Genomic DNA, 204838 nt, shown 5'->3' on the forward strand with positions numbered 1-204838 from the left:
ATTCAGTTTGTTGTTCAAGTCAGTTCATTTCTCTTTTGAAATGATTCTCACATGTGTTTCTTTCATTTTATTCTCATTGCCTCCAAATTAGTTAGGCTGTTGCCTTATTTTCTGGCTGTATCATTACAGTCATCTTCTAGTTGATCTCTTAGTCTTCTTTCTGTTGTCTAACCCACCAGTTTACACTTTCTGAAAGACAACTCAGGTTATATCTATTGCCTATGAAATAAGCGGAATAAAAATCCACTTAAAATAAAAGTTTAAGCTAATAAATAAAATAAAAGTTTAAGTCCCTCAGAACTCTGGTTTCTTATTCCAACCTTATTTTCTTCTAATACCCTCAGCATTTGCCAAATTTCAATCATTTAGGTTTCACCATTTGTCATGATTTTTAGTATATCTAAATAGAATTACACTATTTTTTACTTTTTAAATTGACTCGCCATACTTAATCTCATCTTACTCTATAATTTCAAAAATCATGGGCTTGATATACTTTAAAAAATTTACATAAAAGTAAACATTAAATATTACTGTAACAATGTTTATTTGGGGACCACCTGAAATCATCTTCTACATCAGTGGGGTCCTCATTCCCTTTTGTGTCCTTATCCTTGAGGAGCTTTGATGTACTCAAATTCTCTGCTCTCCTCTCTGCCTTTACAATAGTCTTTCCATGTTCTAAACTTTTTTTCTTCTCACTTCCTTTCCCAGTCAATTAAATTTAATAAACCTTGTGGTAGGCACTGAGGATGGAGATCATGGTAAGACACAGATCTTCCTTCAAGGGGTTTATCCTCTGGTATAGAGGGATTACTAATCCAGGGGCCCCAAACAATATACAAATCCTTCCCATCGTCTTTTGATGCCCAGTTCAAGTTCTACTGCCTATGAAAGTCTTTCATGTATTATCCCTAAACAAAGAGATTTTCCTTTTCTTATTTTTTCCTGTTGTATTTTTGCTCTGAATTTTTTGATATTTATATTTTTAACATGGTTTTACTGTTTTCATTTCTGTTTATATTATTGATAAAGATATTTTGCATACCTTTACAGATGTTGCACCTAGTAGAGACTAAGTATATAGCTATTTGGTTAGATAGGAAAACACCACACTTTTTTGAGAAAATATAGTTCTACATTTCTTTAATCAGAGTTTAATTTTTATTTGTGTTTTCCTGACTGATACATCGTGAGTGTGTATTCTGAAAAACTCATATTTAGAAGCTGAAGTTTGAGACTGAGGGATCTACAAAGAAGCATTTTATGAAGGAGCTTTTGCCAGATTATAAGCAAAGAAGCAGAAAATTTGTGACTAAAAAGAATGGAGTATATTATCTTAATCTCAATCACAGAAGATGGAGAGCTAGTTTTGAAGTCTATGTGCTAGAGCAAAATTATTCAATTCTGTTTTGTTAGTTTATGAAATCTAGTGTTATTTTTTCTTCCATGAGATCTTTCTTTTACTGCTCATTTTCTTTCCTTCGCCTTCTTTTGGGTCTATATTCTTGTTCTCTTTAGCCACCTTGTTTTTATACTTTTTTTTCATAGAATTTCCTTTCATATTCTTGTCCTTTCTCTTGCCTTCACCTTCATTCTTGCCCATGTCCTTTGTCCCATTCTCCTCTCCCTTATAGTCCTTGTCCTCATCCTTCTTTATATAGTCCTCTCCATTCTTGTCCATGTCCTCTGTCCTGTCCTCCTCCTCCTCCTCCTTTATATACTCATGTCCCTTCTTGTCCATGTCCTCTGTCCCATCCTCATATCCCTTATAGTCCTTGTCCTCCTCCTTCTTTATATACTCATCTCCCTTTGTGTCTATGTCTTCTGTTCTGTCCTCATATCCCGTATAGTTCTTGTCCTCCTCCTCCTTTATATACTCATCTCCTTCCTTGTCCATGTCCTCTGTCCTGTCCTCATCTTCCTTATTGTCCTTGTCTTCATCCTCCTTTATATACTCATCTCCCTTTGTGTCTATGTCTTCTGTTCTGTCCTCATATCCCATATAGTTCTTGTCCTCCTCCTCCTTTATATACTCATCTCCTTCCTTGTCCATGTCCTCTGTCCTGTCCTCATCTCCCTTATAGTCCTTGTCCTCCTCCTCCTTTATATACTCATCTCCCTCCTTGTCCATGTCCTCTGTCCTGTCCGCATCTCCCTTATAGTCCTTGTCCTCCTCCTCTTTTATATACTCATCTCCCTTCTTGTCCATGTCCTCTGTCCTGTCCTCATATCCCTTTATGTCCTTGTTTTCATCCTCCTTTATATATTTATCTCCCTTCTTGTCCATGTCCTCTGTCCTGTCCTTATCTCCCTTTGTGTCCATGCCTTTTATCTTATCCTCATGTCCTTTCTTGACCTTATCCTTCTTTTTGTTCATTTCCTCCTCCTTGTATTTATTCTTCTTTAAGCCTTTGCCTTCCTTCTTGTCTTTATCTGCTTTTGTGTCTTTGTCCTCCATGTCCTCATCTCCCTTCTTTTTCATGTTCACCCTTTCTTCTTCTTCACCTTTATCTTTTACGTCACTTCCTTTCTTTGATTGGCCCTTATCTATTTCCTTTCCTTTACCCATGTCCTCGGTATCTTTTCTTTTGTCTTCTATTTCTCTTCTCTCCTCTTTACTCTGAGTTTTCTCAGGAAGCTTTTCAATTTTCACTCCAGTTTTCTGTTTTTGTCTCTTTTCATAGGTCTCAGGGCCACTTATTTCTCCCTTATGCTGGTATTTAGGACCACTTTGGATAGTTTGGGATGGAACTATCTGAATTCTCAAACGAATATCATGTTTTGGGGTTTTCCTTGCTTCTTTAGTGTTTCTTTTTACTTCTGTTTTTGCATTTTCTTTCAAATTACCTGAAAATATAACAGATGATATAATAAAAGTGCATACATAATTCATATCTTAGGGCTTTTTTTATTGTCAAGTTTTGTTATATAACACTTATACTTTGCTCTAAATTTGAAACAATCGATTTGTTTTCTCAATAATACAAAATTTGTGAAACTGTACACATATGAAGGATTAGATAAGAAGTTCTTGAAATACAGACTCTCCAGGAATTGAACTAAGAAAAGGGAAAAATACAACACAAAGGAATTAGTAATTCCTCAGTAGAATATGGCTAGAGTGTATGATTAAAATAAAGATGTAGTATGAAAAGGATAACCTTCTCTGAGAAAATTACATTATTATATGATATTTATGATTCCTTAAGGAAATTTCATCTCCTTTTGAGTAATAAAGAGAATTGCTAAGCCAGCAGTTTGAGAGACAATGAGGCTGGAATTTTCCTTAACTATCTTATAGGTTTTCAAGAAGTGTGTTTTAAAAGTGATACGGAGATGGTAGCAATACTTAAGGTAGTAAAATAGCTTATTTTTTTTTAAGTAACTTTGCTAATAATAGGAATATTTATTGTTGTGTGATACATGGAAAACTAAAATTAATGTTTTCATAAATAGGAAAAATAGAGCATGATTATTTGTTTTATTGAAATTCAGTTTCCTTTAGTTAATCTTTTCATGATTAATTTCTCTTTTAATTGATCTTGAGTGCTTGCTAAGTGTCAATAACCCTTTCCTTACTTAATCTAGCGCCAATAAAACAAGTAGTTACCAAAATATGAGAAGAAACATATTTTAAGCAAGTAATGAGTTAGGAGTCTCCCCAAATTGGGAGTGGGTCAAAAGTTTATGAGAGCTCATTGTTGTGCATCATAGTGGCCTCCCTTTATAAGACTCCCAGATATTTGGCACTGGACACTCAGATTTATTCAGTTGGTACGTATACCAGTACACGTGCTCTCTAATTGGCTCTTCTCTTTGGCTGGAGTCAAGGTGAATGTGGCATGAGCTGTATTGGACAACAACCCCCATCCACATTTCTTCTTCTCTGTATTTTATTAGTGAAGGAAAATTAATGCTGGAACATACAGCAACTTGAAAGTTATGAGAGCAAGCATGAAGTAATTCATAATTATGAAACTGGACAGATGATGTTGAGGGTAGAGAGATGGGGGAGGATATCATAAAGACCATTTTCAATAGAGCTTCCAACCTGGAATGTAGGCATTGTGGAATAGGTCTGTTCTTATTTTGAGAAAGCTTGTTAGACTGAATTCAGGATAGTGGAGAGATCATTGGATGAGGAATTTAAAAATATTTGAGTTCTGTCACTATGTGGCCTTTGCCAAAGACTCTTAATCTTTTTGTATCTTAACTTTTTCATATGTACAATGAAGTTAATAATAGTGGCCTTGTTTACCTCATAGAGATATGTGGGGACAAAATGAGAAAAAGTATATCAGACACTTTAAAAATTGCTGAAATAGGGGGGAGGAGCAAGATGGCGGAAGAGTAGGGTCCCCAAATCACTTGTCTCCACCAAATTACCTAGAAAACCTTCAAATTATCCTGAAAATCTATGAATTCGGCCTGAGAATTAAAGAGAACACCTGGAATGCAACAGTGAGAAGAGTTCGCGCTTCTATCAAGGTAGGAAGACGCGGAAAAAGAAATAAACAAAGGCCTCCAAGGGGGAGGGGCCCCGCGAGGAGCCGGGCTGAGGCCGGGGCGAGTGTCCCCAGGACAGGAGAGCCCCGTCCCGGAGGAGCAGGAGCTGCACCGACCTTCCCGGGCGGAAAGGGGCTCACGGGGAGTTGGAGCAGGACCCAGGAGGGCGGGGAGGCCCTCGGGCTCCCCGGGACAGTAACAGAGCAACTGCGCGCCCAGGAGAGTGCGCCGAGCTCCCTAAGGGCTGCAGCGCGCACGGCGGGACCCGGAGCAGCTCGGAGGGGTTCGGGCGGCGGCTCCGCGGAGGGGGCTGTGCGGCCCCGGGAGCAGCTCGGAGGGGCTCGGGCAGAGGAAGAGGCTCCGTGCGGAGGGGGCTGCGCGGTTCCAGGAGCAGCTCGGAGAGGCTCGGGCGGCAGCTCCGCGGAGGGGGTTGCGCGGCCCGGGAGCGCGAATCCACCAGCGCAGGCTCTGGAGCACAGGGCGCCGGGACACAGCCCAGGATCCGGCCTCCCCCGGGACAGGCAGAGGCCGGGAGGGCCCAGGACAGCAAGGACGCTCCTGCCCCAGCTGAGCAGATCAGCGGCCCCGCCCCAGAGCCTCCAGGCCCTGCAGACGGAGTTCCTGCCGGAGCTGAATCCAGGTTTCCAGAGCTGCCCCGCCACTGGGGCTGTTCCTCTTGCGGCCTCACGGGGTAAACAACCCCCACTGAGCCCTGCACCAGGCGGGGGCACAGCAGCTCCCCCAACTGCTAACACCTGAAAATCAGCACAATAGGCCCCTCCCCCAAAACACCAGCTAGACTGACAACTTCCAGGAGAAGCCAAGGGACTTAAAGTACACAGAATCAGAAGATACTCCTCGGTGGTTCTTTTTTTTTTTTGTTTTGATTTTTGATTTGTTTCCTTCCCCCACCCCCTTTTTTTTCTCCTTTCTGTTTCTTTCTCTTTTTCTTCTCTCTTTTTTTTTTCGTTTTTTTCTTCCCTTTTTTTCCTTTCTCTTTTCTTTCCTTCTTTCTTTCCTCTCTTTTTCTCTTATTCCCAATGCAACTTGCTTTTGGCCACTTTGCACTGAGCAAAATGACTAGAAGGAAAACCTCACCTCAAAAGAAAGAATCAGAAACAGTCCTCTCTCCCACAGAGTTACAAAATCTGGATTACAATTCAATGTCAGAAAGCCAATTCAGGGATCCCTGGGTGGCGCAGCGGTTTGGCGCCTGCCTTTGGCCCAGGACGCGATCCTGGAGACCCAGGATCGAATCCCACATCAGGCTCCCGGTGCATGGAGCCTGCTTCTCCCTCTGCCTATGTCTCTGCCTCTCTCTCTCTCTCTCTGTGACTATCATAAATAAGTAAAAAAAATTAAAAAAAAAAAAAAAAAAAAAGAAAGCCAATTCAGAAGCACTATTATACAGCTACTGGTGGCTCTAGAAAAAAGTATAAAGGACTCAAGAGACTTCATGACTGCAGAATTTAGAGCTAATCAGGCAGAAATTAAAAATCAATTGAATGAGATGCAATCCAAACTAGAAGTCCTAACGACGAGGGTTAACGAGGTGGAAGAACGAGTGAGTGACCTAGAAGACAAGTTGATAGCAAAGAGGGAAACTGAGGAAAAAAGAGACAAACAATTAAAAGACCATGAGGATAGATTAAGGGAAATAAACGACAGCCTGAGAAAGAAAAACCTACGTTTAATTGGGGTTCCCGAGGGCGCCGAAAGGGACAGAGGGCCAGAATATGTATTTGAACAAATTCTAGCTGAAAACTTTCCTAACCTGGGAAGGGAAACAGGCATTCAGATCCAGGAAATAGAGAGATCCCCCCCTAAAATCAATAAAAACCGTTCAACACCTCGACATTTAATAGTGAAGCTTGCAAATTCCAAAGATAAAGAGAAGATCCTTAAAGCAGCAAGAGACAAGAAATTCCTGACTTTTATGGGGACGAGTATTAGGGTAACAGCGGACCTCTCCACAGAGATCTGGCAGGCCAGAAAGGGCTGGCAGGATATATTCAGGGTCCTAAATGAGAAGAACATGCAACCAAGAATACTTTATCCAGCAACGCTCTCATTCAAAATGGAAGGAGAGATAAAGAGCTTCCAAGACAGGCAGCAACTAAAAGAATATGTGACCTCCAAACCAGCTCTGCAAGAAATTTTAAGGGGGACTCTTAAAATTCCCCTTTAAGAAGAAGTTCAGTGGAACAGTCCACAAAAACAAGGACTGAATAGATATCATGATGACACTAAACTCATATCTCTCAATAGTACCTCTGAATGTGAACGGGCTTAATGACCCCATCAAAAGGCGCAGGGTTTCAGACTGGATAAAAAAGCAGGACCCATCTATTTGCTGTCTACAAGAGACTCATTTTAGACAGAAGGACACCTACAGCCTGAAAATAAAAGGTTGGAGAACCATTTACCATTCGAATGGTCCTCAAAAGAAAGCAGGGGTAGCCATCCTTATATCAGATAAACTAAAATTTACCCCAAAGACTGTAGTGAGAGATGAAGAGGGACACTATATCATACTTAAAGGATCTATTCAACAAGAGGACTTAACAATCCTCAATATATATGCCCCGAATGTGGGAGCTGCCAAATATATAAATCAATTACTAACCAAAGTGAAGAAATACTTAGATAATAATACACTTATACTTGGTGACTTCAATCTAGCTCTTTCTATACTCGATAGGTCTTCTAAGCACAACATCTCCAAAGAAACGAGAGCTTTAAATGATACACTGGACCAGATGGATTTCACAGATATCTACAGAACTTTACATCCAAACTCAACTGAATACACATTCTTCTCAAGCGCACATGGAACTTTCTCCAGAATAGACCACATATTGGGTCACAAATCGGGTCTGAACCGATACCAAAAGATTGGGATTGTCCCCTGCATATTCTCAGACCATAATGCCTTGAAATTAGAACTAAATCACAACAAGAAGTTTGGAAGGACCTCAAACACGTGGAGGTTAAGGATCATCCTGCTAAAAGATAAAAGGGTCAACCAGGAAATTAAGGAAGAATTAAAAAGATTCATGGAAACTAATGAGAATGAAGATACAACCATCCAAAATCTTTGGGATGCAGCAAAAGCAGTCCTAAGGGGGAAATACATTGCAATACAAGCATCCATTCAAAAACTGGAAAGAACTCAAATACAAAAGCTAACCTTACACATAAAGGAGCTAGAGAAAAAACAGCAAATAGATCCTACACCCAAGAGAAGAAGGGAGTTAATAAAGATTCGAGCAGAACTCAACGAAATCGAGACCAGAAGAACCGTGGAACAGATCAACAAAACCAGGAGTTGGTTCTTTGAAAGAATTAACAAGATAGATAAACCATTAGCCAGCCTTATTAAAAAGAAGAGAGAGAAGACTCAAATTAATAAAATCATGAATGAGAAAGGAGAGATCACTACCAACACCAAGGAAATACAAACGATTTTAAAAACATATTATGAACAGCTATACGCCAATAAATTAGGCAATCTAGAAGAAATGGATGCATTCCTGGAAAGCCACAAACTACCAAAACTGGAACAGGAAGAAATACAAAACCTGAACAGGCCAATAACCAGGGAGGAAATTGAAGCAGTCATCAAAAACCTCCCAAGACACAAGAGGCCAGGGCCAGATGGCTTCCCAGGGGAATTTTATCAAACGTTTAAAGAAGAAACCATACCTCTTCTCCTAAAGCTGTTTGGAAATATAGAAAGAGATGGAGTACTTCCAAATTCGTTCTATGAGGCCAGCATCACCTTAATTCCAAAACCAGACAAAGACCCCACCAAAAAGGATAATTACAGACCAATATCCCTGATGAACATGGATGCAAAAATTCTCAACAAGATACTGGCCAATAGGATCCAACAATACATTAAAAAAATTATTCACCATGACCAAGTAGGATTTATCCCTGGGACACAAGGCTGGTTCAACACCCGTAAAACAATCAATGTGATTCATCATATCAGCAAGAGAAAAACCAAGAACCATATGATCGTCTCATTGGATGCAGAGAAAGCATTTGACAAAATACAGCATCCATTCCTGATCAAAACTCTTCAGAGTGTAGGGATAGAGGGAACATTCCTCGACATCTTAAAAGCCATCTATGAAAAGCCCACAGCAAATATCATTCTCAATGGGGAAGCACTGGGAGCCTTTCCCCTAAGATCAGGAACAAGACAGGGATGTCCACTCTCACCACTGCTGTTCAACATAGTACTGGAAGTCCTAGCCTCAGCAATCAGACAACAAAAAGACATTAAAGGCATTCAAATTGGCAAAGAAGAAGTCAAACTCTCCCTCTTGGCCGATGACATGATACTCTACATAGAAAACCCAAAAGTCTCCACCCCAAGATTGCTAGAACTCATACAGCAATTCGGTAGCGTGGCAGGATACAAAATCAATGCCCAGAAGTCAGTGGCATTTCTATACACTAACAATGAGACTGAAGAAAGAGAAATTAAGGACTCAATCCCATTTACAATTGCACCCAAAAGCATAAGATACCTAGGAATAAACCTAACCAAAGATGTAAAGGATCTATACCCTCAAAACTATAGAACACTTCTGAAAGAAATTGAGGAAGACACAAAGAGATGGAAAAATATTCCATGCTCATGGATTGGCAGCATTAATATTGTGAAAATGTCAATGTTACCCAGGGCAATATACACGTTTAATGCAATCCCTATCAAAATACCATGGACTTTCTTCAGAGAGTTAGAACAAATTATTTTAAGATTTGTGTGGAATCAGAAAAGACCCCGAATAGCCAGGGGAATTTTAAAAAAGAAAACCATATCTGGGGGCATCACAATGCCAGATTTCAGGTTGTACTATAAAGCTGTGGTCATCAAGACAGTGTGGTACTGGCACAAAAACAGACACATAGATCAGTGGAACAGAATAGAGAATCCAGAAGTGGACCCTGAACTTTATGGTCAACTAATATTCGATAAAGTAGGAAAGACTATCCATTGGAAGAAAGACAGTCTCTTCAATAAATGGTGTTGGGAAAATTGGACATCCACATGCAGAAGAATGAAACTAGACCACTCTCTTTCACCATACACAAAGATAAACTCAAAATGGATGAAAGATCTAAATGTGAGACAAGATTCCATCAAATCCTAGAGAAGAACACAGGCAACACCCTTTTTGAACTCGGCCACAGTAACTTCTTGCAAGATACATCCACGAAGGCAAAAGAAACAAAAGCAAAAATGAACTATTGGGACTTCATCAAGATAAGAAGCTTTTGCACAGCAAAGGATACAGTCAACAAAACTCAAAGACAACCTACATAATGGGAGAAGATATTTGCAAATGACATATCAGATAAAGGGCTAGTTTCCAAGATCTATAAAGAACTTATTAAACTCAACACCAAAGAAACAAACAATCCAATCATGAAATGGGCAAAAGACATGAACAGAAATCTCACAGAGGAAGACATAAACATGGCCAACATGCACATGAGAAAATGCTCTGCATCACTTGCCATCAGGGAAATACAAATCAAAACCGCAATGAGATACCACCTCACACCAGTGAGAATGGGGAAAATTAACAAGGCAGGAAACAACAAATGTTGGAGAGGATGCGGAGAAAAGGGAACCCTCATACACTGTTGGTGGGAATGTGAACTGGTGCAGTCACTCTGGAAAACTGTGTGGAGGTTCCTCAATCAGTTAAAAATATACCTGCCCTACGACCCAGCAATTGCACTGTTGGGGATTTACCCCAAAGATACAAATGCAATGAAAGGCCGGGACACCTGCACCCCGATGTTTCTAGCAGCAATGGCCACGATAGCCAAACTGTGGAAGGAGCCTCGGTGTCCAACGAAAGATGAATGGATAAAGAAGATGTGGTTTATGTATACAATGGAATATTACTCAGCTATTAGAAATGACAAATACCCACCATTTGCTTCAACGTGGATGGAACTGGAGGGTATTATGCTGAGTGAAGTAAGCCAGTCGGAGAAGGACAAACATTATATGTTCTCATTCATTTGGGGAATATAAATAATAGTGAAAGGGAATATAAGGGAAGGGGGAAGAAATGTGTGGGAAATATCAGAAAGGGAGACAGAACGTAAAGACTGCTAACTCTGGGAAACAAACTAGGGGTGTTGGAAGGGGAGGAGGGCGGGGGGTGGGAGTGAATGGGTGACGGGCACTGGGGGTTATTCTGTATGTTAGTAAATTGAACACCAATAAAAAATAAATAAAAAAATAAAATAAAATAAAAATTGCTGAAATAATAGACACAAATACATTTGAGGTTAACAACTTACAACACAAGAGGAAATTTTAATATCAAACATAATTAGTACAGTGGTCTTTTAATTTAAAAGCAATTCATGGTTCTGTGCACATACGATTGATTGGAATAAAAAGTTTGCAAAATATTCTATTTATGTAATCTTGTAATTTAAAAAAATATTATTATTATTATTTTTTAATCTTGTAATTTTTAAGCCAATCTCCTATTGGTGAATTCTATGTGCAAATTTTAATTATTGTGAATAATGATGTGATAAACCACTTAATACATATGCCTTAAAAAGTTCCCTTTTTTTCCTTAGGAAACATTTCTAAAAGTATAATTTCTTAGTAAAGGATGTGCACATCTTGTATTCTGAAACATATTGTCAAATGCACTCTAGAAAAGTTAAACCTAGTTACCTTAGTACTAATAGGGCATAGAAATAGAAATATGGCCAACACTCAAAAAACATACTCTGCATATTTTTACAATTTTTCATAAACATATAGCTTTAAAAAAAGCTCTTCTTCATTTTCCTTTGATTAACTAGTATTTTTGGATTTTTAGCATTTATTGATAATATTACCTGTATCTTTTGCTTTATTTTTTCCCCCAGAGATCATTGTATATTGAGGTTATAAAGTTTTTATGCTGTATAAATTTTGTTTTCTTAATTTCTATTTACTTTTCAGACTTGTTCATAGTGGTCATTTTTACATAGAAGTTAAAAAAATGTAGTCTAATTAATCAGACTTAAATTATAGTTTCTGTATTTTACATCATTCTTAGAAAATAATTTTGTTTGTTGAGAGTACTATAAGATTTTAGTTTACAAAGTAAAAAATATTTCATAACACACATGAGTTACCTACTAATCATTTTTTAATTAAAAATAGAAATATAATATGATCCAGTAATTCTACTACTGGGTATTTACTCATAGAAAATGAAGAAACTAATTTGAAAAGATATACACCCCCCATATTTACTGAAACATTATTTATAATAGTCAAAATGTGGAAGCAGCCCAAGTGCAATCAATAGGTGAATGGATAAAGACAGTATGGTATATACATATATATGCAATGAAATATTACTCGCCATGAAATCTTGCCATTTGCAACACAGATGGATCCAAAGGGGATTATGCTCAGTCACATAAGTCAGACAGAGAGAGACAAATACCATATGGTTTCATTTATATGTGAAATCCAGAAAATAAAACAAATAAACATAAAAACCCACATTTCTAAAAACAGAGAACAAACTGGTGATTTGTCAAAGGGGAGGTGAATGAGGGAGTGGGTGAGTGCGATGAAAAGTAAAGCATAGGGAATATAAATAATATTGTAAGAATGTTTGTTTGGTGACAGATATGGTGACTACACTTACCACGGTGAGCATTGAGTTGTGGAGAATCACTATGTTGTACACCTGAAAATAATATCACATTATATGTCAGTTATGCTTCAATAAAAAAGTCAAGTCTTGATATGAGACAGCTTTATAATGTAGACATTAATATTGAAAACTTTTCAAACTTCCAAATTTAGACTTGTGCGTTTTTATAGAAATCAGGCTAGTGTCAAAAAAAGAGAATAAAATCTGAAGTCAAAAGAACTGGTTTAAATAAATTGGTTTATCATTTAACAGTTAAGCAACATAGGAAATGAGCCACTGATCTATTAAATATATTAAAGAAATTACCTACCTAGCCATAAATTGTTATTTTCTGGCACATAATATATCTTCAGTAAATATTTGTTTAAAATTTAAAAGGATATTTCATGGTTGAAAAATATTAATTATGAGAAGTTTTGAAAAACAAAGAGGTTCAAGGACAAAAAATATCACTCACAGTCCCACAACTCAAGGATTACCACCCTTGATTTATTTTATTCTAGATCTAGATGCTTAGATTGTATTTTAAATCAATCAATTGGGATGGCCTGGGTGGCTCAGAGGTTGAGCTGAGCGTTTGCCTTCACCTCAGGACATGATCCGGGAGTCCTGGGATTGAGTCCCGCATGGGGCTCTCTGCACGGAGCCTGCTTCTCTGTTCCTTATGTCTCTGCTTCTGTGTCTCTCATGAATAAATAAATAAAATCTTTTAAAAAAATCAATCTTTTTTCTTTTCTTTCTTTCTTTCTTTCTTTCTTTCTTTCTTTCTTTCTTTCTTTCTTCTTTTTCTTTCTTTCTTTCTTTCTTTCTTCTTTCTTTCTCTTTCTTTCTTTCTTTCTTTCTTTCTTTCTTTCTTTCTTTCTTCTTTCTTCTTTCTTCTTTTCTTTCTTCTTTCCATAGTTGTGGCCTAAGTATAATTGCATTCTAAACAATTTAATGCTACGTTTCATTCTATTAAAAGCCTTTTTCCATATTATTGCAAATTGTATGTAAACAGTTTTAAATGTGCTATGATTTTTTTTACATTGTAAATACACCATAGTATTTCAGATTTATATTATTTGTGAGAGGGAAAGAGTATATGCTTGCACGGAACAGCACATTGTAATGAATGTGGAAGATTTAGTAACTGTTATTTATCTAGAAATATTTGCAGTGTCTTTGCAAGGCCAAGTTATATATATAATCTAAGGAAAAATATAAAACTGATATTGGTATTAAATTGAGTATTTGGTATTAAATTGGTATTAAACGGAGTTATCCGAAGAAGGCATTTAAGTGAGGCAATCCCTGTCCCAGGCATCTGCCCTGATTTAGAGGCATTTGGTAGCTTTTATTTATTTAGGGCTATAACGGCAAATCTTAATGATAGCAAATTTCATTATAATTGTGAATTATTTTCAATAACTTCATTTTTTCGGTATTTTTTTTATTGGAGTTCGATTTGCCAACATATAGTAGAACACCCAGTGCTCATCCCGTCAAGTGCCCCCCTCAATGCCCATCACCCAGTCACCGCATCGCCCTGCTCACCTCCCCTTCCACTACCCCTTGTTCATTTCCCAGAGTTAGGTGTCTCTCATGTTCTCTCACCCTCACTGATATTTCTCACTCGTTTTCTCTCCTTTCCCCTTTATTCCCTTTCACTATTTTTTATATTCCCCAAATGAATGAGACCATAATATGATTGTCCTTCTATGATATTTTCAATAACTTCATAAAGAAATGACTGCCCTAGTTGAAAACTTATTTTCAAAAACATTTGGCATATACTAATCCTGCAGCTCACTGGAGTTCATTTTAAATGTACTGTTGAGAAAGGGAATATAGGGGAAGGGAGAAGAAATGTGTGGGAAATACCAGAAAGGGAGACAGAACATAAAGACTCCTAACTCTGGGAAACGAACTGGGGGTGGTGGAAGGGGAGGAGGGTGGGGGTGGGGGTGAGTGGGTGACGGGCACTGAGGGGGACACTTGACGGGATGAGCACTGGGTGTTATTCTGTATGTTGGTAAATTGAACACCAATAAAAATTATTTTATTAAAAAATGTACTGTTGAACTGGATTTGCCAATATTTTGTTTATAATGTTTATATCTATACTCATTAGGAATATTGGTCTATAGTTTTCTTCTAGTGCCCTTAGCTGGCTTTGGTATCAGAGTAATGTCAGCCTTGTAAAATGAGTTTGGAAGTGTTTTCCTCTATTCAATTTTTAGGAGGAGTTTGAGAAGTGTTGACATTAATTATTCTTTAAATATTTCATAGAATTCACCATTGAAATCATCTAGTGCCGGGATTTTCTCTATTAAGAGTTTTTTCCCCTTTACTGCTTCAGCTAGTCAGTTGTATGTCTATAAGAATGTATTTATTTATTGTAGTTTATCCAAACTGTTGCATATAATTGTTCATAAAAGTCTCTTAGAATCTTTTGTATTTCTGCAGGATCACTTGTAATGTCCCTTCTGTCATTTCTGATTTTGCATCTTCTTTTGTTTTTAATTGAGCTGCAGATTGGTTAATTTTGTATATCTTTTTGAAAAACCACCTTTAGCTTTGTTGATTTTTCTATTTTTTTTTTCTGGTTTCTATTTCATTTATTTATCCTCTGATCTTTGTTATTTCCTTCCTTCTGCCAACTTTGGCTTAGTTTTTTTTTTTACCTCCTAGCATCTTGAAGTGTAAAGTGAGGTTGTTTATTGTCAGCCTTTTTTTCCTTAATGTTTTTCTTTTTTTTCTTTTTTAAAGATTTTATTTATTTATTCGAGAGAGAGAGAGAGAGAGAGAGAGAGGCAAAGACACAGGCAGATGGGAAAGGCAGGCGCCTTCGTTTTCAGTAGTTCTCCATTCTTTGATGTGAAAAGGGGCGGCACAGTCATTTAAACTTGATCCAACCGCTTTGCATCTTACAAAGTTAAACAGCTAAAAGAAGTAAAATAAGAAGGCAATGCTTGTGGAATGTACAGTGCATATTGGCGGCGCACGCCTCTTTATGATTTGCCTGCTTGCTTCTCCTGTTCAATCGTTTCTTTCGAAGGCAGTGGATTTTTCTCTTGCGTTTCTGTCTTCTTCAATTTCAATTTACCGAATTTCTCAATCTCAGCCATATCGGGTTTGTCAGACATGGTTGCAGAGGAAGCGGAGCGAGGCGCACTAGCGAGCTGGAGAGAGGAGAGGGATCCGGTCTGCGCTGCGGTCGCTGCCGAATGCCCTCCTGTATCATTCTAAGTTACTTTATTACCCCCAGGACACAGGGCTTCTCATTGTCATAGCAAAGTTCTCTATACTTAAGATCTGATATTTTGACTTCTGCTTTCAAAGTAAGCTTATATGGCAATCAATATTATGTGCATTTCACTGATAAATTGCCTAAAGTCCTCCAACTCTAATTGGATTTGAACTCTAGCAACCCATGCCTCTAACATTGTTTTATCCTCACCCTTCTCCCCAGCTCTGTGTTGATTTTTTTTGACACTTTAATCCTAAATCTTTTCTTTAAGTTTTACTTCTTTGACACTTTTTCTGTACATGATTTCTTTTCTCTTTTTTTTTTTTAGAGAGAGAGAGAAAGCTAGTGAGTGTGGGAGAGGGGCAGAGGGAGAGCGAGAATCTGAAGCAGGCTCCATGCCCAGGACAGAACACAATGTGGGGTTCAATTTCATGACCCTGAAGTCATGTACATGCTTTTCAATTCTCTCTCCTTCTTCCTGTTATTTTCCGCTGTCTGGTATTGTTTCAAACTAGAGAGGGTTTTTTTTTTTTTAATTAAAGATTTTATTTATTCATGAGAAAGAGAGAGAGAGACACACAGGCAGAGGGAGAAGCAGGCTTCATGCAGGGAGCCCGACATGGGACTCGAACCCGGGTCTCCAGGATCATACCCTGGGCCGAAGGCAGCGTTAAACCTCCGAGCCACCTGGGCTGCCCTAGAGAGGGTTGTTAACCTATCTTTAGTCACAGACCAAGAAAGTAGAAGATCTGATCTGGGAATCCAGGTTTGACCACATCATTCTACCTCTTTCTGAGATTTATAAACAAAGGAAAAGGACATAATTTTCTTCCTTTAATAAAACAAATGCTTAAGAGTCTACTATGTTTTATGTGGTATTATAATATATACTGGGAGTGGAGAAATGAACAGAGGAATACTGTGCCTGTACTTGCAGACTTAACAGTTGAGTATAGAAAGGATTCAGGCACATTAATAACTAGTTTCATCAATGTGGTGGACATTCAGAATAAAGGAACATTCAGTCTATAAGGTATCAAAACTCTTTAGAAACTATTAAGATCTTCTTTAATGGAAGATATTTTGGTGTGCTGGGAAATTTGTCTTTAGTGACCAGTACTGTGCAGAAGAGCATTAACAAGTATATTAAAATCCTAAATTTGAAGGTAAAATTCTATATAAAATAAAATGCTGGAAAATACTTCCAATGGTCTTGTGTAGAGCATAGGCCTCTTTAGAATCCCCACAACACAGAATGTGAGAAACAAGTGTATTTGATTACAATGAAATTGTGTTTCTTTTAAGCCAGTACATCATAGACAAAGTTCACAGACATATAACAAATTGAGAAAAGATATTTTCAAATTATAAAAGTCATGAAAGATTAATATCCATAAAATATAAGAAATGCCTGCCAAGTAATAAGGGATGGGAGCCTGAATGGAAACAATGGACAGAGAATATGAATAGACAACTTAGAAAGGGAAAGCCTGACTGGCTAGATACATGAACTCACCAGTAGACACTGAAAAACAAATTAACATAATAAGAACGTTTTCTTGTACCAACCAGAATGGCCAAAATTAGGATCATAGATAAAACAAAATGCTCTACAGGATATGAGGTGAAGGGAACAGTCCCCCAACAAGAGCCAGAATGTAGATGGTTACATTAGTATTGGAAAGCAGTCTAGGAATGAAATTAAGTATCTGTACATCTCATCAGTAGTACTGCTCCCAGTTATACCTTCTAGAGAAATAACTCACAAGATCTAAAAGAGAATGTACTCTCGATCATTAATGTGAGCTGAAAGTTGTAGTGACAATGCCATGTGTTACAAGGGGAGTGAATAAATATGCTATAGTTGAAGTTACTGGGCAATAAATAGTATGCAGGACTTAGAAGCAACTAGTGAGTCCAAGGATACATTTTGAAAATATAGTTCAAAGCAACTAACCAGGTGATTATAAAGTGATATAAATAGGTCACAAAAATAAAGTGGTAAGTGAGAAAAGTAGGGAATTGGACTATTGCTTCATCAGTATCCTTTTTTAAAAAAAATAAGTGAAAAGACTTATGATCCCCAAACAATACCACATTTTCTAAAGTGATAGTAGTAGATTTATTTTTAATTTTTATTTATTTATTTTTTTTATGATAGTCACAGAGAGAGAGAGAGAGAGAGGCACAGAGACACAGGCAGAGGGAGAAGCAGGCTCCATGCACCGGGAGCCCGATGTGGGATTCGATCCCGGGTCTCCAGGATCGCGCCCTGGGCCAAAGGCAGGCGCCAAAACGCTGCGCCACCCAGGGATCCCAGATTTATTTTTTAAAGAATTATTTATTTATTTATTTACTTACTTACTTATTTGAACAAGCAGGAAGAAGAGCTGAGGGAGAGAAACAAGCAGACTCTGTACTTAGCAGGGAGCCCAATGCAGGGCTCAATCCTATGACCACAAGATCATGACCAAGAGCCTGACACTAAACTGACTGAGCTGCCCAGGCACCCCTGATAGTTGTGGATTTAAATACACAGTCCAACTCATTATTGATTGGATGTCATGGTGGGGTCACCAGGAGGATTTTTAAATGTAGAAAAGTAATATGAGCATATGATACTGATGAGTAGGATAATAAAGAGGGACAGATTAAAGATTCAGCAGGGTGGGATGATTGTTGGAGGTAGCCCCCCAAATTGATAAGAAGTGGGGAAATCCAGATCCTGGGGGGAGGAGTTGATCTTTATAATATATAATATAATATAAATTATAAATAAATTATATAATTTATAATATTACATAAAGTTAGTTAATTTTAAAGCAGCAGCAGGGTTTGAGAAGACTGACTTCAATTCTGAAAGAAGTTCTGCTGTGGGTAAAATGCTATTGAACAGCATCCCATGCTACAGAGAAATCATTCATGAGAGGAAGATTCAACTGCTCCTACAGACTTCATTTTTGTCTTATTTCAAGGAATTTCCACAACCACCCCAATCTTCACCAACCACAACACTATAATCAGTCAGCAGCCATCAACATTGAGGCAAGATCCTCCATCAACAGAAAGATTGTGTCTTGTTGAAAGTACAGATGATGGTTTGCATTTTTTTTAGCAATGAAGTATTTTTAAAAATTAAAAAAATATATATATATATATATATATTTAGACAAAATATATATATATATTTAGACAAAATGCCATTGCATACCTAATAGACTGTAGTGTAAACATAACCTTTATATGCACTGGGACGCCAAAAAATTCATTTGGCTTGTTTTGTTGCAACAATCGCTTTATTGAGGTGGTTTCGAATTGAACCTACAGTTTCTCTGAGGTATGCTTGTTATTTTATTTGGTGGCAGAAACCTGACAATTATGTGTGAATTTTTTTTTTTTTTTTTGTCTTTCCAACATGATGCATAGCTTCTGTGGAGAAAGAGAGATGTGAAGAAATTTTACTTTCAAAAAAAAAAAAAAAAGAAGAAATTTTACTTTCATTTCCATCATGAGCAAATTTCAATGGTTTCTGTGGAGAATGGGAGTGCAAGCTGATGATGGAAAGTTATGACCAGCTTTGAGTAAACACTTGAGGCTGGCATCTATGATGCATGATAGTTGGTGACATTCTCTAGTAGAACCTCCAGGTACTGAGTATCAACTTTGCTTGTTATTTAAAAATTTCTTCCCTCATTTTATACCCTTTTATTTTTCTATTTTCCTTGTTATGCTTTAATTTATTTAACTTAAAACTTTAGTATGTATTTTTCCTCTAGTAAGATATTATTATGTGTTACTACTAACTCATTTGATTTGGATTGGTAACATCCTTTTTAGGTTATTCTTTCTATAATTAAATGGCTTAGTTTCCAAAAATTCAGTAAAATTATTATTTTATCCCCTACTGAAAATGACAACCAGTAAAGTCAATGATAGTCTCATGTACACTGTAATAATCCAATATATAACATAATTACAAATATCACAATGTTACTGAGAAGTTGTGTAGCTGTTGCTGAAATACAAGAAATATAAGTTTTGTTAGGCAATTATGGGTACAGCATATTTTCCCCAAATTAATTTTCCACTGGGGAATCTTATAATCAACAACAATAAGCACAATAACTTCTGCATCAATTATTTTGATACTGTCTTGACAAAACGGTCACTTAGAAAGTGTGTCAGATGCTCAGTCCTTGTGTCAGAAAGAAAGCAGTAACCTAGTTGCTGTGATATCCTTACTGTAATAAGTGAAGAACCTTTTTGTTTGCTTGTTTATATTGAAGCACAGTTGACATACAATGTTACATTAGTTTCAGGTGTACAAAATAGTGATTTGATAAGTCTATATGTTATGCTGTTCCTCCAACTAAGGAACTTTCTTTAATTACTTTTTTTCTTTTACCTCTTTTTTTTTCGCCTCAGATTTTAATTCCAAGATAGTTAACATACAGTGTTATATTCGTTCCAGGTATACAAGATAGCAATTCAACAATTCGGTACATTACTCATCAAAAGAATGTCCCTTCACCTATTTCACCCATTCTCCTAACCACCTCCCTTCTGGTAAACATCAGTTTGTTCTCTATAGTTAAGAGTCTGTTTTTCTGTTTCTCTCTTTTTTTTTCTTTGTTTATTAGTTGTTTTTCTTCTTAAATTCCACATTTGAATGAAATCATGTGTGTATTTGTCTTTCTTTGATTGACTTATTTTACTTGGCATTATACCCTCTAGCTCCATCCATGTTGTTGCAAATAGCAAGGTTGCATTTGTTTTATGGCTGAGTGATATTTCATTGTATGCATTATGTATGTATCTATCTATCTCACATATATATATCTGCTTCCATAATTTGACTACTGTAAATAATGCTGCAATAAATATAGGGTTACATATATCTTTTGAATTAATGTTTTCATACTCTTTGGATAAATGCTCAGTAGTGGAATTACTGGAGCATATGGTAATTCCATTTTTAATTTTTTTGAGGAACTTCCATACTGTTTTCCAGAGTGGCTGCACCAGTTTCCATTCCCAAACAGTGCATAAGGTTTTCTTGTATATTTCTATTTTTAGTTTTTTTGTTTTAGCCCTTCTGATAGGTGTGAGCTGATATCTCAGTGTGGTTTTGATTTGCATTTCCCTGATAAGTTGTGGTGAGCATTTTTTCATGTATCTGTTGGCCATCTGGATGTCTTCTTTGGAGAAAGGTCTGTTCATATTTTTTGCCCATTTTTAAAGTGGTTTATTTGTTTTTTGGCATTGAGTTGTAAAATGACTTTTGGACACTAACCTTTTATCAGATATGTCATTTGCAAATATTTTCTCCCATTCAGTAGGATGTCTTTTATTTTTTAAAAAAAAATTTTTTTTTTAAAATTTATTTATGATAGTCACAGAGAGAGAGAGAGGCAGAGACACAAGCAGAGGGAGAAGCAGGCTCCATGCACAGGGAGCCTGATGTGGGATTCGATCCCGGGTCTCCAGGATCGCGCCCTAGGCCAAAGGCAGGCGCCAAACCGCTGCGCCACCCAGGGATCCCAGTAGGATGTCTTTTAGTTTTGTTGATTGTTTCCTTTGCTGTGCAGAAATTTTTTATTTTGATGTGATCCCAACAGTTTATTTTTGCTTTGTTTCCTTTGCCTCAGGAGATATATCTAGAAAAATGTCAGAGAGCTATGGCCCATGTCAGAGAAGTTACTGCCTGTGGTCTCATCTAGGATTTTCTTGGTTTTGGGTCTTATATTTAGGTACTTAGTCCATTTTGATTTTATTTTTGTTTATGGTATAAAACATAACCCATTACATTCTTCACACGTAATTGTCTGGTTTTCCCATTACCATTTGTTGAAGAGACTCTCTCCCATTGAATATTCTTTATTCTTTGTTCATCTTTAATTGACTTTATTTCTGACCTATCTATTTTGTTCCACGAATGTATGTGTCTATTTTTGTGCCAGTATCATACTGTTTTGGTTACTTTAGCTTTGTAGTATATCTTCAAATTTGAGACTGTGAATTTGTCAGTTTTGTTCTTTTTTTTAAAGATTTTATTTATTTATTCATGAGAGACACAGAAAGAGGGGACAGGCAGAGACACAGGCAGAGGGAGAAGCGGGCTCCATGGTGGGAACCTAGTGTGGGACTTGATTCCGGAACTCTAGGATCATGCTCTGAGCCGAAGGCAGACACTCAACCGCTGAGCAACCCAATTGTTCCAGTTTTTTTTTTTTTTTCAAGATTATTTTAGCTTTGAAGGTTTTTGTAGTTCCATACAAATTTTGGGGTTATTTGTTCTAGCTCTGTGAAAAAGGTTGCTCATATTTTGATAGGGATTGCATTAAATGGATAGATTGCTTTGGGTAGTATAGAAATTTTAACAATATTTGTTTTGCAAATCCATGAAGATGGGACATTTTTCCATTTCTTTGTTTCATCTTCAATCTCTTTCATCAGTATTTTATAGTTTTCAGATGCTCAGATGCTACATGTCTTTCACTTCCCTGGTTAAGTTTATTCCTAAGCATTTTATTATTTTTGGTGTAATTGTAAATGGACTTGTTTTATTAATTTCTCTTTTTACAACTACATTAGTAGTATAGAAATGCAACAGATTTCTGTATATTGATTTAGCATCCAATGACCCTGCTGAATTTATTTATCAGTTCTAGTAATTTTATGGTGGAGTCTTTAGGGTTTTTTTATATATAGTATCATGTCGTCTGAAAATAGTAAATATTTTACTTCTTCTTTACCAACTTAGATGCCCTTTATTCCTTTATCTTGTCTAAGTGGTGTGGCTAGGACTTCCAGAATTATGTTGAATGAAAGTGGTGGGAGTGGACATCTTTGTCTTATTCCTGACTTTAAATGGGAAAGCCTTTCAGTTTTTACCCATTAAGGATGAGGTATCTGTGGGTTTTTCTTATATAGTTTTTATTATGTTGAAGTATATTTCTTCTAAACCAACTTTGTTGAGGGTTTTTATTATGAATGGATGCTGTACTCTGTCAAATGCTTTTTCTGCATCTATTAAAAAATCATTTAGTTTTTATCCTTTCCCTTGTTGACATGATGTATCATATCGATTGATTTGTGTATATTGAACCACTTGCATCCCAGGAATAAATCTCCTCACCTGACTGTGGAGAATGCTTTTTAAAAATATGTTGTCTGCAGCTTGCTAATATTTTGTTGAGGACTTTTGCATCCAAGCTCATCAGAGATATTGGTCTGTAGTTCTCTTTCTTGTAGTGTCTTTATCTGGTTTTCGTACCATGGTAATGCTGGCATCATAGAATGAATTTGGAAGCTTTCCTTCCTCTTCTATATTTTGGAATAATTAGAGAAAAACAGATACTAAGTCTTTTAAAAAAGTTTGATAGAATTCACCCATGAAGCCATGTGAACTTTGGTTTGTTGGAAGTTTTTTGATTTCTGATTCAATTACATTACTGATAGTCTGTTCAAGTTTTCTACTTCCTCTTGATTCAGTTTTGGGAATTTATATGCTTCTAGGAATCTACCCATTTCTGTTAGGTTGTCCAATTTGTAGGCATATAATTTTTCATAATATTCTCTTAAAATCCTCTGTATTTCTATGGAGCCAGTTGTTACTTCTCTTGTTTCATTTTCCATTTTGTTTATAGAGCCTTCTTTCTCTTTACTCTTTTTTGATGAATCTAGCTAAATGTTTATCAATTGTGTTGCTCTTTTCAAAGAACCAGCTCCTGGTTTCATTGACCTTTTCTGTTTTTTGTTTGTTTGTTTGTTTGTTTGTTTCTGTTTCATTTATTTATGCTTTAATCTTTATTTCCTTTTTTTCTACTACTTTTGGGTTTTGTTTGTTCCTCATTTCTAACTCCTTAGGTGTAGTTTAGGTTGTTGGAGATTTTTCTTGCTTTGTGAGGTAGGCCTATATTGCTGTAAACCTCCCTCTTAGAACCACTTTTGCTGCATCCTAAAGATTTGAAAATACTGTTTTCATTTTCATTTGTCTTCATGCATTCTGTTTAATTTTCCCTTTGATTTTTTGGTTGATACATTGCCATTTTGTTATTTAGTCTCCAAGTATAGTGTTCTTTTCAGATTTTTTCTTATGGTTGACTTCTAGTTTCATAGTATTGTGGTCAGAAAAGATGTATGGTATGACTTTTACATTTTGAATTTGTTAAGATTTTTTTTTGTGGCCTAAAATGTGATCCATTTTGGAGAATGTTCCATATGTATTTGAAAAGAATGTATTTTCTGCTATTTTAGGATAAAATATTTTGATTATATCTGTTAGATTCATCTATTCCAATGTGTCATTCAAAGTCATTATTTTATTTCTTGGTTGCTATTCTGTTTATATTATCTATCCATTGATTTAAGTGAGGTGTTAAGGTCCTCTACTGTTACTGTTATCTGTTACTATAGATTATTTCCTTTATGTTTGTTATTAAATACTTTATGTATCTGAGTACTCCCATGTTGGGTCTGTAAATATTTACAATTGGTATATCTTCTTGTTGGATTATACTGTTTATGGTTATTTAGTGCCCCCCTTTTTTTTGTTTCATTAAAGTCTTTGTTTTAAAGAGTATTTTTGTCTGATATAAGTATTGCTATTTCAGCTTTCTTTTCACTTCCATTGCTTGATGAAGGTTTTTGCATCCCTTCACTTTCAATCTCCTAGTGTCTTTATCTGAAAGTATTCTCTTGTAGGAAACATATAGATTGATCTTGGTTTTTTATTCTTTCTTTTGCCTTATGTGTTTTGATTGGAGTGTTTAGTTGATTTACATTCAAAGTAATTATTGATAGATATGTGCTTATTGCCATTTTGTTACTTATTTTATAGTTGTTTTTGTAGTTCTTCTCTGATCCTTCTCTTGCTATCTTACAGTTTGTTGGTTTTCTTTAGTTATATACTTGCACTTGTTTCTCTTTATTTTTTTCATATCTATTACTAGTTTTTGATTTGTGACTATCAAAGACTGGCATATAATATCTGCATATAACAGTCTATGTTAAGTTGAGAATTGCTTAAGTTTAAACCCATATTTTTTTAGTCTTCTCTCTCTGCTCATGTTTTGGGTATATGGTGTCATACACTACATCCTTTTATTTTGCGGATTCTTTGACTAATTTTTAAGATTTTATTTATTTATTCATGACAGACACAGAAAGAGAGAGAGGCAGAGACACAGGCAGAGGGAGAAGCAGGCTCCACACAGGGAGCATGATGTGGGACTTGGGCCTTGATCCTGGGTCTCCAGGATCACACCCGGGGGTGAAGGTGGCCCTAAACCACTGGGCCACTGGGGCTGTCCCTAATTTTTATAGATATATCTAATTTTACTACTTTTGTGCTTCTTACTTTTCTTATTCCTGTTTATGGTTTTTCTTTTCCACCCAAAGTGTCCACTTTAACATTTCTTGTAAGGCTAGTTTAGTTGTCATGAATTCCTCTAACTCTTGTTTCTCTGGAAAACTATCTCTTGTATCTGAATAATAGCAGTGCTGGATAGAGTATTCTTGGCTGTATTAGCACTTATTTAGCACTTTGAATATACCATGTCACTCTCTCCTGACCCGCAAAGTTTCTGCTAAAAAATCAGCTAATAGCCTTATGATGTTTCCCTTGTGTGTAGCTATTTTCTTTTCTCTTGCTTCTTTTTAAAACTCTCTCCTTTCCATTACTTTTTGCCATTTTAATTACTATTATCTTTTTTCTTTAAATATTTTATTTATTTATTCATGGGAGACACACACAGAGAGAGGCAGAGACACAGGCAGAGGGAGAAGCAGGCTCCACGCAGGGAGCCCGATGTGGGACTCGATCCCAGGACTCCAGGACCACTCCCTGGGCTGAAGGCAGGTGCTAAACCGCTGAGCCACCCAGGGATTCCCCCCATTTTAATTACTATTATCTTGGTGTGGACTTCCATGGGTTGAATTATTGGGGGGCTCTCTGTGCCTTCTCAATCTGGATTTCTATTTCCTTTCTCAGATTTGGAAAGTTTTAAGCTATTATTTCTTTAAGTAAATTTCCTGCCCCCTTTGTACTCTCTTCTCCTTCTGAGATGCCTATAATGTGAATGTTACTATGCTTGATGGTGTTGCTGATTTCTTTTTTTTCTTTTTCTTTTTTTATTTTATAAATTTATTTTTTATTGGTGTTCAATTTGCCAACATATAGAATAACACCCAGTGCTCATCCCGTCAAGTGCCCACCTCAGTGCCCATCACCCAGTCACCCCCACCCCCCGCCCACCTCCCCTTCCACCACCCCTAGTTCGTTTCCCAGAGTTAGGAGTCCCTCATGTTCTGTCTCCCTTTCTGATATTTCCCACTCATTTTTTCTCCTTTCCCCTTTATTCCCTTTCACTTTTTTTTATATTCCTCAAATGAGTGAGATCATAAAATGTTTGTCCTTCTCCGATTGACTTATTTCACTCAGCATAATACCCTCCAGTTCCATCCACGTCGAAGCAAATGGTGGGTATTTGTCGTTTCTAATGGCTGAGTAATATTCCATTGTATACACAGACCACATCATCTTTATCCATTCATCTTTCGATGGACACTGAGGCTCCTTCCACAGTTTGGCTATTGTGGACATTGCTGCTATAAACATCAGGGTGGCTGATTTCTCTTAATCTATTTTCATTTCATATTCTTTTTTCCCTCCTCTGTTCAGCTGGATTATTTTCTAATACTCTGTCCTCCAGGTTGCTGATCTGTCATTTTGCTTTCTCTGGTCTACTTTTTCCCTTCTAGTATATTTTTAAGTTCAGTTAATGAGTTTTTCATCTCTGATTGGTTCTTTTTCTGTTTTCTATCTCTTTGTTGAGGGTTTCACTGAGGTCCTCCCCTCTTTTCTCAAGTCCAGTGATTATCTTTATGGCCATTACTTTAAATTTTCTATTAGGCATTGGGGATCCCTGGGTAGCACCTGCCTTCAGCCCAGGGCGTGGTCCTGGAGTCCCGGGGTCGAGTCCCACGTCAGGCTCCCTGCATGGAGCCTGCTTCTCCCTCTACCTGTGTCTCTGCCTCTCTCTGTGTCTCTCACGAATAAATAAAAACATTTTTTTTCTATCAGGCATTATTTATCTCTGTTTTGTTTAGCTCTCTTGTAATTTAGCCCTGTTCTTTCACTTAGGACATATTCTTCTGTATCCTCATTTTGTTTAATTCCTGTGTCTGTTTCTATGTGTTAGGAAAGTTAGCTACATCTCCTGCCTTCGAAAGTAGCGGCCTTATGAAGAAGAAGAGGTCCTGTTGTATCCTGCAATGCACTGTCTCCTGTTCAGAATCTGATGTATCTGGGTTGTCTCCTATGTGTAGTGTGTGTACCCTACTGTTGTGGGTAAGCCATGTTTGCCTTCAGTCCAATCATCTGCAATGGGTCTCTTAGCCTATTGTGGGCAGAGTTTGTTATCTGTGTTAGTGGGCCAGTCTGGAACTGCCCCAGGCTTGAATTGAATTAGACCAGGTATTATCCAGAGCTATGGCTACACCAAATTCCAGGGAGTGCTCTCTGTATTGTCCCCCAAGAAGCTTTCATTGGTGGGTGGGCCCTACAGTCAGATCAGATGTCCACCTCAGCCCATTGCTGGCTTTGCAGTAGAACTGGTGTGAGTGTGGTTTTCTTTCCTTCTCTCTTAGGCAGGAGTCAGTCTGAGGTGGTGTTGGCTTCTGCTGGGGCTCTTTGCACACTGCCATACTTGTGACACCACTTAGGATGGAGTCTGGCTAAAGGCATGTTGGATAGAATGGGTCCACAGGAGAATACAGGGGTGGGGCATGCAGTGCTAGCAAGGTCCGTGCAGATTTATTGTGGGAGGCTGCAGCTTCCTCAGAAAACTGCTGAAGCTGAGATGGGGCTAGAGGGGTAATATCTGCTGAAAAGTGCAGGGGTGGGTGCACTGTTAGTAAACTAGGTGAGGAGTGTTCAGACTGTGCTGGTTCCCACAGGTATATATATATATATAGGCTGGGGGTGTAGGGGAGGGCATTGGAGCCTGCCAGCCCTTTTATTCTTAGAAAAGTTTCCCAAAGATCCGTGCCCCATCAGCATATACTGTAAGATTACTGAACAGATCTGCCTTCTTTCCCCCATATACTCCAGGTGTTTTTCAGACTGCTGCTTCTCTGCTGTATCTCAGCAGGGCTATTTGTTGTACTGTCTCCTTAAGCAGGGACTCAGTTTCCTATCACCCTCTGGCTTTCCTATCACAGGGTGCCCTACAATTCAATTCTAAAACATTCTTATCACACACATACAAAGAGTTAACTGTGAGGTGATTGACATGTTAATTATCTTGATCTTGGTAATCATTCACAGTCTTGGTCATTAGTCAAAATGTATATGTATATCAAATCATCATATTTTGCACTTTAAATTTTTACAATTATATTTGTCAATTATTTCTCAAAGTTGGGGGAATTTTTTAAATAAAACTCTAATTATGCTTTTTATTTTTTTTATAATTTTTTTTAAATTTTTATTTATTTATGATAGTCACAGACAGAGAAAGAGAGAGAGGCAGAGACACAGGCAGAGGGAGAAGCAGGCTCCATGCACCGGGAGCCTGACGTGGGACTCGATCCCGGGTCTCCAGGATCGCTTTTTATATAATTTTTATAAGATTAAGACTTATACCATAACCTATTATGTTCTTAATTAGGCCCCACACACTTCCCTGTCCTATTCACTCCAGCCCCACAGTGGAGATCAGATTAAATTCTATGGATTTTAGAGATCTTTTTATTATAAAAGCCTTTTGAATATTTTTTTCTATCTTAGTTAAGATAGGAGCTAGGTATTGACTGACTTCGAGGATATATATATATATATATATATATATATATATATATATACTGCTCACTATCTACCAAATCTGACAGGTTTCTGGTCAACAGTTGTTTGCTCATTTTGTAGTCTTTTAAGTTATTGTATTACTTCAGAGCTGTTAATATTGTTAACAATGCTAGTGCTGTACAATTTTGAAGTCTGCCTTCCCAAAGTTCATATTTATGGTAACTTTTAGATGTGTCTTCCTTATTTACCACAACATCTAGGTTGATGTGATCTTTTGCCAAAATTTTAATTATTTTCTCTTACTAGTACAACCTATTTTCTTTGCATAAGTTAGGTTGGGAGTAGTACTCCTATTTGCTTTTTCTACCCATGGTAAGATGATTAAAGTCCATTTGAATTTGTTTAACTTTGTTGTTTCTATTTTCTTACCCCACTTACTTTTATTTTCTACTATTTTTCCATTCCATTAGAAAAATGGTATCCTTTCCAATTATACCCTATCGATTTTGATATCCAGGAGAAATATGGAGATGGCCAGTTCTTCTATTCACTTCCTTTATTATCTAGGCTTCTGATATACTTTGGGGAACTAGGTATAAGGTTTATAAATTTCCTTATGATTTTTCTTCCTCATTTCTTCTGTTTCTGTTTTCTTTACCCAGTTTTAACTCATTTTATTTAAATTCTTTGAATATTTTCTTATTCCTCTTCTCAAGAACATAACTTGATACAATGGTAAATGTTTTCAGCTTAACTTTTCTACAAATCAGTGAAGTTTGGCTTCAAGGTAATTATTAATAATTTAGTAAAATTCTTATCTTGTGCCCCAATGACAATGACAACCTTTAAAGTTAGTAGAAGGCCCATAGGACTATAATAGTCATTGAGTAGTGAAGTTACAAATAAAATAATGTACTTACCAATAGGTGGTGCTGCTTTTGTTGAAATATAAGCATAAACAATTATTTGTTAACTTACTATTGGACAACACATTTTCCTCTTAATCTTTCAACAGTAATCTTATGAAATGATACCCAAGCAGCACAAACACTTTTGCAATCATTATTTTACATCTTTAAATCCTGGCCAAATGGTTCTTTATGGGGTATGTGCCATACTTGGTGTTAAGATCGGAGAAAACTGTGGTGAGATTCTCATTTCATCACCCACTTGCTGTGGTGGCCCCTTTGTGACATCCCTGCTGTGTGAGAAGCTTATGACTAGGACTCTTTATTGAAAGGGAACCCATTACTTTACCCTATTTCCTATTTTTAACTTTGACCAACTTATTCATTTTTTCTTCCTGGCCTCTCAAGTGATCTTTCTCTTTATTCTCAAATGTTGACTCTTTTCTACATAGGTTCCATTCTATATATTTTTTTTGAAAGTAGTTCTTGATTGTTTTGAGGAATATATCCTCTTAGTTACTTAGTACATTTAAGTTTTTCAGCAAACTGTGGGCAATCTCTAAAAATTCTCACTAATGGAAATGAAGACATAATAAGAAATACTAACAAGAGATTTCAAATTTGCCAGAGAAATAAAATTGCCATGGAAATTTTAAAAATCTTCATGCATTTATTTCTCCAGAAACCACTTGTATTGAGAAATAGAAAGACAGATTTATTACCTTAAGGACAGATCTATTACCAGTTCCTAAACCATAATCAGATATGAGACTATAGTTTAATTTGCAGATTACACTAATACACTTCTTTGAATTATTTTAATATCCAATTTCCTTAGAGTACCAAAGCTTCCATAGCATTTATTAAGGCCTATTTAGGAATCACACATTGATTTGCAGTTTGTTTAGAGTTATAAAATTAAAATTTCTTTCTTAATTAGTAAGTTTTTGAGTATGAGAGAAAAGGCAAAGGATATTTAATAAAATTAATTTTAGCAGCATTGGACATAGATGCAAGTGGATTCAGCCAAAGTACACCACAGCCAAAAAGTGAAATGACCTTGGAGTAAAGACATGGAAAAGGAACTTACCACTGGCTCTCCCAACTCTATCTGTAATAAAAGCAATGAATAAATACAAAAATTCTTCAATGTAACTTTTTCCTTGAATACCAAATACATACATTATACTGATTGATTAACATGTGCCCAGGCATTGTTTCAAGTGTTTAACTATTTTAATATCCACAGAAGTCCCATGAGGTGGCTATTATTGTTCTCTTCATTATCCAGTGAAAAAACTGGGGAGAGATAGACATCTCTTAGGCATCTACCTAAAATAAGACATCACTTAAATGGTGGGGCCTGAATTTATATCTAAGCACCAAAACCTCAGAGCCTAAACTTTTATGGTCTTTTCTTTATGTATTGTCTTGATTCTTTAAAGTGTCAGCTTTAAAGTTGGCTGCTTTGGCACTATAATTGGAGACAGCAAAATCTGTTTAAATGTTAATTCTTTGAGTTTCTAATACATGATCCTCCATGATCCTTTTTTTATTTTTTATTTTATTTTTTATTAACTGTCTTAAATATTTTCTGAGGCAGAGAAGATTATTAACTTATTTGCAGTCACTGATCAAATAAGTAGTGATCTGGTATTCCAATCCATGCTTGTTTAACTTCACCTTATATGCCTTGTAGAAGCGAGAGAAGATTTTTTTTTCTGATTATAAAACTAGTGTTCAATAAGTGTCTATAATATTTGAGGCATCATACTAGGTGCTTTCCCCCCTGCCCTCCCAAAGACTATGTCTGTGGGAGGAACTGGGCATGTTATTGCAGTAATTGCACTCATGTTGAAAGAACTCACTAAAGGCACTACAGGATATTGAAAACAAATGCCACATTACCTTTTTTTTTCCTCAGTTTTTCTAAGGAGTTAGGACCTTTTAGGAAGTATGTGCTCTCTCTTTTTAGAAGATAGTCTGCTGTAATAGGAAGATCTGTCTTTATGGAGTCAGCTGGTATAGTGGGAAAGAGAATGGGCAGATGAATGAAAGATTTAAATGTGAAAGTTAAAATGTGGAAGAAAATGAGAGATCATCTTCAAGATCTTGCATGAGGGCAAGGATTTCTTTGAACCCCCAAAGTACAAACCATAATGTGAAAAACTGCCATATGTGAGCACATGCAAATTAAATATTTCTTTTCAACGAGAACATCATACTTAATAGATTAGAGAAAATAGTTTTAAGTCCAAAAGTCACAAAGAATTAATATTAGAATATAGAAGGTGTTATGAGCTGAATGTCTGTGCCCTCCCACCCCCAATTCATACGTAGGAGCTTAAACCTACAATGTGATGCTATTAGGAAGTGGGGAGGTTTAGATAATTAGGTTTAGATAAAATTGTGAGGGTAAAGTTCTCATGATGAAATTAGGATTCTTTAAGAAGATACCTCAGAGAATGGAAGGAGACAATAAGAAGTGGCTATCTACACACCAAGAAAAGAGGGCCCTCATCAAGAATCTGACCATGCTGGCATCATTATCTCAGACTTCTAGTCTGCAAAACCATGAGAAATGTTTGTTGCTTAAGCCACTCAGTATGGTAGTCCATTATAGCAGCCTGAGCTAAGACAGAATGGATGGTTGGTTATAAAGGAACATGAAACAGATAAGAAACCAGTTAGAGAAAGAATGATGAGCTCATGCTCATCATGCTATACGTTAATGGCTAATATTGGCTAATATGGCTAACATATAAAGAAACGTATGAACAACTTATATAAATTAAAGACAAATACCTTTGAAATACCCTAAATAATTTGAAATGATAAATATTTAAATATAATCACCCAATGTTGTGCTTAATTCTGGTTTTGCTTCACAGCTGTAGGATTTTAAATATGTTCTTTGATTTCAGTAAATCTGTTTCCTCATCTGTAAATTCTGTCAGTTAGTATGTGTCTCATAGAATTCTTATGGTTTTAAGAGATACATTTATCTAACGTGCCTGACACTTTAAAAATGTTTGATTTAAGTTGCTTTCCTTTCCATTTTCTCCATTCTCTTTTGATACATACCATTCTCTGCTTCTCAGTGTTCAAATATTTAAACTTTGCTGCCTGGACTGAAATTAAAAACAAAGTTCCCTCAATCTTCTTGTTTACCAGAGAGCCACTCTAATCAATCCCAGGATTTATTCTGCTTTTCCTTTTTTGCCTATGGGCTTTTTATTTTTGAAAAAAAAAATCGGTAACTTTTGAGGAGACTGAATTCATTGGAAATAAAATATTGAGCAGAACATGAGCATCTTGGTGAAAATTGCAAGTTTAGGAGTTTCCCAGACAGATTAGAGAACACCAAAATTGAGAACCAAATAACTTTATAGATCTTGGATACTAGCACTTTATCTGATGTGTCATTTGCAAATATCTTCTCCCATTCTGTGGGTTGTCTTTTAGTTTTGTTGACTGTTTCTTTTGCTGTGCAGAAGCTTATTAAACTCAACAGCAAAGACACAAACAATCCAATCATGAAATGGGCAAAAGACATGAACAGAAATTTCACAGAGGAAGACATAGACGTGGCCAACAAGCACATGAGAAAATGCTCCGCATCCCTTGCCATCCGGGAAATACAAATCAAAACCACAATACCACCTCACACCAGTGAGAATGGGGAAAATTAGCAAGACAGGAAACAACCAGTGTTGGAGAGGATGTGGAGAAAGGAGAACCCTCTTGCACTGTTGGTGGAAATGTGAACTGGTGCAGCCACTCTGGAAAACTGTGTAGAAGTTCCTCAAAGAGTTGAAAATAGAGCTACCATATGACCCAGCAATTGCACTGCTAGGGATTTACCCCAAAGATACAGATGTAGTGAAATGGCAGGACACCTGCACCCCAATGTTTATAGCAGCAATGTCCACAATAGCCAAACTGTGGAAGGAGCCTCGGTGTCCATCGAAAGATGAATGGATGAAGAAGATGTGGTCTATGTATACAATGAAATATTCCTCAGCCATTAGAAACTATAAATACCCATTTGCTTCGACGTGGATGGAACTGGAGGATATTATGCCAAGTGAAGTAAGTCAATCAGAGAAGGACAATCATTATATGGTTTCACTCATATGGAGAAAATAAAAAATAGTGAAAAGGGATTACAAGGGAAAGGAGAGAAAATGAATGTGAAAAATCAGAAAGCGTGACAAAACAAGAGAGACTCCTAACTCTGGGAAACAAACTAGGGGTAGTGGAAGGGGAGGTGGGCGAGGGGTTGGGGTGACTGGGTGACGGGCACTGAGGGGGGCACTTGACGGGATGAGCACTGGGTGTTATACTATATGTTGGCAAATTGAACTCCCATAAAAAAATAAATAAATAAAAAAGAGAACCAAACACCTTACCAGAAAATGGAAATTCATCAAAAAAAGGAAATAGGGAGGAGGGGCACGATGGCGGAAGAGTAGGGTCTCCAAATCACCTGTCTCCACCAAATTACCTAGAAAACCTTCAAATCATCCTGAAAATCTATGAATTCGGCCTGAGATTTAAAGAGAGACCAGCGGGAATGCAACAGTGAGAAGAGTTCGCGCTTCTATCAAGGTAGGAAGACGGGGAAAAAGAAATAAAGGAACAAAAGCCTCCAAGGGGGAGGGGCCCCGCGAGGAGACCGGCTGAGGCCGGGGCAAGTGTCCCCAGGACAGGAGAGCCCCGTCCCGGAGACGCAGGAGCTGCACCAACCTTTCCGGGGGGGAAGGGGCTCGCAGGGAGGTGGAGCAGGACCCAGAAGGGCGAGGATGCCCTCGGGCTCCCCGGGACAGAAACAGAGCAACTGCGCGCCCAGGAGAGTGCGCCGAGCTCCCTAAGGGCTGCAGCGCACGGCGGGACCCGGAGCAGCTCGGGGGGCTCGGGCGGCGGCTCCGCGGAGGGGGCTGCGGGGCGGGAGCAGCTCGGGGGGCTCGGGGGCGGCTCAGCGGAGGGGGCTGTGGGGCGGGGGCAGCTCGGGGGAGCTCGGGGGCGGCTCCACGGAGGGGGCTGCGGGGCGGGAGTAGCTCGGGGGGGCTCGGGGGCGGCTCCGCGGAGGGGGTTGCGCGGCCCGGGAGCGCGAATCCAACACCGCAGGCTCCGGAGCACAGGGCGCCGGGACACAGCCCAGGATCCGGCCTCCCCCCGGGACAGGCAGAGGCCGGGAGGGCCCAGGACAGCGAGGACGCTCCTGCCCCGAGCTGAGCAATCAGCGGCCCCGCCCCGGAGCCTCCAGGCCCTGCAGACGGAGAGCTCCGGAGTTCCTGCGGGGGCTGAATCCAGGTTTCCAGAGCTGGCCCCGCCACTAGGGCTGTTGCTCCTGGGGCCTAACGGGATAAACAACCCCCACTGAGCCCTGCACCAGGCAGGGGCACAGCAGCTCCCCCAACTGCTAACACCTGAAAATCAGCACAGCAGGCGCCTCCCCCAGAAGACCAGCTAGACGGACAACTTCCAGGGGAAGCCAAGGGACTTAAAGTACACAGAATCAGAAGATACTCCCCCGTGGTTTTTTTTTTTTTTTTTTGTTTTGCTTTTTGATTTGTTTCCTTCCCCCACCCCCCTTTTTTCTCCTTTCTTTCTTTTTCTTTCTCTTTTTCTTCTTCTTTTTTTTTTCGTTTTTTTTCTTCCTTTTTTTCTCTTTCTCTTTTCTTTCCTTCTTTCTCTCCTCTCTTTTTCTCCTTTTCCCAATACAACTTGCTTTTGGCCACTCTGCACTGAGCAAAATGACTAGAAGGAAAACCTCACCTCAAAAGAAAGAATCAGAAACAGGCCTCTCTCCCACAGAGTTACAAAATCTGGATTACAATTCAATGTCAGAAAGCCAATTCAGAAGCACTATTATACAGCTACTGGTGGCTCTAGAGAAAAGCATAAAGAACTCAAAAGAGACTTCATGACTGCAGAATTTAGAGCTAATCAGGCAGAAATTAAAAATCAATTGAATGAGATACAATCCAAACTAGAAGTCCTAACGACGAGGGTTAACGAGGTGGAAGAACGAGTGAGTGATATAGAAGACAAGTTGATAGCAAAGAGGGAAACTGAGGAAAAAAGAGACAAACAATTAAAAGACCATGAAGATAGATTAAGGGAAATAAACGACAGCCTGAGGAAGAAAAACCTACGTTTAATTGGTGTTCCCGAGGGTGCCGAAAGGGACAGAGGGCCAGAATATGTATTTGAACAAATTCTAGCTGAAAACTTTCCTAATCTGGGAAGGGAAACAGGCATCCAGATCCAGGAAATAGAGAGATCCCCCCCCTAAAATCAATAAAAACCGTTCAACACCTCGACATTTAATAGTGAAGCTTGCAAATTCCAAAGATTAAAGAGAAGATCCTTAAAGCAGCAAGAGACAAGAAATCCCTGACTTTTATGGGGAGGAGTATTAGGGTAACAGCAGACCTCTCCACAGGGACCTGGCAGGCCAGAAAGGGCTGGCAGGATATATTCAGGGTCCTAAATGAGAAGAACATGCAACCAAGAATACTTTATCCAGCAAGGCTCTCATTCAAAATGGAAGCAGAGATAGAGCTTTCAAGACAGGCAGGAACTGAAAGAATATGTGACCTCCAAACCAGCTCTGCAAGAAATTTTAAGGGGAACTCTTAAAGTTCCCCTTTAAGAAGAAGTTCAGTGGAACATTCCACAAAAACAAGGACTGAATAGTTATCATGATGACACTAAATTCATATCTCTCAATAGTAACTCTGAATGTGAACGGGCTTAATGACCCCATCAAAAGGCGCAGGGTTTCAGACTGGATAAAAAAGCAGGACCCATCTATTTGCTGTCTACTAGAGACTCATTTTAGACAGAAGGACACCTACAGCCTGAAAATAAAAGGTTGGAGAACCATTTACCATTCGAATGGTCCTCAAAAGAAAGCAGGGGTAGCCATCCTTATATCAGATAAACTAAAATTTACCCCAAAGACTGTAGTGAGAGATGAAGAGGGACACTATATCATACTTAAAGGATCTATTCAACAAGAGGACTTAACAATCCTCAATATATATGCCCCGAATGTGGGAGCTGCCAAATATATAAATCAATTATTAACCAAAGTGAAGAAATACTTAGATATTAATACACTTATACTTGGTGACTTCAGTCTAGCTCTTTCTATACTCGATAGGTCTTCTAAGCACAACATCTCCAAAGAAACGAGAGCTTTAAATGATACACTGGACCAGATGGATTTCACAGATATCTACAGAACTTTACATCCAAACTCAACTGAATACACATTCTTCTCAAGTGCACATGGAACTTTCTCCAGAATAGACCACATATTGGGTCACAAATCGGGTCTGAACCGATACGAAAAGATTGGGATCGTCCCCTGCATATTCTCAGACCATAATGCCTTGAAATTAGAACTAAATCCCAACAAGAAGTTTGGAAGGACGTCAAACACGTGGAGGTTAAGGACCATCCTGCTAAAAGATGAAAGGGTCAACCAGGAAATTAAGGAAGAATTACAAAGATTCATGGAAACTAATGAGAATGAAGATACAACCATCCAAAATCTATGGGATGCTGCAAAAGCAGTCCTAAGGGGGAAATACATCGCAATACAAGCATCCATTCAAAAACTGGAAAGAACTCAAATACAAAAGCTAACCTTACACGTAAAGGAGCTAGAGAAAAAACAGCAAATAGATCCTACACCCAAGAGAAGAAGGGAGTTAATAAAGATTCGAGCAGAACTCAACGAAATCGAGACCAGAAGAACTGTGGAACAGATCAACAGAACCAGGAGTTGGTTCTTTGAAAGAATTAACAAGATAGATAAACCATTAGCCAGCCTTATTAAAAAGAAGAGAGAGAAGACTCAAATTAATAAAATCATGAATGAGAAAGGAGAGATCACTACCAACACCAAGGAAATACAAACGATTTTAAAAACATATTATGAACAGCTATACGCCAATAAGTTAGGCAATCTAGGAGAAATGGACGCATTCCTGGAAAGCCACAAACTACCAAAACTGGAACAGGAAGAAATAGAAAACCTGAACAGGCCAATAACCAGGGAGGAAATTGAAGCAGTCATCAAAAACCTCCCAAGACACAAGAGTACAGGGCCAGATGGCTTCCCAGGGGAATTTTATCAAACGTTTATTTATTTTTTTTATTTCTTATTTTTTTATTTTTTTATTTTTTTTTAAATTTTTTATTTATTTATGATAGTCACACACAGACAGAGAGAGAGAGAGGCAGAGACATAGGCAGAGGGAGAAGCAGGCTCCAGGCACCGCGAGCCCGATGTGGGATTTTATCCCGGGTCTCCAGGATCGCCCCCTGGGCCAAAGGCAGGCGCCAAACCGCTGCACCACCCAGGGATCCCTTATCAAACGTTTAAAGAAGAAACCATACCTATTCTCCTAAAGCTGTTTGGAAAGATAGAAAGAGATGGAGTACTTCCAAATTCGTTCTATGAGGCCAGCATCACCTTAATTCCAAAACCAGACAAAGACCCCACCAAAAAGGAGAATTACAGACCAATATCCCTGATGAACATGGATGCCAAAATTCTCAACAAGATACTGGCCAATAGGATCCAACAGTACATTAAGAAAATTATTCACCATGACCAAGTAGGATTTATCCCTGGGACACAAGGCTGGTTCAACACCTGTAAAACAATCAATGTGATTCATCATATCAGCAAGAGAAAAACCAAGAACCATATGATCCTCTCATTAGATGCAGAGAAAGCATTTGACAAAATACAGCATCCATTTCTGATCAAAACTCTTCAGAGTGTAGGGATAGAGGGAACATTCCTCGACATCTTAAAAGCCATCTATGAAAAGCCCACAGCAAATATCATTCTCAATGGGGAAGCACTGGGAGCCTTTCCCCTAAGATCAGGAACAAGACAGGGATGTCCACTCTCACCACTGCTGTTCAACATAGTACTGGAAGTCCTAGCCTCAGCAATCAGACAACAAAAAGACATTAAAGGCATTCAAATTGGCAAAGAAGAAGTCAAACTCTCCCTCTTCGCGGATGACATGATACTCTACATAGAAAACCCAAAAGTCTCCACCCCAAGATTGCTAGAACTCATACAGCAATTTGGTAGCGTGGCAGAATACAAAATCAATGCCCAGAAGTCAGTGGCATTTCTATACACTAACAATGAGACTGAAGAAAGAGAAATTAAGGAGTCAATCCCATTTACAATTGCACCCAAAAGCGTAAGATACCTAGGAATAAACCTAACCAAAAATGTAAAGGATCTATACCCTCAAAACTATAGAACACTTCTGAAAGAAATTGAGGAAGACACAAAGAGTTGGAAAAATATTCCATGCTCATGGATTGGCAGAATTAATATTGTGAAAATGTCAAGGTTACCCAGGGCAATTTACACATTTAATGCAATCCCTATCAAAATACCATGGACTTTCTTCAGAGAGTTAGAACAAATTATTTTAAGATTTGTGTGGAATCAGAAAAGACCCCGAATAGCCAGGGGAATTTTAAAAAAGAAAACCATATCTGGGGGCATCAGAATGCCAGATTTCAGGTTGTACTACAAAGCTGTGGTCATCAAGACAGTGTGGTACTGGCACAAAAACAGACACATAGATCAGTGGAACAGAATAGAGAATCCAGAAGTGGACCCTGAACTCTATGGGCAACTAATATTCGATAAAGGAGGAAAGACTATCCATTGGAAGAAAGACAGTCTCTTCAATAAATGGTCCTGGGAAAATTGGACATCCACATGCAGAAGAATGAAACTAGACCACTCTCTTTCACCATACACAAAGATAAACTCAAAATGGATGAAAGATCTAAATGTGAGACAAGATTCCATCAAAATCCTAGAGAAGAACACAGGCAACACCCTTTTTGAACTCGGCCACAGTAACTTCTTGCAAGATACATCCACGAAGGCAAAAGAAACAAAAGCAAAAATGAACTATTGGGACTTCATCAAGATAAGAAGCTTTTGCACAGCAAAGGATACAGTCAACAAAACTCAAAGACAACCTACAGAATGGGAGAAATATTTGCAAATGACATATCAGATAAAGGGCTAGTTTCCAAGATCTATAAAGAACTTATTAAACTCGGGATCCCTGGGTGGCGCAGCGGTTTAGCGCCTGCCTCTGGCCCAGGGCACGATCCTGGAGACCTGGGATCGAATCCCACGTCGGGCTCCTGGTGCATGGAGCCTGCTTCTCCCTCTGCCTGTGTCTCTGCCTCTCTCTCTCTCTGTGTGTGACTATCATAAATAAATAAAAAATTAAAAAAAAAAGAACTTATTAAACTCAACACCAAAGAAACAAACAATCCAATCATGAAATGGGCAAAAGACATGAACAGAAATCTCACAGAGGAAGACATAGACATGGCCAACATGCACATGAGAAAATGCTCTGCATCACTTGCCATCAGGGAAATACAAATCAAAACCACAATGAGATACCACCTCACACCAGTGAGAATGGGGAAAATTAACAAGGCAGGAAACAACAAATGTTGGAGAGGATGCGGAGAAAAGGGAACCCTCTTACACTGTTGGTGGGAATGTGAACTGGTGCAGCCACTCTGGAAAACTGTGTGGAGGTTCCTCAAACAGTTAAAAATATACCTGCCCTACGACCCAGCAATTGCACTGTTGGGGATTTACCCCAAAGATACAGATCCAGTGAAACGCCGGGGCCCCTGCACCCCGATGTTCATAGCAGCAATGTCCACAATAGCCAAACTGTGGAAGGAGCCTCGGAGTCCATCGAAAGATGAATGGATAAAGAAGATGTGGTTTATGTATACAATGGAATATTACTCAGCTATTAGAAACTACAAATACCCACCATGTGCTTCAACGTGGAAGGAACTGGAGGGTATTATGCTGAGTGAAATAAGTCAATCGGAGAAGGACAAACATTATATGGTCTCATTCATTTGGGGAATATAAAAAATAGTGAAAGGGAATAAAGGGGAAAGGAGAGAAAATGAGTGGGAAATATCAGAAAGGGAGACAGAACATGAGAGACTCCTAACTCTGGGAAACGAACTAGGGGTGGTGGGAGGGGAGGTGGGCGGGGGGGTTGGGGTGACTGGGTGATGGGCCCTGAGGGGGGCACTTGATGGGATGAGCCCTGGGTGTTATTCTGTGTGTTGGCCAATTGAACACCAATAAAAAATAAATTTATAAATAAACAAATAAATAAAATAAAGACTGCTTGACTCTGCCCACACCTTTAGCATCCACAGTGTTGAAATTCCTTGGAGGTCTAGTTAGTGTAATCAACCACTTGGGCCTATGAAGAATGATGCACAACTGTCAGGGCTACCCCTAGTGAGTCACCTCTAAGTTTATTTATTTTATTTTATTTTTGATACACATAATACAATTTTATTTAGCCACAGACATCACTTTTACACATTAAGATGAATTTATTTATTAACATAACCTGAAGATATAACAGTATAGCATATAAAAACAAACAAAAGTACATAAACTTTGTTATACTTTGTAATTAATGTCTCACTATTCTATTTTATTTTATTTTTTTTTAATTTTTTTTAATTTATTTATTTATGATAGTCACACAGGGAGAATGAGAGGCAGAGACATAGGCAGAGGGAGAAGCAGGCTCCAAGCACCGGGAGCCTGACATGGGATTCGATCCTGGGTCTCCAGGATCGCGCCCTGGGCCAAAGGCAGGCGCCAAACCGCTGCGCCACCCAGGGATCCCTCACTATTCTATTTTAGATAATATCTAGGTATATAAGAACTATCTTTTAATTAGCTCAGTTTGATAGTTTTCTGAAGTTTTAATTCATCTAAAGATGTTGGAAATTATGTCCAGACTGGTTCAATATAAAATATAATTACTGTTTTTATTTATTTATTTATTTATTTATTTATTTATTTATTTATTTATTTATTGGTGTTCAATTTACCAACATACAGAATAACCCCCAGTGCCCGTCACCCAATCACTCCCACCCCCCACCCTCCTCCCCTTCTACCACCCCTAGTTCGTTTCCCAGAGTTAGCAGTCTTTACATTATGTCTCCCTTTCTGATATTTCCCACACATTTCTTCTCCCTTCCCTTATATTCCCTTTCACTATTATTTATATTCCCCACACGAATGAGAACATATAATGTTTGTCCTTCTCCGACTGACTTACTTCACTCAGCATAATACCCTCCAGTTCCATCCACGTTGAAGCAAATGGTAGGTATTTGTCATTTCTAATAGCTGAGGAATATTCCATTATATACATAAACCACATCTTCTTTATCCACTCATCTTTCGATGGACACCGAGGCTCCTTCCACAGTTTGGCTATTGTGGCCATTGCTGCTATAAACATTGGGTGCAGGTGTCCCGGCGTTTCATTGCATCTGTATCTTTGGGGTAAATTCAGTACAGATCTACACCAATCTAACCAGTTGAAAATTGATCTCAGATATACAGAGTTTAACAGTTTTACACTTCATCCTCTGTATTCTGATTTGTTATCCAAAAGTTGGTAAGTATACTAAGCATGAACAGAATATTTAATATCAAATGCATGTTTTATTAATTCTATCCCCCACATGCCACTGAAAGATCAAAGGTACAATTTGGCTGACAAGCATATTAGGACATAAGAAAGAAAAAAAAAACTTCAAAAATTACTCTATCCCAGTTTCCTCTCAGTTATTAACTATCATGTTACAAATATTTCAATCTTTAATCATGAAAATTAAGATGATTTGGACTGCAGTAGAAGAAATTACAGATTTGCAATAAGGAGGACAAGCCATTAAGAGAGAACAACATATAGGAGTTTGATACATAATGAAAAATGTATGGAACTTCGAAATAAAAATGGTGGGTTAACACATGTACCTACTTGAACTCTTTCTGTAAGTGTTCTAAAATAACAATGAAGGAATTTTAAAAAAATGTTTGAGCTTACAAAGCTTAAAAAGAATTAGAGAAGATTACAAACCTTGGGAGGAGTGGCTATTTAGCAGATAAATTAAGGAAGGCTGAATCCTAAATGGAGAAAGTCAAGAAGCAACCTACTTTCACTACAGATTCCCCACCATCCTCAAAAAAGTTTCAGGATTTGGCAGCAGCATCATTAAATAGGATGAATACTTGGTAGTGGAATTGCCATGTCAAGTACAGGAATATCTACAGCTTCACTAGGTAATGTCAAAATGATTTCCAAAGTGGTTTTACTGATAACTGTTATATTGGGCAATATCTCCTTTGATTTTTTTAGTTGAGTTCTTTTCTTTTGTATTGTTATAGTATCAAGGCATGGTATTATGAGGTAATCTAATCTCTGAGTCAGAGAATGTTAGGGACTTACTCTCCTTTTCTGGGCTTTGCTGTGTCATTGTCTGCGGACTAAATAAAAGTTAGGAACTATATGATTGCAAAATGTTTCTTCCACTTCCTCTGTATTTTCTATTTCTCCAAGTAAAAGCATAGAAGTCTCTTTCCTTTGGTCTTCTTACAGTAGCTACACTGTGGTGAGCATAGCATAATATATAGACATACTGAACCATTATGTTTTACACCTGAAAATAATGTGTCAACTATACTCAAAAAAATTTTAAAGGTATTAGGGCAGCCCTGGTGGCTCAGCGATTTAGCGCTGCCTTCAGCCCAGGGCCAGATCCCAGACACCTGGGATTGAGTCTCACATCAGGCTCCGTGCATGGAGCCTGCTTCTCCCTCTGCCTGTGTCTCTGCCTCTCTCTCTTTGTGTCTCTCATGAATAAATAAATAAAATCTTAAAAAAATTAAAGGTATTAAATGGAAAAGTGAAGAAACCAGAAGAAGTGAAAACTTGAAATTAATTTTCATCATAAGGTAAAGGGTGCAAATAACCTGGTCATGGTCTAGTTTAAGTAGCATCATTTGAAACAAGACCTTAGGACAAGATTAAAATTAGACATTTTTCATTCTTCCCAACATGGTGATCAGAAGAAGGAGACACTGGAAGACCTTCTGTTTCTATGACTTTGGGAATGCTTCTTTGTTTCTGACAGACTTGGAACCAAAAGTACCTGAACCATTTTTTCATGTACACGATGCCCATTGTTGATAAATCTGATATGCTTTTGGGCGAATGGCCTAAGCTTTCTCAGTGTTCTGAAATGTTTCCTTTTTTCTTGAAGGAATCATAATTTCTCATAGTATGACAGTCTTCTAAGTTTATAAGTGGAACTTTTGAAGTTGGCCTTTTAAAAATTTAGTCTAGACTATATGACAATTTTTAGCTGTTTATCCTCAATTATCATAAAATCTAATCTCATGTAATCTCTTACTTTTAAAAATACTTTTTTTTTATTGATACAGCTTCTTTTGTTAGTATGAATTGGGTCAATAGTAATTCTAATTCTATTAAGTTAGTAATAGTCAATAGTATTGGGTCAATAGTAATTCTTCTATACAGTATAGTATCTTGATATTTGATTTTTTTGCACTTTGTTGTTTTGGTTTCCCACATTATTTATCTTTTACTTTTTAGGATTTCTCTTCCCATTCTATTTGTAATATTATTCCTAATTGATTATATTCTTTTAATTTTGATACCTTAGAAGAAATATAAGCATAGTCAATTCTTTTAATTTCTTTAATTGTTCAGACTTCTAACTAAATTTTTGGATCCTGTGTGTATGATTTAGAAGATTCATAGAGGCATTTGTTAAAAATTGTCCCTCTTCCTTGTATTTTTCTTTTCTTTTTTCCCCCCTTAGTTCCAACTTATTTATTTTGCTAGTTAAGGACATTCTTCTTTGTTAATGGCAAGTCAGCTGACTTGATCGAATGATAGTGCACTTCTATGTTTATTCTTTCTATAAATCCTTTGGGTTTAGTTTCAAGATAATTGAATTGAATTGATAAATAATTCAGTAACACAGTAAAATTCTTGGCTTTTCCTCCAGTGAAAAACAATGATAATAGAACTTAATTATAGTCCTGTGCATGTAGCAACATACTATTGCAGTTGACTTATAAACAAGATACTGTACTTACAAGGAGGTGGTGGAGCTTTTGCTAAAATAAAAACAATTATTATTATTATTATCATCATCATCATCCTAGCTGTTAAGTATACAACATATTTCTCTTATAAATATCCCTTGGGGTGTCCAAAAAATAACACTAAAAAAACACATACACTTCTACATAGTTAGTTTGATGCTATGATTCCTAGCAAGCTGGTCCTTTAGGAGGCATGTGAGATACAGTCTTAGGACTGGAGAGAACCTAAATTCATAGTTTTTTATTTTTTTATTTTTTATTTATTTTTTATTTTTATTTTTTTTAAATTCATAGTTTTTTAGACTGAGTGGATCATAGTTTACTCACTCATCTGCTATGGGTCTATAAAATCCATGCTAACTGAAAAATTTTTCTTAGAACTCTACATTAAAAAGTAACTCATTCTTTTGTGCATTCCTTATATATTAAAATCCTTGCATAGCCCAGAATTTAATACATAAGTATTATAAATGAGTTCATCCTTTTTACAAAGAAGTTGATTCTTTTCCTTTAGCCTCTCAAGTATCTCTAGAGCCTGCAAGACTCAGAAACTCTGCTTCTTTCCTTTTCAGTCTTCCTCAATTTTTTTCACTTCCACCTCTCTCCCTCATCTTATTTCTCAGCTACCCTTCATTTATTTGATTAAGAATGTATGACTAATCTTATAGACTTTTGTACTACTTAAAAGATTTTTGTTCATTAGTTTATTTTTCTGGTTTAAAATCTCATCAGAGAAAGTCTTTTTAATTAGCTTGGGGAGAAATGGAAAAAATATCAGAATCTACAGAAACTATTTTTTTGAACTATAGGAATGTTAATTGCAGCATTATTTATAATAGCCAAGATGTGGAAGCAACCTACGTGCCGTAGATGGGTGAGTGAATAAAGATGTAGTGTAGGCAGGAGAGGAAGGTGGTGACAGACTAGGAGGACCCCAGGCTCATCTTGTCCCACAAATACAACTAGATAACTATCAAATCATCCTAATTAATCCTGAGAAATCAACCTGAAGACTGATAGAACAAACCCCACAACTAAAGGGAGAGAAGAGGCCACATCAAAGAACATAGGAAATGCTGAGATATGTTTTAGAGGAGAAATAGATCCTAGATGCTATGGAAAGGAAGAAGCTGTGGTCTGGAGAAGGATGAGAGAGGAGCATGTAGGAGAGCACATAAGGAGAGCACCTCCCCAAATCCCTTGGGTTGGAAAACAAGAGGGGCTGAATTTCATGAGTTCTTGCAACCAACAAGGCTTAAAATCTGGAGTTTTAAAGATCAGTGGGCTTGGTTGGGATGGAGCCAGAGGGTACTACTGTGCTCTTCCTGGAAAGAAGGAAGGCAAACAACCTGGGGACAGACAGCATGGAAACAGTGATCTGAAAAATGCCTGGAGGGAATACAGAGGGGAGATTATTGACTATTTCAAGAGGACTTTCCAAGGGCAAAGGAGCTGGCTGGTGCCATTCCCTTCTCCTGATCCTCAGCATAAACACAGAGCCACTTATGGGAGGAAGCATCAACACTGGCTGCCTAACTTGCTCATACCAAGTTCCACACACCTGAGCTCTGGCAGGACTGCCCTTCTGAGTTAGTCAAGTCTGCCTCAGACCCATTGTGGCAGACCCCTCCCATAGAAGATCAGTACAAACTCCTGCCCACACCATGTGTCCCTACCAGAGTTCAAAAGGGACTCAGTTCTGGTGGAATTGGTGTCAGGTTTCGTTATTTCATAAGCAGACCAGAACGCACCTAGTTAAAACTTACCACGTTCAAGTGAGGGAACAAACACTGTTCACAGCAGGTAAGGAGAGCCTCTGTAGATGGCTGACCTGAAAGATAGAGCAGCCAACATACAAAAGCAGGACACACACAGCACACACCAGAGACATTAGCTGAAGCAACAAGGCCCTGGACACTACATGACTTCTTCTTAATAAGACCAATGCTTTCAGTAGCAAGATACATAAGTGGCTTTTGTAACACAAAGACTTAGACAAAATGCCAAGACAGAAGAATTTATCCTAAATAAAAGAACAAGGTAAGGCCATGGCCAGAGATCTAAGCAAAACTGATATAAGTAACATGTCTGAAGGAGAATTTAAAGTAATAGTCATAAAGATGCTTACTGGGCTTGAGAAAAGAATAGAATACATCAGGGAGACTTGTAACACAGAGATGAAAGAGTAAAAAAAATCAGAGATGAATACTGCAATACATGAGACTAGAAACAGGCATGATGCAATTCACAGAAGGATAGTAGAAAAAGGAGAATGCATTAGTGACCTAGAAGACAAAATAATGGGAAACAAGGAAGCTGAATGAAGGAAAGGAAGAAGAATTATGCAAAATGAGGTTAGATTTAGGGAGTTCAATGACTCCATCAAATGTAATAACTTTTGTATCTTAGGAGTCTTGGAAGAAGAAAAAGAAAAGAGTGCAGAAGTTTTATTTCAAAAAATAATAGAAAATTTCCCCTAATTTGGGGAAGGAAATAGACATCCAGATCCAGGAGGCACAGAGAACTCCTATCAAAATCAACAAAGCAGGACCAATTCCAGGACATATTTTAATTAAATTTGACAATATAGTGATAAAGAAAAAAATCTTAAAAGCAGCAAGACAAAATAAGTTCTTAGCTTACAAGGAGAAACCCATGAGGCTAGCTAGAGATTTCTTTTTTTTTTTTTTTTTTTATGTTTAATTTTTTTTTTTATTGGTGTTCAATTTACTAACATACAGAATAACACCCAGTGCCCGTCACCCATTCACTCCCACCCCCCGCCCTCCTCCCCTTCTACCACCCCTAGTTCGTTTCCCAGAGTTAGCAGTCTTTACGTTCTGTCTCCCTTTCTGATATTTCCCACACATTTCTTCTCCCTTCCCTTTCACTATTATTTATATTCCCCAAATGAATGAGAACATATAATGTTTGTCCTTCTCCAACTGACTTACTTCACTCAGCATAATACCCTCCAGTTCCATCCACGTTGAAGCAAATGGTGGGTATTTGTCATTTCTAATAGCTGAGTAATATTCCATTGTATACATAAACCACATCTTCTTTATCCATTCATCTTTCGTTGGACACCGAGGCTCCTTCCACAGTTTGGCTATCGTGGCCATTGCTGCTAGGAACATCGGGGTGCAGGTGTCCCGGCGTTTCATTGCATTTGTATCTTTGGGGTAAATCCCCAACAGTGCAATTGCTGGGTCGTAGGGCAGGTCTATTTTTAACTGTTTGAGGAACCTCCACACAGTTTTCCAGAGTGGCTGCACCAGTTCACAGTCCCACCAACAGTGTAAGAGGGTTCCCTTTTCTCCGCATCCTCTCCAACATTTGTTGTTTCCTGCCTTGTTAATTTTCCCCATTCTCACTGGTGTGAGGTGGTATCTCATTGTAGTTTTCATTTGTATTTCCCTGATGGCAAGTGATGCAGAGCATTTTCTCATATGCATGTTGGCCATGTCTATGTCTTCCTCTGTGAGATTTCTGTTCATGTCTTTTGCCCATTTCATGATTGGATTGTTTGTTTCTTTGGTGTTGAGTTTAAGAAGTTCTTTATAGATCTTGGATACTAGCCCTTTATCTGATATGTCATTTGCAAATATCTTCTCCCATTCTGTAGGTTGTCTTTGAGTTTTGTTGACTGTATCCTTTGCTGTGCAAAAGCTTCTTATCTTGATGAAGTCCCAATAGTTCATTTTTGCTTTTGTTTCTTTTGCCTTCGTGGATGTATCTTGCAAGAAGTTACTATGGCCGAGTTCAAAAAGGGTGTTGCCTGTGTTCTTCTCTAGGATTTTGATGGAATCTTGTCTCACATTTAGATCTTTCATCCATTTTGAGTTTATCTTTGTGTATGGTGAAAGAGAGTGGTCTAGTTTCATTCTTCTGCATGTGGATGTCCAATTTTCCCAGCACCATTTATTGAAGAGACTGTCTTTCTTCCAATGGATAGTCTTTCCTCCTTTATCGAATATTAGTTGCCCATAAAGTTCAGGGTCCACTTCTGGATTCTCTATTCTGTTCCACTGATCTATGTGTCTGTTTTTGTGCCAGTACCACACTGTCTTGATGACCACAGCTTTATAGTACAACCTGAAATCTGGCATTGTGATGCCCCCAGATATGGTTTTCTTTTTTAAAATTCCCCTGGCTATTCGGGGTCTTTTCTGATTCCACACAAATCTTAAAATAATTTGTTCTAACTCTCTGAAGAAAGTCCATGGTATTTTGATAGGGATTGCATTAAACGTGTATATTGCCCTGGGTAACATTGACATTTTCACAATATTAATTCTGCCAATCCATGAGCATGGAATATTTTTCCATCTCTTTGTGTCTTCCTCAATTTCTTTCAGAAGTGTTCTATAGTTTTGAGGGTATAGATCCTTTACATCTTTGGTGAGGTTTATTCCTAGGTATCTTATGCTTTTGGGTGCAATTGTAAATGGGATTGACTCCTTAATTTCTCTTTCTTCAGTCTCATTGTTAGTGTATAGAAATGCCACTGACTTCTGGGCATTGATTTTGTATCCTGCCACGCTACCGAATTGCTGTATGAGTTCTAGCAATCTTGGGGTGGAGACTTTTGGGTTTTCTATGTAGAGTATCATGTCATCGGCGAAGAGGGAGAGTTTGACTTCTTCTTTGCCAATTTGAATGCCTTTAATGTCTTTTAGTTGTCTGATTGCTGAGGCTAGGACTTCCAGTACTATGTTGAATAGCAGTGGTGAGAGTGGACATCCCTGTCTTGTTCCTGATCTTAGGGGAAAGGCTCTAGCTAGAGATTTCTCAGCAGAAACTTGGCGAGTCAGAAGAGAGGAACATGATATATTCAAAGTGCTGAATGGGAAAAATCTTTGGCCTGGAATACTCTATCCATCATGGCTATTATTCAGATAGAAAAGATAAAGACTTTCCCAGACGAATAAACACTATAGGTGTTCATGACCATTAAATCAATCCTGCAAGAAATATTAAAGGGGGATCTTTGAGTGCAAAAGTGAGATCAAAAGTGACAAAGACAAGAAAGGATCACAGAAAATCTTCAGAACAACTGCAAAGCAAGTAATAAAATGGCATTAAGTACATAACTATCAATAATTACTTCGAATGTAAGTGGACTACACACACCCACATAGGGTGACAGAATGGATAAAACAAACAAGATCCACCGATGTACTGCCTATAAGAGACTCACTTTGGACCTAATGACATCAGCAGATTCATATAAGGAGGTGGATAAACATGTATCCCACAAATGGATGTCAAGAGAAAGCTAGAGTAGCAATACTTCTGACAAATTAGACTTTAAAACACACTCCAAAAAGAGATTTTAAAAAAGGCATTACATAATAATAAATGGAACAAACCAAGAAGAAAATCTAACAATCGTAAATATTGATGCCCCCAAATTGGGAGCATCCAAATGTATAAAACAATAATAATAAACATAAAGGAACACATTGATAACTACAGAATAATAGTAGGGGACTTTAAAACCACTCTCACATCAATGGATAGATCTCCTAAACAGAAAAGCAACAGTTAAGTAATGACTAAATGACACACTGGAACAGATGGATAGAACATATATTGAATATATTAATATATTATATATAATATAATTATATTTAACTACATAATTATATAATATATTAATATATTTTGAAAATACTCCATCCAGAAACAGCAGAATACACATTCTTTTCAAGTGCACATAGAAAATTCTCCAGAATAGATCACATACTAGGTCACAAAACAGGCCTCAACAATACAAAAATATTGAAATCATACCACATATGTATTTTGACCACAATGCTATGAAACTAGAATTCAACCACAAGAAAAAATCTTGAAAGATCAAATACATAACCTAACTTTACACCTTTACTAAAGGAGCTGAAAAAGAAAGATAAACAAAAACAAAAGCCAGTAGAAGGAAGGAAATAATGAATATTAGAGCAGAAATAAATGATACAGAATGGACAACAGCAAAACCACCATAGAACAGATCAATGAAACCAGGAGCTGGTTCTTTGAAGAAGTTAAAAAAAATTGATAAATTCCTAGCCATGCTTATGAAAAAGAAGAAAGAAAAGGCCCAAATAAATGAAATCACAAAAAAGACAGTATAAATAACAACAAATACCACAGAAATACAAACAATTATGAGAATATTATGAAAAACTATATGCCAGCAATTTGGATGACCTAGAAGAAATAGATAAGTTCCTAGAAAGATATAAACTGCCAAAACTGAAATAGGAAAAAATATAAAACTTGAACAACAAGCAAAAAAGTTGAATACCTAATCAAAAAACACCCAATAAACAAAAATCCAGGACCAGATGGTTTCATAGGCAAATTCTGCCAAACATTTAAAGAAGCATTAATATCTATTCTTCTCAAACTGTTTCAAAAAATTAGAAAAGGAAAGAAAACTTCCAAATTTATTCAATGAGTCCAGCATTCCCCTGAGACCAAGACCAGATAAAGACTTTGCTAAGAAAGAGCACTAAAGGCCAATATCCCTGATGAATATGAAAGCAAAAGTTCTCAACAAAATACTAGAAAACAGAGTCAACAATACATTAAAAATTTCATTCTCCACGATCAAGTGAGATTTATTCCTGGGTTGCAAGGGCAGTTCAATATTTGCAAGTGAGTCAACCTGATCATCACATTGGTGAAACAAAGGATAAGAACCATATGATCCTTTCAATAGGTGCAGAAAAAGCATTTGACTAAGTACAACATTCATTCATGATAAAAACCCTCAACAAAGTAGGTTTAGAGGGAATATACCTCAATATAATAAAAGCCATCTATGGAAAACCCACAGTGAACATCACTCTCAGTGGAAAAAAACTGAGAGCTTTCCTCTGACAGGAGCAAGACAGAGATGTCTACTTTCACCACTATTATTTCACATAGTACTGGAAGTCCTACTTCAGCAATCAGACAACAAAAAGAAACAAAAGGCATCTGAATTGGCAAGGAAGAAGTCAAACTGTTGCTATTTGCAGATGACATGATACTCCCTATAGAAAACCTGAAAGACCACCAAAAAACTACTAGAACTGGGCAGCCCTGGTGGCTCAGTGGTTTAGCGCCGCCTTCAGCCCAGGGCCTGATCCTGGAGACCTGGGATCGAGTCCCACGTCGGGCTCCCGCCATGGAGCCTGCTTCTCCCTCTGCCTGTGTCTCTGTCTCTCTGTGTCTCTGTCTCTCTCTCTCTCTCTGTCATGAATAAATGAATAAAGTCCTAAAAAAAACTATTAGAACTGATAAATGAATTCAATAAAGTTCCAGGATAAAAAATCAATGTACAAAAATCTGTTGCATTTCTCCACACCAATAAGAAAGCAGTAGAAAGAGAAATTAAGAAATAAATCCCATTTAAGTTATATTACAGAGGTAGTGATGAAAACAGTATGGCATTGGCACAAAAATAAAGAACAATGGAACAGAAGAAAAAACCCAGGAATGAACTCACAAATATATAGTCAATTAATTTCAAAAAAAAGGAAAGAATATTTAATGAGAAAAAGTCTCTTTAACAAATGGTGTTGGAAAAAAAATGGTGTTGGGAAAACTGGACAGCAACATGCAAAAGAAGGAAACTGAACCACTTTCTTACAACAAACACCTAAATAAATGAAAAATGACAAAACCAAAAGGCAACTCCCAGAATGGGAGAAGATTTTTGCAAATGACATATCTAAAAAGTGCTAGTATCCAAAATTTGTAAAGAATTTAGAAAACTCGGGATCCCTGGGTGGCGCAGCGGTTTGGCGCGATCCTGGAGACCCGGGATCGAATCCCACATCGGGCTCCCAGTGCATGGAGCCTGCTTCTCCCTCTGCCTGTGTCTCTGCGCCTCTCTCTCTCTCTCTGTGACTATCATAAATAAATAAAAATTAAAAAAAAAAAGAATTTAGAAAACTCAACATCCCCAAACTATCCAATTTAAAAATGAGTAAAATAATAATCTAACTTAAAATAATCCAATTTAAAAAATGAGTAGGATATATGAATAGACATTTCCCCAAAGAAAATATACAGACAGCCAACAGACAGTTAACAGTTAAAAAGGTACTCAACATTACTCATCATCAAGGAATTACAAATCAAAACTATGATGAGATATCACCTCACACCTGTCAGAATGGCTAAAATCAACAATACACGCAACAACATGTGTTGGCAAGGATGTGGAAAGGAGAACACTTTTGTACTGTTGGTGGGGACATAAACTGGTGCAGCTCCTCTGGAAAACAGTATGGAAGTTCCTCAGAAATTTTAAAATAAAACTACCCTATGGTCCAGCAATAGTACTACCAGATATTTACCCAAAGAATACAAAAATATTAATTCAAAGGGATACATTATATATATAAATATATATAAATATATATAATATTAAGTCATTGAAAAGAATGAAACCTTGCCATTTTCAAGGACACGGATGGAGCAAGAGAGTATTATGCAAAGAGAAATAAGTCAGAGAAAGAAATTTATCATATGATTTCACTCACATGCAGCATTTAAGAAACAAAACAAATGAACAAAGGAAAAAAAAAAGAGAGAGAGAGAGGCAAACCAAGAAACAGATTCTTAACTATAAAGGATGTTGGTTACCAGAGGGCAGGTGGGTGGGGTGATGGGTGAAATAGGTTGATGGAGATTAAGGAGTGCCTTGCTGTGATGAGCACCTGCTGTTGTAGGGAAGTGTTGAATCAGTATATGGTATACCTGAAACTAATATTACACTGAATGTTAACTAACTGGAATTTAAATAAACACCCATCCTGGGAGGTTCCAGAAAACCTATCTTTCACCAGTACTTTGAAAAATAAATTTTTTTTTATTGGTGTTCAATATACCAACATACAGAATAACCCCCAGTGCCCGTCACCCAATCAGAAAAATACATTTTCAAGGGGAGCTCCAGCTAAAAAAAGAAATGTGGTATATATATACACACACATAGAGGAATACTATTCGGCCATAAAAAAAGGAAATCTTGCATACACAACAGCATGGATGGACTTTCAGGGCATTATGCTCAATGAAATAAGTCAGAGAAAGACAATGTGTGTTCTCACTTATATGAGGAATCTGGACAAACAAAATACTGAACTCTTGGATACAGAGAACATACTGTGGTTGGCAGAGTTAGGGAGGGGAGAGGGTAAAATGGGTAAAAATGATTAAGAAGCACAAACCTCTAGGTATAAAATAAAAAAGTAATGAGGATATAATATACAGAATGGTGACTACAGTTAATTATATTATGTGGTAGGGTCCCTGGGTGGCTCAGTTGGTTCGGTGTTGGACTCTTGATCTCAGCTTGGGTCATGACCTCAGGGTTGTGAGATTGAGCCCTGTGTTGGGCTACATGCTGGGTGTGGAGCCTGCTTAAGATTCTCCCCCCGCCCTTCACTTTCTCTCTCCAAAAAAAAAAAAAAAAGAATAAATAAATAAAAATGATGCTCTATGGTATATTTGAAAGAACTAAGAAAGTAGGTCTTAGCAGTTTTCATCACAAGGAAAAAAAATTACCACTCTGTATGCTGATCAATGTTAACGATACATATTATGGTGATCATTTCAAAAATGTATACAAATATCAAATCATTATATGGTATACTTAAAACCAATGCCATGTTGCATATTAATTATATCTAAGTTAAAAAAACACTCGAGCTATAAATTCCAGACTATTATTTAAGCTAAAAGACATAATAATTCAAGAAGAGAAAAACACTTACCAATTGGTTCAGCAAATCCTGATTGAGAAAATTATTGTCAGTTTTAATTATAATGTCATTTATTATCAGATTAACAAACAATTATTCTATGGCTATCTGGACTATGTTTGAGATTATGGCCATAGATACATAGTTGGTAAATATATTTTCAGAAATTATTTTCTTTTCCTTTGTTTTATATTCTTAGAAATTCCCAAAATGGAGTTTTGGGCTAAAATACATTCATAATCAATTACTTTTGGAAACTTGTTACTTATCTTTACATTTATTTATTTATTTATTTATTTATTTATTTATTTATTTTATTTTTATAATAAATTTATTTTTTATTGGTGTTCAATTTTGTTACTTATCTTTAAATCTAGAAGTAACTAAATCTAGAAACGTACATGAAAAAACTTTTTTTTTCTATAGCATCTTCAATTTGTTTATGCTCATGGAATACACATTAAGAAATACATCATAGTAGTTAAAACTGGAATTCATTTAATGACTTTTGAGGCTTAAACATTTTCTGAATGTTAAGTTTGACTTTTGGATTAATTAACTGTACATGTTCTTCTACCATTTGCCAATAGAAAAGCTGCTGACCTATAAAAAATGTCACAAACATTTTTGGTAGGTCAAACTTGCAATAATAATATTTACTGTATCATTTCTACATAGTTGATGTTGTTGGTGTCCTTGTTGTTTTCTAAGGGAAGACCTGGATGGTTGGGGGTAGGATCTCCTTACTCTGATAGAAGAACAAAGCAAATGATCTTTCTGGAGCTTATTAAACTCTTATGTTATTGCCTTTTGCAATCAGTTTATACCATTTTTGAACCAATCAAGGAGTTATACCTCTTAATCTCCTTTCTTATTACACTTTTATTAACTTTTCCCATCTCTTTGCTTATGCTTATGAATATCACATTGGATTCAGATTAAAGACTGGTTTGATAATGGTATTTTGGTTAGTGAGTATAATGTATTAATTTTTGATTCTTAATCTTTCATCAATTATTTATCTATATCACAAAGAGAGAAATTGTAGAGATATATTAGCATTGAGGTTTTAGACCACTAACACTATGATAGCAATAGGGAGCAAAATTAGCTTACATTCTATGGATTTTAGGATTTCAAAAGGAACTTACTAATGGATGATGTAGGTTCTTTAAAACAGAAGGAAAAATAAGACATGAGTAATGTGAAGTATATAAAAATATATCCAGTAAAGAAACTTCTCTAGGTTTTGAGTTAGAACAAAATTGTCACTTATGCAATTTTTAGAAGGTGCCTCCAAAAAGAAAAGTCAAGGGAATATCAGTACAGTTGAAACTATTTGTGTTTAATGAAAGATCATTTTAATACCTGATTAATCCTGGATATTTTAATGTTTGGCTTGAAGGACCTCTATTGAGACAGGTTATTCTTTGTGTACTATATCTTTCTTATCCAGGGCAAAGAGATTTTCAAATCTTTTAGGAAGGTGGTATGATATTACAGTAGTATCTATCACTCTACTTTTCTTTCAAAACTCAACTCTTGTCTTCTTTACAGTTTCCTTCTACATTTTGTTTTGAAAAGGATTTTTATTTATTTTGTGATAGTCCTATAATAAATGCTTTTAAGCTTTCCTCCAAATTGTCAGTAATCTCTAAAAAAAGGCTCACTAATATGAGGGGAACACAGAAAGTGAAATAATAACATTGAGATTTGCAAATTTGATTATGGCTATGGCTGGACTTGTTTATCAAAAGATCTTTATACACATATTTTTCCAGATAGTATTCACAGAAAAGTAACTTACTGGAAATGTTCTGAACAGTTCCTGAAAAGCAAAAATAAAGAATTATTTGACCCACAATCATAGGCCTACCCAAAATATTTATTTGTCTTATATTAAAATCTAGTTTTCAAGGCATCTACGATGACCTTTGATTTTGGAAGTTCTAGCAGAAACATAGGTCTATGGATTATTCTTGCATTCACCTCCTCCTCAATTGTCTATCCTTTTATTGACATTTAGTGTACTGTGTATAAAGTTTATACATCTCTTTAGTATAAACTCATTCCCCATTCCTTTAATTCAATGACTGATTTCCTCCTTGATCAACTGCATTTCATTTAAAATGTTGGTATTTTTTTCTGTCCTAGTATGGACATTTACTTATTTTTTTTAAAAGATTTTATTTATTTATTTGAGAGAGAGAGAGCAGAGAGCACAAGTGGGGAGGAGGAGAGAAGGGCAGAGAGAAGGGGAGAAGCAGACTCCCTACTGAGCAGGAAACCCAACACAGAGCTTGATCCCAGGACTCCGAGATCATGACTTGAGCTGAAGGCAGATGCTTAACTTACTGAGCCACCCAGGCACCCCAAGGACATTTACTTTTTTTTTTAAGTAGACAAATCAGAGTTCTTGATATAACAATACATTTCTCCATTTATTCTTTCTATAAATCAATTGGCTTCTATTAAAAGTTAATCACTGATAACTCTAAATTAGCTTTTGATCTTCTGAAAATGATGCAAAACTTACCTCTGGTTGCTGAATATCTGCCTAGAATAAAACATAAGCAAGTGAGTGTGGTGTAGTTTGCTAACATGCTTGATAAGAAATTTGTTTAGGCTTAAATTATCTTCAAGCACTAAATAATATCATGTCATTTATGTTAAGTTACCACATGCCCAGTACTTATATAAGAGCATTATGTGATTGAAATTATTTAATCTTCAGCAGCCCTATGATGAAGATTATGTGCATGGAAATTACCCACGATCACACAGCTAATAATTAGTGCAACCAGGAGCTGTCTCCAACAATCCAGGATCTAGTCCTGCTTTGAAAAACTGTTTTTTGGTCAATTTAACACCATTATGTCTGAGTCTTTAGATGTTCTTCCCTCACCCCTTAATGTTTTTTTTTATTTTTTTTAAATTTATTTATTGAGAGAGAGAGAGAGAGAGAGAGAGAGAGAGAGACAGAGACACAGGCAGAGGGAGAAGCAGGCTCCATGCAGGGAGCTGGATGCGGGACTTGATCCCAGGTCTCCAGGATCAAACCCCAGGCTGCAGGTGGCGCTAAACTGCTGCGCCACCGGGGCTGCCCACCCCTTAATGTTATAGTCCAATTTCCCTTGTTTTCTTTAGTGGTAACCTGGAACTGGAATCTAGGTTTGTTGTACTCTAGAGTCTTCATGTAATTCAATCTCTTGATCTCTTGCTTTTTTTTTTTTTTTTTTTGACAGGAGATTCCTACAAAAGGAATTAGCCATCTTAATAAATTATTACATCAATGTAGTAAGTACTTTAATAGAATTGTGGATAAGTGCTTTAGGAACACAGAGAAGTTCCTTCTTCTCAACTTGTCTGAAAGAGTTGATATATTTGGGGAATTGTTTTTCATTTCTTTGTTTCCCCCCACATTTTGGTAATTGTTAAGCCATTCTCATATGGAAGAGAGCCTGGTTATAATGGAAGGATGTTTCTTTAACAGAGGACAGGGAGGGGATACAGCATGGTACAATGGGAAGAGCATTGGTAGATGCATTAAAGGAAAAAAGAAAGGTAAAAGTAATGAAAGAAATTGTAGAAGAATATTTTCATGAAGTTGTGGTTGGGTAAAAACCAAACCACAATGTGAAAAAATTGATATATTTGATTGAATCAAGTTTTAGAGTTTTTGTTCAATAGAACACATAATAAATGGATTTTAGAGATAATGACAGACTAGGAGAAGATATTTGCAATATTTAAAATCTGGAAAACAATTGAGATGTATAAGTGGCACCTGAAAACCAATGGAAAAAAGACAAAAAATCCAATAGAAAAGTGGTAAGTGACATGAATTAAAGCTCACAAAAAAGGAAAACTGAATGATTAACAATTATGTGATGAAGTGCTAATGCCCATTGGGACTAGAAATGTATAAATTAAAGCCACATTGATATACTCTTCCTTCATCTGAATGCAAAGTTTGCAAGTGGTATGGTAGATATTGGTAGAAATGTGGGTTGACAGTCATGGATGGCAGGTGGGAATAGAAATTGTATAGTGATTGTGGAAATTATCTGGCATATGCTTTATGAGCTAGAAATCCCTTTCCTTGTTATAGATCTCAAGGAATTCAAACTTAAGTCCAGAAGGGATCACTTATCACAATGTCCAATTACAGTGTCTTTGTGACATTAGTGCATTGGATATTATGATGTGTCTACCATCAGGGGAATGGAATTGTAAGAGAGGCATTTTCTGCAATACTTTACAGAATTAGAAGCAACATGTGGGATGTATATATAGCAATATGGACAGATCTTTAGAGGTATTAAATGCAAAAAGGGAGAAGAATAAGATGTAGTTGATGAAATTAAACACACACAAATCAATGTTACAGGTTATTTAGGGTTATTTTTTAAATTTTTTTATTTATTTATGATAGGCACACAGTGAGAGAGACAGGCAGAGACAGAGGCAGAGGGAGAAGCAGGCTCCATGCACCGGGAGCCCAACGTGGGATTCGATCCCGGGTCTCCAGGATCGCGCCCTGGGCCAAAGGCAGGCGCTAAACCGCTGAGCCACCCAGGGATCCCGGTTATTCAGGGTTATAAGAATAGTTAAGGACAAAAGTTGGTTACAGAGCAGTTGCACATCCTTGTGAAAGGGATGGAACTGCAGGCTGTGGATGAAAGGGGAAAGTTAAAAAAGCAGAAAAATGTGAATTTAAAACAATGATTATAAGGACACTAGCTAGGCTTGAAAAAAAGTATAGAAGACACTAGAGAGAGCATCTGGTGGCTCAATGAGCATCTGCCTTTGGCTCAGGTCATGATCCCAGAGTCCTGAGATCGAGTCCCACATCGGGCTGCCCACAGGGAGCCTGCTTCTCCTTCTGCCTATGTCTCTGCCTCTCTCTCTGTGTCTCTCATGAATAAATAGTTTTTTTTTAAAAGAAGACACTAGATAATCCCTTAATAGAGAGATAAAATAACCCATCTAGAATAGCTGAAATTAAAAACGCTATAACCAAGATACAGTCCCAAGTGGAGGCTATAAAAATGAGGATGAATGAAGGAGAAGAAAAAAACTATGGAAAATAATGAATCTGAAAGAAAGAGGGAAAGAAAACTATTAGGCCATGAAGGTAAACAGGAAATTCAGTGATTCTATAAGTAAAATAATATCGATATCACAGGAGTACCAGATGAAGAGCAGGAAAAAAGGGCAGAAGGTATATTTGAACAAGTTATATTTGAGAACTTCCCTAATCTGTGGAAAGAAACAGGAATTTAAGTCCAGGAGGCACAGAGAACTCCCTCAAAATCAACAAAAATGGGCCAACATCAGGACGTATCATAGAGAAACATGAAAATTACAAAGATAAAGAAGGAATTCCAAAAGCAGGTTGGGAGGGTAGACACTTAAGGCTGGCCTTTTATGTGGAAGATATGTCCACAGAGACCTGGAAGGTTAGAAAGGACTGGTAGGATATATTCAGTGTGCTAAATGGAAAAATTATGGATTCAAGAATACTTCATCCAACAAAGATGTCATTAAGAAGAGAGGGAGAGAGAAAGTGTTTCCAAGACAAACAAAAACTAAAGGAATTAGTGAACACTAAACCAGCCCTACAAGAAATATTAAAGGGGATACTTTGAGCAAAGAGAGAGTTGAAATGTAACAAAGACCAGACAGAGACAATATACAGAAACTGTGACTTTACAGGTAATGCAGTGGCACTTATCCATATCTTTTACTAATTACTCTCAGTGTAAATGGATGAAATGCTCCAATCAAAAGACAGAGGGTATCAGAATGGATTAAAATAAAAAACAAGACCCATTGATATGCTGCTTACAAAAGACTCATTTTAGACCCAGGATAATTCCAGATTGAAAGTGAGGGAGTGGAGAAGAATTTACCATACTAATGGACATCATAAGAAAGCTGGAGTAACAATCTTTCTATCAGACAAACTAGATTTTAGATCAAAAACTGTAATAAGAGATGAAGAAGGACATTATATCATAATAAAGGGGTCTATCCAACAAGAAGATCTAACAGTTATAAATACTTATGCCCCTAATTTGGCAGCAGCCAATTATATAAATCAATTAATAACAAACTTAAATAAACTCATTGATGATAGCACAACAATCGTAGGGATGTTAACACCCCACTCACAGCAATAGACATATCATCTAAGCAGAAGAAGGAAACAAGGGCTTTGAATGACACACTGGACCAGACTGCCTTAAAAGATATATTCAGAGAATTTTATCCTAAAGCAGCAGAATATTCCTTTTGAGTGCACTTGGAACATTCTCCAGAATAGATCACATATGTCACAAATTAGTACTCAACTGGTACAAAAATACTGAGATCATACCATACACATTTTCAGACTATAATGCTTTAAAGCTTGAAGTCAATCACAAGAGAAAATTTGGAAGGACATGGAGGTTACAGAATACATGGAGGTCAAAGAATAACTTACCAAAGAATGAAGAGGTCAACCAGGAAATTAAAGAAGAATTTTAAAAAATACATGGAAACAAATGAAAATTAAAACATGACAGTTCAGAACTATTGGGATGCAGCAAAGGCAGTCCTAACAGAGAAGAACATAGCATTGCAGGCCTTCTTCAAGAAACAAGAAAAGTCTCAAATACACAACCATAGCTTACACCTAAAGGAACTGGAAAGAGAACAGCAAATAAAGCCTAAACCCACAAGGAGAAAGTAAATAATAAATATTAGAGCAGGAGTCAATGATACAGAAATGAAAAACAACAACAACAAACAGTAAAATAGATCAACAAAACTAGGAGCTAGTCCTTTGAAAGAATTAATAGATTAATAAACCCCTAGTCGGGTGTATGATAAAGAAAACAGGACACAAATATATAAAATCATGAATGAAAGAGGAGAGATCGCAATCAATACCAAAGAAATACAAAAAATTATAAGAGAATATTGTGAGATTGAACTCCAATAAAAAAAGAAAAAAAAAGAAAAAAAATATTGTGAGAAATTATATGCTAACAAATTAGGCAATCTGGAAGAAATAGATGCATTCCTGGAAACTTATAAACTAAACTGAAACATAAAGAAATAGAAAATCTGAACAAACCCATAAACAGCAAAGAAATTGAAGCAATAATAAAAAATCTCCCAACAAATAGGAGTCCAGGGCTGGATGCCATCCCAGCAGAATTCTACCAAACATTTATTTTTTTTTTGTTTTGTTTTGTTTTTTTTTTTTTGTTTTGTTTTTGTTTGTTTTTTATTTTTTTATTTTTTTATTTTTTTTATTGGTGTTCAATTTACTAACATACAGAATAACCCCCAGTGCCCGTCACCCATTCACTCCCACCCCCCGCCCTCCTCCCCTTCCAACACCCCTAGTTCGTTTCCCAGAGTTAGCAGTCTTTACGTTCTGTCTCCCTTTCTGATATTTCCCACACATTTCTTCCCCCTTCCCTTATATTCCCTTTCACTATTATTTATATTCCCCAAATGAATGAGAACATATAATGTTTGTCCTTCTCCGACTGGCTTACTTCACTCAGCATAATACCCTCCAGTTCCATCCACGTTGAAGCAAATCTACCAAACATTTAAAGAAAAATTAACATCTACTTTTTGAAAACTGTTCCAAAAAATAGAAATGGAATGAAAACTTCCAAGCTCATTCTATGAAGCCAGCATCACCTTGATTCACAGTTCACTAAAAAGAAGAATTACAGACCAATATCCTTTATGAACATGGATGTAAAAATTCTCACCAAGAGTGAGCTAATACAATATAACAGATTATTCAACATTGTCATGTGGGATTTATTCCTGGGCTGCGAGCATGGTTCAAAATCTAAAAATCAATCAATGTGATATACTACGTTAATAAAAGACAAGACAAGAACCATAAGAGCTTCTCAATAGATGCAGAAAAAGCATTTGACAAAATACAGCATCCTTTCTTGATAAAAACTTTCTGCAGTGTAAGGATAGAATGAACATACCTCATTATCATAAATGCCATATAGAAAAGACCCACAGTGAAGATTATCCTCAATGGGGAAAAACGGGAGCTTTTCCCATAAGATCAGGAACGTGACAGGGATGTCCGCTCTCACCACTGCTATTCAACATAGTACTGGAATTCCTAGCCTCAGCCATTGGAAAACAAAAAGAAATGAAAGGCATCCAAATCAGCAGAGAAGAAGTCAAATTTTCACTCTTCACAGATGACATGAAACTCTATGTAGAAAATATAAAAGACTTCACCCCAAAAATGCTAGAACTCACTCAGCAAAGTGGTAGAATTAAAATCAATGCACACAAGTATGTTGCAATTCTATACATCAACAATGAAGAAGCCAAAAGAGAAATAAAGGAATTGATCCCATTTATAATTGCACCAAAAACCATAAGATACCTAGGAATAAATGTAACCAAAGAGGTAAAAGATCTGTACCCTTAAAACTATTAAAAAAAAAGGAAACTATATGTAAAAAATTTAGGAAAACACAAAGAAATGAAAAAACATTCCACACTCATGAATTGGAAGAACAAATATTACAAAAATATCTATACTAATCAAAGCAATCTACACATTCAATGCAATATAGATAGATAGATAAATAGATAGATAGATATAGATATCTAGTGGTGCAATTGCTAGGTCATATTAGAGCTCTATTTTTAACTTTTTGAGGAACCTTCATACTGTTTTCCAGAATGGCTGCACCAGTTTGCATCCTCATCAAAAGTGTAAGAGGGTTCCCCTTTCTCCATATCCTTTCTAACATCTGTTATTTCCTGAGTTGTTAATTTTAGCCATTCTGACCAGTGTGAGGTGGTATCTCATTGTGGTTTTGATTTGTATTTCCCTGATACTAAGTGACATTGAGCATTTTGTCATGTATCTGTTGGCCATTTGTATGTCATCTTTGGAGAAATGTCTTTCATGTCTTCTTCCCATTGCTTTTTTTTTAATTTTTAAAAAAATTTATTTATGATAGTTAACAGAGAGAGGCAGAGACACAGGCAGAGGGAGAAGCAGGCTCCATGCACCAGGAGCCCGACGTGGGACTCGATCCCGCGTCTCCAGGATCGCGCCCTGGGCCAAAGGCAGGCGCCAAACCGCTGCGCCACCCAGGGATCCCTTCTTCCCATTTCTTGACTGAATTATTTATTTTTTGGATGTTGAGTTTGTTAAGTTCTTTGTAGATTTTGGATACTAGCCCTTTCTCTGATAAGATATTTGCAAATATCTTCCCCCATTCTGTAGGTTGCCTTTTAGTTTTGTTGATTTTTTTCCTTTGCTGTGCAGAAGCTTTTTATCTTGATGACCCACCGCATTTATTCACATTTTTCTTTCTTGTCAGGATCACTTTTAACATTCTTTGGGTTTTATATCTGTTTTTCTTTTCTTTTCTTTTCTTTTTTTTTAAGATTCTATTTATTTATTTGAGAGAGAGTGAGAGAGAAAACACAGAGGGAGAGGCAGAAGGACAAGTAGCCTCCCTGCTGATTGCAGAGCCCAATGTGTGGCTTAATCCTAGGACCCTGAGATCATGACCTGAGCCAAGTCAGATACTTAACTGAGCCACTCCGCTGCCCTACATCTGCTTTTCTAAATAACATGTTTATAGAGCTTCTTCTTGACTTCCATCTTAATTTTTTACTTCTTACCAGGCTTGAAAAATTTTTAAAAATGTTTTATTTATTTATTCATGAGAGACACACACAGAGAGAGGCAGAGACACAGGCAGAGGGAGAAACAGGCTCCATGCCGGAAGCCGGATGTGGGACTCGATCGCAGGACTCCGAGATCACGCCCTGAGCCAAAGGCAGACACTCAACCGCTGAGCCACCCAGGCGTCCCCCAGTCTTGAAATTTAAAAAAAAAAAAAAATTAACTGCGGCATAGTTAACATAGAGTGTTGTATTAGTTTCAGGTGTAGAATATAGTGATTCAACAATTCTCTACAATACTCAGTGGTTATCACAATAAATGTACTTTTAATCCCCTTCTATTTCACCCATCCCTTTACTCATCTTCCTTCTGGTAACCATCAGTTTGTCCTCTATGGTTAAGAGTTTGTTTCTTGATTTGTCTTTTTTTCCTTCGTTCATTTGTTTCTTAAATTCCACATATGAGTGAAATCATATGGTATTTGCCTTTCTCTGACTTTCTTCACTTAGCATTATTGTCCCTAGATCCATCCGTGTTGTTGCAATGGCAAGAGTTCATTCTTTTTTATGGCGGAGTAATAGTCATTGTATCTATATACCATATCTTCTTTATCCATTTATCTATTGATAGACACTTCTTCCATAATTAGGCTATTGTAAATAATGCTGCCCTAAGCATAGGGGTGCATGTATCTTTTTGAATTTGAATTAGTGTTTTTGTATTCTTTTCTTACCAAGCTTTTTCATCTCACTGTCTCCCCCTTCTCTCATCATAAGCATTCCTTCCTCTGATCCTCCCAGTATAGTTTGTTCCAATTTTTATGGAAATTAATTCATTCAGTGATGGATATGTTGTTACAACCCAACTTGCCTCCACAGCTAAGGCATATGCTGTGCTGTGGTTATATTGTGCTTAATGTACAACTCTTTGTATTTCCTGTACTTAATCTTTTCCTTTTTTTTCCTAAACAGATTGCTTAGCTGGTCCTTTAGATTTATGCCATTTTAGGGCCTTGGTTACTACTTTCTGTGCTCTGGAGTGCATGAAATGAGTGTAATTGAACTGTTACCTCCTCCTGAAGCTCTTTAATAATTTTCTCACAGGTGGTTTTGCAATTAGAGAGAATAAAAGCCTGAGTGAAGCAAAAGAAGCCTTTCACATCAGTAGGAGACTAAAGTACAACAGAGATGAAACTTGAAAAAGGAACTGAGTAATGGATCATGGGGTCTTAACTACTGTGCAAACATAAATAAAGGCCCACGTGTAGTTTGCTTGAAGGGAGATTATTCTATTCTTCTCAAGAATTCTTTCCAGGGTAATTTTTAAAATCAGAAATAATAATTGGAGCAAAATAATTTTTAAACAACTAGGAGACCAATTTAGATATGAGAAACAGAAAAGGAACTTATGAGTAATTCTTTAGTTTTAACTGAAATACAAATACAAATAAGAGTAAATAAATGTCAAATAAATGTCATTCTATGGAGAGGAGAATACAAGTCTCTTAATAGTATGTTTAATAGTATGTTTTCAGCAAAATGCAAAATTTACATTAATATTTAAAATAGATTTTTTAATAATACATGTGTTTGTATATCTTCTAAAAATTAAAAGTTTTATTGGCTTATTATGAAATTAGCCTCTTGGCTTACTCCTTTCTCCTTTAAACCCCCAATTCCCTCCTCTTAGAGACAAACACTTCCAAATCTTTTAGATGTTTTGTTTTTTTGGTGTCATTTTTGTTTTTTTTTTTACTTAAAATTCTTAAAATGTTATTTTTTCAAATTACATACTATTTATTGATTTACTATTATGCATGATGTGGCTTTAACCTTACTCTGCTTCTCCTCTCTTTTTCTTCTGGTGTCATCTAGTCACAAATTTTGGTTAACTCAATAGTCAGTGTTACTGTTATTTTATCTATGTGAATACTCTTCACTCTTCAGCCAAAAGTATATTTTGATCACGTTGTCTTTATTTTTTAGTAATTTTTAAAAATTTGGTGAAGTTAATCTCTGCCTCTCTCTGTTTCTCTCTCTCTCTCTCTTTTTTTACTGTACTTAGTTTATCTGTGTGAACTTATGCCCCATGTTATCCTTCTACTTTAATTTTAGTGGTATTTCAGGGGAGATGAGAGGAAAATATATATGATTAGACTGCTAAGTTAAACCTGAATACCACTTTAATGCCTTTTCAGTTCTGTGACTGAAGTTGATAAGAATCAGAGTTCAAAATTCAAATGTACAAGTCTACAGAATATCACAGATAAGGAATATTTGGGTAGGTTCTAAACTAAAATATAAACAAGTAAACACAATATTGTGATTTTCCCAAGCATAGAATGTAGTTTTCTCTAATGATAATTTATGGTAAAAATTATGAAGTACAGTATAAAATTCACCTGATTTCAAAATTATTTAACTTTTATTTCTGTGATAGTGACAAATGTAAAAGGTTGTATTCAATTAACTTTACAGACCTAGAGCAACAACAACAAAATCCAATTTTTCCCCATTCGTCTGTAAGTTTAATTCTGTGTGGGCAAAGAGAAGCACTTTAATTTTTTTAAAATGTGTTTTGCAGCATATATCTCATATAATTCTATCTTTAATAAATTTTTGTATTAAAGTATAAATACAGGGAGAATAGTACCCCAATCAGAAGTATGTCCATCAATGAAGTATTCCAATGTGAACATACCCATTTAACCTCCACCCATATTTAGAAATAAAACATTAACAGTAACTCAACTCTCCTCGGGCACCTTCAAATCAATGACTCCACTCTCCTTCCCCTAAAAGTAATAATTAGTCTGACTTCTAAAACCCCAAGTCTTGAACTTTATACGAATGCAATTTTGGAGCGTCTTTTCCCCTTAGTTCTAGCATCTTTCATTTGACATTAGGTTAATGAGATTCTCCTGTTATTTCTTTTTAGTACAGTTTATTTTCATCGTGTATAGCATTCCACTCTATGAATATACTGTAAATCCTTTATCCCTTCTACTGTTGATGGACATATGGGTTATTTTTAGTACTTGACTATTATGAATAATGCTGCTTTGATCATTTTTGCCCATTTATCTTGGTGTGCAATGTGTTTACCTACAAACTTTGGGTAAATCTAGGAGTAAAATTTCCTGGTCATAGAGTGGTTTAACTTTAGTATATAATATCAAACTTTCTATTTCAAAATAAATACACCGGGATCCCTGGGTGGCACAGCGGTTTAGCGCCTGCCTTTGGCCCAGGGCGCGATCCTGGAGACCCGGGATCGAATCCCACGTCAGGCTCCCGGTGCATGGAGCCTGCTTCTCCCTCTGCCTGTGTCTCTGCGCCTCTCTCTCTCTCTCTGTGTGTGTAACTATCATAAATAAATAAAAAAAAAATTAAAAAAAAAAGAAAACATTTATAAAAAAAAAATACACCAATTTATACTTCCATTAGTAGTAGTTTCTACTGTTCCCCATTCTCACCAACATTTGGAATTGTTAATATTTTTTATTTTAACCATCCTTAAAAGTAAGGTATTTCATCATGATCAATATTTGTATTCCCCTGATGGCTAAGCTGCTAAGCACCTCTCCATTTTCTATTCTTTCTTTCTTTAATTTTTTTTAAAGCCCAATTGGATATCCCCTTTAAAATTTTTTTTTAATTTATTTATGATAGGCACACAGTGAGAGAGAGAGAGAGAGAGGCAGAGACACAGGCAGAGGGAGAAGCAGGCTCCATGCACCGGGAGCCCGACGTGGGATTCGATCCCGGGTCTCCAGGATCGCGCCCTGGGCCAAAGGCAGGCGCTAAACCGCTGCGCCCCCCAGGGATCTCTCCCTTTTTTAAAAATAAATTAATTTTTTATTGGTGTTCAATTTACCAACATACAGAATAACACCCAGTGCTCATCCCGTCAAGTGCCCCCCTCAGTGCCCGTCACCCAGTCACCCCCACTCCCCGCCCTCCTCCCCTTCCACCACTCCCAGTTCGTTTCCCAGAGTCAGGAGTCTCCATGTTCTGTCTCCCTTTCTGATATTTCCCACACATTTCTTCTCCCTTCCCTTATATTCCCTTTATTATTTATATTCCCCAAATGAATGAGAACATACACTGTTTGTCCTTCTCCAATTGACTTATTTCACTCAGCATAATACCCTCCAGTTCCATCCACGTGGAAGCAAATGGTGGGTATTTATAGTTTCTAATGGCTGAGCAATATTCCATTGTATACATAGACCACATCTTCTTTATCCATTCATCTTTCGATGGACACCGCGGCTCCTTCCACAGTGTCGCTATTGTCCCTTTTTGTAAAGTACATTTTCAACAACTCTCTTGGTGGTTTTTCTATTGAGTTATTTATCTTTTTCATACTGATTTATAGGATCCTGTGTGTTGTGGATAAGGCTCTTTTTTGGGTGTATGAGATACATTTTTTCTCCAAAACTGTGTCTTGCCCTTTCACTGTGGAAATGTTGTTTTGTTTTGTTTTTTTGATGAACAACGTTCTTAATTTTAATGTATACCAACATTACTTTTTAGGGTTACTTCTTCTTGTCTCCTACTCAAGAGAACCTTTTCTTTAAGGTTTTATTCATTTATTCAAGATAGACACACAGAGAGAGGCAGAGACATAGGCAGAGGGAGAAGCAGGCTCCCTGCAGGGAACTTGATGTGGGACTTGATCTCAGGACCCTAGAATCACAACCTGAGCCAAAGGCAGATGCTCATCCACTGAGCCACCCAGGTACCCCCCTGCTCAAGAAATCTTTACCTAACTAAGGTCACCAAGATATTCTCCTATGTAATCCTTCTGTAAGTATTTTTGTTTCACTTTTCACATTTAGAGCTAAAACTGGCTAGAATTGATTTTGTGTACAATTTTACTTACAGAGTGAGTGATCATCTTAGTTTGCCTGGCACTCAGAGGAATTCCTAGGATGTAGAAGTTTCAGTGCTAAAACTAGAAAAGTTCTGAGCAAATGAGATTATATTAATTAGGGGTCAAGTTTTATTTTCCATATCGTTATTAAATCGATCCAATACTATTTATTGAAAAAAAGACTCCTTGCCTCGATACTATGCAGTAACACCTTATTCATAAATAAGTTTCCAGATATTCACGAATTGTTTCTCAATCCCCTACTTTCTTATTCTAAACCATTTGTCTGTTTTCATTCCAATAGTAGTCTGTTTTAATTACAGTGGCTTCATAATGAGACAGTCTAAGTTTTCCTGCTTGTTCTTCTGTAAGAGTGTCTTGTACTCCATGATTCTTTGCTTCCCACTCCCCCTCCTTTTTAATAAGTATGTTTTAGAATCTGTCATTTGTGATCAAAACAAAACTTTGGCTTTTGATTACATTGAATCTACAGCTTAAGTTCTGAAGGATTATCATTTTAACAATACTGAGTTTTCCAGTTGATGAATATGACCTATTTATTTGTCTTCTTTAATTTCTCTCTCTTTTTAAAGATTTATTTATTTATTTGATAGAGAGTGAGTAAGCCAGGGGAGGAATAGAGGGAGACAGAAAGGAAAAGAGAATCTCTAGTGGACTCCCTGCTGAGTGCAGAGCCCAAAACAGGCCTCAGTCTATCATGATCTGAGCTGAAACCAAGAGTCTGCCGCTCCACAACTGAGCCACCCAAGGAGAACCAGTGTTGTAGTTTTCTATGTAGAAAACTTGCACATCTTTTATTAGGTTTATTTCTTGGTATTTATCCCTTTGATGCTGCTATACATGGTAATGTTTCTTAAATTTTCATTTTCTAATTTTTCTTTATGTGTATAGTTGTGCATAATAACTGCATTTAGTAACATTGTTAAATTCTCTTAATAATTCTAACAATTTATCTTTGGAGTCTTTTGGATTTCTTGTATGCGTAATCATATCATCTGAAAAAAATGAGTTTTTTTCTTTCAAATGGCAATGCCTTTTATTTCATTTAAAAATAAAATCTTATTGAATGGCCCAGACCTCCAGTTCTACTTTATTAGAAGAGATAATACTGGCCATCCTTGTATTTTTCTTTTATTTCTAAGAAGAACTTACATATTTAAAACTTAAAATATGAGATTTCCTGAAATATTTTTAAACAGACTTTTCAGATTTAGGAAGCTCTCTTTCTAGTTTGTTAAAAAGTTTTTTTTTTCTTAAATCTGTGCTGTATTCGTTTCTATTACTTCTGTAACTAAATGCCACAAATTTAGTGGTTAAACAACACAGATGTATTATCTTATAGTTCTGGAGGTCTGACTCCAAAATCAGACTGAGTGCACCACAGTTGCAGTGTTGGCATGGCTGTGTTCCTTCTGGAGGCTCAAGGGGAGAATCTGTTTTCTTGTTTCCTTCAGCATCTAGAGGCTGCTGGCATTCTTTGCCTCTTTGCCCCTTCCTTTATGTTCAAAGTGCATCATTCCAACCACTAGATATCTCTCCTCTGACTCTGAGAGGCCAACCTGGATAACTAGGTAGGCCAACCTGGATAACTCAGGCTAATCTTTTCCTCTCAAGATCCCAAACCGAATCACATCTGTAAAGTCCTTTTTGCCATATAAACTACCATATGGATTCCAGGGATCAGGATATGGAAATGTTTGGGGCAAGGGGGAGCATCATTCTATCTAACATAGGTGGTGAATCACATTGACTGATATTTTATATAAAGCAATTTTGGATATTGAAATAAATCTAATCTGGTTGTGACAATGTGACAGAAAATATACTTTGTAATTTTTGCTCTTTGAAAATTGTTAAAGCTTGATCTATGACTTAGAATGTGGTCAATTTTTAAAAACATTCTGTTTACATTTGAAAATTATACATCTGCTATTGTACAATGTAGGATTCTATATTCCCTTATGGTATCGATTTTTATTTATTTATTTATTCATGAGAGACAGACAGAGAGAGAGGGAGAGAGGCAGAAACACAGGCAGAGGGAGAAGCAGGCTCCACACAGGGAGCCCGACGTGGGACTCGATCCCAGGTCTCCAGGATCAGGCCTGGGCTGAAGGCAGCGCTAAACTGCTGAGCCACCCGGGCTGCCCCTCCTTTATGGTATCAAATTTGTTAATCATTTTAAAGCTTTTATATTCTGTGTGTGCCTGTGTGTACTTACTAACTAGTGACGGTGAAAAATTTAAATCTAAATGATTATAGATTGCTCTCTTTTCATGCTTTCATAGTTTGTTTTATCTATATTTGAGGCTATGTTATTATGTATATAATTGAGCCTTGAACAACCTAGGTTTGAATTGCATGAGTCCACTTATACATAGATTTTTTTCTCTTTGCTTTATTGTTAAAAATATTTAATTTTCTAAAAGATCACACAAAAGCTGGGAAGAGAAAGAAGGAGGTCAACTAGCCTACATTAAAATCTGGGCTGAGGAAGGACAAAGAGCTACCTAAGGAAACTGATATCTGGAGCAAACTCTAGAGCTTGAAATGGCTGCATGCCAGGGGGACCAGCAGCCTGGGTCAGTCACACTGATGAGCACCAGCAGGGTGCAGTGGGCACATCAAAGTTGCTGCACCAATTATTCCTCCTTTTCAGTAAGGGAAAGCAGGAGTTCAGTGTTTAGATATGATCTTGATGGTCTTCGGGCCCTTTCTGGTCTTCTTCCAGTTGCTACCATTGAATTCCTCAATGACCACACTCCAGGTGATGCCCTCAATTTCAGCATGTGAGGTATTGAAAAGCCTCCAGGGTCTGAGTGGTGAGTGGAAAAGCTCTGAACATCCCATCTCTTACACAGAAGGTGTGCTGTGCTTTCTGTGTTGACTATGTATGTAGTTACTCTCTGGGCTCCCTTCAGAAGCTGGAACAATGAAGTATGTATCTTCTTGAAAATTCTGCAGTTGAGTCAAAGATGTGCAGTTGTGGTGAGGCCACAATTTGAGAGGACTGCTCCACCATGGTGTGCTCTACGGGGCCCTGGTAATGCAACGTGTCCAGCCACAGCTTGGTGGCCCCCTCCGAGGTGAGCTTCTGCATTTCTGGAGCCTGTCCCAGTGCTCTCCCTGGCAGTGGAAGCCCAGCGTGGCTACCAAGGTCTTGGGGACCGCGGTGGAGGATCCCCCTGAACAGTCTCCTCCTGGGGCCCCAGCATGTGCGCCTCTGCGGCCTTCTGCCCACTATGGCTTCCTCTGCTCCCTGGACTGGCTCTGCCTGGGCCTGGCAGGTCGGTTACTGTAGGCGGCCAGGCCAGCAGGGACCCCCCCGAAGTTGCGGTTCTGCTCCCAGCCTGCCAGGGCTCTATTCCTGGATTTTTCCGGTAGACTGTTGTAAATGTTTTTCTCTTCCTTATGGTTTACTTAATAACGTTTTCTTTTCTCTAGCCTACTGTATTGTAAGAATATAGTATATAATATGTATAATATACAGAATATGTGTTTAATTGTATGATATCGATGAGGCTTCAGGTCAACAGGCTACTAAGTTTTTAGGGAATCAAAAGTTATAGCCAGAGTTTCTGCTGCGCAGGGTCTGTGATCGTTTAAGGGCACCTGTTACACAAGTTTAGAATTGCTGTATTTATCTGGCCAATTGAACCTACTCGCATTATGTGATCTTAATCGCTAATAATGCTTTTTGCCTTAGATTCCTGCAATAGATATATCGGTAACCATTCTCTTTAGGTTAGAGTTTCTGTGGTGTTTTTTCATCTTTTAATTTTCCAATCTTTTGCTGTCTTCATATTTTAGATTTGTCACTTGTAAGTGTATATATGGGTATTATTTTATATTTTTATTTATCTAGTCAGATTATCCTAGTCTTTTAAATGGAAGCAGTTGATCCATTTGTAATTCAAGGAATTTATGATATAAATGAGTTTAATATCATCTTGCTGTGCTTTCCCCATAGTACCTATAATACTTCTCTGTCCTTCCCCAGCTCATTTCCCTCCTTCCCTTCCTGGCTAATTCTTCACTTCTTTCTTCTCCTCTTCTTTTATGATGGTGGACTTTTAATTTTTTCATGTTCTGCTTCTTTAGCTTGGTATTTTATATTACTGTAGCATTTTACTAGTTCTTTATAGAGAATAAAAATTGTAACCTTGTTTTATCAAAGTTTAATAAAAATAGTATTTTTACTTGCACGTATAAAACAAGTAAACTTTATTTATCCCTGTCTCTACTTTATGTTATTACTCTCATTTATTTTAAATATACACAAATGAACATCAGCATCTAAGTTAAAAACCTTCAGGATGTTATTGTTTTGCAGTCAGTAGTTATTAAGATTATCTATGTATTTATATTTTCAGGTTTGATATTCCTTACAGCATTTTTGAGACTTTCATCTAGGATATTTAGTAGGAATCTTTCAATTAATTTACCTTTTTTTTTTTTTGCCTGAAATTGCTTTTTATTTCACCTTCATATTAACAATATTTTGTTTTTTTATGGAATTGAGCCCAACTCAGGGTTTTATCCCAGGGCCCTGAGGTCATGACCTGAGCTGAAATCAAGAGTTGGCTGCTTAACTGACTGAGCCACCCAGGAGCCCCAACAGTGATTTTTAAATCCGTGGTATTATATCTTTCTGGTATGAAAGGGAAATCCCTTGTTGCAATATTCTTTGTTTCCTATTCTTTCTCTTTTCTTGTTCTGGGATACTAATCATGCAGATGTTTGACTTTTTTCTCTGTAACTGGTATTACTCTGATACGCTTTTTTTTTATTCTGCATTCTTTTGTCTCCATGTTTCATTCTAAATATTTTCCTTTGGCCCAAAATTGATTCTTTGAAAAATGTCTGACAAAGAAATGACTGACAAGAATGATAAAAAGATAGAGAACACACATTTCCCAATATTAAGAGTGAAGAATAAGACATCTCGATAGCTACTACATGATGATGTGTAACTTTCAATTTTGAACAAGTAAATTCACAACATACACTTCACTTTTCTCACTTTGTATATATCACAACTTCTGCTAAAAATCATTATTCTGTGTTTACGTTATTGTGACCAGATAATACTATTAAAATGCAACCAATTTGTCAGTGTGGTTTTACTTCATTTCTTTACAAATTTTTAGTATTACCCGGAATTTATATTGCTTTTATTTTTTCATTTGATTTTCTTTGCATTAATCACTAACATATCTCCAGAATTAATAAGTGAAATATATAGTCTTTTAGTTTGTTGAAACATATCTGGGCATTTGTCTAGTTTCTTTTCTTTTAGAGACATCTTCCACAAATCCCTTAGTATTTCAACTGGTCTAGTTGATTTTTTTTGCAGAATGGTAGTAATTTTGGGATTTTTATCAATAACAAGCTGGGAAGATGCAATTTGACCTGTGTATTGAATTGCATGTTTTTGCAACCCCGTTTGGATCCTTTGAATTTCTCTTCCTCGGTTTACGTCTTTGTTTGCATGGAGTACATTCACATATTTCTTCTTGATAAAGAGGACTTAGGAGATAAAAATTTTATGATCTTGCATTCAGGAAAATAGCATCATTTGATCATCATAGTTGTTTGATAGGATTTTGGGGGATACAGAATTCTCCATTGGAATTATATCCATTAGAATTAGAAAGCAGTGGTACATTGTTTTCTAATTTCAGCTGTTATTATTCAGAAATCTGATGGTATTCTGAACCCTGAACCCTGGTATTTGTCAACTTCTCTTTCTTTTCTTGTGTTCTGAAAATGCATGATGCATGTGCCTTTTTCCACTTAGTGTGAAGAGCCTTGGTGTAGTCTCGATTTTAACTTTTATGGTATGAAAATCTGAGTGACTGTTCTCTCTTCAGCCCCCCCCCCCCCCAAATTGTTGCTTTTGATCAAAAACTGTTTGATTTATGACTGGTAGTCTTGTTAATGTGGAGTAAATCTTCCTGAATTGTTTTTTTCTTTTCACTTAATTCCTATTTTCTTTGTTTTGTTTGGTTCAGTTGACTTTCTAGGAATTTTGTTGACAACATTTTCCGACCATTGTACAGAATATTACTATTTAATTCCTTCAAATTTTTAGTATCTTACAGCTCTCTTTTCCCCTAATGTGCTTTTCATACCACCCTGTTAATTCATAATTGTCCTGCACTCCTGTTAAAGAGGAGCACATCTTTTGGTACCATTACTTTGTTTTATTCCCATCTTCTGTGTTTTATTTCATTTGCCTCAATGGAAGTTTTGTTTTATTTTGTTTTGTTATTAAAGACTATTTATTAGGTAACAGATTTTCAGAGGCAAACAGTTTTGGATTGTTTTTTTCTCTTGACAACAATGCTACAAGGATTTTTCAGATATATATGTTAAGAAATCTGCTCCTTATCCACACTGCTCTTTGCCTTAGTAGTCACTTGGAACTAAAGAAAAACATTTTCCCTAAAGGAGTTATCAATCTTATACTACTTTCTTTAATGCAATTATATCTGCTGGTCCATTTCTCCAATGAATGGGGACAAACATCTAGATGGAAGAAATATGTAGGGCAAAGTAAGTGAGAAAGACACACTGTTCTTCCAGTGCTTCTTCCTTGTGTTCACCAACCCACTGGAAGCTTGCTATTTATGTATTTTTTAATTAAAAAATTTTTTTAGTTAAAATTAATTAATTAACAAATAATGTGTTATTAGTTTCAGAGGTAGAGTTTATTTATCAGTTACATAGAACACCGAATGCTAATTCCATCAAGTGCTCTCCTTAAACCCAATTACCCCATCCTCCACCCACCTCCCTTCCAGCAACCCTCAATTTGTTTCCTAAAGTTAAATCTCTTATGGTTTGTCTCCCTCTCTGATTTTGTCTTATTTTATTTTCCCTCCCTTCTCCTATGTTCATCTGTTTTGTTCCTTAAATACCATATACGAGTGAAATCATAAGATATTTGTCTTTCTCTGACCGACTTATTTCACTTAGCATAATACCTTCTGGTTCCTTCCACATCATTGCAAATGGCAAGATTTCATTCTTTTTGGTGGCTGAGTATGTATATATATATACACACATACAACTTCTTCATTCATCCATCGATGGACATCTGGGCTTTTTCCATATTTTGACTATTGTGGACATTTCTACTGTAAACATTGGGGTGCAAGTGCCCTTTTGAATGACTCTGTATCCTTTAGATAAATCTAGATAAATCTCTAGTAGTGTAATTGCTGGGTCATAGGGTAGCTTTATTTTTAACTTTTGAGGAACCTCCATACTGTTTTCCAGAGTGGCTGCACTAGTTTACATTTCCACCAACAGTGTCAGAAGGTTCCCTTTTCTCCACATGGTACCAACATCTATTGTTTCCTGAGTTGCTCATTTCAGCCATTCTCACTGGTGTGAGGTGGTATCTCATTATGGTTTTGATTTGTATTTCCCTGATGATGAGTAACAATGAACATTTTGCCATGTGTCTGCTGGCTATTTTTATGTTATCTGTGGAGAAATGTCTGTTCATGTTTTCTGCCCATTTCTTGATTGAATTATTTGGTTTTTTTTTGTATTTAATTTGATAAGTTCTTTATAGATTTTGGATACTAGTCATTTATCTGATAAGATATTTGCAAATATCTTCTCCATTATGTAGGTTGCCTTTAGTTTTGTTGACCATTTCTGTTCTTTTGCTGTGCAAAAGCTTTTTATATTGATCAAATCCCAGTAGTTATTTTTACTTTTGTTTCTGTTTACTTTGAAGATGTTTCTAGCAAGTAGTGGCTGTGGCCCAGGTCAAAGAGGTTACTGTCTATGTTTTCCTCTAGGATTTTGGTGGATTCCTATCTCACTTTTAGGTCTTTCATTATTCTTCATTTTATTTTTTGTATGGTGTAAGAAAGTGGTCCAGTTTCACTCTTCTGCATATGACTATCCGATTTTCCCAACAGTATTTGTGGAAGAGATTATCTTTTTTTCCATTGGACATTCTTTCCTGCTTCATTAAAGATTAGATGACCATAGAATTGAGAGTCAATTTCTGGGTTCCCTGTTTTGTTCCATTAATCTGTATGTCTGTTCTTGTGCTAGTACCATACTGTCTTGATGATTACAGCTTTGTACAGCTTGAAGTCTGGAATTGTGCTGCCACCAGCTTTGATGTTTTCTTTTTTTAACATTCCTTTGGATATTCTGGTTTTTTTTTTTCTGGTTCCAGACAAATTTTAGGATTGTTTGTTCCAGCTTTGTGAAAAATATTGATGGTCTTTTCAAAGGGATTGCATTGAATGTATAGATTGCTTTGGGTAGCATAGACATTTTCACAATATTTGTTCTTCCAATCCATGAACATGGAGTGTTTTACCATTTCTTTGTGTCTTACTCAATTTCTTTCATGAGTGTTCTATAGTTTTCAGAGTACAGATCCTTTACTTCTTTGTTTAGGTTTATTCCTAAGTGTCTAACAGTTTTTGGTGCAATTGTAAATGGGATCAATTTATTGATTTCTATTTCTTCTGCCTCATTGTTAGCTTATAGAAATGCAACAGATTTCTGTTCATTGATTTTATATCCTGCTACATTGTTTATTCATGTATGAATTCTAGCAATTTTTGGGTAAAGTCTTTTGGATTTTCAACATAGAGCATCATGTCATCTGTGAAGAATGAAAGTTTGACTTCTTCTCTGCCAACTTGGATGCCTTTTATTTCTTTTTGTTTTCCAATTGCTGAGGCAAGGACTTCCACTACCGTATTGAACAGCAGTGGTGAGAGTGGACATCCTCTTGTGGTCCTGATCTTAGGGGAAAAGCTTTCAGTTTTTCCCGATTGAGGATGATCTTCATGGTGAGCCTTTTGTATATGGCTTTTATGATATTGAGGTATGTTCACTCTATCTCTACACAGCAGAGAGTTTTTATAAAGAAAGGACATTGTATTTTGTCAAATGCTTTTTCTGCATCTATTGAGAGGATCTTATGGTTCTTGTCTTGTCTTTTATTGATGTAGTATATTACATTAATTGATTTTTGGATGTTGATCTACCCTTGCAGCCCAGGAATAAATCCCACTTTGTCATGTTGAATAATCCCTTTAACATATAGTTGGATCATATTAGCTCACATCTTGGTGAGAATTTTTACATCATGTTCATAATGGATATTGGTCTATAATTCTCCTTTTTAGTGGAGAATTTGTCTGGTTTTGGGATCAAGGTAATGCTGGCATCAAAGAATGAGTTTGGAAGTTTTCCTTCCATCTATTTTTTGAAATAGTTTCAGAGGAGTTAGGTGTAGCAATTCTTCTTTAAATTCTCCTGGGAAGCTATCTGACTCTGGACTTTTGTTTAGAGATTTCTGATGAATACTTCAATTTTCTCACTAGTTATGGGTCTGTTAATATTTTCTATTCTTTTTTCAGTTTAGTGGTTTATGTTTCTTGGAATGCATCCATTTCTTCCAGACTGCCTAATTTGTTGACATATAATTTCTCATAATATTCTCTTCTAATTGCATTTCTTTGGTCTTGGTTGTGATCTGTCCTCTTTCATTTACGAATTTTGTATTGGGTCTTTTCTCTTCTTTTTTTGGTAAGTCTGGCTAACGGTTTATTGATCTTATTCTTTCAAAGAACCAGCTCTTAGTTTTGTCAATCTCTTCTACTGTTCTTTGATTTCTTTGTCATTGATTTCTGTTCTTTTTTTTTAAAGATTTTATTTATTTATTCATGATAGTCACAGAGAGAGAGAGAGAGAGAGGCAGAGACACAGGCAGAGGGAGAAGCAGGCTCCATGCAGGGAGCCCGACGTGGGATTTGATCCCGGGTCTCCAGGATCATGCCTTGGGCCAAAGGCAGGCGCCAAACCTCTGCGCCACCCAGGGATTCCCCCCATTGATTTCTGTTCTAATCTTTATTATTTCTCTTCTCTTTCTGGATTTAGGCTTTATTTTCTGTTCTTCTTTTTCCAGCTCCTTTAGGTGTAAGATTAGGTTGTATGTTTGAGAATTGTTTTTCTTTTTTTAAAGATTTTATTTATTTGAGAGAGGGAGAGAGAGAAAGAGAGAGAAAGACAATGAATGAGAGAGCCCAAGCAGAGGGAACACAAGCAGGGGGAGCAGCAGAGGCAGAGGGAGAAGCAGGATTCTGGGATCATGACTTGAGCCAAAGACAGACATTTAAGCACTCAGGCACCCCGAGACTTTTATTGTTAATTGAGGAAGGCTTGTATTGCTATACTATATCCTTCCCTCTTAGGACCACCTTTGTTGCATCCCAAAGGTTCTGAATTGTTGTTTTCCTTTTCATTTGTTTCCATGTATTTTTTAAAAGTTTTTTTTTTAATTTCCTGGTTGACCTATTCATTCTTTAGTAGGATATTTTTTAAACCCCATGTGTTTGTGTTCCTTCCAACTTATCTCTTGTGATTAAGTCAAAGTTTCAAAGCATTGTGGTCTGAAAATATACATAGTATAATCTCAATCTTTTGGTACTTGTTAAGACCTGATTTGTAAAAAAAAAAAAAAAAGAAAAAAAGAAAAAAAGAAAAAAGACCTGATTTGTGACACAGTATATGATCTATTCTGGAGAATGTTCCATGTGCACTCAAAAATAGTGAGTGTTCTGCTGCTTTAGGATGAAATGCTCTGAGTATATCTGTGAAGTTAATCTGGTCCTTGTTGGTCTTCTGCTTAGATGATCTGTCTATTGCTGTGAGTGGGGTGTTAACATTCTCTACTATTATTGTATTATTATCATTGTATTTCTTTAATTTTGTTATTAATTGGTTTATAGAATTGGCTGTTCCCAAGTTAGTGGCATAAATATTTATAATTGTTTAATCTTCTTGTTTGATAGACCTTTTTATTATGATATAGTGTCTTTTTTCATCTGTTACAGTCTTTGGTTTAAAATCTAGTTAGTCTGATATAAGAGTTGCCACTCCAGCTTTCTTGTGATGTCCATTAGCATGATAAATGGCTCTCTACCCCCTCACTTTCAAACTTTTTTTTTTTAATTTTATTTTATTTATGATAAGCACACAGTGAGAGAGAGAGAAAGGCAGAGACACAGACAGAGGGAGAAGCAGGCTCCATACACCGGGAGCCCGACGTGGGACTTGATCCCGGGTCTCCAGGATCGCGCCCTGGGCCAAAGGCAGGCACCAAACCGCTGCGCTACCCAGGGATCCCTGCCCCCTCACTTTCAATATAGAAGTGTCTTTGGGTCTAGATTAGACTCCTATAGATAGTAAATGGAGGACTCTTGTTTGTTTGTTTTTTATACAATCTGATATCCTGTGTCTTTTGATTGGAGAATTTAGTTCATTCAGAGTAATCATTGAAAGATATGAATTTAGTGCCATTTTATTACCTATAAAATCACTGTTCCTTTTTTTTGTTTAAGGTTTTATGTATTTATTCATGAGAGACACAGAGATAGAGGCAGAGACATAGGCAGAGGGAGAAACAGTCTCCTTCAGGGGGCCTGATGTGGGGCTCAATTCCTGGACCCCAGGATCACAACCTGAGTCAAAGGCAGATGCTCAACCACTGAGCCACCCAGGTGACCCTAAAGTCACTGTTTCTGCAGATTCCTTTCTAGTCTTTTTTACTTTTCAACTTTCTCTTAGCTCAAAGGATTCCCTTTAATACCTCTTGCAGGGCTGGATTAGTGTTCACAAATTTTTTTAGTTTCTGTTTGTCCCAGAAGCTCTTTATTTCTCCTTCTATTCTGCATAACAGCCTTGCTGGATAAAGTATTCCTGGCTGTATATTTTTCCCATTTAGCACCTTGAGTATATCATGCCAGTCCTTTCTGGTCAGCCAGGTCTCTGTGGACAGGTCTGGTGCCAGAAACATGTTTCTCTACCCTTGTAGGTTAAGGACCTCTTGTTCTGAGTTGCTTTCAGGATTTTCTCTTTATCTCTGAAATTTGCAAGCTTCACTATTGTATGTCAGGCTTGACCTATTTTTATTGATTTTGATGGGGGTTCTCTATGCCTCCTGGACTTGAATGCATGTGCTTCCCTGGATTAGAGAAGTTCTCAGCTCTAATTTGTTCAAATAAACCCTTTACCCTCCTGTGGCCCCTATTATTCAGATATTTTACTTTATGATATTGCGGATTTCTCCAGTTCTCCCTTTGTGAATAAGTAGTTTTCTTTTTCTCATCTTCGTTCTTTTCCATCATTTTATCTTTTATATCATGAACTCTCCCTTTTGCCTCGTTCATCCTAGTAGAGCATCCAGTTTTGACTGCAACTCAGTAATAGTATTTTTAATTTCAGCCTGATTAGATTTTAGTTCTTTTATTTCTATAGTAAGAGATTCTCTACTGTCTTCTATTCTTTTTTTTCAAGCCCAGCTAGTATCTTTATTATTGTTTTGAATTCTAGTTCTGACATCTTACTTATATCCGTATTGATTAAATCCCTGTCAGTGAGTACCACCTCCTGTTCTTTCTTTCGGGGTGAGTTTCTTCATTTTGTCATTATATCCAGAAGAGAGTAGATGAAAGAGAAAGAAAAGACAAAAATAGCAACAACACCACCAGAAAAATACAAACAAAACAAAGCAGAAGAAAACAGAAAAAAACAAATTAAGAAAAAAAAATCAGACAAGAAGTAAAACAGAAGAAAACAATAAACTAGATCCGGATATATTTTGGTCTTTGTTAAAAGAAACTAGATTGCAAAATAGGAAAGAAAGAGAAACCTATATATATATACAAAAATAAAATACAATGAAATGAAACAAAAAATAATGTATATATGCATTATATAATGTATACATTAAAAATAAAAATTTTAAGAGAACTAAAAAAAAATTGACAGAATTGACAATAGATGAGGGGTGCCTGAGTATCTCCATTGGTTAAGTGTCTGCTTTCAGCTCAGGTCATGATCCTAGGGTCCTGGGATGGAACCGCATGGTGGGCTTCCTGTTCAGTGGGAAGGTTTTATTCCTGGGTCTGCTTTTCCCTTTCCTCTCTGCTCTCTCTCTCTCTTTCGCTGTCCCTCTCTCTCAAATAAATAAATAAAATATTAAAAATAGAAAAGAACTGAAAAAAAAAAAAACTCTGAAAGACTAAGGAATAATAATTAAAAAAAGACCACAAATGGTATATGCTGTTTTCCCCAAGAGCTGAAGGTTTTTTAGTTCTCTATGATCTGTAAACTTGGTATTCACTGGTTGTTCGTGCGGGGCTTCTGGGCAAGGGGCCTGTTGCACTGATTCTTAGGTGTACTAGCCCCGGTAGAATGTGCCCCCCCTTGCCAGGGAGCTGAGCTCATTTATGTGGCTCCAAATTGCTCTATGTGGCACTATTTTGCTCCCTGAGGGCTTTCAGCACCGATGGTGGGGGATGAAAATGGCAGCACCCTGATCTCTAGCTTTGGAGCTGAAATTTCACTCCCCTTACTTGTCAGTGAGCCCTCATAGAAAAGCAGTCAATCAATTCTTGTCTCTCTGATTTCTGTCCTCTTTGTTTACCCAGCCTGTGACCAAGCATTTTTATCTCACTCAGGCATAGGAGTCCAGTTTCCAGTCTCCAAACGTTATGGACTGTTGTGGTGCCCACTTGTGCTATTCCTCCTAGGGGAAAGAGGGGAGTCTTGCCACGCTTCTGCCTTTTGCTGGATCCTGCTTGTAAAGCGGTCACTCGACCATGCAGCAGTTCATAGTTTATGGCAACATCAAGCAGAAAGCTAGCACCTAACTCGCTTTTTTCAGCTGGCTTCCCTGTCCCGATGTTTGGAAACTCTGACACACTTAGGCACCCGCCTAATCTTTTAGTGACCCTAGGGAACCTGAAATCATGCTGTTCTACTATTTTTTTAAGAAGTAAGCTCTTTTTTTAAATAGCTGTATCATCTTATAGATTATTAGTATGTCATTTTCACATATTTTAAATATCATATCTTTTTCCTTTAATGTACTTTATATAATCTGTTGATTTATGAGTGAATTATTTTATGTATCTAAAATACATTTTAAAAATTTTACAGTTTTCTCCAAATTTTCTTGGTTTCCCTAATTTCCTTTTTACTGTATGATGGTTTAAGTCTACAATCTTGGTTTTGAGTGTTTTGTTTTTGGTCTTTTGGTTTTGAGTCTGTCTTACAATGTCTTATGATACTTGGAAGTCCATTTATATTGAAAAATGAAACTAAGTAACTGATCTTATGTGCCTAACTACAAATTACCACCCCGGCTAGTCAGGTTTATCTAAATGGCCTTTAAGAATCTGTCTGTCTTTTCTCTGAGGTGGTTCATTTTCTCTAAACATGGGTTATCTATACTTTCTGAGTTTTCTGAATACATTGGGGGAAAAATGTGGGATCTACCTTCTTATAATTGTCCCTCTGCTATCAGGTGTCACCCTGATTTTGCCTGTATAGGAAATCCCTATATCTAGGGTTCCTTTGATCTAACCTTTCCTGGGCATAAACCATTTTTCTTCTACTCTACCATGTGAGACCAAAGTAGATGGGTGACTAAGAGGAGTGGAAGAGATGATTTATGTAAAACTGTTTTAACAAACTTTCAGCTAACCATCCTGTCTTAATATCCACCCTCACATGCTTGTCTGAAATGTTATCTGGTACCTGAAAATCCTGAGCCTTCTGGTTCTAGTCTTTACAATTAGCCTCCTAAATTTCCTTAGGATTCATGTTTTGTGAATAGCTGAATTATTGATTATTCATCCATCTGCTTTACAGCTTTAATAGTTTTGTTTCAAATTTTCATCTGCTTATTTCTCTGCTACTTTTTAGATACTATAGTTTTGCCTTTGAAAAAAATATTTTCTTTAAATTTAATGTGTTTCCAAGGGAAACCTCCTATTTCCTTTTAACTTACACTCTTTGGGAGTCGGGGTTCTAGAACTAATATTTAGTTGTAAAATGTCCATATGATATTTCATGATTTCCCAAATTTGTATAACACACATTGTCTTCCAACTATGAGCAACAAGTATGTACCTTATTTTTATCCACTTATTGTTATATTAGTTTCAGGTGTGCAGTATAATGAGTCAACAATTCTATATATTTCTCAGTTCTAAGAAGTGTACTTTTAATCTTCTTTATCTATTTAACCCATCCACCCACCCATCTCCCTCCTGGTAACTACCAGTTTTTTCTCTATATTTAATTGTTTGTCTCTATGTGGTTTTTTGTTTACTTGTTTTGTTTTAAATTCAACATATGAGTGAAATCATGATATATGCCATTCTCTGACTGACTTATTTCACTTAGCATTATACCCTTAAGATCCACCCATTTTGTTGCAAATAGCAATATTTCACTATTTTCATGGCTGAGTAATATTCCTCTGTGTGTGTGTATGTGTGTGTGTGTACACTAGAGCTTTCTTTTAAGCAACTGGGTTATGTGATTGTGTGAGCTGGCTTGACAATTCTGATAATTTAAAAGTAGGCCAGCTGTTGGGACTGGCTGGAATATGTAGGCTCAGTCTGAGATTATTGTCCATAGGGGAATTTCTTCTTCATTAGGGAAGCCTCAGATGTACTCTTACGGCCTTTCAGCTGATTGAATCAGGTCCACTCAAATCATCTACTATAATCTCTCTTACTTAGAATTAAATTATGAACTTGAATCACATCTACAAAATACTTTTCCAGCAACATTTGTATTCATGTTTGAATAACATTTTTTTGTTTGCTTTTTGATTGAAATGCATGAAGAACCCAAAGTCAACAGTTGATGTTCTTTGCTTCTAGTTCAGTGGAATTGTTGTGTCCTTATGGAAGCATTATTCTTGGATCCATGACCTCTAGATTAGCAAAGCCTAAATTCATGGTAATGGAAAGCAAACATTTTACTCGTGGATCACTAGGAGTAATAGTGAGTGAAGCCAATTCCATTTAATTCCTGGTTGTATATTGGACTGTGATTTAGAGTATATATAACATTCTACAGGACATTGCCTCATCAGGACCAGGTATTGTCTTCTAGTTGGCACTGTAACTGAGTCCTTTAATACCTTATATTCTTTTACCAAGCTAGCTGCATTAAGATAATGGGGAATATGACAGTACAAGTGAATTCTATCAGAATGGGCCCATTGCTAGACTTCGTTTACTGTGAAGTGAATTTCTTAATCAGAAGCTATGCTGTGTGTTAACCATGGTGGTGGATGAGACATTTTATTAGTCCACTGATGGTATTATTCTATATGGGGAAGACAAATCATATCCACAGTAATTAACTATCCCAGTAAAAATAAAGTGCTACTCCTTCCATGGTGTAAATAGTTCAGTGCATTTAACAAGCCAGCACTTAGCTGGCTAATCACCCTGGAGCATGGTGCTGCATTATAGACTCAATGCTGTTCTCTCCTACTGGCAAATTGAGCAGCTAGCAGTGGCTGTAGCTAGGTGGCCTTGATGAGTAAACACCCATGTTGCCGAGCACATGCATAACCTTCTACCATGATCACTTTGCTTATGGTTTCACTGGGCAAAGAAGGATAACTGGTATCCACAGAGTGGTTCCCTCTATTTTATTTAAATCCTTTTCTGATGAGGTTACTCTGGTGATCATTCACATGGGACAGAAATATCTTTATATTATTTTCCTATTCAGAGATATTTATCCACATCCTCTTTCTCAGATCTCTTTGTTACCAATTCCTGTGTTCATTTCAAGTCCCTGATCATCCAGTCAAACTTTTGGCTACAGCCAATGAATTTACATAGACTTTAATATCTGACTATTGCCCCTTTCAGACAAAATGAGCAATCAGGTGTACTGCTTGAAGTTCTGCCCACTGAAAGGACTTCCCTTCACATTCCTTCAAGGATGTCTAAGAAAGGGGCAATAGAGCCATTGTGCATGTCCAACTTTATGGGCTGGTTGTTCAGACAACAGCTGGTTCATGATAGGCAGCTCAGATCTCATGGCAACCTGGTAGCCCTCGGTTAAGCATTCAGCTTCTACTAATACTCAGTAGCAATCCAAAAGCTTTTTCTCAAAATGAGAATAATTATTTGCAGAGGATGGCAGATACTTATTTTAAAATCCTAAGAGCCTCCCAAAGGCTCCACACAGCATTTCTATCTGCTACTAATACTTCAAGCACATCATATCTACTGGATCATAAGGCCTAAGTGGCTCAGCAACTTGCATAGAAGCTTGGATCTATTGCCTAGCCTTTTCTTGTTCTGACTCCCACTCAAAACTAGCAGTTTTTCAAGTCATTCTGTAAGTGACTCTTGAAATACAAAGAGGTCCCCTAGGCATTATGCTTTTTTTTCCATTGGTAGGAGGAACTAGAGGCAGTAACTTATTCATCATCATGAAAGATATATCTTGACATGCCCCACAGATTTGCACCCCATGAAATTTTGCTGAGGTGAAAGGCTTTGCATTATTAGTGGAATTGTTTTCTACTTCTGACATACTAATATATATTTTTAAAGATTTTATTTATTTATTCATGAGAGATACACAGAGAGAGGCAGAGACACAGGCAGAGGGAGAAGCAGGCTCCATGCAGGGAGCCTGACGTGGGACTCGATCCTGGGTCTCCAGGATCACACCCCGGGCTGAAGGCGACGCTAAACCCGCTGAGCCACCGGGGCTGCCCCATCCGTTTCATCTTTAGGGACACCATTATTAACTAGCCAAGGTCTTAGGTCTCTCTGTGAGTCAGACTCTTCTGATTCCTGCTTTGGCTGTCAGTCAACTCTGCTTTTAAAGGCCATACAACAGATTGAATCAGGATCACCAGATTTTCTAGGATAAACTCTTACCTAATGCCAACCTGTTACAGACTTTAATCACAAAATACCTTTACAGCAACGCCTAGATTAGTGTTCAATTGAATATCTGGTACTATGTCTAGCCTATGTGGCATATCAAAATACTATCACAATTAGGAATCCACATTTTGACCTTCTGTACTAAATTGCATGTTTTGGGATTTCTTCATTTCCTCTTCCTTGGTTTATGTTCTTTGTTTTGATGGAGTATATTCTTTACTTTTTCCTGGAGAAAGAATGCATGGAAGATTAAAATTTTGAGAACTTAAATCATACAATTTTTATATTTGCTTGATAGATTTCCTTGGCAGGTAATCCATTGGAAGTATTTTAGAATTAGGATGCATTTGCTCCGTTTCTTAGATTCCATTTTTGAGAAATATGATGACATTCTGATTGTTGATCTTTTGTAAGTGTCAATTTTTCTTCATTCTCAGCATATTTTGAAAATAAATGCTGTAATTTGACATGTGCTTTTTTTTTCACTGTTCATTGTGCAGAGCACTTAGTGAGCTTTTTCTTTTTCTTTTTTTTTCTTTTAAAAAACACTGGGGTTTTTCAATTTTGATCTCTCATGCTTTTCTCTATCCTTTTTTCCTCTCACCATTAAAAACAGAATCTTTTGTCTGGCACTCCTATTATTGTACAGTACATCATCTTGAACTATTATTTTAATTTTCTTTCTATTACCATTTTCTGCTTTTTTGTTTATTTTTTGCTTCATTTTATCTTCTAGGAGTTTCTTTTGACATCATCTTCGAACCATTTTATAGAATATTAATGCCAATTGCTCATATTTTTAATATTCGGTAGCTCATTTTTGTTCTCTGAATGTCACTTTTTTATATCACCCTGTCCTTTTTTCAAGAGATCAGTAACTTCTTAGATGTCTTAAACATATAAAAAAAATTTTCTTTTTTTCTGAGTTTTCTTGATTTCCTGCAATTACCTGTTCTCTGCATAATAGGTTCTTCATTTTCAAGGTAAAATCTGTTCTGCAATATCTAGTGATCACTGAAGTACACTGGAAGAATTTAATACTAAATAGTTGATCATGTGTATATGGATAGTGATTGTCACCCAGGTCACTTGGCTTTCTCTGTGTAACCTTCAATATCAGAATCTGTAGGTCTTTCTTCTAGGATAGTTCATTTTCTCCTTTGCAGGGTCGTGTACTCTCATGTATGGGTAATAAAACTGTTAAAATTCTTTGAGTATTTTGGGGAAAGAATATAAGTTGCGGACTATTATTTTGCTCTCTATTATCAGGAAGCTTCTCTGTTTTTTCTGTACATGGAGGCCTTGTATCTAGGATTCCTCTGATTCCAAACTGTCCTGAGGATAAAGTCCTTTTCTTCTACTCTCGTATGTTGTGTGTACAGTGGGGAAGCCTGATGGAGGGGAATGGAGGAGATGATGTATATGGACTTATTTAAACAATGTTTTTAGAAATTATCTTTTCCTCAGCCACGTCTTTACATCTCTGATTGAAATGTTACCTGGTACCACATAATCCTGGGTCAATCTGGCTTCTGCAGTTTAGGAATAGATCTCTTGAATTTACTAATGGTTGATGTTTTGTATATCATATAGAAGCTTTTGTATATCGTATATATAAGTAATAACTAACTTAGCTTTTAGTGTGATTAACTGTGTTTGTACTTTTTAAGCTTTAACATTTTTGTTTTAAATTTTCATCTACTTATGGTTTCTATCACCTTTTTTAGACTTTTAGGTTTTACCTTTTTAATTATTTTTAAAAGATTTTATTTATTTGAGAGAGAGAGAGAGAGAAAATGAGCGGGGGGAGGGGCAGAGGGAGAAGAAGAAGCAGACTCTGCTGAGCAGGGAGTCTGAGGCAGGGCTCAATCCCAGGCCCTTGGGATCATGACCTGAGCTGAAGGCAGATGCTTAACCAACTGAGCCACCTGGATGTGCCTAGGTTTTGCCTTTTAAAAATAGTTTTTCTTTCAATGTGGTGTGATTTCAAGATTCTTGAAGGAAAATTAAGTTTAAAAAATTTTTATATTTAACTTCAATTTCGCAATTATATTTTTTAATGAAGGGGTTTATAAGACTGTTATTCATGATACCTAGAGAAAAAAATATATTTTACTAAGAAACCAAGGATACTAGAGATAGAGGACAGAAAAGGGGCTTACTGGTTTGTTCTGAGCTATTCTCAGAAAAACAAACACAAACAAATATTTGGCTAAATTAGAGATGAGATTGCCATTTTCTTTATTTCTCTAAAGTAAGAATTTAAAGAGGTAGAAATGATGACAGCTAAGTGTAAGTTATATTTAAGTTTATTTTAAAAAACTGAAAAATATATATGAAATGTATATTTCAAATATATATTTCAAATATATATGAAAAATATATTAAGCTTAAAATAAACTTAAATATAACTTATTTATGAGAGAGAGAGAGAGGACAAGTGGGGGAGGGAGGTGCAGAGGGAGAGGGAGAAATAGACTCTTCACTGAGCAGGGAGCCTGATGTGGCACTAAATCCTGGAACTCTGGGATCATTACCTAAGGTGAAGACAGATGCTTAACAACTAAGCTACTCAGAGGCCCTGTAAATGCAGTTTTAATAAGCATGACAAGGAAAGCATAAATAAGGAGTAGCATGTTCAAGTGTTCTTATACTTCTTAAATTGTCTTATTAATTTGTAATGTTAGATGTAGTAATTTCAGAGAACCTGGGTGGCTCAGTCAGGAAAGCATTGACTCTTGGTTTCTGCTCAAGTCATAATCTTGCAGTCATGGGATTCAGTGCTGCCTTGGCCTCTGTGCTTAACATGGAGTCTGCTTCAGATTCTCTCTCTGTCTGCCTCCTGCTCACTCTTTCTTTCTCTCTCAAATAAATAAATAAAATATTTTAAAAATATATTAATTTATATTAAAGTTTTATAAGATAAGGATGAATATTGTCATCTCTGTGATAATCCCTAAAAAATTAGTAAAATAATGTGTGGTTAACATGCTATGAGATGAGGAAAATAGAATTATGAAAAAAATTATTTCAAAAGAATGCAAAAAAGAAAAAAGATGTAAAGATGGGGGTCATCATCATTAGCAAACTGATTAGTAATATGATTTTTAAAAATACGAATACATGAGCAATTACACTAGATGCCTAAATATTTAGACTATTTATTACACTAGATAGTTTAAATATTTCTGTTATGTGAAAGTATTTCAGACTAGATTAAGAAATAAAATTCAAATATATACATATTTTTCATTCTTTTTTCTTTTTAATGCTCTGATGAGATGAATTCAACTGCCTTGTCTTTGAGTTGACTGATCCTTTCTTCTGCTTCACCTAATCTGCTTTTGAACCTCTGTAGTATATTTTTTTTAACTCAGTTATGGCATTCTTCAGTTTTGACACTGCTGTTTGTAACTTCCATATATTTTTATTTCTCTGAAGTTTTCATGTATTCATTCATTCTCCCAAATTTGATGAGTATCTGTATGACCATTGCTTTGAACTCTTTATTGGATAAATTACTTATCTCTGTTTCATTAAGTTTTTTTTTTTCCGGAGGTTTTATCATTTTCTTTCATATGGAACATAGTCCTCTTTTTCTTCATTTTGCTTTAATTTTCTGTGTTGGTTTCTATGCATTAACCGCTTCTCACAATCTTGAAGGTTTGTCCTTTTGTGTAGGAGATTAACCTTATCACTCAACCTTGCTTTTGGTTGTCTCTCAAACTTTTATGATTGAGTAAGCAGTCTATTTGACTTTAATAGCTCCCAGTAGTTGAGAGCATGCCAAGACCAGTTAGTGTCCCAAAGAGGAGGATGTCAGCAGTCAGCCCACCTAAATTCAGGCTGATTGGAAGCCAGATTCTCATGCAGCAACTCTGAATTTATATATATATATATATATATATATATATATATATATATATATATATATTAGGACTACAAGTATAAGCTCTCCTGGCCTCAGGGCCAGGTGGTCTGGAGGTATCTCCTGGGCAGCAGTTGTAAAAATCAGTAATCTAGAGGAGTGTATAAGCTCCCTTGTGGAGATAATGGTGAGGTGTAGTGAGGCAGAAGGAAATTATAGAGATGGTATTCTTTGCCTATGTTTCTGAGAGTGCCTCTGTAGCCTCTAGATGTGTGCCAAAGCTGATATCCTCTCTTAAGTCTGAAGTTCCAGGACTTGGAAATAGTCCTTTTTCACAGAAAGGCTGGGGGTGTGTTTCAATATGGTCCGTACAGTACACTGGAAATTATAGCCTACCAGGAGCTGTCTCTGAATCTTATAGTCCCATGGGACCCAGGACAACAAGCTCCTTTGCCCATCAAAGCCAGGTGATCAACAGGTATCCCCTGGTCAGCAGCTGCAAAAACTAGTACACCAGATATAAAAATAGGAACACTAGACTTATATAAGAGCTCCCCACCAAAAGATGCTGTTACTCTGAAGGTAGTGTATGTCCTCTGAAATTTCAGGAAAAGTTTACAGTCTGTTTAACTAGAAGTCTACCACTCTTGCTGTGGCTATTATGATAAACTAATGATTTCTTTCACAGAATGATTGAGCTCCTGAGTGTTGTCTGTTGCTATGCTGGAAGTACTAGCTGTTTAAGAGCTCTTTCTCCATTCAATGTGGAACCTGTGCACATAAGCCCTGCTGGCCCCCAAGCCAAGTGATGTAGAGGTGTTCCCTGGCAGCCACAAAAATCTGGATGCCAGAGAAGGATATAGGCTCTTTTCTGTAAAATACCAGCGAACTGGAGCAAGGCAGAGGGAAAGCACAAAGATTATATTCACTGGCCTCCATTCCCTGAGAGCACTTCAGTAGGCCCCTAAAAGTGTGTCAAACCAGAACTCAGGCCAAAGTTCCTGGACAAGCAAATAGGTCTCTTTCTGAGGAAGACTGGAGGTATTATTTCATTCTGCTGTCTGTGCAGTGACTTGAGAGAGGTAGTCTGCCTAGAGCTGATTCTCCAATTTGGGCTCATGGAACCCAGGAAAGCAAGCCTCCATGGTCTTCAGGGCCAGGCAAGCATGGGGCATCCTCTGGATGCCAGCAGCAAAACCTGTCAGTAGATACAGAAAAAACAACTGAGGTACTAGTGGTGCCCATTGGTTGGAGTAAGGCCAAAGGAGGGTCAAAAAAGAAAAAAAAAAAGAAAAGGAAAAAAAGAGGGAGAAAAAGATGGTAACCATTGACTCTAGTAAGATGGAAGGAGAATAGGAAAATAGTGGTAACTAGTCTCCATCTCCAGAGAGTATCCAGCAGTCCCATGCACCTCAGATCAACACTGTAAAACTAGAAAATGAGTCTCTTTCACATAATGTCTGGGCACATTTCAAAGGGCTGCTTCTGTCTTTCCTGGTGTAGGAGCAATGAGTCTGGGTGCCCTTTTAAGGCCATTCCTCAGTTGGCCACATCTGGTTTTTGTGGGCATGAGCCCCATTGGTCTTGAAAGCCAGGTATTTTGGGGGCTCATCTCTCAAGTGGTGATCTTAAAAGTTGGGTTGGTAGGGCTGATGTGGGTTATGAATCCTTTGCCTCCTGGAGAAGCTCCAGGTTGTGGGTTCTTTCCCAATTATGGATTACTCCTCAATGCGTGGGAAATATGGCAGTGTTGTGTCTTAACCTTTCCTACTCACTTTGATGTGGTTTCCCTCTGGTTTACCCCATGTGAGGGGGTTACTTCACCAGTTCTTTTTTTCCCCTCAGAGGAAATCATTCCATACCCCCCCCACACACAGAGCCATAGATTTAGTGTGTCTGTCAGAGAAGGTGAGTTCATGATCTTCCTATATTGCTATCTTGAATGGGAACTAGTCAGATAAAGATTTTTAACTGGACATTCCACCCTGTATTTCTGCCTTCAATTTATGAGCCTTTCCTGAATTTCAAATTGACATTCTTTTCTCTACTGTTTGTACTTGTTTCTTCTATCTTCTCTGTCAGTAATCTGCTTTCAAAAATTTTCAACACTTACAAATTGCTCTCATATCTTTTCCTCATGTTCCTTGTCCTTTGTGTATATGCTTTTTCCATTTCTTTATTTCATTCCAATGGAATTTTAGGCAGGGAGTTGAGGTAAATGCCTTGTTAAACTAACACACATTCCCACTCCCCCAACCCTGAACTCATTTTGAAGCTCATATTTAAATATGATAGAATGAAACTGGTAATATCACCAGGAGTCAGAGATCTTCCAGACAATTAATACTGAATCACAAATAGAAAATAAACAGAGAAAAAAGAAACTTACTGCAGGGCTCTGTTGTCTTTTCTGAAATATAAACAAAAATAAATATATAAGTATCATTTGCCTATGGGAAGGAAAGTCCAGATTTCTTTAATACTATTTTTGTGTATAACTTATAGTATTGAAAATAATAGTAAGTAAAGAGATCAAAACCTTTTCAAAGAAGTAATAAACTAAAGCCCAGCAAGTTAAGGGAGTTCCTGGGAGTTCAAGGATTTGCTGAGGGTTCTGTCTTCCACAGAATACAAATATAAATATGTGAGTGTGGTTTTCTTTATGGAAGAGGCCCAATCTGTCATTTTCCTCTGATAATCCTTTTGAGGAGATTCTTTTTAAAGCTAGACTATTTTAGAGCCATCATCTTTATCTGCTCTTCTTGGTCTTTATAGTAAAAATGTCATAGGTTTGGGAAATGTGTGCATCCATTTTGTCCTCCTATCATCTTTTTTTATTTCAGGAGCTATCGAGATTTCTATAAATTTGCTGAGAAATGGGGAAGTAACTTCTATTTTTTGTTCAGGAAGTTTTGCTACAAATGATCAAATCTTTATTTTTAATTAAGGAAAAGGATTCTATTTTTATTTTTTAGTGAGGAACATGAGAAAATGAACCTATAGTATTGGAATAGAAAAAGTCAGTTTCAATGGAATCAATCATCTTGTGTATCTTTTGTTGTAATTTAAGAATAGTGCCAATCTGGTTCTTTTCAGATTTCCTGAGTTTAGTAGATTGAGGGCAACAACATTCGTGGCTATTTTTCTGTGCCTTTGGTTGAAACTTCATTATAAGTTTAAGGCATTAGAATTTGTGAATCTTGCTTTATTCACATTTTCATCATATTGGACAAAAAGGGAAAGGGAATGAAATATAGGAACATGGAGCTTTTTGTAACATCCATAGTTATTAATACTGCCTTCTGTACCTATCATGGACAAAGAAAAGTAGACATTTTTTCCTCCTTAAAATGCTTATAAAAATAAATGATCATGATTTGCCTTAGATATAAAGTAATGTGGGGTTTATTTTGCCTATGATTCTTTTCAAGCCCACAATTCTCTTTATTTTTTTAAAAGATTTATTTATTTGAGAGGAGAGAGCAAGAGAGAGCATGAACAGGGAGGAAGGGCAGAGGGCAAGGAGAGCAAACTCCCTGCTTAGCAGGGAAACCTGATGTGCAGCTTGATCCCAAGACCCTGAGATTATGACCTGAGCCAAAGGCAGACACTTAAGGCAGAGGTTTAACCGACTGAGCCACCCAGGTGCCCCCACAATTTTCTTCAAAAAGAAATTGGGATTTGAATGCAACCTTGGAGACACTACATATATTAAATTTCCATATATATATATATAATTTTTATTGGAGTTCGATTTGCCAACATGTAGTATAACACCCAGTGCTCATCTCGTCAAGTGCCCCCCTCAGTGCCCGTCACCCAGTCACCCCATCCCCCCGTCCACTTCCCTTTCCACTATCCCTTGTTCGTTTCCCAGAGTTAGGAATGTCTCATGTTTTACCTCTTCCCGTGTTCTATCTTATTTCTTCTCTCATACTCTCACTCCATTCACACCACCCCATCCTAAGTCTGCTAAACTATTTGTTGAAAAGGCAGTATTAGTAATACTAAGAGGTTTTATTTCCACAACTTAAGAAACATGTAAAATTATATACACATATACATGTATGCATGTAGGATGCATATGTATGTGTAAATATGTTTGGTACTTCTCCATCCAGAAAGGATTTATGGCAGCTTCTCTTGCTGTTTATTCTTTTTGTTGTAATATTGAACAGGAAAATTTACATAGATTTTATTGGGTATGGAGCAGTTCCAATTCTTTCATGTCTGGCATTTGATGTGGGGTTGCCAGTGACATCAACTCATCCTAATAATATTGAGTAAAGCAGAGTGAGAGAACCAGAAACTATAGTTAATATTTATGAATCTTAATTTGGTTAGAAAAACATTGATTTGCTGTTCTCCTTTCCAGATTTGAACACATTTCAAATTGCTACCATTGGGCTATTAGCATTATTTCTTACATCATTATCGTACTGATATATAATTTGTATTATTAATTTGTAAAGAGTTGATTTCTTTGAATAAGGCAATGGTTGAATGATCTATGTGCTTTGCAAGGAAAAGGGACTTTCTATTTTTTAAAAATATATGTGATGGAATAGAACTTTCTTAATAATCAAGTGTAGTCTAATTGTTCTCCACAGGTTATTTACTTTCATGAAGAGATATAACGAAGTTATTAGTTGGTTACATGGAGTTTATGGTTACATGTATGGTTTTCTTCAAATGACTTCTGAGTTCCTTAGAGACAGACTGATGTTAACAACTTAGCATAATAGATATAAATTAATATTTGCTGAATTATACTGGAAAATTATACTTTAAATAACCCTTATTTCCAAAAAAGAACCCATTCCTTGTAGAAAATACAAAACTAGAGAACTTCTCAGTCCATCAGAATTATCAAAGAAATCCAGATTCACTATAACTTTTGCAGAAACTAAAAAGTACTAGTTTATCAAGGGACTATCAGTTTTCTGGGTGTCTGATTACTGAGTCATCGCTATGAAGTTGTAGAAGAAAGGGCTATCATAGCCCAGTGGAGAGTCAGATCAAGAAATTCTAGTGTTTGCATTATAAATTTTGCTTAGTCTCTTTAGTAATACTGAGGGATAATCTCATTACCCAGGTTAATTGTCCTCTGGTGAAGCCAATGGCTCAATTGTTCATTCTCTTTTTAAAAAAAATATTTTATTTATTTATTCATGAGAAACACACACACAGAGAGAGAGAAAGAGAGAAAGAGAGAGAGAGAGAGAGAGAGAGAGAGAGGCAGAGACACAGGCAGAGGGAGAAGCAGGCTCCATGCAGGGAGCCTGATGTGGGACTTGATGCCAGGTCTCCAGGATCAGGCCCTGGACTGAAGATGGTGCTAAACTGCTGAGCCACACGGGCTGCCCCAATTGTTCATTTTCCATTGTATTTTGTTTTGTTATTATTATTATTTAGTCACCCAAGTCAGGTGTGCCTGACAATGTGGAAGATCATCATGGAAAGGGGAAGGGTAGACACATTTACTTGCATGGGCTTTTTCCTTCTTCTTCCTCTGTTATCACTCTGGCTAATAAATTGGCTCTAGACTGCCACAATCCGACACAGTATGGTAGCAGTTTTATGCTTTTCTTGCTTACAAAATGGATCAAAGCATTCCCCTCTTTGTTCCATGCACAGATAATGATATCTTCCATTTACAAAGAGAGTTTTGTTTTTTTTAATCTTAGTTCCTGAGAACGGTAATAAAAATATAAACAGAGTTTCAGAGCTTAGGTATCAATCATCTATTTTCTAATATAGCATACTTTAGATTTTACAGACTAGGAAATTAAGACCTAGAGAGGTTAACTGATATTCCCAAATAATTAACCTAAAAAGGATTCAGAGTCAGACGAGAAATGTCTGCTGATTTTAAATTCAGTTCTTGTGGAATCAGAAAAAACTCTATTTGAATAGCCAGGGGAATATTAAAAAAGAAAACCATAGCTGGGGGCATCACAATGCCAGATTTCAGGTTGTACTACAAAGCTGTGGTCATCAAGACAGTGTGGTACTGGCACAAAAACAGACACATAGATCAATGGAACAGAATAGAGAATCCAGAAGTGGACCCTCAACTCTATGGTCAGGTAATATTTGACAAAGCAGGAAAGACTATCCACTGGAAAAAAGTCTCTTCAATAAATGGTACTGGGAAAACTGGACAGCCACATGCAGAAGAATGAAACTAGACCATTCTCTTATACCATACAAAAAGATAAACTCAAAATGGATGAAAGCTCTAAATGTGAGACAAGAATCCACCAAAATCCTAGAAGAGAACGCAGGCAACATCCATTTTGAACTTGGCCACAGCAACTTCTTGCAAGATACATCCATAAAGGCAAGGGAAACAAAAGAAAAAATGAATTATTGGAACTTCATCAAGATCAAAATCTTCTGGGTGACGGGCACAGAGGTGGGACCTTGACGGGATGAGCACTGGGTGTTATTCTGTATGTTGGCAAATTGAACACCAATAAAAAATAAATTTATAAAAGAAAAAGAATACAGTATACAATACAAATAAAAAAAAAGAAGGTGTGGTCTATGTATACAATGGAATATTACTCAGCCATTAGAAAGGACAAATACCCACCATTTGCTTCTACGTGGATGAAACTAGAGGGTATTATGCTGAGTGAAATAAGTTAATCGGAGAAGGACAAACATTATATGGTCTCATTCATTTGGGGAATACAAAAGTTAGTGAAAGGGAATAAAGGGGAAAGGAGAGAAAATGAGTGAAAATATCAGTGAGGGCGACAAAACATGAGAGACACCTAACTCTGGGAAATGAACAAGGGGTAGTGGAAAGGGGAAAGTGGGAGGGAGGTTGGGATGACTTGGTGATCAGCACTGAGGGGGGCACTTGATGGGATGAGCACTGGGTGTTATGCTATGTGTTGGAAAATTGAACTCCCATAAAAAAATAAATAAATTCAGTTCTTTCCACATCATAATGTTATGTCCCCTGCTTATGGATATTTTGAGTGGGTCTTCAGATGGTCACAGAGTATCTTCTCTGGTGTAACTATTACTTAAAGCATGATTTTACCCAAAAGAAAGTATTTCCTCTTACTTCTTAGGTCTGTTTATCTGAGGGGAAGACTTAAGAACAGGAACTCTGGAAATTCAAGATTTCAAGGAATTGAATTCAATGAATTCAAGACAGTCAATTATTTGTTTAGCTGAAAAAAGAAATGTAGAATGTATAGGTTGTTCACTTTAATTGCTTGATAATCTTAGTATGGGTCATTGTTCCCTAAGCATGATACCTATTTCATTCTAAAGGACTTGATGTGCCAAATTATAATCAGTGGGCTCTTTTCTGTTGCTCTTCAGCAATATTTAGTATTTATCTTATTTAATATGTAGAATGATGACATGTAATGATGTGAGTACATTGTGACTCCCTATTCTTCCCACATTACTCTCTAAAACAATTTGATAGCCATAGGAAGGCCAGCTGTTAGAAAATGGGGGAATTTTGAAACTCCTGGTTCTATAGAGATCTTCACGGAGCAAGAGTAGGAAAAACTTTTCCTTGAAGCTATAGTAGAGATGAGGTGTTAGTACTAATTTAAGAGCTTTTCTTGTGGCCTGGGGAAAATATCAAGATTTCCTGGTTCATTAGCAGAGTGTAGCATATGAAAAACTGTGAAGCACACTGGGAAAAGCTGTCCTTTTCCACTCATTTGTGTTCCTGGGAGAGTATTCTTGATCCTACCCATAGTGCTGAGCCAGATTTCTCCCAGTTCTTATTTTTAAGGAAGAGCTAGCTAAGGGAGGACATGGAAATAAGAAAACTTCCTTTCTGTATCTCAATATAAGAACAAGAATTTACCATTTTGTACACAGAAAATCAATAATAAAAGCCCATCCTACCATGACTTCTATGGCATAGTGATTGCCAATGGGTGAGAAATCCTAAGAGTTGGTTAGTTAATCTGATGGCTAAGAGCAAATTTTCCTGAAGAAGTAAAGAAATATATGTCACTCAAAAGCTGGAGGGAGGAAAACCAAGTTGGATGTCTAAAACATGTCTTCTAGGGAAGTAGAACTAATAAAAGCTCAAAGAAGAGTACTAAGATAAAAATTGTTAAAGGTAGTAAAAATCAGCCTAACAAAAAAGATATTTGAATTTATCTTGGGTTTGGTGATAAGTTTTTGGATATAACACTTCACATCTATGAAAGAAATAATTGATAATCTGTATTTTATTAAAATTAATTTTTTTTTGTTTTGTGAAAGACATTGATAGGCCACAGATTGGGACAAAGTCTTTGCAAAAGACCTATCTGATACAAGCCAAAATATACAAAGGACTCTTGAACCTTCATAATAAGAAAAAGGAACACCTTGGTTGAAAATGTACAAAAAATCTGAATAGATACTTCACCAAAGAAGATACACAGATGACAAATATATGAATAGGTGCTCCACATCCTGCCTCATCAGGAAAATGTAAATAAAAAAAAAACAAAAAACGAGAAACCACTGCCTACCTGTTAGAATGGGCAAAACCTCTGACATCATCAAATGGTAGCAAGGAGGTGGAACAACAGAAACTCTAATTCATTGTTGGTGGGAATGTAGATGGTATATTTCCTTTGGTATAGCTTGATGATTTCATGGAAATTTTACTATGTGATCAGGCAGTCCTGTACCTTGGTATTCCCCAAGGAGTTGGAAACATATCCACACAGAAATCTGCACATGAATATGTATAGCAGCTCTATCCATCATTGAAAAAACTTGGAAGCAAGTAAGGTATCCTTCAGTAGGTGAATGGGTAAATGAACTGTGGTACACACATACAATGGAATATTATTCAGTGCTAAAATGATGTGAGCTATGACCTCAATTCCCTTATGAATAAAAAGACAAACTGAGCTCAAAGTTAGCAGAAGGAAGGAAACAATAAGGATTAAATCAGAAATAAATGAAATGAAGAACAGGAAAACAATAGAAAGTATTAACAAACTAAGAGTTGGTTCTTTGAAAAGATAAAATTGACAAACTTTAAGCTAGGCTAACCTAGGAAAAAAAAAAAGGAGGACCTAAATCAAGATTATAGGGATCCCTGGGTGGCGCAGCGGTTTGGCGCCTGCCTTTGGCCCAGGGCGCGATCCTGGAAACCCGGGATCGAGTCCCACATAGGGCTCCCGGTGCATGGAGCCTGCTTCTCCCTCCGCCTATGTCTCTGCCTCTCTCTCACTCTCTCTGTGTGACTATCATAAATAAATAAAAAATTAAAAAAATAAATCAAGATTATAAATGAAAGAGAAGACATTATATCTAGTACTACAGAAATATAAAGGATTATAGAAGCTATTATGAACAACTATATGCCAACAAACTGGACAGCCTAGAAGAAATGGGAAAATACTTAGAAACATGTAACCTACCAAGATTAAAACAAGGAGAAATAGAAAATCTGAACAGACTTATTACTAGTAAGGTGATTGAATCAAATAAAAAAAAAATCTCCCGACAAAGAAAATCCCAGAACCAGATGACTTCATTGTTGAATTTTACCAAAAATTTAAAGAAAAATTAATGCCAATACTTCTCAAACTCTTCCAAAAATAAAGGAGGAAGGAACACTATCAAAATCATTTTATGAGGCCAGCGTTATTCTGATTACAAAGCCAGAAAATGACACTATGAGATAAGAAACTACAGGTCCATGTCTCTGATGAATATGGATGCAAAAACTGTCAATAAAATACTAACAAAAAGAATTCAGCAGCATATTAAAGCAGCATTCACCAGGTTGGGTGGAATTTATTCCTGGGATGCAAGGATGGTTCAACACATTCAAATCAATGAATGTGATATGTCAAATTCATATCTATATCGAATATAGAATGAAAGAAAAATCTTTCTATAGGTGCAGAAAAAATATTTGACAAAATTCAACACAATTCACAATAAAACCTCAAAATTTAGCATAGAGGGAGCTTAACTCAATCTTGTTAAGGCCATGTATGATAAGCCTGCAGCACAGCTAATGTTATACTTAATGGTGAAAGGTTGAAAGCTTTTCCTCTAAAATTAGGAACAAGACAAGGATTTCCATTGTCAGGCAAGAAAAAGAAATAAAAGGCATCAGAGTTGGAAAGGAAAAAGCAAAATTATATTTTGCTGGTGACATGATTTTATACATATATAAAATCCTGAAGACTCAACCAAAAAACTGTTAGATCTAATCAACAAATTTAGTAAAGTTGCAGGATACAAAATTCATCTACAAAAATCAGTAGTGTTCCTTTACACTAATAACAAATTGTCTGAAAAAAGAAATAAAGGAAACAATCTCACTTACAATAGCATTAAAAACAATTACTTAGGAATAAATTTAACTGAGGATATGAAAGATGTGTACACTGAAAACTACAAGATATTAGTGCAAAAAATTAAATAAGATGCAAATAAAGTGGAAAGTTATCTTGTGTTTAGAAAATGGAAAAATACTATTAAAATGTACATTTTGCCAAAGGCCATCTGTAGTTTCAGTGCAATCCCTATGAAGATTCCGATGGCTGTATCCTTTGCTGTGCAGAAGCTTCTTATCTTGATGAAGTCCCAATAGTTCATTTTTGCTTTTGTTTCTTTTGACTTCGTGGATGAATCTCGCAAGAAGTTACTGTGGCTGAGTTCAAAAAGGGTGTTGCCTGTGTTCTCCTCTAGGATTTTGATGGAATCCTGTCTTACATTTAGATCTTTCATACATTTTGAGTTTATCTTTGTGTATGGTGCAAGAGAGTGGTCTAGTTTCATTCTTTTGCATGTGGATGTCCAATTTTCCCAGCACCATTTATTGAAGAGACTGTCTTTCTTCCAATGGATAGTCTTTCCTCCTTTATCGAATATCAGTTGACCATAAAGTTGAAGGTCCACTTCTGGATTCTCTATTCTGTTCCATTGATCTATGTGTCTGTTTTTGTGCCAGTACCACACTGTCTTGATGACCACAGCTTTGTAGTACAACCTGAAGTCTGGCAATGTGATGCCCCCAGCTATGGTATTCTTTTTTAAAATTCCCCTGGCTATTCAGGGTCTTTTCTGATTCCACGCAAATCTTAAAATAATTTGTTCTAACTCTCTGAAGAAAGTCCATGGTATTTTGATAGGGATTGCATTAAACATGTAAATTGCCCTGGGTAACATTGACATTTTCGCAATATTAATTCTGCCAATCCATGAGCATGGAATATTTTTCCATCTCTTTGTGTCTTCCTCAATTTCTTTCAGAAGTGTTCTATAGTTTTTAGGGTATAGATCCTTTACCTCTTTGGTTAGGTTTATTCCTAGGTATCTTATGCTTTTGGGTGCAATTGTAAATGGGATGCAGAGAAAAGGGAACCCTCTTACACTGTTGGTGGGGATGTGAACTGGTGCAGCCACTCTGGAAAACTGTATGGAGGTTCCTCAAAGAGTTAAAAATAGACCTGCCCTACGACCCAGCAATTGCACTGCTGGGGATTTACCCCAAAGATACAGATGCAATGAAACGCCGGGACACATGCACCCCGATGTTTCTAGCAGCAATGTCCACAATAGCCAAACTGTGGAAGGAGCTTCGGTGTCCATCGAAAGATGAATGGATAAAGAAGATGTGGTCTATGTATACAATGGAATATTACTCAGCCATTAGAAATGACAAATACCCACCATTTGCTTCAACGTGGATGGAACTGGAGGGAATTATGCTGAGTGAAGTAAGTCAATTGGAGAAGGACAAACATTATATGTTCTCATTCATTTGGGGAATATAAATAATAGTGAAAGGGAATATAAGAGAAGGGAGAAGAAATGTGTGGGAAATATCAGAAAGGGAGACAGAACATAAAGACTCCTAACTCTGGGAAACAAACTAGGGGTGGAGGAAGGGGAGGAGGGTGGGGCGTGGGGGTGAGTGGGTGATGGGCACTGAGGGGGGCACTTGACGGGATGAGCACTGGGTGTTATTCTGTATGTTGGTAAATTGAACACCAATAAAAAATAAATTTATTAAAAAAACCAAAATTTGAATAATTCTACAAGATTTAAAGTAATTGCCTCTTAATTAAAAATCTCATAAGAAATACCCCACACCCAGATGGTGACATTAGTGAATCTACCAAATGTTTGAGATCGAGCTCTTCCATGTAATAGAAAAAACCTAATTCCCCCTCCATTTTATGAAGCCAGAGTATCCAGGATACCAAAACCGAATAAGGACATTTTTCAAAAGGAAAGATACAGGTGAATATTTTTCATGAAAATGTAAAAATCGTAAACACATTATTAGTAAACTAAATCAAACCCTCCCCTTCACATATATGTTATCATGACCAAGTCTGGTTTATTTCAGAAATGCAAGATTAGTTTAACACTCAAAAGGCTCAATTGCTGTCAGCATGATAATAGTGGAATAAAGAATAATCATGTGATCATCTTAGTAGATGTAGAAGTATCAAATTTATTCATAATAAAAACTCTTAGAAAATAAATAGAAGACAAGCAAGACTAGAATACCTACAGTAAATATAATTCTGACTAAAGTGTTGACAGCTTTTCCTCTGACGTTAGTAACAGGAAAATGAAGCTTGCCATTGCAATTTCTATTCAAAATAGAGTTCTTAGCCATTGGAAGAAGACAACAAAAAGAAATGCTAAACAGTGCCATTCCAAAAGAAGAAACGAAACTTGGTATTTGCAGATGACCAGGTTGTGAATATAGAACATTCATAATAATATAGATTACGTGAATAATAGATTAGATAATCAAAATTGCTGAATGTAAAGTTAATATAAAAATTCAGTTGTATTTTATATAAAAACAAAAATTAAATGGAATTTTAAAAAAGTTATAATTTACAATAATGTAAAAATTTATTAAATTTTAAGGTATTGAAGGATATGCAAGACCTCAACATAGGAAACTATAAAACTATACTCAGAAAAATTAAAGACTGATACATGGAAAGAAAGATCTTATTAATGGGTTGGAAGACTCATAAAGATGTAAATTATCCCCAAATAAACTATAGATTCAATGCAATTCTAAACAAAATGCCTGCAGGTTTTTCCTTTCCTTTTCTTGTTTGGTGTGTGTGTGTATGTGTGTATGCATGTGACTTAAAAATCTCTAAAAGATTCTAAAAGGCACACCAAGAAACAGATTCTTAACTATAGAGAACAAACTGCTGGTTACCAGAGGGAATAGGTGTGGGGATGGGCTAAATAGGTGATGGGGATTAAGAACTGCTTTGTGTGAGCACCAAGCATTGCATAGAATTGTTTAATCACTAGATTTTACACCTAAAACTCATATTACAATGTACATAAGCTAACTGGAATTTAAATGAGGACTTAAAAAAAAACAAAGAAAATTAGAGGGAGAACTCAAAGATATATATATGTATGTATATAGTTTACATGGCATAATGTATGTCCAAAAGAGCCAAGGAAACAATAAGAGGAGTAGATCAGGATATGCCTAATAGACATTCAGACTTTCCTACAGCTTGTGTAATCAAAGCAGTATGACACTGACATCGTTTTTTTTTTTTTACTATGACCTCTTAAGATTTCTTAAGATGTTTTTATTCTAATCATCTCCTTTGTAAGATTTCCATATTACAAATATACTATGAATTTGCTTATACATTTCATGAATATATTATACATCTGCCTATGTATTTTATGAATATCTGTAATTTATACATTAATAGAATACAATTTTTTGACCCTCAAGAACCTATTTTTGCTTCCTGGAGGGCATCATTACTGCCATTGAAAGAGTATGATTAAGTGGGAAAAGGTTTATTTTACAAATACTGCTGACAAATTTGATCTCCATCTGGAAGAGAATAAGACTAGACATCAATTTCACACCATAAACAAATAGGTTTAATAAATATGAAAGAAAATTTTTAGGAAAAAAATGAATATGTGTACCACAGTAGTAGAGGAAACCCATTTGAAAGCCTAGAAGCTTTCAGGCTTAAGGCTTACATTTGACCAAATGTAATAAATTTTTGTATAGTAAAATATGCCTTTATTTTATTTCATTTCAGTTAACAATTTTTTTTGCATCTACCATATGGGAGATACTTTTTTAAGCACTAGCTATTCAGCAGTGAACAAAATATAGTGCTTGTCTTCAGAGTTTATGTTCTATGGGAGCAGAAAGTCAAAAAAATACATGTGAAGTGAAAGTGAAAAATAATGTGAAGTAGTAATAAATGCTATGAAGAAAAAGAAATCAGGACAAAGGGATAGAGAGGGTAGAAATACTGTTTTAGTTAGAGTAGTCATATTTTCGCTGACATCTTAAAGAAGTGAGGAAGTGAGTTGTGCAAATGTTCCAGGAAGACCTGCAGTGGGAACATGCTTGGCAGGTATGGAGAACAATGAAGCCACAGTGTGGCTGCAGCAATGAGGGAGACACTGGGAAATGAGGCTGGAGAAGCCAGAAACTGTGTACTATGAGGCCTTGAAGTCTTGAGAGCTTTGTACTTTTACACTAAAGTGATTGGAAGACCTTTGGAAAGCCTTGAGCAGAGAAGTAATATGATCTAATTTACATTTTAAAAGTAGGATTCTGGGTTGCCTGGGTGGTTCATTTGGTTAAGCATCTGACTCTTCTTGGTTTCAGCTTAAATCATGATGGTGAGAATCAGGATGGTGAGAATCAGGATGGTGAGATGCAGCCCATATTGGGCTCCACATTGGGCATGGGACCTGTTCGAGATTCTCTCTCTCCCTCTCTGCCCTGTCATGTTTGTGTGCTCTCTATCTCAAAATAAAATTAGAAAATAATTAGAACATGGGACGTCTGGGTGGCTCAGTGGTTAAGCGTCTGCCTTCAGCTCAGGGTGTGATCCTATAGTCCTGGGATTGAGTCCCACATTGGGCTCCCTGCATGGAGCCTGCTTCTTCCTCTGCCTGTGTCTCTGCCTCTCTATCTCTCTGTGTCTCTCATGAATAAATAAATAAAATCAGAAAAAAATAATTAGAACAAAAGTATGATTCTGACTTAGTGAGGGACAGTAGGCTGAGAGTGGGGAATGAGATCAAGAGCTCTCTTCAGAGGCTATCACAGCAGTACAGGTGACCTGTGGTGAAGGCTTGGATTACCTGATAAGGAGGTGAGAAGTGTCAGCTTCAGGATATAATTTTAGGGGACAGGATGAATGATTGGATATAGAGCAACAACAAGCAAATTGAGAAAAAAAAATTTGAACACATATGATAGGTGAAAAACATTAATAGACAAAAAGCTTCTACTTGAATTGAAATTGAATAAGAAAAGGACAAACCACCAGTATAGTAAATGAATAATTCACAGAAGAGCAAGTCAAAAAGACTAAGAAGCCTGTAAGAAATGCTCAGTCTCACTAGGTGTTAGGGAAATGCAATCAAAGCAAGAGTTAGACATTACTTTCCCCATGACAGAGACAAAAAAGAGTTAGCTACTACACTTCTCATTATTATTTTTCTCAGTAGCTGCTGTTTGTAGCACCAGTGAGAGTGTGGGGAAAATAGAGCTCAGACATCCTTGGTCAGAATGTGAATGGTTAGGGATTTTGGGGAAAGTGATTACATATTTTCGTTAACATTAAAAATATTTTCATTAGCACTAAAAATATATATTTTCTTTTTCTCTTGACTTTCCAATTTCACTTTTGGAAATCTATCCTAGAGAAATAAAATCCTTAACATGTACCAAGATGTTTATTATAGCACCATTTGGCCCATGGCAAAAAAGCTGAAAAACAAACAAAGTCCATTGTTTTTTTTTTTTTTTTCAAAGTCCATTGTTAAAGAATTGGTTGAATATACAGTAATTCATCCACTCTACTGTAATAATAATGCTTTAGAGTGATGTCCTTTGACTTGGAGTGATGCATGTGACATAATGTTAGGTGAAAAAATCAAGTTGCAGAATGATGTGTGTAGGTTGACTCCATTTGCATATATGTTTATATGAGCATGGATTAAGATAGAGATTCATAGGAAGTTAACACTGATAACATCACAAGTTTTTAATTTTTGCAGAGAAATTTAATAAAGATTTAAATAAAATATTTTTGAGAACTGGGTTACAATGTATATAATCTGTAGTGTGGTATCTCTTAGATTTTACTTCCTAGCCTTGTCAGATGGTTAAGATTTTGGATGATGATGGATAAGTTCTCAAACACTAGAAAAACAGGCTTCTATTTCTTCAAAACCTAATTGGGACCCATCAGGTACAGAGTAGCGACATTGGCTGATTCTCCTATTCTTAATTGTTTTATTTTATTTTTTTTAAAATTTTTATTTACTTATGATAGTCACAGAGAGAGAGAGAGAGGCAGAGACATAGGCAGAGGGAGAAGCAGGCACCATGCACCGGGAGCCCAACGTGGGATTCGATCCTGGGTCTCCAGGATCGCGCCCTGGGCCAAAGGCAGGCGCTAAACCGCTGCGCCACCCAGGGATCCCCCTTAATTGTTTTAAAACGAGGGTAATGAAATTTCATCCAATGTAAAACTGAATATTCTGATCAATTTTTCAGTTTAACCTTTTATCCCTTTGAATCCTGTTTTAAATTCTATGCTTTTCCTTTTTTTTTTTTTTTTAAGATTTTATTTATTTATTCATCACACACACATACACACACACAGACACAGGCAGAAGGAGGCTGCATGCAGGGAGCCCAATGTGGGACTTGATCCCAGGACTCTGGGATCATGCCCTGAGCCAAAGGCAGATGCTCAACCCCTAAGCCATCCAGGAATCCTGCTTTTCCTTTTTTCACCAGTTCCCTGTATTCATTTCTTAGATATGCTAGTTATAACCTGGGGCAGGAGATATTTGTGAGCAAAGGTAAATTGCACTTTTAATGCAGTTCTAACCTAGGAAATCTTTAATTGGGGTAAGAGCCGCATTATCTGATTTTACATAAATTGTTTACTTCCCAATATCTTGGCATTTCCTATTCAGCTTTGTTATCTTAAAACTCAATTTCCTGCTTTTCCTTACATATGTTATGCTCTTTTCCTACACATAAAATGACTAAAGGTAAGACGTCTACTCATTCTTTTTTCTGTTTATTGAGATAAAACTGACAAAAATTGTACATATTTAAGGTAGAAGACTTGATCCCCTCCACCGAGTTTTGTTGAGCTGTAATTGACATACAACATAGTTTAAGTTTAAAGTGTTTGACCTAATGATATATGTATATATTATGAAATGATTACCATAATAAGTTTAGTTAACATGGGTCACCTCACATGGTTACAAATTTTCTTTTTTCCTCGTGATAAGAACTTTTAAGATCTAAGCAGGGCATTTGTGAACAGGGATTTGACATGTATATTAGCGTATTTGTGAAACAAAATTTACCACTTAATTTTTTAAGTCCTACTTTTCTATCTTTATATCTAAATTATCTTGAAATTGCATGTACTTATTCATTTTCCTAGTATTTGCATCATTTTGCTAAGCATGGTGTTATTTTGATAGCTCACTCCTTTCTCCTTCCTTCTTCTAGGGTCCTTTAAAACTTCCATACCTGTATCTGTAAGGGAAGATTAGCAATTGTTTTTAACTGGCCTGCCTTTTGGTGGCCTTTAGAGAATGGCAAACAATTTTCATAGTTGTAGTTTCCTACTATATAACTTATATTATTATATTACTTATTTGCCTTCAAGATCTAGCGGAAATGAAAATGTTTGACTTATTTGTTGACAAATTCTGTGGAATATACTTCTTTAACCATCCTTTCTTTAAATTCTCATCTTTCGTTATCAGAACATTTATTGTACAGATTTTCCTTACATCTTCTCATACCTTAATTTTTTTCTTTGACCTATTATATCTAACAGGCTCAGTTCTTGGACCTGTGCTTTTGCTAGCTCTGTACTTTCTTCTTTGGGGAACTCATTTATTCTATGGCTTCAGTTATCTCTACCGGACGGACTTCAGCTTCCTCTCAAATGACAAGTGTTAGTTTGTTTAACTCAGCAATTTGTTATTGCCTCCCTGTCCTACAAGTTAGCTCCCAGTTTGTTATGGATTTTCTGTCACCCAGTTTCAAAAGTTATGAAATAATCATTTTTTTCTTTTCCCTACTTATATGTAGTCATCATGAAGTAGTGATTTCTTCTTTGAAAAAATACCTCATATCTATCTCTTCTATTTAGACTCTTTCCATCACTTATTACCCCAAACATCTCTTCACTAGATTTACTATCTATGATGTTTCTCCTCCTCAGTCTATTTTGTACAATCACAAGGTTGCACACTTTAGTAATGCAACCTTATTCACCTAACTCTCCTTCCCAAATACCCTAGAAGGCTTCCCAGTTGCCTGATGAATAAAGTATAAATTCCTAGTTCGTTTTCATATTCCTTCAGAATCTTCTTCTAACTCTCCTTTACAGAATTGTATCCAGAGTGCTTCTTCTGAGCCTGCTGTAACGATAAAATTGCCTACTTCTCCTAGAGCATGGTGTGGCAGCATTGAATTCTTTTGCCTTTCTTGTACTTTTCCTACCTCACTCAGTGTATCAACATCTTATCCATCTTTCAAGACACATATACCAACCACCATTCCCTTCCCCACGAAGCTGTCCCCTTTATCTTCTTGTTCCAAGAGGCTGCTAACTCATACCATCCATCTAAACTACAATTTGACAGATTTTACTTTTAAAAGATTATCCTGTGTACACATATTATATCACTATATGTGTTAAAAGCTATTTTATTGCAGAGTCAGACATATATTTCTGTAACCCTAATTGCTAGAACGGTGCCTCATGAACATTGAGCTTAGCATGAGGAGCATTGATTGGTTGATTGGTTACACTGTCACTGAGTTAATATCATCATTGCCAAAGGAAATTATACATTTCTTTAATCAGAATGTTTTATTTCAGAAAGTATCCAGTCTTTCTTGACTAAGCCCATAAAAGTATCAACTTAGAAAACCAAGAATTAAAAGGTGAGATTTGTGGTTAAGAGGACTAAAAATGGTGAAACATCTATAGTAGGCACTCTATAGATGTATAAATTAAAGAGATTTTATAATTATGATCCATTTAGCAATAACTGGGTTGTGACTTGTATCTGGAGGATGGGAATCAGAAAAATCAGTTGACTTTATGAGCCTTCTTTTATTTTACCCTTACTCTTTTCATCTTTTTGTTGTACTTTCTTCCCTTACTTATCTTTGCTCCTTAGTGAACCTTCTTTTTTTTTACTCTTGACTTCTGATTCTTTCCTTCTTTTAACTTTGTACTTTTCTACATCCCTTTTTTTCATAGCATCATTTTCTTCTGTATCTTTCTTCTTCCTTGCATCTTCCTTTCCTTTGTCTTGCTTTATTTGATCCTCAGAATTCTCTTCCTTTACTTGAGATTCCTGAACTTGCAGTATTTCAGACCCACTTTTCTCTACTTGGTACTCCTGCTCTTGTGGTATTCCATCTTCATTATTTTCTACTTGGTAGTCCTGTCCTTCTGGTATTCCAGCTTCATTACTCTCTACTTGGGACTCTTGTCCTTCTGATATTCCAGCTTCATTATTCTCTACTTGGGACTCCTGTCCTTGTGGTATTCTGGACTCTCTCCTCTTTACTTGGGTTTCCTCTCCTTTTGGTATTCCCATGTCACTCATTTTTACTTGGTCTTCCTCTCTTAGTATCCTGGTCTCACTCTCCTTTTCTATGATCTCCATTCCTATCCTTCCATTCTCCAACTCAATGCCTTTTGTTTTCCATTTTGACTCTGTTTTGTGCCTTGATGTCAAGGATTCATCAGAATCTATGACTAAAATTTCCTTCTTTAGTGTTTTCTTGTTTTCTTCTTGGCTGCTCTCAGACTTTGTAGTGGCTCCATTTTTTAGAATCTGGGCCTTGAAATCTGATTTTTTTGCAAGTTCTGCATCCATGCAACCTGGAAATATAACTGAGCACATAACAAAAGTGCACAATTCAGATATCAAGTACTTTCTCTTTATTGCTACTTTTCCCCCTGATATTGGTTTATTTTTTTTGTCTTAAAACTGAAAAACTGAAGATAGCTTGAGATTTCCTGAAAATATAAAATGATGGAACTCTACACTTAAATTATACAAGTATTGATAATATTCCAGATTCTCTTTAATAAATTGGAAGATTAATGAAAGAAGAGGTAAAATGAACTATAAATGAACTGGCCGCTTTTGTTCAGTATATTATGGCTGATAATTAAAGCTTAGTAGCTAAAGGAGGATGTGTTCTGAAAAGAAATGGAATTTATTTTTAGAAAAATTGTGGAAAGAAGTAATAATTGTTTCTTAAAATAGAAAAAACTCAAAATATGCTTTGAGTATTGAATATAAGAATGTCCTCTCAATCAAAAGTAATAATAGTACTAGCTGGTAATTATTGGGTACTTATCATACATCAGGCACTCCCTGTTCTGAGCATTTTATATAAAATATTAATTCACTTAATTCTCACAACTAAAAGGGCAGGTACTACTATTATTCCCATTTTACAGATGAAGAAATTGAGTAAATGAATGTGAATATGGCCATGGAGTTATTCAGTGGTGGAGCTGGGATTTGAAACTGGAGTCAGACTTCAGAGTTCAGTCTGTTCCTTATGATAACGGCAAACTTACTTTACAAAAATTTCTGGTCCCTTTTTCCATGTACAGGTAAGTCAGCTCTACTATGTCTCAACTTCTGTGTGATCTAATAAACTGAATTTTTTAGCTTCCGCTTTATTTTTTCTTATTTTAGTGATTTGGTTTCCTGGATTAAGAAAAAATAATTTATGCTACCAGGAAAAATTCTGCGGGTTCTTGCTATGGAGGAGTGGCACACCTTCCTATAAGAAAACCTATTTAAATATTTAATGGGGTAGAAAGAATACTGAATTTAAAAGCTGAATCAGAACACCTGGGTATAGTATTCTTGCTAGCTGGGTTTGTTTGGGAAAATCAGTTAATCCCCAAAGATTCACCTTCCTTTTTTTTTTTTTTTAATTTTTTAAATTGGAGTTCAATTTGCCAACATATAGCATAACACCCAGTGCTCATCCTATCAAGTGCCCCCCTCAGTGCCTGTCACCCAATCACCCCAACCCCCCCCCCCACCTCCCCTTCCACCACCACTTGTTCCTTTCCCAGAGTTAGGAGTCTCTCATGTTCTGTCTCCCTCTCTGATATTTCCCACTCATTTTCTCTCCTTTCCCCTTTATTCCCTTTCACTATTTTTTATATTCCCCAAATGAATGAGACCATATAAGATTCATCTTCCTTTTATTTTGTTTCCTCTGCCTACTTTAGAGTTAAGGATTCTAAGGAAATATTTAAGAAGCATGGCTTTTACTAACAGACTGTTTCAAATCCTGGCTTCATACCTAACCAGCCAGGTGAGTTTGGGCAAACCTTACTTTCTTATTTGTAAAATGGGTACAATAGTTGTAGGTACTTCACAGAAGTGTTATGAAGATTAAATAATCTAAGTAAAGCACTCAGTATAGTGCATGGAACATAGTAAAATTGTCCAACAAATATTGGCTATTATTACTACCAATTAGATCATACAGGCAAAAACTCTCTCTGATCTATTAAGACAAGGCATTCTTAGTTCCAACCAAATACTTTAGAGAAATGGTTAATTGCTTTACAGGAGGATTTCTTGCTTAAGATTTGACCTTTTTCTTTTCATAGAAAACCTTTTAATATGTTTAGGGTTTGATGTCTGAAATATTGACATACACATAACCAAAAAACAAATAGTAAAACGTGACACACCTGCATTAGATAAGAAGGTAAGTATAAATCAAAAGAGATGTTGTAGTGTTTCCTTTTTGATATTTTAGGTTCTGACACAAAATGAAAATAACACTAAGAATGTTGCAATAATGCTTTACTGTGTTTTTTCCTCCCTAATGTACTGACATTTTATTCTAGACAAAGCCATTTCCAATTTACTAATAAATATCAATAGTAAAATATCCTAAGCATTTTAGTACTTAGAGAGTTCAGAATATTTTGATATCTAACAGTACTACCAGTAGACACTTGTTTTTTGGGAGGATGTGGTGTGGTGTGGAAAAGAGCATGTTTTTCCACTGAAGCTTCCAACCTTACAAATTCTGTGGAATGTACTCCTTAACAAGCTAATTTTTCTTAATATTTCTTAATATGCATATCTACCATCTCTTGGGAGTTTCATATTTACTACTGTGTACTGCAGACCCATTTTTAAGCTAACTTCACATCCTAAATTATATAGATTTTTGTTAATAAAAATATTCTAGGATTTAATGAAACAATGTTTATTCTAGCTACAATTTTCCTAATTTTATAGTATTTTAAAGAATTTTATTTTTTCCCACTAAACTAAAAAATACTTATAGTCACTTCTAATAGTATCTTCATATCTTTGTTTTAATTCTTTGCTGTATATTTTCTATTTTGAACCTAATAGCATAGGAGAAGTAAGCTGCAAATCATTATTCCATCAAATTCTAAGCTCTTCCCTCTCCCTTCTTTCAAATTTCTAGTTAGTGCATACATCTTTTTTTCCCCTTAGATCTCATAATCTACATGATATAAAGATTTGTAAGCCCTAGCTGAAAGTCCATTTACTGCAGGTGGTAGGCTATATGGCAAAATTCTAATTATAAGGGAATATTTCCCCCAAGATCTTGGCAATTGTTATAATGTATTCAGTGTACCTAAAGATTTTAAGCTGGATTAATTTTTGTTAAAGCTAAAAGATATCATGAATTAGCTATCATAGTAATAATTCTAATTATATAATAACTTTAAATAATGTAGCAACTAAACCATGGCTTTATTAGGAAATTATTCCTATTAGGTTATTAATCCAGTGGCTGCCAGAGAGAGTACACTCAGATCTAGAGCATAAAGATCTGTTAAGCATTAGGAGGATGACTCATTGTAGATCTTAGTCCATGAATTAACATTTAGAAAAAAAAATCATATACTTAGTTAGCTGAATGTGGAGATGAGAAGTTAAGAGAATCAACTTGAGAGGGTGATGAAGTTTAATGAGCTGATCTGTCTTCAATCTTTCTTTGAACCACAAATTAAACTTTAATCTCTTTTCGCTAAAAATATCAACTGGGAAGAATATGTTTGAAATATTCTTGTCAACAAAAATATATCTTTTACAAGAAAAAAATTTTAAAGATTAAACTGATTTTTTTCTGGCAATTTAAAAAAATTCATTAAAAACGAATTCACCTCCAGGGAGGGCCTTGGCCTATGGTCCCTTCTCAAAGCCTTTTTTCTCTTTGTAAAGAAAACATACACTCTTATCACCTTCCCCATGTCATTTGTGAGCTGCAGATACATCATGACTGCTCTGAATGCTTATTCTTCAGAGCAGTCATGCTGTGTTGTGAATGTGAATGCAAAGAAAACAATTATACCTTTCAACTTTTCCTCCTCCCACTCACAAACCCACTCTACTAGTGTGAACTGATAAAGAAGAATGATTAAATATAAAGACATATTTTGTGTTAGTGTTTGGAAAGTTTGAGATGCTAAATTTAAGTTTTGCTTGCTTCCTATGGTTGTACCTTTACAGAGTTTTAAGAATTATTATTGTGTTTCATAGGATTTTCTTGAAGAGCTGAGGCATTAAATAATCCTGATGGGAAATCTGAATTTAGAAAACAGTTAAAAGCCAAACATTGATCTAAATGGGATATCTTTTATTTTTATTTTATTTTTTTGATATCTTTTATTTTTAAAATGATTCTTTTGTGTACATTTAATTATATATCTTCCCTAGTGCATGTCTATTTGTATTTAGAAACATTTTATTTATAGATATGGTTTCAGGACTAATCCCAAAAAAGGCATTTGTGGTTCAGTATAGAAGGCAATGTGTTGGCATGGAAAGAGTATGTAATTCAGAGACAGGAAGTCTTGGCAGTGCTGTTTACCAATTCTTTAACCTTGGGCAAGTGTCTGAGCAATTTTACTGATCTGTGAAGTGTAGAATAACAATAGCTAGCAGGCAGGCTATGATAAGAATAAGAGATAATATTTTTGAAAATGCCTAGCATGGTGCATAGTATATGGAGGGGCTCAGTACCTACTATTCCTCAAAAGTAGAATTACTTAGAAGGCAAGATAACGTTTTTTTTTAACTAGTTATTTTTTCTGTTAATCGGATTCACTGGGCCTTCACTTATAACGAAAAAAGAGTTCTAAGTTACTAGCAAAGAACTCACACAATTTAGAAACCAATCTTTCTTTCATTATATTTTGCTGGGAGTTAGAAAGGAGATTTTTTTTTCAGAGCCTAGAAGATGGCCAGAGATTACAGCATCCTTTTGTATGAACTTCATCAAATCCTCTACAGCTGTCTCTCCAAAAATAGTTATTTAAAATATTAGAAAATTCTGGAGAATAGGAACATTTAAAATGATCTTAGAAACACAAATCTCTAATTTGGGAGTAGAAACAGCAAATCCAGAAAATATAAACAATGTAAAATATCATGGTTGAGAATAGATAAAGAACTTACCCATAGGAGATATTGCTAAAAATAAAACACAAAAGGTTAATCAGAGGGAATTTTTTAACTCGAGTAAAGTCTCACTCCCTTTTAGAGGAATGCAGAAGCAGCACCTTCAGGTCCTATAAAACCCTCTGTTTCATCCTCAGGAGTGCTGCTGACCAAAGCTCCACATCCTACTTCACAGAGCTGGTTTTCTTTAGGATGCCATTTGCCAATCCATATGCCATTTGCCATATGAGATTGAATCCTAGGTAATATCTATTCTACCAAATTTCAAACTATTGCATTTTCTACTGTAATTTTTCTCTCACAAGTCAGTTTTTTTGCCCACTGTCCTTTAGATCCGTTGAAAAAATGTGTATTGTTGACCAATTTTCAAAATCATCACTTAGTGTCATCCTGACACTTATTTTTTCTGTCAATTTTAGGTGATTTTCTTTTTTTAGTGAAAATTCACCATTGCCAGATGATAGCACAAGGAAAATAGCCTCCCTTGTGGTAAACTAGCTGGGTATACATACTACCAATAATCTTTGGCAGTCGATAACCAGAGTAATGAGACAAGATCATTATCTTTTGTTCCAAAAGAGAAATAGAGAAGAAATTGAAGTATAATAACATCATTTCTTTAAGAAATATTGACTACTCTAAAGTAGAAGAATGTGAAATAAAAAAAAATTGGGTAACAAAAACTCAAAGGTCCTAGACACAGAAATAGGTAAGGCCAAGAAATGATCCAAACTTACTTATTTTTCCAGAACTGTCCACTGAAAAAGACAAAAAAATATCAGTAGGTATTGGGTTTTCCCTTCTTCCCCAACCTGCACTCCTCTGCACTGGATGGATATCTATGTCATGAATAAGTTCCTTTTATTTAAATGTAGGGAACCTCCATTTTCTTTCCCTGTCCTCTTGGCCTGTTGTAGTTTAGAAAGATCTTGTGATTAGCTATTTTATGAAAAGAGTTTTATTAAGATATATATTTGGCATATAGCATTGTATAAATTTAAGGTATATGCAATATGTCAATTTGATACATTAGTATATTATAATGATTGCCATTGTAGAAATAATTAGAACCTCTGTCACATTACATAATAATACTTTCTTGTGATTGGAATCATGAAGTTCTAGTGTCTAAGCAAGTTTGATGATTGTCCTACAATATTGTCTATATTCATTATATTATGCATTAGATCTCTAGGACTTATTTACTACTTGTAAGTTTGTACCTTTGAATAGTGTCTCCTATTCCCCCACCCACAATCCCCTAGTAACCCCATTTTACTGTCATTTTTTAAAAATAAATTTAGCTCTTCTAGATTCCACATATAAATATTATACAGTACTTGTCTTCCTCTGTCAGACTTATTCATTCAGCCTTATATGTTCAAGGTCCATCTATGTTGTTGCAAATGGCAGGATGTTCTCCTTTCTCTTTGTGAAATAATATATCCTATGTGTGTGTGTGTGTATGCCTGTGTGTGTATCTCGTATCCTTTTTATCCATTCATCCATTGGTATAGGCAGTTATTTTGTTTCTGTTCCTTGCAACTGTGAATAATGCTGCAATGAACGTGAGAGTATATATATATATAAATGTGTGTATATACACACACACATATGCAGGACTCGATCTCAGGACCCCAGGATCACTACCTGAGCCAAAGGCAGATGCTCCACCACTGAGCCACCGAGACATCCTTATTTTTAATTTTTTTTTGATAGGCCTCCATGTTGTTTTCCATAGCAGTTGAGCCACTTTACTTTCCCATTAACAGCATACAGTGGTTTGCTTTCTCCATATTCTTGCCAACACCTCTTGTGTTCTTGATCATAGCCATTTTAGCAGGTGTGAGGTGATATCTCATTGTAGTTTTGATTGCATTTCTCTTGATAATTAGTGATGCTGACCATTTTTTTCATCTGCCTGTTGAGCACTTGGATATCTTCTTTGGAAAAATATCTGTTTAGTTTCTCAGATTCTTTTTTGTTATGGAATTGTATGAGTTCTTTATATATTTTGGATATTAACTCATTATCTAATTAATAGTTTGCAAAAAGTTTTTCCCATTCCATGGGTTTTCTTTTCCCTTTGTTGATTGTTTTTTTCATGTGCAGAAGCCTTTAAATTTGATGTAGTCTAACTTGTTGATATTTGTTTTTGTTGTTTGTGCTTTTGGTGTCCTGCTCAGAAAATCAATGCCAAGACCTACATTGAGGAGCTTCTTCTCTATGTTTTTTTCCTAAGGCTTTTATGGTATCAGGTTTTAAGTTTAAGTCTGTGAACCATTTCAAGTTAATTTTTGTGAGTGGTGTAAGATAAGGATATAATTTTATTGTTTTTCAGGGTTTTTAAAGTTTTCATTTTAATTCCAGTTAGTTGACATACAGTGTTATATTAGTTCCACGTATACAATATACCGATTTTTTAAAAAAGATTTATTCATGAGAGACACATACAGAGAGGGAGAGAGAGGCAGAGGGCAAAGCAAGCTCTATGCAGGGAGCCTGAGGTGGGACTCGATCCCAGGTCTCCAGGATCATGCCCTGGGCCAAAAGCAGCACTAAACCGCTGAGCCACCCGGGGTGCCCCAATATACTGATTTTAATACTTCCATACAACACCCAGTGCTCATGACGGCAGGGGCACTCCTTAATCCCCATCATCTATTTCACCTGCCCTCCCACCCACCACCATCAGTTTGTTCTCTATAATTAAGTCTGTTTCTTGGTTGGTCTCTCTTCCCCTCCCCCCTTATTCTTTTTGGTTTTTGAATTCCACATATGAGTGAAATCATATGGCATTTATTTGTTTTTCTCTGACTGACTTATTTCACTTAGCCTTATATAACCTAGCTCCAGTCATGTCTTTGCAAATGGCAACATCTCATTCTTTTTTATGACTGAATAACATTCCATTGTGTATGTTTATACCACTTTCTTTATCCATTCATCAGTTGATGGACATGTGGGCTGCTTCCATAATTTGGCTATTGTAAATAATGCTGCTATAAACACAGAGATGCACATATCTATTTGAATTAGTATTTTTGTATCTTTTGGGTAAATACCCAGTAATGCAATTGCTGGATCATAGCATAGTTTCTTTTTTTCCCTTTTTGAGAAGCCTCCATACTGTTTTCCAAAGTGATCACACGAGTTTGCATTCCCACCAACAGTGCACAAGTGTTCCTTTTTTTTTTTTTTTTTTTTTTTTATTTATGATAGTCACAGAGAGAGAAAGAGCGAGAGGCAGAGACATAGGCAGAGGGAGAAGCAGGCTCCGTGCACCGGGAGCCTGATGTGGGATTTGATCCTGGGTCTCCAGGATCGCGCCCTGGGCCAAAGGCAGGCGCCAAACCGCTGCGCCACCCAGGGATCCCACAAGTGTTCCTTTTTTCCCACATCTTCACCATTACCTGTTATTTCTTGTGTTGTTGATCTTAGCCAATTTGACAGGTGTGAGGTAGTTTCGATTTGCATTTTTCTAACGATGAGTGATGATAAGTATCTTTTAATGTATCTGTTGGCCATCTGTAGGTCTTCTTGGGGAAAATATCTTTTCATATCTTCTGTCCATTTTTTATTTGGATTATTTGTTTTTTGGTTGTTAAGTTTTATAAATTCTTTATATATTTTTGATACTAATCCTTTATCAGGTATATCACTTGCAAATCTTTTCTGCCATTCTGCAGGTTGCTTAGGTTTATTGATTGTTTCCTTTTCTGTGCAGAAGATTTTTATTTTGATGTAGTCCCAATAGTTTATGTTTGCTTTTATTTCCCTTGCCTCAGGAGACATAGCTAAAAAAATGTTGCTGCATTTGATGTCAAAGCGCTAAACCACTTTGCGGTTTAAACTGCCTGTGTTTGCTCCTATGATTTTTATGGCTTAAGTTTCACATTTAGGACTTCAATCTATTTTGAATTTATTTTTATGTGTGGTTGTAAGAAAGTGATCCAGTTTCATTCTTTTGCATATAACTGTCCAGTTTTCCCAACACCATTTATGGGAAGTATTGTCTTTACTGTATTGGATGATATTCTTTCCTGCTTTGTCCAAGTTGATTTAACAATATTATTATATTATTACTTCTGGATTTTCTATTCTGTTCTATCGATCTGTGAGTCTATTTTTGTGCCTGTACCATACTATCTTGATTCTTGCATCTTTGTAATATAACTTGAAATCGAGAATTGTGGTACCTCCAGCTTTGCTTTTCTTCTTCAAGATTGCTTTGGCTATTCAGGGTCTTTTGTGGTTCCATACAAATGTTGATTGTTTGTTCTAGTTCTGTGAAAAACACTTGTTATTTTAATAGGAATTGCATTAAATGTGCAGATTGCTTTGGGTAGTATAGACATTTTAACAAAGTTTTTCTTCCAATCCATGAGCGTGGAATGTCTTTCCATTTCTTTGTGTCTTCTCAATTTCTTTCATTGGTGTTTTATAGTTTTCAGAGTACAGGTCTTTTATCTTTCTGGTTAGGTTTATTCCTATGTATCTTATTATTTTGCATACAGTTGTAAATGGGATTACTTTCTTAATTTCTCTTTCTACTGCTTCGTTATTGGTCTATAGAGATACAATAGATTTCTGTACATTAATTTTGTATCCTATGACCTTACTGAATTCATTGATCAGTTCCTGTTTGTGTGTGTGTGTGTGTGTGTGTGGAGTATTTTGGGTTTTCCATACATACTATCATGTCATCTGCAAATACTGAAAGTGTTATTTCTTCCTTACCAATTTGGATGTCTTTTATTTCTTTTTGTTTTCTTATTTCTGTGGCTAGGAGTTCCAGTACCAAGTTGAATAATAGTGATGAGAGTGGACATCCTTGCCTTGTTCCTGATGGTAAGGGAAAAGCTCACAGGTTTTCCTCATTGAGAATGATGTTAGCTGTGACTTTTTCACATATGGACTTTATTATGTTGAGGTATATTCCATCTAAACCTACTTTGTTGAGGGTTTTAATCATGAATGGAGTTGTACTTTGTCAGATGTTTTTTATCCATCTATTGAAATGTTCATATGGCTCTTATGCTTTCTCTTACTGATGTGATGCATCATGTGATTTATTTGTGAATATTGAACCATCCTTGCAACCCAGTAATAAATCCCACTTGATCACGGTGAATGATTTTTTATAGTGTATTGTTCAATTTGGCTTACTAGTATTTTATTGAGGACTTCTGTGTCTATGTTCATCAGAGATATTGGCCAGCAGTTCTCTTTTTTTTTCATGGTGTCTTTTTTTTTTTTTAACTTTATTTGAAACACAGTGAGAAAGTAAGAGAGATCACAGAGGGAGAGGGAAAGGAGACTCTGCTGAGCAGAGAGCCTGACGAGGGACTTGATCACAGGACCCTAAGATCATGAATTGAACTGAAGGCAGATAAACTTAACTGACTGAGCCACTCAGGTGCCCCTTACCTGGTGTCTTTGGTTTTGTTTTCAGGGTAATGCTGGCCCCATGGAATGAATGTGGAAGTTTTTCTTCCTTTTCTGTTTTTTTGGAATAGCTTGAGAAATAAAGGTATTAACTCTTCTTTAAATGTTTGATAATTTTCCTGCAAAACCATCTGGCCTTTCATTTGTTGCTAGGTTTTCTTTTCTTTTCTTTTTTTTAAAATTCATTTTCTTTGCTGGTTATCAGTCTGTTCAAGTATTCTATTTCTTCCTGTTTTGGTTTTGGTAGGTTATTTGTTTGTAGGAATTTATTTATTTCTTCTAAGTTGTCCAATTTGTTGGCATATAGTTTTTCATGATATTCTCTTATAATTGTATTTCTGTGGTATTGGTTGTTATTTCTTCTCTCTTATTTGTGATTTTATTTATTTGAGTTCTTTTTCTTTTTTTAAAGTTGATAAGTCTGGCTAAAAGTTTATCCATTTTTATTAATTTTTTCAAAGAACCAGCTCCTGGTTCCATTTTTTTTTTTTAGTTTTTATATTATTTATTTATGCTCTAATCTTTATTATTTCCTTCCTTCTGCTGTTTTGTTTTTCTTTTTCTAGCTCTGCTAGTTGTAAGATTAGATTTAGTTTTTTTCTCTTGCTTCTTGAGGTAGGCTGGTATTGCTATAAACTTCCCTCTTAGAACCACTTTTGCTGCATCTCAAAGGTTTTGAACCATTGTGTTTTCGCTTTCATTTGTTTCCATGTACTTTAAAATTTTTTTTCTTTTAATTTCTGGCTGACCCGTTTCTTCTTTAGTGTCATATTTAACCTCTATGTATTTGTGGTCTTTCCATATATATATATTTTTTTGTGGTTGACCTTTAGTTTCAAAGCATTGTGATCAGAAAAGATGCATGGTATGACTTTGATCTTCTTGAATTTGTTGAGGCTTGTTTTATGGGTTAATAAAGTGATCTATTCTGGAGAATGTTCCATGTGCACTTGAAAAGAATGTGTATTCCTCTGTTTTAGAATGGAGTGTTCTAAGTGTACTTGTTAAATGTATTAGTTCCAGTGTGTCATTCAAAGCCATTTTTTCCTTGTGGATTTTCTCTGCAGATCATCTGTCCATTGCTATAAGTGGGGTGTTAAAATTCCCTAGTATTATTGTTGCTCTGCATGTTTGTATTTTGTTTTCCTAGCACCATTTATTAAAAAGATTATCCTTTCTCCATTGAGTGTTTTTGGCTCTCCTTGAATATTAGTTGACTGCATATGGGGGGTTTAGTTTTGGCCTATTCTGTCTATTGGTTCATATGTCTATTTTCATATCAGTACTGTATTGTTTTTATTATTATAGATTTATAGTACAGTTTAAAATCAGGAATTGTGATGCCTCTAGCTTTTCTCTTCACCCTTTTAGATTGCTTTGGCTATTCGGGGTTTTTTGGTGTTACCATCCAAATTTTAGAACTAGAATAGAATTTTAGAATAGACAAAACGTCTATTTATGTGAAAAGTTATTGGTATTTTAGTTGGCCTTTCACTGAATCTATATACAGCTTTGGGTAGTATGGGCCAGCCCATGAACACAGGATGTTTTTTCATTTGTTTTTACCTTTTTAAATTTCTTTCATCAAAGTCTTGTAGTTTTGTTGTACAGATCTTTCATTTCCTTGGTTAAATTAATTCCTAGGTATTTTATTGTTTCTGATGTGTTATGAATGGGATGGTTTTCTTTATTTGTCTTTCAGATATTTCATTAGTAGTGTGCAGAAATGCATGCTGATTTTACATCCTGCTGCTTTATTGAAGTGGTTGATTAGTTCCAACAGTTTTTAGCTTCAGTCTTTGGGATTTTCTCTATACAAGATCAGATCATCTGCAAATAGTGACAATTTTACTTGTTCTTTTGCAATTTGGATACCTTTTATTTCTTTTACTCATTAAATTGATGTGGCCAGGACTTTTAGTACTATTATTAAATAAGAATAGTGAAGGTGGGCATCTTTGTCTTATTTCTGATCTTAAGAGGAAAAGCACCCAGTTTTTCACTTTTGAGTGTAATCTTAGCTGTAGGTTTGTCATATGTAGCCTCAATTATGTTAAGGTATATTCTTTGTATACCCAATTCATGCAAAGTTTTGATCATGAAAGGATGTTATGTTTTGTCAAGTGTTTTTCCCACACCTATTGAGATCATATTCTTTTATCTCTCATTCTATGAAAATGATGTATTAAATTTGTTGATTTGTGTATGTTGAACCAGCCACACATTCCAGGTAAAATCTCACTTGGTTGTGGTATATAATCATTTTAGTGTGGTCTTAAATTCAGTTTGATAATGTTCTGTTTAGAATTTTTGCATGTATATCAATCAGGGATATTGGTCTGAGTTTTATTTTCTTGTAGTGTTCTTATTTGGCTTTGTTATGAGGCCTACAATGAGTCCAAAATGTTCCCTCCTCTTCAAGTTTTGGGAAGAATTTGTGAGGAATTGGTGTTAATTCTTTAAATATTTGGTGTCTACATTTAAAGTGAAACCATCTGGTCCTGGAGTTTTCTGTGTTGGTAGGTTTTTGATTATTAATTCAGTCTCTAAACTTGTCATTAGTCTATGCAGATTTTCTTTTTCTTTCTTTCATTTTCTTTTTTTGCCTGATTCAGTCTTTGTAGGTTGTATGATTCTAGAGATTTTTTCCATTTCTTTTACATAATTTGTTAGCAAATAATTGTTTATAGTAGTCTCTTATGATCCTATGTATTTCTGTAGTGTTCATTTTAATGTCTCTTCTTTCATTTTTAGTTTTACTTATTTGAATTTTCTTTTTTGCTTAGTTATTCCAGCTAAAGATTTGTCAGTTTTTTAATCATTTCAAAAACCATTTCTTAGTTTTGTTGATTCTGTGTATTGTTTTTCTGGTCTCTATTTCATGTATTTCCACTTTGATCTTTATTATTTCCTTTCTTCTGCTGACTTTGGACTTAATTTGTTCTTTTCCTAATTTCTTTGTTTTAATAAATTTTTTTTTTTGCTTGGTTATGGGTTTTATTTATTTATTTTTTTAATTTATTTTTTATTGGTGTTCAATTTACTAACATACAGAATAACCCCCAGTGCCCGTCACCCATTCACTCCCACCCCCCGCCCTCCTCCCCTTCTACCACCCCTAGTTCGTTTCCCAGAGTTAGCAGTCTTTACGTTCTGTCTCCCTTTCTGATATTTCCCACACATTTCTTCTCCCTTCCCTTATATTCCCTTTCACTATTATTTATATTCCCCAAATGAATGAGAACATATAATGTTTGTCCTTCTCCGACTGACTTACTTCACTCAGCATAATACCCTCCAGTTCCATCCACGTTGAAGCAAATGGTGGGTATTTGTCATTTCTAATAGCTGAGTAATATTCCATTGTATACATAAAACACATCTTCTTTATCCATTCATCTTTCGTTGGACACCGAGGCTCCTTCCACAGTTTGGCTATCGACTCCGTCCACAGTTTGGCTATCGCATAAACCACATCATCTTTATCCATTCATTTTTCGATGGACACCGAGGCTCTTTACACAGTTTGGCTATTGTGGACATTGCTGCTAGAAACATCGGGGTGCAGGTGTCCTGGCATTTCATTGCATCTGAATCTTTAGGGTAAATCCCCAACAGTGCAATTGCTGGATCGTAGGGCAGGTATATTTTTAACTCTGAGGAACCTCCACACAGTTTTCCAGAGTGGCTGCACCAGTTCACATTCCCACCAAAAGTGTAAGAGGGTTCCCTTTTCTCCGCATCCTCTCCAACATTTGTGGTTTCCTGCCTTGTTAATTTTCCACATTCTCACTGGTGTGAGGTGGTATCTCATTGTGGTTTTGATTTGTATTTCCCTGATGGCAGGTGATGCAGAGCATTTTCTCATGTGCATGTTGGCCATGTCTATGTCTTCCTCTGTGAGATTTCTGTTCATGTCTTTTGCCCATTTCATGATTGGATTCTTTGTTTCTTTGGTGTTGAGTTTAATAAGTTCTTTATAGATCTTGGAAACTAGCCCTTTATCTGATATGTCATTTGCAAATATCTTCTCCCATTCTGTAGGTTGTCTTTTAGTTTTGTTGACTGTATCCTTTGCTGTGCAAAAGCTTCCTATCTTGATGAAGTCCCAATAGTTCATTTTTGCTTTTGTTTCTTTTGCCTTCATGGATGTATCTTGCAAGAAGTTACTGTGGTCAAGTTCAAAAAGGGTGTTGCCTGTGTTCTCCTCTAGGATTTTGATGGAATCTTGTCTCACATTTAGATCTTTCATCCATTTTGAGTTTATCTTTGTGTATGGTGAAAGAGAGTGGTCTAGTTTCATTCTTCTGCATGTGGATGCCCAATTTTCCCAGCACCATTTATTGAAGAGACTGTCTTTCTTCCAATAGATAGTCTTTCCTCCTTTATCGAATATTACTTGAACATAAAGTTCAGAGTCCACTTCTGGGTTCTCTATTTTGTTCCATTGATCTATGTGTCTGTTTTTGTGCCAGTACCACACTGTCTTGATGACCACAGCTTTGTAGTACAACCTGAAATCTGGCATTCTGATGCCCCCACATATGGTTTTCTTTTTTAAAATTCCCCTGGCTATTCGGGGTCTTTTCTGATTCCACACAAATCTTAAAATAATTTGTTCTAACTCTCTGAAGAAAGTCCATGGTATTTTGATAGGGATTGCATTAAACATGTAAATTGCCCTGGGTAACCTTGACATTTTCACAATATTAATTCTGCCAATCCATGAGCATGGAATATTTTTCCATCTCTTTGTGTCTTCCTCAGTTTCTTTCAGAAGTGTTCTATAGTTTTTAGGGTATAGATCCTTTACCTCTTTGGTTATGTTTATTCCTAGGTATCTTATGCTTTTGGGTGCAATTGTAAATGGGATTGACTCCTTAATTTCTTTCTTCAGTCTCATTGTTAGTGTATAGAAATGCCATTGATTTCTGGGCATTGATTTTGTATCCTGCCACGCTACCGAATTGCTGTATGAGTTCTAGCAATCTTGGGGTGGAGGCTTTTGGGTTTTCTATGTAGAGTACCATGTCATCAGCAAAGAGGGAGAGCTTGACTTCTTCTTTACCAATTTGAATGCCTTTAATGTCTTTTTGTTGTCTGATTGCTGAGTATAGGACTTCGAGTACCATGTTGAATAGCAGTGGTGAGAGTGGACATCCCTGTCTTGTTCCTGATCTTAGGGGAAAGGCTTCCAGTGCTTCCCCATTGAGAATGATATTTGCTGTGGGCTTTTCATAGATGGCTTTTAAGATGTCGAAGAATGTTCCCTCTATCCCTACACTCTGAAGAGTTTTGATCAGAAATGGATGCTGTATTTTGTCAAATGCTTTCTCTGCATCTAATGAGAGGATCCTATGGTTCTTGGTTTTTCTCTTGCTGATATGATGAATCACATTGATTGTTTTAGGAGTGTTGAACCAGCCTTGTGTCCCGGGGATAAATCCTACTTGGTCATGTTGAATAATTTTCTTAATGTGTTGTTGGATCCTATTGGCTAGTATCTTGTTGAGAATTTTTGCATCCATGTTCTTCAGTGATATTGGTCTGTAATTCTCCTTTTTGGTGGGGTCTTTGGTTTTGGAATTAAGGTGGTGCTGGCTTCATAGAACGAATTTGAAAGTACCCCATCTCTTTCTATATTTCCAAACAGCTTTAGTAGAATAGGTATGGTTTCTTCTTTAAACGTTTGATAGAATTCCCCTGGGAAGCCATCTGGCCCTGGACTCTTGTGTCTTGGGAGGTTTTGATGACTGCTTCAATTTCCTCCCTGGTTATTGGCCTGTTCAGGTTTTCTATTTCTTCCTGTTCCAGTTTTGGTAGTTTGTGACTTTCCAGAAATGCGTCCATTTCTTCTAGATTGCCTAATTTATTGGCATATAGCTGCTCATAATATGTTTTTAAAATCGTTTGTATTTCCTTGGTGTTGGTAGTGATCTTTCTCATTCATGATTTTATTAATTTGAGTCTTCTCTCTCTTCTTTTTAATAAGGTTCGCTAATGGTTTATCTATCTTATTAATTCTTTCAAAGAACCAACTCCTGGTTCTGTTGATCTGTTCCACAGTTCTTCTGGTCTCAATTTTGTTGAGTTCTGCTCGACTTTTAATTAACTGTCTTCTGCTGGGCGTAGGGTCCATCTGCTGTTTTTTCTCTAGCTCCTTTATGTGTAAGGTTAGCTTTTGTATTTGAGTTCTTTCCAGTTTTTGAATGGATGCTTGTATTGCGATGTATTTCCCCTTAGGACTGCTTTTGCTGCATCCCAAAGATTTTGAATGGTTGTATCTTCATTCTCATTAGTTTCCATGAATCTTTTTAATTCTTCCTTAATGTCCTGGTTGACCATTTCATCTTTTAGCAGGATGGGTAACCTCCACGTGTTTGAGGTCCTTCCAAACTTCTTGTTGGGATTTAGTTTTAATTTCAAGGCATTATGGTCTGAGAATATGCAGGGGATGATCCCAATCTTTTGGTATCGGTTAAGACCCGATTTGTGATCCAGTATGTGGTCTATTCTGGAGAAAGTTCCATGTGCACTTGAGAAGAATGTGTATTCAGTTGAGTTTGGATGTAAAGTTCTGTAGATATCTGTGAAATCCATCTGGTCCAGTGTATCATTTAAAGCTCTCATTTCTTTGGAGATGTTGTGCTTAGAAGACCTATCGAGGGTAGAAAGAGCTAGATTGAAGTCACCAAGTATAAGTGTATTATTATCTAAGTATTTCTTCACTTTGGTTATTAATTGGTTTAAATATTTGGCAGCTCCCACATTTGGGGCATAATTATTGAGGATTGTTAAGTCCTCTTGTTGGATAGATCCTTTAAGTATGAGATAGTGTCCCTCTTCATCTCTCACTACAGTCTTTGGGGTAAATTTTAGTTTATCTGATATAAGGATGGCTACCCCTGCTTTCTTTTGAGGACCATTAGTATGGTAAATGGTTCTCCAACCTTTTATTTTCAGGCTGTAGGTGTCCTTCTGTCTAAAATGAGTCTCTTGTAGACAGCAAATAGATGGGTCCTGCTTTTTTATCCAGTCTGAAACCCTGCGCCTTTTGATGGGGTCATTAAGCCCGTTCACATTCAGAGGTACTATTGAGAGATATGAGTTTAGTGTCACCATGATACCTATTCAGTTCTTGTTTTTGTGGATTGTTTCATTGAACTTCTTCTTAAAGGGGAATTTTAAGAGTCCCCCTTAAAATTTCTTGCAGAGCTGGTTTGGAGGTCACATATTCTTTCAGTTCCTTCCTGTCTTGGAAGTTGTTTATCTCTCCTTCCATTTTGAATGAGAGCCTTGCTGGATAAAGTATTCTTGGTTGCATGTTCTTCTCATTTAGGACCCTGAATATATCCTGCCAGCCCTTTCTGGCCTGCCAGGTCTCTGTGGAGAGGTCTGCTGTTACCCTGATATTCCTCCCCATAAAAGTCAGGATTTCTTGTCTCTTGCTGCTTTAAGGATCTTCTCTTTATCTTTGGAATTTGCAAGCTTCACTATTAAATGTCGAGGTGTTGAACGGTTTTTATTGATTTTAGGGGGGGATCTCTCTATTTCCTGGATCTGAATGCCTGTTTCCCTTCCCAGATTAGGAAAGTTTTCAGCTAGGATTTGTTTAAATACATATTCTGGCCCTCTGCCCCTTTCAGCGCCCTTGGGAACCCCAATTAAACATAGGTTTTTCTTCCTCAGGCTGTCGTTTATTTCCCTTAAATTGTCTTCATCGTCTTTTAATTGTCTGTCTCTTTTTTCCTCAGTTTCCCTCTTTGCCATCAACTTGTCTTCTATGTCACTCACCCATTCTTCCACCTCGTTAACCCTCGTCCTTAGGACTTCTAGTTTGGATTGCATCTCATTCAATTGATTTTTAATTTCTGCCTGATTAGCTCTAATTTCGCAGTCATGAAGTCTCTTGAGTCCTTTATGCTTTTTTCTAGAGCCACCAGTAGCTGTATAATAGTGCTTCTGAATTGGCTTTCTGACATTGAATTGTAATCCAGATTTTGTAACTCTGTGGGAGAGAGGACTGTTTCTGATTCTTTCTTTTGAGGTGAGGTTTTCCTTCTAGTCATTTTGCTCAGTGCAGAGTGACCAAAAACAAGTTGTATTGGGAAAAGGAGAAAAAGAGAGAGAGAGAAAGAAAGAAAAGAGAAAAAGAAAAAAGGAAGAAAAAAGGAAAAAAGAAGAAAAAGAAAGAAAAAGAAAGAAAGGTGAAAAAAAAAGGGGGGTGGGGGAAGCAATCAGAAATCAAAAAGAAAACAAAAACAAAAACAAAAACTAAAACAAAAACCACGGGGGAGTATCTTCTGATTCTGTACACTCTAAGTCCCTTGACTTCCCCTGGAACTTGTCCGTCTAGCTGGTGTTCTGGGGGAGGGGCCTGTTGTGCTGATTTTCAGGTGTTAGCAGTTGGGGGAGCTGCTGTGCCCCTGCCTGGTGCAGGGCTCAGTGGGGGTTGTTTACCCCGTGAGGCCCCAGGAGGAACAACCGCAGTGGCGGGGCCAGCTCTGGAGCCCTAGAGTCAGCTCCCGTAGTAACCACAGAGCTCCCTGTCTGCAGGGCCTGGAGGCTCCCGGTCAGGGCGCTGATCTGCTCAGCTCGGGGCAGGAGCGTCCTCGCTGTCTTGGGCCCTCCCGGCCTCTGCCTGTCCTGGGGGAGGCCGGATCCTGGGCTGTGTCCTGGCGCCCTGGGCTCGGGGCCTGCACTGGTGGATTCGGGCTCCCGCCCCGCAGCCCCCTCCGCGGAGCCACCGCCCGAGGCCCCCGAGCTGCTCCCGCCCCGCAGCCCCCTCTGTGAGGCCGCCCCCGAGCCCCCCCGAGCTGCTCCGGGTCCCCCCGTGCGCGCTGCAGCCCTTAGGGAGCTCGGCGCACTCTCCTGGGTGCGCAGTTGCTCTGTTACTGTCCCGGGGAACCCGAGGGCATCCCCGCCCTCCTGGGTCCTGCTCCACCTCCCTGGAGCCCCTTTCCCCCGGGAAGGTTGGTGCAGCTCCTCCTTCTCCGGGACGGGGCTCTCCTGTCCTGGGGACACTCGCCCCGGCCTCAGCCCGGCTCCTCGCGGGGCCCCTCCCCCTTGGAGGCCTTTTGTTTCTTTATTTCTTTTTCCGCGTCTTCCTACCTTGATACAAGCGCGAACTCTTCTCACTGTAGCATTCCAGCTGGTCGCTCTTTAAATCTCAGGCCGAATTCGTAGATTTTCAGGATGATTTGAAGGTTTTCTAGGTTATTTGGTGGGGACGGGTGACTTGGGGACCCTACTCTTCCGCCATCGTGCCCCTCCTCCTCTTTTCCTAATTTCTTGTGGTATAAAGTTAGGTCGTTTATTTGAGGTCTTTCTAATTTGTTAAAATCTGCATTTATTGCTACAGATTTTTCTCTCATCATTGCTTTTTCCACATACCATAAATTCTGGTATATTGCATTTTCACTTCAATTTGTTTCCTAATAATTTTTTATTTCCCCTTGATTTCTTCTCTGACCTGTTGGTTGTTCAGAAGTGAGTTTAATTACCACATAGTTGTAGATTTTCCAGATTTCCTTTTATTTTTTATTTCTAGTTTTATACCATTTACGTTAGAAGACATTATTGATGTGATTTTAGTCTTCTGAAATTTGCCAAGATTTATTTTGTGTCCTATCATATGATCTATCTTGAGAATGTTCCATGAGCACTTGCAAAGATTGTATTCTGCTGCTGTTGATGAAATGTTCTGTGCTTTCTATGTCCATTTAGCGTAAAGTATGGTTCAAATCCTATGTTTCCTTGTTGATCTCTATCTCAATAATCTATCCATTGCTGATGGTATTGAACTACCCTACTTTTATTGTATTCCTATTTCTCCCTTCAGCTCTGTTAGTATTTGCTTAATATATTTAGGCATTCTAGTGTTGGAAGTGTATACATTTATGACTGTTATATTTTCTTGATGTATTGACCATTTTATCATATTTGTATAATGACTTTCGTCTTTGTGACTGCCTTTGACTTAAAGTCTGTTTTGTCTGATCTAAGCATAGCTATCTCCACTTTCTTTTCGTTTCCATTTGCCTGGAATATCTTTTTCCATCTCTTCGCATTGAGCCTATGTGTGTCTTTAGAGCTGAAATAAGTCTCCTTGTGGACAGCATATGGTTGGGTTTAGTTTTTGTATACATTCAGCTACTCTCTGCTTTTTTTGCTGAATTTAATCCATTTACATTTATATGTAAGACTTACTACTGCCGTCTTATTGGAAGCTGCCTCCTTCTTCTTTCTTCATTTTTCTTTTCTCTTTGCTTCTGCTTCTGCTTCTGCTTCACCTTCTTCTTCTTTGCCTTCTTTTGGTATCTCCAATCTTTCCCCATATGTTTCTGTCCAACTTTGTAAATTGGTGGCTTACCATGATGATATGCTCAGTCTCTCCATTTTTATTTTTTGCAAATCTACTCTAGATTTTTGCTTTGTTGTTACTATAAGGCTTACATGAAACATCTCATTAATACAACAATCCATTTTATGCTAATGACAACTTATTTTCATTTGCCTTGAAAGACTCTACTCTTATTTATTTGAGGGATAGCAAGAAAACAAGTGTGGCTGGAACATAATAAAAAAATATAAGATGAAGGAAAGCTATTAGAGAATTATGGGGCATAGATCTTTCAGGACCTTCTTTTGAGAGGTTCTGTAATGACTTTGAATCAAGAAAGATGGAGACTTATTAGTAGATCATAGGTAGAAAGATGACCTGAATCTTAAAATGATCCCTGTGGCTGCTGTATTGGGATTGACTGGAAGGCTAGGGTGAAATCAGAGGAATTAGAGATATGAAAGTAACTTGGATAACAGAATCCTAAAGGTAGTGAGAAGTACCAGATTATTATTTAATACTGAGGGATCTGCTGTCCTACTATAACACTGTATCTTGCTAGGAGTCTTGAATGGTACCTTAGAAGAATTACGGAAAAAAAAAAAAAAAAAAAAAAAGAAGAATTACGGAAATAAGGATACAGAAGAACTGTGTTTCTGATCCCAAAACACTACCACTAATATACTTTCTTATTTCAATTTTCATAATACCTCAAGTAGCTACTAGTAAGTTTCCAATCTATTTCTTGTGCTTTAGTTTCTTTTAGGGCAAAAGCAGGCCAATTTTGCTATAGAGCACTGGATAATAAATATTTTAAGCTTTATAAGCCATAAGATCACTGTCATAACTACTCAACTTTGCTGTTGTGGCACAAAAGTATTCATAGACAATATGCAAAAGAAAACAAAAAAGGATGTGTCCCAATAAAACATTACTTGTAGACAATGAAACTTAGATTGCATATCATTTTCACATGTCATAAAATACCATTCTTATTTCTTGTGTTGTGGGTTGTTGATTTGAGGTATTCTTGGTATATTCCTTTTATCATTATGTAATGTCCCTTCTTGCTTCTGGCAAATTTTTGCTCTAAGATCTACTTTATGTGATGTTAATATAGCTACTTTTTTTTTTTAAATAATGCTTTATAGTATATATTTTCTATAATTTTCTTTTTATTGCTGAATTTGAAGTAAGTTCCTTAATGATAGTGTATAGTTGGGTCATTGTTAAATTTTGTATTGATTTTTTTAAGTTTTATTTAAAATCCAGATAGTTAATGTACAGTATAATATTGGTTTCAGGTGTACAAATTTAGAGATCCTACATTTCCACACATCACCCAGTACTCTTCACAACAAATGCACTCCTTAATCCCTCTCATCACTGATTTAACTCATTCTCCCACCCACTTCCCTTCTGGTAATCATCAGTTCGTTCTCTATATTTAAGAATCTGTTTCTTGGTTTGTGTCTTTCTTTTTTCCCCTTTACTCATTTGTTTTGTTTCTTAAAGTCCACATATAAGTGAAATCATATGGTATTTGTGTTTGTCTGACTGACTTATTTTGCTTAGCATAACACTCTCTAGCTCCATCTACATCCTTGCAAATAGCAAGATTTCATTCATTTTTATGACAGTAATATTCCATTGTGTGTGTGTATGTACTCCATGTATTGTGTGTGTGTATGTACTCCATGTATTCTAGGCTCATTCATGGTGTTGCAAATAGTATGATCACATCTTTTTTGTGGATGTATAAGATTACATATTTATTATATATGTATGTCATATATGTAAATATGGTGAGTGGGATATGTATATATAATTTTTCTTTTCTTTTTTTTTAAATTTTTTTGTTTTTATTTATTTATGATAGTCACAGAGAGAGAGAGAGAGAGAGAGAGAGAGAGAGAGAGAGGCAGAGACATAGGCAGAGGGAGAAGCAGGCTCCATGCACTGGGAGCCCGACGTGGGATTCGATCCCGGGTCTCCAGGATCACACCCTGGGCCAAAGGCAGGTGCTAAACCGCTGCGCCACCCAGGGATCCCTATAATTTTTCTTCTTCATTTGTTTATCGATGGATACTTAAGTTGCTTCTATATCTTGGCTGTTGTAAATAATGCTTCAATAAACATAATGCATATATCTTTTCAAATTAATGTTTTTGTTTTCTTTGGGTAAATTATTGTTTCATATGGTATTTCTTTTCTTTTTATTTTTTGAAGAACCTCTATTCTGTTTTCTGCTGGAAAACAATTTACATTCTCACCAACAGTGCACCAGAGTTTCTTTTTTTCCACATCCTCAACATTTATTTTTTCTTGTGTTTTTGATTTTAGCCATTCTGAAAAGTATGAGGTGATATCTCATTGTGGTTTTGATTTGTTTCCTTGATAATTAGTAGCATTGAGCATCTTTTCATGTATCTGTTGGTCATGTATATGTCTTCTTTGGGAAAATATCTAGTCAAATCTTCTGCCCATTTTAAAATCAGATTATTTGTTTGCAGGAGTTCTTAATTTTAATGAAGTCCAATTTATCAATTATTTCTTTCATGAATCATGCCCTTAGTGTTATCTCTAAAAAGTACTTGCTTTTGTAGCACATATACTAAAACATCATTACCATACTGAAAGTCATTTAGCTTTTCTCTGATGCTATCTTCTAGTAGAGTTATAGTTTTGAGTTTTATATTTAGGTCTACGATCCATTTTGAGTTAATTTTTGTGAAGCATGTAAGATACGGGAGAAGATTTTTTGTTTTTAATGGATGTCCAATTGTTCTAACATTATTTGTTGAAAATAATATCTTTGCTCCATTGTATTACCTTTCCTTCTTTGTCAGAGATTAGTTGACTATATTTATGTGGACTGAGCGGTCTGTTCTGTTCTACTGATTTGTCTCTTTGCCTACCAATACTACACTATCTGGATTACTGAAACTTTATAGGCAAGTCTTGAGGGTGAGTAGTGTCAGTCCTCCAACTTTTTTCTCCTTCAATATTGTATTGGCTATTCTGGGTCTTTGGCTTCTTCATATAAATTTTAGAACTAATTTGTCAATATCCACAAAATATCTTACTGGGATTTTGATGGCATTGCATTTAATCTAGAGATAAATTTGGGAAGAATTGACATTTTGATAATATTGAGTATTCCTATTCATGAACATGGAATATCTTTATATTTATTTGGTTCCTGTTTGGTTTTATTTATTAGAGTTTTGTTAGTCTTTGTTTTTAAATTGGTGCATTTAGAACAACAGTTTTTTGTTGTTTGTTTTTATGGAAATGCAAATTTTCATAGTTCACTTGAATGGTATGAAAGGCATCTCAATTGAGTCTTTCTAGGAGAAGTCAGAAAAGGCTTTCAAAGTACTGTTCCTCCTAACCCTTTTTCTCTGAACAGCAGTGGTGGTTCAGGTTTAGATGTGATAAATTTTATGAAGGAGAGGACAAAGATCAGCCTTTCTTTTTTGTATTCAACTCTATTTTAGTTAGTGTTTTCTTTGTTTGCATGTGCAGAATCTGTCCTTGTAATACTCTCACTAATATTCATATCTTTTCATTATTCATATCTTTCCACCTTTTATCTTTTGGAATTTTGTTTTGTGACTGTAGAGCTTCAGACTGAAATATAAATTTCATAGTGTGTTATTTCCAAGGTTTCCTGTAATCTGATCCTATGATATTTTATCAACATTGTTTTCCTTTGTTTCTCTTCTGTAACTTAATACTGTAACCAAATGAACAATTTTTTTTCCTTTGCCCTTACTCTTCTATGGGCCTCTGATATACAATCTCCTTGCCCCAAAACTATTTGTAAATGAAAGAAGTACTAGAAAAATGTGGAGGAGAAGAGATGGAAAATAATCTCTCAGTGTTCAGAGTGGCCAGATAATTGAAAGTATCAGTGCAAATAAAGAACCCTGGTTGTTACAGAGGAAACTGAGAAACACAAGTGGAACTTACCAGCTGCTACTGGACCAATTACTAAAAAAGAAAATAGAATATATTATTATTTTTAAAAATTTTGTACTCAGTTCCTATTGAAAATCTACTTGGAACACTGGAAAAGGGACTTTTGGGAAACAAATCTTATATGAATATGCTATACCTTATTAATTGAATATTAACTACACTTTAATAACCTAAATATCCAGGCGATTTTGGAAAGCCTGTTGGATGGGTTATAGGAGTAAAGCTTACTTTTCCTAATGAAATAATTATTTTAACATTCTTAACCATACCAAGGGTCACAATCTTGCAGGAAACTGGTTACCAGTTAAAGGTTACTAACTTAAGTTCCTTCTTCATTTTCTTTTCTGTCTTTCAGCATTCTATCTCCCTTTCAAACCTCTATCACCATGTCAGTTATCATCATATTTCTTTTTGCAGTACAGAAAGTTTATTTGTAACTATCAATTTAAGAACTGTTGTCATGATAATTTTTTCTGTGTTTCTTTTTGATAATCTCTGAGATTTAATCAGGATGCTAAATCTAGCCTAAGAAGTAGCATAAGTAAGACATGTAACCCATGTAAGATGATAGTTCTTTCATGTCTTTCAAGGATGGAGAATAGGGTAGAGTGAGGATTAGTAATAATAGCAAATGAGAAATTCCAAAAGCTTCAATCTCCTGGTCCTCTTTAATAATCCTTTGGTAGTTATCTTTATTTAGAGTAAGCAAAGTGGAATTGAGGTTAGCCCCTCTTCCTTTTCTTATCAATTTTTATGAGAACTTAAAACTCTTCAGGAGCTAGCAATGATTATTCAGATTTCACTCATTTTACTTTTCTTCCCACTTCAATCTCTTATCTCATTATGTCTTTGTTCTATTATTCACTTTCCAGGTTTTTTTTGTTTTTTAATATCTGAGCTAAGTTCATTACTTTGAGAAATTTGTTCTATTTTTTCATGAAAAGTCCATATTATGCCTGTCCTCTTTATCCTTTGCATCAATATATTTTTCATTTAAAATCAGTAATTTTAGGAAATGCAGAAAAATCTGAGAGTGAAGAGATGGGAAAATATGCCACTTAAGTTGCATTTACAGAAGTGATTACAGCCCATGAGATTTCATGCCCATGAAAGCATGAAACCTGAACCCTATGGGAGTCCACAGGATACTAGAATTGCCAAGAAACAGTATTGATAAGTTTAGGGGGAAAAACAAAACAAAACAAAACTTTAATAACCTAACACAAAATTTAAGCTTGTAAAAATTCAGTTACTAATCATATTCTTTATAGCAGAAATGGGAAAGAATTCCTGAAACTATATTACTTTCTAAGAAGGAAGCTGCAAAGAAATATGATAAATCAACTCCTCCATTATTTTGTTCAGTAACCTTGGGCAAAGGGCAAGGCTGGAGGCATTAATATACCCCCAACTTTATATAAACTGCAGGCAACAGAGTGGTAGGGGATGGTGTGCAATAAGAATTATTGTTGTTATTAGGAGTTATTAATGTCTAGATATTAGTTTCCAGTTAGTATATCAAATATTATTTCACACAATTATTATTGATAAGTATTATTTATGAATTTTGAGCTAATAGTGACTTATGACTGTTATTACAGGGATTTATTCTTTGCTCATCAGTTATTTAGAAAAGAGTTGAAATACAGTTACTAGGAGAAAATGGCTGCCCTTTGTATATGAGGCACAGGGAATATGGAAAGCTGCTGAAAGGCAGCTGCTGAGTTTATATAGAAAATCTCATCCAAGTCAAAGTCATACTTCCACTGGGGTCTTGAACAGAATTTGTCTTAATTCTAGTGCTCTTAATTATTGTAAGAATGAACAAATGTTATATAATCTGGTAAAAAATACCCATCTCTCTCACAACACCTAAAGTGAATGCACTAGCTTATGTCAACTTCAAAGTTCTGACTGCCAAAGAAAGGATTGAACTACTAGAGGTACTTCAGAATCATGTATCAAAAACATAAAAATAGACAGCATAGGGAATATAGCCAATGGTATTGTCTGGTGACAGATGGTAGCTACACTTGTGGTGAGCATAGCATAATGTACAGAGCTGTCCCATCCACTTTGTTATATACCTGAAATATCTGTACACACCATTGTGTGTCAACTGTACTTTAATTAAAAAAAAAAAGAAACAAAACAGACAAGTAGATCTTCTCTGGAAAGATTACTTTAAATGAGTAACTACTATGGTCTTTCTGAGTAATTGAGTTGGTGAAGTCATAATCTTTTCATATCCTAGGATATGAAAAATTAATTCTGTTTTATGTGGTATTGATCAGGATGGGGAAATATACACAGTTCTTAGGAAATTGGGAAAAATTCCATATTCATAGATAATTTTTGAAAAAGTATTTCTCTTGGAAATCATCCACTTGAAAAGTATGCAAAAGTAGACCCTTTGAAGCCTAGTAGGAGGAAGGAATCAGATGTTGCCTGAATTGAACTTAGCTCTCCCAATTTTCATGCCCTTTCTCTTTTGGCTGAGTTTTGATTTCTCTGCTCTTTCTCACTCTTCATTTTTAGATTTCTCTGGTGGCTTGATTTGTTGATAAAATATTTAAACTGTCACCAGTGTTTGTTTTCCTTTATTTTCATTTTTTTTTAACAGTAGAGGTTTAGGCTTTCCACTGATTTATACATAAATAAATCAATTGTTCCAGTAATATGGAATAAGGACAATAAAAACATCACATTTAGAGAAGATAGTAGAGATAACACATTCAAGTTTTAGAGAAATTACTTTACCCAAAGCCATGTTTGGTTAAGTGTTCTGGCTGGGATCTGAACTGAGATCCATCTGATTCCTTTATTATCCACTGCAATATATTACCTTAACATTTTTTACAAATTAATACATGCAATTGGTTTTATTATTTAGAGTTATTCCTTAAGGCATATGTCTTGAAATGGAATTATGAGTTAAGATACTGTATTTCATTGTATCTTGCAACATATTTCAAGTGTGCTTTCCAAAAGGAAATTTCCAAATTTACATAAATTTAAATGGGATCAATGATGTATAAATGTATAATTTTTACCAAAGCATTGCCGACATTACTTATCATATTTAAATTTTTATTTTTATTAGGTGAAAAATACTACTTCAGGGTCTTAATTTTCTATCATTTATTTATCTATTTACCTAGGCCTTGGGCATATTATAGTTTCTAAATTCATCTGTCATTTAAAGAGGTATTAGATAATGGGGAGGTAAAGGGGGTTGAAAATATCAACGTGGAATCCTTTATTTCAGGGAAATTTTTCTAAAGAACACTGGAATTAAGAAATAGATGAATAATAACTTACCAATAGGTACTGGAGTAACTGGCAGAACAACATGAAATAAAAATATATTAACAGAGTTTTTGGATAAAAAATAGTTTCCTTCTTACTTTTTCCAATGTATTAGTAAAGAGATCTTTGGAAGACCCCAAACCTCCCCAAATAAAAACATCCATGATGAAATAAGAGGGATTAGCATTTCTTTTGTGGTACAAAAGTAGTTTCAGTCTGATGTAACTGGGTTCCTTATATTTCAATTTAGTACAAAGGCAGAGTAGGCTAGAACTTAAGTGCTTATGCCAATTGTTTTTCTTTCTCATCTAGTATGGAGGATTTAAATCCTGCAGAGAACTTTTAAACAATAGCAAATTTAAATGCTGATTGCAGTTATTTTCTTTCCTGTCCTTACACCTAAGATATCTTCCTGATTTATCCTCTTTTATTGGTACCTCCACATTTGTGATATCCCACCCTATATATCTTTTCCTGTTAGCTGTATGGCAAATTTTATTTATCATTAAAAGCTATTTGAAGTTGTTTTTAGAAAACAAAATGCTTCTTTTATATTTATTCTCTTAGTGAAATGTTTATTCTTTGTTGAGTAATTAACAACCCAGCAAGTTGCCAAGAGGGAGAGGAAATATTTATAAATACAAGCATGGAATGGAATTGGTCAGTTAGGAAAATTATCTCCTTACTTTGGGATCCCAATTTGTACCAGATTTATGAAAAGAAAAGAAACTTACTGATAGGTACTGCTACATGGGCTAAAATCCAAACACAAATTGTTAGTATAGGTTGACACTGATAACAAAATTGACATTGACAATAGTCTTACTGCTACTGTTTGCAGATAGGAATTTCTAGAATGAAAAGGGAAAGCAAGCTCTGGACCTTTGACATGAGTTACTTTGTCTCTCTTTTCCAATAGTAACACAGTCATTTTGAAAAAGTGGCAAAGAAGTTTCATTTTCCTTTTATCATGCAGTTTCTTTCAGAAATTGAAATACCACAGAGCTGGAAAAGCCTCATTTCCTACAAATTTTGCTTCCATTTTCATTCTACTCCCTTCTCTTATTGCTTATGTGTTTTCCCATTTTTCTCTGTCATTTCTACTTTATATTTAGTTGAAAATGTTTTTTGTTGATATCAGTAGAGCCAATCCAAGTAGATTGAATGTTAAGGTCTTTCATATTCAGAAAAGGATTTGACTAGTGGAGCCAACCCCAGAATTGATGAATAAGATATAGAACTTACCTGGCTCTTCTTGTTTTACTGCAAAAAAGAAATCAAATAAGTGAGTGAAAGATTTCTGGATGAACAGCAGAGTTATTTCTCAAACTTTATGCTAGAAGTTTTAGAAATAGGACTTCGAGGGACCACCAAATTCTGTATTTAGAATCAGTTCAATATGATGTGAGAATATCTTCAGATTGTTCTGCTAATGCCCTCTTTTTTTTAAATTTATTTTTTATTGGTGTTCAATTTACTAACACACAGAATAACACCCAGTGCCCGTCACCCATTCACTCCCACCCCCCGCCCTCCTCCCCTTCTACCACCCCTAGTTCGTTTCCCAGAGTTAGCAGTCTTTACGTTCTGTCTCCCTTTCTGATATTTCCCACACATTTCTTCTCCCTTCCCTTATATTCCCTTTCACTATTATTTATATTCCCCAAATGAATGAGAACATATAATGTTTGTCCTTCTCCGACTGACTTACTTCACTCAGCATAATACCCTCCAGTTCCATCCACGTTGAAGCAAATGGTGGGTATTTGTCATTTCTAATAGCTGAGTATGCAATGAAACGCCGGGACACCTGCACCCCGATGTTTCTAGCAGCAATGGCCACGATAGCCAAACTGTGGAAGGAGCCTCGGTGTCCAACGAAAGATGAGTGGATAAAGAAGATGTGGTTTATGCTAATGCCCTCTTAATTTGAGTGCCTTTTTGGAAAGAAAGGTTAAGAGTGGAATCATTGGGAGATGCTATTTCTTCCTTCTAGTTTCTCTGCTAATTCAAACTGTTCATTGACTGGTAAGATTTTTAAGTCACTTATATTTTGTTTTCTTATTGTTATTCCTCTCTTCCCATGACTTCTTTGAAATGATGGCATTGGTTTATCATGACCATTCATATGACTCTTGCTTTGCTAATTACCATTCATTATGTCAATTTGGGAAAGTTTTCTTTTTTTCCTATAAACATACTTGTCTTAGGGCTGGATGACCATATGTCTCACCATTTGACTGGGATGGAGGCACTGCTGGACCTTTAGAGTCTGGATTTGAATTCCAGCCTCTGTTGCTCATAATTGTGGGATCATAGGCAACTTACCTAGTCTCACTATGTCATTCTCTTTGTAATAGCAATAACAATACTTATCTGATATAATGTATATGCGTATATAAAGCCCTGAGTACAGTGCCTGGCACATTGTAATTACCAAATAAATTTTATTTGGTACCATATTAAGTACCAATTAGTTTCAATTATAGCCTTCAAATGAACATTGATAGTTGAAAATGGAACAAACTACCGGAAATAGGAATAGAGAAACAAAAAATTAGAAGATGAGGAATGCTTACAATATTGATGAAGCACAAAGTCAGAAATATAACTCTTAAATCTTGATACATTCACATTAAAACAGAGCACAAAAGGGCCTCTAGATACCATAAAAAAACATTTATAACAATATAATTGAGAGAAACATGGAACTTACTCTTAGATTTCTCTGGTCTTGCTTTAATAAAAAAGACAAATAAATTAGTGTGGTTGTCTGATAAAACAGAAACACATTTTCACTGATGTCATTCTAGGATGAACACCACACACTGAACAATAGTGAAAAGGATTATTAAGCAGGGACCACTTTGCCTTGGGAATGTTCTAGAAGGAAGGATCCTGAGCTAGTGATGGAGCTCACTTTTCCTTTTTCCCTCTAGATCCCTGATTGTGTGAAGTCAGGAAATGTGTCATATCCCACTCTATTTTAGTTGAGCTACTTTCTTGGTCCTCCTTTGTCATTTTACTTTTCTAGTCTTCACCCACAATCTCTGTCTCTGCAGTCCTCACCATGGTTCCTTACTTGAATTGCCCACTCTGTCACTTTGGTGAGAGTAGGTTTTATTTCCTCTTCATTGAACTCCACACTTAGCATGGTCTCTGCAACAGCAGGTACTTAACAAATGTTTACTGAATCATGAAAGAGATTCTCCCTACTGTAGCCAGCATCAGAGTGCTCCTCCTTTCCCTCTGTTCTCTTCAAGCAACCACGAGGAAGATTTTGTGCCTTATAAGTGAAACAGGGATGGGGCATATGAAGGCATGCAGTGATCTCTGCTACAAGATTCATGAGGGTGAGCAAAAGAGATTGCTGGGAGAGGGGTGACTGTATGACATTCTGCGCCTAAACTCTAGAAAATTTTTAGTTGTAAGATTTTGAAAATTTGATCAGGCTAGGAAAAATAATTTCAATGGTTTTATTTGTTTTTTGTTTTTATTTCATAGGGGTGAAATAATAAATTTTTGGGGCAGCTTGTTCTTTTGTTCTAGAGAATCACTAGAAAGGGCTAGGTGTGAAAAAGCAAAGCAGGGATAATATGACAAAGTAAGATTTGAAAAGGAGTTATCTGATACACTATTACCCCAAGCAATCAAAATACATGTAAAAATGAAAATACCACACAGAAGAAAATTGTTTTCTAAGTATGAATTTGGGTTGCAATAATGGTGAAAACTATTCCTTCAGTGGGTAAAAATGTGTGTATGTGTATTCTTGTTCACAATTGACTAAGCAGCAATTTCACTGAAGTAGTGTTGTGAGGCTGCTATTTTGGGGCTCAGGTTATAAGTATCAGTATGAAAATTCAATTTTTCATTGAACACAGCACCCCAAGACACTTTGAGATGAGTGTTTTTTTCAGAAGGCAGCGCCTTGATAAAGAACGGCATCACTCATGGAAGTAAGTGGGGCTCCTTCAAATAGCCTCATGGACAGTGAATAAAATAAGAGGAACCAGAAGTTTGTTCTGGTAGACTAATGTGTAAGATTGTGTCATGACTCTCTGAGAGATTCTCAGAGCTTGGAGGACCAAGATACATTGCAAGAGAGGCTGGATCTTTTACAGGTGGACATATTGGTGATCCATAGCTAATGTTGCCATGATCACCTAGGTCCTTAGGACTTTACAGTATTATTGTCTCATTTGCTTTCTTTTTATTTTGAGATATTGTAAAAAATAATAATACCTCAGAAATCAATAATCATACGATCTATAATGTAACATTTGTCATTTTTGTTCACAATTTTTCTTCTAAGAAAGAAAATAATATAGGGATGCTGAAAACCCTTTGACTTGAAATGAACCACCCCGGGTTCATTTTCTTCCCTCAATTATGCATTCAGTGTGTATCCAATAATTTTTGAAGGTACTTTCATATATATGTCGATCCTTCAGCAATATGATGCATTGTTTCCATAATTTCATTTGTCTGTTTTATAGTTCATGGAATTTCTTTAAGGGGGTTATTGTGAATATCTTGTCCAATAGTCCATAGATTGTCATTTCTTTAGGGTCAGTCATTGGATTTTTTATTAGTTTCCTTTGATGGAGTCATATTTCCTTGATCATTTATGATTTTTGTGGCCTTGTGGTGGCATCTGCATTTGAGGGAGTAAGCACCACTTCTAGTCTTTACAGACTGAAATTGACAGGAAAAACTCTCTGGCATTCAGGCCATAAGAGATTCTGGGTCTGCCCTCTTGGGCCATGTATAAGCTTGCTATTAGAGTTTTTGGGAAAGTAGGTCTGGTTCCTGGATTAGCAGGTAGGTAGGCCTATTTTTGGGTACATGGAAACCAGCCTTGTACCTGGGTCTGCTGGGTCAAGCCTGGGGCCTGTGTTCACTATGGTGGGCCTGGTCCTTGAGTCTGTGATGAAGGGATTGTGACCTGGCTCAGCTCAGACAGACCTAGATCCTGTGTCTACAGCTGCCAACCAGGCATTGGTAACCATTGGGCTGTTCCCAGCATCTGAGTCTGTGGAGTTTGGTCTCATACAAGGATGGGCTGGAGCCTGTCTTCATGGGAGTGGGTGTGGCAGCTGGGGCTGAGGGGGAAATGGCCTGGTGATAAGGTTATCCTGGAGCCTTGGGGATAAGTGGGGAATCTGATTCATGTGAGTTCATCAGGAGCCTGATGCCATAGGATTCAACCAGTACATGCCAGAGTGAGCTGAGGACTCTCCTCCCATAATTGTATCTCTCTGTGCTGGACCATTTGTGCATGGAAGAGGGGTGATATGAGTAATATGAATCTATCCCTCCTACCTTCCTCAGTGGGTCTTTTCTTATTTCTGCGCTTTACCCAGGTTCTATAGCCTCTCATCTGGAATCCTTGGCTCTTGTGAAGATATTATTGCACATGGATAGTTATTCAAATTGATGTTCCTGGGTCAGACAAGTGCTAGAAATTTTGTTGCTGCAATTTTACTAATGCCACTCCTCATTAACCCCACTGATTAGTGTACTTCCACTGATTAGTTTATTCCTGTGCTAAGACCACATGTGTTCAATCAGTATTCTTTTTAAAACGACTTGATAATCAAATGAAATAACTAGGGTGAGCCTTCCCTCTTGAGAACACTATGTTTGTAAATATGCTATTTCTTCTTAGATTCTTTTTTTTCTTTTTCTTTTTTTATATAAAATTTTAAATGGATTATTTTATATAATTATATGAATTTCTTTTTATATGAATTATATGAATATTTTCTTTTCTTTTTTATATGAATCTTTTTTATTTGAAAACAATCCTTTTGGGGATTTTTATTTGAATTTTATTGAATTGTAAATTGGTTGAGAGGAGAATTAACATGCATATTGTTATTGAATTTTCCTATCTTTGAAAATGGTTTATCTATTTATTCAGGTCTTATGTTTTTAAAAGGTATTGTCAAGAACTGGAGGCATAGTAAATACTGAGAAACATTTTCTCTTTCTCTCTTTAAGTTGTCATGCTTTCAGGGAGACATGATTCAGAACTGGCTCACAGAATAAAAGACATAGTAATGTCTATTGCAATCTACAAAGTTATAGTCAGTTTGCTCATTATTATCATTAGTGAATAAATGAATTCTGCATGATAATTATATATTGACAACAGTCATTATATATCTGTCTATATCAGCATTGTAAAAGTCGACACTTAAATTATTTCTATTAGGGAGCTGGCAATATAGAGCAAATGGGCTTTGGGTTTTATTTTAGGACCCAGTATATTGATCAATGTAAGAGTAGACAAGACCATTTAGATGGTTGGCCTGTCTTTCCTCCCTCCTTCCTTCCCACCCTTTCTTCCTTCCTCCTTACTTCTTCTCCTTTCCTTTCCCCTACCTGCCTCATTTCCCCATATTCTCTTTCAGTTTATTTCAGGATACGAGATTTTTTCCATCTCCGGTAATATCAAGACTCAGGCAAAATTGCTGAACTGGCTAGGTTAAAAACAAGGTGTTCCATTTGACTTCTCAGTTAAATTGTCTTCCCTAGAAGAAAATACATTTTTTAGAGGTTTATTCTTATGTTTATTCTTGTAAGTTTTGTTTCTTTCGTGAATAGTATAATTTTGTTTTCACATTACATTTTCAAAATTGTTGTTGCTGGCATAAAAATGTTTTCAGTGTTGTTTTTGCATTTAGCAACTTTGCTGACTTTATATTAAGTATTAGTAGTTCATTTTTTTGTAGTTTTTTAATGCAAATAATCAATAGTCTGAGAATAATAACGAACATCTCCCTTCTCTTTGTGTCTTTATAACTCTTATTTTTGTTTTGCTGCACAGGCTGGTATAAATTGGTAGCAGTAATCTTTTTTTCTTTTTTTAAAGATTTTATTTATTTAATCATGAGAGACAGGGAAGCAGAGACAGAGACAGAGGGAGAAGTACACTCCCTGTGGGGAGTCTGATGCAGGGCTCGATCCCAGGACCCTGGGATCATGACCTGAGACAAAGGCAGACACTCAGCCAGGTGCCCCGGGAGTAGTAATCTAGTTCTTGATTTTGATTTGAATGGCAACGCTTCTACAATTTTGTTTTTTAGAATGATAAAGGAATAAATCTCCTTTATTAGATTAAGGATTTTTTTTTAAAGATTTTATTCATGACACATACAGAGAGAGAGAGAGGGGCAGAGGGAGAAGCAGGCAGGGAGCCCAACGCGGGACTCCATCCGGGGGCTTCAGGATCAGGCCCTGGGCTGAAGGCGGCACTAAACTGCTGAGCCACCCGGGGTGCCCAAGTATGTTCTTATCTATTCCCTTTTAAGGAACTTTTTATTTCTTGCTAATAAGAGTTTTGATTAGGATTCTGTGTTGAATCTTGTAAAATATTTTTTCTTTATAAATGATCATACTTTTTTCTTCTTTTATCTATGAATTTAGCAAATTTATTGATAGATTTTCTATAATTTATATCCTGGTTATGAGGCATTAAAATTCAATATCACTGTGTTTATGATGAGTGTATCATTGTACCTTTTGTTTAGGATTTTGTATCTGTATTTCTAGGTAAAAGATGTCTATGCATTTTTTAAAAAAAGATTTTATTTACTTATTTATTGAGAGAGAGAGTGAGAGAGAGCACGAGCAGAGGGAGGGGCAGAGGGAGAAGCAGACTACACGTTGAGCAGGGAGCCCAATATGCGGCTCAATCTTGGGACTCTGGGAATATGACCTGAGTCCAAGGGAGACGCTTAAGTGACTCAGTCACCCAGGCACCCCTTAGCATTTTTTCTTATACAATTGTTGCCTTGCCTTGAAATCAAGGAATCATAACATCATAAAATAAGCTGAAGTAGATTTCATTTCTTTCCTATTCTTTGGAACAGGAATTGCTTTAAAGTTATATACTTCTAGTCCTCAGTGGATGCTTTTGATTTGAGGATTTAAATCTCTTTTCTACTGGAATGTTGTTAATTACTATTTCTTAAAAATATTACTTGGTATTAATTCTCTGAATTCTCTGAATTCCTATTACACATGACCTTCTCATTACACCCAAGCATTGTTCTTTTCTTTAATATTTTTAATCTCTTCATCTCTGTGTACTCTTTTGAGAGATTTCCTCAGTTCTATCTTCCAGTTTACTCTTTTTAGATGTGATTAGTATAATACTTAACTATTACTGAAACAACTATATATTTACATACCATAAATATTAAAATATCATTTAATTATCTATTGCTTCAATTTCAGTAACAGTTTTTCATTTCTAAGATTTAAGCTTTGTTGTTTTTATCTACCTTTTCTTTTTCCGAAATACCTTAAAAAATATATTTTCTTTATCTTTTTTATGGATAGTCTTTCCTTTATTTCCCTTTAGAGAAGCCAAGACTTATCAAAACTCTAGCCTTTAGTTCCTCTTTGATGCTATACTAGCTCCACTATATGCTATATGCTGTATTATCTGCCTTATCTTTCAAGAAAATGAAAATTTTCTTTGAGAATAAAAATTTTCTCCTTAACGTCTCCAGTTAGGCTTTTGTTCCCATCTACCCTATCAGGATTACTGATGACTTCTGTCTTATAAAATCCAATGATCAATTCCCAGTCCAAAACTTTATTTCTCAGCAGTTCTTAATGTAATTATTCATTCATTCATCCTTTCTATCTTAAAATACTCTGAATTCTATGACACTCTCACCTTGTTTTTTTTTTTTCTTTCTGCTTACTTTATATGCCAGATATTTTTATGCCAATATTTTGGCATATACTTTATCAGATATTTCTCTTCTTTCCAACCTCAAAATTGATGTTCTTGAGCTCAATCTTAGCCATCTATCTTTAATTGGTGATCTAATTTAGTCTAGTGGTTTTAAATGCTAACTATTGTGCTGATCACTGTCAAATTTATACTTTACCTGACTTCTCCCAGTAGCTTCAGACTCAAATATTTAATTGCTTTTAGATACACAGTATATGCTTGGATGGGGAACAAGATGTTGAGGGGGGCCCTTTCCTATTATCCCCAAATTGACAATTAGTATCAAAAATTTGAGAAAAAGAGTTTATAACCTCCCATCTCCTTCTTGACCCAGCTGAAGTGAGACAATCCCTCATGAAGAGACTGGCATAGCTGTGAAGTCTGTGTTCCCAGACACAATGGGGAGGGATTCCTAGAATTGTGCAAATGCATATCTGGTTCTCTCAGGTCTTAACAAATGGTGTCTAAATTAGTTCTCTGGTACCAAATGTGTCTTTCCTTTCAATCTAAATAAGAAAACAACTCTAAGGGGAAGGAGACTTAAGGCAATCTTCAGAGTTGTGAGTAGTTGACTAAGGAAAAGTGTTGTGGGGGAGGAAGGCATACTGATATCCTTTCTGAAAGCAAATGAGAAGGACTTCAAGAGATTTGCTTGCAAAGATTGGGATGTCTGTGGGACAGGATGTATAGCAACTTATCACTTGGGTAAATGTCTTCAAAGTAGATTTGCTGATTTGTTTATGACTATTTGAGCATTAGGAAAAGAAAATTGGAGAGAAGGAACAGTGCCCAATGATGAGGATGCAGTAGAGCAACAGGTCTTCTTTTCTTTTTTCTTGTAGCAAGGAGGCTTGAGCTTCAGAAGGATTGAATGGGCATTGAAGCCATACTTATATAAGACAAACTAGATTTTAAACCAAAGACTAATAAGAGATTAAGAAGGGCACTGTAGCTTTTTATTATTTTATTTTTTATTTTTTATTTTTTTGCACTGTAGCTTTTTAAAAAAGGAGTCTATCCAGCAAGAAGATCTAACAATTTTAAATATTTATGCCCCTAACTTGGGAGCAGCCAAATATATAAATCAATAACAAACTTAAAGAAACTAATTGATAGTAACACAACAATAGTAGGGGACTTTACCACCCCACTCACAGCAATGGACATATCATCTAAGCAGGAGAGCAACAAGGAAATAAGGGCTTTGAATGACACAGTTGACCAGACTGCCTTAAAAGATATATTCAGAGCATTTTATCCTAAAGCAGCAGAATACACACTCTTTTCAAGTGCACATAGAACATTCTCTAGAATAGATTATATACGGGGTCACAAATCAGGCCTCGACAAATACAAAAATACTGAAATCATACCACTCATTTTCAGACCACAATGCTATGAAACTTGAAGTCAACCACAAGAAAAAAAATTGGAAAAACCACAAATATATGAAGGTTAAAGAACATCCTAATAAAGAATGCATTAGTTAACCAGGAAATTAAAGAAGAATTTAAGGAATACTTGGAAGCAAATGAAAATGAAAACACAGCAGTCCAAAACGTTTGGGATGTAGCAAAGGCAGTCCTAAAAGGAAGCATATAACAATACATGCCTTTCGCAAGAAGCAGGAAAGCTCTCAAATGCATAACCTAACATTACACCTGAAGGAGCTGGAAAAAGAGCAGGAAATAAAACCTAAATCTAGCAGAAGGGAAATAATAAAGGTTAGAGCAGAAATAAATGATACAAAAATTTTTTTAAAAGATGGAACAGATCAATAAAACTAGGAGTTGGTTCTTTGAAAGAACTGACAAAATTGATAACCCCTTAGCCAGACTTATGAATAAGAAAAGAAAAGGGACCCAAACAATAAAATCATAAAGGAAGAGGAGAAATCACATCCAACACTACAGAAATACAATTATGAGCGAATATTATGAGTAATTATATGCCAACAGATTAGGCAATATGGAAGAAATGGTTACGTTCTTAAAAACATATAAATGACCAAGACTATATCAGGAAGATATAGAAAGTCTGAACAAATTCATAACCAGCAAAGAAATTGAAACAGTAATCAAAAATTTCCCAAAATAAGAGTCCAAGGCTGGATGGCTTCTCAGCAGACTTCTACCAAACATTAAAGAAGAGTTAATACCTATTCTTCTGAGACTATTCCAAAAAATAGAAATGAAAGGAAAATTTCCTAACTCATTCTATGAAGCCAGCATTACCTTGATTCTAAAACCAGACAAAGACTCCACTAAAAAGGAGAATATAGACCAATATCCCTGATGAACCTGGATGCAAAAGTTCTCAACAAGATACTAGCAAATTAAATCCAACTGTATATTAGAAGGCTCATCCACCACAAACATGTGGGATTTATTCCTGGGTTGCAAGGGTGGTTTAGCACCTTGCAAATTGATCAACATGATAACACCACATTGATAAAAGAAAGGACAAGCACCATATCATCCTCTCAATAGATGTAGAAAAAGCATTTGACAAAGTAAAGTCTCCCTTCTTGATAAAAACTCTCAAGAAAATAGGGATAAAAAGAACATACCTCAACATCATAAAGGCCACATGTGAAAGACCCACAGCTAATATCATCCTCAATGGGGAAAAACAGAACTTTTTCCTGAAGATCAGGAACACAACAGGGATGTCCACTCTCACCACTGTTGTTCAACATAGTACTGAAAGTCCTAGCCTCAGCAACTGGACAACAATAAGATATAGAAGGCATCCAAACTGGCAAAGAAGGAGTCAAACTATTTGTAGACAACATGACCCTCTAAATAGAAAACCTGAAAGACTCCACCAAAGAATTGCTAAAAATTATACATAAATTAAGCAAAGTTACAGAGTATAAAATTAATGTGCAGTAATCTGTTGCATTTCTATACACCAAACAAAGCAGCGGGAAATCAAGGAATCGATCCTATTTGCAATTGCACCAAAACAATAACTTATCTAGTAATAAATCTAACTAAAGAAGTAAAAAATCTATACTCTGAGAACTATAGAACATCTATGAAAGAGGACACAAAGAAATGAAAAAACATTCCATGCTCATGGATTGGACGAACAAACATTGTTAAACTGTCTATATTACCCAAGCAATCTATACATTTAGTGCAACTTCTATCAAAATACCACCAGCAATTTTTACAGAGTTAGAACAAGCAATCCTTAAATTTGTATGGGACTACAGAAGACCTCAAGTAGCCAAAAACAATTCTGAAAAAGAAAAAAAACAAAACAAAACTGGAAGCATCACAATTCCAGACTTCAAACTATATTACAAAGCTGTAGTCATCAAGACAATATGGTACTGGCACAACAGCAGACACATAGGTCAATGGAACCGAATAGAGAACCCAGTAATGGACCTCAACTATATGGTCACTAATCTTTGATGAAGCCATAAAGAATATCCAATGGAAAAAAAGACAGTCTCTTCCACAAATGGTATTGAGAAAGCTGGACAGCTACCTGCAGAAGAATGAAACTGGGCCACTTTCTGACACTACACACTAAGATAAGTTCAAAATGGATGAAGGAGGGCACCTGGGTGGCTAAGTAGTTGAGTGTCTGCCTTCAACTCAGATCTTGATCCCAGGGTCCTGGGATCAAGTCCCATACCAGGCTACCCTCAGAGAGCCTGCTTCTGCTTCCTATGTCTCTGCCTCTCTCTCTGTCTCTCATGAATAAGTAAATAAAATCTTTTTAAAAATGGGTGAAAGACCTAAATTTGAGACAAGAAACCATCAAAATCATAGAGAAGAACAGAGGGAGAAACCTCTTTGACCTTAGCCATAGCAACTTCTTACCAGACACATCACCACAGGCAGGGGAAACAAAAAAATGAACTATTGGAATTCATCAGGATAAAAAAACTTCTGCACAACAAGGGATACAATCAACAAAATTAAAAGACAGCCTACAGAATGGGAGAAGATATTTGCAAATATCTGATATTTGCAATATATCTGATAAAGGGTTAGTATCCAAAATCTACAAAGAACTTTAAAAACTCACAATCCAGTTAATAAATGAGCAGAAGACATGAATAGACACTTTTCGAAAGAAGACATCCATATGGCTACAGACACATGAAAAGTTGCTCAGCATCACTATCATTAGGGAAATACAAATCAAAATTACAATGAGGTACCATCTCACACCTGTCAGGATGGCTATAATTAACAACACACAAAAACAACAGTTGTTGGTGAAGATGGAGAGAAAGGGGAAGCCTCTTGCACTGTTGGTGGGAATGCAAACTGGTGCAGCCAATCTGGACAACAGTATGGAGGTTCCTCAAAATGTTAAAAAGAGAACTACACTGTGACCTAGCAATTACACTATCTAGGTATTTAGTAAAAAGGTAGAAATATACAGATTTGAAGGGATATATGCACCCTGTATACCATGCTGTTTATAGCAGCATTATCAACAATAGCCAAACTATGGAGAGAGCTCAAATGTTTTTTGACTGATGGATGGATAAAAAGTATATGGTATATATACACAATAAAATATTACTCAGCCAGCAAAAAGAATGAATTCTTGCCATTTGCAACAACATATATTGAGCTAGAATGTATTATGCTAAGTGCAATAAGGCAGTCAGAGAAAGACAAATACCATATGATCTCACTAATATGTGGAATTTAAGAAAGAAAATAGATGAACATATGGAAAGGGGGTAAAGAAAAAAAAGAGAGAGGGAAACAAGGCATAAGAGATTCTTAATGATAGAGAACAAACTGAGGGTTGATGGAGGGAGGTGGATGGGGGATTGGCTAGATGGGTAATGGGTAGTAAGGAGGGCATTTGTTATGATAAGCACTGGGCATTGTAAGGGATGAATCACTGAATTTTACTCCAGAAATCAATATTGCACTGTATGTTAATTACTTAAATTCAAATTTTAAAAGGTGACATATATTATGATACGAAAAAAAACTGAGGGTTGCTGGATAAGGTAAATGGGTGATGGACATTAAGGAGGGCACTTGTAATGAGCACTGGGTGGTGTTATATGCAAGGGATGAATCACTAAATTCTGCCCTTGAAACTAATACTACACTATGTGTTAACTAATATGAATTTAAATAAAATCTTGAAACAAAATAAAGCAAAACAGACATAAAAAAAAAAAGAGGACATCCAACCTTGAACTTTTGAGTTGGTATCTTACTCAACTTCATGCTACTACCGTCACCAAATAGGTGACGGTAGTAACAGACTATGAGGTATATATACTGTGAGGAGTGAACTGAGGGGCTCCAGAATAGGCTATACTAGAGTTAGTACTCTCACATCAGGGACTGTGCAGTAGAGTCCTCAGAACTGGGCAAGTTCTTGCAGATTCCATCAAAGAACTCAACATAAATTCTACAAGACATTTGATTGCCTACTCTAAATAACATTGAAAGGCAACCAGTCTCGTCCTCAGAAAAAAGGACTGCAACTAACAGAGAAGGTAATTTGCATGCTTAATGAAGTGAAATTCATCTTTCTAGCCTCAGCTCAGTGGGAACCGTAATCAAGGAAGGCGGACAGAAAGGAGAAGGAGACTACACTTCTTCCCTATTCTGAGTCAGCGGGCTTAAGACTGACTGCTAAAATGGAGTATTTCAAGAGGAGTGGTTGGAGGATTTTTAATTATTTATTATTTATTTTTTTAAAAAGATTTTATTTATTTATTCATGAGAGAGAGAGAGAAGCAGAGACACAGGCAGAGTGAGAAGCAGGGTCCACGTAGGGAGCCGGTTGCGAGGCTCTATCCCAGATCCCGGGATCATGCCTCAAGCCAAAGGCAGACGCTCAACCGCTGAGCCACCCAGGCGTCCCAGATTTTTAATTATTTACAATGACTAGAGAATTATGGGTTCTACCCCAAATGTTATATACAGGGAAGAGACTGCCTGTAACCTACTGAGTGCAAACTTTTTAATAAACTAGTCATAGATGTCCAAGTGTTTTGCACAAGTGCAAAACTGAGGTCAAGATTGCCTCTAAATCTGTCCTTTTTCCCGTCTATCTAGATTGGTAGATAGCCCCATTTTTCTTGTTGCTTTGGCCCCAAACCTGAAAATAACCCTTAGTTCATTTCCATTTAAACTCACAGACTTAACAGAAGAATCTGTTGGTTCTACCTTAATAATACATGGAATGTGAAGACTTCTCCCCACCTCCACTCTGATCACTTCTTCTCTTGAGCTCCTGCCCATGTCTTCCCAGTTAATCCTCCACATAGTAGCCTTTGTTATGAAATTATGAAGCAGACATAACTCCCTGTTTAAACCCATTAGTGGACCTTCATTATAGGTAGAGTAAAATCTACCATTTTAACCAAGGGCTACAAGCCTCAAATGTGTGGCCCCTGTTTCTCTGACCTCATCTCCTATCATCCCTCTTCTTTCTTTTTATCTCTCTAGGCTAGAGTATGCATCCTTACAGCAGACCCTACATCCTTGTTCTTTTGCCTGGAACACTCTTTTTCCTCTCTATATGCCATCTTTCTCTAGTCTCTTCTCTTACTATGCTTATATTTTTTATGGCATTTATCTGAAAGATATATATTGATTTGTTATTTGATTGTTTTTATTTCAAAATATATACTTCTTGAATGCAGTGGCTTTCCCCCCCCACTATTATATTCTCAGTGTAATACCTGGCCTAGAATAGGCACCCAATATATTTTTGTTAAATGAATTAGTGTCTTTAAAGATTTAAAATTTTGAATGCCTGGGTGGCTCAGTTGCCTTCAGCTCAGGGCGTGATCCTGGGGTCCAGGATCGAGTTCTGCATCGGGTTCCCTATGAGGAGCCTGCTTCCCGCTCTGCCTATGTCTCTGCCTCTCTGTCTCTCATGAATAAATAAATCTTCTAAAAAATATTTAAAATTTATTTTTTTAGTCCTCTTCAGATTGCTGCAGCTATATTTCTATGAGTTGAAATTCTCCAATTTGTTGTGGCTTATGTCATTCATGTGGTGCTGAGTTTCCTCATACATTTCATAATTTTTTTTCGTAGTCTCTTATTCTTTGAGAATTATCTTTGTGGATGTTTTATCCTGTGAATATTCTGTGCTGGTTCCCTTCTTGTGGGGAGTTTTGTGGTTGCTGTTGCCTTAGCTATCAGGGTACAGCATCACCAAACCAAATTTCAGCTGTTTTGGCTTGGGATTCCTGCAGTACATGGATGGCACACTTCCAGCAGGGCTTTGAGCCCTGAGCAGATGTAGGTCTGGTGTCCTACATGCAGATGCATGATGGAGTCTGCATGTGACTCCGTTTTCATGGTTATGACAGGTAGGCGAAGATATTTTGGTTCTTTTCCTTGGACAAACAGGAAAGTTTTGCTTCTAGCTTTGCTCAGGGAGTCTCAATTCCAGTTCTCACCATGCTAGGTTCTGAAATCATTCTACCCTCCTGCCTCTCTTTATTTATGCTTAAGTTTAGCTGTGTAGTTTTAATAGTAATAATAAAAAAAATATAGCAGCCAAAACCAAGCCAGCCCGAAAGAAGTTAGTGTATTCTTATTTCCTTTAGATACCTGTTTATCTCCTCCTAATCTCTTGAGTCTTGGATTTTAAAATCTCTTTCATCCCACCCTTTCTGGTGTCCCCACTGAAAAGAACACTAAATTCTTCACTTTTAGTTCTGGATTATAGTTTCCATCTGCAAAACCGATAGTGCCTTCTGCTGAACTCAGGTGTTCCCAATTACAGGGCTTGTTCCCAAACATGGACATCTGATGTATCCAGCATCATCCTTGGGTCTACACCATTGGCCCTGTTGACTCAGTATTTTCATCTGGCAGTGAGACTAGTTAGTCAGCCTCCTTGTTCAGGATTCAGAAAGAACATGTAGAATGTCTATGTTAACAGTTTCAATTCTCCCTCCTCAGATACCAATCTTTGTGTCCTAACATTATTGCAGTTATTCAGAAGTATTATAAAAATATAATCAGAATGTGTTTAGTTGGAAATAGAGGGGTGTATAAGCAGTCTGTTAGGGTGATCCAGTTGTATATCATATTTTAAAAATTGGGAAATTTTATCTAACATCTGGATTAAGTCAGATGCTTTGGCAAGTCTAGATCTGCATTCTTGCATGGAGAAATTGGCTAGAACTGAGCAGCAGCTACCCTTTTTAGACTGTACATGATCTTTCCACTGTTCCTAGGTGATGTGCCTTGCCTACTCAATTAGTAGTCTTGACAAGAACTTTGGGCTTTAATAGTAATGTAATTTACTTTCAATCTGAGGAACCTCAAGGGATATTGATATTACATAAAAATCATTTGTAACACAAGTATGAGGACCAGATTTAAATTATGGAAAATTAGGACATAGTGTGAAAGGTGGTATCATGAATTCTATGTTAAAGATCATTATTGTCAGTACTTGATCTGGCTTAAATACTGAGTTACTGTTGGTCTGTTTCCTAGGAAATTGAGTTAATAAGTAATGGGAACTCCTACAGTTATGAATTAAAAAGATTATCTGGCAGTTCTAATCTGGATGACTTTGGGTAATGTGAAAACAAAAAAATATGAGAAACATGAATCTCAATCTTTTGTGCCCTTTAGAAATAGAATATCTGTGCTTGGGAAAAGTCTCACATTTGACAGATTGATAAGTAAAGAACTTACTTGAGGTTCTCTGTGAAATCACTAAAAAATAAGCAAAGAGAAATCCATGTAATTTTTCTTAAATAGAAAAAATATAGTATTATCTAATATTTTCCACTGGTGTCTCTGAGGGAAGGACTTGAGTAGACATAAGAAGAAAGCATGCTTTGAGGAAAGGTCTATCTCCATTTAAACATCATTTTGGAATTCCTGTCTGTCTCTCAAAAATTTTGCCTACCTCTGTTATTTATATTTTCAGGGTTTGTTGTTCATGTTGCTACTCAACTCCTTTTCTTTTAATCAGTATTTTCTTAAATTATCTATAATGTAGGGGAAGCTGTATAGTAAGGAAGCAAGAGAGCAATGAGAAACTCAAATCACTTTAACAGAATGAAGTCACTTAGACTTTCAAGACCAGAAAACCATAGTGGAGAAACAGATATAATACTTACTTATGGGAGGCAGGGGCACACCTTAAAAAAACAAATTAGGTATCAGTGAGTAATTGTTTGAAAGGAACAAGTATCCTTCTAGGGAAGCATATTTGTGTGGGGGAAGAGGCTTGGTAGTAACACAGCTCTTGGTTCAAATTATGGTTCAGTGAACTGTGTTCTTGGACAAGTATGTGCCCCTGGTTTCTTAGCACTTGCAAAGAAGTACAAGGTCCAAGAGGTCTTGGATTTACTCCAAGAATCAAATGGGAAATGATGTAGTTAAATCACCTATATAGTTCTTATCACTGAGGAGATGCAAAGTAAACAAATGTTTGAAATTAAATAAATATGTTTACTTCACAGGATAAGCAGAAGGCAAAGGAAGGTGACAGCTATGAATCTTAGGCTACTGCACAGGAGTTAGAAATGAGTAGGGCAGGAACAGGTCCATAGGCCTTATAGAAAACATTAACAACAAAAAAGAATTTAAAAAACAAACAAACTGAACTTACCTCTGGGCATTGAAAGTGGTGGGCCAGCTGAAAGAGAAGTATTTTTGCAAGCCTTTTCTCTCCCACTCTTTTTTTCCTCTTAGTTTGGAGAGTTCTTTTTTATCAAGTCATTATAACAATAGGGAAAATGTTCCCTTTGGTCTTTATTTAGTTTTAATATAAATTGAAGGATTTTAACTTTTCAAAAAGCATTAGTAACCATGAAATTTGGCCATGGGAAGGCAGGTGGTTAAGGAAATACATACCCATGCCCAGAAACCCCAGGACAGCTGGGGAAAGAAGTTATAGGACCCCACAGTGGAGGAAACATGGAAGGACTTACTGAGGGCAGGTGGAACTGATCCGGCTGAAAAACAGAACAGAGAAAATTATCTCCTTTTCCTTTCTTCTCCATTCATTTTGTTTTTCAATTTGTGAAATATCTTGTAACATGTCATTTTTAACTGCTGGGAAACCCTCCCTTCTGATCTTTATTTTTTATGCAAATCGTGGAATTTGAATTTTTTCCATAATTGTTAAAAAGCTAAGAGAATTATTGGTGGTGTGAATACGAGATGTCTAAGAAACAGGAACTTCAAGCCTCTAAAATCCCAAATGGCTAGGGAAATTTTCCTCAGATATCTTGGAATTCAAATGTAGAAAAACAGACTGAGTAGGAAGTCCAAGTGAAAAACTGTTTTAGAAACTTCTGATCCCCCTCTTTCTCTTCCATTGTTTTCCCCTTTTCTGTAGACAGCCTCTTGTTGGTGGTCTTTGTAACTAAGCAAAACTTTTTTCTCCCTTGTTTATATAAATCAGTAGTGTTAGAACTTTCTAGTACATTATTAATAACCCAGAGGGACTTTGATAATGAAATAGCAAGTGGCCAAGAGGTACCTCAAACTCTTTGGATGCCAACATGGCCAAATAGATACTCTTGGACCACACTAAAAACCAATCAGTCCCCATGACAGAGAATGAAATGAACATACAGACTTACTGTTTGTCTGAGGTGTTGATCCTACTGAAAAATAAGCAGAAAGACTTCTTATTGCCCCCTGCTTATTTACTCCCCTATTCATTTTTTTTTCTATCGGTAACTTTTCTAGTCACATAACTGCTTGAAAAGTTTTTCTGATCAGGAGTATTTGAACTTTCCAGAAAACTTACAATCATCTGGTGTGTTCAGGTTGATGGAGAAGCAAAAGTTAAGAAAATAGGAATTGCAAGTTGTTGTACTGGAAGTCAAATTCCAATAGACATTGCTAGACATTGTTAAATGCACAGCAGAGACAAATAAACAACCTACTAATTGCTCATGTAGATAACCCACCTGGAAAACAGATATATTATCTGTATCTTTGTTTTTCCTGTTCATTTTTTCTACTTCTATATGGAAAGTCCCTGACAATCTTTAAACCATGGAGAAATTTTTTTCTCTGCTCTTTAATTTTTAGGTGACTCAGTAAACACTTTAAAACTTATTAATAAGCTAGTGGAATTCTAAGTAATGGAAAAATAAGGGTCAGGGAAATAGGAGCTTTAAGCTATTGCTATCCCAATATGGATGGATAAATTTTTGTTTAAGTGGATCCATTGGACACTGCTGGAGATAATTGAGTTCCATCATGAAGGGAGATAGTCAAACTTACAAGAGGATCTTGTAGCTGAAAAACAAAGAAAAAAATAAGCATGGAAAGGCTGGTGAAAGAGGAATTCTTTTTCTTGGTAGGGAATATCAAAAATGTTCATGGAGGGTGGATCAAACCCTTATAGATATTGTTGTGCACTGTGCTGGAGAACAGTTGCCATCATGCCTTAGGGGATTCTGTCTCCTGCTTCCTCTGAGAGCCTTCAGGAAAGAGAGATGATTTATCTCTTCCCTTTTTGCAGTGAGTGGTAACTGCTTAAAGTCCTATAGGAGATTGCTAATTTAAACTGTGCTGCTTTTACTTTTCTACTCCCTATTCTATTCTGTGCAAACTTCATTCATTCATACAAATGTTCTCCCCCCACCCTTGTTGACAAGTCACAATAAGCATCAGATAGTTTCCTCTGGTATTTTCATGTAATATTAAGTATTAATATTAATACTTAATATTAAGTAGGGTTATCAAGTAGGGTTTGTATTCCACTTCATTCATTCATTCATTGGGATGGATGCAGTCAGGTAATGGAATAAGCAAGAGACTGAGAAACATGAACATCTATACCCACAGGATAGAAGCAAAGGATTCCAGACCTGGAGGAAGCCAAAGGCAACTACTGTTTAAGAACAAGTATGGAACTTACTAGTCGTTTCTGAAGTTTCAGCTGGTGGAAAAATGGTAAAGAAAGAAAAGGGAGAAATCAGGGTGTGTAGAATGAAGAGAACTCAATTCTCCCATGATGGTTTGAGAAGAGTAACTACAGAGAAGATGCAGGGAACTCTTGTTTCCCTAGCTCATTGCACATAGCTCAGTGCAATGTCTTGATTTAGGTCCCATCTTTGTGTTTCACATTCTCAGACCGGCTTCTACTTGTCTGGGGCAGGAGAGTAGCTGTCCTTCCTTTCCAGTCCTTCCAGGGGAATAAATGCTTGAAATTTCTAGAGGTTCATAATATCTTAAGCTTGTACTTCTATGTACTTCTATGTACTTTTGTCATTCTCATTTTCATTTATTTCTTTTCCCTATCTAACCTTTTAGCTAATTTGAAAGTTTTCTTCCCACCTTTAAAAAAAATTTTTTTAGTAGTCCTATTTGGAGCACCCATTTTTGTTAATTAAAAAGAAATAACTAGGGCAGCCCCGGTGGCACAGCGGTTTAGCGCCGCCTGCAGCCCGGGGTGTGATCCTGGAGACCCGGGATCGAGTCCCACATCAGGCTTGTTGCGTGGAGCCTGCTTCTCCTTCTGCCTGTGTCTCTGCCCCTCTCTCTCTCTATGAATAAGTAAATAAGAAAAAAAAAAAAAGAAATAACTAGTATATTTTGCATTTTCTTCAAATCATCTGTAATTTAGGGGAAAGCTAGGAAGGAATACATGTACTACAATTTTCAGTTATACATTACTGTATGTTTTAAGTGTTTACACATAGGGAGAGGGAATTAAGCAGGGGAGAAAAGGGAAATGGAATCCATGTACCCATATGGATTCTCAAGCACATGGTAGCTAATTGGGGACTTTAAGCCAGATGAGACCCTTCCGTTAGGCCCAGTGAGATCCTCTGAGATGAGCAGACTTATGATTTCTCCCTTATAAGAATTATAAGAACTTCCAAGGCTGTACGTCTTGGTGATAATTAAGAGTACCTAAAAAGGAGGCTCCAATTTAGGTGGATAGGGGATAAATGATGGATCATGTTTATTCACAAAGGAAGGTATTTAGAACCAGCATTTAGGGCAGGCACCATCCAGTTTTAATGATCATAGTATGATTGTGTGGGAGACTGCCTGCCCTTTCCAGGTTTTGAGTTCCTTTCCCCAAGATATTGTAGAACTGTAAACTCCATGGCACCAGAGATTAACCAAATCTATCTCTTTTCTTCATGACTTTATCCCCAAGCCTCAGTTCAGTTCCTGATACAGGAGCTCAGCTAGTTGAAGGAATGTTTGAGTACATCTGATTTGCTTTCTGATAGTATCCTCTTGTTTGGCTTAAACTTTGGAATGCTGTCACTTAATTTGCACTCTCAGAATTTCCAATGGCCTGAGGTTTGTTTGATATTCTGGAATTTGACACTGGTTTTGCCCTAGCTAATCACAATATGAGCTTACCCTTCACTCTTTCACTTATAGTTTGTAGTTGCCTGATGCACCTGCCAGTTCCTGTAATTGCAGCCCACCTACCATCATATCCTGTTCCCTGAAGCTCTGTGTGTCTGGGTGTGTGTGAGTGTGTTGGGTGTTTGGGGTAAGTGGGCAGGATAAGACATGAGGAAAGAGAAGACTTTGGGAGAGAAAATTGGGGAACTCAGTGTGACTAGATCCTTAGTAGTATTCCCTGATATACTTTACCCAGGAAACTGGGAAGAAAACTGATAAGACCTCAGTCTATTTAAATTTGATTTTTTTCCTTCTTTTACATTTATCTTTAAAATTTGCTTTCCTTTTTTTCATTTTCTTTACACTCATTATCTCTGTTGTCTTTGAGTAGGCTCTTTATGAACTACAAAGTACCTCAGAAGCGAAAGCTACCCTTTCTTTCTTTCTCTGTTACTTCAGAAAATTCTACATTATTACAGAAGGCATTATGACCATTACTGGGGACATTTTCTTACTTTTTTCCTAAAAAAACAAAACACAATCCTGGAGAACTCCCAGCAAATAGGAACTGAGGTGCATGAAAACATGTATAAAACTGTTGTCTTTATAGTAATACATACATTTGGGACAGGGGACAGGCCCTCTATACACTGTAGAAGATCAAAGAACACCAGAGGAAAAAGATAGATAAGGGACTTACCACTGGTCCCAGTATATTGCACTAAAAATAGAAACAAACATAAATTACTCTGGTTGTTGAACATGATAAACACACAAACCACTGAGGTTTTCCAAAGGAGAGCAGTTAGATAGCAGTTAGCTTCCCAGAATTACTAAATCCCAATCTTCAGAATTAAATATTTTATTGGACTATATCCTTGCCATAAGATCAGACTGTCCTCCAGGAGACTTGTAATCCTGTTTCAGTTGGAAGACAAACCATTTGATGCTCGCCTTTCACTACTACGGGTGTTTGAAGTGAAATCGTTGTTATATTCCTTTACCTCCGTTTTCCTCATCTTTTTTCTCTTCTGTCACTTTTTTTTACTCTCTTGGCCATCCTCCTTTGTCTTCGTTCTTGTTTCTTATGTCCTTTCCCAGATTCTATTTCATCTTTGCTTTGGAACACTTTGTATAATGTATACCGATAGACCACTATAATTATTATTAGAAAAATGTTACGCTGCCTATTACGAATTTGAGTAACATATATACGTTGATTATATATATATATATATATATATATATATATATATATATATATATACAACTTACCAATAGGTCCTGGAGTTTGCACTAAAAATAAATCAAAATTGGCATGTTAGTATGAGTGTTTGGATGAAAAATAAATTTTTCATTAATTTTATTCTGGGGGTGGGGCTTTGGGAAGTAGAGTAGGGGAGAAGTGATAACAGTAATAAGAACATTAGGGAGAACTAATCCAGGTATGATCCATACACCAAAAGAGATATTTAGCATATATTGCAATTCAGCCTGAGATGAGGGTCTCTCTAGAATCCTTGTCAACCTAGGAGAGGTTAGAGACATTAAAGGTTGAAGATACTGCTTTTTAAAAAAGTTTTATTTATTGATTTGACAGGAGAGAGAGAGAGAGAGAGACCACAAGCAGGGAGAGTAGCAGAGGGAAAGGGAGAAGCAGACTCCCTGTCCAGCAGGGAGCCTGACATGAGGCTCGATTCCAGGACCAAAGGATCATGATCTGAGCTGAAGGCAGATGTTTAACTGACTGAGCCACCCAGGCACCCCAGATACTGCTTTTTAAAGGGACCATCCTTGTACTAAAATATTTCTGACCAACTAATATGCTTTAGGATAGGCATGAAGGTAGGAGCTAAGGATGCAGTCTTCTCACAGCTTCCAGCTTACTGACTACTGCTTTGATCAGCTTGATTGTCTCTGGGCAAAGGGTCAACAAAACCTTCAATTTTTAATGAGAATTTGGCCTTCAGTTGATTTTCCAGTTCTGATTAAACCTGCTTTCTTACTTGGCAACGTTCTTTTTATCAAAAATGATCCTTGGGGTGTCTGGGTGGTTCAGTCAGTTAAGCATCTTTTTTTTTTTTTTTAAGATTTTATTTATTTATTTATGAGTGACACACAGAGAGAGGCAGAGACATAGGCAGAGGGAGAACAGGGAGCCTGATGTGGTACTTGATCCCGGGACTCCAGGATCTCGCCCTGAGCTGAAAGCAAATGCTTAACCGCTAAGCCACCCAGGTGTCCCAGCATCCGACTCTTGATTTCAGCTCTGGTTATGATGTCAGGGTTGTGAGATGGATCCCCACGTTGGGCTCCATGTTCAAAATAGAGTCTGCTTAAGACTTTCTCTCTCTCTCTCTCCTTCTGCCCCTCCTCTACTCTCTCTCTCTCTCTCTCTCAAATAAATAAACAAACAAACAAATAAATAAATTTTAAAAATAAAAAGAAGAATGATCCTTGGTTGGTAGAAAGCCATATTTTTGGGCTTCCCTGAATGTAGTGACCATGTATTTGGGCATGTTTCTTATAGGATCCCTGAAGGTTATGTATGTAGAGCTCTTATAGGATATTTTGGCTCCTGAGGCTTCTATGTTAAGGCAGCTCCTCTATGCAGCCTGTGCAAGGTCAAAGACTAGTTCCTAGGTGGCTCTGTAGATACTTGCATAGACCACTTCTAGGACTACTGCCACAGAAGAGAGATGGTTGATGCTACCCTGGTGGCAAGCTGTGTTTCCTGTCTTAAGTTCCATTGAGTAGCATGGTGAAGGCTGGGATCATCTTGTGAGTCTGCCTAGTTAGTTGAATCTAAAAAGACCAGCCTTCCTTCCAGTGGGCATTGCGGTGTCTCTCTTCTCCATAGCTCCTTACTTCATGGCACTCATCATGGGAAATACCCCAGTTCTAACCCATAAGCCCCAAAAAGCTCTGATTTTTTTTTCCTGTGTGAAAAAGCTAGAAGGTGGCTTACCAGTTGTGGATATCTTGGGCCATGAGTGTAGACAAGCTAGAAATTTAGGTATTTTGTAAAAGTAATTTAATGTTTGCTTTTATTGTATCTATAAAAAAATTGCCCTTGATTCTGGAGTAGAACTCCTAGGACATCTGCCCTTTGGTATAAGCCACTAAATCTTTAGACAGATAATCATTTCAAATATGATTTTGTTTTGTTTTCCTATATTTTTTACTCTTTTTCCACTTTTAATATGTGACTCCTATAGCCTTCCTTTTCTTCTCTTTCTCAGCTTTATTTATATTCATTTACTCTTTTTCTTCTCCTGCCTCCAACTCAATCTTTCTCCTTCCAATTTTCTTCCTACTTTTGTTCTTTTTAAACTCTTGATTTTTCTCTTTTCAGCATGTATCTTCATTCTCTATTACTCTTTGTATTACATTTTCTCTCACTTCCTCTCCTCATAAGGTCTTTTTATCCCCAAATTTTAATATTACAAGTTCATTTCTAAAAAACATTTTGTTTATTTATTCATGAGAGACACACAGAAAGACAGAGGCAGAGACACAGGCAGAGGGAGAAGCAGGTTCCATGAAGGAAGCCTGATGTGGGACTCGATTCCGGGACTCCAGGATCGCACCCTGGGCCGAAGGCAGGAGCTAAACTGCTGAGCCACCCAGGGATCCCCTATAAGTTTATTTAATTCCTAACTAATAACCTATTAGAACACTCAAAATGGTAGTGGAAAGAGCTCAAGAGTCAGCACAACTTCAGTCCTGATTTCATTATTAACTATCCTCCTTCCCTTATTTTTTTAGGAATAACTTCTGAACCTCAATTTTTCATCTTTCAAGATGGGTATAATATCTGTTATCCACCACCATTGAAATGCTGTGAGGCCCAACAAAATAATGCATAGGAGAGTTAGAAATCCATTATAAGAATCACATGAGGAGTGTTCACTTCAGCAGCACATATACTAAAATTGGAATGATACAGAGAAGACTAACATGGCCCCTGTGCAAGGATGACACACAAATTCATGAAGGAATTACACAAAGAATGACTAGTTACAGATACAGGACTTGTATTCATTCTGTCAGGCAAATATGGGAAACCTCAAACATATTTCTTTTGGTTTCTAATTTCAAAAATTCCTAATTTGTGTTAAAAATCCTATAATCCAGTGTGTGAAGCTATAGCTATTTGCTCTTAGTTTATAAATATGTAATTATGGACTACTGTGTCTTGGAACCTAACCATTATTTATAATGTTTCTATGGAAAAATGCAATAAGGTAAATTGCTAAAAGTTGGTGAAAATAAAACCTAACTGTCCTGGAGAGAACTTTTCAGAGCAATTAAATAGAAGAAACAGGATTTGTATTATTTTGAACACAATCTAATAACAAAAAAATATTTGCAGGGAAAGCAAGAAGTTTAGATGCTGTGTACTAAATCTTTATTACATGTTGATGCTAAAGCTAGATTATATAACTTAGAAAATGCCATTTCCTAGGGGGTTAAATTATCAATTTGTATTTAAGCTTCATAGTTAATATCTTTTTATTGCAGAACCTGGGTGAATCCAACCTCCAGGAATTCTGAGTGAGATAACGAGGCAGTGGAAACACTTGACCCTGGAGTCTATGGGTGTGAATTATTTGAAATAAAAATCAACTGACATTCTAAACATTGTAAAGGACCAAAATACATTGTAATTGAGAGTTAGGTGACTTACCAATGGTTTTTTGAGATAGCTCTAAAAAAATAAATAAAAGAGAAAAGAAATGAGTAGCTGCTCTCAGACTCTGGAGCCCATAGTTCTCATTTACATGCTTTTCCTGGTAAGAATCTATACCATTAAACTTGGCTCAGCTACAATGGGGTAGTAGCGATGTTCTTTCTCATGGATGCTAGGACAATCTGATACATATAAGGCCTTCCTTATGTGCTGGATCTACTGAGAGGCCAAGTAGCAAAGGTACTAGGTAGAGATCACCCTTTTGGCCCATTTAAACCCCTGTAGAAAATTGGAAAAACCATTCTCCATTTAAACTTAAATTTCTTCCTTTTCCCCATAATTTCACTTCTTTCCATCTCATTCTGTTTTTAAAAGTCCTTTGTGTGATATTGATAAGCCAATGGACACATTCAAGAGTTCATCTTTCACTTTATAGTTTGTGTTTGGCAATGGAATGTATATTCACACTATTAATAATGACTTACTGAAATGGTAGGTAGAAGAAAACAAAAAGGCCAAAAAAAACCGTGGACTCCCAAGCCCCTGAAATCCCAACATGAAATCCAGGGAAGGGTCCCTAAGATACTGCAGGGAGTTAAAATTCTCTACAGTAGAGAATCAGACAGTAAACTTACTGATAGGTCCCGTAGCTCCTGCTGAGAAACAGAGTGAAAGAGAGAGGAAGAGGGGGAGAGGTGAAGGGAGAGAGAGATTATTACTATGCTTCATCACTATAAGGGAAATAACCATTCTTCAACACTTACTCTAGAGGGAGTGTCATAAGTAGAAACCCTAGGTGCATCAAGGGTTGCTTACATGGCAATCCTCAGACAGATTCCCTATTGGACCATATAGGAGACTTCCAGGAATGGAGGCATCCCCTTGTTTTCAGTGATATTTGCAAACTTTAGAGGATTGGAATAACTCCTTCCATACTAATTCATAATGTCTCCTTTAAATTATTTTCTCTTTTTTCCCTCTCATTTCATTAGGGACTTATTGTTATTTGAATAGTGAACCTATTCTATATGTTGGCAAATTGAATTTAAATAAAATATTTCTAAAAAAGTGAACCTTCCTTTGCTGACAGGGCATAATGACTGCTTTTCTATTTTTTTATGTTAGTTCATGGGCTTTGCAGTCTCTTTATTTCATTTGGAGATTCTTTGGAAACCTTGTAATAGGAATACTAGAGAAATTGAGAAACATAAAACATGGCAGAGTGGTACTTAAGATCTTCTGGTGAGAAATTAAAGGAACCAGAGTGGAGAAACAAATTTGATACTTACGAATTGGTGCTGTAAATTGCACTGAAATACAAAGAAAAGGAAAATCAGTGTGGTTTGATATGAGCAGAATGCTCATGCCACAATATTCTTTTTAAAGAAATTATGAAGCAACTCGACCAGAGGGAGAATTACTACTGCATATCAGTAGATAATTTTAGCAAAGAAGCCCCATAACCCTCCCTCTAGATTACGTCATTTGGCATTCACTCAGCTGTCTCAAGGGATTGACACTCCCAGGGGTAGGTGGGATGTCAGTCCAGTTGGCTTTTTTTCATCAGCACACCTCCTTTGTTTTTTTCACGCTTATTCTCTTGCCTTTGCTTTGAACCACCAGTTCTCCTGTAGCTCTTCCTTCAGTTTAGGAAAAGTCTACGAACAGTTGTTTTAATTATTTTTATCATAAGTAAGAGAATTTTTCGTGGGTTAATATTTATTTATAATTCATGTTATTTTAAATATGAATTATTTGGGTTTCCCTTGTCTTAAACTCAGTGACAGTTCAGAGTGTTTTCTTTCTTTTTTTTTTCTGATGCCTTGGGCATCAGGAGGTGTCAGTAATTCAAATGCAATCAAGAAGTGTGGGTGAGACATCCTGGAAATGGAAAGAGCTTGGGTAAGGAGAGGTCCCATATCCCATAGAAGACCAAAGAGTGCAAAATTAGGAAACAGAAAAGGAACTCACTTATGGGTCCAATGGTTCCAGCTAAAATATGGGAAAAGCAAGGCAGACTAATTAGAATGGTTCTTTGGCACAGAAAATTTACAGTTTGCATTGAAAGTATTTTTGGGAAAACATCATAAATACAGACACAGGAACAAAATTTCTACTTCATCGGAGGAGGAAATAAATTCTTTTCTTCATTCTCCATCCTGGAAGACCCTTGTAACTACTGGGATCTGACAGCTGGAGCTGCAGGGATGCAGTAGTCAGGGTTCCTTCCCTGGTGGGTCACTGTTTGTAACTGCGGATTCCACAGACCATTGCCTTTTTTCCAACAGGGCTAATTTGAACTTGTTTAATCAGAATCTATGGTCTCGTCTTCTGAAGGAGGCAGTGGGAATTTCTGTCTCCAGTGGGTGACTTTGGCTCCCTTAGTCATCATAGTAACTTGGCCTGCAATATCTTAGCATAAAAGGGATAGAAACTCTCAGATGGCTCAAGACTCTCATAGATGCAGTTAGTGGGTAAAAGGATTGAGGCACTAGACCTACATGTTTAGCAATAATAGCCCTTCTTTACAAACACACATACACACAGACACTTCTCTGTACCTCTTGGGGTACATGTGCTTTAGTGACACTTCCCCAGTGTTTACTCTTGGTTGACTTTTGATTATTTTAATCATGTTTCATGTGTACAAATGCTCCAGGAAGAGTAGATACAGGGTGTGATCTGTCATGAGCCCTAACCCTCAAATCATTCTTCTTCTTCCTTTAGTATTGGCCCTGCCCCAGGAGCTCAAGCTCTGAATATCTTCAGCAGTGATGGATAGAAATATGTTAAGAAATGAATGAAACCTTGGTAAATTTCACTTTTCTTGTCATCGGATTTAAGGCTACTCTTCCTGTAGAGAATCTGAAAGGGATGGAGGAGGTGCTTAAATCTTAGAGCTAGTGCACTCAACTTATTTCTTCTCTAGGTATGGAGGATAGAAACCCTGTAGAGTAATGGTTCTAAACCACCCGGGGATCTTCTTAAAAATGCAGATTCTGATTTAGTGGGTGTTAGGTGAAGATTCTTCACTTCTTAGAAACTCCAAGGTGATGCTAATGTGGATCCTTGGACTAACGTTAAGCAGCAGGCCATTAAGAGACTGGTAAAATCTCAAAGCATTTATAGGTCACTGTTTCCATTTATCTTTTTTTTTCTTTTCTGTATCAAGTGACTCTCACTCAGCCCTCATTCCCAGTTTTTCTGCCAGAGATGTTTGTTGTAATATCATTTTTCTATATGAACACTTCTTCCAGACTTAATCTTTGTTAGTAGCAGGGCTTATACATTCCACACAACCATCAACAGCAGTCTGGGGACCCTTAGTCAGTGAGCTAGGACTCACTGCTCTTCCTTGCAAGTGTGACTGAGATTTCTAGCAAGGGATCTTTCTACCCTTCTAACACTTTTATTCTTAATACTTTTCTTTTGGCCATTGAATCTCAAGACTTTGAGAGATTTAAAAGTGATAGTACTTTCTCAGGAAGGCTCCAGCTTATTAAAATAAGAATAGAGAATAAAGGAGGAGAAAATAATTGACAATTTGTGAATAGGAGAGTCTTACATATTCTAACAGTGCTGTAAAGCAAAGCACGTGGGAATTAAAGCACAGAAAAGAAACTTACTTATGGGTCCTGCAGTGCCAGCTAAAATATAAACACAAACAGGTAAGTCTGGCAAGAACATGACTGAAGGATGTACATTTCAGGGAGCTTCAGGTCAAGCATTTACTACATATTACATTTACATGGAAAGCAGTAAGAGGGTAAGTCTGCATCCCCCTCCCCTCCCCTTTTTTCCTTAAGAGACTCATAAGATCTTATTTCCTGAAATTATTTTTCTTGTTCTCAATTTTTACTATCTTCATACTGTGAAATCCTTTTAAAAGTTTCTGTTTGTTTTTGGTAAACAACTTCATCCAACCATAGGATTTTTCCTTTCACCTGTTAATTTTATTAGCAGAGTTTATACTTTGCTAAATAAAAAAATTATCAGTTACTTAGAGGGATCCTGAAATCAGCCTCCAGTTCCTCACACTGATAAAGGAAAAGGAGAACAGTATAATAGTGAGTTGTCTCCTTCCCTCCTCTTTTATGTGCCTATAAACCCTACCCCAGCACTTGGTAGAAGCTAAAAAAACAAAAAACAAACAAACAAACAAAAAAAACAAAAACAAAAACAAAACAGTTGAGAAATAGGAGAAACTTACATAAAGGTTCTGGAGTTGCTTTGAAGGTTTTTGCATCACCTATAATGAAAAGAAAATTGATAAGAACTATGAGAGACAAATATTGTGTAAGCAAAAAAAAAAAAAAGACAAATATAATCTCATCTAGATCTAGACTTTCAGAGAGCATGAAGTGTAGGCAATTTCATTCTGTCCACCCATGTGTGCGGTACAAATAGTCTTGAGATTAAAGATCCCAAGACTAGGGGCACCTGGATGGCTCAGTTGGTTAAGTGTCCAACTCTTAATCTTGATCTTGAGATCAAGCCCCATGTTGGGCTGAGTGTGAAGCCTGCTTAAGATTCTCTTTCTCCCTCTCCCTGTGCCCCTTCCTGCTCTCTCTCTCTTTAAATAAATAAATAAATAAATAAATAAATAAATAAATAAATATCCAAGATCGGAGAGTCCTACTTTGCTAGTCTCTAGTTTTATGACTATGTAAGTCACTAAACCTTTGGAACACTACTTTTCTCATTTTTAAAATGGACATGAGGGCAGCCCGGGTGGCTCAGTAGTTTAGCGCCACCTTCAGTCCAGGGCCTGATCACGACTCCGGGGATCTAGTCCCGCATCCCTGCTTGGAGCCTGCTTCTCCCTCTGCCTGTGTTTCTGCCTCTCTCTCTCTCTCTCTTTCTCTGTCTCATGAATGAATAAATAAAATATTAAAAAAATAAAATGGACATGATACCTCCTTTCTTGGAGGCATGGCTACAGTGAAAAATCAAGAATGATAATGAATAGGAAAGCTAACTAAGTTCTATCAAAATTGTTATGAAAAGAAATATTTGGTGACTATAAAAGAATGAAACTCTTCTGTAAAGTAGGAAGTTTTTACTGTGTCTAAAGTATTCAGCTTCAGTTTACTTTTTTTCTACCTTCTCTATTTTTCCCTCTTATATCTTTTTGTCATTTGGAAAGTTCTGAGTGCTGGTGACAGGGCATTTTCTTGAGCATTTCATTCTATTGTCTTGGTTTGCTGATCTGTGTGATTTCACTCTTTAAAAAAAAATCTTTTTGTGTTCCTTAGTTACCTCAGTACCTTAGTTATACGCATTGCCCTTGCAGTGAGATTGGCAGTGGTGGTGAACCATTGCTCCTTTCTTGAGAGTAATCAATCTTATTTTAAGACCTGAAAAGCCTCTTTACTGAAACAAGTGTATAGATGAATTAATTTTCACATGGAATTTCAAAAGTTTTGTGTATGTGTGAAGTTGTGATTTGAAGTTTACAATCTACTTTTGACTTCCATTTTCCTGTTCTGGAGATTTTTACTGAAATTCTTTCCCCCTCTTGCTTTCCCCCTCAACTCTTTCTTCTTTTACCTGTTCAGATTTTTTTCCTTATTTAGTTTATTTCTCTGTTGAACACTTTAAGTGTTGAAGTATTGTTTTTTAAAAAATTATATTTAGTGAGAGTTTAGTGAGTTGAAAAATTTGCTATTGTTTCTCTTAAAATAATTAAATTTAGTTTATACTTGTCTATTTATGACTTGGTGTTTGCTAGTTTGTTGTGTTTTTGGGGAAATAGCAGCTTTTCACAGAAATGACAAGATCTCAGCACTTGAGAGGAGATAGTTCCTCTTCTATGTGTTATAGACTAAGGTAACATACTGCCATTCCCACTACCAAATAAAGATAATTTACAAAACCCAGCTCTCATATACTTAAGATTTAAGAATATTGACCAATATTACCAGGAATGATGAATATAGTTTAGTTAATGTGCTAATTCTGATCAATTAGTAGCAACTCCCTGGAGAGGAGAAGAATTTTAGATTGTATTACTGGTATTTGCCACTGGCAAAGGTGAGCAGAAGAGGAACATATGGTATGTTTTTGGAAGTTTTTGAACCGAGAGTTTTGTGGCTTTGCCCAGTTGAAGACAAATAATCATGACAGTGAAAGATTTCCATTTACTTTCAAAGTAAAGAAACAGATAAAAAACTTAATTATAAGACTCGAGCATCCTGCCAAAATACTAAGTATTATGTATGTTTAGATTAAGGACATAGCTTCTGTGGATAGTCTGCCTAATGAAAATATCAGAATTAGTTCTCTTAGAGAGTACCAAATTTTCCATTACTAAATGGAAATACTGGTTGTCTTTATTGCCTCAGCAGGTCTCGTGAATTGTGAACCTGTTGGCTATAGGAGATACTGGGGAAGTTGAGCATTTGAAAAGTGCACACCCTCTCTAGAAGCATTCAAATTCAAAATTTAAAATAACATGATGTTGGTCTCCTGGAACACATGTGTGGATGGCAATGGGCTAATGAACTGCCAACTTGGGAGCTCTACTCTGAAAAAGGAAGAGATTTAAGTGAGCACCCTACATACCTCAACAGCAGTACAATGTGAGATTTGCATCACCACCAACTGTGGCCTGGCTTGAGATAGACCAAATGAATACCTTTTTTCATTAATTTAATCATAGGTATTGGCTGGGTCACATTTAATTAAACCCTGTAATTCTACAAACTAGTTCAGGTTGTGAAGCACCTGGAGTAATTTTTAGATACTTTTAGAGAAAATTATGAAATAATGATCTTTGAGCAAGAAGTAATTTTAATCATTGTAAGAATGACCAAAAATATAATATTCAGTGTGAAAAATTTTATCAGAAACACATAGCTCAGAAGAAAAAAATCTGTCAACTAGAATTACCTCTTCCTAAATTTTTAATTTTTTTTTGTATCACTTTCCGTAATTCCTTACTTTTCTGCCCCTCATTCCTCTTTCAATCTTCCCTTTGTTTAGAAAATGTGGTCATTTTGCTTTCGCAATAAATGGAAATCAGTTCCAGGAGACAGATTTAAGCTTCTTCACCTCAATTTTTCTTCTTTCTCTATTCATGCTTTCTACAACCCCTCACTTTTCTGTTCTGTTCTGTTTTACAACTGGTAGTTGAAATTAGTTATAAAAGCTTAATGAGAAATTAAATAATTTGCTTATGTTCAAAGACGCAGTACATAGGGAGCTGGCATACAACTCCAGGCAGCCTAGCTCCAGAGCATGCATCTGCAACAGTCTCTTTGTATATTTATAATACATTAATTAACAAGTAAACTTATTTTTAAAGTGGTTCTTAATAGTTCTTATTATACCACTCTCAATTCATGGGGACATAATGCTTATTTTCAATAATGAGGTGAACAGTAATTTATTCCCAAGCACACAGCCAAAGTAAACCATATAATTTCTTTCTTTGTGGGTGTGTGTGGGGGTGATGTAGTTAGAGAGGGACACAGAGTCCAAGGAGAAACTGTTGGGATGGAAGAAAACCAAACCTGCTCTGTACTCGAAGGAGAGGGAGTTAATGGAAGAGGAAAAATCAAAGCTATAGAAGAGAAGAAGCTATGACTGCTGAAGAGAAGGTGGGGCAGGGAGATAAGGTCCCATGACATGACATGAGTGCAGGGATTTGCTTGAAACCAAGAAGGGGTGTTTCATTGTCTTAGGGAGAAACTGTGACAGGTGAGCATGTTGTCAGTAAGATAACTAATGAAGGAGAAGGTGAAGAACGATGAGCCTCAAGCGCTGTTACTTTGACATAGCAGGGACCAGACAAGGCAGGGAGACATCCTCTGCCTAGTGTAGGGGCCCTATAATACCAGATTTTGAAAGAAGAAAAACTTACCTATGGATCCTTGCAGTAATGCTAAAGAACAATAACAAATATTCAAATAAGTTTAGAGTTGATGGTTTAAGTAATCCACCCATTTCCCAAGAGTCTTTCCTGAAATTGTACCCTCCATTCCCCAGAAGGCACATGGGTTACCAGACTTGCAGGTCTCAAATCTTCCTCCCCCTTGGGCACTATCTAGGAGTGAAATTCTCAGGAGAGTCTCAAGGTTTACTGTATTTTCAATATTCTGATTTCATTCAGCACCTCTCTTTTCCCCTATTTCCAATCTCCCCTCTTTCTTTTCTCTTCGTATTTTGGAGAATCTCCTTTCCATAATGTAACAGCTTCAAGAAACAGAGAAAGGCAATATTAGAAAGATTCTAATTTTATAATAAAAGACTGAGGCTGAGAGAGGGGAAGGTCTGTGCCTGAGCATGTTAAAAAAATATATGCAGTTTTCACCTTCAATTTTTCTGATTCAAAGTTCAGTGCACTTTCTCCTGTATCCCATACGTTTTTCTCCTTCCGTTCTTTCTGGAATACCCCTTTAGAAGTAAATTTCTTTCCTATATATCGACTCTCTCTCTCTCTGGTTCTTTTTATTAATCTCTGGAATGTTCCTCTTTAAAGTGTCTTAAGTAATAGGAAAGGTTTGTGGAACTTTTAGTATTATTAAATCATGACAGGATTATCAGTATGTAGCTACTATAGAATGAACCCCACTATATTCAGTGGAAGAAAGCTGAGCATTTGTCTTATTTGCCTTATGTTGGAGGTTAAATTCCTGTGTGAAGTCTGATCTTAGATCATTTTCACCATCTTCTGGAACCTTATTTAACTAATCTCTAAAAGAACAGGGTTTAACAATGCTCTGTTCAGCTCAACTTTTAATAATTCATTTAGTCTAAATCCACAAACTGAAGTCCTGTATTCCTCTGCCTTTCATCCTTAGCTGATAGAATCTAGGATAACAGAAAAGCAAAAAGGCTGACATTCTAAATTTAGGGCCTGCCCAGGAAAGGTCAGACAGGGAAAACAAGGTCCCAGATATCAAGGATTCATGGCAGAGAAACAACTAGAAATATGCTCAATTCCCTTATAAACTGTGTTAGTTGAACACACAGATAAATTCATGAGGTCGATTGCTTAAATGCATCAGAGTTAATCCCCTTTGAAGAAAAGCTTCAGGAAGAAGCTTTCACACTGCCCTCCTCTGTGATTTTGGTCACAGATAGTGTACGGATACAGTACATTTGTGCTGCGACAGAGGAGGACTGGTGATGAGCAGGGAAGCCATTTACTTTTTCTTTGTAAAGGTTGAAACTCTTTAAGGGAACTTTGAAGACATAAGTCTTGGTTAAACTTTCGTTAGTTGTCCTATGTACTTCTTTCTTTTTACCTCCTGCTTACTCTCTTTTTCCTGAATTGAGAAATAGAAAAGAGACTTAAATACTGTTCCTGGAGTTGACACTGAGGAATAATGGCAAAAATCCACAGGAATCTGGATTAATTGGTTTAAAAAGCATATAATTCTCACGGAACTAGAAAGGAGGTCCTGATTAGTCTTCTGAAGTACAGTGGGTGACCAGATATTTGAATCCCAGTTCCTCTGATTAATAGCTATGTTACCTTGCACAAGTCATTTAATTTTTTGTGCCTGAGATTATTCATTTTAAATACAAGATTTATAATAATATCTATTTCATAGGATTTCTGTGAAGATGTAAAGTGCTTAGGACAGAGCCTGGAAACATACTCCATACATATTATTATAACATTGTTTCAAATTGCAATCCTTATCTATGTATACCTGTGTATACCTGCATGGGGGAGATGGACCATAACCTCCTTTGCCTCAGACACTGTGTTGGTTTAAGATTTTTAAAGAAATAATAGAATCAAGCCCTTCGTTCTCCTGGTGTGAGAGCCCTTCCCCAAGTTACCATAGTCCACTGAGATGCTTCTGAGAATGGCCTCTCAAGAGAGCCTCATTCATCCTCTAGGACCACACAGGATATTAAACTTCGGAGTGAATGGCCCCATACATCTCTCACCTAAACATTATGTATAACAACTAATTACTCACCTTCCTCTGAGATTAATTTCAGTATGTGTCACATATCCATTTACCTTATTCACCATTAGGGGATAAATCTCATCTTAAGGAGCATATTATCATAATGATTAGCATAGCTCCTAGTCTGATTTTCTTTCTTACCCTCTAATATCCAGCACACCATGCTGTCTGGAATTCATATCAGCAAATTCTCCCATATCTTTAAGTTCTCCACATGTTCTCTTCATTATTTTGTTTTAGTAAGCCCAATTGTCCTTTAAAGTACTATGTCTCTTGCAGCCCTCTGAGGAATGGCTATTTTTTTTTTTATCTCATACTCATGTACCACAGGGCCTGCAAATATTGCAGGAGAAATTAAAGATCTGAGTTTATTATTTAGCACATGTCAACCTGAAGATATTTTACTCTGTTCCTATCATAAATTATCCTTCTGTAACTTAATTGAATTAAAAAAAGCAAAACAAAATAAAAACTCTGTTGATTATAACAGTAATAAAATATTGAGCCTGATAGTTTTCCAAGGTTATCTTCAAGATGTATATATATATTTTTTCTTACATATACATATTATGTATCTATGTAATAAAACAGCCTATTCATCAGATGCAGTTTTGACACAGTATCAGACTGGCAAAATAATTTTGAGATTTATATTAATTCACATTTTTTTGCATTTTTGAATTTCATATTAAAAATTGAAGTAATATCTTTTGCATATGCATAATGTCCTAAATTTCTTGAAACTTTTTTTCAGGAAGATACTTTAAATTGAAAAATTAAATATTTTTAATGGTGTCCTGGGGATAGTTGGACAAGCACAGGATACTCAAAAGCTCGGTGTTTAGAAACCTCAGTTTTTCATTCTATGAACTATGTGCCTTTGGGTAAGTTAGACAATATCCTCAATGTCACTTTTCTTACCTGTAATAACTGTAAATATGGACTCAACAAACATGGCTTCTTTAATTACAGTTCTCCTTTACTCTTATTCCCTGCCCTTTTCACAAACTTCTTCCTTCCTTCCTCCTGCTTCTGAGTCAAAGAAGATATTTGGTTTTGCTGAAACTATCATAGCCAGCTAAAACCATTTGAATCTTATCTTCATTTGTAATCAGTGGACTTTTCATTAACTTCAGATAAAATGTTCGATGATGAGAAGGAAGAAAAGATGAAGGACAAGGCTAGGCAGAGTTAAGGCACAAAGGGAATCAGATTTGAGAAAGAGAAAAAAAACTTACCTCTTTGTTCTCCTGAAAAGAAACACAAAAAAGGTTATGTGGTTGTCTGGCATTTTTTTGTTGCTTTTTTTTTTTTTCATTTTTGGAGTATCAGAACAGGGTATCCCTGGAAGCACTAACCCCTGAGTGTCAGTCAAGGCTCAGGGAGGTAGAGCATTAAACACCTCCTCCATTGTTACCATTCAAACCCTGGAACACCTTGAATTGAATTGGGGGAAACTAAAGGAACTTACCAATACTTGATCGAGACAGTGCTAAAAGAAAACAAACAAAAATGAGATTTTTGTGCTTCAGGGAGAACCTAAGATTCCATAGCTACTATATGAGGAAAAGGTTGTGGGAAAGAGGACAGCAATGGGTCACATTCCATTTTCTATTATCAGGTGCAATGCAATGTGGAGGGCTGATGGATATCCAGTTACAGATTGGGGTATAAATTTTAGGTTTTTGTATAATTCTACAGTAATTCTGATAGGGCAGGGTAGGATTACAAAACCTATGCAATTTATTTTTTAAGATCTCTTAGTAAGATAATAACAATGTTTATGAGAATTGCTAGTTTCTTAGTCCATGGAAACTTTTCTTCCTCCTGTGACTTTTGTCTTTCCTTATCCTGCTGCTTTTGTTCTTTTTGTTTTCTTTCTCTACTTACCTTCCTCCTCTTCTTCTCTCTCTATTTTGTTTCTCTTTTTTCCCCTTTGTTTGAAAGATCTTTTGTCCCAAAAGATCTACTACATAAGAGCTTCAACAGGGGGTTTCTACTTCTCAAAAGTCATTGGGTCCTATAAGGATACTCAATAACAAGAAAACAAAATCAGGATGCTCCTAGATATTAAAAGATAGAGTCAAGGCAGATAAAAGGGGCTTGTTGTCAAGATGGATATTCACCCTCTCCTCTATTTACTTGGAAAAGTTGGGCTTAATAATTTTTAAAGTTTTATTTTTATTTTTTAAAAGATTTTTATTCATGGGAGACAGAGAGAGATAGGTAGAGACACAGGCAGAGGGAGAAGCAGGCTCCCCACGAGGAGCCTGTTGTAGGACTGGATCCTGTGACCCTGGAATCACACCCTGAGCGGAAGGCAGATGCTCAACCACTGTGCCACCCAGGTGCCTCAATTTTTAAAGTTTTAAAACATAAAACTGAACTTGAGACCTAGGAAGGGAAGTCTCCAAGGACCATCTATCAAGAAGGAAGCCATCATCTATATATCTTAAAGGAAGGTTCATCACCCATATATCTTAATGGGAGGTTGGCTTTTCAACACATGATCAGGAGCAAAAATTAAGGCCATAGGTCTCATGCAATGGAAGAACCTGGAACTAATTGTTCTGTATATCTCACAAAAGCACTATCTGTGAAATTGGAACCATTCATATCTGTTTGTCAGGGTTTGCCAGGAAGTGATCTATTTGCACCAGGCTATGGCTGGAAATTGAGTCTCCAGCAATGAATAGAACTCTCATTGTAAGCCAAGTTCAGGTATAGGGCCCACATTTGAACCTCTCATATAGGGGAGAAACTGAATTAATAGGATTGTTGCACAATAGGAAGTTTATGAGGAACTCAAACAAATGACAACTAATGAACTTACAGATATAAGTTGAAACACATTTAAGGAAATCTACTGCAGTGATAGATGCCACAACAAATGAGACTACACATATAAAAAGAAGGATTCAAAGGGAATTTCAAACAAGTGTTTTTCACATATTCAAAGATATGAAAGAAGGACTAGAATCCATAAAGCAAAAACAGCATTAATCAGGACCAACTATATTTGACAAAGAACAAAATGAAAGCAGATGTAGAAAATAGAGTCATTATATTATAAATCATTAGGTGGGTAAACAAAGAGAATAGGTGTAACTGAAGAAATAATTCACAAATGGTAAATCTAAGGGAAATCATCCAGGACTCAATATCAAGAAATAAAGAGACAGTATGACAAAGTTCACCGTGTTGTTTACCAAAGTAACTTCTTTTTTCTCCAAGGCATATGTGTGGTAGATAGAAGAATCTCTCCCCTAAATGTCCACATCCTAATCCCTATCCCTGGAACCTGAATATGTTAGGCTACATGGCAAAAGGGATCTAAGGTTGCAGATGGAACTAAGGTTGCTAACTAGCTGAACTTAAATAGAGATTTTATCCTGGATTATCTGTGTGGACTCAGTGGAATCATAAGGGTCTTTAAAAATGGAAGCTGGCTCAAGAAACAAACAGTCAATACCCAAACAATCAATACCCATACCCAAGAAACAAACAATCCAGTCATGAAATGGGCAAAAGACATGGACAGAAATTTCACCAAAGAAGGCATACACATGGCCAACAAACACATGAGAAAATGCTCCGCATCACTTGTCATCAGGGAAATACAAATCAAAACCACAATGAGATCCCACCTCACACCAGTGAGAATGGTTTAAAATGAACAAGACAGGAAACAACAAATGTTGGGAGAAGATGTGCAGAAAGGGGAACTCTCTTGCACTGTGGGTGGGAATGCAAACTGGTGTAGCCACTCTGGAAAACAGTGTGGAGTTTCCTCAAGAAGTTAAAAATAGAGCTACCCTATGACCCAGCAATTGCACTACTGGGTATTTACCCCAAAGATACTGATGTAGTGACACATGGGGACATCTGCACTCCAATGTTCATAGCAGGAATGTCCACAATAGCCAAACTGTGGAAGGAGCCACTATGCCCTTCAAGAGATGAATACATATATGAATATTACTCAGCCTTAAGAAAAGACGAATACCCACCATTTGCTTCGACATGGTTGGAACTGGAGGGTATTATGCTGAGTGAAATAAGTCAACCAGAGAAGGACAATCATCATAAGGTTGCACCCAATACATGGAATATAAGAAATAGTGAAAGGGTGATGGACACTAAGGAGACACTTGTTGGGGTGAGCACTAGGTGTTATACTATATGTTAGCAAATTGAATTTAAATTAAAATATTTATTTAGAGAGGGAATCCCTGGGTTGCTCAGTGGTTTGGCGCCTGCCTTCGGCCCAGGGCGTGATCCTGGAGTCCCAGGATCAAGTCCCACATCAGGTTCCCTGTATGGAGCCTGCTTCTCCCTCTGCCTGTGTCTCTGCCTCTCTCTCTCTCTCTGTCTCTCATGAATAAATAAATAAAATCTTTAAAAAATATATATTTATTTAGACTTAAAAAAAATGGAAGCTGGAGATTGAAAGGAGTCACAGAAAAAGATGTGACCATGGAAGAAGGCCAGAGTGATGTGTATGGGAAGCTTAGTCAATTTTTGTTAGTTTTGAAGATGGAGGATGGGGGACCATGTGCCAAGGAATATCCAGAAACTGAAAAAGCAAGGAGACTGCTTTGTTTTCAGAATTTCCAAAAGAAACACAGTCCTGCTGCCACTTTGATTTTAGCCCAGAGAGACATGTGTCAGATTTCTAACCTATAGGGACACCTGGGTGCTTCAGTGATTGAGCATCTGACTTCGCCTCAGGGCATGATTCTGGAGTCCTGGGATCTAGACCTGCATCAGGCTCTCTGCAGGAAGTCTTGTTCTCCCTCTGCCTATGCCTCTGCCTCTCTCTGTCTCTCATGAGTAAATAAAATTAAAAAAAAAATTTCTAACCTATGAAATTAAAATAATATATTTGTATCATTTTAAGCCATTAGGTTTTTGGTATTTGGTTACAGTAGCAATAGAAAACTAATGCAATATGGTTTGACTGTTTCCTCTGCAGTTAGGGGAACTATATGAGCGAGTTCTAGCAAATCTAATCTTGAAAGAGCTATGTGAAATAACACCCAGGCTTCCCCATAAAAGCCTTGAACTCATGATCTTCTCCTGAACTCTGCCTGTGTCAGAAGCCATTAGTTGAAGTTGGTGGAGACATAGGACAAGATGAACTTACGTGCTTAAGTCATTGCTGAGAGGAAGGCCAACTACCAATCAGGCATCCCTGATTTCACATAATAATATAATTTTGTGAATAGAACCACAGAGATTTTAAGATTTATCGATTATAGGGTCACAGACTGATGTAATTAATAAAAATGAGATAGACAAAGGAAAAATTATTAGTCTTGGAAGATGAGAGGGGAACCTTTACATATATTTGATAGTAATCTTAGAAGGAGAGACTATGACTTGTTAGGTGGATAGATATAGACATAAGTATAAAAATGGAATATATTCATAGCAGTTAATGTCAAGAATTTTCTGTAAACAAAGACAGGAGTCCACAGAATGGAAAATCTTGAGTCCTGAGCAAGATAAATGAAGTTAACCTCATACCCAGTTACATCATAATTACAATGAAGAATGCAAGAAAAAGGGAAAATATTAAAATCATAGATCATTATCAACAATAAAAAGTGCCAGAAAAAAATGAAATAAATCTTCAAAATCTTGAGAGAAAAAAATGTTAACTATTACTCAGCTAAACTCTCATTTAAGGCTGAGGGTGAAGTAAAGCTATTTTCAGTCAGACAAGGGCTTAGAAAAACGTTCACATGCACGTGGAGCCATAAGAAGAGCAAAAGGGATGGGATCCCTGGGTGGCGCAGCGGTTTAGCGCCTGCCTTTGGCCCAGGGCACGATCCTGGAGACCCGGGATCGAATCCCACATCGGGCTCCCGGTGCATGGAGCCTGTTTCTCCCTCTGCCTGTGTCTCTGCCTCTCTCGCTCTCTCTGTGTGACTATCATAAATAAAAATTAAAAAAAAAAAAAAAAGAAGAGCAAAAGGGGAGGAGGGGCAAGATGGCAGAAGAGTAGGGTCCCCAAGTCACCCGTCCCCACCAAATTACCTAGATAAGCTTCAAATCATCCTGAAAATCTACGAATTCGGCCTGAGATTTAAAGAGAGACCAGCTGGAATGCTACAGTGAGAATCGCGCTTCTATCAAGGTAGGAAGATGGGGAAAAAGAAATAAAGAAACAAAAGGCCTCCAAGGGGGAGGGGCCCCGCAAGGAGCCGGGCTGAGGCCGGGGCGAGTGTCCCCAGGACAGGAGGAGTGTCCTCCCGGAGGAGCAGGAGCTGCACCCACCTTCCCGGGAGAAAGGGGCCCGCGGGGAGGTGGAGCAGGACCCAGGAGGGCGGGGATGCCCTCGGGCTCCCGGGGACACTAACAGGCACCTGCGCCCCAGGAGAGTGCGCCGAGCTCCCTAAGGGCTGCAGCGGGCACGCGGGGACCCGGAGCAGCTCGGGTGGGCTCGGGGCGGCTCCGCGGAGGGGGCTGCGGGGCGGGAGCAGCTCGGGGGGCTCGGGCGGTGGCTCCGCGGAGGGGGCTGCGGGGGGGAGCAGCTCGGGGGGCTCGGGGGCGGCTCCTCGGAGGGGGCTGCGGGGCGGGAGCAGCTCGGGGGGCTCGGGGGCGGCTCCGCGGAGGGGGCTGCGGGGTGGGAGCAGCTCGGAGGGGCTCGGGGGTGGCTCCGCGGAGGAGGCTGCGGGGCGGGAGCAGCTCTGGGGGCTCCGGGGCGGCTCCGCGGAGGGGGCTGAAGGGCGGGATTGGGAATCCAATAGCACAGGCCCGGAGCACAAGGCGCCGGGACACAGCCCAGGATCCGGCCTCCACCGGGAAAGGGAGAGGCCGGGAGGGCCCAGGACCCCAAGGACACTCCTGCCCCGAGCTGAGCAGATCAGCGGCCCCGCCCCGGAGCCTCCAGGCCCTGTAGACCGAGAGCTCCGGAGTTACTGCGGGGGCTGACTCCAGGGCTCCAGATCTGGCCCCGCCACTGCGGTTGTTCCTCCTGGGGCCTCACGGGGTAAACAACCCCCACTGAGCCCTGCACCAGGCAGGGGCAGAGCAGCTCCCCCAAGGGCTAACACCTGAAAATCAGCACAGCAGGCCCCTCCCCCAGAAGACCAACTAGACGGACAAGTTCCAGGGGAAGTCAAGGGACTTAAAGATACAGAATCAGAAGATACTCCCCTGTGTTTGTTTTGTTGTTGTTGTTTTGTTTGCTTTTTGATTTGTTTCCTTCCCCTACCCTTTTTTTCCTTTCTTTTTCTTTTTTTTTTCTTTTTTTATTCCTTTTTTCTTTTTCTCTCTTCTTTCCTTCTTTCTCTCCTCTCTTTTTCTCCTTTTCCCAATACAACTTGCTTTTGGCCAATCTGCACTGAGCAAAATGACTAGAAGGAAAACCTCACCTCAAAAGAAACAATCAGAAACAGTCCTCTCTCCCACAGAGTTACAAAATCTGGATTACAATTCAATGTCAGAAAGCCAATTCAGAAGCACTATTATACAGCTACTGGTGGCTCTAGAAGAAAGCATAAAGGACTCAAGAAACTTCATGACAGCAGAATTTAGAGCTAATCAGGCAGAAATTAAAAATCAATTGAATGAGATGCAATCCAAACTAGAAGTCCTAACGACCAGGGTTAACGAGGTGGAAGAACAAGTGAGTGACATAGAAGACAAGTTGATGGCAAAGAGGGAAACTGAGGAAAAAAGAGACAATTAAAAAACCATGAAGATAGATTAAGGGAAATAAACGACAGCCTGAGGAAGAAAAACCTACGTTTAATTGGGGTTCCCAAGGGCGCTGAAAGGGCCAGAGGGCCAGAATATGTATTTGAACAAATCCTAGCTGAAAACTTTCCTAATCTGGGAAGGGAAACAGGCATTCAGATCCAGGAAATCGAGAGATCCCCCCCTAAAATCAATAAAAACCGTTCAACACCTCGACATTTAATAGTGAAGCTTGCAAATTCCAAAGATAAAGAGAAGATCCTTAAAGCAGCAAGAGACAAGAAATACCTGACTTTTATGGGGAGGAGTATTAGGATAACAGCAGACCTCTCCACAGGGACCTGGCAGGCCAGAAAGGGCTGGCAGGATATATTCAGGGTCCTAAATGAGAAGAACATGCAACCAAGAATACTTTGTCCAGCAAGGCTCTCATTCAAAATGGAAGGAGAGATAAAGAGCTTCCAAGACAGGAAGGAACTGAAAGAATATGAGACCTCCAAACCAGCTCTGCAAGAAATTTTAAGGGGGACTCTTAAAATTCCCCTTTAAGAAGAAGTTCAGTGAAATAATCCACAAAAACAAGGACTGAATAGATATCATGGTGACACTAAACTCATATCTCTCAATAGTACCTCTGAACGTAAACGGGCTTAATGACCCCATCAAAAGGCGCAGGGTTTCAGACTGGATAAAAAAGCAGGACCCATCTATTTGCTCTCTATAAGAGACTCATTTTAGACAGAAGGACACCTACAGCCTGAAAATAAAAGGTTGGAGAACCATTTACCATTCAAATGGTCCTCAAAAGAAAGCAGGGGCAGCCATCCTTATATCAGATAAACTAAAATTTACCCCGAAGACTGTAGTGAGAGACGAAGAGGAACACTATCTCATACTTAAAGGTTCTATCCAACAAGAGGACATAACAATCCTCAATATATATGCCCCGAATATGGGGGCTGCCAAATATATCAATCAGTTAATAACCAAAGTGAAGAAATACTTAGATAATAATACACTTATACTTGGTGACTTCAATCTAGCTCTTTCTACCCTCAATAGGTCTTCTAAGCACAACATCTCCAAAGAAACGAGAGCTTTAAATGATACACTGGACCAGATGGATTTCACAGATATCTACAGAACTTTACATCCAAACTCAACTGAATACACATTCTTCTCAAGTGCACATGGAACTTTCTCCAGAATAGACCACATACTGGGTCACAAATCGGGTCTTAACCGATACCAAAAGATTGGGATCGTCCCCTGCATATTCTCAGACCATAATGCCTTGAAATTAGAACTAAATCACAGCAAGAACTTTGGAAGGACACAAAACACATGGAGGTTAAGGACCATCCTGCTAAAAGATGAAAGGGTCAACCAGGAAATTAAGGATGAATTAAAAAGATTCATGGAAACTAATGAGAATGAAGATACAACCATTCAAAATCTTTGGGATGCAGCAAAAGCAGTCTTAAGGGGGAAATACATCGCAATACAAACATCCATTCAAAAACTGGAAAGAACTCAAATACAAAAGCTAACCTTACACATAAAGGAGCTAGAGAAAAAAACAGCAAATATATCCTACACCCAGCAGAAGAAGAGAGTTAATAAAGATTCGAGCAGAACTCAATGAAATCGAGACCAGAAGAACTGTGGAACAGATCAACAGAACCAGGAGTTGGTTCTTTGAAAGAATTAATAAGATAGATAAACCATTAGCCAGCCTTATTAAAAAGAAGAGAGAGAAGACTCAAATTAATAAAATCATGAATGAGAAAGGTGAGATCACTACCAACACCAAGGAAATACAAACGGTTTTAAAAACACATTATGAACTGCTATACGCCAATAAATTAGGCAATCTAGGAGAAATGGACACATTCCTGGAAAGCCACAAACTACCAAAACTGGAACAGGAAGAAATAGAAAACCTGAACAGGCCAATAACCAGGGAGGAAATTGAAGCAGTCATCAAAAACCTCCCAAGACACAAGAGTCCAGGGCCAGATGGCTTCCCAGGGGAATTCTATCAAACGTTTAAAGAAGAAACCATACCTATTCTACTAAATCTGTTTGGAAAGATAGAAAGAGATGGAGTACTTCCAAATTAGTTCTATGAGGCCAGCACCACCTTAATTCCAAAACCAGACAAAGACCCCACCAAAAAGGATAATTACAGACCAATATCCCTGATGAACATGGATGCAAAAATTCTCAACAAGATACTAGCCAATAGGATCCAACAATACATTAAGAAAATTATTCACCATGACCAAGTAGGATTTATCCCCGGGACACAAGGCTGGTTCAACACTCGTAAAACAATCAGTGTGATTCATCATATCAGCAAGAGAAAAATCAAGTACCATATGATCCTCTCATTAGATGCAGAGAATGCATTTGACAAAATACAGCATCCATTTCTGATCAAAACTCTACAGAGCGTAGGGATAGAGGGAACATTCCTCAACATCTTAAAAGCCATCTACGAAAAGCCCACAGCAAATATCATTCTCAATGGGAAAGCGCTGGGAGCCTTTCCCCTAAGATCAGGAACAAGACCGGATGTCCACTCTCACCACTGCTATTCAACATAGTACTGGAAGTCCTAGCCTCAGCAATCAGACAACAAAAAGACATTAAAGGCATTCAAATTGGCAAAGAAGAAGTCAAACTCTCTCTCTTCGCCGATGACATGATACTCTACATAGAAAACCCAAAAGTCTCCACCCCAAGATTGCTAGAACTCATACAGCAATTTGGTAGCGTGGCAGAATACAAAATCAATGCCCAGAAATCAGTGGCATTTCTATACACTAACAATGAGACTGAAGAAAGAGAAATTAAGGACTCAATCCCATTTACAATTGCACCCAAAAGCAGAATAAACCTAACCAAAGAGGTAAAGGATCTATACCCTAAAAACTATAGAACACTTCTGAAAGAATTTGAGGAAGACACAAAGAGATGGAAAAATATTCCATGCTCATGCATTGGAAGAATTAATATTGTGAAAATGTCAAGGTTACCCAGGGCAATTTACACGTTTAATGCAATCCCTATCAAAATACCATGGAGTTTCTTCAGAGAGTTAGAACAAATTATTTTAAGATTTGTGTGGAATCAGAAAAGACCCTGAATAGCCAGGGGAATTTTAAAAAAGAATACCAAGGGATCCCTGGGAGGCGTAGCGGTTTGGCGCCTGCCTTTGGCCCAGGGCGCAATCCTGGAGACCCGGGATCGAATCCCACGTCGGGCTCCCGGTGCATGGAGTCTGCTTCTCCCTCTGCCTGTGTCTCTGCCTCTCTCTCTCTCTCTCTCTCTGTGTGACTATCATAAATAAATAAAAATAAAAAAAAATAAAAAAGAATACCGTAGCTGGGGGCATCACAATGCCAGATTTCAGGTTGTACTACAAAGCTGTGGTCATCAAGACAGTGTGGTACTGGCACAAAAACAGACACATAGATCAATGGAACAGAATAGAGAATCCAGAAGTGGACCCTGAACTTTATGGTCAAGTATTATTCGATAAAGGGGGAAAGACTATCCATTGGAAGAAAGACAGTCTCTTCAATAAATGGTGCTGGGCAAATTGGACATCCACATGCAGAAGAATGAAACTAGACCACTCCCTTTCACCATACACAAAGATAAACTCAAAATGGATGAAAGATCTAAATGTGAGGCAAGATTCCATCAAAATCCTAGACAAGAACACAGGCAACACCCTTTTTGAACTTGACCACAGTAACTTCTTGCAAGATACATTCATGAAGTCAAAAGAAACAAAAGGTTCCTCAAAGAGTTAAAAATAGACCAGCCCTACCACCCAGCAATTGCACTGCTGGGGATTTACCCCAAAGATACAGATGCAATGAAACGCCGGGACACCTGCACCCCGATGTTTCTAGCAGCAATGTCCACAATAGCCAAACTGTGGAAGGAGCCTCGGTGTCCATCGAAAGATGAATGGGTAAAGATGATGTGGTTTATATATACAATGGAATATTCCTCAGCCATTAGAAACGACGATACCCACCATTTGCTTCGACGTGGATGGAACTGGAGGGTATTATGCTGAGTGAAGTAAGTCAATCGGAGAAGGACAAACATTATATGTTCTCATTCATTTGGGGAATATAAATAATAGTGAAAGGGAATATAAGGGAAGGGAGAAGAAGTGTGTGGGAAATATGAGAAAGGGAGACAGAACGTAAAGACTCCTAACTCTGGGAAATGAACTAGGGGTGGTAGAAGGGGAGGAGGGCGGGGGGTGGGAGTGAATGGGTGATGGGCTTTGGGGGTTAATCTGTATATTGGTAAATTGAACACCAATAAAAAATAAATAAAAAAATAAGTAAAATAAAAAAATAACAAAAAAGAATAACAAAAGGACTATACTTGGGTAAGAAGAGAGAAAAGGACACAGGATATAGCAAACAATCATAAGAAGACAAAATGCTGATACATTTTTATAAATCTATTACTATAAATAAGTAAACAATTATTTTTGTTCTTGAAAGTCATACTATGAAACAACATGGAAGATGTTGAAAGGGAAGATAGTCAAAAGAGTTTATTGTCTAGTCTTAGAGGAAGAATAATATACTGATTAGGTTTTTTTTTTTTTTTTTTTTTAGAAAAATCAAGTGGTATGAATGTTATAAATGTTAAGGACAGCTTTTTCGCAACGGGTTTGCCGCCAGAACACAGGTGTCGTGAAAACCACCGCTAAACCTAAACCAAAATGGGAAAGGAGAAGACTCACATCAACATCGTCGTCATTGGACACGTAGATTCGGGCAAGTCTACCACTACTGGCCATCTGATCTACAAATGTGGTGGGATCGACAAGAGAACTATCGAAAAATTTGAGAAGGAGGCTGCTGAGATGGGAAAAGGCTCCTTCAAGTATGCCTGGGTCTTGGATAAACTGAAAGCTGAACGTGAACGTGGTATCACCATTGATATCTCCCTGTGGAAATTCGAGACCAGCAAGTATTATGTGACCATCATTGATGCCCCAGGACACAGAGACTTTATCAAAAACATGATTACAGGCACATCTCAGGCTGAATGTGCTGTCCTGATTGTTGCTGCTGGTGTTGGTGAATTTGAAGCAGGTATCTCCAAGAATGGGCAGACCCGTGAGCATGCCCTTCTGGCTTACACACTGGGTGTAAAACAACTAATTGTTGGTGTTAACAAAATGGATTCCACTGAACCACCCTACAGCCAGAAGAGATACGAGGAAATCGTTAAAGAAGTCAGCACCTACATTAAGAAAATTGGCTACAACCCCGACACAGTAGCATTTGTGCCAATTTCTGGTTGGAATGGTGACAACATGCTGGAGCCAAGTGCTAACATGCCTTGGTTCAAGGGATGGAAAGTCACCCGTAAAGATGGGAATGCCAGCGGAACCACACTGCTTGAAGCCCTGGATTGCATTCTGCCACCAAGACGTCTACAAAATTGGTGGTATTGGTACTGTCCCAGTGGGTCGAGTGGAGACTGGTGTTCTTAAGCCTGGTATGGTGGTCACCTTTGCTCCAGTCAATGTTACAACTGAAGTAAAGTCTGTTGAAATGCACCATGAAGCTTTGAGTGAGGCTCTTCCTGGGGACAATGTGGGCTTCAATGTCAAGAACGTATCTGTCAAAGATGTTCGTTGTGGCAACGTGGCTGGTGACAGCAAAAATGACCCACCAATGGAAGCAGCTGGCTTCACGGCTCAGGTGATTATCCTGAACCATCCAGGCCAAATCAGTGCTGGATATGCACCTGTGCTGGATTGTCACACAGCTCACATTGCCTGCAAGTTTGCTGAGCTGAAGGAAAAGATAGATCGTCGTTCTGGAAAGAAGCTGGAAGATGGTCCCAAGTTCTTGAAATCTGGGGATGCTGCCATTGTTGATATGGTTCCTGGCAAACCTATGTGTGTTGAGAGCTTCTCTGACTATCCTCCTCTGGGCCGTTTTGCTGTTCGTGACATGAGACAGACGGTTGCTGTGGGTGTCATCAAAGTAGTGGACAAGAAGGCAGCTGGAGCTGGCAAAGTCACCAAGTCTGCCCAGAAAGCTCAGAAGGCTAAATGAATATTATCCCCAATACCTGCCACCCCAGTCTTAATCAGTGGTGGAAGAACGGTCTCAGAACTGTTTGTGTCAATTGGCCATTTAAGTTTAATAGTAAAAGACTGGTTAATGATAACAATGCATCGTAAAACCTTCAGAAGGAAAGGAGAATGTTTTGTGGACCATTTGTTTTTTTGTTTTTGTTTTTGTTTTTTTTTTGTGCGTGCGTGGCAGTTTTAAGTTATTAGTTTTTAAAATCAGTACTTTAAAAAAATGTAAAAAAAATAAAATAAAATCAGTACTTTTTAATGGAAACAACTTGACCAAAAATCTGTCACAGAATTTTGAGACCCATTAAAACAAAAGTTTAATGAGAAAAAAATAAATAAATAAATGTAAGGACAAATAATATAAAAGCTACCAAAACAGGTAAAGCAAAACAAAAGGAAGAAGAAAATTTAACAATCCAATAAAAAGTAGGAAAAAGATTTAAAAAATAAAAGAATAAAACATGGTAAATAGAAAACACAGTAAAATTGGCAGAACTGAAGTAAAATATATCAGCAATTTACAATAAATGTAAAATGGACTAAAGTCTGAAACAAAATTTTATAACTGTTAATGTGAACAGAGTCAAGCAATATACTATTTTTAAAAAGACACAAATAAGAAAAAAACAAGCTGTAAGGTTGAAAATAATAGGATATAAAAATAGTTAATAGGAAAATACATATTAGAACAAAAGTTTTGTAGTAATACTAGTATCAGATAATGTAGATGTAGCCAAAAGTGTTCATGAGTCTTTGGATGGATATGGTATTATTGTACAAAGCGATTTTTTAAAAAAAGAACAATTATATGTTGAACTTGTATATATCTAACCAGAATATGGAAAGGAAAAATGGGAAGTATTAAAAAGAAAAATGACATCAAAAGTAGACAATTATAGTTAGAGACTTAAACTTAGCTGTCTGAAGCTAGTATATAATGCAAAAGAATAACAATAGAGAACATTTGAATAATAAAGTTAATAAGCTTGGGCTGATAGTACATCTGTGAATAGAATCTTGAATCCAACCAATAAAAAATATTTTTTGTAAGTTTACTTACAAAGCATCAAAAGTCTCAACACATTTCAAAGAACCTAAATCACACACATCCCACTTTTATATCATAATACAATTTTAAATCAATAATAAAAGTAGAAAAACTAACATACATTAAACTAAAACACACTTTCTGTAATTTATTTGTTAAAATTATGGGAATTATGAAATGTTTAAACTGAAAGTCAAAGAAAATACTATATATCAAAGCTTTATGAAATGAGGTTTTAATAGCATTTAGAATGAACTTAAATATTTTTATTAGAAAATAAGAAGGTCTGAAAATTAATGAAGGGTTTCACATAGTAAATTAGAAAAAGGAACAAAAATAGAATGAAGGAAATACTAGAGATAAAAACAGAAACTAATAAAATAGGAAAAGATAATTAGTAGATATTTTGCAAAACCAAAATTGATTTTCAGATAGAGTAATAAATAATAGCAACTATCTTTGGCATCGATGATGATGATCAAAGAGAGAAAGAAGGCACAAGCCCAGTGATACTAGGAATAAAAATAGGACATATCCATAGATAGAGTGAACAATTTTTAGAATCATAAAATAATTTCATGCCATTAAAAACCAAAAAGCATTAATTAAAATATATTCAATACTTATTCTTAATAAGATTTTTGTTAGCAAGCTACAAATAGAAATTTTCTGAACTCCGTAAAAGGGAGGTGCCAAATGGAAGCAAGCATCACATTTAATGGTGAAACCAGAAGTATTCCTGCTAATGACAGATACCAAGAAAGATTCCTGTGATTATTGCTGGTATTAGTGCTGGGTATTATGGACAGAAAAAGTTTGAGAGCTGGAAAGAAGACTCAAAATTGTTAGTTTTTGCAGATAGGACTTTCTGCATACAAAATCCAAGAGAATCTAAATTATTGGAAGTCTTAGAGCTCAACAGGGTGGCTAGATACAAAATCTACTCTCAACAATAAAACATACAATTTATACAGCAGCAATCATTGTCTGTAAAATCCAACAGAAAAAAACACCATTCACAACAGAAATAAAAACAAGTATGTGCATAGGAATTAATCTAACAGAAGATGCTCTAGACCCTTTAGAGAAAATTATAGAACATTATTGAGGAGCATATAAGAAGATTTGAATAATAGATACATTATCATTTTAATGCATAGGAAGAATTGATTTTATAAATCTACAGACTTGGTGAAATTCTAAAGAAATCTTACTGTGACTCATACAGATTTAACAAATGAATTGTAAAATTTTGTAAGAATAGAAGCCTAAGAATAGGCAAAGCATTTCTGAAAAGAACAACAAAGATAAAAAAAAAATGTGCCATTCCTCATGATAAATGTCATAAAGCTTTAGTAATGGAAGCAATTTTATATCTGTTGAGCAAAAGACAACAGTTTCCTGAAAACAGAAGAGAAAATCCAGGGGAAAACTAAGTATAAGATAAAAGAGGTATTACAAATCAATGGGTAAAGAATGCATAAGTCAATGGGACAATTAGTTTTCCAAAGAGAATTAAACCCCTCTCTATATTATTTATAAACAAGCAAAAAAAAAAAAAAAATCCCAAACGCAAAAACCTCCATTTGGATTAACATCCTGTCTATATGGACGGAGAAACTTTATAACTATTAAGAGAAAGTGTAGGATAACATTTTTGTAATATCCAGACAAGAAAGGCCAAAAAACAAAACCCCCATAAAAATCAGTCGGAGAAGGACAAACATTATATGTTCTCATTCATTTGGGGAATCTAAATAATAGTAAAAGGGAATATAAGGGAAGGGAGAAGAAATGTGTGGGAAATATCAGAAAGGGAGACAGAACGTAAAGACTGCTAACTCTGGGAAACGAACTAGGGGTGGTAGAAGGGGAGGAGGGCGGGGGGTGGGAGTGAATGGGTGACGGGCACTGGGTGTTATTCTGTATGTTAGTAAATTGAACACCAATAAAAAATAAATTAAAAAAAATCTAAATGAAAATAAAAGATTGGCAAATACTACAACTAATTGTGGGTGGGTGGGGAGGAGGAAGAATGGGGACTTCTAAATGTCAAGAGACACCATAAAAATGTAAAAGTAAGAGATAGAATTGCAAATATTTGCAATATATGCAAGAGAAGATATTTGCAAATATATAAAAGACTAGCTTTCATAATTATAAAGAATTTCTAAAATTCAATAACCTAATAGATAAATGGGTAAACTAAATGAAGCCTAAGTAGGTAGTAAACATATGAGAAGATACTCAGTTTCAGTAGTAAGTGGGAAAGTGCAAATTAAAAATTTTACACTAAGTGGCAATAATGTGAAAATATGACAAAATCAGGGTTGTTAATAATGCAAGGAAATGGGAAACTTTTACACATTTTGATGTGCCTCCTATGTGAATACCATGGAATTCAATTAAATGACAACTAGTAAAATAAAAATGTGTTTAAGTTACATAAATGTTCATACGCATTGAGATTAATCCCATTTCAGTCTGTGTACCTTGGATAAACTATTTTAGAAACTACATAAGGACATTTTGTAGCATTATTTATGATAGCAGAAATTAGAAATATTGAGAACATGTCAGTAGGAGAAAGAATAGAAAAAATATGTTCACAAACTGAAATTTAACAATTAAAATATGTAACCTGGTTTTCTGTATACTTTCAATACTACAATATTTTTTTTGGAAAAAGCAAGTTGTAATGATGCAGAATAGTGTCATTTTAGTACAATTTTTACATGAATACATACAAAACAATACTATATATTGTTCAGTGATGCTTAGCAATTATACAAATAGATGAAAATAAACTTACAAGATTTATGGTACATTTTTAAGGGCTTGGGCAGTGGGGAAAGTGGAATGTGTGGAGGGATGAGGACGAAAGGGATTTCTATATTATCTGTCACTTGAGAAATATGACAAAAAATCTATCAAATATAAGATGTGAATTTACAAGTGTCTATTTTTGTACTTTAAAAACTTCTTTGAGAGAAAGAAAAAGAAAAATACAGAAACCACAGAGTGTGCAAACCAGATAGGGGAAAAACCATAAGGAACTTACCTAGGGAGTTGGTTGATGGTGCTAAAACACACACAGAGAAACATGAGGTAAATTGTCAGGATTTGGATCCTTGACTTGCATATCAGTCAGTCACTGTGACCTCCTCTCAGGAGTTGCAGCCCAGGCCCAGGGCGACCCACTGACCTGGTGGTGGGCACCAGAGGCCACTCCCAACTCCATCCTTTCCATCTATCTAAAAGGTTTCAGCTTTTTAGTAGACAGATGCTATTCCTATGAAACTCCGTGGCTTACATTTTTCTTTGTCCTCATCCCTTCCCCCTCCTTTCCTTTCTTTTCCTCTCCTTTTCTCCTCCTTTATTTCTATCACTTCCTTTCTCTGTCACTTATCATTTTCTTTTCTTTTCTTTTCTTTTTTTTTTTTTTGCATTCCTCTCAGTCAGTTTGGAAACCAGCAGACCAAGTTTGGAAACTGAGTTTGCTAATGGCAGACTATCCTAAACCAGTGCTAGGAGACTTTCTATTACCTAGTTTTCATATGAACTGATGGTATGCTCTTTCCTCAGAGCATTTACAATCTAGGGAAATGTTACCAATGGGAAGTAAATTTTCATTGAAAAACAAGAGAATACTTACTGTAATCTCCTTTTGATCCCTCTAAAACACAAATAAATCAAGAAAAATCAGTTTAGATTTTCTATTTCTGTAGTTTTGATATCATTACAGAGGATTACCCAATTAACACCCTCAAATATCCAAGTAGGCAAGAAGCTGCAGGCAAAATCTTCTGATGGACTACTTTATGAGTCAAATGACATGAAAAAGTAAGCAAAGGTTAACAAAGGGAAATATCTAGGGAGAAAAAATAATAAACTATGCCTGGAAAGAAACACTGAAGTGGAAGAACATGTTAGTTATAATAAGTTGAGGCTAAGTAAGAGGAAAAAAAGGCAAATATTTAATCAGCTGATTGAGAATTCAAGTTTAATGAAGAGATGGCAAATTATAATGAATACACACACCTATATACATATACATACATACATATATAGATATAGATATGCATCCTATAACCTAAAACTTATTTTTTAGTGATGCCATGGAAACATTTTCTAAAAGATCTGGAGAGAGACAAAGGAAATTATATGAAAACTCATCATGCTATCATTTTTATTTTCATGAAAGTGTAAAAACCAACACTCTGGAAATGACAAATTATGTTGCATGATGGTCTAATTTGATATTTTACTAAAGTATAAGTAAAAATCTACCCAGAAATGTAAAGACAATATTGTTTTCTCTCATCCCCTTTCTGAAAATGAGTTCTTTCCTTCTATACCTGAGTATAGAAATCTTATCACTGTGATAAGATTAAGTCCAAGACACAAAATCTTCTGGTTTACGCTAATGTTACTTGTTTCTCCAGGCTCTGTCAGTATTTTAAAAACAGAAAATACCGAAAGGCGCTGAACACTTTCATGTGCTGTAATTATATTTGCTGTAAAACTTAATAACATTAAAAATAAATTCAGTGCATTTCAAAATTTGTGAATTATCATGGCAACTTTAATCTATAACATGTGATATATTTAAATACTAAAACTTAAGTACTAAATTTTATACACCTAAACAGACATGACTTTGCTCAATATTTTTCCTGTCAGAAGATTGTAGTCTCCAGTTGATTTATATTTATATTTATTTATATTTATATTTATATTTATATTTATATTTATATTTATATTTATATTTATATTTATATTTATATTTATATATCCTGAATGATAGAAGACAGCCTGGTGAGTTTGGGAACTTAGCAACAAGATGACTGAGATTCATAGGGCCACCTTAGAGTGGGAAATCAAAGAAATGAGTTGTCATTTGGCTTTATGAATTTTAGATTATGGCTTATTTAGATCACAAAAAATGCCTACTAATCCAAGTTTTCCCTAAGAATGCAAGGGTAGCCTAGAATAGATGGAACTGGAGGTTATTATGCTGAGTGAAATAAGTCAATCGGAGAAGGACAAACATTATATGTTCTCATTTATTTGAGGAATATAAATAATAGTGAAAGAGAATAGAAGGGAAGGGAGAAAAAATGGGTAGGAAATATCAGAAAGGGAGACAGAATATAAAGACTCCTAACTCCGGGAAACGAACTAGGGGTGGTGGAAGGGGAGGAGGGCGGGGGTGTGGGGGGGACTGGGTGGCGGGCACTGAGGGGGGCACTTGACGGGATGAGCACTGGGTGTTATTCTGTATGTTGGCAAATTGAACACCAATAAAAAATAAATTTATTATTAAAAAAAAAAAAGAAAGAAACTAAGATTGCAGACTCTACACTAAAGTTCCATAGCTGGAAATTAGTAAGGTATTACTAAATCGTGTAAGAATAAATTATATGAAATTAGAGTAAGATAATTCTAAACTTCTATCAGGTTGAGTCACTTGCAAGCCCTGTGGCTTTGGGCTTTTTTCATTTTTCTTTTTTTTTTTTTTTTTTTCATTTTTCATGCTTACATTTCTCTTCTGTAAATTAGGGATAATAATGTATATAGTACGTTAATTGATTTAAGAACTGCTTATTAAGGATCATCCTTACTGATAACAAAAATAAACTATAAGAAGGCAAGTATAAAGAAACCAGTTAGGGGTCAGGTGAAGTACTTCAGGCAAGAGATGTTAATGCTTGGGCTAAGATTGTCATCATGGTTAAAAGTGATCTAATTTGGAATATAATTTGGAAGTAGTGGGTATGGGATTTGATGGTGGATTGTATGAGGAGAGTGAGAGAAAGAAGTTAAAGGAATAGATGGCATGAGCAGTTGGGGGAATTCAGATACTACTACCGGTATGCAGCAGGATTAGGACTTGGGCTTCGGATGTGTTAAGAGTGAGATACCCCTCCTCTATCTTCAGGACCACTGTATTATGTTTGTGTAGGTTGGTTGTTGCACAGAGAGATTTGGGGACTGAAATCCCAGCAATCTTTGAGTAGGGCTGCATCTGCCTAGAGAGAGGAATACTCTCTAATTTGCACGAGAGCAACCTGTAGGCTAACCTATAGAGGCCTTGAATAACCACAGGGGCTTTTGGGGGTAATTCATTCTATGTGGTTCACAGGGTCATTTGTAGATGTTAAAATAAAATGAAATGTCCCCAAGAGTGGCTAGTACATAAGAGATATTGGGTGCATTTAATTATCTCCCTTTCCTGTCGTGTATAATTGCATTTTACTTATCTGTGTATCCTTACATTTCTCACATTCCGATAGCTTCTTGCACTTGTTTAATGTAATGTTGTAATGATGAATTATTCTGAGAAGTTTTGTTTTCCCAAGAAACATAAGATGTAAATGACAACAGTAGAGGAAAGCAGCCCTTGTTTGTGCTCTTGGAATTTCAGTACATGGGTCGAATTTCAGTACATGTGATGAATTTTCAGGGATTTTACTTACCTTGATCATCATAGGAAGCATCTAGAGGATTGAAGGAAAAACATAAGATTCTTAATTTCTCATAAATAGATTTCTGTATTAATTTCTTAAAAATTCAACATCTAATTTATTTACCACTTTCTGTTGAATACAAATGCCGGAATCCTAAAAGACAAGATTAAAACATAATGAGATTCTATCTTGACAAGTATGCCTACGATATTTACTTTTTGGGTGAAAATCTGTTTACCTCTTCTTAGATCTCTGAGAGGGACAATTTTTTGGGGGGGAAAAACCAGATAAAGTTTATTAACAGCTCATCAAGCAATGTTTAATCGTATGTCTAAGGCCAACTAGCAGGATTTTTCTATTTTCCCAGATGTTCCCATTTTCTTTGGATTCCATTTCAGAAAAGAGAGGATGCCACAGCTCTTTGCTCCTCACTCTGTTGGTCATGACAGATGAATTATAGAAGTAAGAAGAGGAGGTATACATGAAGAGGCCAAGTGTGGGGCATGACAGCAAGCAAAGTGACCAAGCTGCTTCCTCTCTCCTTTTAGAAATACAAATCTTTATGCTTGTAAAGTGTGTGTGTATGTGTGTATCTGTGTGTCCCTACAAAAGAGGAGAGTGCTTTGGAATCTACTTAGAAACATTAGATTTCTGGACTTTTTATTTCAAATTATCATTATTTTTGAGTCATGTCAAACTACATGTCCTGATTTGATTAATATTAATTAATTTGATTAGTATTAGTAATGTTAATAATAAATACTGAAATTCAATTTTAAAAGAGCCTTTTTTGGTCTTAACCAAATGGTAATAGTGTAGTGTGAGAATATGAGTATAGAACTCCGGGCCACCAACCTGGATATGGATATATCCAACTCCTTTTTTTGCTAGGTGAATTTGGTTAAGTCTCTTAAACTTTTGCATACAATTTCATCTTTTTAAAAGATTTTATTTATTTACTTATGAGAGATACAGAAAGAAGCAGAGACATAGGCAGAGGGAGGAGAAGCAGGCTCCATGCAGGAACCTGATGCGGGACTCGATCCCAGAACTCTGGGATCACATCCCGAGCTGAAGGTAGATGCTTAATCACTGAGCCACTCAGGTGTCTCTCAATTTCATCTTCTAGAATGAAGATAATAATATAAGTTATGCTCACCTATTGTGCTTTATAGCTTACAGTGTCTTTTCATGTATACTATTCAGTCTTGATGATGACCCATGAATTATATACTTTATCTCTATTTTATATATCTAGGAAATTGTTTCAGAGAAGTTTCTTAGCCTTTCCAAGATCTTGGAAATAGGAGCTGTAAAATTTTTTTTAATGTCTTAGGATGGGGACATATTTGCCTTTTCTGAGAAAAATACACAAATCTATCATCTATCTATCCATTTATCTATACACACACATATATACACATACACACATAGAAAGATGGATTGACAGTTGGATATGATCACAGCAAAAGATATGCTGACTTAACAAATCATGCTCAAAGGGAGATGAGTTTCTTTGTTCTCTAAGGAACACATTCCTCCATTAATTCTGTGGTAGCTCCTAATCCCCTTACCTCTACCATCCTCATAGTCCAGAAGACCAGCACCTGGAGAAAAAAGGAGAGTGTGCTTCATGGTTTTGCTTCTTGAAAAGGAGAGAGGCTTTAAGACTGAGAGCTAATAATAGAAATGAACTCTCAGTAATGAATAATGATGGGAATTATTTTACTTTGCAAGAACGAGGGACTGTGCACAGTGGGAGCAGATAAGTGACTGTGCCAGTCACCAGTTTCACTAGACTTAATAGTAGGTCAGAAGAGGCCTCAAATTGATTTCCTTCTTGGTACTCCAGGATTTAGCTCCTGTTTTTCTTTTCTTACTAATCCTGGACTATCTTTCAGCAACTTTGATGTCTCACTAGACATTGCCATAGAAAATCTGCATCTCTTAACATCTTGAACTCAGTGTTCTCAGTCATAATCATTTTAGTTGTTTTCACTCTTATTATTCCTGGCTATCTTTGATTCTTCTACCTAGCCACCTTGCTGAGGCCTTCTTCACTACCAGATTTAGACCTTGTATTCCATTGCTTGTGGTATCTGCTGTTTTTGTGACTTGGTATTTCTGTTGCTGCTCTTGGACCACAGGCAGCATCTGAAGAGAGCCTCAGAATCATGCAGACCTATCCCCTATTAGATTTTTTCTGCCCAATTTCGGTTTGGTACTCAGTATTGCATAGAACCCTTTGGTGGATTTCTCTCAGTAAATTAGAAGTTCAGTTCATGGGATGATGCATTATGCAAATTGCTGGGGATACAATGGTAAACAAGACAGATTTCAATCCTGGCTTATGGAAATTCCATTATGCTTTCTATCTTTGCTTTTTTCATGAGTCTTAATACGTACTTTGTTCTGAACTGTATCTTGAGACATCAATTTCTGTGGAAGAATGAAGCAAAAATATTGCTATTAGCTACTTGTGAGAGTTGTTCTTCCTCCTCACCCAACTCTTCTCACTATAAACTCTGCTTCTTTGCTCCCAAGGTGGCCCTCTTGATATGATATGTTACAGATTCCTACCTCTTTTCAGCACCTCCAGCTAGTCCTGTTCTACGGGTACCTCCACACTAATTCTCTGAGGGCTCATAGGTACTGAGATGAGAAATAGGGAGGGGATGCAGCTGACTAGAAGGGAGTGGGGAAGATACTGAGGAAAATCCTGGAAAGAGAGATCTTGTGGCATAGAAATATGCCATTGTCTACATGGGCCCCATCTCTGTTTGATTGACAAATACTTCTCTGTGTTTGTCTCTTCTTATCATCTCTGCAGTATTAAGTCACTAAAAATCTTGAATTCTTTTGGTTTAATACTAGCTAACAGTGTCTACTAGCACAGTGTCTTGTCTTTTCCATTTTTATTGCTCAGATCATTTCCCTTGGAGCTCAAGTGATTTTAGAATATTCTTATTACTATTGCTAAATTCAATCTGCTTTTTTGGGGGGTTGACATTGTTGGTAATGAGATTTGGGAGTTCAAAAGTGCAAGAGGAATCACTAGTAAGTCAAAGATTCTTTGATTCATGTATTGAAATAGATTCCCATAATATTGACAAAGTCTCTAGATATCTAGTAAGTAGAAACAAACTGTGACTGGATCTTATATCCCTTCCATTGTGGCTTTCACAGAAAATTTCCATCTTGACGTGTTACTCACCATTTTGCTTGCGTCGTGTCCATCTTGTTAATAAAATAGCCAGAATGGCAAGTCCCAATAGAGTCAGGATGACAGCCAAAGTTATTTCTGCAACAAAACTTCACCTGTAGGCCTGCTTATTTAGACCTGGTCATTATCAGAGACAACTTCTGGTTGCCTCTTAACTGTTTTCACCAAATAGACATTTCTCCTCTACCCCCTTTTCTGCTACCTGAACTCCTTTCTTCCCTCATCTTATTGTCCCCTACCCATTTTTTTATGTTGTTCTTTTTGGTCAGATACTAAGAATCTCAACTGCTGTATATCCTTGATTTAGAGTGGAAAATGTGGCAGATTTCCTCCTCAATTGGATCCTTTACTCTCTGCAGGCAGAAGATTAGAGGAAAACAGTAATACACAAAACAAGCCACTGAGAAAAAAAATTAGTTCTAACAATATCAAACATATATTAGTATACTAGTATGTAATATATATACAATATATAATATATATACAAACATATGTTTATATATATATGTATATATGGAATGTGTGTGCAAATATAGTTACATGAGTGAGTGACCAAAAATTTTAGAGGCTCCTGACTGAATGAAGTTGGTCATAATAATGAAAACCATAGCAGAAGACAGAAATTTCTTACCATTGGGAAAGACCTTTTAGTCATCATGCACAAAGCCATTCATGATAAGAGTTATTTGTGATGACTGTTATTTTGGTTAATAGAAGAAAGCATGCTGGAACTGCCTGAATGATATCTGTGTATGTGTAATTGGAGAGACAAATCTTAATTAGATACCTTGCAAAGGTTATGAAGAACTGAGACTAAGGAGCCTTTAGAAGAAGAAAGGCAGACAGGCAGACAGGCAGGCAGGAGGGAGAAAAGGAGGAAAGAAGTGGGGAAGAAGGGAGGGAAAGAGAAAGAGAAGTAGGAAGGAAGGAGGAGGAAGGGAGGAATGAATGAATGAATGAACAAAGCTATCACAAATCTTCCCATGACAGTGAAAAATGGTGAAGACAATTGAACTATGAAGGGCTAAGAAAATTAATTACACCAAGATTAAGACTGCTGTCAGTAAGTGATAGATGAATTCACCTCAGGATGTAATGACACACCTCCAATTGGGGAAAATTGGGCAAATGTCTATCAAATCTTTCAGGCGTTAGATCATGTGAGAAAATTTCCTCAACAAGTCAGCCTTCTGGGATTTTCTCCTAATGAATCACTAAAATTAATAGTAAATAGTCGGTTTGGCTTCTTTCATGTAAGTCAGAATTTCATCATTGATGTGAAATAATTCTTAGGGGAAAGGGATAACCAGGTTGTGTACTTGGATCAAGCTCTGGTACTCCCTTTGAGTAGTGTCTGAAATGCAGTAGCTATTGGACAGAAGATGATCCACTCCATTTATAAGGAAAATAAGAGGAAGAATTGAAGCAGATTATAAAGTGAGGAGTATTACCAGAAGTGAGATAGCAAGTTAAGGAATTTTCCTATTATTCCAGAGGATGGTTATTTTCTTTTACTAATTCAAATTCCTGAAACCAAAGGGAAAATCAGTGTTCTCACTCTTGAGTTGAGTTGACTGTGGATTGTTTTCCCCAGACTTCCAGAAGGATCAGTGAGAGTGAAAGAAAGGATATTGAATTTGAAAGAAAGCAGCAAGTAAGGTAAAGCAGTGTTTCAGTCTCTGAGGATAAGACATCTGAGTCAGTAGTGTCCAGAAAGCCTTAGAGAGGGAGTCAGTCCATACCCAAGACTGCCATTTTCCAGGTATCGTCTTCAGTGGGTTCTGTGTCATCTGGATTTCTTTGTCAGAGGGAGATCAAGATAAACGGAACACTCCAAGCTCACTGTTTCTGAGCAGTATGAACTTGGATGTGGGGGAGGCCCTTGTAGATAAGCATGCAGAGGGTTGCAGAGGAACTATATGGCTCAGGTTGATCAGACCAAAGCAGACTACAGGAGTGTGGTCTATGAGGGTTCCAGAATCTGTGTCATAACAAAGAACTAGAACTTCAGAGGGGCAAGAAGAAAGGAAGAGGAGGACCAAGTGGCTGGGAAGATCCAGAATATTTTGGAGGACTTTAATCTTATGATTTTGGAAGGGAATCTACTCTATCTAAGCTCTGGAATAAGTTCTAACTTTCCAGACATTTTGAGGCCAGAGATTGCGTTTCCATCATCTTTTACACTGAGATATGTGAAATCCTCCAGCCAAAAAAATTGCAGAGTTTCTGACTCCAGAGCTCACACTCTATTTACAAAGTCACATTTCATTTCAATCTTGGGGGCCTACTGTTCATGATAGTCTATAGATGACATGCCACTTCAGTAAACACCAGGGCCCTAGCCCATACCAGAACTGTATGTCCTGGGTCATAGAAAAAAGCCACAGTTTAAAAGAGCAACTCTAATATAAAGGAACCAGCCTTAGAATCCTCCAAATGGGGGTGCCTAGGTGGTTCAGCGGTTTAGTGCCTGCCTCTGGCCCAGGGCCTGATCCTGGAGTCCTGGGATCGAGTCCCATATCAGGCTTCCTGCATGGAGCCTGCTTCTTCCTCTGCCTATGTCTCTGCCTCCCTCCCTCTGTGTCTTTCATCAATAAGTAAATAAAATCTTTTAAAAAATCCTGCCAAGGGATCCCTGGGTGGCGCAGCGGTTTGGCGCCTGCCTTTGGCCCAGGGCACGATCCTAGAGACCCAGGATCGAATCCCACGTCGGGCTCCCGGTGCATGGAGCCTGCTTCTCCCTCTACCTATGTCTGCCTTTCTCTCTGTGTGTGACTATCATAAATAAATAAAAATTAAAAAAAAGTCCTGCCAAATGATGAGGGAGCTGATGAATCTTCCTGGGTCAGAAGGGCTCCACTGGAGCACCACTGTTTATGCTCCCCCTCCTCCTTGATCTTATAGATGGGAGCAGGATCTGGACATGGTAGCCAGCCTACCATGTCAGTGAACCCAGACCTGTCACCCCTACCAGCCCTAGCCATCCCACCAAGGTGTCCCCAGATGGTGCACACTGGAACACCTCTGGTCAGTGTTCACCAAAGCTCCAACCATCACATCAAGGTGATATAGATGCAGATCACCCTGGAATATTCCAGGGCTGCATCACGTTGGCTTCAGATAGCTCTCTAGGCTATTCCTAGTGTAGAGTGTTCTCGGACTTCCCAGCTAATGTCTGCTTTGGCTCTGGCTATCCCCTGCATGGAGCATCTTGGGACCCCCTGGTCTGCACCTTGCCTTGTCCAGCTATTCCACCACATTCCTGAACTGAACACTCTAGGAACTCCAGCTTGCATGCACTTCCACCAAAGTTGTCATGCCCTGTGTGGAATGCCCTAAAACTCACTAGCCTTTGTGCTGCACCTTGGCTCCAGCCATCCCACTAGGGCATCATCTCTGTGGAGAGTCTTGGAACACCTTGGTTTATACCCACTTGAACTCCAGCTCTTCTGCCAAGGTGCTTTCTCTGCATAGAGCCCTAGGACCTTCTAGCTTGCACCCAATATAACTTTATCTGTCCTTCCAGGGCATCCTGTGTACAGAGAGCCAAAGGACTGCACTGGCTTGCACCCACTTCATCTTAGGTGTCCTACCAAGGTGCCCCTGAATGGAGATTCCTCAGGACATCCTCGCCCACACTTTCCTCTGTTCCAGCTGCTCCACTAAGGCACTCTCTGTGAGGAGAGCCCTGGGACATCCTAGCTTATATCCACTTCATTCTATCTATCCTGCCAAAGTGCCCTAAATGCGTACTGCCCTGGGCCCCCCACCCTGCATCCACTTCAGCTTCAGTTCTCCTCCAAGGACAATCAATCACTGTGTAGAGAGCCCTAGGACATCCTGGCTTGCACATGCTTCAGTTCAGCTGTCCTTCCAGGGCACCCTCTGTGCAGAGAGCCTCAGGATTGCCCCAGACCATGTGCACTTCAGCTTCAGCCATCCAACCAAGGCAGCCCTATTATGGACTGCCCAGTGACCTCCAGCCCATACCAGCCATAACCCCAGCCAGTCAGCAAAAATTGCTAGGCACACATAGTTCACACAGGAGATGAATATACACATGACCATTCTCTCAAGTTTAGGAGAAATAACCATTCCATTTAATTTGTAGAAACAAACACAGTTAAGCAAAATGGAGAGACAGAGGAATATCCCCCAATAAAAGGACAAGACAAAACCTCAGAAAGAGAACTAAATGAGATGGACATCAGCAATATGCCTGACAAAAGAGTTTAAAGTAATGATCATGCTCACCAGACTGGAGAGAAGAACAACAGAATGCAGAACTTCAACAAAGATAGAAAATATGAAAAAGAACCAATCAGAGTTGAATAATACAACTGAACTGAAAAAACACACCAGACGGAATCAACTGTAGATTAGAGGGTATAGGACAGGTCAGGGATCTGGAAGACAGGGTAATGTAAATCACCCAAGCTGAACAGCAAAAGAAAAAAATAACTAAAAAAGAATAAGGATAGGTTAAGGGATGTCCTAGGCAATGCCAAGTGAACAAACATTCACATTATAGCAGTCCCAGAAGGAAAAGAGAGAAAGGTGTAGAAAACTTATATGGAAAAAATCCAAAACCAATAGAATACATTATTTGTAGGTGAACATGGAACATTTTCCAGGATGTATCACATGTTAGGTGACAAAGTCTCAATAAATTTAAGAAGGTTTAAATCAAATATTACATTTCTGACTACAACATTATGAAACATGAAATAAATCACAAGAAAAAAACTCGAAAAAACAAACATGGAGGCTAAACAACATGCTACTAAACAACCAATAGGTCAATGACAAAGTCAAAGAAGAAATTAAGGGAAAAATACATGGAGACAAGTGAAAATGCAAATACAATGGTTTAAAATCTTTGGAATGTAACAAAGGAGTTCTCAGGGGAAGTTTATAGCACTATAGACCTACTTCAGCGAACAAGAAAAAGCTCAAATAAGCAATCCAACCTAATACCTAGAGGAACTAGAAAAAGAACAGACAAAACCCAAGGTGAGTAGAAGGAGGGAAATAATACAATCAGAGCAAAAATAAATGATATGGAGATGAGAGAGAGAGAGAGAAAGAAAGAAAGAAAGAAAGAAAGAAAGAAAGAAAGAAAGAGAAAGAAAGAAAAAGGAAAGAAAGTATAGAACAGATCAATGAAATCAAGAGCTGGTTCTTTGAAAAGATAAACAAAATCGATAAACCTTTAGCCAGACTTATTAAGAATAAAAAAGAAAGGACCCAAATAAACGAATCAGAAATGAAATAGAAGCAATAACCAATACCATAGAAAAACAATTATAAGAGACTACTACAAAAAACTATATGTCAGGAAATTATACAACATATAAGAAATGGACAAATTTCTAGAAACATACGATCTTTCAAAAAGTTTAATCTTCAGGAAGAAATAGAAAATCTGAACAGACCAGCTACTGGTAAAGAAATTGAATCCTTAATCTAAAAAACTACCAACAGGGAGGAGGGCGGGGGGTGGGGGTAAATGGGTGAGGGGCACTGAGGGGGGCATTTGACGGGAAGAGCACTGGGTATTACTCTGTATGTTGGTAAATTGAACACCAATAAAAAATAAATTTATTATAAAAAAATTTTAAAAACTACCAACAAAAATCCACCATCAGATGTATGCAAGGTGAATTCTACCACACATTTAACGAAGCA

At 36.8% G+C, this 204838-nt stretch overlaps 1 protein-coding gene, 1 non-coding gene and 1 pseudogene across 25 annotated transcripts; 1 reads left to right on the plus strand and 2 right to left on the minus strand.

Annotated features, from left to right (window-relative positions):
- Positions 1-1131: 1131 nt before the first annotated feature.
- TSBP1 (testis expressed basic protein 1) lies at positions 1132-201116 on the minus strand. Of its 24 annotated transcripts, none has more exons than XM_038553656.1 (42): positions 200893-201116; positions 199142-199228; positions 198334-198366; positions 197502-197534; positions 196051-196080; positions 195937-195957; positions 193113-193133; positions 192519-192539; positions 176032-176052; positions 175799-175810; positions 172496-172516; positions 168842-168880; positions 168258-168278; positions 166603-166623; positions 165921-165941; positions 165267-165284; positions 164629-164649; positions 161214-161234; positions 160639-160659; positions 158488-158508; positions 157848-157862; positions 157196-157219; positions 156539-156562; positions 156217-156243; positions 155723-155743; positions 155292-155312; positions 140578-140598; positions 139107-139124; positions 138596-138616; positions 137874-137891; positions 134544-134564; positions 92619-92639; positions 56534-56554; positions 55805-55825; positions 55149-55166; positions 54010-54027; positions 44222-44242; positions 31072-31182; positions 30254-30274; positions 29176-29190; positions 12210-12251; positions 1132-2850 (listed from the first exon to the last, which is right to left on the minus strand). In XM_038553656.1, exons 1-42 carry the CDS (start codon positions 200903-200905, stop codon positions 1436-1438), a joined length of 2472 nt encoding a protein of 823 aa, XP_038409584.1. In that variant the 5' UTR covers positions 200906-201116; the 3' UTR covers positions 1132-1435. The 24 variants fall into 24 exon arrangements, with proteins under 24 accessions (XP_038409584.1, XP_038409583.1, XP_038409582.1 ...); XM_038553655.1 differs by having other exon boundaries at positions 29176-29187; positions 165267-165287; XM_038553654.1 differs by having other exon boundaries at positions 165267-165287.
- Positions 15023-15390, minus strand: LOC100685950 (annotated as a pseudogene).
- LOC119874394 lies at positions 163844-163951 on the plus strand. The gene has a single exon (XR_005368247.1). It is a non-coding gene; the product is annotated as a U6 spliceosomal RNA (small nuclear RNA).
- Positions 201117-204838: the final 3722 nt, after the last annotated feature.

Source organism: Canis lupus, chromosome 12 (genome assembly GCF_011100685.1).
Source record: "Canis lupus familiaris isolate Mischka breed German Shepherd chromosome 12, alternate assembly UU_Cfam_GSD_1.0, whole genome shotgun sequence".
Lineage (NCBI taxonomy): Eukaryota > Metazoa > Chordata > Mammalia > Carnivora > Canidae > Canis > Canis lupus.

Coding starts and splice junctions, on each gene's coding strand:
- TSBP1 (XM_038553654.1), bottom strand. Junction 198,367..199,141: donor GACACGACGCAAGCAAAATG/GTGAGTAACACG, acceptor ATTCTTCCACAG/AAATTGATGTCTCAAGATAC. Junction 176,053..192,518: donor ACCATCAACCAACTCCCTAG/GTAAGTTCCTTA, acceptor GTTTTCTTTTAG/CACTGTCTCGATCAAGTATT.